The sequence below is a fragment of the Amblyraja radiata genome, chromosome 1 (assembly GCF_010909765.2).
Source record: "Amblyraja radiata isolate CabotCenter1 chromosome 1, sAmbRad1.1.pri, whole genome shotgun sequence".
Classification (NCBI taxonomy): Eukaryota; Metazoa; Chordata; class Chondrichthyes; order Rajiformes; family Rajidae; genus Amblyraja; species Amblyraja radiata.
Genome location: NC_045956.1, coordinates 119914659 through 120203016, shown reverse-complemented (window position 1 = coordinate 120203016; position 288358 = coordinate 119914659). Strand labels below are relative to the sequence as shown.

Sequence of the window (288358 nt, the reverse complement as noted above, 5' to 3'; positions counted from 1 at the left end):
AGCATCTCTCGAGAGAAGGAATGGGGGAACATTTCGGGCCGAGTCCCTTCTTCAGACTGGGGATCTAGGGATTTCGGATTTGTTTTGGTCATCGGCAAACGTGGGAGGGACGCCTGTAAATCTGACCACTATAAATTGCTCCTAGAGTTGGAGGGCGTAGAGTTGATGTGAATGAGGGTTACTCTCGTTTCCAGCTTTCTTCCCCTTTATACTATCTGTCTGACAAGGCTCCCGTCCTGAAAAGCCGAAGTCCATTCCCTCCACATATGTTGAGACGAGGAACTGCAGATGCTGGTGTACTGTTAATGTCCACACAGGAAGACAGTTTATTATGGCACAAGTATACGCAGCGACCAGGCTTCGGATCCCACGGCTGTGAAATGAATGAGCTGCAGATGTATTTTGTAATTTGGGATTGAGCCCCACGGTTCGACCCCACCCCAGATAACGCGGTGCTCAGTCAATACTGCACCGTGGACCAGACTCAGACTTTGTGCTGGAGAACTCTGGCGCGTCCTGAAGCCACGGTTTTCTGATCCAACTGGGTCAGTACTCAGTAGGTCAGCCTGAATGACGACCGGTCTGATGAAGGAATACACTGGCATTATACCCGAACTCTATCAGCCTGTCCCTTTGTAGGGTACGTCGAACAATCCCTTTTCCAGGCGTTTACTGCCCCTATCCCCAAACCAAATACTTTAACCCAGTCTGAGGACAGGTCCGGTTCCAATCATGGTCCACCATTGTCCGCCAGAGAAGCTTGGCCGGCTGTGTCCCTCCAGCAGTATGTTTTTCTTTACTCGATTTCAGCATCTGCAGTCTCTTGTGCATCTAGGATAAAATCAGTTAGAGTCAGTGATACCATTACACTGTTGTACGTGTCCCAAAGGAATCAAAAGGGCTTAAATAATTGGTTGGATGGGGCAACGACTTGAGCAGTGAGGTTAAGAGTTACACAGGAAGATATCTTCAAATCACAATTCTTTTGTTAAACAATTGGATTGCCATTGATAAATAAGTGAATTTCTCCGTGAAACCTTCCTCCATTCTAATATTAGTGCCCCCCCCCCAACACCAATCACTAATCTTTAAGGACCAATTATAAAACCTGGGTTTTATACGAGTGGTTTAATAATGCAACATTTTATCCAAATTCAATGTTAGAGACGCCGGCTCCCCTTTTTTCCCTGGAGCCAATTCTCCCACATTCTAATCAACTCTCCTTAGGCTCTAAACCCCACCCATCTGGGCCAATTTACAGTGACCTACCAACCAGCATATCTTTGGGATGTGGGACAAAGCTGGAGCACCCAGAGGAAGCCGAGCTAATCACAGGGAAAATATGCAAACTCCACACAGTGGGCTGAATTGAACCCAGTATTCATAATTATTGTGTGAAAAGTTCTTTTGTTTTCATTCTTAAGTTTGGGGTCATTTCAAGCAATTCTCACAGTTTGGGCTAGGTTTACCTTTAGAGCAAATGTTATGATTTTCCCTGATTCATTGCAGGTTGTATTACCATATAACCATATAACAGCACGGAAACAGGCCATCTCGGCCCCATCTGTGCCAAACACTTATTTTCCCCTAGTCCCATCTACCTGCACTCAGACCATAACCCTCCATTCCTTTCCCAACCATATACCTATCCAATTTATTTTTAAATGATAAAATCGAACCTGCCTCCACCACTTCCACTGGAAGCTCATTCCACACAGCTACCACTCTCCGAGTAAAGAAGTTCCCCCTCATGTTACCCCTAAACTTCTGTCCCTTAATTCTGAAGTCATGTCCTCTTGTTTGAATCTTCCCTACTCTCAATGGGAAAAGCTTATCCACGTCAACTCTGTCTATCCCTCTTATCATTTTAAAGACCTCTATCAAGTCCCCCCTTAACCTTCTGCGCTCCAAAGAATAATGACGTGACTTGTTCAACCTTTCTCTGTAACTTAGTTGCTGAAACCCAGGCAACATTCTAGTAAATCTCCTCTGTACTCTCTCTATTGTGTTGACATCCTTCCTACAATTGGGTGACCAAAATTGTACACCATACTCCAGAATTGATCTCACCAATGCCTTGGACAATTTTAACATTACATCCCAACTTCTATACTCAATGCTCTGATTTATAAAGGCTAGCACACCAAAAGCTTTCTTTACCACCCTATCTACATTACTAAAATCCATATAGACAACATCCACTGCTTTACCCTCATCAATTTCCCTAGTAACCTCTTCAAAAAATTCAAGAAGATTAGTCAAACATGACCTTCCAGGCACAAATCCATGTTGTCTGTTCCTAATCAGACCCTGTTTATCCAGATGCTTATATATATTATCTCTAAGTATCCTTTCAATTAATTTGCCCACCACTGAAGTCAAACTAACAGGTCTATAATTGCTAGGTTACTCTTAGAACCCTTTTTAAACAATGGAACAACATGCGCAGTACGCCAATCCTCCGGCACTATTCCCGTTTCTAATGACATTTGAAATATTTCTGTCATAGCCCCTGCTATTTCTACACTAACTTCCCTCAATGTCCTAGGGAATATTCTGTCAGGACCTGGAGACTTATCCACTTTTATATTTTTCAAAAGTGTCAGTACTTCTTCTGTATTATTCCCATTTTCAGGCCAATGGACAAGAGGAAAGAAGCTCGTTTCTTGCACTCACAGCTTCTTTTCCAACAACATGAATATACAATGTATGAAGTCAATGCCGACATTATGTATTTTAAATCTGCAGCTGAAACAGAATTTTTCTTTCTAACATTAAATGATAAGGCTTCTTTAATTTCTTCTGCATTCTCCCACACTTTCTTGCTCTTGTTCTTTTTCTATCCATTTGTAAGTCTAGCAAAACACAAGCAGCTACATTTCTGAAACATATAACCAATAATTTATGTTCATTGATATATCCCTGCTTCTGCTTCCATCATGGCCTTCATTTTACTATCTTCTATACTATTACTAAAACTCTCATCTTGACCACTTCCGTCTGCGTTGTTTTTAAATTCGCGTAAAGACAGTACCATATATCGCTAGGATTTCCCCGCCACCTTACTCACCATGCTCCTCTGCTCCAAGCGCACCAAGTTTTGTTCCGATTGGTGGAATATTAGAAAAGTTATGAAGGTTTTAAAAATCGTGAGATCAGCAGATTGGTCTTCTCGCCTGTCAATCACCATGAAGGTAACACCCCTTCTGGGGGTGAGGAGAATAAAGCCCCCACCCCCCCACCGACCCCTGTCTGAAGCAGACCCCTCCCCGGCTACAGAACACTCCTGCCAGCCCCCACCTGAAGCCTCCCCAACCCCAGCTGCAGGACTAGCCCAAGAATCCACTCAGCCCACAATGCCCATACTAGCCCTCTGGAAACCAGTCCTTTTGGCCCCCAACACCCATACTAGCCCTCAAGAAAGCCCTCCTCCACTGGCCACCGCCTGAAGCTGTTCCACTCCCCCCTAACCCACTGGCCCCGACAGCCCTCGCCTGAAGTTGACCCCCTCCCCCGGCTGCAGAACGCAACAAGAGGCACAACAAGAAAGAATGGACTGAATAAATCTCCTCTTTAACTTTTAAATTGTTTTTATATTTTAAGAGTTATTCTCATTTTAAGCTTTAATTAATCCCTTTTCTACTTGCCGCACCCACAGTTGCTGCCTTACAGCTCATGCTTGAATTAATTGCATGCACATACTTACTTACTTTTCTCATTTAATGTTCAGGTTACCACAAATCAATTTGTCAAACAGCTTAAAAGAAAAGTTCTGCTTGAGTTTAGCTATTTCCCAATACTTGGGGAATTTTTTAACATGTTTCACAATAAACGTCTTGGGAGCTGTGCTTCAACAAATACCCAGGTGAGTAAATACTTGAAAGAAAAACCAAAGCAATGCGTATTTAACAGGCTAACAAGCAGGCTAATTTACTGTTTTTAACCTGTAAACGATTCATTTGTTACCCATTGAGACAAAAAAAAAAGAGCACCCTCTGCTGTAAAATTGCAGTCTCATACATGTTGGATCCCTGTGAAGGCTTGGGGTATTTCTTGGTAAAGTGGTCTCTTGAAACTGGAAATTACTTATAGATGCAAAAGGCTGGGGTGGAAGATTGCAACCTTCACGTGGTCCGCCCTGTTTCGATGAATGCAATCAACCCGGCGTGCACAATCAAATAGAACAAGTTGGCCTACAACTTTAGGCTGTGCGCACCATACGCACGAAGATGAAGATGCAAAAGGCTGTAGTTGGGGGAACCAAGTCAGAAATGCTGCAGGACAATTATAAGCCGTCTCAAATGAGCAAGATGAACAGCTCATTTGGGCTTGTTTGCCGTATTGATTAAACATAAATTAAGGACTTAATTAAATTCGCCTGGTCCTAACTTCCTCCTTGCAGGTTCATCATACTGTGAAGTCAATTTAACAATTAGAAGCATGCCCACCCCCACCAAGTATAATTTCATAGGAATTCACATGAGAAATGACAGTCCACCATGTCTTTATCTGGTATGTTGCTTGCTCACGATCTTTCTATTAAAATCTCATCATACAAGGGAGGGCCAAATTCTCTTTAATGCTTTCTTCATTAACTAAGCTGTGTTTATCCTTCACAAATTCCAATTGATATGAGATATTTGTGTCATTATTCTTTTATTGAAAATTGACCACCCCAAATTGTCGATTTCAACTCCCAGCTAATGTAGATTAATCCCTAAAATTCAAGTTCCTGATCCATATTTTTAAATCTTTCTACGGTCTATGTAAGCATTATTAGTTATATTTTTCACCCACACTTTCATCTGAATATTGACAGCTACTTGCCACTGAATCCAAATGTTACATCGTTAGAAGCTATTTTGTATCTTTAGAGGCCAGATTTTTAATCGCCAAATGAGTTCATCAATTGAGTTAAATGCATCAATTACATACATTCCTGTTTGTATCAATGTATCTTTTTCCTATTTAAAATATTCTTTGAAGCTGGAGCCAATATACTTGTTGGAAATGGAAATGATATTTTGTGTATATTTGTGACTGGAAACCCAATTCAGCATCAAATTCAATATAGCACAAACGAAGGTGCTTCTATGACATTTGTTTAAATATCTTATAATCCACAGTTCTAAATATCAATTAGTTAGCAGTAAATAGCAATTCATTTAAATACAGTGGTTTTAATTACATTTAAATACAAATCCGGGTTACAGTTGGGCAATCCAAACCAATTAGTTAATTTTCCAGCTATAACTGCAACCATATCAATTTGTTTCCATCAAATACAATCAAAATACTCAGCGGCCCAGGCGGCACCCGCAGAGGGAACGGACCAGGAGCCGCCATGGGCCAGGGGTCCCCCTATCCCCCCCCCCCCCCCAACAGGAAGGAACTGCAGATGCAGCCGTCTCCGCAAAACGCCAAATGATTCCAGAAATGCCGAGGCGAGAGGGTGAGAGAGAGGGAGTGAGAGAGCGAGAAAGATCCAAAGGACGGATTCGGATCCCAACTACGCCTCGCTGGGACCTCGCCAGAAGTTTCAAACCTACGGCCCCCTCCAGTTCGAGCCACGTGGACCAAGATACCACGTTGTAAACAACCACGTTCGCTACTTTGACTGGGAGTTCACGTTACGCCAGCGGTTTACAGCTGTTTGATATCCGCTTCAGGAAGGAGCGGGTGATCCACGAGTTGAGCGTCCAGGGGGTGAACTCCGTTTACGGCGGAGAGACGCCAGGTCTGATGCGGGCCAAGTTCTTAGACAGTCATTATGGAAATGGGAAAAGTTCCAATGAGCTGGTGAAGGACGTGAACTGCCCTTACAGCACCACTTTCCTCCACACACATGGAGACTGGAAACCAAAGATCCTATAGCGGAGCAAGATAGTCCACTCGACAAAAAAGCCGTAGTAGGGTCATGGGTAATCTTCAGCACCATTTCCGTAACCAGCTTCCGTCTCCGCTCTAGTAACTTTGCTTTGGTCATGGCTTCTTCATGCACAAATCATCTTTTTGTTTCTCAGATGCAGGTGATCATTTTGATATTCCTGCCTAGTCTTCCTTATTAACTTTGAACATCTATATAATTAAAAGTCTCATCTTGACCACTTCCTGTCTGCACTGTATATTGATTTTAGAAAAAATGCTATCTTATATGGCTGTGATTTTTGGCCATCTTACTCACAGTCCTCCGCTGCGCAGGCCCTGAGGATTTTTCCGAACGATGAAAAATAAAAGAGTTATGAGTGTTTGAAACACCTTGAGATCCTCTCTCCTGTCAATCACTGCGATGAAGGTAACGCCCCTTCCGGGGGGGGGGGGGGGGGGGGGGGGGGGGGGGCATGGGAGGCAGGACTATAAAACCCTGGATGCCTGAACATGACTCAGTCTCTCTGCAAGATCGCGAGGGAGATTCATCTCATTCTGCGGTGAATCAACTGAACTGTAAGTCTACAATGTACTTGAATAAATGATTTGTTAGCCCTTAATGAAAATGAAATGAGTTGTTTGGCCTGCCCTGTGGTTTGAACTGCAATGGCAATGGAAATGAAATGAAAATGCAATGAGCTGTTCGGCCTGCCCAGTGCTTGAAACTGCAATGGCAATGGACGTGAAATGAAAATACAATGAGCTGTTCGGCCTGCCCTGTGCTTGAAACTGCAATGGCAATGGAAATGAAATGAAATGAAAATGCAATGAGCTGTTTGGCCTGCCCTGTGCTTGAAATTGAAATGAAATGTAATGAGTTGTTTGGTCTGCCTGAAACCACTAATTTCGGCCCACAAGGCTCCTATTAGCCGATAAACCAGTCCCTTTTGCCCAAAATGCCCGTATTAGCCCAGGAGGAGCATTTTGGCCCAAAAGATCCGTTCCAGGCCAGGAAAAGTCCAGAAATAGTGCCTTTCACTGAGATTTCACAGATTTTTTTTTAAATCCCTTCGGCCCATCAGGCATGTACTAGCCCAGGAGGAGTCCCTTCGGCCCATCAGTAAGTATTCCCTCTGCAAGTATTAAACATCACTCCAGTATTTTTCTTCCTCCCTTCATTGGCTCCATGTGAGATCCAGGCCAGGATCATTGCTGTGATCTGCAGAAAAAGATGAAAAATGTCTAAAATTGATTTTCCACCCTCTCCCCTTCTCTCTCACAGTCTCCCACCTGTTTTGGGCAGAATTTCTGGCAGTTTATGAGCTGCCAGCCCACCAGGCCTGAGTGACTGAGCTGCCAGCCCAAGAATCCATTCAGACCACAATGTCCATAATAGCCCTCTGGAAACCAGTCCCTTCGACCCACAACACACATACTAGCGCTCCAGAAAGCCCCTCCCCCCCCCCCCCCACTGTGAACAGGGGACCCAACGGGACCCGTTTACTCTAGTACAAAATATTGCCATTAGGAAGGAGCTCCAGAAAATCCTGCACCCACTCCAGCCATCCCGTCCCCCACCCCCCTCCGACACAGAGCAATCGCCGGCCCCCTTTTTTTTTTGTTAAACATCTATTTCCTTCGGGTTTTTTTAAAAATTTCCCCTTTACCATTTCCAAACTTTTTCGATAGCTGCCATGACCCGTTTGATGTCATCCTTCGCCCTGCACCTGATCTCGTCCCGCACCGATCTGCCGTACATGCTGTGTGTGTGTTTGCTTGGCGGAGTCTAAGGGGAGAAGCGCCGGCACCAAGAGCGAGCGAACGCGCGGACAGATGGACGAAAGCAATGACCATAGAGCAGAATGGGTGACATTTCGGGTCGAGACCCTTCTTCAGACTGACAGTCAAGGGAATGGGAAACAGGAGATATAGGCATATCTTCCATTCGTTTGTCCTTAATACCGTTTATATCTCTATATGATTGGTTGACCTGGAGATGAGATTTTGACCCCATATTTTCTCCAATGGTTTAACCTACTCCCAATTCTGTAACATCGTCTAGTTCCTCTCCAGGACCTCGATCCACATGTTAAACAATGTTAGACTCAACTGTTCAAATGTTCTGCTGCTATCTTCCAATGCTCCCAAATCTTTGGTTCATCTAAATTCTACTCTGCCTTCAATCGTGTGGAGCAAAAATATATATCAAGACTTCATTCGCTCAAATTTAATAAAAACATTTGATTGCTAATTTAAATGCTTATATAATATTTAATATTTAATGATACTTTAGTTTTACTAATGTTGTTCAGATTGTGCCAACAATTGTAATTTATTATGGTATGTTCAATAATTCTGAATGAAAAAACAACTAAATCTAATGTCTAGATAGAAACATTTACAGTTGCAATACCTTTACAAAGATAAATATATTTCAAATTTATCACCAAGCCATCTGATCTATTAATATATTAATAAAGCAGAATGAATGTAAAAAGAACATTAAATTAACTGCCATACTTTCAGTTTACCAATTCAGCACTATAAAAAACTTTAGATTAGATTAGATTCCTTTATTGTCATTCAGACCTTTCGGTCTGAACGAAATTTCGTTTCCCTGCAGTCATACATATAATAAAAAATGACCAAAAAAACACAATCAACACAAATTTAACATCCACCACAGTGAGTTCAGCAAACACCTCCTCACTGTGGTGGAAGGCAAAATCTTAAAGTCTCTGCCTCTTCCCTCTTCGTTCTCCCTCTGCGCCGAGGCGATCCAGGCTCCAGATGTTGTGACCCCACTATATTGGTATTAATGCTGTCGACTTCCAGTTTGTATATGGATAAAGAATGGAGGAGCAAAGTTAATAATGATTACATTGGATAAAATCCTACTATTTAAAAAACTTTTGAATGATTAAATTAGTTTTCAATTGACTAAGTTAATTTTTCAGTAATTTCATGAACCATTTTTTCTGTAATCTTAGGCAATAGACAATAGGTGCAGTAGGCCATTTGGCTCTTCGAGCCAGCACTGCCACTCAGTGTGATCATGGCTGATCATCCCCAATCAGTAACCCATTCCTGCCTTGTCCCCATATCCCCTGACTCCGTTATTTTTAAGAGCCCTATCTAGCTCTCTCTTGAAAGCATCCAGAGGACCTGCCTTCACCGCCCTCTGAGGCAGAGAATTCCACAGACTCACCACTCTGTGAGAAAAAGTGTTTCCTCCTCTCCGTTCTAAATGGCTTACTCCTTATTCTTAAACTGTGGCCCCTGGTTCTGGACTCCCCCAACATCGGGAACATGTTTCCTGCCTCTAGCGTGTCCAAGCCCTTAACAATCTTATATGTTGCAATGAGATCCCCTCTCATCCTTCTAAACTCCAGAGTGTACAAGCCCAGCTGCTCCATTCTCTCAGCATATGACAGTCCCGGGAATTAACCATGTAAACCTATGCTGCACTCCCTCAATAGCAAGAATGTCCTTCCTCAAATTAGTGGACCAAAACTGCACAATACTCCAGGTGTGGTCTCACTAGGGCCCTATACAATGTACAATGTACAATCTTAATGTGGAATTTCATAAAATACTTTCTTAAAACAGAACTAACTCATATTGATTAGAAATTCACCATCATCATTCACCATTCAAACTGGCCTGAAGGAATTCCAGTAGATTGGTGAGGCAAGGGGTTTAGATCCAATTGATATCTAGAAAATGCACATGTTGATTCACACCACTGAGTTCTGGTTGAATCAAAAGAGAGGATTCTATTAAATGAAACTATTTGATGTATTTTAATCCTTCTTTTGTTTAGTATAGGTGCGATGGTGGGATTAGGAGTTGCTGCCCTTCTTCTGCTGGTATTTGTCATTAGTGCTTTTGCGATGTGCTGTTTATTTCTCTACAATAAACCACAAAGATTAGATTCTGGCCTCAAGCTTCAAAGCCTCACAACATCTCCATCACACAAGCGTAAGTCTAATTCATAAATTATTGGATTTCCTCAGATGTAGGCATGTTTCTATGCTGTCTGCTCTAAGGTGTAAAATGCTGAGATATTCAAGAGTGTAGTCACTATCCTTCCCGACCACCTTTTTGTTCTGTGAATCATCTTGATGCAAAAGTATGCAGTGATTTGGTAAATGTGATATTAGGAATTTCTTCAAGCAGTATTTAAGAAATATTTAATGATACTTTAGTTTTACTAATGGTGTTCAGATTGTGCCAACAATTGACATTTGTTATGGCTTGTTCTTTTTTTAAACATTAAACCCAATCACATATTCACCTTTGTGATTGGCATCAGATTTAGGTTTATTATTGTCATGTGTACTGAGGTACAGTGAAAAGCTTTGTTTTGCAAGTGATCCAAAAAAAAATCAGATGTACCATACGTAAATACTATCAAGTCAAACTAAGGTACAATATATTGCGCAAAGTTGAAGATAGAGTGCAGAATATATTCACAGCATTGAAGCACATCAGTTTCATAGACAAAGTCCAATGTCGTCAATGGGGTAGAGGTGAATTGGACGGTACCCTAGGTTATGGAAGGACCATTCAACAGTCTGATATCAGAAGGGAAGAAGTTGTCCATGTTTCTTTCAGCCCACCTGTCCTTTCTGACCAAGATGCACCATCTAAGATTGTTCCATTTGCCTGCCTTTAACCTATATTCCTCTGAACCTTTCCTGTCCCTGCACCTACCCAAGTGTTTTCTAAATGCTGTTACAGTATCTACCTCAACCACCTTCTCTGGTAGCTGATTCCAGATACCCACCACCCTCTTAGTGAAAAATATGCCCCTAGTTTCCTATTAAATTGTGCCCCAACATCTTTTAAAAAACTCAAACAGATTCATAAGACACAATCTCCCATGTACAAAACTATGATTACTATTCTTGTCTATCCACATACATATATATATTATCCTCAGAATCCTCTCCACTACGTTACATACCACAGATGTTAGACTCACTGGCCTATCGTTCTCTGGCTTTTCCTGGCAGCCATTGTGCAATAGAAGTATAACATTAGCCACTGTCCAGTCATTTGGCACCTCATCTGTGTCTAACAATAATTCATGTATCTCAGCAAGGGCTCTCGTGATTTCTTATCTAGCTTCCAACATCATCGGATATATCTGATCAAGCCCGGGAGATTTATCTATCTTTATATGCCTTGGGATGTCCAGCTCCTCCTTGACTGTAAGACGGACTGTCCTCAAGACATCTCCATTAACTGTCCCAAGTTCCCTTACCTTGATGTTTTTGCACATGGTGAAAAACAGGAGAAATACTTATTGAAAACCTTGCCCATCTCCTGTAGTTCCAAAAAAAGAAGTGTTGGCTTCTGAGGGGGCCTTTTCTCACTCTCTCTCTATCTCTCTCTCACTCACACACCCTCTCTCTCTCTCTCTCTCTCTCTCTCTCCCTCTCTCTCACTCACTCACTCTCCCTCTCTCTCTCACTGTCTCACCCTCCCCTCTCCCCCTCTCCCCTCTCCCCCTCTCCCCCTCTCCCCCTCTCCCCCTCTCCCCCTCCTCCCCCTCTCCCCCTCTCCCCTCTCCCCCTCTCCCCCTCTCCCCCTCTCCCCCCCTCCCCCTCTCCCCCTCTCCCCCTCTCCCCCTCTCCCCCTCTCCCCCTCTCCCCCTCTCCCCCTCTCCCCCTCTCCCCCTCTCCCTCTCTCTCCTCCTCCCTTCTTCAAACTGATGTCGGAGTGGGCGGTACAGAGGGTGTAGTCCAGTGGTTCTTAACCTGGGGGTCGTGACCGCCATGGGGGTCGTTTGGGGTTTTTCCGGGGGTCATGAAGGGGTTGTAAATAACATCAATAGGAGTCAAGCCAGATCTAAAAGGACCTTTAAAGTTCTCTTAAGAGCTTTAAGGACATTCGGAAACCGAAATGGACGGAGGACATTGGATAAAACCGTGATCCTTGTATTTTTGTTTATTAATCAATATTATTATCTGTATATTCATACCTAACTATATATGTAACAACTAATACTTATTAAATATCTATATTACCACTAAAATTATTAACATTAACATTTTTCATAAAAATTTAATACTGTATATGATTGATAACAATGATTAATAATTAATAGTCTTCGATTAACATAGAAATGAATTACATACTTATATTATATAGGAAGATATGCAATTTAACGGTTTTTCTCTTTATTTTTCTATTTAAAATTAAATTTATAGATTTAGCGAAAAAATTAATATGATATGTAGAGAATAATAACGTTGTGAATTTTTGCTGTTTTTGAACTTTTCTGCAGGGTTATGTGCTTATGTATGTATACATATGGGTATATATATATATATATATATATATATATATATATATATATATATGTGTATATTGTGTGTGTGTATGTATGGGTATGTAAATAAGTTTGTTACTCCCAAAGAAGTTATTTGAATGTTAGAAATAATCTTTTTTTTTCTTCTTCGGGCACGGAGCTGGAAATTTTTTTTTTTACAAAGGCTACGGAAGTCTTTAGAATTCTAGCCACGTTAGTGTGGCTATCACTAACTACACTAATTGTAGATGTAGTTCTTTTTCTTTCACCCTATACTAACCAACTATCACTTTTTTCACTTTAAATATGTTTATAACTTAATGTTTGAATGGAAAAATAAGACTGATACAAGGAGATGTGTTCGGAAGAGCGATGTATATGATTTTAAATTCATCTATTTGAGGTTCGGAAGCAGGGTCAGGTTCTATGTGTTGTACCTTCTGCTCGGTTATAGACCACCTTAGAAACAATATGCAAGATATTAATATGACAAGAGGGGGTCAGGGAATAACATTTTGTAGTTGGAATGTCAAGGGAATCAATGAACCAATTAAGAGAGGTAAAGTGTTGGCACATCTAAATTTAATCAAAACAGATATAATATTTCTTCAAGAAACACACCTTAAAAAGGAATCTCAACATAGACTTAAAGCTAGGTGGATCGCTGAATCATATAATTCCTCCTTTTCCCATAAATCCAGAGGAGTTGCAATACTAATTCGTAAAGGAATACCTTTTAAGAACTCTTCAACAATAGTGGATATTGATGGTAGATATATTATATTAGTTGGAGAGTTAAATGGAGAAAAAGTGATTCTTCTTAATGTTTAGGGGCCTAATTTTGATAACCCCAAGTTTTTTAATAAAACATTTAATAAAATTCCTGAATTTACACAATATAAATTAATAATTGGAGGAGACTTCAATTGTACATTAGATCCATACTTAGATAGATCATCAAGGCAAAAAAAAGTAAAATCTCAATCAAGTGTATTTCTAAATTCATTTATTAATACCACTAATATTAAGGATGTCTGGAGAATAGAAAACCCAACTGGACGGGAATATTCATTTTACTCTCCAGTACACAAAACATACTCAAGAATAGATTATTTTTTAGTTGACTCTACGTTTATCCCATTTATTTATAATTCAAAATACCATAACATTATAATCTCAGATCACGCACCTGTAACATTCATGATTAAATTAAATGGAATGTCCGAGAAACAAGCATATTGGAGATTTAACCCACAAATTTTGAACGAAAGATCATGCCAGGAATATATTATTAAACAGATTCAAATATTTTTTGAGGTAAATGACAACCCTGACACACCTACTTCTCTTATGTGGGAAACGTTTAAAGCGTATGTTCGAGGTACATTAATCTCTGCTCAAGCATTTTATAATAAAGAGAACAGGATTAAGCAACAAACATTGGAAAGTGAAATCAAGCAACTAGATATAGAAAATGCGAGAATGCCATCTACTTTAAAACATAATAAAATTGCTGTATTGAAATATAAATTAAATAAAATGTATTCAGAACAAGTAATAAAACTTTATCAAAAAACCAAACAATTACATTTTGAATTTGGAGACAAACCACAAAAATTATTAGCACGTCAGTTACGAAAAATGGAAGGGGAAAAAACAATTCATAAAATTAGAACAGAGACAGGAGAATTATTAAAAATGCCCAAGGACATAAATGATAGATTTCTCCAATACTATCATAACCTTTATTCAACTAAAACCGTAGCACAATCAGAAGGAATAGCAGATTTTTTAATAAAATGTAATTTAAAAGGTTTAGATTCAAACGATAGAGAATTATTAGAAAGGGAGATTACGATAAAGGATATTGAGGAGTCTATTGGCTCTTTAAAAAATGGTAAAGCAGTAGGACCAGATGGTTTAGGTTCCGAATTTTATAAAAAAATTTATGATTTGCTTAGCCCACATTTACAAAGACTGTATGAGTATATATATACTCAACAGAAACTTCCAGACACTTTAAATGAATCAATAATAACACTTATTCCTAAAGCTGATAAAGATCTGGAAGACCCGGGATCATACAGAGCAATTGCACTTTTAAATACAGATCAGAAAATTTTAACTAAAATACTAGCGCATAGATTAAGTACAGTGATGAATAAATTAATACACCCTGACCAAACAGGCTTTATTCAGAAACGGTACTCATATTATAATCTAAGAAGATTATTTAATATTATATATTCCAAGAGAATTATTAATGAAGATCTAGCAATAATTTCACTTGACGCTGAAAAAGCATTTGATCAGGTCGAATGGCCTTACTTATTTTCGGTGATGGAAAATATGCAGCTAGGGGAGAAATTCTGTACATGGATAAAACTGTTATATACAAATCCCACGGCTAGAATATTTACAAACCAAAGGTTGTCATCTAAATTTAGCCTATCTAGAGGTTGTAGACAAGGATGCCCATTATCTCCATTATTATTTGCGCTTGCTATTGAGCCACTGGCAGAAAGAGTAAGGGGGCATCCGGAAATACATGGGTATAACACAAAGGACACAGTGAATAAAATTTCTCTATACGCAGATGATGTATTAATTTACATTACAAAACCAGAAATTAGTATTCCAAACTTATTAAAGTTAATAACCCAATTTGGTTCACTTTCAGGATACAGAATAAATTGGAATAAAAGTGAAATTATGCCAATAAGGGAACATAACAAACAGATAATACAACAATTTCCATTTAAAATAGTAAATGAAAAATTTAAATATCTAGGTATTTATGTAACTAAGATATATACATCATTATTTAAAGCAAATTTTCCCCCATTACTGAACAAACTACATAAGAATATTCAATACTGGAAAACACTTCCTATCTCAATGGTAGGCAAAATCAATGCCATAAAAATGATTTTTTTACCGCAAATATTATACCTTTTTCAGACAATTCCGATATATTTGGCAAAAAACTTTTTTTTAAATTGGACTCTATTGTTAATGATTTTATCTGGGATTATAAGAATCATAGGATAAACAAAAGACACTTGTGTAAATCAAAAATAAATGGAGGCTTGGTTTTACCCAATTTTTTGTTTTATTTCTGGGCAGTTAACATTAAAAATATGAATTTCTGGTTGGAAGAAATAGATCATCAACCAGACTGGTTAAAAATGGAAAAGGAAGATTGTTTACCTTTTGATATCGGGTCGATATTATTTGCTACGTCTAAATTAAACAAAAAAATTTATAGGGAAAACCCTATAATATTTAGTGCTATACGAATTTGGAAACAATTAAAAAAGACATTAAAATTAGATAATTTATCACTTTTTCTTCCAATTGTGAATAATCCTTTGTTTAAGCCTTCATGGTTGGACGGGGGTTTTACACAATGGAAGAATTATGGAATTAAAAATATGGGACAACTTTACAAGGAAGGCACTTTTCTGACATTTCAGGAGTTGCAACAGACTTATGGACTTCGAGGAAATGATTATTTCAGATATCTTCAATTTAGAGATTATGTAAAATCGAACTCCCAAAATTTTCGAATTAGAAATTCAGAAATTCTTGATGAATGTTGGAACAAACATCCTAACACAGAAAAATTAATATCTTATATATATAATATCTTATTAGACAGTGACATTCCTTCGACGGACTTACACAGACAAACATGGGAAAAAGAATTAAATCAAGTAATAACGAAAGATACTTGGGAAGAAAGTTTGCAACACATACATCAGTGTTCACTAAATGCCAGACATTCTCTAATACAATTTAAAGTAATACATAGGTTACATTATTCAAAAACAAAACTACATAACATTTTTCAACATATCTCACCTATATGTGATAAATGTCAACATTTAGAAGCTACATTATCTCATATGTTTGCAAACTGTATAAAAATTAAAAAATTCTGGGTAAATATTTTTAGTATAATATCTAAAGTAACCAGCACACAATTGGACCCAGATCCAAAATTAATAATACTCGGAATATTAGAATTAAATCAAACACTTAGAACAACACAAAGAAACTTTATTGATTATAGTTTAATAACAGGAAAAAAATTAATTCTAAAATTTTGGAAAGGCCCTACGGCCCCCACAATCAAAATGTGGATTATAGAAATGACGGAGACCTTAAACGTGGAAAGAATCAGATTTTCCCTGTTGGACAAACAGGAATTATTCGTTGGAACATGGTCTCCTTTTATTGATTATTTAAAGGGTCAGAATGGTTCAGCACAGGAACCTGACTAGCACGCGGGCTAAAGAATGGATGAAATACTATACTCTGAAATGTACGAATATATCTCGAATGAAGTCTTTTTTATTTTAATAAATTTTTCCATTCTTCTTTAACTATCTTTTTCCTTTTTTTCTTTTTTTTTTCTTTTTGTTTTTGTTTTTCTTCTTTTTCTTTTATTTCTTTACTTCATCTATCTCTTTAGTTCTATCTAGTTTAAAAAAAAAAGGCAAAAAGTATTGGAGACAATGTAATAATAATTGACAATATTATCAATTCAAAAATGTAAGTGTAATGATGTAAATAGGTTATGTACCTATGTACCTATGTACCTATCTCCAATAAAAAAATATTTTAAAAAAAAAAAAAAAAAAAAAAAAAATAACATCAATTTGTCGAGCCCATTTTTAGGAACCTAACAAAGGTATATACCACACACAGTATTTTGTTCGCGCATTCGCGTATATCAGGCACTTGCCGTCAGGGTGAGCAAGGTAGGCACTGCCTACCCTGACTAAAATTATAAAATGATAATTAATAAATATGAATAGTAAAGGCATGGGAGAATTATGCCTATCTATGAGATCGATCTCTTCGGTAGGCATGATTCTCCATGCCTTTGATCCGCAGCACTTGTAACACGCAAAAGTCTGCAGCCCACGTGCCGTCGACGCTGCTTCAAGCCGTCAATGACAAGCGGGGCAGAATGCAGCTGAAATTCTGTCTTTGCAATACTGCGCACGCTCAGCAGCCTTCTGCGCATGCGCATGCGCAGCGCAAGCTTCTTGGCGAGTTTTTCAAATATGGATTGCCATTATCTTAAGTGTATCTTAGGAAACAAAGAGAGAAGAATGCAGTTTGTGTACCGATAACATGGTAAATACATTTCTTGGTGCTATATGTTTTTAAATACCGTATTTCCCGTGGTGGGGGAGGGGGGGAGAGTTACTTTCACAGAGTATGGAGAGTCCGGCCCGGGGTAAAGTTGCGGGGAGGGCAGGAGTGTTGTGAAGGAGGGGGTCGGGATCATGACACTTGCGACGCTCCTTGCACAGAGCCACCACATTGAGGCCAGGGGGGGAGAAGTAGCTTGGGTGGCTGTGAGCAGCCGCAGGGCCGGACAGTGGAACCAGCCGCCACCTCAGCGCCTTCTGCTGGCCCCCGCTCACCTCAGGCAGTGCTCTCCGTCTGAAAACCTCTCTCCTGCTGCCCACTGGCCTCACTCATGTCAGCCACTTCCCACAAATCCTTAAATTCCCATAGCCCGATCAATGGACCTATTGAGGTTACTGGGCTGTCGGAATTTAAGGATTTGCGGGAAGCGGCTGACATGAGTGAAGTCGGCGTGCGGCAGGTGAGAGATGTTCAGACGGAGAGCGCTGCCAGAGGTGAGCGGGCCGGGAGAAGGTGCTGAAGTGGTGGCCAGTTCTGCTGTCGGGTCCCGGCGGCCGCTCGCAGCCACCCGAGCTGCTTCTATCCCCGGCTGCAATGCGGTGGCTCCGCGCCCGGAGCGCTACAACAGCGGTGAGTGAGTGAGTTACTGGCATGATCCCCGACACCCACCTTCTTAACACTCCTGCTCTCCCCACAACATTACCCCTGGTCAGACTCACCACACGCTGTGAAAGGAGCTCTCCTTCAATTGGTCACTTGAACTAGTATTGTCATTCAATAAGATGACAACTTGTGCTCCAGCAGAGTCAGACCCCGTGCTGTCTGCATGGTGGAGGTTGTGGGCCTGGTGCTGAGCCTGGATCTCTGATGAGGTGACGGCTCTGGCCCGCTGGTGACCGGTGGAGAGGCGAGGGTCGGCGGAGTCGCTGGTGGTGGCCCTTGGGGGGCTGGAGTAGAGACACGGGCAGTAGCATCGGTGGCTTTCTGAAGACGGTGAAGGTCGGCGACAGTGGCTGCGGTGGCCCCGCCCGGGTAGGTGGTGGGAGTCGGCGGCTGCGGTTGTTTCAGTGGTCCGGGCCTGGGTGTGACAGTGGATGTGTGAGTGGGTGTGTGTGGGCGTTTGTGAGTGGGCGTGTGTGAGTGGGCGTGTGTGAGTGGGTGGGTGTGTGAGTGGGTGAGTAAGTGTGTGTCTGAGTGTGTGTGTTAGTGGGAGGGTGAATTTTGGAAATGCAGTAAAACCATTAGATCTGTTGAACATTAACAGAGTATAGACTTGGTGACCTGTTTCCAACTGTTTGTGTTAGCTTAAGAATACTATTAACAATTCCAGCAACAGTAGCTTCTGCAGAGAGGTCATTTAGCAAACTCAAGCTGATTAAGAATTATTTAAGGTCTACAATGTCTCAGGAACGTCTTGTGGATTTGGCCAGGCTAAGTATTCAAAGTCAAAGTCAATTTTATTTGTCACATGCACCTGAAGGTGCAGTGAAATGAATTTGCCAGCAGCGATGCACTTAAAAAGAACACACAATGCACAATAGAATTTAACACAAATATCCACCATAGCATTCTTCACTGTGGTGGAAGGCAACAAGGTTCAGCAGTCCTCCTCCTTTAAAAAGCCAGGGAAGAGCTCCTTCGTGAAGATGCGCAGCTCAAGAGTGATTTCATGGAACAAGAGCTCACCACTTTTTGGCTGAAAGTGAAGGACTGTCCTGTTCTTTCGAAGAGGGCCCTGACCCTATTGGTCCAGTCCCCCTCAACTTATCACTGTGAGACTGGATTCTCAGCCATGGTAACTCTGAAAACGAAGGTACGCAATAGGCTTGTGATCGACGCTGACATGAGGTGCTGTCTGTCGAGCATTCTTCCTCGTTTTGATCGCCTGATGGCTGTAAAGCAATTTCAGTCATCCCATTGACTGAGCATTGGCAGACATGTTTTAATAGTTTTTTTCTCCAATTTTTGTTTCGGGTGTCACGGTACTGACCAAGAATGTCTGAAGGGGTCGTGGAGCCAAAAAGGTTAAGAACCACTGATGTAGTCTGAGACAGTAAGACTGGTGTAAGACCTGGGCCTCCTCCATTGTCAGAGTGAGGCCAGCGCAAATTGGAGGAACACCACCTCATATTTTGCTTGGGTAGCTTATACCCCAGTGGTATGAATATTGAATAACTTCAAATAGCTCTTACTTTCCCTCTCTCTCCATCCCCTCCCCTTTCCCAGTTCTCCTACTAGTCTTACTGTCTCCGACTACATTCTATCTCTGTCACGCCCACTCCCCTGACATCAGTCTGAAGAAGGGTCCTGAACTGAAACGTCACCCATTCCTTCTCTCCAGAGATGCTGCCAGTCACCCTGAGTTACTCCAGTATTTTGTGTCTTCCTTCCGTTAATGTACTTTGGATTCTCCTTAACGTTATATTCCATTGCTATTTTCTCTCCTTTATATTCCAGTGCTATTTCCTCTATTTTATATTCCAGTGCTAGCTGCTCATGACTAATGGGATTCCTACCACAAAGGCTCCGCCTGTCTTCATCTTGCCAGGCCTCAGAGCTAGGCCCGACACAACAGACTTGACTGCAGCTGCTACTTTCCCCTCACCTGTCATCTCCTTCAACAATATCAAAGGGGCATACCTGTTCCCAGATGGTTCCTGGACTCCTGCCTACTCCCTTTCCTGGTGGTGACCCATCTACTTTCTTCCCCTAGCCTAGGCATGACCACTTCATTGTAACTCCTATCTATGACATTCCCAGACTCCTGAATGATCCTGAAGTCATCCAGCTGCTGTTCTAGTTCCCTAACACGATCTGTAAGGAGATGCAGCTGGATGTACCTCCCACATGTGTAGTCCTCAGGGACACTGGAAAACTCCTTGACTTCCCACATCCAACAAGTGGAACATACTACTGCCCTAACTGTCATCACTACTGCACTAGACCAAATGAAGATTTAGAAAAGAAAGGAAAAAAAGCATAGACTGTACCTTATTCTGTTGTCACTGTCTACGCTAAAGCTTCTTTACTAAGATGCACTTAACCTCCACATTGCCACTCCCAAAATGCTACTCCACTAGTGCCTGCCTTCCATTTTATACACCTACATGGAGCAGTCACTCCAGGATGCTAACTGTTTTCTGCTCAAAACTGACGTTGGCTTCAGTTTCTAAACTAAATGGAAGGTGAATGGAGTACCAACCCTTGATGTCCTTGAAGTTACCACTTGCATAGTTGCATGGAAAATAATGTAACCAATGCACTTGTTCATCTAAAACATTCCTGGTATACTGAAACAATCAGGTGATGGTCTTTTCCTACCTATAAAATATAGTGCTACACAATTTTATTTCTTAAAATATTAATCTGCCGTCTCAGCATAACTGGCAGGTGCATTAAACCATTTCTGCTGATTTTTTTTCAGCTTAAAGTTCTTTTATCCAGATTTGATAGTAATGCTGGAGTTAAATTATTTTGCACATCTGATTTTCTAATATGAAAAAGAAATGAAAGCATCTGTGAACTTATCCTGTTTATATTAACAATTTGATGCATGGATTCAATGCATCTGCATACTGTGTGCTATATAATTGGCTTCTCTTTCATGTTGTTAATTAAAAGGAATCATTGCAAACCTTGTTGTCTTTGCAGGGACAAACAAACATGGAATTTTGGAAACAACACTGCTGCCATCAGCGGCAGCTGCCCCGTCACTGATCACAAATAAAATTACTGAAGAGAAACTGTTAGCAACAGTAGTAGAGACTGATATTGCAGCAACAAAACTCTCATCAGTTTGTACAAGTAAAATAGGCAGGTACTAAATTTAAAAACAAATGTTAATTCCACTTAATTAACGGAAAATATACCATAATCTATATTCTATATACAAAAATGATAAATGTGGCAAGTATATGAAATGTGTGCAGCTCTAACAACAAAAGCATAATCTTTTAAACATATGTGGTGTATGAGATATAGTGTATTCTATGTTTTGTGACAAGCTTACAAATAAAATTATTTTCCCAGTGTATAGACCGAGGGAAATAAAATATATCAGCACCCATTGAACAAAAGATTTTTTATTTCAGAGTGATAAGAGTGGAACTGCTCAAAATCATTCATTTTGATAAGAACATTCTAGGTCGATTTTTTTGATTCTGCAGAAATTTCAGTCATAACTGAAAACGTTTTAATATAAAGACAAAAATTAAAAGGAAACAAATTCAAAGCTGTACAACAAATATTATATAGATTTACATAGTACATATGGAACAGAAAGAGGCCATTTGGTCCAATCATACCATGCTCCCACTCCTGCTCCACATAAGCCTCTACATCATTTTTCCTCATCTGAATCATAACCATTCCTTCAGTTTTCTAGTTCAGCCTTCTCTTAAATATATATGCTATTGTTCACTCAACCTGTGGTATGTTTCACAGCTCTTTGGGTTAAAAGTTTCTTCTAATTTTCTATTTGGTTTTATAATGGATGTCTTGTATATATCTCCACTGTGCTAAGATACTTCCTTATAAAAGGAATAATGCCCTGTCAAACACCTCCAGAATGTAAAAGCCCTTTGTTTGGTCCTCTCAAGATCATTTTTCAAGAGCACAAAGTCCTTGTCTATTCAATATTTTGCTCTGAAAATATTCTTTATTCATAATATATCCAGTTGGGATGTGTAATTGTCTACATTTCTTCTACCAATCAATTCAATATATTCCTTTACAATACATCACACTAAGTTTCCACTTAGACGATTTTTCAGTGGGCTGCCAGCGAATGTCAAGTTGCCGGCAGTCGCCTGAAAAATCAGCAACTGGAACGGCGACTGTCAGAGTGGAACACACACAACACATCGCTTCCTTCAGCAGCCCGTCATGCAGGCGGGGGACAGGGCAAGTGGGGGGAACGCTGTCTAAAAAATTCACACAGTGCAAAGCCAAGGTGAAACCGGCACACACTGAGATGAGCTGGAAGGTTGCGCTGTAAAAGGGCGGCTAAAGAACAGTGTACAGTAAGTCCTTTAAAAGGGGGGGAGAGGGGGGAGAAGGAGTGTAGACGACTTTTAAGAAGCCAGAGATACATGGCTGTGAGGCTCGGCGGACATTAACATTACTGGTCGGTTATCCTTAGTTCTGAAAGCTACTGCTTACCTTTTTTTTCCAAATGAGCCAATGAAATTCACCAGTCAGCACCGGCTACAACCTACGAGAACCTTCGAACTCCTGGCAAACCATTAGGACCTCCTGGCGACCCACCTACGGCTCGTGAATTCTTGCTACTCTCCATGGCGGCTTCATTCTAGTCGCCGATAATTTTTCAACATGTTGGAAAATTCACGGTGACCATAATGAGGCCGCGACTAGTTCCCAGAATGCAGGAACTCCTCATGACCATGAAGGTGACTCCCCGGCAACCACCCGTGAACATGTGGCGACCATGTGGCGACTGCATAGTCTCCTGCAGTCGCCTATAAAGTCGCCTATGTGGGACAGGCCCATTAAACATTACGTCAATGCTAGTTTTGAGCGGCTGTTACACAAAGCTCAGCTCCTCAGTGTACAATGGTATCTACCTTCAGCAGGTGTTCCTGCACATGGATGTGCCAATCAGAAGCATTCACTTACAGTCATCTCTTTGAACTGGGAAGACCAGTAAGTTTCAGGGAGAAATGTGGCCTACACGAAGTTAATGATATTCTAGCAGTGGTCTATATGTATCTCATTATGTATCCCTGGGAACAAATGTGGAGCATAGAGTTCTGCGTTACTCAGCCTTTCATGACCAACCTTGACAAAGCGACAAGTGTAGCATCTCTTGCGGTTGCAAGAGAAAGTGCCTGGGGATGGGGTGCTACGGGAGAGAAGGGAAGAATTGACCAGGGAGTTACGGAGGGAGTGGTCTTTGCGGAAGGCAGACATTGGGGGAGATGGGAAGATGTGGTGAGTGGTGGGGTCACGTTGGAGGTGGCGAAACTGACGGAGGATTACTTGTATGTGACGGCTAGTGGGGTGAAAGGTGAGGACTAGGGGGATTCTGCCCTTGTTGCGAGTGGGGGGATGGGGAGAGAGAGCAGTGTTACTGGGTACAGAAGAGACCCTGGTGCGAGCCTCATCTATGGTGGGGGAGGGGAACCCCCGTTCCCTGAAGAATGAGGACATTTCAGATGCCCTGGTGTGGAACGCCTCATCCTGGGAGCAGATGCGGCGTAGACGGAGGAATTGGGAGTAGGGGATGGAGTCCTTACAGGAAGCAGGGTGGGAAGAAGTGTAGTCCAGATGGCCATGGGAGTCAGTGGGTTTATAGTGGATGTCGGTCAGAAGTCTATCACCTGCGATGGAGATAGTGAGGTCAAGGAACAGACAAGTATCTCATTCACCTGGAAGAGACCTGAGCTGGGATGATGATTTCTAATAGCTTTGTGCTGCTCAGGGATATCATCAACTGAATGTGGGACAGGAGGGCAAATACTAGGCTGGTCAGCATGAATCTCACACACACATATACTGAATTACGCTCTCCAGTATGGGATTTAGGAATGAAATCTGGAATTGAACACATCTGGAATACATAGCACAGTTCAAATTAAGAGGTGGAAAATGAAAGACGTCATCACCAAACCTGGAATTAGGTAAGGTAGTCTATTTATTTTGACTTGTTTGTGTAGAGTCTTTTGCTGCATCTGTAAGGAAGGACATAGGCCGAAGGGTGATGAACCCTGGCAGTCACCCTCCAGATGGATGAAGTTGCCATTTCAATTTAGATTCATTGTGGTCCACAAATTGATCGCCATCTGTGACCACTTTAAACTGTCCTTGCAATCCAGAGTCAATCATATTATGCTGTGCATAGAGGTTGAATATACGAACACAAGTATGACTTGGTTCTGAGGTTCTATCTGACTCCAGTGTTTTAAAGGATGGACAGAACATTCCATTCAGTTGGACCTTACTGCATCACCTGCTCCTCGTAGAATGATTTCTGTGAACCACATGTCGATCAGACAGTGGTTTGCACAGAATATCCTGAAAATCTCAGAGGTGAAAGAGAAACGCATTCTGCAGGATGGTTCCCTGCACAGACCATCAACGTAATTTGTTGGAATTCCTTGTCATTGTATGAAGCAATCCACCAAAATGGTTGTTTTACTTCGGAGTCACGTGAATGACTACGTGAAGAACCCGTCCAGCACGCATGCGCGACATGAGCGTTCACGCAGTGCAACAGCGACGCAGCGGGATTCAGGCGCTCCCGCTACAGCTTAAAAAAGACGGACCGTCAGGTAAGTTTATTCTGAGGTCTTTTTTTCCGAAAAAGAAGTGTTTTGTTTTGTCTCACCAGGAATATGAGCAAAACAAGACAAGCCAAGAAGTCCACCCCCGTTCGACTCCAACGGAGGAGCGTTCCATCAGTGGGGGGCAAGAGGCGGCAAGAGGCTAACCCAGCGGTCCTCCATCCCCGACACCGTGCCGAGCCCAGTCCCGCTAGTGCAGCCTGAGCAGCGGGCTGGATGTAAAGCAGCATGGAAGACCAACCGGCTGGTGGTATCCGATTCTTCGGACGGGGACGTCTCACCGCCCGCTCGGGGCAAAGACAGCCGCCTGAGCCGCTTGGAGCGGTTCGTGGAGCAAATGCTCCAGCGAGACTTGCTTTGGGAGGAGCAGTCTCGCAAAGGGAGTTCAGGCACTCCCACCACAGTGCCTCACAACGCACTGGCTATCGCTTCCCCCTCATCCGAGGGCAGCTTTGGCGACCAGGGCTGGGCTGGTCAAGAAGAAGGGTCACTGGCCGAAGATGTCGGGAGTACGCTTGGGGTACAGGACCAGGAAGAGCTGCTGGGTGTGGTAGACCGCTACGTGGCAGCTCCACGAGCAGGACTGCCATTAGAGCCAAAACTGGCGGCCAACATTAACTACCTGTCCTTCACTGGGGGCACGTTGGGCCAAACATCCGCAATCAAGAGCTCAAACTACAGCGGATCCTCAGGCTCCTGACGTCAGCCATCACTTCATATGCTCGTTCCGTGGATGGGGTGGAAATGACCACGAATCAGCAGGATACACTCGCACTGCTGTGCAATACCCAGTTCGAAATTAACAACCTCCGTAAGGAGATTATAAGACCTGCCCTCAACCCGAAATTCACGGGTTTGTGCAAAACGCCGACCACAGAGCCAGAAATCCTGCTCTTCGGCAAAGGACCTCTCCAAAAAAGTAACGGACATGGAGGAGGAGTCCAAAACATTTGGCCTCATGAGGGGAGGCCCCGGGACGAGCAAACCCACTAAACCCAAGCGGCAGTACCCCACCGCGTCCACCAGTCGACGTCAACCCTATGGGATTAGTGAAAGCTCGGGGTCCGCACATCACCACCGGAAGCCTTTTTTAGGCAAAGGCCCAGAGCGGACCCCATGGAAAATGCGCCACCCCCAACCAACAGCAACACATCAGACAACACATCAGAAAACTCATCGTCCGACAAAGAAACAGAAGAAACACCCGTAACCATGGAGATAGGTGGGTCTGGTTCCTACCAGCATATAAAAAGTGGGGGTTCTATACTAACGGGGGATATTACACCTGTTTGTGCAAGCATGGAAGTCTATCACGAATGACAAATATATACTCAACAGCATTCGTGGACACAAAACAGAGTTTACTCTAGAAAACTTGCCACCAGTTCAGCACTCACCCCAAAGGGTCTTTTCCCTCTCAGTTAAAGAAAAACGAGAGGGACAAGCTGAACTGGTGAGGCTAATCACAAAGGGTATAATTGAAAAAAACAAACATGAACCCTTGGAATTTGTTTCTAATATATTCACTAAAACCAAAAAAGATGGTGGATGTCGCATCATCATTGACTTAACTTCACTAAATATGTTTGTTAAGTATATACATTTCAAAATGGAAATGTTTGTAACTGCCAAACAACTGATTTCCAAAGGATACTTCATGGCAAGCATCGATCTTAAAGATGCTTACAATTCAGTACCCATTCATAAGGATCATTGCAGATACCTGAAATTTACCTGGATGGGGCAACAATGGCAGTTTAAAGTGTTGCCTGACGGTTCAACATCAGCCCCAAGATTATTCACCAAGATACTAAAACCAGCCTTGGCAATATTAAGAAAACAAAAACATATTGTCATGGCATATCTTGATGATATCTTAATAGTAGGCCAAACCATGGAATTGGCTATATCAGCTGTGTCAGCTACCAAACAATTGTTTGAAACCTTGGGATTTGTCTTACATCAAGATAAATCTAAGTTGACGCCATCCACAACCATGGACTATCTGGGCTTCACAATTAACTCAGTCCACATGTCTGTAACTTTGCCAAAAGACAAAACAGCAAAATTGGCACAAACATGTAACAATTTAATGGTCAACGATCGACCAACCATTCGACAAGTGGCAAGAGTAATTGGAAAGATGGTAGCAGCATTTCCAGCTACACAATTTGGACCCCTGCACTATCAAAACTTACAAAGAGCAAAAGTGCAGGCATTAAAACGACATGCAGGTCACTTTGACCGGATCATGAAATTACCCACTGAAGCAATATCAGAGCTACAGTGGTGGGTAGAGAACATTTGGCATAGTTCCAGTCCCCTATCATCATCGTTAACCCTACGTTAATTATTCAAACAGATGCCAGTGCTCAAGGCTGGGGAGCAACTAATTCCATATCCAGCACAGGTGGTAGATGGGCTAACCTAGAGTCATCGTTACTACTTACACTGGGCATAAATTATCTAGAAATGTTGGGTGCATTTTATGGATTAAAAGCATATTCAACAAATATGCATCACTTGCATGTTCGGTTACAAATAGACAATACCACGGTGGTGGCCTATATTAACCATATGGGCGGCATAAAATCGATATCATGTGACAAATTGGTCAACACAATCTGGCAATGGTGTGTCGACAGACATATTTGGCTATCAGCAAATTACCTGCCAGGTAAGCTAAATACAGTGGCAGACACCAGGTCACGAAAATTCAATGATAACACCGAATGGATGTGAAATCCCAAAGTATTTGCTAAAATTACCAAGCAATATGGCACGCCAGATATCGATCTATTTGCATCCAGACTAAATCACCAGGTTCCTATGTATGGTACACAAAAATGCTGGAGAAACTCAGCGGGTGCAGCAGCATCTATGGAGCGAAAGAAATAGGTGACGTTTCGGGCCGAAACCGTCTGAAGAAGGGTTTCGGCCCGAAACGTCACCTATTTATTTCGCTCCATAGATGCTGCTGCACCCGCTGAGTTTCTCCAGCATTTTTGTGTACCTTCGATCTTCCAGCATCTGCAGTTCCTTCTTTAACAGGTTCCTATGTATGTCGCTTGGGAACCAGACCCTGAGGCAGCAGCGGTAGATGCGTTTGCGCTGGACTGGGGAAATTTCTTCTTTTATGCATTTCCTCCCTTCTGCCTCATCAGTCGGGTACTACGCAAAATACAAATGGACTCTGCTTCAGGTATTTTGATAGTACCCGACTGGCCTACACAGCCATGGTTCGCAGTGCTCCTCGACATGATCGTCGAGACCCCAATGACTTTTCCCAGTAGCCCAGAATTGCTAACTCATCCAGTATCTGCCATAAGCCACCCATGCCACGATATAATTAAACTCCTGGGTTGCAGATTTTGAAAAGGCCTCTGCTGGGCCTGGGATCGTCAGAAAACACCATCAACACTATGACAGCATCCCACCGTGTATCCACAAGGAAACAATACTTATCAAGTATCAAGAAGTGGGAAAAATACTGTTCGGATACAGGAACCACTTACTCAACCACAACAGTAACCAATGTACTGGAGTTCCTGGCAGGCCTTCACCATGATGAAGGAATCAGCTACAGCGCCATTAATACAGCCAGAAGTGCTCTGTCTGCCTATTTAATTCAGGCACCAGGACAACAGGCCATGGGATGCCACCCGCTGGTGATCAAGCTCATGAGGGGGATATTTAACTCCAATCCCCCTAGACCACCCCACTCATGGACCCATACCAATTTGCATACAGAGCCAACAGGTCAGTTGAGGACACCGTCAACTTAGCAACTCATCACATTCTGAACCACCTGGAGTCCGCAAACACATATGCCCGCATCCTGTTCATGGATTTCAGCTCTGCATTCAATACAATAAACCCGGCCAAACTGTTCAATAAATTACTGGACATGAACATTGACCCATGCATCTGTCACTGGATTCACAGCTTTCTCTGGAACAGGCAACAGAGGGTGAGGATCAACAATAACACATCCTCCCCTCTGTTCCTCAGTACAGGCACACCCCAAGGCTGTGTTCTCTCACCCTGGCTATTCTCCCTTTACACAAACCAGCTCACATCCCACCACAGCTCTGTCAACCTGTAAAAGTACGCGGACGACTCAACCATCATAGGATTCATCACCAACAACCAAGAAACTGAATACCGTGCACAGGTCAACCAAGCAGTGACCTGGTGCACAGACCATGATCTCTTACTCAACTCATCAAAATCAAAAGAACTCATCATCGACCCAAGACGCCAGCCATCCCCCAAAACTCCTGTGCTCATTAAAGGTGAATCCATCTCCATCACTGACACATTCAAACTCCTTGGAACCCACATCAGCAACAACCTCAAATGGAGGACAAACGCAGACCACATCTATGGAAAAGCCCAGCAAAGACTTTTCCATCTCCGACAGCTCAGGAAGTTCAGAGTAAGGTCTCATCTCATGCTCCGCTTCTATACAGCCATCATCGAAAGCATCCTCACTTCATCCATCAGTCTGGTTCGGCAGTCTCGATTCACTCTCCCGGAAGAAATTCCAGCGCATCATCAACAGAGCATCCAAAATTATTGGCTTACCCCTACCATCCCTTGAATCACTTTACCACAAACGGACACTACACAGAGCCCGCAAGATCATCTCTGATCCCACTCACCCTGCACACTATGCCTTTCAGCTACTGCCCTCTGGGAGGCGTTACAGGACAATTGCCTCCAAAACAAACCGCTTCAAAAACAGTTTCATTCCCACTGCAATTAACATTTTAAACTCTGTACGGTGAGGAATAAGAATAAGCATGGCCCTTATGTATTATGTAATGTGTCTGTCTGTATGTATATCTATGTTATATGTTTAATGTTTGATGAAATGTTGGAACCTGTACCGAGCTGTACTGATAACAAATTCCACCAGCCTGGCTGTGTGGTCATTAAAATACAATACAATACCAAGGTACACCCATATCTGGGATGTCAGTGTGGTCCTGACATACCTCAGGGGATGGTCACCAGCCAGGTCCCTCACCCTGGAACAGTTAACTCTGAAGACGGTCATGCTGATGGCACTGTGTCAGCACAAAGAGTCCAGTCACTTCACCTATTACGACTGGACAACATGATCATAACTCCAGACCATGTCTCATTTACTATCCAGGGGCTGGTCAAACAGAGCAGGCCAGGAACATTAAATCCAGTCATGGAATTCCGGGCCTACCCACCAGAACCACAGTTATGTGCCATGACCCACCTACTGAACTATATTGACACAACTAAAATCCATCGAGGGAGAGAAAAAGCCTTATGGGTCAGCCACAAGAAACCTTATGGCCGGGTAACGAGCCAAACCATTTCAAGATGGCTCAAGCAGGTGCTGAAAGCCACTGGTATAAATACTAACATGTATAAATCTCACTCCACCAGGGCAGCATCCACGTCGACGGCTAAGAGAATGGACGTACCAATAGACCACATCCTGGCTACAGCGGGGTGGTCTGGGGAAAGAACGTTTCAAACATTTTATAATAAGCCGTTGGGAGAACCTGCTTCATTTGCAGAGAAAATATTACAATCTGCAAATATATAATTTAGCCCGGGGGAGTAATTTGTTTTTTGTTATTGTTAATAAACACCATTATTGTTTTTCACAAACAGATTCATGGTTGATTACGATAACATACTTCCTCCCTCAAATGACTTTGGCAGTGAGTGAAGTATGAACTGTTACATGGTTTGAAATCACAGAGATTTAAAATCTTCACGTAGTCACTCACGTGACTCCGAAGTAAAATAATAAGATTAAACGAGAATTTACCAGTTTGAAGTTTGATCTGTATTTTATGAGGAGTTACGATGAGGGATTACGTGCCCTCTGCTCCCACCTTCAATAATAGAGATCAAACTGGTATCTAAGCTCTCCTTTTTCTTTACTATATTTATTTCAATTATTGTGTCTTTCTGCGATTCCACACCGCTGCTTTGAAGTATGTCGCGCATGCGTGCTGGACAGGTTCTTCACGTAATCCCTCATCGTAACTCCTCATAAAATACAGATCAAACTTCAAACTGGTAAGTTCTCGTTTATTCTTACTATTTTATCCTCTTTTCATTTGGTTACTTTGTTTTATGTATCTTTTTCTATGTTAACTTACTTCATTAGTTTCATTAGAATTCCAATTAGGAGAAAACTTCATTTCATGGGTGAAGTTGTTATATAACAACCCGACAGCCAGAATATTGACAAATCAAATTCTCTCACCTAAATTTCATTTATCCAGGGGTAATAGACAAGGATGCGCCCTTTCACCGATGTTATTTGCCGTAGCCATAGAACCTTTAGCAGAAAGCATCAGATTACATTCGGGTATTCATGGATACAACACTAAACATACCATAAGAAGATTTACTTATATGCAGACGATGTACTCTTATACATCACCAACTCCCAATTTAGTATCCCAAATGTATTAACCCTTATAGAACAATTTAGTGCCTTTTCAGAGTATAGAATAAACTGAAGTAAAAGTGAAATTATACCAATAAAAGCTCAAGACACTTCACATCTCGAAAAATATCCCTTTAGAATTGTTACTGAGAAATTTAGATATCTTGGAGTTTACGTGACTAGAAAAGACACCTTTTTATTTCAAACAAATTTCCCACCATTAATTACTAAATTAAATGCCCACATTCAATTCTGTGACTTGGACAGGTTGAGGGAGTGGGCAGATGCATGGCAGATTAAGTTTAATGCAGATAAATGTGAGGTTATCCACTTTGGTAGCAAAAACAGGAAGGCAGATTACTATCTAAATGGCGTCAAGTTGGTAAAAGGGGAAGTACAACGGGATCTGGGGGTCCTTGTTCATCAGTCTATGAAAGTAAGCATGCAGGTACAGCAGGCAGTGAAGAAAGCGAATGGCATGTTGGCCTTTATGGCAAGAGGAGTCGAGTTTTCGGAGCAAAGAGGTCCTTTTGTAGTTGTACAGGGCCCTAGTGACACCTGGAGTATTGTGTGCAGTTTTGGTCCCCTAATTTGAGGAAGGACATTCTTGCTATTGAGGGAGTGCAGCATAGGTTTACAAGGTTAATTACCGGGATGGCGGGACTGTCATACGCTGAGAGAATGGAGCGGCTGGGCTTGTACACTCTGGAGTTTAGAAGGATGAGAGGGCATCTCATTGAAACATATAAGATTGTTAAGGGTTTGGACATGCTAGAGGCAGGACACATGTTCCCGATGTTGGGGGAGTCCAGAACCAGGGGCCACAGTTTGAGAATAAGGGCTAAGCCATTTAGAACGGAGACGAGGAAACACTTTTTCTCACAGATAGTTGTGAGTCTGTGGAATTCTCTGCATCAGAGGGCGGTGGAGGCCGGTTTTCTGGATACTTTCAAGAGAGAGCTAGATAGAGCTCTTAAAGATAGCGGAGTCAGGGAATATGGGGAGAAGGCAGGAACGGGGCACTGATTGGGGATGATCAGCCATGATCACATTGAATGACGGTGCTGGCTCGAAGGGCCGAATGGCCTAGTCCTGCACCTATTGTCTATTGTCTAAGACTCCAAATGGATCTTCAGTTTGCTGTGCTTCATGCTCTCGTGGCTCAAAACCTTGGCACAGATAACACATTGCAGCTTGACCACGGATTTTTGAACAATGCTTGTGAAGCCAAAATTGAGAAATTCAGAACTGCTGTAGCTTTTGGGAGCAACAACAGCAACAGCAGCAGGTGATTAGCAAGAGATACGACTGATTGGCTCTAGCCCAAGTGGGAGGAGAGAAGTGAAAACAGTTAAAGTAAAGCCCAAGGACAGGCAGACTTGACTCAGAACTGCTGTAGCTTTTGGGAGCAACAACAGCAGCAGGAGTTTAGCAAGAGATACGACTGATTGGCTCTAGCCCAAGTGGGAGGAGAGAAGTGAAAACAGTTAAAGTAAAGCCCAAGGACAGGCAGACTTGACTCAGAACTGCTGTAGCTTTTGGGAGCAACAACAGCAGCAGGAGTTTAGCAAGAGATACGACTGATTGGCTCTAGCCCAAGTGGGAGGAGAGAAGTGAGTCAGTGCAGGGAAAACAGTTGAAAACTGAGGAATTTGGTTTGTAAATCTGTAAACCAGGCAATTTATCAGTCAATTTAAGCAAGACTGCTCTTAGCGAGCGGCAGTGAGTGAGCGGCCTTGTGAGGGAAGTGCCCTGTGAGAAAAGTGTGAGTCTTTGGCTCGAGAGTCTTCGGAGAGGAGACGAAAGAAGGAGATGTCAGGCAAGCTGATTCAGTGCGATGCTTGCAGTATGTGGGAGGTCAAGGACACCGCTGGTGCCTCTGGCTGCTACAAATGCGAGAAGTGCATCCAGGTAGAGCTCCTGAAGGGCCGTGTTGAGGAACTTGAGAAGCAAGTGGATGACCTCCGGTTCGTCCGAGAAACTGAGTCGTTCCTCGACAAGTCCTACAGTACGATTGTTACACCTAAGGTACTGGAAGAGAGAAGGTGGGAGACAGTGAGAACGGGTGGGAAGCATGGAATGCCAACGTCCCCGGGTGTTGTACCTCTTGTGAACAGGTTCACCCACTTAGAAGCTGTCGGGACAGAAGAGGTGTTTACACTGGGCGGCAGACTGGCTTGTGATGCGAATAGGGCTGTTGAGCCAAAACCAAAAAGGCCTAAGGCAGGCAACGCCATTGTAGTGGGAGACTCCATTGTGAGAGGTACGGACAGGGGTTTCTGCGGCAACAGACGGGATGCGAGGATGGTGTGCTGCCTTCCTGGTGCCAGGATCCAGGATGTCACGGACAGAGTGCAGAAAATCCTCAAGGGCGAAGGTGAACATCCAGAAGTGGTAGTGCATGTCGGCACCAACGATGTCGGAAAGAAGGGGATGAATATTCTGCAACGTGACTTTAGAGAGCTCGGAAAAATGCTGAAAAGCAGGACCTCCAGGGTTGTTATCTCCGGTTTGCTTCCAGTTCCTCGTGCTGGCGAGAGCAGGAACAGGGAGATACGGGACCTGAACGTGTGGCTGAGGAACTGGTGCACGGGGCAGGGATTTAGATTCTTAGATCACTGGGATCTGTTTTGGGGTAAGGGGTAACTGTACAAAAGGGACGGATTGCATCTTAACAGGTGTGGGACCAGCATTCTGGCAGGCAGGTTTGCCACTGCTACACGGGTGGTTTTAAACTGAATAAGGGGGGTGGGATGTCGAATGGGATAGTGGAGGATGGAGTTAAAGGGAAAGGGTTTCTTAAATGTGTGAGCGTAGAGACAGAGGGGTGTAAAATGAGGGTAGAAGCAATAGGTAGCTAGGTGAAAAGTAAAAGTGGCAGGCCGGAAAATCCAGGGCAAAAATCAAAAAGGGCCACTTTACAACATAATTGTATAAGGGGTAAGTGTGTTGTAAAAACAAGCCTGAAGGCTTTGTGTCTCAATGCAAGGAGCATTCGTAATAAGGTGGATGAGTTGAATGTGCAGATAGCTATTAATGACTATGATATAGTTGGGATCACGGAGACATGGCTCCAGGGTGACCAAGGCTGGGAGCTGAACATCCAGGGATATTCAATATTCAGGAGGGATAGAGAGAAAGGAAAAGGAGGTGGGGTAGCGTTGCTGATTAGAGAGGAGATTAACGCAGTGGAAAGGAAGGACATTAGTTTGGAGGATGTGGAATCGATATGGGTAGAGCTGCGAAACACTAAGGGGCAGAAAACGCTGGTGGGTGTTGTGTACAGGCCACCTAACAGTAGTAGTGAAGTTGGAGATGGTATCAAACAGGAAATTAGAAATGCGTGCGACAAAGGCAAAACCGTTATAATGGGTGACTTCAATCTACATATAGATTGGGTGAATCAAATTGGCAGGGGTGCTGAGGAAGAGGATTTTTTGGAATGTATGCGGGATAGTTATCTAAATCAACATGTAGAGGAACCAACGAGAGAGCAGGCTATTTTAGACTGGGTATTGAGTAATGAGGAAGGGTTAGTTAGCAGTCTTGTTGTACGTGCCCCCTTGGGCAAGAGTGACCATAATATGGTTGAGTTCTTCATTAGGATGGAGAGTGACATTGTTAATTCAGAAACAATGGTTCTGAACTTAAAGAAAGGTAACTTTGAGGGTATGAGACGTGAATTGGCCAAGATTGACTGGCAATTAATTCTAAAAGGGTTGACGGTGGATATGCAATGGAAGACATTTAAAGACTGCATGGATGAACTACAAAAATTGTTCATCTCAGTTTGGCAAAAGAATAAATCAGGGAAGGTAGTGCATCCGTGGATAACAAGGGAAATCAGGGATAGTATCAAAGCGAAGGATGATGCGTACAAATTAGCCAGAAAAAGCAGCATACCGGAGGACTGGGAGAAATTCAGAGACCAGCAGAGGAGGACAAAGGGCTTAATTAGGAAAGGAAAAATAGATTATGAAAGAAAACTGGCAGGGAACATAAAAACTGACTGCAAAAGTTTTTATAGATATGTGAAAAGAAAGAGATTAGTTAAAACAAATGTAGGTCCCTTGCAGTCAGAAACAGGTGAGTTGATCATGGGGAACAAGGATATGGCGGACCAATTGAATAACTACTTTGGTTCCGTCTTCACTAAGGAAGACATAAATAATCTGCCGGAAATAGCAGGGGACCGCGGGTCAAAGGAGTTGGAGGAATTGAGTGAAATCCAGGTTAGCCGTGAAGTGGTGTTGGGTAAATTGAATGGATTAAAGGCCGATAAATCCCCAGGGCCAGATAGGCTGCATCCCAGAGTACTTAAGGAAGTAGCTCCAGAAATAGTGGATGCATTAGTAATAATCTTTCAAAACTCTTTAGATTCTGGAGTAGTTCCTGAGGATTGGCGGGTAGCAAACGTAACCCCACTTTTTAAGAAGGGAGGGAGAGAGAAAACGGGGAATTACAGACCAGTTAGTCTAACATCGGTAGTGGGGAAACTGCTAGAGTCAGTTATTAAAGATGGGATAGCAGCACATTTGGAAAGTGGTGAAATCATTGGACAAAGTCAGCATGGATTTACAAAAGGTAAATCATGTCTGACGAATCTTATAGAATTCTTCGAGGATGTAACTAGTAGCGTGGATAGGGGAGAACCAGTGGATGTGGTGTATCTGGACTTCCAGAAGGCTTTCGACAAGGTCCCACATAAGAGATTAGTATACAAACTTAAAGCACACGGCATTGGGGGTTCAGTATTGATGTGGATAGAGAACTGGCTGGCAAACAGGAAGCAAAGAGTAGGAGTAAACGGGTCCTTTTCACAATGGCAGGCAGTGACTAGTGGGGTACCGCAAGGCTCAGTGCTGGGACCCCAGCTATTTACAATATATATTAATGATCTGGATGAGGGAATTGAAGGCAATATCTCCAAGTTTGCGGATGACACAAAGCTGGAGGGCAGTGTTAGCTGTGAGGAGGATGCTAGGAGGCTGCAAAATGACTTGGATAGGCTGGGTGAGTGGGCAAATGCATGGCAGATGCAGTATAATGTGGATAAATGTGAGGTTATCCACTTTGGTGGCAAAAACAGGAAAGCAGACTATTATCTAAATGGTGGCCGACTAGGAAAAGGGGAGATGCAGCGAGACCTGGGTGTCATGGTACACCAGTCATTGAAAGTGGGCATGCAGGTGCAGCAGGCAGTGAAGAAAGCGAATGGTATGTTAGCTTTCATAGCAAAAGGATTTGAGTATAGGAGCAGGGAGGTTCTACTGCAGTTGTACAGGGTCTTGGTGAGACCACACCTGGAGTATTGCGTACAGTTTTGGTCTCCAAATCTGAGGAAGGACATTATTGCCATAGAGGGAGTGCAGAGAAGGTTCACCAGACTGATTCCTGGGATGTCAGGACTGTCTTATGAAGAAAGACTGGATAGACTTGGTTTATACTCTAGAATTTAGGAGATTGAGAGGGGATCTTATAGAAACTTACAAAATTCTTAAGGGGTTGGACAGGTTAGATGCAGGAAGATTGCTCCCGATGTTGGGGAAGTCCAGGACAAGGGGTCACAGCTTAAGGATAAGGGGGAAATCCTTTAAAACCGAGATGAGAAGAAATTTTTTCACACAGAGAGTGGTGAATCTCTGGAACTCTCTGCCACAGAGGGTAGTCGAGGCCAGTTCATTGGCTATATTTAAGAGGGAGTTAGATGTGGCCCTTGTGGCTAAGGGGATCAGAGGGTAAGGAGAGAAGGCAGGTACGGGATACTGAGTTGGATGATCAGCCATGATCATATTGAATGGCGGTGCAGGCTCGAAGGGCCGAATGGCCTACTCCTGCACCTAATTTCTATGTTTCTAAATGCTTCACTATACGTGCGCATCTTGGAAGACATGGTTCACAACACACACTCCTGCACGTGTACCTATGTAAACTGAGTTTGTGCACGTCCCACATCAGGGACAATAGGACCATTCTGGGGCTAGTGGAGGCAGGGCAGGCTATCCAAGCGCTGTGCCAAAATGGTGGCAATACGAACTGTTGCCTTGCAGAATCGCATGGCCTTGGACTTCCTACTAGCAGAGAAAGGGAGGACTTGTGCCATCATAGGGTGGGAATGCTACACTTACAGTACATACCGGATGCCAATGAAAACATTACATACGACAACAGGTTGAGGCCTTGAATAAAGTTGGTAAACAGTTGCACGATGAGCCTTCGGAGAGCGCAGGGTGGAATTGGTGGTCTTGGGGGTTCGGAGGTTGGGAGCATATTATTATGCAATGGCTGGGGACCGGGCTTGTTTTAATTGTAGTTTAGACAACGAGCTCCCCCTGCCACTCGTAGCGCAGAAACGTTGCAGACAAGGGGGGAGGGGGCAGTGGCGCAGTCTGTTCTGATGAGAGATGCCATAAAGATTGGTGTTGGCGCCCTTTAGGTGAGAGAACCTCAGCCTTGGACCGTGTCGCGACCAGTGCCAGGTGATCAAGAACGAAACATGCTGTGACGTGCTCTGGGCTTACGTGAGTGTATGTAGAACCCTGTGGCGTGCTCTGCTGTGTACTCGGGGTTTGTGAGTGCGTTCAGAAATATTCGGGGAACATGAGTGTATATGCCTTATTTAGCAGTGTAATAAATTACTGAGTGAATCAAAATTATTATTTGAATCCAGTGATTTATCGAACACAACACCCACCATCAATATCCTGAGGATCATTATTGATCCGATGTTGAGGTGGATCAGCCACACAAATACTGTTGCAACATGAGCAAGTCAGAGGCTAAGTGTGGCAAGAGATTCTTCTGGTAATCCCATCTCAATCCACCATCGACAAGGCCAAATCGTGATGAGATTCTTCACTTGCCCGGATGATTATATTTGCAACAACACTCAAGAAGCTTGACACCATCCAAGCCAGACATCAACCAGCCTACTTGATCAGCACCTTGTATACCACTCTGAATATATATATCCTTTCTCCCAATGGAAGGAAATAATTGAAGTGCAAAAGAGCATGTAGTATTCTCTGACATAACTTTCCAAACCCACAACCTCAGGAAACCAAGGTGGACAAATCTTTTAGCACACAAGATCACCTTCCTGAATTCAAAATCTGTTATCGCCATTAGGTCTGAATCCTGGAAGTCCTTCTCCTACTTTGTATTTGGAGTACATTCACAGAAGGACTGCAATAGTTGAAAATTTTACTGAAGTCTTGCTACATGCCAGAATGGGCTGCTTCAGTTGTAAGGAGACATGAATGGAATGTAGCTCTGCAATCAATGGTTCAATTGTCACATGTACCTAGGTACAGTGAAATTCCCTTTTTTACAACAGTTTAGTGAAAATAAAACATTGCCACTTCTAATCTTGAGATAGAGGGAAGGTAATCATTTTCTTAAGAATGGGCAATAAATACTAGTCAACAATGTACTGATTCTAAAAAAAATGCATAAAGAAATATGAATGTATTCTCAGCCTCTCAAAATCTGATTTTCTCTATTATTATTGTGGTCACTATTATTCTCTACTAGACTAAGTGCAGACCCGTTGGGTCTGCTCCCCCCATGCAATATTACACCACTCACGCATAGCTCCCAACTGCGCAGGTGCGGCTCATTTCCCCTCATCCCCCAGCACTCCCTCCCCCTTCTTTCCCCTCTCCTCCTCCCCTCCCACAATCCCTCCAATGCACCCATTCCCTACCCTAGCCCCCAATTGCACTTGCCCTGCGTGTTGCAATAGCAATTTGCCCTCCCCCTCCTGTGAGGTGAAAAGTTCAGTGTGTTCCTGTGTCGCAACATTGGATCGAAGTGTGTTTGAAGATGGCAGGGATGATTTTAACAGTAAAAAATCTTATGAAAGTTGCAATTTTTAAAGCTTTAATCGCGAATAACGTGAACAGAATATTTTGTGACTAATCAGTATCTCTATCCTCTCAATGTACCTGAAATATAGTGGTTCTCAGCTTACTTGCATAAAATAAACAGCAGAAACCAGCGATGCAACTGCTATTGCATTTAAACGCATTCGTGCTATTGCGATGTACCGGCAGCAATGGAGCTGCCGACTGTAAGGGAATTCCCGATCGCAGGGGAATCCCCGACCTGGCGGAGGATCGCAGGAACAGCAACTGTACCTGGAAACACCCGGGAGACAAAACTGCAGCGGCGCTGCAGTTCTGCCACTGGCCGTGTGCGCGACTTTGGCGCCTTTGAGCGGCGGGGGCGGGGGGGCGGATTAAAATGCCGCTTTCTCCTGCCTGTCGGAGGCGGGTTTCCTTGTGCTGCTAGCTGCTGAAGAATCGATCCGACTTCCGTTCCCGATTTTTTTCTTCTTTTGGTCGCGAGACAATTTAATGATTTGATTAAAATAAAAAGCGACTTCAAATGCCCTCAATGCCTACAACGTGACGGATCGCATGAACGGGACAAAACAAAGTGTAAGTCGTCTATTTTACATATAATCTTGTTTCTTGGGATGGCTTTAATCAAATTTTACGATGCGAAAATGTGATTTGGGCTCCATACGAACCGGCAGTGTTTTTCCTGCCGATATGGGGTTCAAATTCACCACAAATGCAACGTTCCAATCGATCGCGTTCCAGAAAAACCCACTCGTAAGATGATTTAAATGCTCTTTTTTTTGGACAATCATGTCATAAGAGCATCTAAATCGTCTATATTTTGTGTTATTGTCTATCCATAGTCAATAATTTTATACTAAATATCAGTTTTAGTCCCATGTATTGTGCAAAAAATTTTTTTTTTTGATTATATTGAGTGGATGTTTCTAGATTAATTTATGGAATTAAACATCAAATTCCTTCCATCTGGCATATTAAAAATCATGTTATACGTATTGTGAATTCTTGTGTGAATGGGATTAGTTTGTTATTTGGATACTTAGGCTATTTTAAAAAAATATCCTTTTCTTAAGAAATGGAATCTACAGGACATTGTTAATGGGAAAGTAGTGGGCAGAAAGGCATGTCATGCGTGGTTTGAAGAGCAAAAACTTGTAGTTTACAAAGCCAAAATTGAAAAGTTGAGGAAAAATAAGGTGTACAGAGTTGCGAATCGGTTACAATCTGAGGATTCTGATGATGCTACTGATTATGATATGCCAATGTACCAGCTAGCAACTGATTTTCTTCATAAAGACTTGGTCCATTGCTAGAAATAGTAATTGATTTACCTATCTGTTACGGACTTACAACATATAATACAATAATATTAAAGTTCTGATCTTGAGAATATCACATTTGTTTACTATTTCCGTCACAACGGTCAATTTTGCAATTGACTTCAATTAGGTAATTAACGAATTATATGCTTTAATTTCAGGTGATCCAAGTAAGATATTTTATATTTGTTTCAGAATGCTTCAATCTATAATAAACTGAACATTTCATTCATGGCTTTTGACTGTCCTCGATCACAGCTTTTATGTTAAGTCAATGGAAAAGAAATACGGACCAAGATGCTAATTTCCGAGTATGGAAATGGCCATAACTTTTTTAATACTGAAGATATGAAAGTGAATTAGGTGTCAAATTAAACTTCTTTTTATGCTTTATCTGACGGGATAAATTGCAGACTTTACTTTTTAAATCTCAAAATGTTGTATTTTGGTCATCATTTGTTGTTAGTAAATTGTCATCAGTGCCATTGATATAAGTAAGTAGGCCAATTTTCTGATAAGCGCAGTCTCTCTAGGATGATCAACAGTGCATTTTAACCTGGGTAAAAATCACTTTTATGACGTGTTCAGAAGGCTCAAAATTCTAGGATACATTATTTGAAAATGTCTTGCTGCAAAATTTGCAGAAACGTCAATGTTTGATGCAAAAGCAAGACAATGTGCATCAAAGATTGGACACAAAGTGCTGGAGTAACTCAGCAGGTCAGGCAGTGCAACTGGAGAACATTGAAACGTAACGTTTCAAATCGAGACCCTTCTTAAGACTGGGAAGGGTCGAGATGTGAGGTTATCCATTTTGGTGGCAAAAACAGGAAAACAGACTATTATCTAAATGGTGGCCGACTAGGAAAAGGGGAGATGCAGCGAGACCTGGGTGTCATGGTACACCAGTCATTGAAAGTGGGCATGCAGGTGCAGCAGGCAGTGAAGAAAGCGAATGGTATGTTAGCTTTCATAGCAAAAGGATTTGAGTATAGGAGCAGGGAGGTTCTACTGCAGTTGTACAGGGTCTTGGTGAGACCACACCTGGAGTATTGCGTACAGTTTTGGTCTCCAAATCTGAGGAAGAACATTATTGCCATAGAGGGAGTGCAGAGAAGGTTCACCAGACTGATTCCTGGGATGTCAGGACTGTCTTATGAAGAAAGACTGGATAGACTTGGTTTATACTCTCTAGAATTTAGGAGATTGAGAGGGGATCTTATAGAAACTTACAAAATTCTTAAGGGGTTGGACAGGCTAGATGCAGGAAGATTGCTCCCGATGTTGGGGAAGTCCAGGACAAGGGGTCACAGCTTAAGGATAAGGGGGAAATCCTTTAAAACCGAGATGAGAAGAACTTTTTTCACACAGAGAGTGGTGAATCTCTGGAACTCCCTGCCACAGAGGGTAGTCGAGGCCAGTTCATTGGCTATATTTAAGAGGGAGTTAGATGTGGCCCTTGTGGCTAAGGGGATCAGAGGGTATGGAGAGAAGGCAGGTATGGGATACTGAGTTGGATGATCAGCCATGATCATATTGAATGGCGGTGCAGGCTCGAAGGGCCGAATGGCCTACTCCTGCACCTAATTTCTATGTTTCTATGTTTCTATGAGACCCATCTTCCAGTCTGAAGAAGGGTTTCGACCCAAAACATTACCTACAGTGCCCTCCATAATATTTGAGACAAAGACCCATCATGTATTTATTTGCCGGTACACAAAAAAGCTGGAGAAACTCAGCGGGTGCAGCAGCATCTATGGAGCGAAGGAAAAAGGCAACGTTTCGGGCCGAAACCCTTCTTCAGACCTCTGTACTCCACTATTTGAGATTTGTAATAGAAAAAAAATCACATGTGGTTAAAGTGCACATTGTCAGATTTTAATAAAGGCCATTTTAATATATTTTGGTCTCACCATGTAGAAATTACAGCAGTGTTTATACAGAGTCCCACCATTTCATGGCACCATAATGTTTGGGACACATGGCTTCATAGGTGTTTGTAATTGCTCGGGTGTGTTTAATTGCCTCCTTAATGCAGGTATAAGAGAGCTCTCAGCACCGAGTCCTTGCTCCAATCTTTTCATCACCATTGGAAACTTTTATTGCTGTTTATCAACTTGAGGACCAAAGTTAACCATATAACCATATAACAATTACAACACGGAAACAGGCCATCTCGGCCCTACAAGTCCGTGCCGAACAATTTTTTTTCCCTTAGTCCCACCTGCCTGCACTCATACCATAACCCTCCATTCCCTTCTCATCCATATGCCTATCCAATTTATTCTTAAATGATACCAACGAACCTGCCGCCACCACTTCCACTGGAAGCTCATTCCACACCGCTACCACTCTCTGAGTAAAGAAGTTCCCCCTCATGTTACCCTTAAACTTCTGTCCCTTAATTCTGAAGTCATGTCCTCTTGTTCGAATCTTCCCTATTCTCAAAGGGAAAAGCTTGATTGCATCAATTCTGTCTATCCCTCTCATCATTTTAAAGACCTCTATCAAGTCCCCCCTTAACCTTCTGCGCTCCAGAGAATAAAGACCTAACTTATTCAACCTATCTCTGTAACTTAGTTGTTGAAACCCAGGCAACATTCTAGTAAATCTCCTCTGTACTCTCTATTTTGTTGACATCCTTCCTATAATTGGGCGACCAAAATTGTACACCATACTCCAGATTTGGTCTCACCAATGCCTTGTACAATTTTAACATTACATCCCAGCTTCTATACTCAATGCTCTGATTTATAAAGGCTAGCATACCAAAAGCTTTCTTTACCACCCTATCTATATGAGGTTCCACCTTCAAGGAACTATGCACGGTTATTCCCAGATCCCTCTGTTCAACTGTATTCTTCAATTCCCTACCATTTATCATGTACGTCCTATTTTGATTTGTCCTGCCAAGGTGTAACACCTCACATTTATCAGCATTAAACTCCATCTGCCATCTTTCAGCCCATTTTTCCAAATGGCCTAAATCACTCTGTAGACTTTGGAAAACCTCTTCATTATCCACAACACCCCCTATCTTGGTATCATCTGCATACTTACTAATCCAATTTACCACCCCTTCATCCAGATCATTGATGTACATGACAAACAACAAAGGACCCAACACAGATCCCTGAGGCACCCCACTAGTCACCTGCCTCCAACCCGACAAACAGCCATCCACCATTACCCTCTGGCTTCTCCCATTCAGCCACTGCTGAATCCATCTTGCTATTCCTGCATTTATACCCAACAGTTTAACCTTCTTAACCAACCTTCCATGAGGAACCTTGTCAAAGGCCTTACTAAAGTCCATATAGACAACATCCACTGCTTTACCCTCGTCAATTTCCCTAGTAACCTCTTCAAAAAATTCAAGAAGATTAGTCAAACATGACCTTCCAGGCACAAATCCATGTTGACTGTTCCTAATCAGACCATGTTTATCCAGATGCTTATATATATTATCTCTAAGTATCTTTTCCATTAATTTGCCCACCACTGAAGTCAAACTAACAGGTCTATAATTGCTAGGTTTACTCTTAGAACCCTTTTTAAACAATGGAACAACATGCGCAGTACGCCAATCCTCGGGGACTATTCCCGTTTCTAATGACATTTGAAATATTTCTGTCATAGCCCCGGCTATTTCTACACTAACTTCCCTCAATGTCCTAGGGAATATCCTGTCAGGACCTGGAGACTTATCCACTTTTATATTTTTCAAAAGTGTCAGTACTTCTTTTACTTTGAAACTCATAGTATCCATAACTACTCTACTCGTTTCCCTTACCTCACATAATTCAATATCCTTCTCCTTGGTGAATACCGAAGAAAAGAAATTGTTCAATATCTCCCCCATCTCTTTTGGCTCTGCAGATAGCTGCCCACTCTGTTTCTCCAATGGACCAATTTGATCCCTCGTTATCCTTTTGCTATTAATATAGCTGTAGAAACCCTTTGGATTTACTTTCACCTTACTTGCCAAAGCAACCTCATATCTTCTTTTAGCTTTTCTAATTTCTTTCTTAAGATTCTTTTTACATTCCTTATACTCCACAAGCACCTCATTTACTTCATGCTGCCTATAATTATTGTAGATCTCCCTCTTTTTCCGAACAAGATGTCCAATTTCCCTTGAAAACCAGGGCTCTTTCCAATTTTTACTGTTTCCTTTCAACCGAACAGGAACATAAAGATTCTGTACTCTTAAAATGTCCCCTTTAAATGTCCACCATTTCTCTTCTACATCTTTCCCATAAAACAAAATGTCCCAGTCCACTCCTTTTAAATCATCTCGCATCTCATCAAAGTTAGCCTTTCTCAAATCAAAAATCTCAACCCTAGGTCCAGTTCTGACCTTCTCCATAATTATATTGAAACTAATGGTATTGTGATCACTGGACCCGAAGTGCTCCCCAACGCATACCTCCGCCACCTGTCCCGTCTCATTTCCTAACAGGAGGTCCAGCACTGCCCCTCCTCTAGTAGGTACCTCTATGTATTGCTGCAAAAAACTATCCTGCACACATTTTACAAACTCCAAACCATCCAGCCCATTTACAGAATGTGTTTCCCAGTCTATGTGTGGAAAGTTGAAATCTCCCACAATCACTACCTTGTGCTTACTACTAATATCTGCTATCTCCTTACATATTTGCTCTTCCAATTCTCGTTCCCCATTTGGCGGTCTATAATACACCCCTATAAGTGTTGCTACACCTTTCCCGCTTCTCAGTTCCACCCAAATAGCCTCCCTAGATGAGCCCTGCAATCTATCCTGCCAAAGCACTGCTGTAATATCTTCCCTGACTAGCAATGCAACACCACCACCTCTTGCCCCTCCAATTCTATCACACCTGAAGCAACAAAATCCTGGAATATTTAGTTTCCAATCACAGCCCTCCTGCAACCATGTTTCACTGATCGCCACAACATCATACTTCCAGGTGTCTATCCAGACTCTAAGCTCATCCACCTTTCTTACAATGCTCCTAGCAATAAAATATGCACATTTAAGAAACCCCCCGTCTCTTCTTCTGTTTATTTCCTTTTTTTTCTTTCTCCTCTTGTGTCCGAGTGCTTCCCTTTTCTGCTTCCTGCCTCCCATTCTGTCTACTAGCTTTCTCTATTTGAGTCCCTCGCCCCAACCATTCTAGTTTAAAGTCTCCCCAGTGACCTTTGCAAATTTCCCCGCCAGGATATTGGTCCCCCTCGGGTTCAAGTGCAACCCATCCTTTCTGTACAGGTCCCACCTTCCCCAAAAGAAGTCCCAATGATCCAGAAACTTGAATCCCTGCCCTCTACACCAGTCTTTCAGCCACACATTTATCCTCCACCTCGCTCCATTCCTAGTTGTGACAATGAAAGTCAAATAAGCCATTATGAGAGTGAGAAACAAGAATAATACTGTTGGAGACATCGGCCAAACCTCAGGCTTACCAAAATCAACTGTTTGGAACACAATTAAGAAGAAGGCGAGCACTGGTGAGCTTACTAATCGCAAAGGCACTGGCAGGCCAAGGAAGACCTCCACAGCTGATGACAGAAAAATTCTCTCTGTAATAAAGAAAAATCCCCAAACACCAGCCGACATATCAGAAACTCTCTTCAGGAGTCAGGTGTAGATTTGTCAATGACGACTGTCTGCAGAACAATCATGATCAGAAATACAGAGGCTGCACTGCAAGATGCAAACCACTGGTTAGCCGCAAAAATAGGATGGCCGGTTTCCAGTTTGCCATGAAGTACTTAAATGAGCAAGCACAGTTCTGGAAAAAGGTCTTGTGGACAGATGAGACGAAGATTAATTTATATCAGAGTGATGGCAAGAGCAAAGTATGGAGGAGATAAGAAACTGCCCAAGATCCAAAGCATACCACCTCATCTGTGCAACACGATGGTGGGTAATTATGGCCTGAGCATGTATGGCTGCTGAAGGTAGAGGCTAACTTATCTTCATTGATGATACAACTGCTGTTGTTAGTAACATAATGAATTCTGAAGTGTATAAACACATCCCATCTGCTCAAGTTCAAACAAATGGCTCAGAACTCATTGGCCGGCGGTTCATTTTACAGCAATACAATGATCCCAAACATACTGATAAAACAACAAAGGAGCTTTTCAAAACTAAATAATGGTCAAATGTTGAGTGGCCAAGTCAATCACCTGATCTGAACCCAATTGAGATTGCCTTTTATATGCTGAAGAGAAAACTGAAAGGGACTAGCCCCCAAAACAAGCAAAAGCTAAAGATGGCTGTAATACAGACCTGGTAGCGCTTCACCAGAGAAGATACCCAGCAACTGGTGATGTCCGTAAATCGCTGACTTCAAGCAGTCATTGCATGCAAAGGATATGCAACAAAATATTAAACATGACTACTTTCATTTACAGGGGGTGGGGGATTATGTTAAAAAACTGCTGTAATTTCTACATGGTGAAACCAAAATGTATAAAAATGGCCTTTGTCAAAATCTGACAATGTGCACTTTACCACATGTGATTTTATCTATTATAAATCTCAAATTGTGGAGTACAGAGGCAAATAAATAAATGATGGGTCTTTGCCCGAAACATTATGGAGGGCACTGTATCTACGTTCTCCAGAGCTGCTCCCCGACCTGTTGAGTTACTCCAGCACTTTGTGTTCAATCTTTGATGCATAGGGTTTAAGCAAATCTTATCTAACAAAATTCCATAATTATTATTTAGCCAATTCTCAGGCTCTAATTTTACATACAGATGCACTAATACAGGGGTGGGGAACCTTTTCATGTTGGCATTAAGTTAGCTGTAATCTAATAAGGCTGCATCCAAGAAACTTCAATTAGATATACTTCAAAATGTACATTATTTTATAAAAATCTAACTACTATGTACTAACTTCAAGAAAATGAAAACATTTTGTTAATTCTAGTTAACTAACCTTTTAATGACTTTGTTGTGACTGCTTTTTGTGGGAAAGCATTTGAATATTTGATTGCAACATGGAGGTACGCAGTTTCAGCTGATCTTCCAGATGGATATCCGTCATTTGTGACCTTAAGGGCGTCTTGATTTGGGTTAGGAGAACGTAGATTCGCAGCAATAAGTGGTTGAAAAGCAAGAAAGCATTTTTCGTGCATGTTGCCGTAGACGTAGGTATTCTATTGCATTTTTCCACATTTCAATCGGATATTTCTTAGCATCAAATAAGGACTTTAAAATGTCATCTTCTGAGAGCTCAATCAATTCCATCTGCAGTTCTTTATGAGCCTTGGAGACATCAACTAGGTGAGGTTGAAATGCTAATTTGAATGTGATGTCATGATTCTCAAAGTCAGTGAACCTTTCATTGTATTCTTTAATTAATAAGTATTCTTCAAATGATTCGCATGAATCCTCCTGCTCATCAATGACCTTTGCTAACTGGGGAAAATGTTCATTCGAAATTTTATTTTGAAGAAGAGTTTTGAAAAAATATATATTTTTCGAAATGCTTGGATTTTTTGCCACATATATATAGACTTAGTTTTACATTGCAAAGAAACATTCAAGTCATTTTGCTTTGACATATCACACAGAAATGCAGTATTTCTATAGAAATCTTCTTTCAATAATTCACATTGCTGATTCTGTTCTTCATGAAATTTAACTATCTGTTCTCGCAAAGATAAACATTTTGCTAACACCTGTCCCTGCGATAGCCAACGCACTTTACAATGATACGCAAATCCACACTGAATGCTTCATTGTCTAACTTTAGCATATTACGAAACTGACCATGTCGTGTTGCATTTGCACAATATAGTTAACAATACTTATAACTTGTTGCAATGTGTCACTTAAAATAGTAGACTTAGCAGAGATTTTGCTGATGTAAGATATAATGAAAAGAAATGAGAACATTTGGATCTGATACCTTTTTTATCTGTGCAATAAACCCTTCACGTTTTCCTGTCATGGAAGGTGCACCGCCTGTACATACACTCACTAAATTAACCAAATCCAGTCCAACTTCACGACATTTATCTTGAAAGTTGTTGAAGAAATCTATTTCGCATGTTCTACCCGTAGCAAAGAAAATCTTCTGTTATGGCCCAAATTAAGTATGAAACCTGCGCCGAGTCAATAGTATCAGTTGATTCATCCAAAGCGATTGAATAATATATATTTTCCTTTTGGTGTATTGCATGAAGTTGTTCTGTTACGTTGAGGGCTAATTCATGCTGCCGATCAATTATAGTTCTCCTTGAAAGATGCAGTTGTTTGTACTTTGAAACCTTATCGGGGTCTAAGCATCCTACAACTTCGACAATGCATTCTTTTACGATTTCTGCATCGCTATATGGCTTCCCTTCCCCCCCCCCCCCCCCCCCCCCCCCCCCCCCCCCCCCGAGTACATAAGCTACTCGGGTGGGGTGGCACCAGTCAGGCAGGGAGGTTAACGTACATTCTAGAGACGCATTAGAACTAAATCATGAGCGTAACAGGTGTTAAAATAGCCCTCATGGCTTACTAATGTTTTAATTGTGGCCGTCAGTCAGGAAGGATTATTTCATTGAATCTTCTTTTACTCTTTGGTATTTTAAATACGTTAATTTTAAGATTAAAATAAATATATAAAAGACGAAGAAAAACATATTAATAAAAATAAAAGGATTTGTTCTACAAAATTTGGAGTCATTCAAAAGGCCGCACTTAATGGCCTAGAAGGCAGCACTTCATGGCCTAGAAGGCCGTAGGTTCCCCACCCCTGCACTAATACATCTCAAAACATAATAGATTTTACTTTAAAGAAGCGTTATATTCTAGTGAGCTGTTAAAATATCCCCCAAAATGCTTTACCCTGCCTGCCTTGCTATATGAAAAATTCTTTAGAGTTTACCTGGCCAATCTGATGATGTAATCACTGCAGGATGTCAGAATTCTCCAGGAACTGATACTTGACAAATTATAATGTAAGAATGGAGAATATTTAAATAAGAGATCGCCAACAATTTCTTTGAACTTAGTGGTCAGCACCATTGTTCCAACTCCAGACACAAAAGCAGGCCAATGAGTTTTAAATAAATCACATATATGGACCAGATTTTACATACAACAGCAACTAATTAGGAAAGCAAGTGGGCTATTGACCTTTATTGCGAGTGATGGTTTAGTTTAGTTTAGTTTAGTTTAGAGATACAGCATGGAAACAGGCCCTTCGACCTACCAAAAGTCCATGCCAACCATCGATCACTCGTTCACACTGATACTATATCCCACTTTTTTATCCACTTCTTCTACATTAGGGGCAATTTACAAAGTGCAATTAACCTGCAAACCCGCATGTCTTTGGCCGTGGGAGGAAACTGGAGCACCCAGAGGAAACCCACATAGGGAGAATGCCCAAACTCCACACAGATAGCACTCGAGGCGAGGATTGAACCTGGGTCTCGGGCATCACAAGGCAGCAACTCCACCAGTTGTGCCAATGTGCTGCCCTGCGTTCAGATGAAGGGAACTCTAGCTTCAACCATTCAGGGAATTGGTGAAATAATGCTCAAGTATTAAATACTTTATCCTGGTAATCTGGGGCTCGTCAGCCTGGGAAGGCAGTCCATCTAGGAGAGGGAAAACTCTGATTTAAGACCTCCACTGCCTTGTGGCCATATCCAGTCATGGAAAAGGCTCCAGGAGTAAACCTCAAGAAAATCCGGAGCCCCTAAGGCAGTTCGCCATTGTCTACAACCTCGCTCTGGCAGCTCCTGCGACGACGCTGGTGCCAAACTGTAACGCCCCTGCTGTTCCTCTGGATCGATCAGCGATGTGGAGAGGGGGGGACGTGCTGCATGGGCAACAGCCTGTCCTCCATATGACATCGCCCAGGCTTGCATCCGACCAGGATGCATCACCCATGGTCAGTCATGACCGAGAGGGGCCTACTACTACTACTACTACTGGTAATCTGTCAATGGAAAGATTCATTTGAATGACCCTTGGGAATGGGGAAAACTGAACCTCACTGAAACAGACAAAGTAAAATGAGGGTACACAAAAATGCTGGAGAAACTCAGCGGGTGCAGCAGCATCCATGGAGCGAAGGAAATGGGTGACGTTTCGGGCCGAAACCCTTCTTCAGACTCAGGGTTTCGGCCCGAAACGTCACCCATTTCCTTCGCTCCATAGATGCTGCTGCACCCGCTGAGTTTCTCCAGCATTTTTGTGTACCTTCGATCTTCCAGCATCTGCAGTTCCTTCTTGAGCACAAAGTAAAATGAGGAATGAGAGGATGTACACTGAGGATATTTTCTTTGCAATCTAGAACTGCAACTGTGTAAGGGCGATAAGATTTATAAGAAATGGATAAACATTTGACGAAAAAAGGAAACTGTAGTGGAATTATTCTGAATTGCAATAACAAAGCCACAATAGGTTAAAATGCCTCTTATATTGCACATAGAAGTGGAAATGAATTATTTACCAGGTTGGCCCCAGAAAAATCTTCTGTCTCACCGCAGACATATTGCTTAATTATTTCCATGGCTATGATGGCTAGTTCTTGATCTACAGAGAATAACTCTCTCAATACAGCTGAGCAATTGTTGTACCAATAAGACCTGGCCATGAAAAATTAAAATATGTTATTATAGAAAGATGTCTGATGAACAAATGAATGAGTTGAAATATTTGTAGAAATACGTATTAACAAAAAAAGCCCAGTAGAGAAATGGCACTAAGACTTTGTTACATAAAGAAAGGTTTCATATATTTCTATATACACAGATAAATCCGGTAACTATATTGATTGTATTGGAAAGCTGTAAAAAAAAATCCATATAAATATTGAAATATCACTAAATGTTTATGTCATATTGGTTTGAGTGTTTCAGGTAATTTGTGTAATTAATCAAATATTGATCTTGAGGTATCAAAAGACACAAATGCTATCTTGATAATGCTTCATTGGTAACAGCCATTTGAATTTTCAACAAATGATATTAAGAACTGTCCATGTAAAATTCAGCATAAAAAGCAAATTACAAACAAAATTTCCAATGAAGTAAAATATATATTGATCACGCATTTAGACAATCTGCCAACATCTCTAATAAAGAAAGAAGTATTCATGAAAACAGGAGCCTTTTTCTCTATGACGGAAAGCATTTAAAACAAAGTGCTTCCCAGCATCGATTTGGGACTCCAACAGTGTACAGCATTAATCACCATTTGAAGAGGAACTAGAACTTTCTGATGAAGATGATGAAGGAGAAGTACGGTCTTTTTTCTTTTTCACTTTTTGGTGATGCTTGTGCTTTCTTTTGTTCGTTTTCTTTTTCCTCTTAAGAACAGTGTGTTTCTTGCTCCTTTTCTCACTTCTGTCTTCACTGGATGAACGAGATCTTAGGAAATCAAACATATTTAATTAAACATCAGTTGCATTTTTTATGCTATCCATGGTAATACAAGATGATAGGTCTGCTCATGCAGCAGTGGTATTTCCAGTTGTCTTAGTTGTTATGGCTCCATTCAGAACACGGTCAGGTATAATCAGGATAGTTGTGAGAGGAAGGGTGGTCAACACTGAATTAAAAGTATTATATCTGAATGCACATGGCATAAGGAACAAAGTGGATGAGCTTGTAGCACAGTTGGAAATTGGTAGGTATGATGTAGGCATTAAGGAGAATTGGCTACAAGAGATCGGAAATGGAAGCTAAATATTCAAGGTTATACATCCTATCGTAAGGACAGACAGGTGGGCAGAGGGGGTGGGATAGCACTGCTGGTAAGGAATGACACTCAGTCCATAGCAAAGGGTGACAAAGGATCAGATGATGTCCCTGTGGGTAGAGCTGAAAAACTGCAAGGGTAAAAATACTCTAATGGGAGTTATTTACAGGCCCCCAAACAGTAGCCAGGTAATAGGGTATAAGTTGCATCATAGAAACATAGAAAATAGGTGCAGGAGTAGGCCATTCGGCCCTTCGAGCCTGCACCGCCATTCAATATGATCATGGCTGATCATCCAACTCAGTATCCTGTACCTGCCTTCTCTCCATACCCCCTGATCCCTTTAGCCACAAGGGCCACATCTAACTCCCTCTTAAATATAGCCAATGAACTGGCCTCAACTACCTTCTGTGGCAGATAATTCCAGAGATTCACCACTCTCTGTGTGCATCAGGAAATAAAATCGGCATGTAGGAATATGCAAATATGCAAGTAGACTGGGAGAATCAGGCTGGCACTGGACCCCAAGAGAGAGAATTTGTAGAGTGCCTCTGAGATAGTTTCTTAGAGCAGCTTGTAGTGGAGCCTACCAGAGATAAGGTAATTCTAGATTTAGTGTTGTGCAATGAACCAGGTTTCATAAAAGAATTTGAGGTACAGGAACCACTGAGGTGGTGACCACGATATGATAAGATGTAACCTACAATTTGAAAGGGAGAAGGTGAAATTGGATGTCGATATTACAGCTGAGCAAAGGGGACTATCGAGGCATGAGGGAGGGGCTTGCAAAGATTGACTAGAAATGGTCTTTAGTAGGAATGACTTTAGAGCAGCAATGGCAGGAATGACTGTGGATAATTCGGAAGGTGTAGGGATCATTTCAGTCCAAAGAGGAAGAACGATTCCAGGGGGAGAATAAGACGACCATGACTGACAAGGGAGGTCAAGGACAACATAAAATGATGTTGGGAGTTGGGAATTTTTAAATTCCCAACAGAGGATTGGGAAGTTTTAAAGAACAACAAAAGATAACTGAAAGGACAATACCGAGAGAAAAGATGAAGTACAAATGTAAGCTAGCCAATCATATAAAAGAGGATAGCAAGAGTTTCTACGGATATATAAAGAGTAAAAAAGAGGCAAGAGTGGACATTGGGCCGCTGGAGAATGATGCATGAGAAATGATAATGTGAAATCAAGAAATGGCAGAGGAATTAAAAAACATTTTTGCATCAGTCATCACAGTGGAAGTTAGTGGAGTGGTGGAGAAGGTGCTAGTGGAAGTTAGTGGAGTGGTGGAGAAGGTGCTAGGAAAACTGAAAGGTCCGAGGATGGATAAGTCACCTGGACCGGATGGACTGCACACCAGGGTTCTGAAGGAGGTGGTCTCAGAGATTGTGGAGGCATTAAGGTCCTGTCCCGCTTACACGACTTTTTCGGCGACTGCCGGCACCCGTCATAGGTCGTTGCTGGTTGGTGAAATTTTTCAACATGTTGAAAATTCAGCGGTGACCAGAAAGACGCTGCGACTCTTTGGACGACTGAGGAGACTACTCACGACCATACAGGCGACCATAACGCTGGTGACCAGAACAAGGTCACCACATGTTGAACATTTTTGGCGACCTGTAACGACCTATGACGGGTGCCGGCAGTCGCCGAAAAAGTGTGCCTTTTAGTTGTGATATTTCAAGAATTACTAGTTAGGAGTGGTTCCTGAATATTGGAAAATTGCAAATATCACCCCGCAGTACAAGAAGGGGGCGAAGCAGAAGTGTGGAAATTATAGGCCTGTTAGCCTGACTTTGGTGGTTGGTAAGATTTTAAAGTCAATTATAAAGGATGAGGTTACGCAGTAATTAGAAGTTCACGAGGTTTTGTGAAGGGAAGATCTTTCCGGATGAATCTGCTGGAGTTCTTTGAGGAAATTAATAGCAGGACAGAGGGGAGGCTGTAGATGTTGTTTACCTAGTTTTTCAGAAGGTCTTCACTAAGGTGCCGCAGGCTGCTAGGCATGCAGAAGGCAAAGAGTTGCAATAAAAGGCGCTTTTCAGGTTGGCTGCTAATGACTAGTGGAGTTCCGCAAGGGTCGGTGCTGGGACCACTTCTCTTCACGCTGTATATTAATGATTTGGATAAGGGGATTGAAGGCTTTGTGGCCAAGTTTGCAGATGATGCTAAGATAGGTGGAGGAGTAGGCAATGTAGAGGAAGCAAGGAGTCTGCAGACAGGTTAGGAGTGTGGGCAGAGAGGTGGCATATGAAATTTTGTATAGCAAAGTGCGGAGTCATGCATTTTGGTAATAACGATAGAAGCGTAGATTATTTTCTAAATGGAAAGAATCCAGAAATCGGTGCAAAGGGTCTTGGGAGTGCTGATGCAGGACTTCCAAAAAATAGAATTTGTAAGTCGAATCGGCAGTAAAGAAGGCAAATTCAATGTTAGCATTTATATCAAGAGGACTGGAATACAAAAACAGAGATGTAATAAGACGCTGGTCAGGCCACATTTGGAGTACTGTGAGCAAATTACTGAGAGGATCCAGAGGAGGTTTACAAGAATGATTCCTGGAATGAGTGGGTTAGCATTTGATGAGCGTATGACAGCATTGGGCCTCCATTTGCTGGAGTTTAGAAGGTTGAGGGGGACCTCATTGAAACTTACAGAAATAATGAAAGGCATAGATAGAGTGGGTGTGGAAAGGATGTTTCTACTGGTGGGAGAGTCTAGGACCCAAGGTCAAAGCCTCAGAATTAAAGGGCGCTCTTTTAGAAAGATGGTGAGGAGGAACTTCTTTAGTCAGAGGGTAGTTAATCTGTGGAACTCATTGCCAGAGGGCTGTGGAGGTCAAGTTAGTGGATATTTTTTGGCAGAGACACATTCTTGATTAGAACGGGTGTCATGGAGAGGTCAGAAAAATTGGATTAGGAGGCGCTGATCAGCCATGATTGAATGGTGGAGTAGAATCGATGGGCAGAATGGCCTAATTATACTCCTATAACTTGTGAACACTCGTGACTGGATAACTCAGACTACTGTTTTCATTTTAAGGGAGAGGCCTTGCATTCAAGTCCCCACTGTTTTTATCCACCTGTATTTAACTCTTCAACAATGACGATTACTTAAAGAGTATTGTGTGTTTGCATTATAAATACATATGGCCGAGGCTAATATCAGGAACAGGGAGAATTCTCTTACACATTAGATCTGTAGGATCAATTATATACTGGGAACTTGAATGCAAGGGGAACATGGATGAAGGAGATGAGTAAAATAGGCACGATATGGCTCCCAATTTAAAAAAAAAAAGAATTAGATTAAGGTATTTATGATACTGATTTGAACTGACAAAACATAATAGGACCCAAAATATGTTGAAACTAAATTACATTTTGTTTTATTGATTCATTTGGTATGTTATAGTGATCTGGTAGAGGGACTTCAATTGTAAGCAACAAATTGTGGTGAACACAGAAAATTATTGTTAATTTTCATTTGTAAAACATTTTAATATTTAATGGTTTTAAACCTTGTATAATTAATGGCATACACATAGAATTTGACAATTTATTAAATTGCAATAACTTAAATCTTTATCCTGTCCTTTGTTTAATTTTAATCTAATGCCCTTTAATAAAGATTTGATTTAGTTAGAAAGTAACAGAAATGATATAAAATGGGCAATCAACAACGTAAGATGAGTTCTTCAGAGATTCCAGCAAAATGAAAATACATTTTTTGTTGGTAGTTTCTTTGATGTCATCTTATGGAATTTTAAAAAAACAGCGAAACAATTCTTATTTTGGTTACATTGGTTTGAAGATTTAATCGATAGTCATTGTGATCTATCAAATATAATTTATTTTGATGAGATTTGTGAGAATTATATTGTGTATTACATATATTTTCTCTCCAGTCACCAGCATGTTACCTTTTTCTGCATTCATCTCTCTTATCTTTCCTTTTCTTCTTGTAATGGTCTTTCTTTTCATCATCTGGTTTTGATTCTATAAGAATTAGCAGAGGAAACGTATAAAATAAAATAATCTAGAAAATCGAATGTCTCACATCTTAAATAGAACGGATTGATCTTATTGCTCATTTTACTTTTGCACCAAAATTTATTAAACCCACTTATTCTGTCTTCTCACCCTCGACTGTATTTAACCTATCCCAATTCTATAATCCCACTCCTTCTGAACCGTCTGAATTTTACAGTCGGCAGGGCAGTACTCTGCATATCGCCAACTTGAACCAACTCCAACACCAACTCCAATCCAAGTTATTTGCTTCCCAACATGTTGCAAACTACTGTTGACTGGCATTGGGGGAAATTAGTTAATATGTGCTACATTTAAAGATTTTTGTAGGCAATGAAGGTCTGATAAACAAAAATATATATTATCTCAATAAATGGCTAAGTGAAAAAATCAAATAAAATTGCACATGCTGGATATCTTAAATAAGAAAAGAAAATGCTGGAAATAGGTCAGGCCGCACCTGTGGGAAAAGAGCTGAGTTAATATTTCGAGTTGAAGACCCTCCCTCAGAACAATGTTCCTCTTCCCACAGGTGCAGCCTGACCAGCCGAGTATTTCCAGCATTGTTTGTTTTTATTATATAATTAAGCTGTACAGACAGAAATAAAACATGGATTTTCAAGATGCACTCACATGTATTCACATACAACTGTGGTCAAAAGTTTATAAACCTCAGAGGCACCAAATTTATGACAACATATGCACACTTGTTGAAGTTAATATTGGTAGGTTCTGCAAAGGGCGGGGCATCCATTATTTTAAATTGCACCATACAGCTAAGGAAATGTATCTACCAATTCTTTGTTAAAGATTGACTGCGGATAAATTGATGAAATTACATGTTTTGAGAGTTTGGATTGCTAAAGGTATTTGCAAAATTAATAATTTACATTTGAAAAATTGCACAGAGAAAGCTGGGTGGAGAACATACTTAAAAAAAAAATTACAGGTGAAGAGGCCGATTTCCAACAAGACAACTGATCAAACAAACTGCTGTATCTAATTACCATGAATACCTATTTTGCCTGAAGATAGACACAAAAAGCTGGAATAACTCTCGTTTCCATTTCCCCTGACTCAGTCTGAAGAAGGGTCTTGACCCAAAACATCACCCATTCCTTTTCTCCAGAGATGCTGTCTAACCCCCTTAGTTACTCCAGCTTGTTGGGGCTATCTTTGGTTTAAACCAGCATCGGCAGTGCCTTCTTACACATATGTTACCTATTATGCTGTTCTCAATAAAGCAGTAATAACATTAATAATATATCTGCATATTAACTTTCATTGCAATGAACAGGTATACATTTTATGGCTTAAATTTGGCATGTACATGTTCCAAGAACAACTGTACCATATTATTATTATTCATAGAGTATTTGAATATTTTAAATAATTTGATTTGTGTATGTGTGAAAATATGGTTCTGATTATGTAGTTGTGGTTTTTGCAGCGTCTTCCAAAGCATTTGAAAAATTAGGAATACGAACTATGTCAAAGAAGTACATAACAAAAACACGTGTAAAGTAAAATGTTCTACATTTCCATATTTCAAGGTGAATTGGAAATAGATGAATCACATGAACACAAGTTTCGCTCACATGAATGATACAGAGCACAGATTTAATTAAACCAAAATTTTAACTCTTTGTCTCGCTCTCTATAGATGCTGCTCACCCTTTAAAAAATTTCCAGCATTTTCTATTTTTATATTAGATTTCCAGCATCTGCAGTTTTTTTTGCTTTCCAAACATATTCATTGATTTAAGATCACTTAGATGTTTTTTTTGCTCAAACAAACTGTTTATGTGATTTTTTAAAACATTTAAAAATTTTGTAATAACTGAGCAATCGGGGGAGAAGGGCCTTGGTCAGGGAGGTGACCAAGAACCCGATGGTCACTCTGATAGAGCTGCAGAGTTCCTCTGAGGAGATGGGAGAACCTTCCAGAAGGACAACTATCCCTGTAGCACTCCACCAATCAGGCCTTTATGGTAGAGTGGCCAGACGGAAGCCGCTCCTCAGTAAAAGGCACATGACCACTTGGAGTTTGCCAAAAGGCACCAAAATGACTCTCAGACCATGAGAAACAAGATTATCTGGTGTGATGAAACCAAGATTGAACTCTTTGGCCTGAATGCCAAGCGTCATGTCTGGAGGAAACCTGGCCAATACCATACTTACGGTGAAGCATGGTGGTGGCAGCATCATGCTGTGGGGATGTTTTTCAGCGGCAGGAACTGGGAGACTAGTCAGGATCGAGGGAAATTCAGATTCAGATTATTTAATGACCACACAGTCAAGCTGGTGGAATTCAGGTTCAGTACAGGATGTTACACAATAGGCTGATTCCCGTCAAACATAACATAAAACACAACAACATACAGTATACAGTACATGTACGAGGTGGCTATGTGATGTTGTCATAGAGTGTTCAGAATTCGAATTGCATGTGGGTAGAAACTGTTTTTAAATCGTGATGTTTTGGCGGGCAGTGAGCTGTAGCGCCTCCCTGAGGGCAGCAGGTGGAAGATGTGGTGAGCTGGGTGGGAGGGATCAGAAATGATTTTCTTCACCCTTGACACGGACCGTTTGAGATTGAGTGATTCTATTGATGGGAGGGGAGTGCTGATGATTTTGGATGCTTTGTTGACAATGCGCTGTAGTTTATTACGGGAGTGAGTGTCTAAACTGCTGTACCAGACTGTTATTGATGAAGTGAGCATGCTTTGGATGATGGCTGTGTAAAATCGGATTAGGAGATGTTTCCTCACTCTGAACTTCTTGAGCTGACGGAGAAAGAAAAGTCTTTGGTTGGCTTTTTTATAAATGTGATCTGAATTGATTTTCCATTTGAGGTTATTGCTTATGTGAGTGCCAAGAAATTTGAATGATTCAGTGGTGGATATGGGTTCGTCTGAGATGAGTAGGGGGGTCTTGGGTTGTGCCTTACGTCTGAGATCAATGATAAGTTTGTGTGTTTTTGATGTGTTGAGTAGGAGGTTATTATCTGTGCACCAAGTGACTGCTTTGTGTGTTTGAGTGCGGTATTCTGTTTCGTTGTTGTTCGAGATGAGACCTATGATGGTTGTGTCATCTGCGTATTTATATATTTTAACTGAACTATACTGGGATGTGAGTTGATTTGTGTAGAGTGAGAATAACCAGGGTGACAAGACGCAGCCCTGAGGGGCTCCTGTACTGAGGTGCAGAGGGTGAGATATGGTGTTATGCATCTTCACCCTCTGTTGTCTGTTCCAAAGGAAGCTATAGATCCAGTGACAGATGCAGGGGTCAATGTTCATGTCCGTTAATTTATGGAAGAGTTTGACCGGGTTGATGGAGTTGAATGCCGAACTGAAGTCCATGAACAGGATGCGGGCGTAAGTGTTGGCGGTTTCCAGGTGTTGCACAGTGTGATGGATGGCCAGGTTGACTGTGTCTTCTACTGACCTGTTGGCTCTATATGCGAATTGATGTGGGTCCATGTTGGAGGAAGTGCTGGTTTTGAGGTGAGCGAGAATAATGCGCTCAAATGACTTCATGGCCACAGATGTAAGGGCAATCGGTCTGTAGTCATTGAGGCAGGATGATGTGTTAGACTTGGGCACAGGAATGATGGTGGATTGTTTGAAGCACTGGGGCACTGAACATTGGCAGAGGGAGGAATTGAAGATGTTGGTGAACACAGGGGCCAGTTCTGCTGCACAAATAAGTACATGAACGGAGCTAAGTACAGAGAGATCCTTGATGAAAACCTGCTCCAGAGCGTTCTGGACCTAAGGCTGGGGTGGAGGTTCACCTTCCAACAGGACAACGACCCTAAGCACACAGCCAATACAATGCAGGAGTGGCTTTGTGACAAGTCTGTGAATGTCCTTGAGTGGCCCAGCCAGAGCCCAGACTTGAACCCGATCGAACATCTATGTAGGGACCTGAAAATAGCTGTGCATCGATGCTCCCCATCCAACCTGACAGAGCTTGAGAGGATCTGCAGAGAATGGGAGAAATTACCCAAATACAGGTGTGTCAAGCTTGAAATGTGATATTTCAGTTATTTCTTTTTAATTACAAAAATTTCTTAAACACCTGTTTTTGCTTTTTTTATTATGGGGTATTGTGTGCAGATTGATGATAAAAAAAAAAGAGAATTTAATCAATTTCAGAATAAGGTTGTAACGTAGCAAAATGTGGAAAAAGTGAAGGGGTCTGAATACTTTCTGAATGCACTGTACATCATGTTGTATAAAGACTGTTGCAATTAATTGCTCTATAAAAGCCTGCATTTATATCATGGTCTCTCTGGGTTCTGCAAACTGACCTTTATTGATTGTTAATTTCCACCTTATTTTGGGTTTCTAAAACCATACTATATATATTTTATTTACCTTCTCTTGGGCCTTTACAAGGTAATTCTATAAGTATGGTGCAAGGCATTCAGTTCTATCATACAGCTTGCCTATTAATGAAACACGCTCATTGAGATGGAATATTTAAAATGCATAGGAAATTATATTAAATTTTTAAATTCAAATAACAAAATAAATGGCATACCCTTTTTGTTAATAATATCTTGCAGCTGCTGAAGTTCCTCTTCCTCCTCAGAGTCTTCACTGCTGGTACTACTGACATCTAGAACAATGTCTTTTTGAGGATCCACACGGACAAAATTTCGACATTCAAAAGTTAGATGGCCGGCTGGAAGCATAACATAAATCTTTATTATATAAAGAAACTAGGATTGGTAACAACTACCATTGTTTCATTCTATTCACAATTTGGTGAAGAAAACCAAAGAAGCCTTGATCCCATGCAGATAAACCTAAATACCATTCAGGTGATGGCTGCTTACTGGCAATAGCATTAGGCTACACAAGTGATTAACATAGAAACATAGAAACATAGAAATTAAGGGAGAGTCTAGTCCTGGACATTACCATCATCAATATCTTAGGATCACCACTGATCAAGAAATAACAGTATCAGTCACATTAATACAATAGATGGAAAAGCAGGTCAGAAGGTGGTGATATCGCTCCAAGTCTCTCACATTCCACTCCCAAATGCAAAATAATACACTGCACTTGGTTAGATTGGTGCTGCTACAATACTCAAGAAGCTTGATTGACATCTGCTACATGTTCCATCCACTATTTCAAAACCCTTTCACCAAAAGTGTCCAATAGTTACACTGCATCACTCAGGATACAGGGTTTTTAAGGAGCATCTCTGAAACTTTCAATATCCATGCTTAGGAAAAAAGGGTAGCATATCCTCCTGGAAAACATTGTTCTGATATGGTCACATTTCCTCACAATCCTTACATCCTCAAGCCTTAGAAGTATTATCCAAGAACATAGAGAGGAAATGTTTAGAGGGATATGGCCCAAACTCAAGGCAAACTGGATTAGCTTAAATTCACCTCCGCAACATCGCCAAACTCAGACCCTCTCTCACACCTCCCGCTGCTGAAAGACTCATCCATGCCTTCATCTCCTCCCAACTGGACTACTGCAACTCACTTCTCCTTGGCATCAGCTCCACCTACATAAACCGACTCCAACTGGTCCAGAACGCAGCCGCCCGACTCATCACCCACACCAAATCCTGGCATCACATCACTCCAGTCCTCAAACAACTTCACTGGCTTCCCATCTCCCACCGGATCACCTACAAAATCCTGGTCCTCACCTACAAAGCCCTCCACCATCTGGCCCCCCATATCTCACTGACCTCCTCTCCCCCTACCAACTCTCATGGTCCCCCAGATCCACATCAGCCGGTCTCCTCTACAATCAACAAGTCCAACCTCCGCAGTTTTGGGGACAGAGCCTTCTCCAGGGCAGCTCCCAGGCTCTGGAACTCCCTCCCCCAACTGATCCGCATTTCCGTGTCCCTCACCATCTTCCAGTCCCGCCTCAAGACCCATCTCTTCACCTCTGCCTATCCTTAGCCCCTCGTCCTCCTCCCTTTTCATCTGTGCTTGAATTGCCTCATATTGTGTTTTGAATTGAATTCTGTTTTTAATTTGTGTACTAGTCATGTCTCTACTATTTATTTCATTCCCCTTACATGTTTTTCCTCTACTTGCTAAATTTTTGTAAGGTGTCCTTGAGACTCTTGAAAGGCTCCCATAAATAAAATTTATTATTATTATTATTATTATTATTATTATATGGGGCATCTCAGTCTGCATGGAAGAGTAGGGCCAAAGGGAATGTTTCCACACTGAGTAACTCTATAAAAGAATGCAAGTATCTTTACCATGTGAACTGAAGCAGTCTCCTCTGCATGGCCACCCTAACAATCATATCATATCATATCTATCTATATATTAAAACTCTGTGTGTGTGTGTGTGTGTGTGTGTGTGTGTGCTTCGTTTTTCAGATATTTTTTCAGATTAGATTGATGGCCTTTGATTCCTTGGTCCGCCAAAACCACATGCAGAAACTCCGAGATTTTTTTCCATTTCGCTAGCCATTTCTATTTTCCATTCGCTAATCCACTCCTCATTACATTTAGACATTTTTATGTACACATTTTTTAATAAAATCCTTCCCCTCCCGCCACTCACTCATTTTAAAATCTAAATGGGACTCACGAGCTGCTGACGTCACAATGCCACATGCCGACCAATCGAGGCCCACCTGCCTCCAGGCCCCGCCCCCCCCTGCCACTGTGGATTAAAGGCGCAGAGAGATCGAGAAACTTCTGCAGAACAAACATTCTACAGCTCCGTTCCGCTGTAGCTTTGTTCTACACATCTCGGGGCAGCGACTCCTCACGCGCTGAACCTTATCATCACTGTTGGTGCAGCTCATGAAGCCTTGCGCGCTCATTCCAGCTGTCGGTTTACAGAGTCAGAAGCCGCTTCGCTCTCTCTCTTCATTTTTTGGCAGCCCGGCTCTCCTCCACCCCCCACACCCCCCTGCTGCCCGCATCATGCCAAGTACGCTCGCGCCACGCCTCCCGCAGCTCGACTCCCGCCTGTCCGCTCCAACCGCCCGCCCGCTCCAAACCCCCCCCCCCCCTCCCCTCACTTCACCTCTCTTTCCCATCCTCCCCTTCCTCTCCCCCTTCACCCCCACTCGCCCTCTCCCCCCAGACAGAACAGAATGCTGGCTGTTGCCAGAACCGCAGCCGCAGTTTTTCAGCTTCTGGCAACTGTGCCCGACCGACCTGCTTCAGGGGAGAATACCGCCCGCCCGCCTGCCCGTGTGTGTGTGACTGTTTGTGGGGCGGGCATGCGCTCTCCATTCAGGCGGACACTCTCATCTGTTTGTGGGGGCGGGTGCTTAGTGTGTGTGATGACACACGCTCCTCTCCCTGAACTCCAGAGCCTTCACTGACATGTTACAAAGGACCCGCTGTTTGACTGGGCGGGTACTTACTGTGTGTGACGACGCACCCTCCACCCCCCCCCAACAGCTTTGGTGCATGAGACGCGCGTAGCATCTCCTCTCTCTCCCCCTCCATTATCTCTCCACCTCTCCCCTCCCCCTCTTCCTCCCCCTCTCCCTCTCTTCTCCCCCACCCCTCTCCTCACCCTCTTCCCCTCTCCTCCCCTTCCCCCACCCCTCTCTACCCCCCTCACCCACCCTTACCCCCCTCTACCACCACTTCCCCCTACCCCTGTCTCCCCTTTCACCCCCCCCTCTACCACCCCTTCCCCCTACCCGTCTCCTCTTTCACCCCCCGCCGCTCTCCTCCTCTCCCCCCATCCTCATCCAACTCTCTCTCCCTTCCCCCCTCACCTCTCCCTCCCCTCTCTCCCCCTCCTCACTCTCTCCCCATCTCCCTCTCCCTTCCTCCCCCACCCTCACCCATCCTCTCCTCCTCCCCTCCACCCCCTATCGCCCTTCTGTCTCTGCCCCTCTCTCTGTCTCTCCCCATTCTCTCTCTGCCCTCACTCTCTACCCCCCCCCCTCTAGACGCGCCTGCGAGTTGGGGGCTAGGCGTCAGTGGATAGGGCGGTATTGGGGTAAAAGGAGCAAATGAATAATATTAATATAATATCAAGGGGGGTAGTTAGCGTGTGTGCAGGATGGTAGTTAGTGTGTGTGACGCCACATGCTGCCCCCCCACAACTGCACGTTGGGGGAACCAGACGTGCGCGAGTGCGTGTGTGTTCGTGTTCTCCTCGAAAACCAGATGCCGAGACGGGAAAATTCTGACATATTTCAGTAGAGATTTTCCTTGCGAGTTTAGAAATCCACTCCTCTGTACCTTTGGTACACTATTTTCCTGACTTTTTTTAGTTAAAATTGTTGACCAATCTGACCTCTGCCCAGCTGCTGACGTTACAATAACAGTGAAATTTTTACATCTTTTGGTAGAAAATGTCCTTATGATTTCAAAAATCCAATCCTCTATAAGTTTTGTCGATTATTTCCCGAGATATTTACTAAAATCTATCACCAAACTGACATTTAAAAAAAATATTGAGGTTGCCCAGCTGCTGACCTCACAATGCCTTTGCACCTGGCCCAACTGCCTCCAGGCCCCGCCCAGCCCCACCCCCCCAGCCTGGATGCTGGCCCCACCCAGCCTCGCTCACTGACCTCACAATGCCTTTGCACCTGGCCCACCTGGCTCCTGGCCCCGCCCCCCCAGCCTGCCAGGTTGTTGATTCCATTGTTTTCCATTGATTTGAATTTAATTATTTCTCACTAAACATCACTAATTCTTAACATTAACTTTTAATTTCAAAGACAGTTTAAAAATAATAAATTTGCTGTCTTCATTGACAGCTTAGATCGGCCCCGTTGTGTGTGTGGGGGTGGGGAGGGAGGTTAGTGTGTGCAGTTCAGGCTCCTCCCCTGAATTGCATAGAGCTGCCGACAGTTTTCGTGCATGAGATGCGCACGCTTCATTTCCAGAACATTCTGAACGCGTGACGCACGGTTGCATTTCTGTCTCTCCCTCCTCTCTCTCTCTCCCTCCTTCCTCTCCCCCACCTAAACCCCATTCCCCCTCCCCCCACCCCTCTCTCCCCCTCCCTTCGCCCCCACCTCTCCCCCTCCCTCCCCCCCTTCCCTTCCCCCCTCTCTCCTCCCATATCTCACCCCTCCTCCCCCACCCACCTTCCCTCTCTTCCTCCCCTCCAACCCCCTCTCCCTCTGTCTCTTGCCCTTCTGTCTCTGCCCGTCTCTCCCCATTCTCTCTCTGCCCTCATTCTCGGTTAGTGTGTGTGACACCGCATGCCCCCCCCCCCTTCCCCCGCAACCACACATTGGGGGAACAGACCCAACGGGTCTGCACTTGGTCTAGTTTATTTTTAAAAGTCCGCAAATTTAACAAAATATGTAACTTGTTGATTAGATTCAACCAGTTCCTGCCTTCTGTAAGTTTGGTTCAAGGGTAACTGTTTGCGCATTTTGTTTTTAAAGAAAGATTGTTGATTTAAGTTCCAGTCCAAGACTTGAGAACATTTTCTGCACATGCACTCTAGTGTAGTAATATACCTGTTCCACATGAGCAGAGATCCAACTTGGGCAAAAGTAATTTAATTACAAAAGGATACAATGCAAAAACCATTTTTGAATGGATGCTCTTTTGACTGCAGAAAACTGCTGTGGAATCCCATGGGTTCAACGCTAGAACTACTGTTTTTTATTGTACTTAGAAGCACTTGGCTTGAGTATATGATTTACAATTTTGAAGCCTGAAAATTGTAGGTGGTTATGCATGCAACCAAATATGTAGCTACCTCATTACCATTTGACACTCCCACCTTAGGTTGTATAACTGTAGTATCTGCATGCACCCTCCCTCTCTTGGTTCCAGTACGTGTGTAGACCAGTTGTGGTCAGTGCTGGGACGTGTGGATGTAGTGTCTTAATAAAGACTTAGTGAAGGATTAAGGACCCACGTCTAAATACATCTACATGGTGTCAGAAGCATTTAATCTGCGCCTCTCGTATATCGGGTTTTATTTTGCTTTTTGAGTGTGTGTGTAGTGATGGCTTTGTCTTGTCGCAAGCCTTCCCCGTTAGTCTTTGACGCCGACATCGCGGAGCGATGGGACACGTTCGTCATGGACTACACCCATTATGTGAATATTGCACACCGTAATGACCCTGCCGCTGTCAAAGCATCGCTGCTATTGAACCTTGCTGGGCCTCATGCCATGAGGCGGGCTAAGTCGTTTGTGTACAGTCCAGCGGTCCTGGGCGAAGATGACCAGATTGCTGAGCCAGCCGAGTCTCCTGACGACCCGGTGTGTCTGTTGAGGAAGTTTACTGAAATTTGTGACCTTCCCTCGAACCGCATTTTGGAGCGGGCTCGGTTTTTTTCTCGCAAGCAACAGCCTGAGGAACCTGTGGAATGTTTCATTGCCGACCTCCGCTATCTAGCTCAGCGCTGTCGTTTTGGTGAGTTGTGTGACCAGCTCACGCGGGACATGTTAGTTACTGGCATGTTAGACCAGAAGTTGCGGGCTGATTTATTACGGAGGCCTGACCTCACGTTGAACGAAGCTGTGCATGCTTGTCGCATTGCTGAGGTTGTTACTCCGTTTCGTGGGGAGAGAGGATCTGGGAACCGTGCCGTTAGCGTGGCTGCTCTGTCTGTGCCGCGGCGGCCACCGAACAGTTTTAAACCACAGCCTCGCCCAGCTCCTGCCCCTCGCCCTCAGAGTGCCAGGAAGTGCCCCAATTGTGGGTATGGACATTTGCCACAGTCTCTGTGCCCTGCTTATGGAAAAGCCTGCAACTATTGCAGAAAACAGAACCACTTTGCGGCGGTCTGTCGTTCCCATGGGAACGTCGCTCAGCCTCCTCGCCAGGTGTTAAACAATCTCCAGAGGATTGAAAGTGTCCTTGATTCTCAGTACATTGAGGAGTCAGCCGCAGAGTCAGACTCCAGCATCTCTATGGGGGATGTCAGTGTTTACGCTCTGCTGCACAACCAGACTCGACTCCCCGACCCATCGGTGCTTGTTACTGTTAATGACAAGACCTTCTCTGCGAAATTGGACACTGGTGCCAAGGTCAGCGTAATATCAACATCACTCTTCCACCAGATAAGGTCTAATGAAAGTTTGACTGCAGACCGCTCTGTGCTCCGAGCGTACGGAGGGGAGGAGCTGACACCTGTGGGGAGGGTCTGACACCTGTGGGGAGGGTAACTTTCCACTGCAAGCTACAGAAAACATCTCGTGACCTGTCTTTTTTTGTGTTGGATTGTGATTGTGTGCCTCTGCTGAGCAATCAAGCATGCCAGGATCTGGGTCTGGTTGCTTTCGACAGCACAGTCCATGAGGTGAGGGTGGTGCTGGACCCTGTCTCTGAATACCCTGACCTTTTCGATGATCAGCTCGGTAAGCTGCCGCTTGTATATAAAATTACTACTGATTCCTCCATAACTCCTGTGTGCCGTCCGCCTCATAGGGTCTCTTTCGCGATGAAAGACAAAGTTAAAGCGATGCTGGACAGAATGGTAAACTTGGGGGTGCTAGAAGCTATCAGTAAACCCACTAGCTGGGTGTCTACGATGGTTGCCACTATAAAAAAAGGGAAGAATGAAATACGGGTCTGCATCAACCCGAAGGACTTGAACACTGCCATTAAGCGGCCCCACTACCCTATGCGGACTGTTGAGGATGTTGCGGCCCAGGTTGGTCAAGCCACCGTATTCTCAGTTCTCGATGCTAGGAGTTCCTTTTGGCAGGTTCCACTGCACAGGGAGTCAACTGACTTGACAGCTTTTGCAACGCCATTTGGGAGGTACAAGTTTTTAAGAATGCCTTTTGGGATAAGCTCGGCGAGCGAAGCCTTCCAGCGCTCCATGGAGCAAATGTTTGCCGGGCTGCCATGTTCCATCATTGTCGATGATATCCTCGTGTATGGTCGGGATGTCACGGAACACGACCGAAATCTCCGACGGGTCCTCGACCGGGCTCGCCAGATAAACCTCAAGCTGAACCCGTCCAAGTGTAGGTTCCGGTTGTCTGAAGTGTCGTATGTCGGCCACATCTTTACCTCTCGTGGCCTGAAGCCTGACCCAACAAAAACTGCTGCCATCTCCGAGTTCTCTGCACCTGTTGATGTCGCTGGCCTGCAGCGGTTTTTCGGTATGGTAAATTATCTGGGTAAATTTGTTCCGCGTCTAAGTGAGCTCAGTGCGCCGCTGCGCCTCCTGACAAAGAAGGATGTTGCCTGGTCGTGGAGTCTGCAGCACCAACAGTCGTTTGACACTTTGAAAAAAATGCTTGTCAGCACTCCGGTTCTCCGGTTTTTCGTTCTCCGACTACCAATTGTGGTGACCTGCGATGCCTCTCGTTTTGGTCTCGGTGCAGCCTGCATGCAACTATGTGATGGAGATTCTCTGCAGCCTGTCTCGTTTGCCTCTCGTACCATGACGGACACTGAGCAAAGGTATTCCCAAATTGAGAAGGAGCTCCTTGCTGTGGTGTTTGCGTGCTCTAAGTTCCGGGACTTTCTCTTTGGGGTTCGGTTCACGGTGGAAACAGACCACCAGCCGCTGGTTACGATATTAAATAAACCTATTCATGCTGCCCCGGCCCGTCTGCAGCGGATAATGCTACAGCTACAGCGGTTCGATTTCAACATTGTGTATAGGAGGGGTACCGAGAGGCATGTTGCCGATGCTCTGTCGAGGGCACCTCGGTCCTCCTGTGCCCAGCATCCATACGAGCAGGAGGACCTGCACGTTCTGGATGTGAATTTTGTTCCTTCAAAGCAGCTGCGGTGCCTGCTCGAGCACACTGCTGCCGACCCTGACTTGCAACAGCTGTCTGCTGTCATTCTGCGCGGGTGGCCCCGCAAGCCTGCCTCTCTGCCTGCTGGCGTGCGCCCCTTCTTCCTGGTTCGGGATGAGCTTGTGGTTCGGGAGGGTATCGTCGTGAAAGGTCACAAGGTGGTGATCCCTGCCTCACTCTATGATGCTTACTACTCTGCTGCTCATTTGGGGCATCCGGGCGCTGACGCTACCATTGCTCATGCTCAAGGGCAGTACTATTGGCCTGCCATGGCCAAGTATATCAAGGCTCGAGTGGCGGCATGCTCCGAGTGCAACTCCATGGCCCCTCACCAGCAGCGGCAGCCCCTGTTGCAGCAGCCGGCCCCCGACATGCCCTGGTCTTCACTGGCTGCAGATATTTTTGAGTGGTGTGGGAAGCACTACCTGGTGTTGGTGGACTCGTATTCATCCTGGTTTGAAGTGGACCTTCTTCCCACCATCACATCGGAGATGGTCATCGGCAAGCTGCGACGTCATTTTGCTGTCTTTGGTTCCCCGGTCAAGCTCCAGACTGACAACGGCCGTCAATTTACTAGCGCCGAATTTGCTGCCTTCGCTACGGAATGGAACTTTACTCACTTTACTAGCAGCCCTGAATTCCCTCAGAGTAACGGACTGGCTGAACGTGCTGTGCGCAGCGCGAAGACGTTGCTGGAGCAGCCTCGCTTGTCAAACTGCGATTTTTATCAGGGACTGTTAAATCTGCGAAACGTGTCTAGAGACGGTGTTTTGGGTTCACCTGCTCAGCGGCTCATGTCCCGTGTCCTTTGGCCGCCAATGCCGATCGCTCAGCAGTCGCTTGTGCCGGTGGTACGCCACCCTGATGCGGTCCACCGCCGTATTTCTCAACGCCACGAAATCCAGCGCCGGTCCCACGACAAGTCTTGCCGCCCCCTACCCCCCCTCACGACGGGTCAGGTTGTCCGTTTGCAGTCACCTACCGGGTTTTCCAAGCTTGCCACTGTAGTAGGAGTGGCGGACTCACCCCGTTCCTATTTAGTAGACTACGAGGGCACTGTGTACCGTCGCAGTCGCCAACATCTGTTAGCTGTCCGGGAGCCTGCGCCTCCGCTTCCATTCCCGGAGCCTCCCTCTCCGTGGCTCGACTCTCCTCCTCGGATTGTGCCGCCTAGTCCTGTTGTTGTTCGTGCCCCTACCGTGCCTCTAACGGTGCCTCTGAGTTTCGCCTCCCCGGCTGGCACGTCTCCTCTACGTCTTTCGCCTACGGATTCTTCTTCTACATCTTCTTCTTTTCCGCCTCGGCAGTCGCCATCTAGCAGTCCACCGGTTTCTGGCCAGTCTCCTGTTTTTCTGTCTGATCCACAGTCCCCACGTTGTTCTCCGCCTCTGCCTTTCTCTTTGGGGGAGGGGAGTGAGGGTGAGGGTGCTGTACGGACCCGCTCAGGTAGAGTTGTCCGGCCCCCTGATCGGTATGGCGACTTTGCTTAATATTGTGCGGTTTGATTAATTGATACTGTTACTATGTTGCAGGCTTGTATAATTACCCTGCTGCTGTTTATTCTACGGGAAAGGATGTAGGTGGTTATGCATGCAACCAAATATGTAGCTACCTCATTACCATTTGACACTCCCACCTTAGGTAGTATAACTGTAGTATCTGCATGCACCCTCCCTCTCTTGGTTCCAGTACGTGTGTAGACCAGTTGTGGTCAGTGCTGGGACGTGTGGATGTAGTGTCTTAATAAAGACTTAGTGAAGGATTAAGGACCACGTCTAAATACATCTACAAAAATGATTTAAGGGGAGCATGATTTCAGGAGGATCCAAGCAGTTGATTAAACATGCAAGATATGGCAGGTGCAAATCAATATGGTGCTAAATGGTTCTCTTCTGGTGAAACAGGATGAAATTCAAAATGACCTAAATTTAGAGAGGTGCTGAAGTAGAAGACATGGCACTACTAGAAGACACTATTTACATTTTTTTTCAATATATGACAGGTGATACAAAGGATATGTTTGCATCCTTAAGAATAGGATACTTGGTTCTGTAAATAGTGGCGCTAAGTACAAACACATGGAACTCATAATAACCTGAACAAACCTCTGATTTAGCTTCAGGTAGAACAGTGTGTACAATTCACGCCTTTGGAAAGATGTCAAAGTTCTGTACAGAGTATTCAGTCATGTGGAGAGTTTGGAGAAGTTGGGTTTATTCTCCTCATGGCAGAAATGTTTAAGAAAAGACCTAATAGAGGAATTCAAAATTATTAAAAGTGTTCATAGAGCATGAAGGGAGAATTTATTTCCTCTGGCAAATAGGTCATATTTAATTTAATAATAAATGAACCAGGAAGGAAATGGGGAGGCATTTTAAATGGGGGAGATCAAGATCAAAATATATGACCAAAATGGGTGATAGAATCATATGAAGGAAACATACAAAGTCATTTGGATGTGTCCACAAAGGGTAATAATTGATACGGGTAAGATTTATAAGGAAACTAGACCAAGTGGGACCCGTGAGAGTGAGGGGGAGGAGGTAGAGAAGGAGGGTAGAGGGAGGGGGAGGGGGGGTAGAGATTGAGTGGTGGGGGGGGGGCGCGCCGTGTCACTGGGGAGGGCTGTTCCCCAAATGCAATACTCCACCACTCACCCATAGGTTCCAATACTCACCACTCCCTAGAGAGGGGAGGGGGGTGGTATGTGGAGCATATGTGAAAATGGGAAGGCTTTTTGGAAGAAGATACAAATTAAGGAGATTAAAAGAAAGCCAACACTCCTGCATATACACAGAAGTTTAGAATGTTGAGAACAAAGGGAAGAGTTTTAGTATAATACAGATGACAGGGATGTGAACCTAAATTGGACACATTAATCAAACAGCTGGTACATCTTTTTGTTCTGCAAAATATTCTGAAATCAAAACTCATCTGAGCTCCCAAGTTCATTACAAATCTTTCCCTTTTTCTTCCAATTCCTTCCCTCCTCTCTGTTTCTTCAGGCCTTTCTCTAATACCTTCTTTTCTCTCTCTGGTTCATCATTTACATTTTACAGGATCTGGGCATCATTGTCAAGGCCAGCATCTGTTACCTATCCCTAAAGGTACTTGAGAAGGTAACAGTGAGCCACCTTCTAGAACTACTGCACTCATTTCAGGCAAAATACTCCCAACATGCAGTTAGGTAGAGAACTCCAGGAGTTGGACCCACCAATGAAGGATGATATATGATGGATGGTAAAGTTAACATTTCCATATTGATGTATTTTAGGTGGTAAAAGTCTCAGCGTTGGCAGGATCTGTCAGGTGAGTAACTGCAGCTCATTTTATAAATACATCCTTGCACGTTGATGGTGGAAGGAATAAAGATATAATGTGGCAGATGGGGTATCAAACAAGTAGGCAGTTTTACGAATTATAGTGATTCTTGAGTGCTGTGGGAGCTGCTCTGATGCACGTGAATGGCCAATATTCCATCACACTGCCTAGTGTGACAACCCCTTCCCCCCCCCCCCCGTCTGGATTGAAGCCGCCAATGTCCTTTGGTTGACTCGCGCCACGCTTCCCCCTTGCTTCCTCCTCTCCCCGCTTTTCATACTCTTTCCCCCCCCCCCCCCCTCTTTCCCCCCCTCCCTCTCCGCCCCCCCCTCCCTGCTCCCCGGGCCCTGAAGCCTGAATGAAGCCCGAGGCCTGAATGAAGCCTGAAGCCTGAATGAAGCCTGAAGCCGCCAACGGGAGCGATTCCTCCATTGATCGCAAGGACACGGGGAATCGTAACGCCTTTTCTTCGCTGGTGATCTTGAACTCAATTGTTCAGTCGGCCCCGTCTGAGTCACCCGCTCGCCGAGTTCAAGTCAACACTCTCCCTCTCTCTCCCTACCCTCCTCTCACCCCCCCATCCTCCCCCTCCCCCTTCCTACTCTCCTCCCCCCCTTCACCCCCTCTCCCCCACTCCCCTCCCTTCCTCTCCCCCTCTTCTCCCCCACTCCACCTCCCTCTCCTCCTCCCCTCCCCCACTAGCCCTTCACCCTACCCCTATATCCGCATTGTCCCCCCTCTCTCCCCATCCCACTCTCTCCCCCCTCTCCATCCCATCTCCCCCACTTCCCTCCACCCCCCCTCTCTCCCCTCAACTCCCTCCCCCCTCTCTCTGCCCCTCGAGATAGGGCGGGGATGGGGTAAAAGGAGTCAATTAATAATATTAATATAATATCAAGGGTGGTGGTTAGTGTTTGTGTGTGGGGGGGGTGGGTGGTTAGTGTGTGTGTGAAGCCGCAGCCTGCCCCCCGCCCCCGCAACCGCACGTTGACGGATTGCTCTCCCCTTCCACCTCCCTTCCCTTCTCCCCTCTCCCCCTTCCCCCCTCTCCTTTCCACCTCCCCTTCTCTCACCCCCTCCCCCCCCTCCTCTCCCTCTCCCCCCTCCTCTCCCTCTGCCCCCCCTCACCCCACTACCCTCCTCCACCCCGCTCTCCCCTCCTCCACCCCCCCACTCTCCCCTCATCTCCCTCCCCCCCCATCTCTCTTTCTCTGCCCCTCGAGATAGGGCGGGGATGGGGTGAAAGGAGCCCATGAATAATATTAATATAATATCAAGGGGGGTGGTGTGTGTGTGTGGTGGTTAGTGTGTGTGTGGTGGTTAGTGTGAGGGGGGTGGTTAGTGTGTGTGTGGGGGGGGGGGTGTGTGTGTGTGGGGGGGGGGGGGTGGTTAGTGTGCGTGTGTGTGGGGGTGGTGGTTAGTGTGCGTGTGTGGGGGGGTGGGTGGTTAGTGTGTGTGTGTGTGTGTGGGGTGGGGGGGGGGGGGTGGGTGGTTAGTGTGTGTGTGACGCCGCAGCCCCCCCCCCCGCAACCGCGCATTGAGTGGACGGGACCCTCTCCCCCCCTCCTCATCCCCCTCGCACTCCCTGCCCCATCCCCCTTCCCCTCTCTCCTCTCTCCCCCGCCCCATCTCTCTCTCCCCCTCCCACCCTCTGCCCCCCCTCCCCACTACCCTCCTCCACCCCCTCCCCTCCTCCAACCCCCCTCCTCTCCAACCCCCCTCCTCTCCCCCCCATCCAACCCTCTGCCCCCCCCTCCCCACTACCCTCCTCCAACTCCTCTCTCCCCTCCTCCACCCCCCCTCTCCCCTCCTCCCCCCACCTCTCCCCCCCTCCTCCTCTCCCCGCCCCCTCCAACCCTCTGCCCCCCCCTCCCCACTACCCTCCTCCAACCCCTCTCTCCCCTCCTCCAACCCCCCTCCCCTCTCCCCACCTCCTCCTCTCCCCCACCCCTCCTCTCTCTCGCCCCTTCCTCTTAATTAAATTGTGCAAAACTGCATTCTGGAAATTTCTAACAGCAGAAAAATTCTAGAATCAATGCAGTGTAGGCAAACAATTTGCTTTTAATTGCACAACCGGTAATTGTGATTTTTGAGTATTGCATGGGAAGTTTCAATTTTATTCACAAAATCTGTGTGTTCATTGATAATATCTTAATCTCCATCATTCTTATAAGCCTTTACATAAATTAATCAAACATTGTCATATTCCTCAACAAACATACTAAATTAATCTCAGTCCCTGTAGCATCCATAAAAATTATATATTATCTGATCAAAACCGAGTGTGACTGGAGCCAGCATTTGGTATTTTCTTTTGGAATGTCAGTTAAACAGTGAGTTGAATGTTTGCACTAAATTTGGCATATTGGTGGAAATATACCTTGTGCACAAAAATAATAAAACATTTTAGATGTATATAAAAGTGAAACTAAGGTGCAGCCAATTAATATATTGCATACTGCACATACACTAACCTTGATTATTTACCAGAGGTCCTCACGAACTCTCCCGAGTTTCCCCCTTGATTCGAACTCGGGGAATGTCGGCAGCAAGTCCGTAGGAGTCCGTAGATGTTTCCTAGCGGCTCGTAATGCCAGCCGTAGGAACTCAGGGCATCGGGTAAGTCGGGACATTTTTTCAACGTTGAAAAATGTCCATGAGTTAAAAAAATAGCCCCGAGTACGTACAAACGGCTATTACCGTAATTCTCCGAGTTCAAATCAAGGGGAAAACTCGGGAGAGTTCGTGAATAACTCGGGAAAGTGGGACAGGCCTTAAATTGTCATCATGTCAGTGGAAAATAATGTAATTGTATAAGAAATAACAAATATAAATACAAAGTACAAAATCTAAACCACCCAATAACACAGAAATGCACAACAAAACAATGGATTCAGAAGTACAACAATAAGACCGAGGCCTCGCAAAAAGTCCGCTATGAGCAATGTTTAATAATTCTCAATGTTTACTACTTACGATATCCACACTTCTTGCATCCTGCTCGGATACTGTCTTTATTTGGGCCTGAAATAAATTTTAAAATTGTAAATTATATCGCAACCATACTGTATTATTTAGTTGCATCATTCATTGTCATTTGCAAAAAGACAGGATCTGAATATATGTAATGTCATTCATGGTCTCATGATATTCAAGAACTTCACAGTCAATGGAGTATTTCAGAAACAGTCAAAGTTATCTTCTTCTTCAAAGGCACTCCCTCAGGGTCAAGGGTTACTTGCACTCACTTATCAGGCAACTGCACTGTCCTCTCACCAGATATAGAGTGCGGTCCTGATCTCTCATCTGCCTCATTGGAGAACTTTGAATTATCCTTAATCGCACTTTATCGGACCGTATCTTGCACTAAATATTGTACCCTTTATACAGTGCTCTGCATAATGTTTGAGGCAAAGACCCATCATTTATTTATTTGCCTCTGTACTCCACTATTTGAGATTTGTAATAGAAAAAATCACGTGGTTAAAGTGCACATTGTCAGATTTTATTAAAGGTAATGTTTATACATTTTGGTTTCACCATGAAGAAATTACAGCAGTTTCGTAGGGAAACAATCATGTTTGGGACACAGGGCTTCACAGGTGTTTGTAATTGCTCAGGTGTGATTGTAATTAGGTGTGATTGTAATTGCCTCCTTCATGCAGGTACAAGAGAGCTCTCAGCACCTAGTCTTTCCCCCAGTCTTTCCATCACCTTTGGAAACTTTTATTGCTGTTTATCAACATGAAGACCAAAGTTGTGCCAATGACAGTCAAAGAGTATGAGACTGAGAAACACGAATAAAACTGTTAGAGACATCAGCCAAGGAGGCCAAGGAAAATCTCCACAGTTGATGACAGAAGAATTCTCTCTATAATAAAGAAAAATCCCCAAACACCTGTCCGACAGATCAGAACCACTCTTCAGGAGTCAGGATTTGTCAATGACCATTGTCCGCAGAAGACTTAATGAGCATAATTACAGAGGCTACACTGCAAGATGCAAACCACTGGTTAGCTGTAAAAATAAGATGGCCGGGTTACAGTTTGCCAAGAAGTATTTAAAAGAGCAACTACAGTTCTGGAAAAGGTCTTGAGGACAGATGAGATGATGATTAACTTATATCAGAGTGATGGCAAGAGCAAAGTATGGAGGTGAGAAGGAACTGCCCAAGATTCAAAGCATACCACCTTATCTGTGAAACAACATGTGTGTGGGTGTTATGGCATGGGCATGTATGGCTGCTGAAGGTACAGGCTTAAATAAAGTTAAATAAAACTTTAAAAACACCACAAAGATCTGGCAAAGCAGTCAAGACTTTATTTAACAGCATCAAACACTGATCACTGGGAACAATCTAGACGATTGCTCACCGAACAAAGATTCATCTGCTCCTTATATACAGAATTTCCCTTTGATGTGTCTTTTACAGGTAGACACTTAAGCATATTTTCCTCCTTCAGAATTGTTTTATAACAAATGTAAATCATGCATCTCCAAAAGACACAGCTCAACAAACATATCTTAGACATAGATCAATAAATATATCTAATTCCCAGCCCATGGTAGTTAAACAGATGTCCTATTACCCAGGCGACGGCTGTAGTGCAGGGTGACGGAGGGTCGGAGTGAACGGCGGCACTTGGCGGTGGACAGGGACGGCCAAGGCAGCGGGGCGATGATGCCGGTGTTGTCCAAGGAGCGCTGACCTTCCTTCCTCTCCACTTCCTCTGCCCCTTCCCCTTCCTCTCTCTCTCTCTCTCCCCCTTGTACGCCCCCCTTCATCCCCCTTATCCTGGAACCACTCCTCTCCATCCCGCACTGAACCCCATTCCCGCCCTTATTCAGTCCTCACTGACATCCCCTGTGCAAAACATCGACTATGTTTGATAACGGAATGCAATCAAATGTGTTTTAATTCCTAATGTTATTATTTGTTTTAATCCATAAAGATGGGTTAATTAAATTGTGAACACGTGAAACATTAAAACTGCAGTGTTCGATTGTCACTGCTGCCATTGACACGTTATTACAGAATTCATTTTAATGGCAAATCAATGCTCTTAATATGGAGTATCAGTACTGTAGTTATTTAATGAGCAACATTCACAACTAATCGTTGGATTTATCTAGGTTTTACTTCTATAGTCGCTCATATACATCACAAATTTGGTCAGGAGATATTTCAGTTGAAATCTTAACGTTAATTCTGAAGTGGGAATGGTGGAAACAGCATTTATCAATAATTTTTTTTAAATCTGGTGTGTACAAACTGGGTATCTTCATTGCTGTTCACAACACACATATCTAATCTGAATGTCCGGTAATGTGGTGTTTTGACACCTTTAAACATATTGCCAAAATAACATTTGCTACAGTTATGTCTTTTGGCCATCTCTTGTCAGTTAGTGTAATGTTTAACCTGTCAGATGGGTATAGATGGATTAATTAAATTGTGAACACGTGAAACATTAAAACCGCAGTATTCGATTGTCACTGCCACCGTTGACACGTTATTACAGAATTCATTTTAACGGCAAATCAATGCTCTTAATATGGAGTATCAGTACTGTAGTTATTTAATGAGCAACATTCACAACTATAGGTGTTTAAGAAGGAACTGCAGTTGCTGGAAAATCGAAGGTACACAAAAAAGCTGGAGAAACTCAGCGGGTGCAGCAGCATCTATGGAGCAAAGGAAATAGGCTATTTCCTTCGCTCCATAGATGCTGCTGCACCCGCTGAGTTTCTCCAGCTTTTTTGTGTACATTCACAACTATACGTTGGATTTATCCAGGTTTTACTTCTACAGTCGGTCATATACATCACAAATTTGGTCAGGAGATATTTCAGTTGAAATGTTAACGTTAATTCTGAAGTGGGAATGATGGAAACAGCGTTTATCAATAATTTTTTTTAAAATCTGGTGCGTACAAACTCGGTATCTTCATTGCTGTTCACAACACGTACATCTAACCTGAATGTCCGGTAATGTGGCGTTTTGACACCTTTAAACATATTACCAAAAGAACATTTTTTTTGTTTTGTTTTTTTGTTTTTGTTTATTTTATTAGAAGTTAACAGTACAAAACAATACAGTGGCACCTAATTTTAGGTGCCAACTATGTCATACCGTAATCCATTCTATGTACAACCTCTAGTTTTATGTTATGAGAAGGAAGTAAGCAAGACAAGAAAAAGAAAACAATAGAAAGGGGAAAAAGTGGAAAAATAGATGGTAGAGAGTAGAAAAACGTGAAGTGTATATAAAAAATAAAAAATAAAATAAAATAAAAAAGAAAAAGTGGAAAGTAGAAATAGAAGAGAAGGCCCCTTAAAAGAGAATTTTTCAAATATATATTCGGAGATGTAAATCTATCCACGTCATGAACTGAAATCAGCAATCCTTATGGTACCGCTGCATCACATGATTCCAAAAAGTCGATGAAAGGAGACCAACTCCTTAAGAATTGGTCATATTTATCTATTAGTCGGAGTCTCATTTCTTCAAGGCGTGCTATGTCCATCATATTCCTAATCCACATTTTAACAGTTGGTATGGTTGTATTTTTCCAAAATTTAAGTATCAATTTCTTTCCAATTATTAACCCATAATTAAAAAAAACATTTTGGTCTTTATTTAAATTGGTATCTTATAACCATATAACCATATAACAATTACAGCACGGAAACAGGCCATCTCGACCCTTCTAGTCCGTGCCGAACACGTATTCTCCCCTAGTCCCATATACCTGCGCTCAGACTATAACCCTCCATTCCTTTCCCGTCCATACAACTATCCAATTTATTTTTAAATGATAAAAACGAACCTGCCTCCACCACCTTCACTGGAAGCTCATTGCACACAGCCACCACTCTCTGAGTAAAGAAGTTCCCCCTCATGTTACCCCTAAACTTCTGTCCCTTAATTCTCAAGTCATGTCCCCTTGTTTGAATCTTCCTTACTCTCAGTGGGAAAAGCTTATCCACGCCAACTCTGTCTATCCCTCTCATCATTTTAAAGACCTCTATCAAGTCCCCCCTTAACCTTCTGCGCTCCAAAGAATAAAGCCCTAACTTGTTCAACCTTTCTCTGTAACTTAGTTGCTGAAACCCAGGCAACATTCTAGTAAATCTCCTCTGTACTCTCTCTATTTTGTTGACATACTTCCTATAATTAGGCGACCAAAATTGTACCCCATGCTCTAGAATTGGCCTCACCAATGCCTTGTACAATTTTAACATTACATCCCAACTTCTATACTCAATGCTCTGATTTATAAAGGCCAGCACACCAAAAGCTTTCTTTACCACCCTATCTACATGAGATTCCACTTTCAGGGAACTGTGCACAGTTATTCCCAGATCCCTCTGTTCACCTGCATTCTTCAATTCCCTACCATTTACCATGTATGTCCTATTTTGATTTGTCCTGCCAAGATGTAGCACCTCACACTTATCAGCATTAAACTCCATCTGCCATCTTTCAGTCCACTCTTCCAACGCATAAATCTCTCTGTAGACTTTGAAAATCTACTTCATTTATCCACAACCCCACCTATCTTAGTATCATCTGCATACTTACTAATCCAATTTACCACACCATCATCCAGATCATTGATGTACATGACAAACAACAGTGGACCCAACACAGATCCCTGTGGCACCCCACTAGTCACTGGCCTCCAACCTGACAAACAACCATCCACCATTACTCTCTGGCATCTCCCATTCAGCCACTGTTGAATCCATCTTGCTACTCCACCATTAATACCCAACCATTGAACCTTTTTAACCAACCTTCTAGGAGGAACCTTGTCAAAGGCCTTACTGAAGTCCATATATACAACATCCACTGCTTTACCCTCATCAATTTCCCGAGTAACCTCTTCAAAAAATTCAAGAAGATCTTCTCCTGTTATTCCAAATATAATCCATTCCATTTTGGGTTCTATTCTTGACTTGAAGAGCTTTGTAAATATATCAAATATATCACTCCAAAATTTATTCAACTTTGTACATCCTACAAATGAATGTGTTATATTAGCGTTTTGAAACAAACATTTATCGCATCTGGGAGAGACGTTTGGATAAAATTTATTCAACCTCGTTTTTGAATAATATAGTCTATGTAATAATTTGAATTGAATTATGTCTTGCATTAATAGAACAGTTATGTGTATTCATCAAATACTTTTCCCATCTATCCTTCGAGATCTTTATCATTAGCTCATGTTCCCAATCTTCCCTTAGTGCTTCTGTTGAGGGTGATTCTCTATATAATATATTATTATAAAAGTATGATATTAATTTTTGTGAATCAGCCTTAATATTCATTGCTTCTTCTAAAGGGTCTAAAAATATAGTTTGAAATCTATGTGTATATTTCTTCATAAAGTCACATACCTGTATATATTTAAAATATTGATTATCCTTCAATTTAAATTTAAATTTTAATTGTTGAAATGATAACAGTTTGCCCAATTCATACATATCCTCTACTTTCCTAATCCCCAGTCTATCCCATTGTTGATATGTGTTGTCGATGAGAGAAGGTTTGAATGCGGGGTTGTTCAATAGTGAGGTTAGTACTGATAAATTATTTAATTTCAAGGATATTTTTATTTGTTTCCAAATTCTTATTATATTGTGAATAATTGGGTTCTTCTTATATTATACTATTCAATTTTATCGGTGAGAGCAGGATCATTCCTATATCGTACGGATAGCACTCCTCTTTCTCCATTCTTATCCACTCCAACTGCTGAGTGGAACTATCCAGCCAGTACATTATGTTCTTAATATGCACTGCCCAGTAGTAATACATAAAGTTAGGTAATGATAAACCCCCAACTTCTTTAGATTTGCACAAATGCTTTCGTTGAATTCTATGTGTTCTGTAATCCCATATAAAATTAGTGATAGTGGAATCTAGTTTTTTGAAAAAATATTTTGGAATATATATTGGGATCGCTTGAAACAAATATATTAATTGTGGTAAGAAAGTCATTTTTATAGAGTTAATTCTACCTATCAATGAGAGCGGAAGCGTTTTCCAAAATTTAATCATATCATTCAGTTTATTTAATAGTGGTATAAAATTGGCACTAAATAATGATTTGTGTCTTCTCGTAATTTGAATACCCAGATACTTGAATTTTTCTGTTGCAATTTTGAAGGGGAATTTTAGTAAGTGTCTCGAATCCTGTGGTTTTAAAGACATAATTTCGCTTTTATTCCAATTTATTCTATATCCTGAAAAAGAGCTGAATTCCTCAATTAGTGTTAATAAGGTGGGTATACTCGTTTGTGTATTAGTAATATATAAAAGGATATCATCAGCATATAGTGAAATTTTATTCTTTGAGTCCTTAGTGTTATATCCGTGAATGTTCGGGTGATTTCTAATCCTTTCGGCCAACGGTTCTATTATAAGGTCAAATAGCAATGGTGATAAGGCACACCCTTGCCTATTACCCCTTGATAAGTAAAATTTTGGAGATAGCGTATTGTTAGTTAGTATTCTTGCCGTAGGTCTATCGTAAAGTAGTTTAACCCATCTAATAAAATTCTCTCCCATATTGAATTTTTGGAGTACCTTGTATAAATACTGCCATTCTACTTGATCAAATGCCTTCTCTGCATCCAGCGTGACAACTGAAATATCTTCATTGTCCTCATTATGAGAGGACATTATATTGAAAAGCCTTCTCAAATTATTAAATGATTGTCTTTTGGGTATAAATCCCGTTTGATCCGTATTTATTAAATTGTTAATATAATTATTTAGCCTTCTAGCTAGAATCTTTGCTAAAATTTTCTGATCCGTATTTAGTAGTGAAATAGCTCTATAAGAACCCGGTTCATCTAAATCTTTATCTTTTTTTGGTATAAGTGTTATTGTTGCTTCTGCTCGGGTTTCTGGTAGTTTATTTTCAGTATAAGCCTGCATGTATAAATTGAATAATCTTGGTACAATTGACTCCTGAAATCTTTTATAAAATTCATTACTAAAACCGTCTGGTCCTGGGGTCTTCCCATTTTTCAGTGAGTTTATTATTTGTTTTATTTCTTCATTAGTAATCCGTGCTCCTAATTGCTCTTGTTCTAAACTATCCAATTTTGGGAGCTTGCAATTATCTAAAAAATTTGTAATTTTACTTACATCTGTATTTATTTTAGATGTATATAAATTGTGATAAAATTGGGCAAACCTCTTATTAATATCCTTAGGCAGTGTTAAAAACTCACCCTTATCCGATTTAATTTTAGTAATAGTTTTTTCCTTTTCTCGTTGCTTCAGTTGCCTCGCAAGTAGTTTATGTGGCTTATCCCCAAATTCGAAGTGTGCTTGTTTTGTAATTTGGAATAATCTTATTACTCTAGCCGATAGTATTCTATTGACTTTATATTTCAATAAAGTTATCTTATTATGTTTATTTATGGTTGGGTCAGTTGCATTGTCCAGTTCTAGTAGTTTTATTTTCTGTTCTATCCGCTGAACTTCTCTTTTATTTTCCTTATTTTGAAAACTTTGGTAAGAAATTATGACACCGCGAATATATGCCTTGAAGGTTTCCCATAATAGCGGTGCAGAAATACCCGGCGTGTCATTTATTTTGAAAAAAAGTTTTATTTGTTCTTTTATATACTCATAACCCTGCGGGTTATTTAATATATGTACATTGAATCTCCAAAAAGGTTTTATACACGGCATTCCCTCAATTTTAAGTATAAAAGTCAATGGTGAATGATCAGAAATAATACTATTATGATATGATGGTTTATTCGTATACGGGATTAATTTTGTGTCCAATAAAAAATAGTCAATTCGCGAATAAGTTTTGTGAACTGATGAATAAAATGAGTATTCCCTACCACTTGGATTTGCTATTCTCCAAATATCAGCTATGTTATTATTTTTTATATAAGTATTTAAAAATTCACAGGTCTTAGTTTTAACAAGACGCTTCCCTAGCTTTATTGATTTATCTAAGTATGGATCTATAACACAGTTAAAATCTCCCCCCATTATTATATTTTGATAATTATGCTCTGCGGTTAAATCTATTATTTCCCTAAAAAATTGTGGGTTATCAAAATTAGGCGCGTAAATATTTATCATAGTTAATGGTGTATTGTAAATTTCTCCCGTGACTATAACATATCTTCCCTCTTTATCAGGTATAGATTTCTTTAATTTAAAAGGTATACCCTTCCGAATTATAATAGCCGTGCCTCTTGCTTTAGAGGTGAATGAGGAGTAATAGGTTTGACCTATCCAATTTGCCCTTAATCTGATCTGAGTTTGTTGTTTCAGATGTGTCTCTTGTAGGAAAGCAATATCCATATTTAATGATTTTAATTGTGCCAGAATTTTACCCCTCTTAATTGGCTCATTCACACCTCTGATGTTCCAACTACAGAAGGTGAGACCTCCGATATTTATTCGACTATTATCTTGCATTAGCTATTATTACCAGACTGTATGATTCATGTGATGCAGCCAAGTACCAAGAACATTTGCTGCAGTTATGTCCTTTGGCCATTCTTGTCAGTTAGTGTAATGTTTAACCTGTCAGATGGATATAGTCGGTTTTAACAGCTATTATCATAAAACGCCTTTAGAAATTTCTTTGCAACCTGTATATTTTGTTATGGAAAAATTATGTGGGAAGCGAGAGTGTTTCTGTGCCAATAGCAATAACGACCCATGCTTGTATCAATCTGTAGTGTGCATGGTTAAGCATATATGTTATGTGGTCCAGGATTTATTGACACAGGTTGATCATACGATGAATAATCCAACCACATTTTTGTTTGGAAGTGGAAAGAAATAATAGAAATTGCATTCATTGCAACGTGTAAAAAGAGTTGAGATACTGTATTATAATTTTGTTGCATGTCATTGTGGTATATATCATGTCTTGATTGATGAATATGTTTAGTTTGTGATTTTATTTGAAGCAGAAATAATATGTGAATGCTTCATTGAGTATAATTCCGACTGGTAACTACGCACTTCGGCCGAGCATATTATCACACGCGTCATGCAAGCAGTCTTAAATGACCGCCTAAACTGTCAGTTGGCAACGTAAAAAGCTGCCTAGGTTGCCAGGCTGACAACAGAGAAAAACAGTTAAGTGAGAGCCCTGACTACACAGACACACTTGTCTGTGGACCTATGTCACCATTCAAGAGTCAAGATTGGGGATGTGCAAAAATTGGGGGGGGAGGGGGGGGGAAGGGTGTCAGTCTACCCTACCGAACCACAGAAGGGGGAGACATTTTACAGTTTGAAAGCCAATGGGAAAAAGGATCTCCTGTGGCATTCTGTGCTGCATCTTGGTGGAACCAGTCTATTGCTGAAGGTGCTCCTTAGGTTGACCAATGTGTCATGGAAGGGGTGAACTGTATTGTCCAAGATGCTCCACAGTTTGAGGAGCATCCTCCCCTCCAAGACCAACTCCAAAATCAATCGAACTCCACTCCCAGGACAGAGCCAGCCTTCCTGATGAGCTTGTGCAAGAAGGAACTGCAGATGCTGGTTTAAACCAAAGATAGACTCAAAAAGCTGGAGTAACTCAGTGGACAGGCAGCATCTCTGGAGAGAATGGGTGACGTTTCGGGTCGAGACCCTTCAGTCGAAAGCTCTCCAATGCTGCCTGTCCCGCTGAGTTACTCCAGCCTTTTGTGTCTATTCCTGATGGCTTGTTGATTCTGTTGCGTCCGCGGCCACCACACAACAATAAGCAACCTCAGCAACTATGGTCTTCTGTGGACTATGAATTACGGTTGCACTGCGAAATTCAGGTTTGTCACTGTAACGCTTGCCTCGTATCGCGGTTATTAGTTTATTGTAGTTTCGATTATCTATGTGTCATTTCATTTGCGGGCCTGTTAAGCTGCAAGTAAGAATTCCATCGTCTCGTAGTCGGCACAATTAAACACTCAGAGAAATATTTTGCAATAGGAGTCAAACAATCACGTGCGTTTGAAATTCATATTGATTTCTTGCTATTCTTTTACAAAGTCAGAAATAGAAGTCGGGGAAGGAAAATACGGTAGATTTCTCTCGATGAACGCCGTTTCCATATCCTGACTACCCTGTGGTCAGCGTCTGCTTCAAGCGTTGAACACAGGACCTAATTTAAATCATATTTCCATTCCTTTAAATAACCAAAACGTTTTAGAACATTCAGAGTTCTGCGTAGACAGCATAAAGCATTACATTTACTCCTTATATTTACCTGAAAAAGCCATTGGAAACGTCCATTCATAACCGAGTGCGCACTCACCAATCGGCTTCCTCTTCCTGGTGCGTCTTTGAATATCTTCCCAACAGCCAGATTTCCTCCATCTCTGATAACTGCTAAAACAAAAAGCTAATATCGTAAGGATCCTAGTATAGGGGACAAATCACTTCTGTCTTTAGACTCTCCAAAGAAAATTAAATCAAAATATTATAATTTCACAATTAATGCCTCTATTTGAGTACCACCATCGCACAATTAGCCCAACAGACGAGTTGCTTTCAGGACACATTTTGCTGCGAACCAGTGTCCCAAGTAGAGATCTAGCTGTGGAGTGGATCGGTGCGCAGCTCGGCGTGAGATGTGGTCTGCTGTCTCTGGGGATGGTTAATTGTACACTCGCTAAATAGTGGCAGTGCTTGACGAGGTGGATGTGTTTGGCCGTGAACTGATACCTCATTCATTGCGTTGGTTGCGCCGGCTGGATCCTCCTGGACGGCTTTCGTTTGGACATTTGCTCGCCTCGCCCGCCTTCATTTACTCATAACTCGGAGAGAGCGGCAGACATGGCGCAAAGTGCAGCCCGGGCGGGGTAGCGGGCGCTGCTGACCAACGAGCGCGAGGCCGTAGCGCGCGGGTTCCGGGGGTTTAAACCGGCCTGCGTTCGAAACCGCCGCCATGAGCAACATCTACATCCAGGAGCCGCCCAGCAGCGGGAAGGTAACGTAACGCAGCGCAGCGCAGCGCCGTAACCCGGGGCACGGACCCTCACCCCTCACCCCCAGCGTCTCACTGTCGCTGACTCCTGCAAACTACCTTCATGTTCGGCAGTCGGACTGAAGGGTCCGGTATAGGCCAGTTACAAATTGGCCCAGTGATCATACATTTTGCTTGAATTCTGAAGCCTTCATTAGTCTGGGTTAATTGGCCTCGGTAAATTCTCCCTATTGTGCAGGGGGTAGATGCGAAACCGGGATAATAGTCTGAACGAGTGATCGTTGGTCGGCGTGGGCCGACGGGCCTTATCTATAATTCAATCAAAAGAGCAAGGAGTTTTGTTACAAACTTATAAAACATCAATAATGCCACAATTGGAGTATTTTGTGCGGTTCGTGTTGCCACAGTATAGGATTGACAGGATTGCATTAGAAACATAGACATAGAAACATAGAAAATAGGTGCAGGAGTAGACCATTCGGCCCTTCGAGCCTGCACCGCCATTCAATATGATCATGGCTGATCATCCAACTCAGTATCCCATCCCTGCCTTCTCTCCATACCCCCTGATCCCTTTAGCCACAAGGGCCACATCTAACTCCCTCTTAAATATAACCAATGAACTGGCCTCAACTACCTTCTGTGGCAGAGAATTCCACAGATTCACCACTCTCTGTGTTAAAAAATGATGGAGATGGAGCATATTGATTATGTCTTGTCTTGTGGTCATTACTCCCGAAGAGTCCACCAGGGAGTGTACTTGAAGTATCCTAGGGACATTATATGCATTTACCAAGCCAATTAACCTACAAACCTGTACGTCTTTGGAATGTGGGAGGAAACCGAAGATCTCTGGGAAAATCCACGCAGATCACGGGGAGACAGCACCCGTAGTCGGGATCGAACCCGGGTCTCCGCCACTGCATTCGCTATAAAGGGCCTGTCCCACTTGCGTGTCCTCGGGACGCAAATTACGCAACCTCGTGGTCGCGTTCAGGCGCACGGGCATCGTATGGCAGCACGGGGCCGGTCCCACTTAGAAGCACGGAGGGGTATGTAGTTGTGCGCGACATCGCGCGGGGCTCCAAAATTTTTGTAGCGAACAAAATCTTCGCGCGTCAACGGCCTGTCGCGTAACTGACGGCCAAAGTGGGACAGGCCCAAGACCCTGGCGTGACGCAACATCTCACCTCCAACAGCAGCAGAAGCAGGCAAATGATCGCTGAAGTCGGCCTTGGGTTCACGGCCGTTGCGGTCCAGATCCGCCCCCACTTCTACTCCCAGAGCGGGGCCAAGAAAATTGAAGATGGACATAAAATGCAGGAGTAACTCAGTGGGACCGGCAGCATCTCTGGAGAGAAGGAATGGGTGACGTTTGGGTCAAGACCCTTCTTTTCAGACTGAAGAAGAGTCTCGACACGAAACGTCACCCATTGCTTCTCTCCAGAGATGCTGCCGGTCCCACTGAGTTACTCCAGCTTTGTGTCCATCTTCAAATGACGTCACGCGCTCCAGACGGCTGTGCGTACGCATGAAATCGCGTGAGACCTTCGCGGGACCGTCGCGACAACGCGACCACGAGGTCGCGTAATTTGCGTGCCAAGGACACGTAAGTGGGACAGGCCCTTTAGGAAGCAACTCTACCGCTGCGCCACCGTGACCGCCCGAGACTTCGTAGACTGGGCTTATTTCCTTGAGAAGGCTGGGGAATGGAGATAAACATTTGAAATATATGAAATTATGATGGGCATAGATAAAGTAGATAGGCTTTTACCCAATACAGATGCATTTATAACCAGAGAATATTGGGTGAAGGTAACGTTCAGTTTTAGAGAAGGTCTAAGGAAGATTTTCTGCTCCTACTCAAAACCTGGATGAAATTTAAAAGGCACTGCCTGAGAAGGTGGAGGGAGGCATTCTCACAACATTTAAGATGTATTTGGTTGAGTCCCTGAAATGCCTTTGCATAGAGAACTAATAGCTGTGTGGAAAAAGAGATTGGTATAGATGGGGTAACACATGATTGACAGACACACAATGGGCAGAAAGGCCAGTTTTCATGCTGTGAATGAGCTGCAGAAAAAATGCTTGCTTCTATTCCACAAAGGCAATGTCCATTTCAACTGTCCATTTAGGCAAAGAGATGGTATTATAGCTATTGCTATATAGGTGCAATGTCAAGAAGGAAAGGAGGAGGATTTGGCCATTGACACATCACATGCTCTTCGTCTCTTCAATGACTTCCGATTTCCAGGCCCCCACTCCCTCATCTTTACTATGGATGTCCAGTCACTCTACACCTCCATCCCCCACCAGGAAGGTCTTAAAGCCCTCAGTTTCTTCCTCGACCGCAGAACCAGCAAATTTTCATCTATTAACACTCTCCTCTGCCCAGCAGAGCTGGTCCTTACCCATAACAACTTCTCCTTCAACTGCTCCCAATTCCTCCAAATCCAAGGCATAGCTATGGGCCCCAGCTATGCCTGCCTCTTTGTAGGGTACGCCGAACAATCACAGTTCCACGCGTACACTGGCCCTATCCCCGAACTCTACCTCTGCCGTATTGACGACTTCATTGGTGCTACTTCCTGCACTCATGCAGAACTCACTGACTTCATCAACTTCATGACTAATTTCCATCCTGCACTCAAATTCACTTGATCCATCTCTGACATCTCCCTACCATTTCTAGGTCTCACTGTCTCCATCACAGGAGACAGACTACTGACTGACATCTATTGCAAACCCACTGACTCCCATAGCTATCTTGACGACACTTCTTCCCACCCTGCTTCTTGTAAAGACTCAATCCCCTACTCCCAATCCCTCCGTGTATGCCGCATCTGCGCCCCGGATGAGGTTTTCCATACCAGGTCATCGGCAATGCCCTAATTCTTTAAGGAATGGGGGTTCTCCTCTTCCATTATAGATGAGGCTCTCACTAGGGTCTCCTTGATATCCTGCAGCTCCGCTCTTGCTCCCCCTCCCCCCTCTCATAACAAGGACAGAGTCCCAATTGTCCTCGCCTTCCACCACATCAGCAGTTGCCTACTGTATATAATTCTCCAACATTTTTGCCACCTCCAATGGGATTCCACTACTGGCCACATCTTCCCATCTCCACCCCTTTCTGCTTTCCACAGGGACTGTTCCCTCCACAACTCCCTGGTCAACATCCCATCCCAGTTACTTTCCCCTGCAACCGCAGGAGATGCAACACCTGTCCCTTTAACACCTCCCTCGTCTCCGTCCAAGGACGCCGACAGTCTTTTCAGGTGAGGCAGAGGTTCACTTGCACCTCCTCCAACCTCATCTACTGTATCCGCTGTTCCACATGTCAACTCCTGTATATCGGCAAGGCCAAGCGCAGGCTCGGCGATCGTTTCGCTGAACACCACCCACTCAGTCTGCCTTAACCTACCTGATCTCCCGGTTGCTCAGCACTTTAACTCCCCCTCCCATTCCCAATCGGACCTTTCTGTCCTGGTCCTCCTCCATTGTTAGAGTGAGGCCCAGCGCAAATTTGAGGAACAGCATCTCTTTTCTTGCTTGGGTAGCACATACCCAGCGGTATGAACATTGTCTTCTCTAACTTCAAGTAGCCCTTGCTTTCCCGCTCTCTCTCTCCATCCCCTCCCCCTTCCCAGTTCTCCCACCAGTCTTAATGTCTCCAACTACATTTTATCTCTGACATCAGTCTGAAGAAGGGTCTTGATCCGAAATGTCACCCATTCCTTCTCTCCAGAGATGCTGTCTGTCCTACTGAGTTATACTAGCATTTTGTGTGTACCTCCTATAAATATAATCACTATTCATACTTCTGTACTTTAATGAATAGAGCCAGGATTTTGCCATGAATGCCATGTGCCTTTTCATGCCTTTTTTGATGATTTCAGGAAGATAATGCCCTTTTCACGATTGAGTGCCTAAATCAGCCTTTTTTTGCCATGCTGACAAGCCCCATCTGCCCGAGACTCGTGGGGGCGGGAGCGTCTACCTTCCCATGCAGGTCTATAGCACCTGCCCACTGCCCATAAACAGGGGTAGAAATAAGTTTTTCTCAACTGAAGCATATTCTGTCTGAATGACGGCATAGTTTAACACCAGATAATTTCAACAAAATGCTAGTAATTATGTGCAACCAGGCAACTTTGGTCATTTAATGTAGTATACCTTTATAATTATCATTTTTAACCATATTTTGGTGCAGGAAAGAAATGCATTTTTATATCAATAGATGCCTTTTTTGTAATTTCTATTATGCCTCTTTGCCAGCCTATTTCAGAGAATTTTATCGCCTAAACATCCTGGCTCTACTAATAAATATAAACTGCTCAACCTTTCCTCACACATTGACCTCGGCATTTCAGGAACATACTAAATGAACCTTCCCTGCATTGCCTCCAATGCAACCTCATTTTCCTTGAATATAGAGATTAAAAAAAACAATGTACTCCAGGTATGGCACCCTGTGAAGTTGTATCAAAGCCTCTGCTTTTATATTCCATACCCCTTGCAATAAAGTATAATGTTTGAAATTATTATGTTTCAATTCAGTTATTATGTTTATTATCATTTATGTTTGAAATTAAACATTGATAACTTTTTGAGTTTCATATGATTCCCATATTTATTTGTATCATGTTCAAGAAGGAACTGCAGATGCTGGAAAATCAAAGGTAAACAAAAGTGCTGGAGAAACTCAGCGGGTGCGGCAGCATCTATGGAGCGAAGGAAATAGGCAACGTTTCGGGCCGAAACCCTTCTTCAGACTGAGCTTCAGACATCAGTCTGAAGAAGGGTTTCGGTCCAAAATAGAAACATAGAAAATAGGTGCAGGAGGAGGTCATTCGGCCATTCGAGCCAGCACCGCCATTCATTGTGATCATGGCTGATCATCCCCTATCAATAACCCGTGCCTGCCTTCTCCCCATATCTCTTGACTCCACCAGCCCCTAGAGCTCTATCTAACTCTCTCTTAAACCCATCCAGTTACTTGGCCTCCACTGCCCTCTGTGGCAGGGAATTCCACAAATTCACAACTCTCTGGGTGAAAAAGTTTTTTCTCACCTCAGCCTTAAATGACTTCCCCTTTATTCTAAGACTGTGGCCCCTGGTTCTGGACTCGCCCAACATTGGGAACATTTTTCCTGCATCTAGCTTGTCCAGTCCCCCTCATCCTTCTAAACTCCAGTGAATACAAGCCTAGTCTTTTCAATCTTTCCTCATATGACAGTCGCGCTATCCCAGGGATCAATCTCGTGAACCTACGCTGCACTACCTCAATCACAAAGATGTCCTTCCTCAAATTAAGAGACCAAAACTGTACACAATCCTCCAGATGTGGTCTCACCAGAGCCCTATACAACTGCAGAAGAACCTCTTTACTACTACACTGAAATCCTCTTGTTATGAAGGCCAACATTCCATTAGCTTTCTTCACTGCCTGCTGTACTTGTAAGCCAACTTTCAGTGACCGGTGTACAAGGACGCCCAGGTCACGCTGCACCTCCCCCTTACCTAACCTAACCCCATTGAGATAATAATCTGCCCCCTTGTTTTTGCCGCCAAAGTGGATAACCTCACATTTATCTATTATACTGCATCTGCCCACTCACTCAACCTGTCCAGGTCACACTGCAACCTCCTAACATCCTCTTCACAGTTCACACTGCCACCCAACTTTGTGTCATCCGCAAACTTGCTAGTGTTGCTCCTAATTCCCTCTTCCAAATCATTAATATATATGGTAAACAGTTGCGGCCCCAACACCGAGCCTTACGGCACTCCACTCGCCACTGCCTGCCATTCTGACCCATTCACTCTCACTCTGTTTAAATAATAATTTTTTTCTCTCTTTTTCCTTCTGACGTGGATAACCGTACATGTTACTCCGCCAACCTCAGGCCCATTCATTAAATCTATCGATATCTTTTGCAGCTTCTTTATGTACTCTCAACTTACCAACTCACATTTCAGCACATTTGTTCTGGTGCAACAATATAAAAGAACATAAGAAACAAACAAAAGTAGGACAATTCTACTGTTCATTAAGGTCATGGTTAGTCCTTGGTGTTGTTAAAGGACTACTGGATGAATTCTGCTGCTCTCGAATACTGTTGGATTGTCTTGGCATTTGACTGAAGGGGCAAATATTTGCTTGTTTTGTTAAGTTGAAATTCACTGATATGCTGTTTTGTGCTCAGTCTCTTGTTCTTAATTCTTCTCTCATTACCTGTTGATTGAGACAAAGTTTGAATAACGGGAATGTGATAGATGGTTTGATTGGAGGAATGGGAGACCTAAAATGTTTAATTGTCATATTCCAGCCATAGAACAATTAAATTCTTACTTGCTGCAGTTCGCAGGCCCATTAATGCAATAGCACACAACTAAATATACAGTATTCAATACATTAATAGTAGGTAAGCAGCCTAGAGGTCCGTAGTGCAACCAAAGTAAGGTCCATAGTACATCATAGTTGCCGAGAGGGTTATGGTTAGGGTGTATTGTTCAAGAGTCTGATGGTTGCTGGGAAGAAGCTGTTCTTGAACCTGGAGGTCATGGTTTTCAGGCTCCAGTACTACTTCCTATTGGCAGTAGTGAGATTCTGACTTCTGCTGGATGTTTGTTTTCTTGGCCAGGTAGTTTTGCAGCTTACTTCCCTTTGCCATTAAAGGTTCTCAAAGGTTCACTGACCTTTACCTCATTCTCTGCTCCCCAGTTTGTATTCATGTGCATACTCCTGGCCTTGCCTGGCCACACTGTTCCTCTTGTCTCAATCAAAATGGTTGGAGGTATTGTTTACCCAAATTCTGGCCAATATGTTGAATTAGTGAATGTAATTGTACAATGCTTCTTTGTCTCTTTTCCTTCAGACAATGATTACATTATCTATCATGACTTAGAGAGTAATATTAACAGCTAGTTATGTGACATATTAGAATGGTATTTTATGTTGAAGCACATTATGGCTCCGACTATATTTTCATTCTGGGATTTTAATTTTCAGGTTCTTTTGAAGACCACAGCAGGAGACATTGATATCGAATTATGGTCAAAAGAGGCACCAAAAGCATGTAGAAACTTTATTCAACTCTGCATGGAAGGTATCTTTCAAAGATTGCAATATTTAATAAAATTATTTTGTTATCCCAACCATTTGCTGAAATGTAACAAAAGTATATATGTGTTTTTACAATACTGGGTACAAAAAGTGTGACATCATACGCAAAACTGAGGTTCACAAATAAATTATTTCATCATGATTCACATTAATCAAAAACCCTCACAGCGGCTGTACATGACAGGGAGAGATAGTTCATGAAGTTTGAGAACATTTCATTAATGGACAAAATTCCTTGTTTAACATGTGTTCCTATGTGTTTTTTTACACTTTATATTTGGTATCCACCATAACAACCGTTACATGAAATTTAGATAGGCATTTTTTTCTAAAGCATAAAAGCTGATTTCTTCACTTTTGTTGTTTTTCAACATACAAATGTACTTTCTTGCTATAAACACGGAATATGTGACCAAATGAGCAATATTCCTGTTATCTACTGAAACGTGTGTTACGCACATTATACAGTGTCCAATGAAAGTAGCTCCTGTTTCTTTCAGTATTTTTTTTTTTTTAATTTCTTTCTTATGTTTTGAATAAACTTTATGGAAGTAATTGTCCATACATAATAAGAGACTGCAGGTACACCATTTGATGGAAATATAGCTACTGCAAAAGGCTGGTGTTACGCGTGTGATGGTGGACACCTAAAATATTCACTAATTTTGGCATGCAGCAGCTTTTACAGAATCTTGATATTAAGGTTACTTTCTACTCATAATTTAATTATCTATTGAGTTCTTCAAACTAAAAAAAATTCAATCTCCTTGGGAAGTTCTTTGTGTGGTGTAACGGCAGTTACTGTAAAATAGGGTGGACACCAATAGTAACCACCGTTGGACTCTTTGAAATATGGCCATTCAGAGCACTTAATGCCAAATTCATCAAATGTTTTGCTTATTACTGCAAAACATGCATCTCTGCAAAGCAACAAACTTGAAAATGTTTTGAATTATAATTAAATTAATGCAGAAATTGCCTATTTCATTGTCATAGCATGTCACATTTTTGGTGTCCTAAAAATCGATATTTTTGAGATATAAACTGGTTGAATCAGGGAATTAATTTAATTCCTAACTTGGTTTTATCTCTACTATCTCTTGCACATTTGAGTAACAATCCCTGAAAATTTAACACCATGCTACTTGAAACAGTGGAGATATGACATTTTTAATGTTCTGTGCTGAAATCTCTCCAGTATTGTAAAAATACACATATGATCATGTAAATGGTTCTAAAGAATATTTGTGCACTTAATTTCAATTTCCATATGCAAGTTGTATCATCAGCAATTATCAACATTAAAATAATTTCTGATAATGGTTTAAATGTATTTTTGTGGTTTCTAAATTTAGAATGTTGTGACAGAAAAATTGCAAGTTGTGGTATTCTGTGAGCACTTGCATTCATTGTTTTCACTATCAGATAGCTCGGAAAGTGCCATTGAAGAAGCGTTTAGATGGTACCTAATGTTGCCACTGTGCACATGCGGTGGAGGTAGTGAACATCGGTGGTGGTGAATGGTGTGCAAATCATATGGGCTGCTATGTTAAGCTTGAATATTGTTGGAGCTGCACTCATCCAAGCAAATAGAGATATTGCATTATGCTCATGATGTGTCTCATGTAAATGATTGGAAAACATTGGGAAGTCAAGTGGTTTACCGCAGTTGACGATGTGCTCTTATATGCACCTCCGCACTGAGGTTCCTAGTCAGAAACTAAATCCTGCAAAGCTAACAGGGTGAGGATAAAAAGTATAAGGGTAGGATAAAAAAAAACTAATACAGGTGCACAACCTTTTATCCGGAGTTCCGGAAACCGAAAAGCTCCGAAAACCGGACATTTTTCCCAGGATGTCGTCTGCACACCAAAGTTCGCGTTGGTCAACCCAGGTCTGTACTACTGTAGCGGCTGCCTCCTCCCCGGAGACCGGGAGACACTTAAACATCTGTAAATCATTGCTTAAATGTTAGTCAGTTAGTTTGGAGGGCTTTTATGTGAAGGGGGGGGGGGGGGGGTGAAGGGGGAAACTTTAATTCTTAGTCCCCTACCTGGTCGGAGAGGTGGGGAGCGGGCAATGCCTTACCGGGTCGCCGTGCAGTAAGCTCCGGAGCGCTGTTGCCGCCGACTCCCAAGCGGAGCTGGGGGCTGCGGGCGTCCGGCCGTGGGCGGCGCCGGTTGGAGCTCCGACCCCGGCAACTCTACCCCTGGCTGCGCGGCGCTCCAAATCCAGCGCCGCCCGCGGCCGGACGCCCGCAGCCCCAGCTCCGCGATGTTGTGTGTCGGCGGCCACAGCGCTCCGGAGCTTACCGCACGGCGACCCGGTAAGGCATTGCCCGCTCCCCGCTGGTATCCCAGCGCTGCGACGCAGCCGACTCCCAACATCGCGGAGCTGGGGCTGCGGGCGTCCGGCCGCGGGCGGCGCTGGATTTGGAGCGCCGCGCAGCCAGGGGTAGAGTTGCCGGGGTCGGAGCTCCAACCGGCGCCGCCCACGGCCGGACGCCCGCAGCCCCCAGCTCCGCTTGGGAGTCGGCGGCAACAGCGCTCCGGAGCTTACTGCACGGCGACCCGGTAAGGCATTGTCCGCTCCCCGCCTCTCCGACCAGGTAGGGGACTAAGAATTAAAGTTTCCCCCTTCACCCCCCCACCACATAAAATCCCTCCAAACTAACTGACTAACATTTAAGCAATGATTTACAATGATTCCCCGGTCTCCGGGGAGGAGGCAGCCGCTCCAGACTTTTCAAGCCGCCCGCGCTACCCACCTAATCTACGCTAAAAATCTTCCATTCGGAAATCCGAAAAATTCCGAAATCCGAGAAGTGTCTGGTCCGAAGGCTTTCGGATAAAAGGTTGTGCACCTGTAGTACAAGAAATCTACAGGCTAAACTGTGTGTAGAGGAAAAAAAAAGAAATTTATAATGTTGATCTTTCAGTAGAATTGTATTCCTAAAGCTCATTTACCCAAAATACTCTATTTTTGGCAAATGGCAACCTCCCCCACAAAGCTCCTTCATTCCCCCCTTCCAGCCCATAAATAAATAATCTGAGGTATTGATGGTAGAGGATTAGATGATGATGTTGGTGACTGTCAAGAATCTACAGTTAGACTGCAGCTGATGTAGTTTAGGCATAAATCTGAGATGTTATTTGCCATGTAACAATTGAAGTCTAAATGTTGATCTGCATCTTTCTGCATGCATTAGGCACAGAGCACTATTCATTGAGCAATAGTGAGAACACTGAATGTTTTTGAAGGAAATAGAAAGATAGACTAATTTAATGATTTAGAGCTTGGAGCTCTAGCCTTGGGTTGCTTTGTTACCAAAGATGAAGTGCTAGTTATCAAAGGCATATGTTGAAACATGATAGTGGTATATAAAGCTGAAAATGGTTGTTGGGGGATTGTAATGCAAAGATATATTTGAAGCCAAATACAAAGATATCAAGTTGTATGCATTGGAGAGTTAAGTTAAAGATCGGTTGTGTTGGGATGATTGGATATTGGGACAAGCTGACTTTCATGAAAGATTAATATTATAAGGCCAACAAGGAGACATCACAACAATTGACTCGAGCGATGGAAGAGTAATGTAAATGTTTTGATGATAGTGCAGCTTTATTTACAGAGTTGGAAATAAAGGTGATGGACTAAAGTACAGTACCTCATATTTTGCTTGGGTAGCCTACCACACAATGGTATGAACATTGAATTCTCCAATTTTAGCGGGACAGGCAGCATCTCTGGAGAGAAGGAATGAGTGATGTTTCGGTTGAGACCCTTCAGTGATTTATTTATCTTATTTATTGTGTATGAAGGAATTGCAGATACTGGTTTAAACTGAAGATAGACATAGGGCCGGCCTTAAGCCGATTTGACCGATTGCTCCCAATTGGGCCCCGCGCACTAATGTTCCGCCATCCGGATTTTTTTTTTAAAACGAACATGTATAACACCCGCTGCACGGCCATCAGACACAAACGTTTTGTTAACTAGTACTGTTAGCACTTCTTAACAGCAAGTAGTTAACAAGTTGTTATACAATGTCATCAATGCATCCATCTACATTCCTCAGTAAATGTAATTGTATTTTGATCAAGTATTTATAAAAAAAATATTCCTTTGAATAAAATTCACGCGATGTTATTAATACTTGTTTAAAACACCATTACATTTACTGAGGAATGTAGATCGACGACACATTGAGAATTTCCTAAACTCACCATTATGAGTGAGGGCCCCGGACCCACACCAGGAAGAAGGGGCTTCTTCCTGGTGTGCAGCAGGTCATTCACCTACCGACCCACGTTGTGTCTCTCTGTATTTTGCTCTCCCCCTCCCTCTCTCTCTCCCGCTCCCCATCTCGTCTCTCTCTAGTTCTCTCACTCCCTCTCTTTCACCCTGTCGCCTCGGCATTCCCGGAATCATTGATGTTTAGCGGTAGACAGAAATGCTGGAGAAACCCAGCGGGTGAGGCAGCCGCCTAGCCCGCTGAGTTCCTCCAGCACTGTGTTTTTTGTTTGGCTCTGAAGTTGAAGGTGGCTCAGCAGGACGGGCAGCGGCTCTGGGGAGAGGGTGCGTTTCTGGTTGAGACCCTTCTTCAGACAATCACAAGTACTCTCACCGACGAGAGTTCAGTTCAGTCTGAAGAAGGGTCTTCTCTCCAGAGTCGCTGTGCTGCCTTTCCTGCTGAGTTACTTCAGCTTTATGTCTATCTTCAATTTCAGAAAAATACAATTTCTCACGGGGGGCTTATAACGTTTCTAAACCCCTCTGCGACTCTCTAAACCCCCTCTAAACCCCCATATTCCCCTTCTGAATGCTTCTGAACCCACCTGAAGCCCTCTAAACATCTCTAAACCGTTTAAACCCCTCTAAACTAGGAGGCTGCAAGGTGACTTGGATAGGCTGGGTGAGTGGGCAAATGCATGGCAGATGCAGTATAATGTGGATAAATGTGAGGTTATCCACTTTGGTGGCAAGAACAGGAAAGTAGACTATTATCTGAATGGTGGCCGATTAGGAAAAGGGGAGATGCAATGAGACCTGGGTGTCATGGTACACCAGTCATTGAAAGTAGGCATGCAGGTGCAGCAGGCCGTGAAGAAAGCGAAAGGTATGTTAGCATTCATAGCAAAAGGATTTGAATATAGGAGCAGGGAGGTTCTACTGCAGTTGTACAGGGTCTTGGTGACCACACCTGGAGTATTGCGTACAGTTTTGGGCTCCTAATCTGAGGAAGGTCATTTTTGCCATTGAGGGAATACAGAAAAGGTTCACCAGACTGATTTCTGGGATGTCAGGACTTTCATATGAAGAAAGACTGGATAGACTCGGCTTGTACTTGCTAGAATTTAGAAGATTGAGGGAGGATCTTTTAGAAACTTACAAAATTCTTAAGGGGTTGGACAGGCTAGATGCAGGAAGATTGTTCCCGATGTTGGGGAAGTCCAGAACAAGGGGTCACAGTTTAAGGATAAAGGGGAAATCTTTTAGGACTGAGTTGAGAAAAACATTTTTCACACAGAGAGTGGTGAATCTCTGGAATTCTCTGCCACAGAATGTAGTTGAGGCCATTTCATTGGCTATATTTAAGAGGGAGTTAGATGTGGCTAAAGGGATCAGGGGGTATGGAGAGAAGGCAGGTACAGGATACTCAGTTGGATGATCAGCCATGATCATATTGAATGGCTGTGCAGGCTCGAAGGGCCGAATGGCCTACTCCTGCACCTATTTTCTATGTTTCTATGACTGCGTCCAACTGCTGTCTGGTTCGTTGATCGGTTTGCTAGATATGAACTGTTTTGGGAGAGAAAAATGCTCACGGCAGACCAAACGTGTTAAACAGAAATTGGTCAGACATTGAGCTTTACACAGTGAGAAATCATGTGAAATAATCACTGAATTTTATTTTAAATGAATGTACCTGCATGTTATATTGTTTATTTTAGAGAAACAACCAGATAGTCTACTGAGTTCGCACCGACCAGCGATTTTCGTTTTCCTATTTGACAATTTTATTTGGCGGCCAATTAATCGCTGTCTCTAAGGGGGTTGCATCCAATCACCAACCAGCTTGCCTTAAAATTCCCGTCCAATCAACAAATAGTTCTCCTCCTGTCCAATCAGCCGCTGTCTCCAAGGGCATTGTGTCCAATCACATAATGCAGGTTAATGGTAATTAGCTGCTACGGTGAAGGTTGGAAGCCAGCGGAGCTACTGACAGTCAAACAGCAGCAGGAGACATTCAGACAGTGCATAATCCATAGCACCTAGTGTACAATTTCATAATATATACACTAAATTACTGGGCTGACAGACCTTGGCTGGGAATCTGGGGTTCACCAAAATTGTTCCCAATTGGGCCCCGCACCCCCTAAGGCTGGCCCTGGATAGACACAACGCTAGAATAACTGCAGGACAGGCAGCATCTCTAGAGAGAAGGAATGGGTGAAATTTTGGGTTGAGACCCTTCTTCAGACTAGTTAGGGGGAAAGGGAACAAGAGATCTAGACTGTGATGTAGAGTGATATAGGACATGAATGAAAGATGCAAAAAAGTGACGATAATAAAGGAAACAGGCCATTGTTAACTGTTTGCTAGGTGAGAACAAGAAGCTGCTGCGACTTGGATGGGGGAGGGATGGAGAGAGAGGGAAGTTAAATATGAGATGCTGTTCTTCCAATTTGCGTTTAGCTTAACTCTGACAATGGAGGAGGCCTAGGACAGAAAGTTCAGTATGGGAAGGGGAATTAAAGTGATCAGGTAGGTCCAGGCAGACTGAGCGAAGCTGTTTAGCTAAACGATTGCCCAGTCTATGTTTGGTCTTGCCCATGTATGAGAGTCCACATCTTGAACAACGGATACGGTAGATGAGATTGGAGAAGGTGCAAGTGAACCTTTTCCTAACCTGAAAGGACTGTCATGGTCCCTGGACAGTGTCGAGGGAGGAGGTATAGGGACAGGTGTTGCATCTCCAGCAGTGGCAGGGGAAGGTACCTGGGGAGGGGGTGGTTTGGCTGCGAAGGGATGAGTTAACTATGGAGTTGCGGAGGGAACGGTCTCTGCGGAAGGCAGTAAGAGGTGGAGATGAGAAGATGTGACTCGTGGTGGGATCCTGCTAGAGGTTGCAAAAATGTCGGAGGATTGTGTGTTGTATGCGATGGCTGATGGGGTGAAATGTAAGGACTCGGGGGACCCTGTCCCTGTTGTGACTAGGGAGAGGGGGAACAGGGGCGGAGCTGCGGGGAGACAGGGGTGAGAGCCTCATCTATGATAGAACACTAGCAATGATTTTAATATTCATTGCATCCTGGTGTATAGAAGAGTGAAGTAATGTGCAGTAAAGATGGCAAGTGGCGCAGCTGGTAGACCCGCTTGATTATACTCTGATTTCCATACATGAATACACTAAGATCATTCATCAGGGCTCAAAATTAACGGTTGCCTGGTTGCCAATGGCAACCCACAGACCCACAGACCCGCAGGGCAACCTAAAAGCCATGCCATTTTGCCCGGCTTGGCAAAACACCTCTCGTTGAATTCTGAGCGGGCCCCCTCTCTATCTTTCTCTCTCTCTCTCTCTCTCTCTCTCTCTCCATCTCCGCCCGCTCCTCGTCCGCCTATAGCGAGGATCTTTGGCCAGCACATCATCAGCCATGGTTGTGCGCATGTGCCGCCCTGCACATGCGCACTGCCACTGCAACTGGTCGGCATCGGCCACTTTCTCCCTCCCTTTGCATGGTGGGAGATCTGGCTGCCATTGCTGTCCACTCGCCGGGACCGCTGAAAACCAATGCAGACTCACTCGCTGGAGCTGGAGTAATTCCCTGGAGTAACTCTTGCTGCTTGGTTTCCTGGTCTTGACTCTTGACTTAGACTTAAACAAAAAAGAGTCTTGGGGGGGGAAAAAAAGAGCTACCCTAAATTTAATTGCTTCTGGTTGGGTGCCTATAGTAGGGTGAAGACTATTCCATGCTTTAATTGTGCGGCGGAACTCCATGGAGCAGCCAGCATCTCTGGATAGAAGAAATTGGGTGACGTTTCGGGTAGAGACCCTTCTTTAGATTACCTCTGGTTTTAGTGTTTTAGTGTAATTTAAAGATACAGCTTGGAAACAGGCCCTTCGGCCCACCGAGTCCATGCCGATCTAACCCACACATTAGCGACGTAAATCAAGAGTCAAGATTGTTTTATTCTCTCATGTCCCTATGAAATCCTTACTTGCAGCAGCACAACAGAATATGTAAACATAGTACTCTGTAAACAATGTTATCAACGAGAAAACAAAACAGTGTATATTTATATATGAATATATAACTATATACACATACACACACAATTTTCCTCCTTGGATTAATAAAGTTCTATCGTATAGTATCGTGTGTGTAAGAAAGAACTGCAGATGCTGGTTTAAACTGAAGATAGACACAAAAAGCTGGAGTAACTCAACAGGTCAGACAAAATCTCTGGACAAAAGGAAAATAGTACGTTTTGGGTTGGGTCTGAAAAAAGTTCCTGCACACCTTTGGAATGTGGAAGGAAATAAGAGCACCCAGAGAAAACCCATGCGATCAAAGGGAAAAGAAGCAAACTCCATACAGACAGCACCCATATTCAGGATCAATTCCGGGTCTCTGACAATTTTAGGCAGCAACTTTATGGCCAATGTACTGCCCCATAGTCTTGAACTGAATTAAAACCTACAGTAGCTGTAAAGGGGGACATAGCATCACTTAGAGATTTAAGACTGAAAATGGTTAGTTTCTTTTATTTTTTAGTAACCAAAGTTATCAACGTATAATTTTTTGTGTGTTGGAAAATAAAATATAGTGGCACAGCTGGTGGACTTGCTGCCTCACATGCCAGAGATCTGTGTTCGATCCTGTCCTCAGGCACTGTCTGTGTTGAATTTGTACATTCTCCCTGCAAGCATGTAGGTTTCCTCCCACATCCCAAAGATGCATTGGCTTGGTAGGTTAACTTGTCTCTGTAAAATTGCCCCTAATGTGTATGGAGTGGGTGAGGAAAGTGGGACAACAGAACTTGTGAGAATGGGGATAGAAAAATGCTGTAGAAACTCAGCGGGTAAGGCAGCATCTATGGAGCGAAGGAAATAGGCGGCGTTTTGGGTCGAGACCCTTCTTCAAATTGATGTGAGGGTGCAGGGGGTGGGAAGAAGAAAGGAAGAGGCGGAGACAGTAGGCTGAGGGAGAGCTAGGACTGGGAGGGGAAGGAGGGAGAAAGCAAGGACTACCTGAAATTGGAGAAGTCAATGTTCATAGCGCTGGGTGTAAACTACCCAAGCAAAATATAAGGTGCTGTTCCTCCAATTTGCGGTGGCCCTCACTCTGGCCATGGAGGAGGCCCAGGACAGAAAGGTCAGATTCAGAATGGGAGGAGGAGTTGAAGTGCTGAGCCACCGGGAGATCAGGTTGGTTATTGCGAACTGAGTGCAGGTGTTGTGCAAAACGATCTCCTAGCCTGCACTTGGTCTCACTGAGGTTGATTATATGCTGAATAATCCAACCAGAATTTTGTTTGGAAGTGGAAAGAAATAATAAAAATTGCATTAATTGCAATGTGTAAAAGGAGATGAGATACTGTATTGTAATTTTGCTGCATGTCATTGTGGTATATATCATGTCTTGATTTGTGAATATGTTTAGTTTGTGACTTTATTTGAAGCAGAAATAATATGTGAATGCTTCATTGAGCATAATTCCGACTGGTAACTACGCACTTTGTCCAAGCACATTATCGTACGTGTCATGCAAGCCGTCTTAAATGACTACCTAAACTGTCATTTGGCAAACTAAAAAGCTGCCTAGGTTGCTCTGCTGGCAACAGGGAACAAAAGTTAAGCAAGAGCCCTGTCATGTGCTGCACCTGTTGATCAGATGCTGGCTGTACTAAGGAATGTAATTAGGAATGTAATTTAGCCTAACCTTATTCATAGCTGTCCCAATTTAAAGCATAAATATTGCATGCCAGTGTAAGTGAAAAGACTCGTTACTGTATGGACGAGATTGCACAATTTCGAGCTGAAAAAGCAAAAGCTCCGTACCAGTGTGAGGGGGAGGGGGTACCTTTCTCCCACACTCCAACATTTTGTGTCTACCTAATAACTGGAAATTATTTTTAAAGCTTTGTGGCTGAATTAAGTTTAGCGTTAATCCAGTTAATGGAACATTTGAATAAGAGTTTTTTTTAAAAGCATTTACTGAAGATTACACATTTGTAATACTTTTATTTATTCCATTAGGTTATTACGATAACACAATATTTCATAGGGTTGTGCCCGGTTTTATTGTTCAAGGAGGGGATCCTACCAAAAATGGAACAGGTGGTGAGTCGATATTTGGGAAGCCATTTAAGGTGAATATTTTCTTTTGTTTTTGTCATTTTGTTTCTTTAAAATATTATGTAATCCCTAAGTAAATTTCATGATGCTGGCAATATTTTGCTACAGTTACGATATGTATATACTTAATGTCAAATTATAGAGGCGTCACAAGAGTTCAATTGCCTTATTTATCTTCCTGCTTTTCAGTAAGTGGTGAGAGTCCTTGAAAACCAAACAATAGCACTAAGTGCTGTCCTTTTCCCCCACTCTCTGTCTATACATTGTCTGTGATACAGCAGTACACTGGACCATATACATATCTTAGTCGAGTCAGGAGTGGGAATGGCTGAATTTTCTACGTGTCCATTTTTTTGTGCTTTAGAGTTTAGAATTTTGCTAATCCAGTCATAACAGTTGAGGAACAGTAAATTTAAAAACTTCATTCAAGAAATGCAGATGAAATCATTTTGAAAATGTGTTAATATGTTCTACTGGAAATCTGCTTATTATGAAATGTAATCATTTTACTATTCTGTTGCAGGATGAATTTCATTCTCGATTACGTTTTAATAGAAGAGGATTGGTTGCTATGGCAAATGCTGGACCTCATGATAATGGCAGTCAATTTTTCTTTACATTGGGTGCTGCAGAGGAACTTAATAACAAGCATACTATATTTGGAAAGGTTAGTTTATGGAGACATTTTCATACATTCATAACCAATTGGATAAGCATCTCCCTCAATATTTGTTTCAGCTTCTTTGGAAAAGTTTCTACTTCACTCATATCTGCATTTTCTGTTTTGTCTATTAAACAGATATTATGCAGGGTTGTACAATTCCTGAAACCTTCAACCGCTTGGTTGATGGCATTTTTGGACGATCCATCATCCAGCTCATTATGTCCTTGCTTTTTCTTGGATCATCATCAAACACTAGGGCACCTGCCATTCATTCATTTCTTCAAATAACATGATTAATTCTTTTCCCCACTCTCTCATAACATCTCTGCGCTTGATAACAGGTCCAGAGGTAACATGTCCAAGGGTAATATTTTGCTAAAACTATTGGAGGTCCATTTCCTGCAGTCAAAATGTTAATTGTCAATAATGTCAAGAGGCTCTGGTTTGGTTCACCAGGTCGTTATGTCAATGGTTGGTTAAACAGCAACAATACATTTGAGTACAGAGGTCAATCTTCTGAAAAGTAATCTCTGTTGATACAATTGTGGCTGGGAATATAATTGTCACATCTTGCTGAGTTATCATCTTTGCCCCTCAAGGTTAAAGGTCGTTTGCTATAGCAACAAACAGGCATGTGCCCTGAAGACTTAGAAACATAGAAACATAGAAAATAGGTGCAGGAGTAGACCATTCGGCCCTTCGAGCCTGCACCGCCATTCAATATGATCATGGCTGATCATCCAACTCAATTTTTTCACCTCCGCAACATTGCCAAAATCAGACCCTCTCTCACATAGAAATACTCATCCATGCCTTTATCTCCTCCCGATTGGACTACTGTAACTCTCTTCTCTTTGGCATCAATTCCAGCAACATCAACCGACTCCAACTGGTCCAGAATGCAGCCGCCCGATTCATTACCCACACCAAATCCTGGCACCACATCACCCCAGTCCTCAAAGAACTTCACTGGCTTCCCATTTCCCACCGGATCATCTACAAAAGCCTGGTCCTCACCTACAAAGCCCTCAACCACTTGGCCCCCCCTTATCTCACTGACCTCCTCTCCCCCTACCAACCCTCACGGTCCCTCAGATCCATTTCAGCCGGTCTCCTCTCCATTCTGAAATCCAACCTCTGCACTTTTGGAGACAGAGCCTTCTCCAGGGCAGCTCCCAGGCTCTGGAACTCCCTCCCACAATTGATCCGAACTTCTGAGTCCCTCACCATCTTCCAGTCCCGCCTCAAGACCCATCTCTTCACCTCTGCATACCCTTAGTCCCATGTCCCTCTCCCCTTTGCATCTCTGTCTTACTGCTCTATTTTGTTTTGTTCTTGACTCACCATGTAAAGCGACTTTGAGTCCTTGAAAAGCACTATACAAATAAAATGTATTATTATTATTATTAATATCCTGTACCTGCCTTCTCTCCATACCCCCTGATACCTTTAGCCACAAGGGCCACATCTAATTCCCTCTTAAATATAGCCAATGAACTGGCCTCAACTACCTTCTGTGGCAGAGAATTCCAGAGATTCACCACTCTCTGTGTGAAAAATGTTTTTCTCATCTCGGTCCTAAAAGATTTCCCCCCTATCCTTAAACTGTGACCCCTTGTTCTGGACTTCCCCAGCATCGGGAACAATCTCCCTGCATCTAGCCTGTCCAACCCCTAAAGAGTTTTGTTAGTTTCTATAAGATCCCCCCTCAATCTTCTAAATTCTAGCGAGTACAAGCCGAGTCTATCCAGTCTTTCTTCATATGAAAGTCCTGACATCCCAGGAATCAGTCTGGTGAACATTCTCTGTACTATGGCAAGAATGTATTTCCTCAGGTTAGGAGACCAAAACTGTACGCAATACTCCAGGTGTGGTCTCACCAAGACCCTGTACAACTGCAGTAGAACCTCCCTGCTCCTATACTCAAATCCTTCTGCTATGAATGCTAACATACCATTCGCTTTCTTCACTGCCTGCTGCACCTGCATGCCTACTTTCAATGACTGGTGTACCATGACACCCAGGTCTCGTTGCATCTCCCCTTTGCCTAATCGGCCACCATTCAGATAATAGTCTACTTTCCTGTTTTTGCCACCAAAGTGGATAACCTCACATTTATCCACATTATACTGCATCTGCCATGCATTTGCCCACTCACCCAGCCTATCCAAGTCATTTTGCAGCCTCCTAGCATCCTCCTCACAGCTAACACTGCCCCCCAGCTTTGTGTCATCCGCAAACTTGGAGATATTGCCTTCAATTCCCTCATCCAGATCATTAATATATATTGTAAATAGCTGGGGTCCCAGCACTGAGCCTTGCGGTACCCCACTAGTCACTGCCTGCCATTGTGAAAAGGACCCGTTTACTCCTACTCTTTGCTTCCTGTTTGCCAGCCAGTTCTCTATCCACATCAATACTGAACCCCCAATACCGTGTGCTTTAAGTTTGTAAACTAATCTCTTATGCGGGACCTTGTCGAAAGCCTTCTGGAAGTCCAGATATAACACATCCACTGGTTCTCCCTTATCCACTCTACTAGTTACATCCTCGAAAAATTCTACAAGATTCGTCAGAGATGATTTACCTTTCATAAATCCATGCTGACTTTGTCTAATGATTTCACCACTTTCCAAATGTGCTGCTATCCCATCTTTAATAACTGACTCTAGCATTTCCCCCCACTACCGATGTTAGACTAACTGGTCTGTAATTCCCCGTTTTCTCTCTCCCTCCCTTTTTAAAAAGTGGGATTACATTAGCTACCCTCCAATCCTTAATAATATTATAGTGAAAATGTTTAAATGTTTGTGAGATACCTGTATTAAAATATAAATTAAGCAATAAGTGCACTGAAGGAAATATTGGTCAATTTACTAACTTACTTGGTGGGTGTGCCTCTTCATGATCTTGTTCCTGTGTATCTTTGTAATCCTTTTCAGCCATATAACCCTCAATGCTCTCCTAATGTTGGTATCCTGTTCTTCCCCATAGGCGTCTGGCACCCTACTGAGGTATCAGTCTGGTACTCTGTCTGCTGAGGTATCAGTCTCAACAATTCTCTCCCTAAACCTCCCTTCCTCTTTCTTTTAGGAAACTTACAAATAAATTATCTTTTTGAAAATTCCTTTGGGCATCTAACTTTAAATCTGCTCAGTAGCATATTGTTTTCTGCTGATTGGAAGCATCTTAAGAAAATTTGCTACAATAAAACTTATTTATAAAAATATTTTGTATCTATGTTCTAAGTTTGGAAGTTATTTGGAGGCTTAGGGGTCTACATGTATATAAAATAATTATGTAGCTTATAATTAAAGAACAAATTTACAGCCTTACAGCGCCAGAGACCTGGGTTCGATCCTGACTACGGATACTCTGTTTGTAGTTTGTACATTCCCATGACCTGTGAGGGTTTTCTCCAGATTTCCTCCGACAGTCCAAAGACGTACTGGTTTGTATGCTAATTGGCTTGGTAAAATTGTAAATTGTCCCTAGTGTTAGTGTGCAGGGATCACTGGTTGACAAGGACTCGGTGGGCCTAAGGGTCTGTTTCCAAGCTGTATCTCTAATCTAAATTAAACCATTTAGCTGATAGTAGCAGTGCAATGCAGAATAAAGTTTAACAATATATTCAGTTTTAATGAAAATTATTATGGATTCTTTTTTAAACAGGTGACTGGTGACACTATTTATAATATATTAAGATTAGCAGAAGTAGAAATTGATAAGGATGAACGACCAATCATTCCTCACAAGATTAAATCAACAGAGGTAAGTTGACATAAATAAAATTGGCATTTTAATTGTTTTATGTCTGTCTTGTCATTAGGTTAGCACGTTTTGATACTGTTCTTTTACAGAATCCTCAGTTGTATTTAGGCGGAGTAGCAGCGTTATAGAATTGTGCACAATATTATTACACTCAATCATCTGAACATGAACCCTTAATATGAACTTTACCTTCAGTCCTTTACATTTGCCACAGAATAGCTTTGTGATAGTGCTTTTCTTGTCATGCGTAGGATAATTTTTGACAAATGTGTTATACTTGGAAACATGAGAAATCAATGATTTTGGTTTTGTCCTTCCCTCACCACCACTGCTTCACTATACTGATTTTAACAGTTGACATTGATGTGGCACACAGGACATGTGTCATTACTTGGTTGTTTAGTGGCAGCGCCATTGTTGGTCTCTCTAACCAAAGAGCTATTCTACTCATTTCCACTGAGCTTTCCTCATTCATTTACCCCTTGGCCTACTTATCTCATTATTTGTACAATTAGCTTCCTCTACTGCTTTTATTGTCTTGTTGATAATCATCAAGTCAAGTCAAGTATCCTTTATTGTCATTCAGACTTTTCAGTCTGAACGAAATTTCGTGCCTTGCAGTCATAACATAGAATAAAATAACAAAACACACAATAAACACAGATTTAACATCCACCACATTGAGTCCACCAGGCCCTCCTCACTGTGATTGAAGGCAAAAGTCTAAAAGTCTTTGTCTCTTCCCTCCTTGTTCTCCCTCTGCGTTGAGGCGATCCGAGCTTCCGATGTTGTGACCCCGCCGGGCGATGGTAAGCAAGTCCCGCGGCTGAATCCGAGCTCCGCGAATGGGCCGGTTCAAACTCCGCGGCCCAGGACGGTCGAAGCTGCCACCCTCCAGTCCAGTGGACAAAGCTGTTGTTGCGGGAGCTCCGGAGAACAGGTCACCAACCTGTGACCTGCGAGCTCCCGACGTTGTCGTCCACTGGGCCCGCGGCCGAGTCTCCGAGGCTCCGAAGTCGGGTCGCCGCTGCCGCAACGTCGCCACAGCCCCGAAGTCGGCCAGCCTCACTTTGGTAAGTCCTGGCTGGCTCTGTCTCCGGAGCCTCGAGGTCGGTCCCAGTTGGAGGCCGCCAGCTCCGCGATTAGGCCTCAGCGCAGATGGAGACGGGGGATACGTCAAGAAAAGGTCGCATCCCCCCGAAGGATGAGACTAAAACAAGTTTCTCCCCCCCCCCCCCACACATACACAACTAAAATAAACTGAAACAAACTATGACAACGGGACGAGAAAACAAAAAAAAAGGAAAAACGAAGTCCTGTAGTCATACAGCATGGAAACAGACCTTTGGCCTAACTTGCTCATGCCCACCAAGATGCCCCATCTACACTAGTCCCATCTGTCTGTGTTTGGCCCATATTTCTCTAAACCTTTCCTATCCACGTATCTATCCAAATATCTTTTAAAATGTCTTGTTTGCAGAAGAGAGCAGGGTGTTAGTGAGCATTTTTATTGTATTATTTTAATTAATTATTATTTCCTTAAGACGTTAACCTTTTAAATTAAATATAGCATTTCTTCCCATCTCTTGTCTTTCTTATTTTCTAATTGGTATATTAATTTATTATTTATTCTAGAAATGTGTGCAACATTGTCCATTATTAGCCACCCTATCTATCATATCTATATCTATATACTTTTAAAATTCTGTGTGTGTGTGGGTGTACGGCATTTTGATTTTGCCTTTGATTTTGCCGTTGATTCGTTACTCCGCGAAAACCAGACGCAAAAACGCTGAGATTTTTACGATTTCGCTAGCGATTTTACTTTTACATTCTCAAATCCACTCCTTGGTCAATTATTTCCCCAGATTTTGAATAAAATTGATCACAAAACTCAATTTTTAAAATCTAATCTGCACTGAGCAGCTGCTGACGTCACAATGCCCATGCCGACCAATCCAGGCCCATCTGCCTCCAGGCCCCGCCCCCCCCCGCCGCTGTGGATTAAAGGCGCAGAGAGATCGAAAAAGTTCTGCAGAACAAACATTCTACAGCTCCGTTCCGCTGAAGCTTCTTTGTTCTACAGATCTTGGGGCAGCGACTCCTCACGCTCTGAACCTTATCATCACTCTTGGCGCAGCTCGTGAAGCCCTGCGCGCTCATTCCAGCTGTGGGTTTACAGAGTCAGAAGCCGCTTCTCTCTCTTCATTTGGCAGCCCGGCTCTCCTCCACCCCCCACACTCCCCCACTGCCCGCTCCATGCCAAGTACGCTCGCGCCATGCCTCCCGCAGCTCAACTCCCGCCGGCCCGCCTGCTCACTCCAACCCCCCCCCCCCCCCCCCCCCCCCCCGGCCCGGCTCTGTCATGCTGGCGGAAGACACAGATCGGCAGATCCCCGCTGCTTTTCGCCATCCTCGCTGGCGGCCCGCAGGCTCACTCAGGATCACGCCCACCTGCCCACTCCCCACTCCCTTTCCCCGTACTCGGGGTTTGAAGCGCCGAGGATGCAAGGCCCCTGCCTCGATAAGATTGGTTGATGGTACAGGTATCCTCCTGGCAGCTCAGCTTTGGGCTTAGAATTCATCCCAGCCCCCAGTCTTTGCCACTTTTGGTGTGTGTGGACGCATTCCCTTGTTGTCTGGGGCAGGAAGAGGTTCTGGCATCTCAGGCTTGTCCCGGCCATTCAGACCTAGCTTCAGGTAGAGGGCTTTTTCCAGGCAGTTCAGTCTTGACCACATGATAACGCCGGTGATCTCGGTGCTGTCTCAAGACCAGCTTCATCTTGCTGTGCTCTCTTCCTCGCTCCCCTTTTTTTTTTCTTCTTCCTTCCACTTTCAGAAACAGTATTGGTCCTTCATTTGGATTTCTTCTTCCAACTTGCAATTTGTTATTGTGGGCTTGCCTGCATTCTCAACCAGTATGGTGTCTTGATCGACGCCGTGTTCAACAGTGACCACACCGACTCTTGTAGTAGGGGGACCTCGCATGGTTTAATCGATTAAGAGTGGTAAGAAAGTCCAGGACCACATGGGGGCGCTGTCCCCCACCATCAGAGTACATGTGCAATGACATTGATGATCTCTGGCTTATCCCAGCAGCATAATCCTGGTTTTCGAAGGAGGATGCATGACGATCTGGGGCATCTTCCTGCAGTTCGCCCCTGCATCGGGAGATGAGCCTGACGATACAGTTTTTTTCCTGGCAGCTCAGCTTTGGGATTGGAGGTGTGTGTGTGTGCGTGTCAGCCTGTTACAGGGATCACAGCAACAAACAAAGGGAGAGTGTCCTGTCCCACATTGGTGACAGACATTTAGGCTCCCAAGAAGTATTGAGCAACAAAGGGATCTTGGTGTACAAGTTCAAAGATCCCTGTGGGTGCTGAGAGGTATGTGGGATCCTTGCCCCCATTAGCCAGGGCACCAAATGCAAGAATAGGGAGAATATGGTCCAGCCTTACATGACAGTGCAAACTCCATCATCAAGTTCGCTGACGACACCACTGCTGTGGGACGTATCACTGTTACAATACAATACAATACAATACAATACAATACAATTCAATTTATTGTCATTTGGACCCCTTGAGGTCCAAACGAAATGCCGTTTCTGCAGCCATACATTACAAACAAATAGACCCAAGACACAACATAATCTACATAAACATCCATCACATTGCTGTGATGGAAGGCCAAAAAAACTTTTCTCTCCACTGCACTCCCCCCCCCGATGTCAGAGTCAAAGTCAAAGCCCCCGGCGGGCGATGGCGAATTGTCCCGTGGCCATTAAAGCCACGCCGGGTGATGCAAGGTCGCACACCGGGTCTTGATGTTAGAGCCCCCGGCGGCGGTCGACCATTCCAAGCCGCGCGGGGCGGTGCTGTAAGGCCCCGCTCCAGGAGCTCTTCAACCCCGCAACTCGGGCGGGAGAAGTCGCCGTTGCGGAAGCCCGGAAAAGCGGACTCCCTCCAGGGTCCCGCGGGCTCCCGGTGTCACTGTCCGCCAAACCCGCAGTTGCAGCCACCGAATCTCCGGGGGTCGGGCCGCAGCAGTGTCCACCACAGCTCCACCCGCTCTGGACTCGGCCAGCTCCGCGACGGTGAGGTGAGTAGGCCGCTCCTCGTTGCAGCCTCAACGACAACGGAGACCCGACAAAGAAAAGGTCGGGTCTCCCGTGCAGGGAGAGATTTAAAAGTTACCCCCTCCCCCCCACACCACCCCCACCCCCCACACACATACCCCAACAAAAAATAACAAAAACTACATAAAAACATAGACATAAAATAATAAAAACGCAGACGGACTGCAGAGGCCGCTGCTGACGAGAGTCGCGCCGCCTACCGGCACTGTATTCTGTTGGGGACAAGTCAGAGTATAGAAGAGAGATCGACCGACTGACCAAATGGTACCAGCACAATAACCTGGCCCTCAACACCAGCAAAACCAAGGAACTGATTGTGGACTTTGGAAGAGGTAGGATGGGGACCCACAGTCCCGTTTATATCAACGGGTCGATGGTGGAAAGGGTCAAGAGCTTCAAATTCCTGGGCGTGCACATCTCTGAAGATCTCTCCTGGTCCGAGAACACTGATGCAATTATAAAGAAAGCACATCAGCGCCTCTACTTCCTGAGAAGATTACGGCGAGTCGGTATGTCAAGGAGGACTCTCTCTAACTTCTACAGGTGCACAGTAGAGAGCATGCTGACCGGTTGCATCGTGGCTTGGTATGGCAACTTGAGCGCCCAGGAGCGGAAAAGACTACAAAAAGTAGTAAACTCAGTAGTAGTCATCGGCTCTGACCTCCCAACCATTGAGGGGATCTATCGCAGCCGCTGCCTCAAAAAGGCTGGCAGCATCATCAAGGACCCACACCATCCTGGCCACACACTCATCTCCCTGCTACCTTCAGGTAGAAGGTACAGGAGCCTGAAGACTGCAACATCCAAGTTCAGAAACAGCTACTTCCCCACAGCCATCCTTATTAAACTCAACTCAAACAAAACTCTGAACATTAATAGCTCATTTTCTGTTTATTTGCACTTTATCTGTTTTATTTATTCATTTGTGTATATATTTATATAATGGTATATGGACACACTGATCCGTTCTGTATTCATGCCTTCTATATTCTGTTGTGCTGAATCATGGGACACATGACAATAAACTCTCTTGAATCTTTTTGACATTGTTCTTGGATTTTGTGTGCAGTTTTGGTCGCAACACTATAGGAAAGTCATGATTGTGCTGGAGAGGCTGCAGGGAGATTCACCAGGATGTTGACAGGATAGAGGGTTTCACTTATAAGGAAAACTGGATAAGCTGGTTTGTTTTTTGGAGCATAGGAAGCGGAAGGGGGGGAACCTGATTGTAGTGTGCAAAAACTGTTATGGGCACTGATCTGTAGAAAATAAGAAATTTATCCCTGTAGCAAAGTGTCTAAAACTGCTCCGCGATAGCGCTCCAGCACTGCCGCCGCCGAAGCCGAGGATCCGGCCGTTCCCGACAGGAGACGCCGCTCCAGGCCCGCTGGTAGGCCGCGAGGACGGGTCAGAGGTGCTGCCCGGACAAAAGCAGCCTCCCTGAACAGGTGGGGACCCAGAAAATTAGTTTCCCCCTACCCCACCCTCCCCCCACCCCCCACATAAAAAAGACTAGAGCTCCAGAACAAAATGACTTTAACTAATTAAAAATTAAAAAAAGAGGTGAAAAAAAACGGACAGCTGCAGGCTGGGCAGCCATACCCATACAGGACGGCTCCTCCGCCCTTATCCTGGGACCCCTCCTCTCCATTCCCGCTTCTAATCAGTCCTCACTGACATCCCCTGTGCTCCCCTTCCCATCAACCCACGCCCCGCCCCCCCCCATCTATTCATCCTGCACTGAGCTCCCTAGCCACCTCGCATTGATTCTCCTGCCACTCCCCATCAATCCTACACTGGTCCACCCATTCATCCCTTACTGACCCGCCCGTCCATTTATCCTGCCCCAATCCTCCCATCTAACCTGTACAGATCTCCCCATTCATCTTTTACTGATCCCCCCCATTCATCTTTTACTGATCCTCCCCCATTCATCCTGTACTGATCCTCCCCATCCATCCTGTAGTGATCCCCCATCCATCCTGTAGTGGTTTCCCCCCCCCCCCCCCATCTATCCTGTAGTGATCCTCCCAGAATGGGGGTGATCAATCTGAAGAAGGGTCTCGACCCAAAACGTTGCCTATTTCCTTCGCTCCATAGATGCTGCCTCACCCGCTGAGTTTCTCCAGCATTTTTGTCTACCCCCATTCATCCTGTACTGATCCCCCATCCATCCTGCACAGGTCCCCCCCATCCATCTCGTACTGATCCCACTGACATCCCCCGCGCTCTCCCCTCACAATTTTACCTACTCCAACCAACACGCACTAATTCCCCTGCCTCCCCTGGTCAGGAGATATTTCAGTTGAAATTTTAACGTTAATTCTGAAGTGGGAATGATGGAAACAGTGTTTATCAATAATTTTTTTAAAATCTGGTGCTTACAAACTGGGTATCTTCATTGCTGTTCACAACACATACATCTAATCTGAATGTCCGGTAATGTGGTGTTTTGACACCTTTAAACATATTACCAAAAGAACATTTGCTGCATTTATGTCCTTTGGCCATCTCTTGTCAGTTAGTGTAACCTGTCAGATGGGTATGTGGTTAGTAATGGAGAGAGATGATTGTTCGCCTTTTAACATAGGCGCGATCCTTCTCTCCCCAATAAAGTTGAAGAATACAATATACAAGAAAAACCCGATTATTCATATAGGTGCACAACCTTTTATTCGAAAGCCTTGGGACCAGACACTTCTCGTATTTTTAGCGTAGATTAGGTAGGTAGCGCGGGCGGCTTGAAAAGTCTGGAGCGGCTGCCTCCTCCCCGGAGACCGGGGAATCATTGTAAATCATCGCTTAAATGTTAGTCAGTTAGTTTGGAGGGATTTTATGTGGTGGGGGGGGTGAAGGGGGAAACTTTAATTCTTAGTCCCCTACCTGGTCGGAGAGGCGGGGAGCGGGCAATGCCTTACCAGGTCGCCGTGCAGTAAGCTCCGGAGCGCTGTGGCCGCCGACTCCCAACATCGCGGAGCTGGGGCTGCGGCGCCGGTTGGAGCTCCGACCCCGGCAACTCTACCCCTGGCTGCGCGGCACTCCAAATCCAGCGCGGCCTGCGGCCGGACGCCTGCAGCCCCAGCTCCGCGATGTTGGGAGTCGGCGGCCACAGCGCTGGGATACCAGCAGGGAGCGGGCAATGCCTTACCGGGTCGCCGTGCGGTAAGCTCTGGAGCACTGTGGCCGCCGACTCCCAACATCGCGGAGCTGGGGCTGCGGCCGTCCGGCCGCGGGCCGCGCTGGATTTGGAGCGCCGCGCAGCCAGGGGTAGAGATGCCGGGGTCGGAGCTACAACTGGCGCCGCCCGCGGCCGGACGCCCGCAGCCCCAGCTCCGCAATGTTGGGAGTCGGCGGCCACAGCGCTCCGGAGCTTACTGCACGGCGACCCGGTAAGGCATTGCCCGCTCCCCGCCTCTCCGACCAGGTAGGGGACTAAGAATTAAAGTTCCCCCTTCACATAAAAGCCCTCCAAACTAACTGACTAACATTTAAGCAATGATTTACAGATGTTTAAGTGTCTCCCCGGAGAGGAGGCAGCCGCTGCAGTAGTACAGACCTGGGTTGACCGTGGGTCGTTTCGGGTCAAGTTTGGCGCCAAATGCGAGCTTTGGTGTGCAGACGACATCCTGGAAAAAATGTCCGGTTTTCGGCGCTTTTCGGTTTCCGGAACTCCGGATAAAAGGTTGTGCACCTGTAGTACTTTACTAATTTGGAGACAAGTAAAACTTACTCTTAAATTAAGAAATCTATCTCTTCTTTCTCCAATAGCTAATAATCCGTCGTTTAAACCATCTATTATAGATAAAACGTTTATCTACTGGGAAAGACTAGGTTGGAGATTTGTACGAAATGGGAAACCTTTTATCATTTCAGAAATTACAATCCAAATACAATCTGAAAGGTAATCAATATTTTAGATATCTTCAAATTTGAAATTACTTGAAAAAATATACCCACGAATAATAGGAATTAAGTTAAAAAAATTCCCAAAGACAGATGGGAAAAATATCTTCCATATGTACATAACTGTTCGATTAATGTAAGACATATTCTAATCCAATTTAAAATACTACATAGACTATATTACTCGAAAACTAAACTGAACAAAATTTTCCCAAATGTATCTCTCATCTGTGACAAATGTTTATCCCAAGAAGCAGCTATAACACACTCCTTCGCCTCTTGCATAAAACTCCATAAATTTTGGAAAGAAATCTTTGAAATCTTCTCAAAATTATTTAAAACAAAACTGGACCCCAATACAGAATTGATTATTTTTGAAACAACATGTGCCTGCTCTGAGCTATCAATATTTCAGACGTTTCTTCAACTACGGCTTGATAATGGCAAAAAAACTTATACTTAAATTTTGGAAAAATGCATCTACCCCAACACTCAAAATGTGGATCACAAGCATGTCTGAGACGCTACATCTTGAAGATATGAGACGCGTCTTAGCAGGAAAATCAGAGCAATTTTTAAAGATATGGTCTCCTTTTATTGATTAAGTATAGTATGGTGCAACACAACTCTGGAATTAAACCGATTCACGATGGGTGTGGTGAGAAATGAAGCAGGTATATCAACACATAAGGGTCTCCTGGACTGCACTATGCTAGTCTAGGGGTTTACACATCACTATTTATTTCACTCTCTCTCTTTTTCGGTCTTTCTCTCGTTCTATTTTTCTCTTGTTAAATTTAAAATAGAAGATGTACATTAAATGTATTTTGTCATATTCCACGGTCTATACTACTGTACACTGCTTCTAATAAAAATACAAATTAAAAAAAAAAAAAATTTCCTTGCAACCTGTATATTTTGTTGTGGATAAATTATGTGGGATGCGAGAGTGTTTCTGCACCAATAGCAATAACGACCCATGCTATGGCCATGTCATGATAATTTTCGGTCCTTCACAGAAAACATGCTTGCATCAATCTGTAGTGTGCATGGTTAAGCATATATGTTACCATGGTCCAGGATTTATTGACACAGGTTGTTCATACGCTGAATAATCCAACCACATTTTTGTTTGGAAGTGGAAAGAAATAATAGAAATTGCATTAATTACAATGTGTAACAAGAGTTGAGATACTGTATTATAATTTTGCTGCATGTCATGGTGGTATATATGATGTCTTGATTGGTGAATATGTTTAGTTTGTGACTTTATTTAAAGCAGAAATAATATGTGAATGCTTCATTGAGCATAATTCCGACTGGTAACTACGCACTTCGTCTGAGCACATTATCGCATGCGTCATGCAAGCCATCTTAAATGACTACCTAAACTGTCATTTGGCAACCTAAAAAGCTGCCTAGGTTGCCTGGCTGGCAACAGGGGAAAAAAAGTTAAGTGAGAGCCCTGCTCTGTCAGCTTCTTAATCGCTACTTGTGGTCACTCCACCTTGTGGAATAATCACAGCAGGCAGATAGGATGCTTGCAAGGTGTGCAGTCGCAAAATTCAAGTGTAACTTTGGGCATTTCATGAGTGGCGAACATTGGGTGCAGGTTAGGTTGAGTCCATTCAGCCAATTATTATTATCATTATTAGGTTGTTTGTGGAATAGTGAGTGGTCCCATTTCAGTGGCCACAAAAACTATGTTTGGTTTGATATGCTTTTAGAGTGTCCTGATGTCGTGAAGTGAGCTAATCAAATAAAAGCCTAGCTTTTCCTTTTCTCCATTGTTTTAAGGATTGACCAGCCCCAATAAATACGTTAAATGTACATAAAAGTAAAAATTCACTGTTACCAAATAATTGCTAACGTGAATATTTGCCAACATATTTTTCCAGGTGCTGCACAACAGCTTTGATGATATTGTTCCAAGAATATTGAAAAAACACAAGAAGGAGAAGCGTGATGAAGAATTGAAAAAACCTCATTCGAAAGGCACAAAGTAAAACCAATATCTTATCAATATGTGAAGTTGGATGACTTCATATTTTCTAGTGAACGACAGATCAGATTCAAAAGGATAAATATCCTATACTTGTGTTCAGTTGACAATTTTTGTCATTATATATATCTTTTTTGGATGAAATGTTGCAAACCCATTGCTGTAAATACTCTCGCTAACTGTCAATGTTAATCATAAATAAATATTTGTATTTTTGAGCAATAATTACATTTAAAAACCTTGATCTTAGATGAAATGTTTCAATTCTACTTTACTTCCATTTAAGATATAAAGAAGTGAGTCTATAAATAGCTCTAAATGAAATTACAACCAACATTGCTTTTTTAGTTAGTCCATTGGTGTAGAAAATGGTGTCTTCAACTTGCATTAAACTGAGGTTTGTGGCTCTATTGAAGTTGAGTAGCAAAACAATTGAAGACAATGCCAGAGATCCTGAAAACAAAACTAATCAAGGATGTGCTTTGTTTCTGAATGAAAACAACAACAAAATAATATTGATTTCCTGAATCAGAAGCTAGCTCATCACGTTTCCCTGAAAATGTTAATTTTTCGTTAAATGTAGCAGCATTTCTACAGTTTGACACCTGGGCTGGATTTTTATAGCGATGGTTTTGTAACATTTTATCCAAAAAAGGATAAATGGTCAAGCTAAGTTATGTTGAAAAATGCTGAATTTCTCTTGGCTTTCTAATTCTCAGACAGAATCAATAAGAAGTTGGCACAATATTCAACAGTTATAAATATTTTTGTTAATTATGAAGAAGCTAGTTGTTTTCATTATCCCAGCAGTCATATGCATACCAACAAACCTAGTTACACTGATCTCTGTTCTTGGTAGGTCTGTTAAGTCTGGAGATTTGTTGAGATCTCCAGAATTTGTTTTGGAGTATTTCAGAGTTTTATCGAAATTGAAGTTAAAACAGCGTATCAAAATCAAGTATCATTTCAATAGTACATCGAGAATACATAAGGACTAGCTACAATTTCAGCTTGATATTTCTTATCCTGCCTTGTTGTTGTAAATATTTCACCAATATGGTTTTGACTAATATATTTTTGCTTTATTGCATTTATTTCAAATGTTACCTTTTTGTTTAAATGTCTTCATTATCAGAGGATGTCTAGATGGCATTCAACTTAAAATATGTTTTTAGTTATGTTGTTGAATCTTCTCTAGTTTCACTTGGAAACTTAAAATTAGAGAAAGCTAATCTCTGTTGCAGAACAAATTAATGCTGACATTTTAAAAGCAACAGTTGAGGAAAGACTGCTGTTAATCTGTAGGTATCTTGTGTAGGTATCTGTAGGTATCTTGTATATGAGAGGCAAGAAGGTAATTACATTCTATTGTATATAAGAACATATCCAGATTTTATGTCTTTAGATAGAGGATGCAAAATAATCCAATCCCAGCTGTTATCAGGCAACTGAACCAACCAACTCCCAAGCTACTATCTACCTCAGAGACTATCTTTAATCAGACTTTACTGGACTTTATCTTACACTAAACATTATTCCCTTTACCATGTATCTGTGCACTGGATAGTTTGATCATAATCACATATAGTCGTTCCACTTACTGGTTAGCATGCAACACAAACGTTTCACTGTACTGTAGTACATGTGACAATAAACTAAACTACTGGTAAATGATGTAGATAAACCAACCACTCTATTGCTAAAAAAATCAAGCATGTAGTGCAACATTAGTTTGGTCTATATTATGTAGTGTCATTGGAAAATATTTCAAAGCCTACCATACTTGCAACTTTTCTTCTGTTGTTTCTAAACTTCTAAATCACTATTAAGGTACCAGGAATTGCAGCAGAGGGGGGTGGGTATTTGTATTGAAGCAGGTTCTTGTAATGCTGGTGTAATCCATTGCTGGTGTACACTTCAGTTAGGCCTATATTAGGTTTAATCTTGCTCCATGCATAGGCATTTGCTCAAATCTCTGACATTGAGCGTTCTTGCCAATCACACTACTGCTTTCAACAATTATCTAATGCAATCCTTTAGTGAAAAAGAAACAGAATCGGGACAATGTTCTCTTTGCAACCTCTCTTCACTGATGAAGACCCATGATTTATCTACTCTCCATATGCTGTACACAAAGCGAAATACCTTTTAGTGTGACAATAATTAAAGCAGATTCTATTACGTTGGTAATTCACAATCCTTCACATGTTTAATGCATCTTTCCAGGTGCCTGTCAATTTCCACACCGATATCCTTTAGCAGAAGTAAGTCATGTTTCAAAATATGCAAGCTGCCAAAATGCATTGGTTGGTTTATATTTTCCAGAAATTTCAGCTTGCTTTCCTTTGGAGAAGAAGCAGAGGAGGAAGAGGAGGAAATAAACAGAGTTAGTCAGGTAATAATTTACTTTTGCATGGTTTGGTATTAAAAGTATGTTGGCTATATCATAGGCAATGTACTTGTATAGTTTGCTAGCATTTCACTTTGTCTATTGTCAAACCTATTTCTTTTAGACTAATTCCTCTCAATGAAGGTAATTTCTGTACTCTCTGTTAAAGACCTAATTTGTTTTATGACTACCCTTACTATTTTACATTTCAATGATTGTGGGAGCTTGTTACTTCTTCCTCCATCTCTCTGATGGTGTTAAAAAGATAAAACAAACCCGCAGATTCTGGAACGTGCTGGATTAGCTTTGAAGATGCCCTTTTCCTGATACTGTTTGTTGTGATTAACAAGCATTCCCTAATCCATCCCTCAGACAATAGCAACACCATTAATCGCACTCCTTCTCTCCAATCTATTGCAGATATTTCATTTGTTCTCTTTATTCTTTGCAATTTAAAATGCAAGGTCCTGCAGGAAGAGGGTGAGATTAGCATAGGCAGGATAACTGAAGGATCCTGTGGGTTTACATTAGATACTGGTTGCCAACCTGTGGCCTGAGATTGAGATAAAAGTGTTCAGAAAGTCCAGTCTTGATTCCTTACCGTGTGAAAATCAGGATGTAAAATGGTGGAAATTCTTAAGTTCTGTAGAGAAAGAAGTAGAAAAATGCAGTGCATAAAGAGGTGAGAGAGAAGCCAAGTAGAATTAGAAACACAAGTCAAGGTAGGAATTGGGCTGAAGGGATTTCACTGGTTCTCTCGGTGAAATCATGAAATAAATTAATGGTGTCATTATGGAAATGTATTTTGCTACACTCCAGAGATGGAAAGAATATACAAATGTAAATATTAATTGGAGCAAATGACACTGTTTGATTTAACATAAAAAGTAAGTCAGTGGACATTTAGTTTCCACCAGGGAGAATAAACCAACTAAGTACTCAAGCGTATACTCAGCGACTGTTTCACCATACACTTGCACTCTGTCCACCAAGGCCTACTGGGTCTTCGGTTGCGAACCAATTTAACTCCTCTTCCCATTCCCATACTGTCCTTTCTGTTCTGGGCCTCCTCCATTGTCAGAAGAGGCCGCACGCAAACTGGAGGAACAGCACCTCATTCTACATGGGTAGCTTACAACCTAATGGTATGAAGATTGTATTCTCTAATTTTAGGGAACTAATCTACAAGCCCCCACCCTCTCCATGCTCCCCACCCTTTACCCTTCCGCTCCCTTCCCTGGGTGCACACACATTTCTCCCCTCCCTCTCCCATTCCACTTATATTCCTTCCTCTGGCTTCACAATTTGCACTTCATCTGCCTATCAAAACCTCTCCTCCCCTTTATCTATCTATCACTTGCCAGGCTTAATCCTGCCTCTCCTCTTATCCAGCATTCAACCCTCCCCCTCCATCTACCCCCACCCCAATCAGTCTGAAGAAGGATCCTGACCCCCAAAATATCACCTGCCCATGTTCCCCAGAGATGCTGCCTGACTCACTGAGTTACTCCTGCGCTGTGTGTCTTCATTTTTCAACAAAGTACTCAAGTGAGGTTAGATAACATAGTGTGCAATAGTTATTTATGCGGATGAACTCTATGCTTTAATTGCGTGTACAATTATATTTCAATGCAGGTTATGTGGCCAGTTTAATTTCTGAAGAAATTCAAGTGTAGGGTGCGATTTGTTGCTCTTTGCACCATTACATATCTTTGTTTACTTTTGGAATGCAGCATGAAAACAGGCCCTTCGGCCCACCAAGTCTGCGCCGACCAGCAAACACCCCGTATACTAACACTATCCTACACACCAGGGACAATCTTTACCAAACCCAAATAACCTACAAACCTGAACTTCTTTGGGGTATGGGAGGAAACCAGAGCACCCAGAGAAAACCCACGCAGTCACAGGGCGAACGTACAAACTCTGTACAGACAGCACCCTGTCAGGATCGAACCCGGGTCCCTGGTGTTATAAGGCAGCAACTCTACCGCTGCGTCTCTGTACACTTTGTCTTACGTATTTTTTTATTAATTGCCCACAATTCTTTTTATATTTTAAAAGTAAAATATAAATTGTCACTGCTGTTCACTTGTGTTTCATAGAGTATGAAAGGAAAAAGCAAAAGCAGTCATGATTTATTGAAGGATGATCCACGGCTAAGCTCTGTACCAGTTGTTGAAAGGTGAGTCCTGTGTTTTACTTTTTTTAGCTCTAAGTCTCAGTTAATAACCTGTTTCTTTTAAACAGAATAATGTTGGACCGTGAACAGTTGAGATAGCTGCTCTTAGCTGGGAAAACAGAATGGAAATTACAGTGCCCCACCACTCAGAAGAGGAAATTTCTGGAGGGTTTGAAGGAGGATATGATTGCTTTGAGCTGTAGTACTTCCTTGTTGAATAGTATGATGAATCTCACACTAGGTTTCAGTAAGAATAGTGCCCACTTTGATCATGTTTTAGATGTCATTGGTCTATACTCTTTAGAGGTAAATATGTATATTTTTGACTGTTGCATAGAATTATCAACATTGACTTTTGGAATAGTTTTATTTTAATGCTGATGTTGTATACACGGAATTATTTTTTTGTCTGCATGGAAGTCCCTCATGGTAGACTAATCAAGAAGATTAATGTAGATTGGCTATTTCATACTAGCCAATTATAGTGCTTGTTAGTAGTGACTCCGCCTAGTATGTGCTTTAAATTATCAAGAGCTTGCCTACGCTAGTTAATATGAGTAGCAGCTAGGAAATGTAATGTCTGCAGATCCTTGCTGAAAGTAGATTTAATAAACATGTGTTGTATCTTTATATGTGTTCGTGTCACCTCATTACATGGTGTCAGAGAGTGAATCTTGCCCACTCCGTTCATGTTTTTCGGGTTTTGTTTTAAAAAAAATTATTTTCTGTGTTTACTATCTCCATCATGGCAAATTCGTGTTGCTGTCTGAATCCTCTGATCTATGACTCTGACATTGCTGAATGCTGGTGTCTTTTCGAGCGCGACTGCACTCATTATGCTCGCATCGTTCATCGCAATGACATCCCCCCCCCCCCCGATGTGTGTGCCTGTACTGTTTAACTTGGCGGGACCAGAAGCAATGAATCATGCCAACAACTTCACTTTTGCGCCTGCTGTTTTGGATGATAATGGTCAGGTCCGGGTGCCTGCTGAGACGATCGACGACCCTGTGGTTTTGCTCAAAAAGTTTAGAGAGCTGTGTGACCTGCCCTCAAACTACATTATTGAAAGGACCAAGTTTTATGCTCGTTTACAGCAGGTCGGTGAACCGATTGAATGTTTTATCAGTGACCTGAAGCATATGGCTGCATGCTGTCGATTTTGTAATTTATGAGATGAGCTCATCCACGACAAACTTGTTGGAGGTATGCTTGATAGCAAGTTACGGGGTGAACTTCTTCATAATACTGACCTAACCCTTGATCAAGCAGAGCATGCCAGTCGGATTTCTGAGATAACGTCTCCCCACTCTGATTCTGTGCCCTTCGGTCACCGTTCGCAGCATAGTTTCAATCTTACAGGCTACTCCTCCTGCAACTCCCGCACGGGGCCGACGGTTCGGTGTCAAAATTGCAACTATTTCCATGCTATGGGTCGTCAGTTCTGTGCTGCTTATGGGAAAGCCTGTAATTTCTGCAAGAAGTTAACCCACTTTGCACGACGCTGCCATTCCCGTGTGAATCAAGCAGCTTCAAGGACGAGCCTGCACCTGCTACAACATGAGCTTGCTGATAATGACTTCCAAGAGCCTGACTTGCCATCCCCTGCTCCGCTCTCAGAAAGTGCAGATAGATACCAGTTCTGCCATCCACTCTCTTCTCCATTCATCTAACGAGCAACTTGACCCTGAGGTAACCATGTTTGTGAATAACAGGCCTTTGATCGCGAAGGTTGATACTGGGGTCAAATGCAGCATCATCTCATTAACAGAGTTTAAAAAAAATTCATAATGCTGAACTTATTGAAAAGGCCCCCGCCACGTCACCCACTTGGACAAGCTGATTTAAAGTGGTCCATAGACGCGCAGACCCGTACCTTAAAGTTTTATATTGTTAAAGGGGATTCAGAGACTTTGCTCAGTATCAATGCATGCCATGATCCAGGCCTGGTATACTTTGGACGCAATGTCCATCAACTCTTTTTTGCTGATGGGCCCACTCAACAGGTACTCTCTCAATACAAAGAACTGTTTAATGACGAGCTTGTAAAGTTGCCTATCAAATACCATATTGTTGTCGATCCCAAAGTCACTCCTGTGGTCAGAGCACCACTTCGTGTTCTGCATGCCATGCGTGACAGAGTACACAATGAATTCAAGCGGTTGGTCTCCATGGGTGTTATTGCTGAAGTTACTGACCCATCTGACTGGGTTTCCATCATGGTGGTCGCAACAAAGAGAAACAAGGAGGAGATCTGTATCTGCATAAATCCCAGAGATCTCAACATTGCCATCAAACGCCCGCATTACCCAATGCGAACAATAGAGGAAGTTGCTGCTCAGATAGGCAACGCATCAGTATTCTCTGTTCTAGATGCCAAAAGCTAGTTTTGGCAGATTCCACCGGACCCAGACTCGTCCAAACTCACTACATTTGACACCCCATTTGGCCGACACAAATTTCTGAGAATGCCCTTTGGCATCAACTCCGCCAGCGAAGTTTTCCAGCGCACGATGGAACAATTGTTTGCTGAGTACCCATGCGCCATCAATTGTTGATGACATTCACGTTTACGGACGCGATTTAGCTGAACATGACGCTAACCTGAAGAAAGTACGTGACCGTGTCATTCAGCTTAAACTCAGTCCCCTGAAGTGCAAGTTTTGAGTTCCAGAAGTTACTTACGTCGGACATGTTTTCACAAGTGATGGTCTTCCTGGTTCGCGACGAATTGGTATTACAGGACGGGATTATAGTTAAGGGCCACAAGGCAATGGTCCCAGCTGTCCTCCAGGACAAATACTTTGACGCCGTCCACAGGGGCCACCCCGGCGTGGAGGCAACTCTCCAAAGGGCACAAAGCATGTTTTACTGGCCTGGTATGACCAAATACATACGTGAAAAAACCGAAGTGTGCGGTGTCTGCAAAAGCCTGACACCACATCAGCAGAAGCAGCCTTTACTGCCGCACCCGGTCCCTCTCCTGTGGTCCACGTTAGCCACCGACATATTTGAATGGCATGGGAAACACTATCTGGTTCTTGTTGACTCTTACTCGGGCTGGTTCGAAATTGACTTACTTCAAACCATTACTTCTGAAGCGGTTATCGAGAAGTTGCAGCGTCACCTCTCCATGCACGGCTCCCCTGCACGTATTCTGTCCGACAACGGCAGACAGTTCACCAGCCAAGCTTTCAAAAGCTTTGCAAAACAATGGGACTTTCGACATATCACCAGCAGCCCTGGGTTCCCGCAGTCCAACGGAATCGCCGAACGCGCTGTCCGAAGCTCTATACAACTAATGGAGAGGTCCTACCTTGCAAAATCAGACATATACCTGGACCTGCTCAACCTAAGGAACATTGCACGGGATCCCATACTGGGTTCCCCAGCCCAACAACTGATGTCTCGCCAAGCCCGTGCTCCCCTGCCTGTGTCCCAGCAGCTTTTGACATTCACTGGAACAAGTTCGTTCCCCGTCTGCAGTCCAGAAACAACTACAATTCAAACGTGACACACAGAAACGCTTCTTTGACAAATCCAGCAAGTCACTTTAACCTCTCGCACGTGGACAAGTGGTCCGTCTCCAGATCTACAAGGGCCATGCATATCTGGATCACTAAAACCGTGCTCTTATCTGGGTGGTCGGAGCCGTCTACAGACACAACCGCCAACATATCCTTCCGGTGAAGGAACCCCGTCCTGCGACTCCATATCCAGATGTCTCGCGTTTCGTATACCCTTCCACGGTCGGTCCCGCAACCCCACTGCCAACTAATGTTTCCACCGCGGCCTCCCCGTGGCGTTTGGCGACCAGCTCGCCTATCTCATCGCTCTCCCTGCCTGTCGGCTCGCCGGTCGTTTCCCCAATTCTCTCCTCGGTATTTTCTCCAGTGAAAGGAGGTGAGGTGGATTCGTACAGCACACGACCGGACGGGTTTGCAGGCCACCCATTAGTTATGGAGATTTTGTGTAATTTTACAAACTTTCCCAAATGTGTTATTAACATTCCACCTATATTGCTTAGCTTCTGATACATCTTTTGTTTCTGCAAGGAAAGGTGTATATTGGTTATTTCATAGCAGCCAATTATAGTGCTTGTTGGTAGTGACTCCGCCTAGTATGTGCTTTGTATTATCAAGAGCTTGCCTACGCTAGTTAGTATGAGTAGCAGCTAGGAAATGTAATGTCTGCATATCCTTGCTGTAAGTAGATTTAATAAACATGTGTTGTCTCTGTATATGTGTTTGTGTCACCGCATTACAATTAATATGCTTGATATCCATGGTGACTTGGTCATTTGGATTCAGAGCTGGCACATACATAGAAGATGTAAGGTAGTGGCGAAGGGTATTATTCTGGATGGAACTGTGACCAATGGTGTTCCGCAGAGATCTTGGCGGCGTGCGCAAATGTGTGTGTGTCTTCTTCTTGCTTATGGCGTGCAAAGTCTAAAGTTGTGGGACAACTTGTTCTATTTGATCTTATTTGATTGTGCACACCGGGTTGATTGCATTCGTCGAAACAGGGCGGACCACTTGAAGGTTGCAATCTTCCACCCCATCGTGTGTGTGTGTGTGTGATCGTGTGTGTGTGTGAGTGATCATGTGTGATCATCAGGAAAATGCTCAAAGGATTTAGCGAGATATAGATCAGTTACAGATACGGGCAGAGACATGGCAGCGGGGTTTAATCTGAGCAAATAAGAGGTGTTGCACTTAGGACGAAAGAGGAAAATATACAGTTAATGGCAACCCATTACACATTGATTACAGAGAGATTTTAAGGTCCACGTCCAAAGTTCCCTGAAATTGGCAATACGAATAGAATTGTAAAGATGTATGGTATGATCGGTTGCCATCATCGGTTGAGCATTGAGTATGAGTCAGGAAGTCATGTTGCAGCATTATGAACTTTGGTTAGGCTACATTTGAAATATTCTGTGCAGTTCTAACCTAAACCTAGTTCTGGTTGTCCCATTACACGAAGGATGTGGAGGCTGTCAGAGAGTCCTAGAGTGATATAGTGTGGAAACAGTCCCTTCGGCCCAACTTGCCCATACCGGCCAATGTGCCCCAGCTACACTATGCCTATGTTTGGTCCATATCCCCCCCCCCAAATATGTCCTATCCATGTACCTTTCTAACTGTTTCTTAAATGTTGGGATAGTCCCTGTCTCAATGACCTCCTCTGGCAGTTGTTCCATACACCACAAAAGTTACCCCATCAGACTCCTATTAAATCTTTTCCCCTTCACCTTAAACCTATGCCCTCTGGTCCTCGATTCACCTACTCTAGGCAATTACTCATGATTCTCTCATGTTTTGTACACCTCAATAAAATCACCCCTCATCCTCCTGCCCTCCAAGGAATAGTCCCAGCCTACTCAATATCCCCCTATAGCTCAGATCCTCTAGCCGTGGCAACATCCTTGTCAATCTTTTCTGTACCCTTTCCAGCTTGACAACATATTTTCTGCAACACGGTGCCCAGAACTGAACTCAATACTCTAAATGCAGCCTTACCAACTTCTTATACAACTGCAACATGACCTCCCAACCTCTATACTCAATACTCTGACTGATGAAGGCCAGTGTGCCAAACGGCTTTTTTTTACTGTGTTTAGGTTTATTATTGTCACGTGTACTTTAGTACAATGAAAAACTTTGTTTTGCATGCTTTCCAATCAGATCAGATAATATTATACATAAATACTATCAAGTCAAACTCCAGTACAATAGGTAGAGCAAAAGGAAGATGCAGAATCTAGAATATAGTTCTCAGAATTGTAGTGCATCAGTTCCACTGACAAAGTCCAATGTCTGCAATGGGGTCCAGATGCTAACCAGATGATGCCTGAATTAGAGGGTATTAGTTACGAGGGGTTGAAAACTTGGATTGTTTTCACTGGAGCGTCAAAGATTGAATGGAGACAGACATCTTATCTAAACTAGCATTTAAACATATAATCAGTGTAATCAAGGACGGGTGCACCCTGGCCACTCTTCTCCCTTCTCCCATCAGGCAAAAGATATAGAAGTGTGAAAATGCACACCACCAGATTCAGGGACAGTTTCTTCCCAGGTGTTATTAGGCAACTGAATCATCCTACCATGACCAAAGAGCAGTGATGAACTACTATCTATTTCTTTGATGACCCACGGACTATCCTTGATCAGACTTTGCTGGTTTTAGCTTGCACTAAACGTTATTCCCTTATCATGTATCCATACACTTGATGGATCGATTGTAATCATGTATTGTCTTTCAGCCCACTGACTCCCACCTAGTCTCTGTGTTGGAGCTACCGCTGGGATAGCATAGATGGGATAATTTGTCAAAAGAACTGAAACATGTATAACGATGAAATATACCAGTTATTTGCTAAAAGAGGTTAAAATAGAGTGCAAATACATTGGCCAATCCAACATTTTTCCCAAGCACATAATTAACAGATAATACAATTTATTTGCTTGAATAAGTTTTGGTACCTTCCAACTATTCCTGAATTGAATTGAATTGAATTTTATTTTTGTCATTCAGACCTTTCGGTCTGATCGAAATTTCGCTGCCTTGCAGTCATACATATAATAAAAATGACAAAAACACACAATAAACACAAATTAAACACCCACCACAGTGAGTTCACCAGGCACCTCCTCACTGCGATGGAAGGCAAAAGTCTTAAAGTCTTTGTCTCTTCCCTCCTTGTTCTCCCTCTGCGCCGAGGCGATCCAGGCGATTCAACTCCGATCCTCGGAGTTCTGATTATTATTATCTGTATTAAATAGGTCAATATTAACAATAAAACATAGAACAGTATAGCCCTTTGGCCCACATTAAAAAATCTACCTTTTGCTTCAATGAATGGATTGATTATTTCAGTCACATTTGCATCGTGCATTCTTTCCCACCAAGAACTTCAAAAATATGCAGTGGGAAAAGCCATCTGACTATGTATAAACACTGCTGTAATTTGTACATGATGAAACCAAAATGTATAAAAATGGCCTTTATTAAAATCTGACAAGGTACACTTTAACAACATGTGATTTTTTTTCTATTACAAATCTCAAATTGTGGAGTACAGAGGCAAATAAATAAATGATGGGTCTTTGTCCCAAACATTATGGAGGGCACTGTAGGAATGCCACATCTTAATTATATCCAGTGTATATTTATTCAGTGGGGATTAAAATGTGAACAACTGCATGACTTTATAAGTGTCTTAACATTTCCTTATTGTATTCTCTCTAGTGAAATGGCAATAATGAAGACACAAGTTGCATCCGACAAGGTATGTTATTCAGCATTATTTAAAGAGAAAATATTATGGAATCTTAGAGAATAGGTGGAGGCATGTTTGCCAATTATGTCCACTCCAGCTTTTTTACAAGCCACAAATCCGTAATGATTTGAAAAATTGATTTGATATAATTTGATATAATTTAATTGCCACACAACCAAGGTCGGTGGTATTTGGGTTGCCAGCAGCGGTACAATAATAAAGAACGCAACCACAATAAAATTTTTACACAAACATCCACCACAGCATTCATCACTGTGGTGGAAGGCACAGAGCTTGGCCAGTCCTCCTCCATTTTCCCCCGTGGTCGGGACCACCACCCTCCACAGCCGTTGCTGCGGGCATCCAGATGGTAAGGGACAAAGTCAAAGTCAAGGTGAGTCCAGGATCGGCTCTTCCCAACCAGAGACCGCGGCTTCAGGCTGGTGAAGGCCGCAGGCCGGCGGTCAAAGTTTTAAAGTACCTGCCGTGCCGCAGCCGGAAGCACCGCAGTCTGCAGGGCCGGCAGTCGAAGCTCCCCTCCTGGGGTGATGTTAAGTCCATGCCGCACCCGCGGTAGAAGACGGCCGCGGGCCGGCGGTGGAAGCTTCTTCTTCCCCCCGGGTCCTCCACGAGGGATCCCGGGCTGTAGACGCCGCACCAGCTGGAGTTCTGCAGACCGCGGCTTCAGGCTGCCGCGGGCCAGCGTAACGGAGCGCTCCCCTCCAGCGAGGTCTCACCCGCTCCGCGCCGAGAGTCCACGCTGTGCCCGCCGCTGAAGCTCCGGGCGCGTCTCCGGGAAAGTCCGTGCCGATCTTTGCTGTTAGGCCACGGGGGAGGCGACCTGAAAAAGTCGCCTCTCCATGGAAGAGGCGGCCAAAACGGTTTCCCCCTTACCCCCCCACACCACCCCCCACACATAACACACAAAGAAACATTAAAAACAGACTTTTAAACATACTAAAAAAATAAAAAAAGTTGGGGAAAAACGGACACGCTGCCGACAGGCTGCTGCCAGTGCAGCGCCCCCTATCGAAAAAAAAGGAAAGGCAAATATATAATAATGGTAGCCCAAGGGGAATGGTTGAGATTTTATTTTTCTGTGATTTGGCAAAACCTTTATTATTTACATGTACTCTAAATAATCCCAAGTTTCATAACAGGTCAGTTGGGGGGCGTTGCGAGTCGGCTGCCCTGCCAGCAGCGTGTTCGTTATTTTGATTTTTTGGTTTTTTAGTATGTCCAAATGTTTGTTTTAGTGTCTCTTGGTGTGTCTTATGTGTGGAGTGGTGGGGGAGGGAAAAGGGGGAAACCATTTTTCAGTCACTTCCTCGACGGAGAGGCAACATTTTCCATGTCGCTTCTCCGCCTCCACCCTCGCGGCTAACAGTTTGGATTGGAGCGGCCTTTCCCGGAGTTGGGCCCAGAGCTTCAGCAGCGGGCGTAGCGAGGACTTTTCCATCGTGGAGTGAGGCGAACCCTTGCCGGGGGTCGCCAGAAAGGAGTGCTCCGATTGCTGGTCTGGTGACTTTGGCATCATGGGGCTGTGGTCTGCGGAGCTACTAGCTGTAAGCGTGGTGTGGACTGACCATCCGGAGCCTGGGATCCCTTGCCGGGAATCATCGGAGAAGAGCTGCGACCGCCGGCCTGCGGCCTATAACATCCTGAAGCCGCTGTCTCCGGTAAGAAAGTGACCGATTCGGGCATTCCAAGCTATTCTCCACTCCAAGATATTCTGATGTACACTGAGTGTATTCGACCGTCCCGACGTCGGAGTTTCAATCATCCCGACGAGAGGGCCTTTACATCCGGCCGTCCATAGCGGCGACTACGGAGGGTTCCTGGCCCTGACGACGGATAAACAAAGGAGGAGGACTGACTGAACTTTGTTGACTTCCACCACAGTGAAGAATGCTGTGGTGGTTGTTTATGTTAAATTCTATTGTGTATTGTATGTTCTTTTTTCAATTGCATCGCTGCATGGCAAATTAATTTCACTGTACCTTAGTTGGTGCATGTGATGAATAGATTTGAACTTTGAACTTTAATATCACACATTAAAAACAAATTGAAAATACTTTCCTATACATTTTCAAAATATATAGAGAAAAAAACTTCCTCTGGTGCATGGATCAATAACCAGAAAATATAAATTTAAGATGAAAGCTGTTCCCATGAATTCATTTCAAAGGAAAGTTGACAGTACTTGTGGATAAGAAACAAGCAGGGTTTGGACAGAAGTTTTTAATGTAAGTTGAAGCACAGCAATACTTTTACAATACAATACCATTTATTTGTCATTTGAACCTCACATGAGGTTGAAACGAAATTTGGTTTCTGCAGCCATACAAGAAAAGAACCAAGACACACACCAACACAATTTACACAAACATCCATCACAGTGAATCTCCTCCTCACTGTGATGGAAGGCAAAGTCTTGTCTCTCCCCTGCTCTCCATTCCTCTCCCGATGTCAGAGTCAAAGCCCCCGGCGGGCGCTAGCAAGTCCGCAGCCATTTAAAGCCAAGCCGGGCGATGTAAGGCCCTGCTCCGGGTCTTGATGTTGGAGCCCCCGGTGGGTGCTAGCAAGTCCACGGCAATTTAAAGCCACACTGGGCGATGTAAGGCCCCGCTCCAGGTCACTCTCAACCCCGCAATTCGAGCGGGAGAAGTCGCCGTTGCCGGTGTCCCGCAAAGCAGTCTCCCAGCAGGGACCCGCGGGCACCCGGTGTCACCATCCACCGGAGTCAGGTCGCAGCCGCAGAGTCACCAGCTGTAATTCTGTAATTTCGTATTTTGATGTAATTTTGAAGAGTCATCAGAGGCAAGGATGGAAAGACCTCATCTTTTGTTTAGTGTTTTTGTGATTCTGATCAACAGGCTCAAAGAACACTTTAAAGAAGCTTAAACCCTCAGATCCAAGTTTCCAGTAATGGCTTTTCTCAAATCTATGAAATTGAATACTGTTGTTTATAAATATAGCTAGCATAATAGCTTTGCCATTGATATCAAATCCCATTGAAAATTCAAGTTGAAACCTCACCATTACGGATGGATAATTTAAATCTACAAACAAAATGTAGGCAATTAAATGTACATCAGAATATTGCAAAAACTCAAATTTCTGAATCCTTTTTTAAACATGAAGGCAACTTTAAAAAAAATAATAGCATTGTTTAACTTAAAAATAACTGCAAAATATTTTCCAGATCAGTAGTGCTCATAGAAACGAATGTACAGTGCCCTCCATAATGTTTGAGATAAAGTCCCATCATTTATGTATTTGCCTCTTTACTCCACAATTTGAGATATGTAATAGAAAAAATGACATATTGTTAACGTGCACATTTTCAGATTTTATTAAAGGGCATTTTTATACATTTTGGTTTCACCATGTAGGAATTACAGCTGTGTGGAAACATGGTCCTCCCATTTCAGGGCAGCACAATGTTTGGGACACAGCAATGTCATGTAAATGAAAGTAGTCATGTTTAGTATTTTGTTGCATATCCTTTGCATGCAATGACTGCTTGAAGTCTGCGATTCATGGTTGCTGGGTGTCTTCTCTGCTGATGCTCTGCCAGGCCTGTATTGCAGCCATCTTTACCTTATGCTTGTTTTGGGACTAGTCCCCTTCAGTTTTCTCTTGCCATCACTCTGATATGTGAATCTTTGTCTCATCTGTCCATAAGACCTTTTTCCATAACTGTGATTGCTCTTTTTAGTACTTGGCAAACTGTAACCTGGCCATCTGATTTTTACGGCTTACCGGTGGTTTGCATCTTGTAGTGTAGTCAAGTCAAGTCACTTTTATTTCTATAGCCATTTAAAAAACAACTCTCGTTGGCCAAAGTGCTTTACATTGGTGGAGGTACTAACGTTATACAACAGTGGTTCATAGATTAAGTACATACATAAATACATACTTATAGCCCTCACTCAGAGGACGTCAAGAAAGGCTTGAGAGTAAAGATGAGTTTTAAGTCCCGACTTAAAGGAGTCGATTTAGGGGGCAGTTCTGATGGGAAGAGGGATGCTGTTCCACAGTCTAGGAGCTGCAACCGCAATGGCGCGGTCGCTCCTGAGCTTATACCTAGACCGCGGGATGTTCAGTAACCCCAAGTCGGCCGATCTGAAGGACCTGGAGGTGGTGTGGTGGGTAAGCAGACTTTTGATGTAGGTGTGGGCAAGCCTATGTATTTCTGCTCATGAAGTCGTATGCGGACAGTGGTCATTGACAAATCCACACCTGACTCCTGAAGAGTGTTTCTGATCTGTCGGGCAGGTTATTGGGAATTTTTCTTTATTATAGAGAGAATTATTTTGCCATCAGCTGTGGAGGTCTCCCCTGGACTCCCAATCCCTTTACGAGTAATAAGCTCACCAGTGCTCTTTTTCTTCTTAATGATGTTCCATACAGTTGATTTTAGTAAGCCTAAGGTTTGGCTGATGTCTCTAACGGTTTTATTCTTGTTTCTCCATCTGATAATGGGTTCTTTGACTTTCATTGGCGCAACTTTGGTCCTCATGTTGATAAGCAGCAATAAAAGTTTCCAAAGATGATGGAAAGACTGGAGGAAAGACTAGGTGCTGAGAGCTCTCTTATACTCTCTTATAGGAGGCAATTAAACACACCTTAGCAATTACAAACACCCATGAAGCCATGTGTCCAAACATTATGGTGGCCTGAAATGGGGGGACTATGTATAAACACTGCTGTAATTTCTATATGGTGAAACCAAAATGTATAAAAATGGCCTTTATTAAAATCTGACAATGTGCACTTTAACCACATATGATATTTTTTTCAATTACAAATCTCAAATTGTGGAGTACAGAGGCAAATAAATAAATGATTGGTCTTTCTCCCAAACATAATGGAGGGCAATGTATTGCCCCCATAATTTTATACATGGCTGATCAACCCTCTGCCTCCTCTGCTCCAAGGAATAAATTCCGAGCCAATCCAGCCTCCCAATAGTTCAGGCGCTCAAGTCCTGGCAAAATCCTGCACTCTTTCCTGCTTAATGACATTCTTCCTATTACAGTGATCAAAATTGTACACTATACTCCAATGCACAACTGTAACATAACATCCCAATTTCTACGCTCAATACCCTGACTGATGAAGGCCAACATACCAAAAGCATGTTTGACCAACCTGCAGTATCTACCGATGATTCCACTTTCAGGGAACTATGTATCTGTACTCCTAGATCCCTCTGCACCACATCACTCTCCGGGGCCCTACCATTCACTATAGATCCCAAAATACACCACCTCACACTTATCTTGCATCCATTTATTTTTTTTAGCCATGCCTCAGCCCACTTGCCCAGCTGATCAAGATTTTGTTGTAATCTTTGATAACCATCTTTGGTATCTACAATACCACCTATTTTAGTGTCATCTGCAAGCTTCTATGTCTTCTACATTCTCATTCAAATCGTTAATAAATGGCATAAATGGCAATGGCCCAGCTCTGATCTAAGAGGCACACCACTTGTCACAGGCCTCCAGCCTGACAAATAATAGTCCATCACCACTCTCAGTTTCTTTACACGGACAATTTGGTTTAAGGCTGTTCATACTATTCATATTTTAATCTATTAAGGACGGCACAGTGGAGCAGCAGTCGAGTTGCTGCCTTATAGTGCTTGCAGCACCGGAGACCTGGGTTCAATCCGGACTACGGGTGCTGTCTGTATGGAAATTGTATGTTCTCCTCGTGACGGCATGGGTTTTCTCTACGATCTTCGGTTTCTTCCCACACTCCAAAGAAGTACAGGTTTGTAGGTTAATTGGCTTGGTATACAGTGGCTTGCAAAAGTTTTCATACCCCTTGAACTTTTCCACATTTTGTCACGTTACAACCACAAACGTAAATGTATTTTATTGGGATTTTATGTGATAGACCAACACAAAGTGGTGCATAATTGTGAAGTGGAAGGAAAATTATACATGGTTTTCAAATATTTTTACAGATAAAAAACTGAAAAGTGTGGCGTGCAAAAGTATTCAGCCTCCCTGAGTCAATACTTTGTAGAACCACCTTTCGCTGCAATTACAGCTGCAAGTCTTTTGGGGTATGTCTCTACCAGCTTTGCACATCTAGAGACTGAAATTTTTGCCCATTCTTCTTTGCAATATAGCTCAAGCTCAGTCAGATTGGATGGAGAGCGTCTGTGAACAGCAATTTTCAAGTCTTGCGAGAGATTCTCAATTGGATTTAGGTCTGGACTTTGACTGGGCCATTCTAACACATGAATATGCTTTGATCTAAACCATTCCAATGCAGCTCTGGCTGTATGTTTAGGGTCGTTGTCCTGCTGGAAGGTGAACCTCCGCCTCAGTCTCAAGTGTTTTGCAGACTCTAACAGGTTTTCTTCCAAGATTGCCCTGTATTTGGCTCCATCCATCTTCCCATCAACTCTGACCAGCTTCCCTGTCCCTGCTGAAGAAAAGCATCCCCACAGCATGATGCTGCCACCACCATGTTTCACAGTGGGGATGGTGTGTTCAGGGTGATGTGCAGTGTTAGTTTTCCGCCACACCTAGCGTTTTGCATTTAGGCCAAAAACTTCAATTTTGGTCTCATCTGACCAGAGCACCTTCCTCCACATGTTTGCTGTGTCCCCCACATGGCTTGTGGCAAACTGCAAACGGGGCTTCTTATGGCTTTTTTTCAACAATGGCTTTCTTCTTGCCACTCTTCCATAAAGGCCTGATTTGTGGAGTGCACGACTAATAGTTGTCCTGTGGACAGATTCTCCCACCTGAGCTGTGGATCTCTGCAGCTCCTCCAGAGTTACCATGGGCCTCTTGGCTGCTTCTCTGATCAATGCTCTCCTTGCCCGGCCTGTCAGTATAGGTGGACGGCCATGTCTTGGTAGGTTTGCAGTTGTGCCATACTCTTTCCATTTTCAGATGATGGATTGAACAGTGCTCCGTGAGATGTTCAAAGCTAGGGATATTTTTTTATAACCTAACCCTGCTTTAAACTTCTCCACAACTTTATCCCTGACCTGTGTGTTCCTTGGGCTTCATGATGCTGTTTGTTCACTAATGTTCTCTAACAAACCTCTGAGGCCTTCACAGAGCAGCTGTATTTATACTGAGATTAGATTACACACAAGTGGACTCTATTTACTAATTAGGTGACTTCTGAAGGCAATTGGTTGCACTGGATTTTATTTAGGGGTATCAGAGTAAAGGGGGCTGAATACTTTTGCACGCCACACTTTTCAGTTTTTTATTTGTAAATAAATTTGAAAACCATGTATCATTTTCCTTCCACTTCACAATTATGCGCCACTTTGTGTTGGTCTATCACATAAAATCCCAATAAAATACATTTACGTTTGTGGTTGTAACGTGACAAAATGTGGAAAAGTTCAAGGGGTATGAATACGTTTGCAAGCCACTGTAAGTGTAAATTCCCCCTAGTGTGCTTAGGATGGTGTTAGTGTGCAGGGATCACTGGTCGGTGCGGTCTCGGTGGGCCAAATGGCCTGTTTCCGTGCTGTATCTCCAAACTAAACTATTATCCTTGTAACAAATTGCACCAAGAAATTCTCGAACTTCACTGGGGAAAACAAGGGAGAACACCCTCATGGGTAATGTGTTTGTATTGATGTTCCATTCACTGGAATAATCAAAATTTTATATATTTTGTCATGTATACCTTTTAGTATATTGATCAAATCTACCGGAAAGAAGGATTGACCTTCAGATTTCAACCTTAAATTTTAGAGGATGTGTAAAATTTTCTTGAAAGCAGGTTGGTTGAATCAAGCCAGGAGCTTGAAAGTGGCTTATCGGCATTTGTTGCATTTAAAGTCTGGGTTGGAAGTCTTTTTTCCAGAAGTTTTGTATTAAGATGGTTACTCTCCCAGGAAGAAGATGATGATTCTGACAATGAAGAATGTGAACAAATAAAAGGACAGATAACTAAGAAATTGAAGAAAGATCAAAATGAGGATGTTAAACCACAGCTAGAAGATAATATTGATGATGAAGAAAAAAAGAAACTCAGCCGCAGGTTGGTGCAACATTTGTAACCATTTTTTATTTTAGCAATTTTCTCGTAAGTTCTTAGTTGTCCACAGATTTGCTGAAGAAATATATGGTTATTTTTTCCTCATTTCCCTCAAGCTATGCTCAATTGTTTATCAATTTAAAATGTTAATATAAAATGTTATCAATTTAAATGTTCCACTTCAGGTTGCACTTGTGAAAGGAAAATACTTTAGTTAAAATTACCCTTGATGTGATATTTTATGAAGTTCACAGAAACTGTACATTGTTTTTGATGATAAATAGATGAGCCCAATACGAATGTGTTTCTGGTTATGTTGGATAAATCAAGAAACCTCTCAAAGGATGACAAAGCCTTGGTGGCCATCACTTTTTGGTTAATGGCTTGAAGTTAAACCTGACTCAGAAAAACAATTATTTTAAAATAGTTTTTTAAAAGCATAATTATTTCATTCAACATGATGAGAATCCAAATGTGTGAACAGTTGGCAAACTATTTAAGTAAATTAAATATATATGTTAATGTTGTAGTAAGAGTATATTGAACATTATAATCCTTATTGAGGAGTCCTGACTGGAAATGAAATGACCATGTAGCAATAATATTCTAAATTGAAGTAGTCATCTATGTGTCCATGGTACCATGCATCTGTTGTATTTGAAGTTGTATATGGCAAATGTAGTCAGGGATTTTTTTGAAAATATATATATATTTTTGATTTTGGATGATTCGCAATAGATTACAAACCTACCAAGACATGGCCTTGAAAACAGATTTATCCTTTAAAGAGTAACTTCTGAGTAGTTAAGGCCAGAATAATTTAAAGTGCTTCAATTCCGCAGTATTGTTGCTGGCAAGAAAACCGCAAGGAAACACTGTAGATCTCCAGTCTAAATTATATGAGACAAAGTAATTACTAATATAATGACAATGTTATAATTGTCTGTTGATATATATCAATCATTGTTCTTTATATCTTCATTGTTCTTTAACATTAGTGTTTATTAAACCTGATTTAATTTTGAAATATACCATTTAAACAAATTAGTTGCCCAAATATTGGAACGCAGCAGCGTACAAAAGTTTATGATCTATTTTTGCCCCAATCCTGAATGTACAAGCATTTGAAATTTTGAATTATTTTGGTCAAAGGATATTTGGTCACCTTCTGTAACTCAAACTAGTTTATAGCCGCTGAACGGATTAAACCCATCTTTGAAGTGTTCTTGGTTGCTCTTTTTGACTATCCCAACGTTTCTAACTTTAAAATAGTCAATTTTGAAAGCATTCAGCTATCTTGAACTACAGATATCCACCTTTCCTTTTCAGTTCTTACATTATCCTGCTAGATTTACACTAGCTTGACAGTGGATAATATGTTCTTTCTATTGCTAAACCTCCTCACTTATTGTGACTGTAAATACAATATGTACGCCCCAGGAATGTGCAAGACTGTTCTTGATGTGCCAGCTTAGGACAAATACTTAATTGTGGCAATGATATACTGCGTCCTGTTGCTATTTATTCACTCGTGTTTGGGCAAGACTTTGCTCATCTAATTATAGTGGTTAAATGATGCTAAAAATACAAAAAAATAATCATTTTGAAGCAATTTGATAAAAACTCATTTAACTGTTGGTGATATGGGTATATCAGAATAACGATTGTAATATCTTGTAATTTTGTTCTTACAATTGATTTTGAATAATTTTAGTTCAGTTCATTATGCATCAGTGTTCTGTTTTCTATGCTCAGATATCTTAATGATTCCGTCAGCTACTTCAGTTTCTTGGATACCCTCGGTGTTGAGGATGGTTACATTTACTCTAATTTTGCGGATTCGGAGGTGATTGATGAGGCCACTCTGGATACTCCATAATCTGCTACAGATGCACCATCAACTGCCGAAGTGCAGACGGGCTGATGGGGGTATGGAGGGTAGTTTCAGAAGGCATTCCGTCAACTGCCTCTTCCCAGTTACCAGAGCTGCTTCCCAAATCAGTGTCAAACTGCCAACATCTTGTTCAGTCTTTATCACTACGGTAACATTTTGAGAGCATTTGTTAAATGTTTTCTTCTGTTTGTATGGTAATGTCTTCCTATGATAGAGCTTGGAATACGGTGTCTGATTTAGGTAAGTATGATGTATGTGAACATAGCTAACTAGAATACAGGTGTAGGATAGATAGGATCTATATGTTATAGGTGTTGGCTTGGAAGAGAATGTTAACATTTGTTCATTTATCCTTCCAGTGCATTTGTGGACATGGCTTTGGGAATATCCTTCCATTGTCTTGAGGTTTCAGCTGTAGGAAGTCTAGGTCCAGGGGAGGGAAACCTGCGGCCTTTAGGCTGCATGCGGCCTTCTAAGCCATTAAGTGCAACCTTTTGAATGAATCCAAATTTTGTAGAACAAATCTTTTTATTATTTTTAATATATTTTCGTTCATCTTTTATTATATTTATTTTAATCTTAAAATGAACGTATTTAAAATACCAAAGAGTAAAAGAAGATTCAACGAAATAATCCTCCCCGACTGACGGCCACAATTAAAACATTAGTAAATCATGAGGGCTATTTTAACAAAATAATGAACATTTAGAAGTATATCTAATTGAAGTTTCTTAGATGCAGCTTTATTAGATTACAGCTAACTTAATGCGGCCTTCCACCATGAAAAGGTTCCCCACCCCTGTCCAAAATCATTTGGGAAGACGGAGATCTCTGCTACTTGGTAAACCATGAGTTTTGCCCTAGGTGCAAAGACTCAGCTGGTGCATTGAAATGCATTTCCTTATTCTGTTTTTACTGAGTTGTGGCTCCTGAGACATGGGAAGTAGTCAGCGAGAGGCTTGTAAAATGGGAGCAATGTTACAAAATTTTGAGATTTTAGAAAATCAAGTCTGCAATTTATCCCATCAGATAAAGCATAAAAAGAAGTTTAATTTGACACCTAATTCACTTTCATATCTTCAGTATTAAAACAGTTATGGCCATTTTCATACTCTGAAATTAGCATGTTGTTCTCTATTGCTTTTCCATTGACTTAACTCAAAAGCTGGGATCAAGGACAGTCAAAAGCCCATAACTTTCTTAAAAATTAAGAGAAATTAATGAAATTTTCAGTTATTATAGATTGAAGCATTCTGAAACAAATATGAAACAATCTTACATGGATGACCTGAAATTAAAGCATATAATTAGTTAGTTACCAAATTGTAGCTAATTACAAAATTCAATTACTAGATCTAAACATCTATCAATTTCTTAAGAAAAGGTTAACATTTTTAAATAGCCTAAGTGTCCAAATAACATTCACACAAGAATTCACAATATAACATGATTTTTAAATCTCATTGTCATGAATTTATAGGCCAAATGGAAGGAATTTAGTGTTTAATTGCTGTAAATTAATGGCCATTTAAATCATCTTGCAAGTGAGATTTTGTGGAACGTGATCGTTTGGAACGTTGCGGTTGCAGTGAATTTGAACCCCATGTCGGCAGGAAAAACACTGCCGGTTCAGATGGGTCCTAAGTCACCTTCTCGCAACTTAAAATTTTGATGAAAGGCATCTTAAGAAGCACTTTTTAATGTAAAAATAAATGGCGTACCTTGCCTTGTCCCCCACGTGAGATCCATCCCGTTGTCGGCGTTCACGGCTTTAGAAGATGATTTTTAATTTACGCTAGCAATTATATTATCCAACGCAGTTTAAAAATAACTCCGGTGAACGAATGTCGGAGCGATTTTTCTTGAGCAACTAAACAGCCTGACTAACATCGATGCAGCCTGGAGAAAACGGTATTTTAAACCCGCTCCCCTCTCAAAGGCGCCAAAGTCGCGCACACGGGCAGTGACAGAACTGCAGCGCCGCTGAAAGTAAGTTTTGTAACATACCTAAGTAATGATCCTAATGAATGACAGAACATGTTTTAAGAGCTTTATAACCTACTCCTGCACAGATTTCTTATGTTCTTATGGTAACCAATGCAATCACATCTCTGGATTGGAACAATGAATTGCAGCGCATCGAGGAATGTGCAGTAAGGGAAGAATAAACCCTCACTAAATTGTATAAATGGAAATACAGAGTCAGTAGTGTTATGTCTGATATTTTACTGCATCCATTCTGTCGTACAGTTTCATACACAATGTGGTGAAATAGCAAAAGCTGCTAAATATGTCATTGCTGTAGCGGCACCAAACGTGGTGAATAAACAGTTGCTTTATTCAGGTGTTACAAGCAAGTTTGGTCCACTAACATAATTGTCATTGCTGCTGTAGCTGAGCGAGGTTGTTGTCTCGAGGTTGTTGTCTCACCCTGTTGACTGGGGTGATCTCAAGGTGAGATATGCTTATGTAGCAGGACACGCCCCTTAGCCCCTGACATCACGTGACAGCCTTCGTAACTACTGACGAGAGTTTGACCATAAGTGGTCTATGTATCAGCTGATGCCACAGGATCTCCCCCCCCCCCCCCCCAGAACCGGAGGAAGGAATAGAATGCACTAACCTTCTACAAGAAGGTGCGCAAGCATGGTCAAGGGCGGCTCCCGCATGTGGGTCGGGGGCACCCCGGGCATGGAGAGGCCCGGGACGGAGAGGCCCAGGGGCGCAGTCGTCGCTCTGGCTGTGGGCGATCCCGAAGTATGCCGAGGGGTGTGAGGAAAACAATGCAAAAACCGCTGGATGGAAGAGACACAGTCGCATCTCCTCGACCAGCTTGGGGATCGTGTCCTGAGAAATACGGCCCCCAGCAATGGCTGGGAGACGTCGGCAACAATGCAAACAATGAAGAAACAAACTAAATATAAATAAATAAACTGATTGCTAAACCCGGCGTGGTGATACAGTGTAAACAAAGTGAAAAGAAACAAAATGTGGTGATACAGTGAGCAATCAAGTGAAAAGTGGTAGGGAAGTTCAAATTGTCCAGTGTCCATGGTGCAGGATGGAAAGCTGTGCTGGAAAACTAGAGGCCTGAATGTGGCGCTGTTGCCGGTGGTCAGACCACAGGTACGGCATCTGGCTGAAAGATGGTGCTGTGAACCAAAGATCTTATAGCGGAGCTGCTATAAGATCTTTGCTGTGAACGGCAGTCAGGCTGCAATGACGTCAGCCGACCTGAGGGTGGCGCTGTTGCCGGTGGTCAGGCTGCAGGGACGGCATCCGGCCGGAAGGTGGCGCTGTGGACGGAAGTCAGGGAAGGTCGAGCATCTCTTCCGGCCGGCCGCGGCGGCAATTTTTGCAGTCGGGGCGGCAGCTTGTTTCAGTAGGCCGCGGTGGCCATTTTGGTGTCCGGCTGATGCGGCCTTCAAAGGCAATTCAAGATACGAGGGGGGTGGCCGGCATTGATGGGCCTTGCCCCACCCCTGCAGGTAGGGACTTGACTCACCGCCGCCGGTGTCGATGGATACTGGCTGCGCTGCCACGCCCTCGGCGGAGGCTGGAAGCTGTGGGGGAATCCATCACGGGACCGCCGAATCACGACTGGCCAAGGCTCTGCCCCGCTGCTGGGCCAGACGGTCAGCCAGCGCCCAGGGATCTTCAGGGTCTGCGCCAGTGAGGAGCAGAAGGATGTCTTCGGGCAGTCGCCCCAGGTAAGCCCGCCCTATTGGGTGGCTAGGCCTTGGGCAGTGGCCGGCGGGGTAATGGGTGGGCCCGCTCTCTCCCCGCTCCCAGGGCCGTCGGGCGTGTGTCAGTGATGCTGGGGGCTGTTACACTCGCAGCTCCTGCAGCAGCTGGTGGGGAAGCGACAGCAGCCGCGGCCTCTCAGCTCCGGTGGTCGGCTCCAGGCAGGTCATGCGGGTGAGATTGGCGGCCGTCGAGTAATGCCTGGACCATGCCCATTGTCCCGGGCGGCCTGCGACATACCTTACTGTAGGGCCGGGTTGGCGGCAGCGTCGTTGAGCTGGGCTGGGATGTAGGCTGCAGACATCAGGTCTCCCGAGGGTGCGTGTGTCGGGAGAAGTCCAAAATCCCAATTTGGATAGTCGGGGTCACCAATGTAGCAACACCAAACGTGGTGAATAAACAGTTGCTTTATTCAGGTGTTACATGCAAGTTTGGTCCACTAACATAATTGTCATTGCTGCTGTGGCTGAGCGAGGTTGTTGTCTTGAGCTCAGCTACCTGTTGACTGGGGTGATTTCAAGGTGAGATATGCTTATGTAGCAGGACACTCCCCTTAGCCCCTGACGTCACGTGACAGCCTTCATAACTACTGATGAGGGTTCGACCATAAGTGGTCTGTGTATCAGCTGACGCCACATTGCTTTGGATTGCATAAGACAGTAACCCAAGGAAACATGCTAATGGAGGAAAATTATTTTGTGCAATATCCACTATGATGTTGGACCATATGTATGTCACTGTTCAGCGAAAACAATTAAAGTGTTATGTACAGTGAATCCAATCTGTTACAAATAAAAGTGAAATCAAAAATCTGATGACATTTTAGTATTCACCTGGAATTTTGCAGCAATTTTGAACTGATTCTGTTGATGTCAAATATCTCTATCGTGAAGTCTGGATAAAAAGAGTAGCATAAAGTTATGGAGTCATGGAGTACAAAAGCAGGTTTTAGTGTACACCATGTGCATTTCTGATCATTATTCATCTGTACTAATCCCATTTACCAGTACTTTGCCTGTAACCACCTATGGTGATTCATTTGCTCATCTTAGCGTAGATATAATTTACAGTATAATGTTTTTCTCACAAACAAATCACTTAATACTTATTGCAAATTACTGCTATATATAAGCTGATTTTTTTCCTGATGGTGCAATAGATGTTTTGCATATCAGCAATATTAGTGGGGAAAAATGAGTTTTTAAAAAGTATAAAAGATGTTTAATGTTATGTGTAGGAAGGAACTACAGATGCTGATTTAAATCAAAGATAGACACCAAAAGCTGGAGTAACTCAGCGGGTCAGACAGCATCTCTAGAGAGAAGGAATAGTTGACGTTTTGGGTTGTGAACCTTCTTCAGCTAGTTATGTTGGTTACTTCAGAAATTATGATTTTTTTCTTTCTATAGTAAACATAAATTTTCTGCAATTTTGTTTGCTAAATCGGCCTCTTTTTACGTTCATGCGTCAATTTAGATGGCGTCTTGCTCATAGAAGAAATTGAATAAATAATTATTAGGAGTCTGTAGGAAGGAACTGCAGAAGCTGGTTTAAACCGAAGATAGACACAAAATGCTGGAGTAACTCAGCGGGACTGGCAGCATCCCTGGAGAGAAGGAATGGATGACGTTTCGAGTCGAGACCCTTCTGTCTTTTGATGTATACAGTTTAAGAGTATGTAATTTTGGCTCTGGCCACTAGCTGTTGCTATGGTACAAGAGGCATGAGATTTTACTATCAGATTTATCTTTTAAAAAAAATATCTACCTACAATATTTATTTTTCTTTATATTTTCTGAATTTTATAGCCATGGTCCCCTGCTGAGCTCATTGACTTCATCTACTTCACCAATTTTCATCCTGCACTCAAATTTACTTGGACCATCTCCGACACCTCCTTGCCCTTTCTTGATCTCACAGTCTCCATCACAGGAAAGAGACTAATGACTGATGTCTATTACAAACCCACAGACTCCCACAACTATCTCGACCACACTTCTTCCCACCCTGATTCCTGCAAAGACTCTACCCCCTACTACGAATTCCTCCATCTACACCGCATCTGCGCCCAAGATGAGGTGTTCCATAATAGGACATCCAAGATGTCCTCATTCTTTAGGGAACGGGGGTTCCCCTCTCCCATCATAGATGAGGCCCTCACTCATGTCTCCTCCATACCCCGCAGCTCCGTCCTTGCTCCCCCTCCCCCTAGTCATCTATCACCCCATCAGCCTTCGCATACAACACATAATCCTCTGAAATTTCCGCCTTCTACAATGGGATCCCACCACTAGCCACATTTTTCCCATCTCCACTGCTTTCTGCCTTCCGCAGAGACCGTTCCCTCCGCAATTCCCTGGTTAACTCATCCTTTCCCACCCAAACCATCCCCTCCCCAGGTACCTTCCCCTGCAACCACAGAAAATGCAACACCTGTCGCTATAACTCCTCCATCGACTCTGTCCAGGGACCCTGACAGTCCTTTCAGGTTAGGCAGAGGTTCACTTGTACCTCCTCCAACCTCATCTACTGTATCCGTTGTTCAAACTGTGAACTCTTATACACCGGCGAGACCAAACACAGACTGGGCGGTCATTTCGCGGAACACCTTCGCTCAGCCCGCCTGAACCTACCTGATCTCCCGGTTGTTGGACACTTTAATTCTCCTTCCCATTCCTACACAGACCTTTCTGTCCTCATCCTCCATTGTCGTAGTGAGGCTAAATGCATATTAGAGGAACAACATATTTTGCTTGGGCAGCTTGCAGCCCAGTAGTATGAATATTGATTTGTCTCACCTTCAGGTAGCCCCGGCATTCCCTCTCTCTCGAACCCTCCGCCACCCAAGTCGCATTAGCTTTTCGTTTTTACCGTACAAATAGCTAACAATGGCCTCCTTTATTATCGTTACTTTTTTGTATATCTTTCATTCATTGTTCTTATCTCTCCACATCACTGTCTGTATCTCTCGTTTCCCTTATCCCTAACCAGTCTGAAGAAGGGTCTCGACCTGAAAAGACACCCATTCCTTCTCTCCAGAGATGCTGCCTGTCCCGCTGAGTTACTCCAGCTTTTTGTGTCTATCTTCAGTTTAAACCAGCATCTGCAGTTCCTTCTTACACAACTTATATCATGTCTGGCTATGGCAGACTTTTGTGACTGATCTTGTTGCAGTCCCTTCGCCATCGACGTTGCCTTTTGCCATTTTGATATCACTCACTCTTTCATAGAAACAGAAAATAGGTGCGGGAGGAGGCCATTCGGCCCTTCGATTTACTAATTTATGCGATAATTTTTCCTCAGCAATAACCAGTTGAACAAAGCAACAGGTGATCCTTTAGAATCCCATGGCACACTACTTGCATTGCCATTAGGAATTAATTTAAGTTCGGTCGCACTAACTCTTAACTGTGGACTTCGAGGTAGTTTTGTAGATATATGTCATATACTTTCTTTTCTTCTCTGCCAATCAACTTGATACTGTTTACCTACTTGAGTATTACAGGTATACTGATTCAGGAGTGTATTCCATTGCACTCTGAACTTGTCATTCCACACATTCAATGTCATCAATCAGACTTACTTGTGCTTATAGTATTTCAAAGATGGTTCAGTTAAAATAGTTGTTAATGATGAGTGAGGCAAAATATTTAAGATATTTTGAGTTAAGGAACTGCGGTGAACACAACCCTGTCATCAATGCTGTAGTGTTGGAAGACTGCTTCAAGTATCTAGGCATCGATATCACCATCCATATCTAACCTGCTACTTTCACACTGATGCAGTGTTCAAGAAAGCACATCAGTTGTGTATTTTCTTTTTAAGAAAATTCGGCATGAGAGATGTGCTTTATTTTGATAGGATGCATCTTAGCCTAATATGGTGTGATGCTCTGCTCTTGACTGACCGAACCTGCAGAGAGTGATGAATATTGCCCATTGCATTACAAAGGCTGGTAGTATCATCAAGGATGCCTACCAGAATAGCCACTGCCACGATCAGTCATGATCACAGTGAATGACGGTGCTGGCTCGAAGGGCAGAAAGGCCTATTCCTGCACCTATTGTCTATTGACTGCTTTTTCTCTTCGACCTTCTGGGAGAAGATATAAGAGCTTGAAAACCTGGACTTCCAGACTTAAGAACAGCTGCTTCCCCACAGCTGTCTTGACTGATGAACCAATTGCGTCTTTGACACTCATTTCCTTGTGGTGTTGCCAGAAACCTTTAACCCTAACTCAAACTATGCACTTTAGTAGTTCTTGTATACAGGTAATTCTACCAAAATTTGTATTTCCACAATTCAAATTAGATATAATGCAATTGATGAATTACGGAATACGATTAGTATTATGCAGGCCTAATTGATTCTAACATGATTTCGATCAGGAATGAGAAACTAGTTAAAAATCTGGAAATTGGCAAGCAGAAAAAGGCTTCCTGGGAGGGGAGGGGAGGGGGGGGGGACAATGTTTTCATGTAACCTCCCCACAATATTCAGACACTATTGTCTCTTTAAGAAGACAGTTTATACTTCACTATGGGAGGTCATCGAAATTGGTAAGTGACTTGTGCCTCTTTTGGACACCAGCATCTGCTATTCCTTGTGACCCGCTTCTATTGACACCTGTTCAATGGTACCTTGTTTAACAATGTGACATATAGTTTTTGCAATTTTTAGCTTCAAGAACAAAAATAACCTTACACTCATGAAAAAGGTCATTATTATTGAAGATCCTGCGGTGAAATTAATTTTGTTATTGTGAATTTGAAACTGAATTTGAATCCGATTTTATAAATTGATTTTCTGTAACACAATGTGCTTAGCAACATAACTATCATGTTATACTATGGACAATAAACAATAGGTGCAGGAGTAGGACATTTGTCCTTCAAGCCAGCACCGCCATTCAATGTGATCATGGCTGAACATCCACAATCAGTACCCCGTTCCTGCCTTCTCCCCATATCCCCTGACTCTGCTATCTTCAAGAGCCCTATCTAGCTCTATCCTGAAAGTATCCAGAGAACCGGCCTCCACCGCCCTCTGAGGCTGAGAATTCCACAGACTCACAACACTGTGTGAAAAAGTGTTTCCTCCTCTCTGTTCTAAATGGCTTACCCCTTATTCTTAAACTGTGGCCCCTGGTTCTGGACTCCCCCAACATCGGGAACATGCTTCGGCAACATCGGTTTCCTGCCTCTTACGTGTCCAAATCCTTAATACTCTTATATGCTTCAATAAGATGCCCACTCATCCTTCTAAATTCCAGTATACAAGCCCAGGCGCTCCATTTTCTCAGCATGTGACAGTACCGCTATCCTTGGAATTAACCTTGTGGACCTACGCTGTATTCCCTCAATAGCAAGAATGCCCTTCCTCAAATTTGGAGACCAAAACTGCACACAATACTCCAGATGTGGTCTCACTAGGGCCCTGTACAACTGCAGAAGGATCTCGTTGCTCCTATACTCAACTCCTCTTGTTATGGCCAACATGCCATTCGCTTTCTTCACTGCCTGCTGTACCTGCATACTTACTGTCATTGACTGATGAACAAGAACCCCCAGATCGCATTGTACTTTTCCATTTCCCAACTTGACACCATTTAGATAATAATCTCCCTTCCTGTTTTTGCTTCCAGTGGATAACCTCACATTTATCCACATTAAATTGCATCTGCCATGCATCTGCCCACTCACCCAACCTGTCCACGTCATCCTGCATTCTCATAGCATCCTCCTCACAGTTCACACTGCCACCCAGCTTTGTACTACTACTCTACTACTTCAGTTTGTACTACAATCATTATGGCATTCAGCTATTTTTGCATTAATTGTAGTATTTATTGTATACATTGTATTTACTCTGTGACCTTCATGCAAAGTAGGAATTATATTGTACCCTGGTATATACGACAATAAACTAATCTGAATCTGGTAAGGGGAGGGAGGTGAGACATGGGTGGGTAACTGGGTGATGTAGCAGGCCTTAAAAGAAGAAGAAGCAGAATGTCAGAATGCTTTAAATAGAATCGAACATTTAAAACATCAGAGCATAGTAAGTACAATAGACAAAGGGGTGAAACAACATAGTTTCAGGAAATGAATTTGAACAAATTAAAAGGGTGGCGATTGCAAAGCATTTTGAAGCCAGCAATCATAATTCAGTTAAATTCAGCTTTGGGAAAAGAACAAAGATTAAAAGATTAAAATTTTGGGAATGTCTATTTTTGGGAATTACTATTTTACGTCGGGACTGTCTTTTAGCAACAGTAGATTTGAAACAGCCACTTAAAGGGTAAATATGTGTCAGTGTGGCATGAAGTATTCAGAGCAGGTAGTAAGATTTCATCTCTGATGGGCTGGATGGACAATTGAATGCCTCCAAGTGAATAACAAATAGTTTGCAGCTGAATATGTGAAGCTCACCGTTTACCAATATGTGTGCTGGGTGGCCATCTCCTGTCTACCATCTAATCATCTTACGATCATCAATGTGCGGAAGAGACAAAGGAACATACAGTTGTGTCTGCTGATGATATAAAATGCTTGGTCTTTCCAGGTCACAGGAAAACATTTGGAAAGATTTCTTATTTGTGTCTTTGAACCGAACTGCCCCCCATCCCCGAAAGGAAACAGTTGAGAAAAGCCCCCCAGGTTTTGTATGTTAATCTCCTGGATGGAAGAGTGTAATTCAGAAATGCACCTTATCTCATTCTCAAAATGAATGACTATTTCCTCCACAAAGCCCAAACTTCAAAACATCCCAGATAATGCTCCAATCTGCCCCCACCCCCCACACTCCCAATTCCAGACCCCTAATACACTCGATCTATCCTGAGACTGAGCACTAGCCAGCGACCCTCCTTCCTTATGTAGTACAACATTCACCCTGAATCACTGAAAGAAGAAACAGTATATAAGGTTAAATTTCCAGCACTGTGACAAGTGGGTCTAGTGGGTGGAAAGTCAGTAGTTTAATGATTAAGAATTTTCATCCAGCCACCTACTGAAATGAAGGAAAGTAACAGGTTTTGTTCTTATCACTGCTGGTCTCCAGATCAGATGATCTGGTCTGATATATTCTCAGGAAAAAACATGGGGAACTCCCAAATCTTGACCTCTGTGGGTATTTTTTTAAACATACAAGAATGAATAAAGCAAGAATGTTTGACCACAACATCACAAATGTTTAGAGGTAAAATTAAAATGGAAATTTAAAGCAAACAAGGTATATGAAAAAAATATTGGAAAACTCAATGTTATTACTAATTGAAGGGCAAGAGTATGTGGGCAAGTTGGGTGAAAGGGTCTGTTTCCATGCTGTATGACTCTATGACAAGGTCCCATATGGTAGGCTAGTCTGGAAGATTAGATCACAGGGAATCCCAGCTGAACTAGCCAATTGAATTCAAAATTTGCTTGGAGCAAGGAGTCAGGTAGTTCTGGATGATTGTTTTTCTGTTTTAAGGCCGTGGGGGGTCGGTGCTGGGTCCACTGTTGTTTGTTGTATACATTAATGATTTGGATTAAAATGTAGTTAACTTGTTAGTAAATTTGGAGATGACACCATAATTGGTGGTATAATGGAGAGTAGGGATGGATATCAAAGTTTACAACAGGACCTAGATCAGTTGGAAAGGTGGGCCCAAGGAATGGCAAATAGCATTTAACTATGACAAGTGTGAGATACTTTGGTTTATCAAGCCAGTGCAGGATTTGTACAATAAATGGAAGATCCTGGAGAGTTTTGCAGAACAGAGATCTAGGAGTATAATCACATGGTTCCCTGAAGGTGGCGAGGCAGGTGGATAGTGTGGTGAAGGCACCTTTGGCATGCTTGTCTTCATTGGGAAGGGTATTGGGTAAAAAAGTTGGGACATCAAGATGCAGCTGTACATGTCGTTGGTTAGAGTACTGTGTACAGTTGTTTTAAGTTGGAAATGTTGCATAAGAGATTCACTAGGATGTCACCTGGGTTTGCAGGTTTAAGTTGTAGAGAACGTTTGGATGGGTTGGGACTTTTTGGGGGGAGTGTAGGAGGGTGAAGGAAACCTTGTTGAGGTATACAAGATCGTTGGTGCATGGATAAAGTGAACGCTCAGACTTTTTTTCCCAGGGTAGACGATTCAAAACTCGAGGGCATAAGCTTAAGGTGAGAGGGTAGAGATTCATGGGGGGCTGTTTTTCCAGCTTGTCGATCATGGGCAACACTTCGTACTGTGAGAATTGACCAGTAATTCAGTAATGTTTCCCTTCGATGCTAGGCTAAACATGCCTGGTCATACTGACCCACAAAGTCAACAACTAGAACAACTGCATGCCTTGTTTTTTAGTGATAAGGCTGTGTTGCTAGGCCACTATACTGGATCACAATACCCAGCTATATGAATAAATGAACATGACCCACTCCAGATATATCCAAGTCAAATATATATATGCATGCTTTGTGTCTGTAAAGCAGTCTCTTGATTAACTGTAGGTAGACATGAAATGCTAGAGTAACTCAGCGGGACAGGCAGCATCTTTGGAGAGAAGGTATGGGTGACGTTTCGGTTCGAGACCCTTCTACACATCTTAATTAACTGTTCTCGCCTGACGAGTTATTGCTGATTAAAGCGAATGCAAGCCCATGGTGGCATGGACAAGATGGGCCGCAAGGCTTGTTTTATGCTGCCTTGTCTATGACTATGGTCGCCGTTGATCATTTAGCTAGTAGCTGATCTTAATAATTTTAAAATGCCTTTGATATATTTTGAGCAAGTTTAGCCAAGTATATAGGCTTAATCAGATTGGAATTGATTATTTGTGCTTCTGTAATCTTAGACACTTGATACCCAAACCTACAGCACTCATATTGTTGGAGTATCATGATAAGTATTATAGTAAATACATGCATTCAATAATTTGTCAAACTATATTTTTTCTTATTTCCTTCTATCCATTTTTTTAAGTATCTTTTTCTGTACTAACTTGGGGAATACAGGGTCCATTGTTAAGAAAATAATTTCCATTCTTTATCCAGCTGTGGGATTCCTGCCAAGAAGTGGGTGAAACACCTGACAAACAAATGAACAGTGATGAAATGACAAAAATATGTTTTTTTTTCTACAATAGATTTGCAAAAATTGGCCTGAGATACATTCTGTACTAACAGTAATCACACTGATTTCATTCTAGCCGCAAAGTGCTGAATCTGTCTAAGCTGTCTTTCACACAAAATGTGACATCTGCTGGGAGCTGGGAACTTGAAAGGACAGAGTCCAGGAACAATGTTCTGCCAAAATAAAAGAAGAGACTTAACACAAATGAGACACCATGGATAAATAAAGGCACGAGGGGAAACGTGGATAAGAAATAAGACAATGGCCAAGAACAAAAATGAAGGGTGTAAAATGAAAACACTAAAAGATTAGGGGTGAAGTCAAATAAAACAATTAAGGAAGGAAACACAATCTATGCTAATAAGAGAAAGGCTCATCTCAAAGTCTCACAAAAATAAAAGTCATGCCTAAATTTAAGAAAATACCAAAATGTTCATGAACTTCTAAAAATGTTTACTTAAATTTATGAGAACTGGCTGAATTAAAAGATACTTATCAAGAATGTGAAACTGTGGAGTGACTGAGATGAGTAATGAATACATTGAAGGGATCCTCATAAAGATGAGCAAGAAATTATTAGGGAGTTGGATTCATTGTGAATGGAATGAATCTGTAGAGCAGTGGTTCCCAACTTTTTTTGGCCATGCCCCACCTAATCACCTCTAAAATCCTGATATCCCCCCCCCCCCCCCTTTTTTACCCCCAAAAAAATATTTACTCAAAATAACATCTGAAACATAAACTACATATGTTAACCTGATGGAAAATCCAAAATAAAAAAACCCAGACCTCCTCAGTCGCGCTCAATTGCCCCCCTTAAAAATCAAATTGCCCCCCTGTGGGGCGTACGCCCTACGTTGGGAACCACTGCTGTAGAGCATTAATAATTACATGACTAGCTGAGCCCAGTTGCATGTTTGTGTGGTGTAAGATCTTCAGAATTCTATTTAAATTTTAAGCATAACTACTAATTGATCTCTCTTTTATTTGTTGAAGTTATTTTATTTTTGTTTTTTGAGATGTGTATTTAGTGTGAAGAAAATATTTTCCTGTGCGAGTCACCTCATCTCCATTTATATATCTAAATAAATCTTAACCACATTAACCAGAAAATCTAATCTCAGATTATTATTAATTATAACTGAAATAAACAAAACTCCCTCTATGCTTTTATTAGAACACATGTTAAATTTTACTGCACTAAATTTAGGAACACATCTTCAGCATTGAACTCCAAGAAAAGAGATTGTAATCCCACACGGTTTTTGCAAAGCTCCCAAACGAACTTTTCTAGATGCATTTTCTCAACTGCAGTTTAGTTTAATTTGGTTTATTGTCACGTGTACCGGGGTACAGTGAAAAGCTTTTGTTGCGTGCTAACCAGTCACGGAAAAACATTACGTGATTACAATCGAGCCATTTACAGTGTACAGATACATGATAAGGGAATAATGTTTAGTGCAAGATAAAGCCAGTAAATTCCAATGGAAGATGGTCCAAGGGTCACCAATGAGGTAGCTAGCAGTTCAGGACTGCTCTCCAGTTGTGGTAGGATGATTCAGTTGCCTGATAACAGCTGGGGAGAAACTGTCCCTGAATCGAGAGGTGTGCATTTTCACACTTCTATACCGTTTGCCCAATTGGAGAGGGGTGAAGAGGGAGTGGCCAGGGTGCTACTCGTCCTTGATTATGCTGCCTGCCTTGACAAGGCAGCATGAGGTATAAATGGAGTCAATGAAAAGGAGGCTAGTTTGTATTAAGGTCTGGGCTGCGTCTACAATTCGCTGAAATTTCTTCCGGTTTTGGATGTAGCAGTTCCCAAACCAAGCCTAATAAAATCCTAATAATACATCCTAATAAAATGTTTTCTATGGCGCCTCTGTGGAAGTTGGTGAGAGATGTTGGGGACATGGCGAACTTCCTAAGACGTCTAAGGAAGTAGAGGTGTTGGTGTGCTTTCTTGGTCGTTGCTTCAATATGGGTGGGCCAAAATAAGTTTTTTTTGTTTTTTTAAAAAATATTTTTATTTATTAGAAGCAAATGTACAAAAATAGAACCAACGCATATAAAATAATACAGTTATTGTACAGCTTCAATTTTAACTTTTAGCTTTAGTTGGAAGAAAAGAAAGGAGAAAAAGCAAAAAAGAGAAAAAATGAGATGTGCAAAGATAGAACCCCTAGACTACCAAAGTGGTGTAGCCAAAGAGTGAATAAATGAAAGAGGAATAGAAAAAATAAGAAAAATAAAAGGACAAAAAGTGAAAGAAAGGAAAAAAGTGGTGATATACCTGCCTCACATCCCTCCCCACCCACCTCACCCAACCCGTAATTAGATTTAAATCCAAAGTTGTGTTGTACCATACTATCTTTGTAATAAATCAATGAATGGTGTCCATGTCTTCGAAAAATGATCTGGTTTTTCTGCCAAGACAAGTCTAATATTTTCAAGATGTAGCGTCTCGGACATGTTTATAATCCACATTTTAAGAGTAGGGACTGATGTATGTTTCCAAAATTTGAGTATTAATTTTTTCGCCGTTATCAGGCCATAATTAAGGAAACATCTTTGAAATAATGATAGCTCAGAGCAGGCTTCTGACGTACCTAGAATAATCAATTCCGTATCGGGATCCAATTTTAATTTTTGTGTTTTTGAAAACATTTCAAAAATTCCTTTCCAGAAATTATGTAACTTTATACAAGAGACAAAGTAATGGGTTATAGTTGCTTCCTGAAGAAGACATTTATCGCAAATAGGAGATACATTTGGAAAGATCTTATTCAGTTTAGACTTTGAATAATAGAGTCTGTGCAGTATTTTAAATTGAATTAACGAATGCGTAACGTTAATCGAACACGTGTATATATAGAAGGTTTTCCTCCCATCTGTCTTAAAGTTTTTAGGCCAAGTTCATCTTCCCAAGCTCTTCTAATTACTTCTGACGATGGGATTTCTACATTTAAAAGGGTGTTATACAGATATGATATTAACTTGATTGACTCCGAGTTTCTATTCATACATTCGTCTAATATGTCTGGCAACAAAGATTGGTAGTCTTGGGTATATGATTTCAGATAGTCTCGAATTTGAAGATATCTAAAATATTGACTACCTTTTAGGTGATATTTCGACTGTAATTCTTGAAATGAGAGAAGAGTTCCCATCTCATAAAGATCTCCAAGTTTTTTGATTCCTAATCTTTCCCAATGTGTGAACGTTTTGTCTAAAATAGATGGCTTGAACGAAGGATTGTTGGCAATTGGTGATAGAAGAGATAAATTTCTCAGTTTAAGGGTTGACTTCACTTGTCTCCAGATTCGTAAAGTACTGTGTATAATCGGATTTTTCTCATAGTGTTTTCTTCAAATTTATTGGAGAGAGAAGAATCGCGCCTATATTAAAAGGCGAGCAATCCTCTGTCTCCATTATTAACCAAAACAATCTATTGGTTGGCATGTAGTGTCCAACCAATAGATTGTGTTTTTAATATTCGCTGCCCAATCATAGTATAAAAAGTTGGGGAGAGCCAGTCCACCAATTTCTTTGGGTTTCCATAGATGCCGTTCATGGATTCTATGTGCGTTGTAATCCCAAATAAGGTTTGTGATCAGAGAATCAAGTTTTTTTTAAATTTTTAGGAAGGTACTAGACTAAGTGGGACCTGTTGGATCCCAGCATCACATGGGAGGGCTGGTCACCAATGCAATATTCCACCTCTCCACCAATTCCAATACTGCTCGCCAGTGGGGGGGGGGGCGTCTGTTGCGCTAGTATGATGGTTGCGGGGTGAAGGTACTGGTTTCCAGAGGGCTAGTATAGATTTGGTTTACATAGGGATAGTATAGAGGCTTGGGCAGGCATCCAACTGTTGCAACGATTTTAAAAGCCAAGCCAAGGCAAACAATTGGGCTGCAGCCACCCGACAACCAAAATTCATTTTGTGAACACAAACATGTTAAAAAGGCGGGGCAAACAATTGGGCTGCAGCCACCCGACAACCAAAATTCATTTTGTGAACACAAACTTGCTAAAAAGGCGAGGCAAACAATTGGGCTGCAGCCACCCGACAACCAAAATTCATTTTGAGAACACAAACTTGTTAAAAAGGAGAGGCAAACAATTGGGCAGCAGACACCCGACAACCAAAATTCATTTTGTGAACACAAACTTGTTAAAAAGGAGAGGCAAACAATTGGGCTGCAGACACCCGACAACCAAAATTCATTTTGTGAACACAAACTTGTTAAAAAGGCGAGGCAAACAATTCGGCTGCAGACACCCGACAACCAAAATTCATTTTGTGAACACAAACTTTTTAAAAAGGGCTGCAGCCACTTTACAGCCGCATCGAGGGGACTCACCTTGGAGCAGACGTGCGTTCAGTGTTATTCGCAGCTCAGAGAGCTGTGACCCACTCGCATCCTGGTCTGGCAGAGACGGAGTGAGGCACGACACGTCCTGGTTTTATAGTCCCTCCCGCTGCCACCAGCGGGGGCAGCAGAGAGAATGGGGAATTTTGTAAAAACATTAATATCTCTCATTTTTCTTCGACGGAAAAGATCCTCTGCACTCATATGGCGGAGGGGGGCTCTGAGCGAGGTGGCCAAAAATGACGGACGTAGGTGGCGGCGTTCTCTTGGAAATCGCAGCACAGTTGGCCAAAAGTGGTAAATATCAGAGATTTAGTAATATAGATAGACTAAGTGGGACCCGTTGGGTCCCATGTTCACACGGGAGGGCTGGTCCCCCGATGCAATATTCCACCTCTCCACCAATTCCAATATTGGTGGCCAGTGGGGGGCTTTCTAGAGTGCTGGTATGGGTTCTTGGGGTGGCAGCTCAGTCCCTCAAGCCTGATCTGCCGGCAGCTCACTCACGGCTGGTGGGCTGGCAGTTGACTCATGACTATTCCTTGAAATTCCATTTCAAGCAGGGTGCAAGGCCACCAAATTCAAATCCATGTTCCTACCATTTCAAGCAGGGTGCAAGGCCACCAGATTCAAGTGCAGCTTCTTACCACTTCAAGCAGGGTGCAAGGCCACTGAATTCAAATGCAGCTTCATAGAATTTCATGCAGGGTGAAACCACCATAAAACTACACAAAACACAAAACTCACAGTTCAGTATACATTTAGTGTGTTCAGTTGATTCACAGCTCAGACAGTCGTGACCTCTCCCTCCCCCTCCCCCATCATGCAGAGACTGAGCCACACCCACACTTCCACGTTTTATAACCCCTCCCCCTCCCACCAGAAAAGGTGTGGCTTTCATGGCGTGATTGACAGGAAAGAGATTCTCAATATTTTTTAAACACTAATAACTCTTTTATTTGTTATTGATGGGAAGAATTCTCTGCACCTGCTCAGCGGAGGGGGACAGAGTAAGATGGCCAAAAATCACAGCCATAAGTGGTAACGTTTTATCTAAAATCAATATACAGCGCAAATAGGAAGTAAGTGCATTTGTAGTAGTGCCTTTTAACTTCAAACCAAAGCACCCAAGCCTTCATTTGCAGCAAGTAGTGCTATCAACTTCAAGCAAAGTGGTAGCCGGTTCGAATCCCACTTGGAGTGCATACTGTCGTTGTGTCCTTGGGCAAGACACTTCACCCACCTTTGCCTGTGTGTGAATGTGTGTGAGTGATTGGTGGTGGTCGGAGGGGCCGTAGGCGTAGATTAGCAGCCACGCTTCCGTCAGTCTGCCCCAGGGCAGCTGTGGTTACAGAAGTAGCTCACCACCACCGAGTGTGACTGAGGAATGTATGAATAATGCGATGTAAAGCGCCTTGAGTATTCTAGAAAGGCGCTATATAAATCCCATCCATTATTATTATTATTATTATTGTTTAAAAAGGGGTCTAAGAGTAAACCTAGCAATTATAGACCTGCTAGTTTGACGTCAGTGGTGGGCAAATTAATGGAAAGGATACTTAGAGATAATATATATAAGCATCTGGATAAACAGGGTCTGATTAGGAACTGTCAACATGGATTTGTGCCTGGAAGGTCATGTTTGACTAATCTTCTTGAATTTTTTGAAGAGGTTACTCGGGAAATTGATGAGGGTAAAGCAGTGGATGTTGTCTATATGGACTTCAGTAAGGCCTTTGACAAGGTTCCTCACGGAAGGTTGGTTAAGAAGGTTCAATGGTTGGGTATTAATGGTGGAGTAGCAAGATGGATTCAACAGTGGCTGAATGGGAGATGCCAGAGAGTAATGGTGGATGGTTGTTTGTCAGGTTGGAGGCCAGTGACTAGTGGGGTGCCACAGGGATCTGTGTTGGGTCCACTGTTGTTTGTCATGTACATCAATGATCTGGATGATGGTGTGGTAAATTGGATTAGTAAGTATGCAGATGATACTAAGATAGGTGGGGTTGTGGATAATGAAGTAGATTTTCAAAGTCTACAGAGAGATTTATGCCAGTTGGAAGAGTGGGCTGAAAGATGGCAGATGGAGTTTAATGCTGATAAGTGTGAGGTGCTACATCTTGGCAGGACAAATCAAAATAGGACGTCCATGGTAAATGGTAGGGAATTGAAGAATGCAGGTGAACAGAGGGATCTGGGAATAACTGTGCACAGTTCCCTGAAAGTGGAATCTCATGTGGATAGGGTGGTAAAGAAAGCTTTTGGTGTGCTGGCCTTTATAAATCAGAGCATTGAGTATAGAAGTTGGGATGTAATGTTAAAATTGTACAAGGCATTGGTGAGGCCAGTTCTGGAGTATGGTGTACAATTTTGGTCGCCTAATTATAGGAAGGATGTCAACAAAATAGAGAGAGTACAGAGGAGATTTACTAGAATGTTGCCTGGGTTTCAGCAACTAAGTTACAGAGAAAGGTTGAACAAGTTAGGGCTTTATTCTTTGGAGCACAGAAGGTTAAGGGGGGACTTGATAGAGGTCTTTAAAATGATGAGAGGGATAGACAGAGTTGACGTGGATAAGCTTTTCCCACTGAGAGTAGGGAAGATTCAAACAAGGGGACATGACTTGGGAATTAAGGGACAGAAGTTTAGGGGTAACATGAGGGGGAACTTCTTTACTCAGGTGGCTGTGTGGAATGAGCTTCCAGTGAAGGTGGTGGAGGCAGGTTCGTTTTTATCATTTAAAAATAAATTGGATAGTTATATGGACGGGAAAGGAATGGAGGGTTATGGCCTGAACGCAGGTATATGGGACTAGGGGAGAATACGTGTTCGGCACGGACTAGAAGGGTCGAGATGGCCTGTTTCCGTGCTGTAATTGTTATATGGTTATATGGTTATAAAGCACCCAAGCCACCATTTGCAGTAAGTAGTGCCTTTCAACTTCAAGCCAAAGCACCCAAGCCACCATTTGCAGTAAGTAGTGCCTTTGAACTTCATGCCACCATTTGCAGTAAGTAGTGCCTTTCAACTTCAAGCCAAAGCACACGTCACCATTTGCAGTAAGTAGTGCCTTTCAACTTCAAGCCAAAGCACACGTCACCATTTGCAGTAAGTAGTGCCTTTCAAATTCAAGCCAAAGCACCCAAGCCACCATTTGCAGTAAGTAGTGCCTTTCAACTTCAAGCCAAAGCATCCAAGCCACCATTTGCAGTAAGTAGTGCCTTTCAACTTCAAGCCAAAGCACCCAAGCCACCATTTGCAGTAAGTAGTGCCTTTCAACTTCAAGTCAAAGCACCCAAACAACCATTTGCAGACAGTGCCTTTTACTTCAAACAAACCATATTTTCATTTTCAAACCACATTAAGGGGACTCACAGTTGAGTAGACACGTGTTTAGTGTTATTCAGAGCTCAGAGAGACGTGACCCTTTGGCTGCATCCATCTTGCAGAGACTGAGTGAGGCACACCACTTCCTGGTTTTATAGTCCCTCCCCCTCCCTCCAGCAGGGGCAGCAGAGAGAATGGTGATTTTAAAAAACCCATTAATATCTCTCTGATTTGTCATCGATGGGAAAAGTCCCCCGCGCCCGGAAAGCGGAGGGGGGCTCTGAGCGCGGTGGCCAAAAATGACCGCCATAGGTGGCGGCGTTCTTTCGGAAATCGCAGCAGTTTTAGTAATATAGATATCGGTATTGATTGAAATAAGTACAGGATTTGTGGGAGGAAGATCATCTTTATGGCATTTATTCTGCCTATGAAAGACATCGGAAGTGTTTTCCAAAATTGAATAAGGACATTTAATTTAGTAACTAAAAGTGGAAAATTTACTTGAAATAGAGAAATGTATTTTCTGGAACACCAAGATATTTAAATTTTTCCATAGCAATTCTGAAACGGAATTTTAGGAGGTGTATCGGCTCTTGAGGTTTTATTGACATAATTTAACTTTTGTTCCAATCATTCTATATCCTGAAAAGGAACCAAATTCCTCTTTAAGATTTAATATATTTGGAATGCTATCTTGGGAATTGGTGATATAGAGTATACATCATCTGCATATAATGATATTTTATTATTGGAATATTTAGTGTTGTAGCCGTGAATATTCGGATGCACTCTTATACTTTCCGCCAAAGGTTCAATCGCAAGGGCAAATAACAGGGGTGATAATGCACATCCCTGTCTATTGCCCCTGGATAGCTGAAATTTGGGTGAGAGCATATGATTAGTCAGTATTCTGGCAATCGGCTTATCATATAGCAGTTTTATCCATGAAATAAAATTTAACCCAACTGAAACAGTTTTTGCAGGGTCAAAAGAAGTTGTTGGTAATATTGACTCCTAAGAATTTGAAGTTTTTAACCATCTCTACTTTAACACTGTCAATGCATACTGGGGTATGCATACTGTTTTCATGCAATTTGCAATAAGGATCTCCTAGATCTTCTCAGATGTCTAGGATATCAAAACACTGATAAAATTCAAAGTTACTGTTCAGCCATGTCTTTTCTAGTAAAGAAAGGCAGCCTTTTCAGTCTTTCCCAGAGGATGACATGATAAAGGCAAGATTAAGCGTAAATCAATTTTCGCAGACTCTCTTCTTCCTCTATATTATTGTTCTATTATACTGACCAGATCTGTGCATGTTAATTCAAGGTGTGCTCTCAATTCAGAATTTTTGTTCACTGTGGCACAGCGATAGAGTTGATGCCTTACAGCGAATGCAGCACCAGAGACCAGGGTTCGATCCCAACTATGGGTGCTGTCTGTACGGATTTTGCACGTTCTTCCTGTGACCTGCGTGGGTTTTTTCCGAGATCTTCGGTTGCCTCCCACACTCCGGACATACAGGTATGTAGGTTAATTGGCTCTTTAAATGTAAAAATTGTCCCTAGTGTGTGTAGGATAGTGATAATGCGCGGGGATCGCTGGTTGGCATGGACCCAGTGGGCTAAAGGGCCTGTTTCCATGCTGTATCTCTCAGGCATGAGATTTATCCGCAGATTTCCGCGGATTTTGAAATTTGGTAAGGCATTGCCGCCGCTGTGAGGCTTATCCGCCGCCGTGGGTACATCGTTGCGAGTTTTCACCACTGCCGACGCCCCACTTCATGCCCCCACGGTGCCGACCCAGGCCCCAGCTGCGGGCTCCGTCAGCCGCTTCGTCCGACCCAGGCTTCTACCCGCGAGGCCCCAGCTGGGGTTCTACGGGAGGCATCGTGACCACGGCGCCTTAATAAAGGCCTATGGCCGTGTTCCCAGTCCACAGCCGCGGCCCGTCAGGATACCTTCTGGCCGCACAATACAATATTGTTGCGTTTCCAACTTGGAATCGCCAATGAGTCAGCAATTAGCATTCCTTAATAGTCAATCAGAAAATGTCCAGCAATCAAAAGAAGATAAAAGATTATTTGCTTATTTTTCTTTTTGATAAATAATTTGACCATAGATTTAAAGAAATGAAATCTTTAATTTTAAATGTTAGGAAGTGTTATTTTCAAATAATGTCTTATTCTAGGTTGAGATGTTAATATTTTGTCCACTACTTAATTTGACTGAGTAGCTGCGAAGCACATTATGATCATCTTTGAAGTAGATGGATCATCATTTTCATCCTGTTTAAAAGTTGGATTTGAAATTCATTTGGAAATACAATGGTAAAGAATACTTCTCTCTAATTAGAGTAAACAAGCAAGGAACAGGTATCATGTTACAAGTAGGTGTAGGTGTAATATAAACTATTTTCAATATGATTAAACAAGCAAGGAGCTGGTGTCATTTTAAGGTATGATTATCACAAATTTTCTGTGCACATTAAGAAATGACAAGCAAGTAAAATGTGTTATTTTAAGGTACAATAAAAAAAAGACAGTTAAAATTAAGGGTAAACAGGCAAGAAAACGGTGTCATTACAAAGTACAATTATCACAAAAAATCTGCATATAGAGGACGCTGCCCTCTTTTACCCCTGCCTGGCAACCAGGTGGTCGCCGGCCAACCACCGAGCGAGGTGGCGGGCGATCGTCGACCCCTGGGAGGCTGCGGGCTGACTTTGACTCGAGGGAGGCCGTGGGCGGGCGTCGTGCCGAGGACCCCGAGCGAGGTGGCGGGCGATCATCGACCCGTGGGAGGCTGCGGGCTGACTTGGACTCGAGGCAGGCGTCGAGTCAGGCTCGGCACGCGGCAGCAGCCACCCCACCAGGCGCGCAGACGCTGAGCGGGCGGGACCATTCTCCATGCAGCGGAAGGCCGGCCAATCGTGGCTTCCGCGAGGTGAAGCCCGCCCACCCATGTGACAGACGATTGGGCGGTGGTGACCGAGAGGAGGTCGTTCCCCGTGATGGCCAGAGATCACCAGGTGGGATCCAAATCACTAGTGAGGAAAAGGCGTCACGATTCCCCGAGTCCCTGCAATCGAAGCGTTCTGGAGCTCCAAAGCGCACAGGAGCTGCAGTACAGAGCCCACTTGCTTGTTCTTTCTGTGTCTTTTGAAGAACCCGGGGGGGGCTGAGGGAGGGGGAGGGGGTTGCCATCACTCGCTGCGCGTGGAACATAGGGCAACAGGCTGCGAGGAGCAGAGCCATTGTGATGTCATCAGCGAGACCATCTTGTTTATTTTCCAAGTTAATTGAATTTTTTGATCATTTTCATAAATAACTCGAGAAATAATGCATGGAATTTTCAGATAAGGCAATTTTTGACATCATGGCGTAAATCTCTATCGGAATATGTTAAAATTTCACCGTTGGCGCATCGTGTTTTTGAGGAGATGTGAAACGCACACGAACAGCACACAAATAAATACACATCCAAGATCAGAGTTTTATAAGTATAAAGATTTGAGAAGAAAGGTTTTTGTACACAGAGTGGTTGCCTTCTGGAACTCACCATTAGAGGAAGTGGTGGTGTCAAATCCAGTTGCTATGGTGAAGAGGCAATTAGTCGGGCATTTGAATAGGCCAGGCATAGAAGGATATGAACCTAATGCAGGAAAATGGTATTAGTATTGATAGTCAAAAAGGGCAGAATGGTTGTGGTGGATCAAAGTGCCGGTTTCTGTGATAGCAGTCTGGCTACATGGTAATTAATGCATTAAAAAAAACACAGAGTCAAGGGAAACGTGGTGATTAGGAACCAATTGGTGGCAAGAGAAATTAATGGTATGGTATGGTACTTTATTTGTCACATGTACCGAGGTACAGTGAAATTCATCTTTGTATACAGTTGAGTACAAGCATCACTATACATAAGCACTTAGATACATATTGGATAAGTATTTCACTTACTGTACAAGTGTATAACAGTAGTACTCTGAGAGTATGGAGTCACCAGTTTGGTGCCATTTTCAAATACCATTTGTTTATTTCAAATCTGTAGCTTCCCTTCAAATTTCAAGCATCTGCAGTTTTTTTTGCTCTATAAACATTACCAGAAATTATATGATGGAATGAGTGGCTTTTTTTTATTGGAATTCCAGATCATTACACCAAAGTATCTTAAAAGTATGCACAAACTTCAGTCTGAAATTGAAGCAAGAACTACAGAATAATGTAAGTGCTTAACTAAACGTACATCTTGGTTAAATCACTAAATATTTGGTTAAAAATAGGGCAGTTAGGTATCCATAAGCAAGTAGAATATCATCACTTTAACACTTCTTTTGACTGCTTCAGACACGTTTAATTGTATGCACAAGAGTTACTTGGTTTCCAAAAACTTTCCAGTTCAAGTTGCAGATGTGTGAAACAAAGCTTGAGATTGTTTTACTCCAGGATTCTTTTAAATGATGTGAGCAGTTGGCCCAGACACTGTAACTTACCTGTGATGTGAAAAGGGGCCAAAATTGAGCTGAAAACAGTTGTCAGACCATTTGAAAATAACAATGTTTTTCTGACACAAGATCCTGTTAAATGAATGGTAGTGATTATACCTGTTAAACTGAACAATAGATTCTGAAATGTTGGCAGACTGCAGTCAGACAGCCCTTTGTTTCACCTCTTTCCAAGCACTTTGGTAATATGCCAGGCCTTTGCTGTTCTCTTGGGAGATTGTGTTCTATCCAATTTTACAAAAATGGGTTCTCTCCAGTTTTTAATTCTTTTTAGTTGAAAAAATGCTATTGGGCTAAATTACCTGAGGAGTAAGGGGTTTTGGAGTGATGCTGCCGCAATCAAAGCGTCCTTGGTAATACTCTGAACAGATTTGTGCACGTTTCATGATGGACGCTCATCCCATTGTAGAGCACACATTCTGCTACAATCTCTTTGCTACCTGAGCCCTGCAAGAGATTTGAAAAAAACATCCAACAGCTGAAAAACAAGGCCTCAGGAGACAACGAATCCTTGCTTGAAGTACTAAACCATATCAGAGTTCAAATGCAAGTTCATGACTTTGTCTGGGAAGATGAAAATATATTAGTAGATCTCCCATTTTTTGTACTTGTAGTTGGGTGTTTCCGTAAATAAGGGTACCAACCTGTGACATGGGTGGCCAAATTTGAAAGTTATTAAATCATAATGAAACACCACAGCATTAAAAATGGGCCTACCTATGATCATTTTGAGCTAATTTGTGATCAAAATCAATCAAAATTTGACCAAAATGTAATACTTTCAAAATTTGCACAAAAAAACGAGATTTATTTATTTATAAGACATATCAGACATTGTCTCTTATAGATTTCTAAGCTCCCTTAAAAAATGTCAGCACCTAACCCACCCCGAGGCCCGTAGTTAACGGCAGGGTCATTAAATTCGGGTTGTTTGAATTTTTTTTTAATTGCGACGAGTGCAAAAAAACCCAGTTATAATGCTATGTTTAAGAAGCTGGAAAATCGAAGGTAGACAAAAGTGCTGGAGAAACTCAGCGGGTGTGGCAGCATCTATGGAGTGAAGGAAATAGGCAAGGTTTCGGGCCGAAACCCTTCTTCAGACTGATGTGAGGGGGGGAGGGGGGGAAGAAGAAAGGAAGAGGTGGAGCCAGTGGGCTGAGGGAGAGCTGAGAAGGGGAGGAGAAAGTAAGGACTACCTGAAATTAGAGAAGTCAATGTTCATAGCGCAGGGGTGCAAACTGCCCAAGCGAAATAAGTGGTGCTGCTCCTCCAATTTACGGTGGTCCTCACTCTGGCCATGGAGGAGGCCGAGGACAGAAAGGTCAGATTCGGAATGGGAGGGGGAGTTGAAGTGCTGAGCCACCGGGAGATCAGGTTGGTTATTGCGAACCGAGCGGAGGTGTTTGGCGAAGCGATCGCCAAGCCGACGCTTGGTCTCACAGATGTAGAGCAACTGACATCTAGTGCAGCGGATGCAATAGATGAGATTGGAGGAGGTGCAGGTGAACCTCTGCCGCACCTGGAAAGACTGCTTGGGTCCTTGAATGGAGTCAAGGGGGGAGGTAAAGCGACAAGTGTAGTATTTCTTGCAGTTGCAAGGGAAAGTGCCCGGAGTAGGGGTGGTTCGGGTGGGAAGGGACTAATTGACCAGGGAGTTATGGAGGGAGCGGTCTCTGCGGAAAGCAGACATGGGAGGAGATGGGAAGATGTGGCAAGTGGTGGGGTCATTTTGGAGATGGCGAAAATGACGGAGGATTATTTGTTGTACGTGACGGCTTGTAGGATGGAAGGTGAGGACAAGGGGGACTCTGTCCTTGTTACGAGTGGGGGGATGGGGAGTGAGAGTAGAGTCACGAGGTATAGAAGAGACCCTGGTGAGAGCCTCATCTATGGTAGATGAGGGGAACCAACGTTCCCTGAAGAATGAGGACATCTCCGATGCCCTGGTGTGGAATACCTCATCCTGGGTGCAGATGCGGCGTAGACGGAGGAATTGGGAGTAGGGGATGGAGTCCTTACAGGAAGCAGGGTGGGAAGATATGTAGTCCAGATAGCCAGGGGTAGTCAGTGGGTTTATAGTGGATGTCGGTCAGGAGTCTATCCCCTACGATGGGAATAGTGAGGTCAAGAAATGGTAGGGAAATGTCGGAAATGATCCTAGTGTATTTGAGTGCCGGATGGTAGTTAGTGGTGAAATGGATGAAGTCAGTGAGTTGTGTGTGGGAGCAGGAGGTAGCACCAATAACTAGCATTAACAATGTTAGACAAGGGGAGGGACTACAGAATGAGACATCGCTAAAATAGGTGAGCAAACTAGATTTTTAGTTCATGATTTTAAGTTCTATTCATTATTAAGTATTTCAATGGAAAGCTTAAACACAAAATATAAACAATAAAAAAGAAACAATATATTAAAAACTGTTACTCTGCTTTTAATTCACACATTTCACACGTGACCAAATGGACACTGCTACTCGCGTTCTGCTGCAAAAACTTGGGGCATCAGAAAACTATCTAATTGGGTGATAAATGATAAATATCATAAGCATAATCAGAATTTGGCTTTTATAGTTATTTAATTGCAAAATTAATGTAACCTTTCTGGTATGAATTAACCTAAAGATTTAATGAAATCCTGCTTGAAAAATGCCACAAAAAAGGCAAGAAAACACAGGGACATATCTGATATTTTTCTTTGTAAAAACAGATTTACAGTGCCCTCCATCATGTTTGGGACAAAGATCCATCATTTATTTATTTGCCTCTGTACTCCACAATTTGAGATTTGTAATTTAAAAAAAAATCACATATGGTTAAAGTGCACATTGTCAGATTTTATTAAAGGGTATTTTCTATACATTTTGGTTTCACTATGTAGAAATTACAGCTGTGTTTATCTATAGTCCCCCCCCCCCCCCCCCCCCCCCCCCCCCCCCCCCCCCCCATTTCTGGGCACCATAATGTTAGGGACTCATGGCTTCACAGGCATTTGTAATTCCTCAGGTGTGTTTAATTGTACCCATAATGCAGGTATAAGAGAGTCTTTCCTCCAGTCTTTCTATCACCTTTGGAAAATGTTATTGCTGGTTATCAACATGAGGACCAAAGTTGTGCCAATGAAAGTCAAAGAAGCCATTATGAGACAGAGAAACAAGAATAAAATTGTTAGAGACATCAGCCAAACCATAGATGTATAAAAATAAACTGTTTGGAACATCATTAAGAAGAAAGAGAGCACTGGTGAGCATACTAATTGCAAAGGGACTGGCAGGCCAAGGAAGACCTCCACAGCTGATGACAGAAGAATTCTCTCCATAATAAAGTAAAACCCCCAATCACCTGTCCGACAGATCAGAAGCACTCTTCAGGAGTGAGGTGTGGATTTGTCAATGACTACTGTCAGCAGAAGACTTCATGAACAGAAATACAGAGGCTACACTGCAAGATGCAAACCACTTGTTAGCCGCAAAATTAGGATGGCCGGGTTACAGTTTGCCAAGAAGTACTTAAAAGAGCAACCACAATTCTGGACAAAGGTCTTGTGGACAGATGAGACAAAGATTAACTTCAGAGTGACGGCAAGAGAAAAGTATGGAGGAGAGAAGGAACTGCCCAAGTGCCAAAGATTACCACCTAATCTGTGAAACACGGTGGTGGGGGTGGTATGGCCTGGGCAAGTATGGCTGCTGAACAAACTGACTCATTTACGCCCTTTAACGCCGCATCTGCACCCAGGATGAGGTGTTCCAGATCAGGTGTTCGGAGATGTCCTCATTCTTTAGGTAACAGGGGTTCCCCACTTCTATTATAGATGAGGCTCTCACCAGGGTTTCCTCTATATCCCGCAGCTCAGCTCTTACTCCCTATCCCCCGACTCATAACAAGGACAGAGTCCCCCTTCCATCCCAGCAGCCGTCGCATACAACGTATAATCCTCCAACATTTTCGCCACCTCCAACGGGATATCACCACTGGCCACATCTTCCCATCTCCTCCCCATCTGCTTTCCGCAGAGATCGTTCCCTCCGTATTTCCCTGGTCAATTCGTCACTTCCCAGCTAAACCACCCAATCACCTGTGGGTACTTTCCCTTGCAACCGCAGGAAATGCTACACTTGTCGCTTTGCCTCCCCCCTCTACTCCATCCAAAGACCCAACCAGGTGATGCAGAGGTTCACCTGCACCTCCTCCAACCTCATCTACTGCATCTGCTGTTCCAGGTGTCAACTTCTCTACGTCGGCGAGACCAACCACAGGCTCAGTGATAGCTTCACACAACACCTTCGCGCAGTTCGCAATAACCAACCTGATCTCCCGGTGGCTCAGCACTTCAACTCCCTCTCCCATTCCGAACCTGACCTTTCTGTCCTGGGCCTCCTCCATGGCCAGAGTGAGTCCCACCACAAATTGGAGGAACAGCACCTCATGTCTTGCTTGGGTAGTTTACACCCCAGCGGTATGAACATTGACCTCTAATTTCAGATAGTCCTTGGTTTTTCCCTCCCCCCTCCCAGATCTCCCACAAGCCTACTGTCTACGCCTCTTCCTTTCCCCCCCCCGGACATTCTGAAGAATGGTCTCAACCCGAAATGTCACCTATTCCTTCTCTCCAGCTCTCAGCCTCACCAGCTGAGTTTCTCCAACATTTTTGTTTACCTTTGATTTTTCCAGCATCTTCAGTTCTTTCTTAAACAATTATCTTCATTAAAGAAACAACTGCTGATGGTACAGGGCTCGAAATTAACGGTTGCCCGGGTGCCACTGACCACTCAAAGCACCGCCGGGCAACCTAAACACCGAGTCATTTTGCTCGGCTTGGCAACCAGAAACTGGTTTGTACCGAAGACAGACACAAAAAACTGGAGTAACTCCGCGGGTCAGGCAGCATCTCTGGAGAAAAGGAACGCGATGTTTTGTGTCGGCGGTGACGGCTGTATTGCGTGGGAGAGATACTAGGTGCGGGGTGAGGAAGGGTTGGAGCGAATGCCAGGCCCCGAACAGAGGCTCCATCTCCTCCTCCTCCCGCAAGCAGAGGCCCTTATCAGGGCGGGCGGGGTGCGGGAGGAGGAGGAGATGGAGCAGCTGTCGAGGCCACTGCTGCCACTGTGCGGGACCCGTCATTCGCTCCGACCCTTCTGAAGCAGCTGCACCAAAGATACTATAGCTGTGGGATCTTTGAGCTGCACCGCACGGCCCCGCACCTTGCTGTTGGCTGGCAGAGGAGGGAGGCGAGGAAATCCCAACGGCCAAGGCAGCGGGTCGATGGTGTCCGAAGAGTGCTGACCTTCCTTCCTCCCCACCTCGCCCCCCCCCCCCCTCTCTCTCTCTCTTGTACGCCCCCCCCCCCCCTTCTCCTGGGACCCCTCTCCATCCCGCCATGATCCCCATTCCCGCCTCTATTCAGTCCTCACTGACATCCCCTGTGCTCCCCTCCCTATCTCCCCCCCCCCCCCCAATCTATTCGTCCTGCGCTGATCACCCTATCCACATCGCATTGATTCTCCTGCCACCCCCCCCCCCCCCCTCCCCAATCTATTCATCCTGCGCTGCACACCCTATCCACCTCGCATTGATTCTCCTGCCACCACTCCCCCCCCCCCCCCCATCCATTCTACACTGGTTCCCCAATTCACCCTGTACTTACCCCTTTCCCATCCATCCTGCACTTCTCCTCCATCCATCCTTTACTGATCCCCCATCCATCCTGTACTAATCCACGCATTCAACCCGTACTGACCCACCCTCCATTTACCCTGCACCTTCCCCTCATTCATCCTGTAGTGATCCCCCATTCATCCTGCACAGACCCTCCGATCCACACTGTACTGACACACCCCCCCCCCCCATTCATCCTGCGCTGATCCCCCCCCCCCCCCCATCCATCCTGTACTGATCCACCCATTCAAGAAGAATGGGGGGAACAGTCTGAAGAAGGGTCTCGACCCGAAACGTTGCCTATTTCCTTCGCTCCATAGATGCTGCCTCACCCGCTGAGTTTCTCCAGCACTTTTGTCTACCCCCATCCATCCCGTACTGAAACCCCCCATTCAACACCACTGACATCCCCCGTGCTCTACCCTCACAATTTAATCTACTCCAACCAACACGTACTAATTCACCTGCCTCAATCCATCCATTCTGCACCGACTGCCTTCTAACCCCCCCGCCATCTATCCACCCCGCACTGATTCACACACACACCCCTCCCTGACCCTATTGTCCTGGGAATGTCTTCAGAGCGAACATTGACTATGTTTGATAACGGAATGCAATCAAATGTGTTTTAATTCCCAATGTTATTATTTGTTTTAATCGATTAAGATGGATTAATTAAATTGTGAACACGTGGAACATTAAAACCGCAGTGTTCGATTGTCACTGCTGCCGTTGACACGTTATTACAGAATTCATTTTAACGGCAAATCAATGCTCTTAATATGGAGTATCAGTACTGTAGTTATTTAATGAGCACCATTTACAACTATACGTACGCATATATGTTACCATTGTCCAGGATTTATTGACACAGGTTGATCATACGCTGAATAATCCAACCAGATTTTTGTTTGGAAGTGGAAAGAACTAATAGAAATTGCATTAATTGCAATGTGTAAAAAGAGTTGAGATACTGTCTTATAATTTTGCTGCATGTCATTGTGGGATATATCATGTCTTGATTGGTGAATATGTTTAGTTTGTGACTTTATTTGAAGCAGAAATAATATGTGAATGCTTCATTGAGTATAATTCCGACTGGTAACTACGCACTTCGTCCGAGCACATTATCGCACGCGTCATGCAAACCGTCTTAAATGACTACCTAAACTGTCATTTGGCAACCTAAAAAGCTGCCACGGTTGCCCGGCTGGCAACAGGGGAAAAAAGTTAAGCGAGAGCCCTGTGGTAGCAGCATAATGAATTCTGAAGTGGATAGACACATCATATCGGCTCAAGTTCAAACAAATGCATCAAAACTCATTGGCCGGCGGTTCATTCAACAGCAAGTCAATGATCCCAAACATACTGCTAAAGCTAAAAAATGGTCAATTCTTGAGTGGCCATGTCAATCACCCGAGCTGAACCCAATTGAGCATGCCTATTATATGCCGAAGAGAAAACTGAAGGGGACTAGCCCCCAAAACAAGCATAAGCTAAAGATGGCTGCAATACAGGCCTAGCAGAGCATCATCAGAGAAGACACCCAGCAACTGGTGATATCCATGAATCGCAGACTTCAAGTAGTCATTTCATGCAAAGGATATGCAACAAAATACTAAACATGACTACTTTCATTTACATTACATTGCTGTGTCCCAAACGTTATTGTGTCCTGAAATGGGGGGACCATGTATAAACACTACTGTAATTTCTACATGGTGAAACCAAAATGTATAAAAATGACCTTTATTAAAATCTGACAATGTGCACTTTGACCAAATGTAATTATTTCTATTACAAATCTCAAATAGTGCAGTACAGAGGCAAATAAATAAATGATGGGTCTTTGTCCCAAACATTATGGGGGCGCTATTATATAAGCAGCCAAGTACTACTCAGTGAGCTCAAATCAAATCTTGGTGTGACATTTGTCGCTGAGGCTAGGCTTAACAGCAGTGTGTGACTTTGAATTTATGCTTGCACATCACCACAGTACAGAAACATTTCCAAATGTTTTGTCCAAGTTTACACTGCAAAAATTGCTTCAAGGAATATGCATCTTTAATAAATTAGTGATATTAGTTAACTGCTGAAAGTAAAATCTAGCAGATATGCCTATTGGATTACCCTTACTTCAAATACCCTTCATTAGTTGGGGGAATCTAGGACCAGAGGCCATAGCCTCAGAATAAACGGAGGAATTTCTTTAGTCCAAGGGTGGTGAATCTGTGGAATTCATTGCCACAGATAGCTGTAGAGGCCAAGTCATTGGGTATTTTTAAGGCATGGATTGACAGTTTCTTAATTAGTAAAGGTGTCAGAGGTTATGGGGGAAAGGCAGGGGAATGGGGGTGACAGGGAAAGGTAGATCAGCCACAATTGAATTGTGGAGTAGACTTGATGGGGGCCGAATGGCCTAATTTTGCTCCTAAAACTTTTGAACTTTTAAGGTTACTGAAGAAGGTTAGTCATAATTGACCTTTTTCTTTCGGAGTGAATTACTGCTTTTCCATTTATTTTTCATTTTTATGTATCTTCTTCATACAACTTTGATTGAAATTTCACTAGCCATCACAATTGCGATGGACTGGTTGTGACAACCTGCACCAGTCCCATAGTTACACCTGCCTTTTGGAATAGTGTAGCTTCCAAAGTTGTCCAGGCCTCACTGGTGTGGTTATACTTATGCAGAGGGGATTGTTATGATGGATTTCAGGCAGCTCTGGATATCAAAGACATTTTAAACAGTCCCTGTATAGTTTAATAATTAGAGGCTGGTATTCATTTAAATTAATTTACTTATAATATTAATTTGAAGTATTTAAAAAAAATGTATTTTTGATTTATTTTATATTTAATTATGGTACATTGAAACAAAGTTTAATCATCACTATTTTTCTAATTAAAGTCATCCATACCATTCAAAGTAAATAGTAGATACTAAATATATCTGGCTCACCTGCTGAGGGCAACAGAGAACCACCCCTGGACTCGTTGATGATCTGAGTTGCAGCCTGCTCAGTGCTTTCTCAGTGCACATGCATGCAAGTTATGAACACAGTCCTGTCTAAAAGGCATGGTTGTCAAATTTCTTATGAATTAATGACCAAAGGCAAGTACACCACAATGTGCTATTTTTCAATCGATTTCTGTCAATCCACTTACAATGAATTTCTCAATGATTTTTATATATCAATACGATTGACCATTTTCCCCATAAAATCTAACATTTTCCCCATAATTGTTTTAAACATGCTTAGAAACAATCCATCTTCTGACCATTTCCATCATGTTGCTGCTTTCCCTTGTGATTACCAAGGAAAATTAATTTATTTAACATTTCTACTCTTAATAACTCTATCCTGAACTTAAATTTATCTCGTTAATTATGTTTTTAAATTGCCATGACTTTTCATGTGATTTAATTTAATTTCCTTTTCCCTTCAATACTTTCAGCAAGTCATTGACACATTGAACATACAAAGTACAGATGTGTGCCACTAATTAGATAAATGTAGGGATGGAATTTCAAAAGAGTCTTAACCAAACCCTCTACATGGCAGGGCTCGAAATTAGCGGTTGCCCGGGTGCCACTGACCACCCAAAGTGCCGCGGGCAACCTAAACACCGAGTCATTTTGCCCGGCTTGGCACCCAGATACTGGTTGATACCGAAGATAGACACAAAAAACTGGAGTAACTCAGCGGGTCAGGCAGCATCTCTGGAGAAAAGGAACGTGACGTTTTGTGTCGGCGACGGCTGTAATGCGTGGGAAAGATACTAGGTGCGGGGTGACGAAAGGTCGGAGCGAATGACGGGCCCCGAACAGCGGCAGCAGCGGCTGCGATAGCGGCTCCACCGCTTCCTCCTCCCGCCCTGATAAGGGCCGCTGCTTGCCACTCCGCCAACGGCGCTTTCAAAACAAACCCTCCCGCACGCCGAGGCCAGGAGGAGGGAGCGAGGGTGAGGCCCCATTCCGCCGTCTGAAGCGTCTGCACCGCTCGGCCCCGCACCTTCCTGTTGGTTGGCGGAGGAGGGGAGGCGGTGGCGAGGAGATCCCAACTGCCTCCCCCTTTGCCGGTGGCACTTGGCGATAGACAGGCAGGGACGGAGACCCGGGGGGGGGGCAGGGGGGCCATGTCCCCCCCTGTTTTGAGAGGTCCCCACAAGAGAGCCCCACCACCCCACGCCCGGGGGTGGCCAGAGACATCGGGAGTCAGATGGGCGCGGTGCCCCCAGGCCCACAGTCAGCGCAGAGAAGCAGCACTAAACCCAGCTCAACTCTGCCTGTCCCGCCAGGTTATCCCTGCCTGGACTTACGGGAAATATGTCATCAGTCCAGGCATGACCAGGGGAATCAGGCAGAGTTGAGCTGCATTTAGCGCTGCATTGAGCCTCCGAAGCCTCGCGCGTGTGTGTGAGTGTGCGCATGCGCGCGCGGCCGCCATGATATTGTGTCCCCCGGTCCCCTCTATATTTTTATAGCGATTTCTGTGCCTGCAGCGATGATGCCGGTGTTGTCCGAGGAGCGCTGACCTTCCTTCCCACCTCCTCTGCCCCTTCCTCTCTCTCCCTCTCCCCCTCCCTCTCCCCCTCCCCCTCCCCCTCCCCCTCCCCCTTTCCCTCTCTCTCTCCCCCCTCCAACCCCCTTATCCTGAGACCCCTCCTCTCCATCCCACACTGATCCCCATTCCTGCCTCTATTCAGTCCTCACTGACATCCCGTGTGCTCCCCTCCTCATCTACTCCCCCCCCATCTATTCATCCTGCACTGATCTCCCTATCCACCTCACATTGATTCTCCTGCCACTCCCCAGCAATCCTACACTGGTCCTCCAATTGATCCTGTACTGACCCCCCTTCCCATCCAACCACACCATCATCCTGCACTGCTCCCCCCATCCATCCTGCACAGATTCCCCCCATTCAACCCCACTGTCATCCCCCGCGCTCTCCCCTCACAATTTTACGTACTCCAACCAACATGCACTAATTCCCCTGCCTCAATCCATCCATTCCGCACTGATTGCCTTCTCAACCCCCCACCGCCATCTATCCATCCTGCACTGATTCACACCCCCTCCCGACCCTATTGTGCTGGAAATGTCTTCAGAGCGAACATTGACTATGTTTGATAACGGAATGCAATCAACTGTGTTTTAATTCCCAATGTTATTATTTGTTTTAATCCATAAAGATGGATTAATTAAATTGTGAACACGTGAAACATTAACACCGCAGTGTTCGATTGTCACTGCTACCGTTGACACGTTATTGCAGAATTCATTTTAACAGCAAATCAATGCTCTTAATGTGGAGTATCAGTACTGTAGTTATTTAATGAGCAACATTCACAACTATACGGGTTTATCCAGGTTTTACTTCTACAGTCAGTCATATACATCACAGATTTGGTCAGGAGATATTTCAGTTGAAATTTTAACGTTAATTCTGAAGTGGGAATGATCGAAAAAGCGGTTATTAACAATTTTTTTTTAATTTGTTGCTTACAAACTGGGTATCTTCATTGCTGTTCACAACACATACATTTAATCTGAATGTCCGGTAATGTGGCGTCTTGACACCTTTAAATATTACCAAAAGAACATTTGCTGCATTCGACACCAACACCATCGTGAATTTTGCAGACGACACAACAGTGATTGGGCTGATCACCAACGGTGATGAAACAAAATACAGAGCGGAGGTGCAGAATCTGGCGGACTGGTGTGCACGTAACAACTTGTCACTAAACACCTCCAAGACCAAGGAGCTGATTATTGACTTCAGGAGGTCCCATAATGGAGAATATGTCCCAATCCCCATCTACGGGGAAAGTGTGGAGTGAATGTCCAGCTTTAAGTTTCTGGGCACTCACATTTCAGAGGACCTCACATGGTCCACCAACACCGCTGCGCTGGTCAAGAAGGCACAACAACGACTGTTCTTCCTGAGGACATTAAAAAAGACTGGTCTGCCCCAACAGCTGCTGACAACCTTCTACCGCTGCACCACCGAGAGCATATTAACGTATGGCATCTCTGTGTGGTATCTCAGCTGCACGGAGGCGGAGAGGAGAGCTCTTCAGCGCGTCGTCCACAGAGCGCAGAGGATTATTGGGACACAGCTACCAGCCTTGGAGGGCATCTACCACACACAGTGCCTCAGGAAGTCCGTCAGCATCCATAAAGACTCCTCACACCGTTGTAATGGACTGTTCGAACTACTTCCCACCGGCAGACGTTACAAGGCCATCTACGCCCGAACCTCCAGACTCAGGAACAGTTTCATTCCCAGAGCTATAGCGGTTCTGAACCGGCCCTGCTGAGTGCCCCCCATCCTGGACTGTCTCCCTCGGATGGTCACGTCGCACAGACACATCTGCACTTTAGTCTGTTGAACTGTTTTGACTGTTTTATTGTTCTTTTTACAATCCATGTTCTCGGGATATCTAAATCAAAATTTTATTAGTTATTTATGTTATGACATCGGTTGGAAGCTGCATACCAAATCTTGTTGCGCTTCTGTGCAATGACAAAATATATTATTATTATTTATGTCCTTTGGCCATCTCTTGTTAGTTAGTTTAATGTTTAACCTGTCAGATGGGTATAGTCAGTTTTAACAGCTATTATCATAAAATGCCTTTAGAAAATTCCTTGCAACCTGTATATTTTGCTGTGGATAAATTATGTGGGAAGCGAGAGTGTTTCTGTACCAATAGCAATAACGACCCATGCTATGGCCATGTCATGATAATTTTCGGTCCTTCACAGAAAACATGCTTGCATCAATCTGTAGTGTGCATGGTTAAGATTATATGTTATCATGGTCCAGGATTTATTGACACAAGTTGATCATACGCTGAATAATCCAATCACATTTTTGTTTGGAAGTGGAAAGAAATAATAAAAATTGCATTAATTGCAAGGTGTAAAAAGAGTTGAGATACTGTATTATAATTTTGCTGCTTGTCATGGTGGTATATATCATGTCTTGATTGGTGAATATGTTTAGTTTGTGACTTTATTTGAAGCAGAAATAATATGTGAATGCTTCATTGACCATAATTCCGACTGGTAACTACGCACTTTGTCCGACCACATTATCGTACGTGTCATGCAAGCTGTCTTAAATGACCACCTAAACTGTCATTTGACAAACTAAAAAGCTGCCAAGGTTGCCCGGCTGGCAACAGGGGAAAAAAGTTAAGCGAGAGCCCTGCATGGTGGGATAATATAAAACTAAGTATAAAAATTAATCCCATTGGATATTTTTTGCAATAACCAACCATGCATGATTCTGCCTTTTTTTATTTTATCTACATGTTCCTTGCATTGATTCCTGATCCTATCACATCTCCTCCTGAACATAAAAAAGTAGAGCACAGGAACAGACACAATGTGTGTGCTGAACATGATGCCAAGCTAAATGTCTTTAATCTTCCTTGTGTTTTGCTATCATCTGCAGACATGGCATTGAATTCTATTCTCTCCATCACTTGTGATGTAATGATCATTTCTAATTCACACAGATCCTGGGTGACCTACAATTTGCTTCGAGTTGAGATTATACAAAACTATAGTGCTTTCACAATTATAAAGCCCCACTTCCTTGCCGTTAATCCTGTGCTTTTTCTAACATTTTTTGGAACTTCCCAAAATGAAAAACAAATATTCTAGAAACATCTTAAGTCTTCCTAAAACTTTCAAAACTTTTGCTGAGCTGGATGAATGATATTCAACCCTAAATGCCATTCACTACAGCAATTCAAAATCAGTTCACTCAATCAGAGCAATCATGACAAATAAATCCACTGTTATTATTTAGTCAAAAAGAGATCATTCATCTGGGAAAGATGTTGTAGAAATTGTGTGAGAATAGTTAACATTATGTATGTAAACTTTTCACCCTTGCATTTTCATGCATGAAAATATTCTTGGAATGGCATAATTTTACTGATTATTTTCTTTTACTGCATCATATTATTATCCCTGCAACTTGAGAGAATAATTCTCTTTTGTCTTCTACTGAGCAAATCTGACAAGTCCTGAAAAGTGCAATCATTGTGTTCATTTTAACTATGTAAACATTTCACCCATACATGTTGTATCTACTGAGAATGAGGTGGTGGAAAACAAATGCTCTCTGTTTTAGTTTTGTTATAATGTGTGGCTCTCTTAATAGGTGTTTAAATACTGCTAATTCCATGAGACTTGTACCAATTGATGTAATTTTCAAAAGAGGAATCAACATCTTTAAAACATTTTCAGAATGTAAAATGGATCATGATTCAATCTGTATGCCTGTTCAGCTTGAGAAATATAACTGGTCAGGTTCAGTATTGGTTCATTAGCATCACGTGATAAACAGTGACTAACTTTGCATGCTATCCGGCAAATCATACCATTAATGAGTACATCAAGTACTGCAGAAAAGAAATAAACAGAGTGCAGAATATGGTGTCATAGCAACAGAGAAAATGCAGATAAAAAATAGTGCAAGTGCTGTAATGGGGTAGATTGGAAGATAATATGAACCCATAATATAATGCCCAACAGGTGAGGACTGAAGTGAATAACCAGGAACCAAGTAGTCCTTGATTATGTTGGTAGGTTTCAGGAGAAGGTTTGTGTGATGCACTGACCTGCATTCATGACTGCAGTTTCTTAGTCTTGGGCAGAGTAGTTGCCATACAAGCTGTGATGCATGTAAATAGGTTACATGATGTAAGTTTTACCAAAAGGTAATATAATAAAACTAAAAAAAGTTCACTGCGCAAAACAAAACAACAGCCCAATAGCCCTCTTGGAACCAAGACAGTTTGTTTTTCAAAGTTTTGTTGGCGTTGATTTTGTTCAATAGCCTGATGGTTATTGGGAAGAAGCTGTTCCTGAATCTGCAAGTCACGGTTTTCAGACTCCTATATCTTCTTCCGAATGGTAGGAGTGTGGACAGGGTGGTGTGGGTCTTTGATGATGCGGTTTGCCTTTTTGAAGAAAAAACCATGTTGGTTTCCAAAGTCATCTAAAAAAGTGTGATTTTGGAGGTGAATAGACCGTTATAAATCACCCCAGATTGTGGACGAGTAATAAAATGGAGGGGTTGGGGAATGGCTGGAACTTAGCAGAGAATTAAGTGGGTCAGGGTAGGATTGGTGTAAAATTGGGTGCATGATGGTCAGAGTGGGCTAAAGGGCTTGTTACCATTGGCTATATTTAAGAGGGAGTTAGAGTGGCCCTTGTGGCTAAAGGGATCAGGGGGTATGGAGAGAAGGCAGGTACAGGATACTGAGTTGGATGATCAGCCATGATCATATTGAATGGTGGTGCAGGCTCGAAGAGCCGATTGGCCTACTCCTGCACCTGGTAATCCCTCAATAAGATACAGATAGAATAAATAGATAGACATATTCAATCTGGCAAATGGGGTTTAATGTAGGGAAGTGGATTAACTAGAGACACAAAAGACTGCAGATGGTTTAGTCTGGAGCAAGATATAAACAGTTGGATGGATTCAGCGGGTCAGGCAGCATCTGAAATAGACAGGCTACATTTCAGAATGGGACCTTTCTTCAATACTGAAGTTGAAGGAAGATAGCCGGTATTGTGAGGGGAAAGGATGGGGCCAGAGTTGGCAAATTATAGATCTCACTCCGAAACGTCACCCTTTTCTTCTCTGCAGAGATGCTGCTTGTCCCGTTGAGTTACTCCAACATTTTGTGAGGTAGGTGAGGTGAAATGTAGAATCAGTGGAAGAAAGGGGAGGTAGATGGAAACAAGGGTGAGGTTGGGCGAGGGTTTTAGACTTGGAGATTTGATGGGGGGGGCGTGGGGGGGTGTGGGTGGAATTGGAGAAGTCAATGTTTTTAAAACTTATTTACTAACTGAAGATTATTATTTACTATTGTTAATGGAGATAATTCTTAACTCATTGGAGAGATAGCAAATAAGTGAAGTTCATAAATAGCTAATGTTTAAGAAAGAACTGCAGATGCTGGAAAAATCAAAGGGAGACAAGAAAGCTGGAGAAACTCAGCGGGTGAGGCAGCATCTATGGAGCGAAGGACAGGGGAAGGAGACAGTAGGCTGTGGGAGAGCTGCGAAGGGCAGGGGAAGGAGGGAGAAAGCAAGGACTACCTGAAATTAGAGAAGTCAATGTTCATATCGCTGGGGTACCCAACCGAAATATGAGGTGCTGTTCCTCCAATTTGCGGTGTCACTCATTCTGGCCATGGAGGAGGCCCAGGACAGAAAGGTCGGATTCGGAATGGGAGGGGGAGTTGAAGTGCTGAGCCACTGGGAGATCAGTTTGGTTATTGCGAACTGAGCGGAGTTGTTGGGTGAAGCGATCGCCAAGCCTGCGCTTGGTCTCACCAATGTAGAGTAGTTGACACCTGGAACAGCGGATGCAATAGATGAGGTTGGAGGAGGTGCAGGTAAACCTCTGTCTCACCTGGAAAGACTGCTTGGGTCCTTGGATGGAGGCAAGGGGGGAGGTAAAGTGACCTGTAGTATTTCCTGCGGTTGCAAGGGAAAGGACCAGGGGAGGGGATGGTTTGGGTGGGAAGGGACAAAATGACCAGAGAGTTACAGAGGGAATGGTCTCTGCGGAAAGCAGAAAGGGGAGGAGATGGGAAGATGTGGCCAGTGGTGGGATCCCGTTGGAGGTAGCGAAAATGTCGGAAGATTATATGTTGTATGCGACGGCTGGTAGGGTGGAAGGTGAGGACAAGGGGGACTCTGTCCTTGATACGAGTAGGGGGATGGGGAGTATGAGCAGAACTGCGGGATATAGAGGAGACCCTGGTGAGAGCCTCATCTATAGTCAAAGAGGGGAACCCCTGTTCCCTAAAGAATGAGGACATCTCCGATGCACTGGTTTGGAACACCTCATCCTGAGTGCAGATGCGGCGTAGACTGAGGAATTGGGAGTAGGGGATGGAGTCCTTACAGGATGCAGGGTGGAAAGAAGTGTAGCCCAGATAGCCAGGGGAGTCATTGGGTTTGTAGTTGATGTCGGTCAGTAGTCTGTTACCTGCAATGGAGATAGTGAGGTCTAGAAACGGTAGGGAGTGTCGGAAATGGTCCAGGAGAATTTGAGTGCTGGAAGTTAGTGGTGAAATGGATGAAGTCAGTGAGTTTGGTGTGGGTGCAGGAGTTAGTACAAATGCAGCCGTCAATGTAGCAGAGGTAGAGTTCGGGGATAGGGCCACGGTAGGCCTCGAACAAGGGTTGTTCGATGTACCCTACAAAGAGTCAGGCAAAACTGGGGCCTTTGCGCGTGCCCATAGCTACGCCTTGGATTTGGATGAAATATAGTTATATGAAAATATGAAATATGAGTTATAGGAAAAGTTGTTTAGGGTAAAGACCAGCTCCGCTAGCGGAGGAGAGTATTAGTAGACGGGGATTGGGTGGTTCTGCGGTCGAGGAAGAAACAGAGGGTTTCATAAGTAGCTCGGTGTTCAAGTGCATGAATCATATAAACTTAGAAATAAGGACTGCAGCGGGTTAGGCAGCATCTCTGGAGAATATGGATAGGAGATCATTCAGGTCGGAACCCTTTCTCAGACTGAAAAATGTAGTGGGCAGGTCAAACATGTAGTTAAGAAGGCATACCTTGAGAGCATGTAGTTAAGAAGGCATGTTGGCCTCAACTGCAAAGGAGTTGGAGATTAGGAATAGGGCTTTGTTACGGTTGTAGAGTGGTGGTGAGGCCATCATTTGGAATACTGTGCACAATTTTTGTCCCTTTGCCAAGTGTGAATCATGAAGAAGGGAACATGTCTACAGAATAAGGAAGCACTCATTTAAAAGTGAGGTGCGTAAAGATGTTGTCTCTGTTAACACGCCTCACGCATCCGCACTCCTACGCCCGCCCGCCCGCTCCAACGTGCTCAGAGCCTCGCGACCAAACGTGGTCGCTTGAGGCGTACGGCCGCGCAGGTCCGGTACCAATTCGAACCGCGGAGGCGTGTGGTCCTGACATCATACTCACAAATCAGCTGGGCAGGAGGCGGACCGACTGAATTTGGACGTCGCACGGCGCCGGGCAGTGACGTCATTGCACGACGCCACGCGCTAGGCGTACGACGTCAAGACGCTGCTTACGACGTCAAGACACTGCGTACGCCCGTCGAGACGCTGCGTACGCCCTCCATGCGCCTGCGGGCCGACAGGCCGTTGGCACGCGGGATTTTCGGACAGTGCAAGATTTTTGGAGCCCCGCGAGGCCGTTCCCCCCCTCCCTGTCCCCCCCTTCCTGTCCCCCCCTCCCTGTTCACCCCCCCCTCTCTGTCCACCCCTCTCTGTCTCTCCTCCCCCTCCCCTCCCTCCCTCCCTCTCCCTCCCCCTCCCTCTCCCCCTCTTCCTCCCCCTCTTCCTCCCTCCCTCCCTCCCTCTCCCCCTCCCTCTCCCTAACCCCTCTCCCCCCTCCCTCTCCCACCCCTCCGTCTCTCTCGCCCTCCCTCTCTATCTCCCCCCCTTCTCTCTCTGCCCTCACTCTCAACCCCCCCCCCCCCCCCCCCCCCGCCTGCGAGTTGGGGGCTATGATTCAGTGGATAGGCCGATTATGGGGTAAAAGGATCAAATTAATAATATTAATATATTAACAAGGGGGGTAGTTAACGTGTGCGGGGGGGTAGTTAGTGTGTGTGGGTGGGTGGTTAATGTGTGTGCCGCCGCTTGCCACCCCCCCCCCCCCTCACCCGCACGTGGGGGAACAGACCCAGCGGGTCTTCACTTGGTCTAGTATACTTTTAAAACTCTGTGTGTTTGTGTGGGTGCACAGCATTTTGCATTGGAAACGCATTCCCTCGAAAACCTGACGCAAAAACGCGGAGATTTTTACAATTTCGGTAGGGATTTATCTAATGAGTTCAGAAATTGGATAGTTATATGGATGGGAAAGGAATGGAGGGTTATGGTCTGAGCACAGGTATATGGGACTAGGGGAGATTATGTGTTCGGCACGGACTAGAAGGGTCGAGATGGCCTGTTTCCGTGCTGTAATTGTTATATGGTTATATGGTTAAATCCACTCCTTGGTCAATTATTTCCCCAGATTTTGAATAAAATTGATCGCAAACCTCACTTTTAAAAAAATATAATCGCCGCTTGAGCTGCAGACGTCACAATGCCCACATTCCCACCAATTGAGGCCCACCTTCCTCCAGGCGCCGCCCCACCGCCACTGTGGACTAAAGCCCCGCGCCCAGCACAAGTATGCTCGTGCCACGCCTCCCGCAGCTGGACTTCCACGCCTGTCTGTCCGCCCACTCACCCACTCCAACCCCACCCCCCCTCCCGTTCTCAAAATGCTCTGCAGATCGGGAGGTCACAGCCGGTCACTGGAGGCCACTGGCTTGCTTCTGAAACCACTCCGTCTCCCCAACCCGATGGTAGAACATGGCGGCGACAGTTATTGTCGCGCGTGGCATTACTCCCTCTGGGTAACCTGAAATTCCTCTGTTGATCGCAAGGACACGGGGAATCATCACGCGAGAGCTGCCGAGGCTCTCCACGCTGCCTGAGGTCAGCCCCGTCCAAGCTGCACGCTCACCGAGTTCATGTCTGCCCTCTCCCTCTCTCTCCCCCATCCTCGCCCCATCCTCCTTCCCTCTCCCCCCTCCCTCCCTCCCTCCCGCTGCAAACCCAACGTGCTGCCAGTCGCGCCTCTCGCAAGTCCTTTGATAAAAACCTTGCGACCCCTCTCTCTCTCTCTCCCCCCTCCTATCTCTCTCTCTCCCCCCTCCTATCTCTCTCTCCCTCTCTCTCTCCCCTCCTCTCTCTCTCTCTCTCTCTCCCTCTCTCTCTGTCCCCTCTCTCTTCCCCTCTCTCTCTCTCTCCCTCTCTCTCTCCCCACCTCTCCCTCTCTCTCCCCCACCTCTCCCTCTCTCTCGCCCCCCCTGTCACCGTCCCTCCCTGTCCCCGCCCCTCCCTGTCCCCCCCCTCTGTCCCCCTCTTCCCTCTACCCCCCCTCCCCTCTACCCCCCTCCCTCTCTAGACGCGCCTGCGAGTTGGGGGCTATGCGTCAGTAGATAGGGCGGTTATGGGGTAAAAGGAGCAAATTAATATTAATATATTAACAAGGGGGGTAGTTAGTGTGTGTGCGGGGGGGTAGTTAGTGTGTGTGCGGGGGTGGTTAATGTGTGTGACGCTGCATGCCGCCCCCCCCCCCCCTCAACTGCACGTTGGGGCAACAGACCCAACGGGTCTGCACTTGGTCTAGTTTTCTCCAAAACTTCAATCAGCATTCTTCTACCTTGATCTCAGGACTGGGCATGCTAAAGGGCCTGTTCCACTTGGGCGTCATTTGCTCATCATTTACGCGTCAAGACGCACGCGTCATGATGTGCACGTCATGTGCGCATGGTGCGCATTACGCGCGCATGGTGCATGGTGATGTAGGCAGTGACGCGCGGTGCCCCAGGATTTTGGGATGTGCAAAATCTTCGCGCGCCATCTGCGTGACGAGCAAATGACGCCCAAGTGGGACAGGCGCTTAAGACTTTGTTTGCCCGAGTCATTCTTCCACACAATCTGTTTCCATTACTTTTGTTTCCACCTGATTCAAAGGTTTGAGTAACCAAGCAACTCCACTAATTGGACCAATACTACTGCAGATTGCAAATCATCTCACAAAGAATATTTTCAATGTCTGAAGTCAAATGCCGTTTTGTTCTTGCATATTGCTATGTATAGAACTAAAAATAAATTTAGTAGGAATCTTCATTGAATAGTTATTGATTGTGCAACAAACCTGTGTGATATGTGAATGATTGTTTCCGAACTTCCTGATTGGTATGAATGGGCACTTAAGCTATCAATGCAAAATGAAAATAGTAAAAACGAGCTGATTGAGAGAAACCTGTATGTAATAAAGTACAAAAGAGTTTGTTATCTTTCCAGATTATAGTCAAAATCATGAAGAGTTTATTACCAGGTGGACAAATCATTATGTACCATCTTGGAATCACTTAAACATGTAACGTTTTACATAAATACAACCAAGTGTGTAATACATGTTTGACATCCAGATCTAACAGTGTCTGGTTTTCCTGGGACATTCAATGATCTCATTGACAACAGGGCTATTGTTGTTTGATTATAAACAGATCCAGGTTTTTGTGATTAATGCTTTTGAAAACAGAGCTTGAAGGGTGCTGTTCACTTTGCAATCATTTCCATCTGTTTAAAAATTCTTATCAGATGTCATATGTTTATTAACGTACGGATTCACTGTATCACTGTTTGGCTAAACAGTATTATCTTACTACATACTGTTTCTTCTGTCGAAGCCTTGCACTACCAGTTTGAAGTTTGTTACCAGTGCTAAATTTTACAATACATTTGAATAGCGCATTTCCATTGCCATTAATGACTGCACACTGCCGCATACAGTTTTTGAATCAAAGTGGTTTTACTGCCAAGATAGAAATGGTCTCTCTTGCCACCAGTGTGCTGAGGGATTGAAGCAGTCCAACTCAGCATGTGCAGAGTTTCCTAGTCCTCTCCTATAGCAAGTTTATGTGTGAAATTAAAATAGAAGTGTTTGCTCTCTTAAAATATGAACAGGTTGTTTTTAAGATACACGGTTTGAAGAGCTACTTGAGAATAGCAACACCAGGAAAATGAAACCAAACCATGAAAATAGAAAATTGTCGTCAGATGTAATGCTGAACCCCCAACTTCATCTTAAAATTGCACTTCATTGTTAAATTTAAACTTTTAGTGCTGTATATCAACATGAGGACTGGCGTGGGAGATTGCAACCTTTACGTGGTCCACCCTGTTTCGACTAATACAATCAACCCGACGTGCACAATCAATCAATCAAAGACTTTATTGCCATTCAACAATACACCAACAAATGCAAATCTGAACGAAATTTCACTGCATCAAAAATAGATGTAGTGTTTTGTTAGGCTGTGCACGCCATGCGCAAGAAGAAGAACATGAGGACCAAAGTTGTGACAATGAAAGTCATAGAAGCGCTTATGAGACAGAAACAAGAATAAAACTGTTGGAGACATCAGCCAAACCTGAGGGTTACCAAAAACAACTGTTTGGAACATCATTACAAAGAAAGGGAGCACTGGTGAGCTTACTAATAATCGCAATGGGACTGGCAGGCCAAGGAAGACCTCTACAGCTGATAACAGAAGAATTCTCTCTATGATAAAGAAAAATCCCCAAACACCTGTCCGACAGATCAGAAACACCCTTCAGGAGTCAGGTGTGGATTTGTCAATGACCACTGTCCGCAGAAGACTTCATGAACTGAAAAACAGAGGCTACACAGCAAGATGCAAACCACTGATTAGCTGCAGAAATAGGATGGCCAGGTTACAGTTTGCCAAGAAGTACTTAAGAGCAACCACCGTTCTGGAAAAAAGGTCTTGTGGACAGATGAGACGAAGATTAACTTACATCAGAGTGATGGCAAGAGCAAAGTATGGAGGAGAGAAGGAACTGCCCAAGATTCAAAGCATACCACCTCATCTGTGAAACACGGAGGTGGGGGTGTTTTGACCTGGGCATGTATGGCTGCTGAAGGTACTGGCTCACTTATCTTCATTGATGATACAACTGCTGATGGTAGTAACATTCTGAAATCTGAAAGGTATAGACACATCCTATCTGGTCAAGTTCAAACAAATGCCTCAAAACTCAATGGCTGGTGGTTCATTCTATAGCAAGACAATGATCCCAAACTGCAGTCGTTCCAGGTGAGACAGAGGTTCACCTGCATCTCCTCCAACCTCATATATTGCATCCGCTGCTCTAGATGTCAGCTGATCTACATCGGTGAGACCAAGCGGAGGCTGGGCGATCGCTTCGCCGTACACCTCCGTTCGGTCCGCAATAACCAAGCTGACCTCCCGGTGGCTCAGCACTTCAACTCCCCCTCCCATTCCCCATCCGACCTCTCTGTCCTGGGTCTCCTCCATGGTCAGAGCGAGCAACACCGGAAATTGGAGGAACAGCACCTCATATTCCGCTTGGGGAGACTGCATCTTGCGGGCATGAACATTGAATTCTCCCAATTTTGTTAGCCCTTGCTGTATCCTCCCCTTATATAACATAACCATATAACAATTACAGCACGGAAACAGGCCATCTCGGCCCTACAAGTCCGTGCCGAACAATTATTTTCCCTTAGTCCCACCTTCCTGCACTCATACCATAACCCTCCATTCCCTTCTCATCCATATGCCTATCCAATTTATTTTTAAATGATACCATCGAACCTGCCTCCACCACTTCCACTGGAAGCTCATTCCACACCGCTACCACTCTCTGAGTAAAGAAGTTCCCCCTCATGTTACCCCTAAACTTCTGTCCCTTAATTCTGAAGTCATGTCCTCTTGTTTGAATCTTCCCTATTCTCAAAGGGAAAAGCTTGTCCACATCAACTCTGTCTACCCCTCTCATCATTTTAAAGACCTCTATCAAGTCCCCCCTTAACCTTCTGTGCTCCAGAGAATAAAGACCTAACTTATTCAACCTTTCTCTGTAACTTAGTTGTTGAAACCCAGGCACCATTCTAGTAAATCTTCCCCAGCCCTCGGGCTGTTTCCTCCCATCCCTCAGCCCTCTGGCTCCTCCTCCTCCCTTTTTCCTTTCTTCTCCTCATCACCCCCCATCAGTCTGAAGAAGGGTTTTGGCCCGAAACGTTGCCTATTTCCTTCGCTCCATAGATGCTGCTGCACCCGCTGAGTTTCTCCAGCATTCTCCAGCATTTCGATTTTCCAGCATCTGCAGTTCCTTCTTAAACACAATGACCCCAAACATACTGCTAAAGCAACAAAGGAGTTTTTCAAAACTAAAAAATGGTCAATTCTTGAGTGGCCAAGTTAATCACCCGATCTGAACTCAATTGAGCACGCCTTTCATATGTTGAAGTGAAATCTGAAGGGGACTAGCCCCCATAACAAGCATAAGCTAAAGATGGCTGCACTAGAAGCCTGACAGAGCATCAACAGAGAAGACACCCAGCAACTATCCATGAAGCGCAGACTTCAAGCTGTCATTGCATGCTAAGGATATGCAACAAATACTAAACATGACTGCTTTCATTTACATTACATTGCTGTGTCCTAAACATTATGGTGCCCTGAAATGAGGGGACTATGTATAAACACTGCTGTGATTTCTACATGGTGAAACCAAAATGTATAAAGATGGCCTTTATTAAAATCTGACAATGTGCACTTTAACCACATGTGATTTTTAAAAAATATCACAAATCTCAAATTGTGGAGTACAGAGGGAAATGAACTGGTCGGTGGGGGCGCTGCAAGCCGGCAGCCCTGCCAGCAGTGTGTCAGTTTTTTTTCCAGTCTAAATCCTTCCCTGGTTTAACTTACCAAGCTGCATCACTTGCATTCTGTCTCATGGTTGGTGATGAGTCAGCCTACAAGAGTGAGATAGAACACCTGGTTGGGCGGTGCTGCAACAAAAACCATTTTGCTCAGTGTCAACAAAATCATCTAATAGTTGACTTCAGAAAGGGGAATTCGGGAGGCCATGCACCAGTTTTCATTGGTGGACCAGATATGGAGAGAGTTAGAAGTTTCAAATTCCTGGGCATTAACATCTCAGATTATCCGTCTTGGGTCGAGCACATAGATGTAATCACGAAGAAGGTGTGTCAAAGTGTTTACTATTGAGTCGTACAACATGGAAACAGGCCCCAGCATTTTGGGTCCATCTTCGATGGAAACAGGACCTTCTGCCCAGCTTTCCCTCGCCAACCAAGGTGTCCCATCTACACTTGTCCCACCTGCCTGTGGCCCATATCTTTCAAAACTTTCCTATCCCTGTATGTGTCCAAATGTCTTTTAAATGTTGTTGCATTATCTGCTTCAACCACTCCAACTACAGATTCAAGAGCAGCTACTTCCCTACAACTATCAGGTTCTTGAACCAACCTGCACAACCCTAATCCTACCAGAGCAATAAAACACTGGACTACATCTTACACTAATGTGGACACTTTTCTATTATTATTTTTTGCATTAAAAATTTGTTTTGCACAGTTTTTTCACTATCATAGTTTATGCAGGTCTTATGTTGCTATGTGCTTGTGCTACTGCAAGCAAGATATTAATTGAAACCAGATCTGAGATTTAATATTTTCCATAATTAATTTAATTATGTCACAGCTCTAGGTTATTTGTACCATTTTTTTTGATAACTTGTGACAAAAGGCTAGTGTCTGACAAGGTTTTCCTTTTCAATCAGTCTTTAAAATTGCATTGTTGAACTAAAACCGAACACATAAAGAGGTAGAAATCCCAACAGAAATCTTGAATTATAACTCACAATAAGTCAAAGTAAGCAATTTGGGAAATAGCAATCGGACATGGGCTTGTAAGTTAATGTTTAGGTCTAGGTTTATTATTGTCACGTGTACCGAGGCATCTGAAAAGCTTTCAATCAGTATCTCAGAACAATAGTTTATTTTCAATCAGTATCTCAGAACAGATCCCTTCAACTCTTCCTGATAAATTTGATTTTGTCAATTTCTGTTTTCATGAATGTACAGCAATTTATTTTTCTATCTGGAAAAGAGCATTCATGCAATATATCATTGTCTCAGGAATTAATTGGCTTTATTTTATTCTCACAGTAGCAGGTGACCTTTGGTCCTTCCTGTAGTGGAGAACTGAGATTGAGCGATTTAAATACAGAAAAACATTGGCAATAGTGATAAAATGGTGTTGGAGAAATGACTAAACTCAATAAACTCTGGGATCAGATGATTTACATTTTAAGGTTTTGAAGGAGGAGGTCCTGGAGATAATAGAAGCACTGGTTGTCATCCTCTAAAGTGGCAGAGATTTTAGAAAGATTTCCACTCATCACAAGGTAACAAATGTATCTCCACTAAGTAAGAAAGGAGGGAGAGAGAAAACGGGGAGCAATAGATTATTTATCTTAGATTTGATTTATTTTAATGTACACAGGGTGCAATGAAACTCCTTCTTTGTCATAAATAATATACACGATAATAATGAATATAACAGTAAATACAATGACAAATGCAAAACAGCAGAATGGTGCAAATATTGTAATGCAATCAGAAGTAGTTCCAATAAAATATGCAATAATGGAATAAAAACAAAATGAGGTAAAGTTAGGAAAGAGAGTCGGTGGCAGCTCCTCTGGGAAAGTGATAAGAATTAAGTTGTAGCAGGAGAATGATGGCAGTGGGGGAGACGTTATTCTGGTCTGGAAATCAAAAGGGAAATTAATAAATTATCATAAAAGAACTGGTAACAGGACAGTTAGAAACTACCAATGGTTGGGTGACTGGGCATATGCATGGCAGATGCAGTATAATGTGGATAAATGTGAGGTTATCCACTTTGGTGGCAAGAACAGGAAGGCAGATTATTATCTGAATTATGTCAGATTAGGAAAAGGGGAGGTGCAACGAGATCTGTGTGTGCTTGTACATCAGTCACTGAAACTAAGCATGCAGGTGCAGCAGGCAGTGAAGAAAACTAATGGTATGTTGGCTTTCTTTGCGAGAGGATTTGAGCAAGGAGGTCCTACTGCAGTTGTACAGGGCCCTGGTGAAACCACACTTGGAGTATTGTGTGCAATTTTGTTCTCCTAATTTGAGGAAGGACATTATTGTTATTGAGGGAGTGCAGCATAGGTTCACCAGGTTAATTCCCGGGATGGCGGGACTGACATTTGATGAAAGAATTGGTCCACTCGGCTTGTATTCACTGGAAATTAGGATGAGAGGGGATCTTATAGAAATATGTAAAATTCTTACAGGATTGGACAGGCTAGATGCAGGAAAAGTATTCCCAATGATGGGGAGTCCAGAACCAGGGGTCACAGTTTTAGAATCAGGGGTAAGGCCATTTAGGACTGAGATGAGGAAAAACTTCTTCATCCAGAGTTTTGTGATTCTGTGGAATTCTCTGCCACAGAAGGCAGTGGAGGCCAATTCACTAGATGTTTTGAAGAGAGAGCTAGAATTTGCTCTTAGGGCTAAAGGAAAAGGGATATGGGGAAAAAGCAGGAACGGGGTACTGATTTTAGATGATCAGCCAAAATCATATTGAATGGTGGTGCTGACTCGAAGGGCCGAAATGCCTACTCCTGCACCTATTTTTCCATGTTTCTATGTAATAGGATTGAGCAGAGTTGGCATGGATTTATGAAAGGGATATCATGTTTTAGGGTCTAACTGTCAGAATAGAGATAACTGATGGATGTATATGTGTTCTTTCAGAAGACCCTTGCAATGGTGCTACAAAAGAGATTGTTAAACACATTTAGAGGCAGACAATATAGTAAGGAGATGAGAATGCATTCTTGTGGGTCACTGCTATTGAGAATTATCGTGGAGGATGATTTCTGAGTTGGCTTCACTAACTGTGGTCAAGAGTTGGAGGATCCAGTGACAGAGGGGGGTGCTAACCGCTAGGTCCAGAGGTTTGGGCATGTGTTTAGTTGGCATTATCATGTTAAAGACAGTGCCATAGTCAATAACTGGGAGTCTGACGTAGGTGTCCTTGTTATCCAGATGTTTCAGCGATTAATGTAGGGCCAGGGAGATGCATCTGCAGAGGATTCTAGGCCACTTGAAAGACCGGGTTAATGTCCAGCCATGACCTCTCAAAGTATTTCACAAAGGTGGATGTCAGACCAATTGTGCAGGACATTACCTTGCTTGTCTTTGGCACCAGGATGATAGTGGTCATTTAAAAGCAGGTGGAACCTCAAAATGGAGTAGGGAGACGTTAACGATACCTGCAAATTCTTCTGCTAGCAAGTTTTCACAGGTCCTGACGCAGCTGGGGCTAGTTACATTCCGCAGGTTTAATCTCAGGAATGCCGATCTGACATCTGCGACAGTAACCATGTATACAAGTGCACCTGAGGCTGTCAGGCCACATGACATCATTCCACTGACCTCCTGATCGAAACAAGCTTGGAATGCATGGAGCTTGTTGGGGAGGGACTAATTTTGTGTGCATTGATCTCTACCTCTAACTCTGTCTGCTTTATATGGAAACACTCATCTGTGGCTTTTATACCTTCAGGAATCTTTCTTCTTGCTTTGTTTGGTAATCCTCACCACCCCCCCCCCCCTCCCCCCTCTTTAAACTGGTGCGTAACTAACTCTGTGGCCCACATTCTAGGATTCCTCTTTCTGATTGGTGGATGGCTCCCAATCCACCAGCTTTTTGAATTTAAAATGATCATTGTCATCCTTTCTTAATCAGAGAAAAGTTATGTTATGGAGCAATGAAAACATTCAGGTAAGGGAGAGTTCAAAAACATCCTAGCCATATTAAGGAAAATATGGAGTATCTGAAGCTATTGTGTAGTGAGTGATAGATGTAATTAATCCTGTGCTGTACCAATTCATTGGTTAGGTCTAGCTGGAGTAATGAGCATTAGCTGGATTAACACCCAACACAACCTAAATACAGTCCCCTGGCTTTGCATTTCACGTCTCTTCTCTCCATATCTTTTTTCATCTCTGGTTTTGCCATCAAAGCTCACTCTCATGTATCCACCTATCACTTGCCATGTTTTGTCATACCCCCCCACCTCTCTTCCAACTTTCACCCCCCCTTCTACAATCAGTCTGAAGAAGGGCCTGAACACAAAATGTCACCTGTTCACATCCTCCAGAGATGCTGCTTGACCCACTGAGTTAATCCAGCACTTTGTCCTTTTTTGTAAATCAGCATCTGCAATCCCTTGTGTGTACATCTCTAACTTTTTTCAGATGTTAAATATAAATCTATTTTTCATTACATAAATATATTTGTGGGTGAATCAGGTATATTTAAAACAAGTGCAGTAGCTGTGGATTTGTTGAGTTGAATGGGAGCATGGGTATTATAGCCCAGTAATGGTTTGGGACCATGGGGACCATAGCTCTGGCAAATGTGAAGGTAGCACAAGAACAGGGGCCCCGGCAAATGAGCTGGGAGCAAGTCACGTTAAGTTTATTATATGCACACGTATGGTGAGCATGACTGGGGCCCAGGTGAAAGGGAAGGGAGGCCAGCATCAACCATCAAGCGACATTAATGCTGAACCGTTGGGATTTCTGAAGTTGGTGAATGGATTATTTTACTGTTAAAGAAAATACTGTTACTTATTTTACATTAAAGAAAATTATAGAGGCCTTCCAAAAGCAACAGAAGAGATTTACCAGGACATGTTCCTTCAGTTATGAGAAGAGGTTGGAATGTTGGGATCATTTTCCTTGGAAAAGGGAAGGGAACAAGATGGAGATTTTCAAGATTTCCTTTTGACAGAAGAACATTTTCTTCTGGAGTGGATCAAAAAACCCTACATTATAGAAGATGATGAGATTTGTTTATCTTCTTGTGCTATTGTGAAAGTGAATGGAATTTGGGATATAATTCTTGTTCTTGGAAGATGATGCCATAGATAATTTTATAGTTGTAAGTACTTGAAAATGTGGAGATTATAGAGTTGTGGACAAAAATTAGGAATCTGTACAAATCTCAGCTCTTTAAATAGCCAGCATAGGCACATCACGTAAAATGACCTCATATGCAGTATGTTTTATGATTCTATGAGTAAATCTCTCACAAGCCAGGCTACTCTCTATCTTTGTCATTTCCAACAGCCATACCATCAACTTGATCAAAATAATAGGGAAGAATAAGGTTTGAGGAGGAAATGGCCTTCTTCTGTTTAGTTATCATTCTCTTGTGTGTACATCTCTAACTAGCAGTGTGTTGATCAGCTCGCGGGGAGTCAGCGGCTCACGGGGAGTCAGCGTTGAGTTGAACTGGAAGCCTCTGAATGAAGCTGGAGTGAGACCGGGATCTGCTGTGTGAGGCCGAAAGCTGAAGGTGCGGGGTGCGCAGAGTGCGAGCCCCTCCCCACACACCCTTCCCCCTTCCCCGTCCCCCTTTCCCCACATGGGAAGTACAATGGGATCTGGGGGTCCTTGTTCATCAGTCAATGAAAGTAAGCATGCAGGTACAGCAGGCAGTGAAGAAAGCAAATGGCATGTTGGCCTTCATAACAAGAGGAGTTGAGTATAGGAGCAAAGAGGACCTTCTGCAATTGTACAGGGCCCTAGTGAGACCACACCTGGAGTATTGTGTGCAGTTTAGGTCTCCCAATTTGAGGAAGGACATTCTTGCTATTGAGGGAGTGCAGCGTAGGTTCACCAGGTTAATTTCCGGGAAGGCGGGACTGTCATGTTGATAGAATGGAGAGCCTGGGCTTGTATACTCTGGAATTTTGAAGGATGAGAGGGTATCTTATTGAAACATATAAGATTATTAAGAGTTTGGACACCCTAGAGGCAGGAAACATGTTCCCGATGTTGGGGGAGTCCAGAACCAGGGGCCAAAGTTTAAGAATAAAGGTAAGCCATTTAGAACGGAGATGAGGAAAAACTTTTTCAAACAGGGTTGTGAGTCTGTGGAATTATCTGCCTCAGAGGGCGGTGGAGGCTGGCTCTCTGGATGCTTTCAAGAGAGAGCTTGACACAACTTAAATATAGCGGAGTCAAGGGATATGGGTGTACTGATTGTGGATGATCAGCCATGATCACATTGAAGGGCCGAATGGCCTACTGTCTATTGTCTAAATATAAAATGCAGTCTTGTGTATACAAATAATGCATATCACGCCGCCAATGTAGCTGATTACAATTCTTATACATACATGCAAGGGAAAAGATAATTTAGATAATTTAACATCCTATCAGAAATTTGACCAGGTCCTTCTCATGATTAGAAATTTAATAAAATATTTAGGTGATGTTTGCCAAGATATCGAGAAATATTTATTATTATATTATTAATGACATTTCAATTTGGTTTATCTCTCCCATTTGAAGGCGAGGCATAGCAGTTCAGGAATACCCATGTTTGGCATATGTGACTTCAAGAATATAAAATTCTTGCAGATGTGTAAGTCCAGAACACATTGCCCATGTGATACACCAATAACTTTTCTACAAGACTGCTGTCCAGCTGTTAATGCGTTTTGGTTCATTATACATGAATACACATGAATCTCAGAACATTAATCACATAAAATTGCAAACTATACAATGACATGTTTCCCCTTAAAAGGTTTCCACCTAGAATTGCTTTCCTTGCTACTACCACACTGTGCAAATATGCAACCTGTTCCTACAGGGGTTTGGCAAATTAACTTTCTTATCTCTCTGGCCAGCATGAAGCATGCTAGTATTATGTGTCTCTTCAGTTGAAATGTTCACCTTTGTGGAGTGTGGCATTTTCTTGCAGTCTTCTTTGTCCTCATTCATGGATCAGTGCTCTTGGAAGCAGTGGAGTTTAGATATTGTTGGGGAGAGGGGGGTTAGTATTTCCTGAAACACATCCATGACAAAGATAGAATATTAGTTATCTGCAGTGCATTGGTAGAGCCACAGCCTCACACTGTGCTGGAGTGGCATTAATTCCTGACATTTGCATGTTCTCCCCGTGATTGCATTGGCTTCTTCTGGATAATCCGGTTTCTTCCCACATCCCAAAAACAAGTGGGTTGTAATTTAACCGGTCACTGAAAATATGGGATTATTGGGATAAACAAAATGGGATTAATGCGAGTAGATAATTGGTCGACATGGATTTGCTGCGTCAAATGATCTGTTTCTGTGATATAATTTCTTCATAAAATCCTTGGCGTCCAGATATTATTGCAGCTAATCTGTTCTACCAGTCTATCATATCCTTCTTAAGGTCTGGTGTCCACATTGTTCACAGTAATTCAATTGTGATCTTACTCGACTCTGTCTAGCTGTAGAATAACTTCCAGATCTGCAAATATAATGCCAGCATCCTGTTAGCCATCATGCTGTTATCAGTGGCATTTTAATGCTGTGCGTGTCCATGGACCCCTCCAGTGTTTCTGGCTTTTTACCATTTGGAAAATATCCCGTTCTATTGTTTTATTTGACATGCTTTTGTGTGTTCACATTCTATTAATATCATTAAAATTGAATGCTTCTATCCACAGAGTCAACAATGGGCTTCTTCAAGCTCATAGTTTGCCTCCAATGATTACACCAGAATCCCTCAAACCTTCATAATCCTGCCATGCCAGTGGGTCATTCTCTGGATGAAATGGGCACTGAGCCCGATTTTAAAACATCATAGTCCTGAATTGTACTCCGCATGGCAGTGCATTCAAGTTAGAAATGTCTGACAGTGTGGGGGGGAGGGGCAGGCAACTGCCAAGGGCAATCCTCATTCTTCAGGGAACGGAAGTTCCCCTCCTCCACCATAGATGAGGCTCGCACCAGGGTCTCTTCCATACCCCGCAACACTGCTCTCTCTCCCCATCCCCCCACTCGCAGCAAGGGCAGAGTCCCCCTGGTCCTCACCTTTCACCCCACCAGCCGTCACATACAACAGGTAATCCTCCGTCAGTTTCGTCACCTCCAACGTGACCCCACCACTCGCCACATCTTCCCATCTCCCCCCGTGTCTGCCTTCCGCAAAGACAGCTCCCTCCGTAACTCCCTTGTTAATTCTTCCCTCCCGTACCACCCCCTCCCTGGGCACTTTCCGTTGCAACCGCAAGAGATGCAACACTTGTCCCTTTACCTCCCCCCTCGACTCCATTCAAGGACCCAAGCATTGGTTCCAGGTGACAGAGGTTCACCTGCATCTCCTCCAACCTCATCTATTGCATCCGCTGCTCTAGATGTCAGCTGATCTACATCGGTGAGACTAAGCGTAGGGTTGGCGATCGTTTCGCCGAACACCTCCGCTCAGTCCGCATTAACCAACCTGACCTCCCGGTGGCTCAGCACTTCAACTCCCCCTCCCATTCCATATCCAACCTCTCTGTCCTGGGTCTCATCCATGGCCAGAGCGAGCAACACCGGAAATTGGAGGAACAGCAGCTCATATTCCGCTTGGGGAATCTGCATCCTGCGGGCATGAACATTGAATTCTCCCAATTTTGTTAGCCCTTGCTGTCTCCTCCCCTTCCCCAGCCCTCGGGCTGTCTCCTTCCATCCCTCAGCCCTCGGGCTCCTCCTCCTTTTTCCTTTCTCCCCGCCATCCCCCATCAGTCTGAAGAAGGGTTTCGGCCCGAAACGTTGCCTATTTCCTTCGCTCCATAGATGCTGCTGCACCCACTGAGTTTCTCCAGATTTTTGTGTACCTGCCAAGGGCAATTGACTGAAGCAACTGAAGAGATCTCCTTTAATTTTCTGTCAACAACAAACAGATCTGTGACTTTCTATCCCATTGTCTTAGGTTGCTTACAAACTTTGTGAACGGTTTCAGTCTGGAAATGGATCCTTGTACTTTTAGCATCAGTCTTTAACCCGAATCTGTGTGTTGAAAGAGAAACAGTTGATCTTTCAGGTCCAAACCCTTTAGCAGAATTAGGATAGAGAGAAAACATACAACAAACAGCTGGTGGAATTCAGCAGGTCAGGCAGTATGAATGGAGGTATCGTGGGTAGAATGTTGCTATCTACAAAATGCTATGTTGTTATTGCCAGCAGCATCTCCTAATCCACAAGCACCATCATCTACCATCTAGAAGGATGAGGGCAAGCATTAGGGCAGCACAGTTGCACAGCGGTAGAGTTGCTGCCTTTCAGCGCCAGAGACCCAGGTTCGATCCTGACTACATGTGCTGTCTGTACAGAGTTTGTACGTTTTCCCTGGGTTTTCTCCAGGTGCTCTGGTATCCTCCCACACTCCAAAGACATACAGGTTTGTAGGTTAATTGGTTTTGGTAAAATTGTCATGGTTTCAAGAGAGAGTTAGATAGGGCTCTTAAAGATAGCGGTCAGGGGATATGGGGAGAAGTGGGGAATGAGGTACTGATTGTGAATGATGAGCCATGATCACAGTGAATGGCGGTGTGGGCTAGAATGGCCTACTCCTGCACCTATTGTCTATGGACACACCCTCTAATCATGGCTACATCCTCGTAAATCTTCTCTGAACTCTTTCAAGCTTGACAATATCTTTCCTGTAACATGCTGCCCAGAACTGAACACAATATTCTAAATGCGGTCACACCAACGTCTTTTACAACTGCAACATGACGTCCCAACTTCTATACTTTATACTCTGACTCATGATGGCCCATGTGCCAAAAGCCTTTTTGACCACCCTAGCTACCTGCAACTCGACCTTCATGGAACCATGCACCTGCACTCCTAGATCCCTCTCGTCAAAGTATCCTTTATTGTCACTCAGACCTTTCGGCAACACTCCTCAGAGGCCTACCATTCACCGGGGAGATCCTGCCGTTGTTAGACATCCCAAAATTCAACACCTCACACTTTTCTGTATTAAATTCCATCAACCATTCCTCAGCCCACGTGGTCAATCGATCAAGATCTTGCTGCAATCTTTCACAACTATCTTCACTATCTGCAAAACCACCCGCTTTTGTATCATCAGCAAACTTGCTAATCTTGCCCTGTATGTTCTCATCCAAATAATTGATGTAGATGACAAAGGGCCCAGCACCGAACTCTGAGGCACACCACTAGTCACAGACCTCCAGTTTGAGAAGCAACCTTCCACCATCACCCTCTGCTTCCTTCCATGGATCCAATTTCAATCTCTCCTTGGATTCCATGCGATCTAACCTTCCAGAGCAGCCTATCATGTGGAACCTTGTCAAATGCCTTACTGAAATCCATGTATACAACATCTACAACTGCCCTCATCGACCTTTTTGGTCACAGCTTCAATCAGATTTGTGAGACATGACCTCCCATGTACAAAACCATGCTGACTATCCCAAATCTGCCCTTTCCCATCCAAATGCCTGTATTACGTATCCCTCAGAATACTCTCAATGTGGATTAAGGTGCTCCAAGATTACTTTTGTTTTGTGCTCAAATGTCTTAATTTGTACAATGCCGCTACATAAGCTAAACTGTTTTGGGACATATAGGGAGGCCATCAATGTTTCTTCCTCATGTTCAAACCAAAACTATTCTACTCAGATTTTCTGAATTCAGATCTTTTTCTCACTAATGGTTTTATCCCATCTTTTATGATCACAGTTGCCCTTTTTCTATTTTGTCTATTTCGACTGGTTTGATGTGGGAGAAATGTTACATTTTTATCTTTTTGATACTTTTATCCATTGTTGCTCATCTCTGCAGAGAGATATAACACTAAAGAAAATTGTGCTTCCTTCTTTTGAAAGAGATCAGTCTCTATATGTTATTGCAGCACTGCACTGGTATGGGCTAAAGTAAATCTTGGGAAATAGAACTATAAACTACAGGTGCACAACCTTTTATCCGAAGATCCAAATAACGAAAACCTCCGAATAGCGGCCATTTTTTCGGTCCTTGAAGAAAGGTCCTTGAAAACGTTCACCGAGGGCGGCCCGCAGAGGTGACAGCGGAACCTCCGGTCGGTCCTCGAAGAAAGGGGAACTAAATCCCCATTCATAAAAGAGAAGGTGAAGGTATATTGCGCGGGAGGGTTAATAATTGACAATATGCTGCTGCCTGCCCGCTGAGTTAAAAAGTTCCCACGGTAGACTCACGATACACAGTGTTACGTGAGTCTTGCGTGGGAACTTTTTAACTCAGCGGGGCAGGCAGCAGCAGATTGTCGCTCGCTTCAGTTTCACCCCACCTACACCCCTCTGCTTCCCGGCCATGTGTGTGACCCCTTCCCTCCCCTCTCCAGCTCCCCGCCCATTGCACCGGCGGGGGGGCTTTGCACTGTCACCGGAGACGTCAGGACCAACGGGACACCGACCCCCAGGCCCACTGCAAGCACGGAGATCCCAGAGACCCACAGCCAGCAGCAGCCCAGCCCCGTTCCAACTCCAGAGGAAAACTGCAAACTGGCCGGAGACGTCAGGACCACCAGACGCCGTTCCCCGAGCTGCGCCCCCTCATCGGGACACCGACCCCCAGGCCCACTGCAAGCACGGAGATCCCAGAGACCCTCAGCCAACAGCAGCCCAGCCCCGCTCCAACTACAGAGGAACCTGGGTTGCGGATGACGGGGCGCAGCTCGGGGCGTCGTAGGGGCCCATCGGGGAGCGGGTTCCTGTTGGTCTTGACGTCTCCGGCCACCTGCCATCCTCCGGGAACTGTACCGCCCTTGCAGGAGAGTGGGGTTGTTTGCAGTTGCAGAGGGAGGGGGCAAGGGCGGTACAGTTCCCAGTCCAGGGGGGTGGCCGGAGACGTCAGGACCAACGGGACACCGACCCCCAGGCCCACTGCAAGCACGGAGATCCCAGAGACGCACAGCCAGCAGCAACTCCAGCCAGCCCCGCTCCAACTCCAGAGGAACACGTAGGGGCAGAAGCTGACGGTGTGCAAGGTACGTCTTGTTCTTGGGGTGGCGGATGAGGGGGCGCAGCTCGGGCTGTGGGCATACTGCCACTTGTCGCCGTAGCGGCCCATTGGGGAGCGGATTCCTCTGGAGTTGGAGGGGGAGGGGGGTATTGTGCTGTTTGATCGCCCCCTGCTATCCCAGGGACAGGGAGACACAGCGGCTTTTTAGACTGGTGGGCAATCACTTCCAAAGTTCTGCCCACACAGTCAGTACACCTCTCCTACAATGCATTTCATACAAACATTTATTCTGCAAGAAAAAACTACATTGAAGACTCAAACTCGCGACCGAGTTTACTGCCGGGATCAAGGCGCAAACTCGCGACCTTGCGGATATGAGCCGAGCACTCTACCACTGAGCCAGCCATTAAAATCTACGCTAAAAAATTTCCATTCCGAAGACCGACAAATTCTGAATTACGAAAAGTGTCTGGTCCCAAGGCTTTCGGATAAAAGGTTGTGCACCTGTATATGAATATCATTAGTTGAAATCTTTAGGGAAAGGCAACTGATTAAAAAGGGAAGAACCCTGTGGTGTGAACATGTAATTACATGTTCACTCCACGGAGTATGATTGTGAAACAGATGGAAGCTTTTTGAGTTAAATAGTAAAAGCCAGTATTTTGCAATGTGTTGAGATTAGAAAAGCACAGGTAATTAATTCAATATGTTTTAGTTCATAGTTGGCATTATTTCTATTATTCATGCCAAATAGTAGTAGAGGTCCTGTTTTATGTAGCTTTTCTGTGTACCGTAAATCCACGTGTGCAATTCGTATTGTATCAAACAGTGACTTTTGTACAGTTAGGTTTTTTAAACAGTAAATAAACGGAAGAATATAATGCTTTTCCTCAATGCTGTAGTTGGAGTACAATTGCATAGCTTCAGATTGTGTGCCTAACAGTGAAGAAATGATACCTAGTATTATGCTTGTAACGACCACAGAAGTTTACTTGGCTTTTGCATACCAATTTATGGTTATGGGGAGTCTAGTACAACATGACGCCTCTTACAGGGATCCAAGTACATTTAGAACAGGATAAGAAATAACCTCCTTCTTCAAACAATCAGATTGAAGAATTCTCATTGAGGCATTCAAACCAATCGAGGAAGTGTTAACTGGAATTTTATTTGATGCTTAATAGGGTGTTTGGTAGTAATTAAAATTATTGTGCTGTTACTTTGCCTTGTCGGTACAGACCCTAACTTGTTATAGCATATTTAGTGTATATCTCATGGGTGAGGATTGCAACTCCATGGTCTTAATGTGTGGATATTGAACCTCTTGTCAAAGTCTCAATCTTACAAGGGTTCAGGAAGAGGAACAAATTGGATAACACATGCAGATTTCCACATTTGATTGTATTTTCCAGAATGTTGAAAATTAATGGTACAGTGCCTTCCATAATGTTCGGGACAAAGACCCATCATTTATTTATTTGCCTCTGTACTCCACAATTTGAGATTTGTAATAGAAAAAAAACACATGTGGTTATAGTGCACATTGTCAGATTTTAATAAAGGCCATTTTTATACATTTTGGTTTCACCATGTAGAAATTACAGCTGTGTTTATACATAGACCCCCCATTTCAAGGCACCATAATGTTTGGGACACAGCAATGTAATGCAAATGAAAATAGCCATGTTTAGTATTTTGTTGCATATCCTTTGCATGCAATGACTGCTTGAAGTCTGCGAATCATGGACATCAACAGTTGCTGGGTGTCATCTCTGGTAATGCTCTGCCATGCCTTTATTGCAGCCATCTTTAGCTTATGCTTGTTTTGGGGGCTAGTCCCCTTCAGTTTTCTCTTCAGCATATAAAAGGCATGCTCAATTGGGTTCAGATCGAGTGATTGACCTGGCCACTCAAGAATTGACAATTTTTTAGCTTTGAAAACCTCCTTTGTTGCTTTTAGCAGTATGTTTGGGATCATTTCTTGCTCTGGAATGAACCGCCAGCCAATGTTTTGGGGCATTTGTTTGAACTTAAGCAGATAGGATGTGTCTATACACTTCAGAATTCATTACGCTACTACCAACAGCAATTGTATCATCATTGAAGATAAGTGAGCCAGTACCTTCAGCAGCCATACATGCCCAGGCCATAACACCCCCACCACCGTGTTTCACAGATGAGGTGGTATGCTTTGGATCTTGGGCAGTTTCTTCTCTCCTCCATACTTTGCTCTTGCCATCACTCTGATATAACTTAAACCCCTGTCCCACGGAGTTCATTCCAAGAGCTCTCCCGAGTTTGCCCTGATTCTAACTCAGAGATTTACGGTAATGGCCACTCGTCGGTACTTGGGGCTCTCGTGGACATTTTTCATCATGTTCAAAAATCTTCACGAGTCTTCCAGTGCTTACCTGCCGTTAGCGAGTCTTCCTGAGTACCTGCCGTTAGCGCTAAGAGACGTCCCCGATCTCCGACGTACCCGCTATGTTCATTCTCCGTGCTTACCACGAGTTTGATTTTTTTAAAACTTGGGAGAGCTCTTGGAATGAACTCGTACCGTGGGACAGGGCTATTAATCTTCGTCTCATCTGACCACAGGACCTTTTTTCCAGAACTGTGGTTGCCCTTTTAATGCTTCTTTAAAGCATGCTTGCCATGCTTCTTGGCAAACTGTAACCTGGCCATTCTATTTTTGCGGCTAACCTGTGGTTTGTATCTTGTAGTGTACCTCTGTATTTCTGTTCATGAAGCCTTCTGCGGCCAGTGGTCATTGGCAAATCCACACTTGACTCCAGAAGTGTGTTTCTGATCTGTCGGCAGGTGTTTGGGGATTTTTCTTTATTATAGAGAGAATTCTTCTGTCATCAGCTGTGGAGGTATTCCTTGGCCTGCCAGTCCCTTTGCGATTAGTAAGCTCATCAGTGCTCTCTTTTTAATGATGTTCCAAACAGTTCATTTTGGTAAACCTTAGGTTTGGCTGATGTCTCTAACAGTTTTATTCTTGTTTCCCAGTCTCGTAATGGCTTCTTTGACTTTCATTGGCACAACTTTGGTCCTCAAGTTAATAAACAGCAATAAAAGTTTCCAAAGGTGATGGAAAGACTGGATGAAAGACTTGGTGCTGAGAGCTCTATTATATCTGCATTAAGCAGGCAATTAAATTCACCCATGTAGCCATGTGTCCCAAATATTATGGTGCCCTGAAGTGGGGGGACTATGTATAAACACTGCTGTAATTTCTATATGGTGAAACCAAAATGTATAAAAATGGCCTTTATTAAAATCTGACAATGTGCACTTTAACCACATGTGATTTTTTTTTCTATTACAAATCTCAAATTGTGGAGTATAGAGGCAAATAAATAAATTATGGGTCTTTGACCCAAACATTATGGAGGGCACTGTATGTTCTGAAAGTCCCTTATACCTTACAACATAAGTTCGACCCTAGATTTAATGGATGTTTATTAATTACTTCGCAAAGAGTACCTCAAGCAGAGACTGATTTGTTCATTACACATCAACCAAATGTGTACTTGGAGAGATAAACTGTGCCTTTTGAATCTATAATAGCCCTTGCATTAGTGGAAGATTGGTAGTCAGAATGAAACTCTGAATTTGTTCTATCAAATGGGCTTTTAAAGTTTGAGTGTAATCCACATCTCATCTAGTGTCTCCATCAAATACTACATTCTTTCAGTCGGCTTGATTCCACTTTATTTTCAAGGTTTGTTTTTAATTTATTACTCAAAGCTTCTTCACTGCTGTTGTGATACAGATTCATGTTTCTTTGTTGGATCTTCGACTTCTTGGTCAAGTGGGGATAAATATATTCCATTTAAAAAAAAAATCAATTTCCATTGTCCTACCTTCAAACTTAAAATGAAGGTTTGACATCAAATGTTATTTCCAGATTTATCTGATCTTCTACTACTATCAATGTGAAGAAGGCCCCCCCAACCCAAAATGCAATCTGTTCATTTCCACTAGAAATGTTGCCCGACCTCCTGAGTTCCTCCAGCACCTTGTGTTAGTTCATAATTGATTGATAGATTGAAAGATGCAGCATGGAAACTGGCACTTTCACCTTCCATGTCCAAGCCAACCATTGATTGGGAAAGTGGGATAACACAAGGTCTATGTTATCCCACTTTCCCATCCACTCCCTACACACTAGAGTCAATTTACACAGGCCATTTAATATACAAACCACACCTCTTTGGGATTTGGGAGGAAGCTGGGAGAAACCCACAAGATCACGGGGAGAACATGCAAACTCCACACAGACAAGGTGTGGTCACGGTTTCCCAACCTACTGTACAATGGACTTGCATCTTTTTTATCTTCATTTTCTCTGGAGCTGTAATAGTGTAGACTTTACTTCAGCACTCTGGTCATTTTACTCATTGTTTCAGGCTTGATTATACTCACATGATAGAATTTGATAGCATGCAAAACAAAGGTTGTCACTGTGTCTTGGTCCATGTGGTAATAATAAACTAATACTATTGTTGCCTAGGATGGAGTATTTCATTTGAGGATGAACTGGACAGGCTGGGTCTTTTTCTTGGAGCAGTCAGAATTTCAAGGGGCATATATAGTGGATATCACAGTGAGGAGGTGCCTGGTGAACTCACTGTGGTGGATGTTAAATTTGTGTTTATTGTGTGTTTTTGTCATTTTTATTATATGTATGACTGCAAGGCAACGAAATTTCGTTCAGACCGAAAGGTCTGAATGACAATAAAGGCTACTTTACTTTTACTTTACTTTACTTTAGATATCAGGAAACATTTCCCCATGGCAAAGCAATCTGGTGTAAGATGGCTGAAGTTTGGGGCAATGGGTAAGATATGCAGACAAGATATGAGGAAGAAGCATGCTTGGAAATTGTATTAATGGTGGCAGAAGTATGCTGACAATATTTAACTATCTAGACAAGCACATGAATTACCAACGCATAGGAGACTACAGAAGAAGTGCTGATAAAATAGGAGTAGTTATAGATGGTTATTCGATGGGTAAAATTCCCTCATCTGCAGTTCCTATGTTACTATTACAAAGTGTTACTATTTCCTTCATTGTGGCTCCCTCTATTGTCCCATATTTATGCTCTCAACTCCTCTAATCCCCTTGACACCTCCTTCCATTTGCCTGCATTGTTATCATCTTGTGGTAGTTCATTGACTGCATCAGCCAAGCTCGTTTTTTATTTCATAACAGTAGATCTAAACAAACTTTCTGACATCGGTCTGAAGAAGGGTCTCGACCCGAAACATCGACTATTCCTTCGCTCCATAGATGCTGCCTCACCCGCTGAGTTTCTCCAGATTTTGTGTCTACCTTCTGACTGTTGTAGTTATCCCAAACCAAGGAATGCTGCTTCACTGGGGAAACTGAAACAGTTTGTTGGTAAGCAAATTTGGATAGTCCCGTGAAAGTGAACTCACTGGATATCCAGGAAGTACGGGTGACATCTTCAACATCTCCCTTAGTCAAGCCATTGTCCCCACATGCCTCAAAACTTCCACAATAATTCCAATAACAAAGAAATCAGTTGTGGCCTGCCTAAATGATTACCGCCCTGTCACCCTGACCCCATAGTAATGAAGTGCTTTGAAGGCCTGGTTAAACCTCACAATACTGCCAGCCTCCCCTCATTGTTAGACCCCCTCCAGTTCGCCTATTGCCCCAACCGTTCTATAGAAGATGCCATTTCTACTACTCTGCACACAGTACTCACTCATCTGGAAAACAAAAACACCTATGCCAGAATCCTGTACATTGACTTCAGCTCAGCTTTTAATACCATCATCCCACAGAGACTTGTGGAGAAACTAACCCTGCTGGGCCTCAACACCACCCTGTGTCACTGGATCTTGGACTTTCTGACATAGAGACCGCAGTCAGTCCGTGTTGGCAAGAACGCCTCAGGCTCGATCACGCTGAGCACCGGCTCCCCTCAAGGCTGTGTGCTCAGCCCGCTGTTGTTCACACTGCTCACACATGACTGTGCTGCCAGATTCAGGACAACAGGATTATTAAATTCGCAGTGGTGGGACTCATCAGTGGAGAGGATGAAACAATGTGCAGGGAGGAAGTGAAACAACTAGTGTTCTGGTGCGGCAACAACAACAACTTAGAATTAAACGTCGACAAAACCAAGGAGATGATTGTCGACTTCAGGAGGTCGCAGCCCAAACACACACCCCTCAACATCAGTGGCACCACGGTGGAGGGAGTGGAAAACATAAAGTTCCTCGGAGTGCAAAACACAGACAGTCTCACCTGGTCCAGGAACAACACTGGGATTGTCAAACGGGCCCATCAGCGACTGCACTACCTGAGGAAACTCAAACAGGCCTCACTCCCCACCAACATCCTCAGGACTTTTTACAGGGGCACGGTGGAGTCTGTACTCACGTACTGCATTAACATGTAGTACTCCAACTGCAACTGCTCAGACAGGAAGTCTCTGCAGAGGGTAGTGCGGGGAACAGAGAGGATCATTGGCGTCTCCCTACCCTCGGTACAAGAACTGTTCCAGAGCCGCTGCCTGAAAAAAGCACTGAGCATAGCAAAAGACAGACTGCACCCCCTCCACACAATCTGGATCTCCTGCATCTCAGGCAAGAGATACCGTAGCATCAAAACCCAGACAACCAGACTGCTAAACAGCTTCCTTCCACAGGCTGTGAGGCTGCTAAACAGTCACTCCACCTGATTCTGCTGCTTTTTTGCACTGACAATTTAATAACAGCTCTGGCACTGGCCACTTAAATCAGCTGCCCTGGACAATCTATGACTGTTTTTAATGTTGCTGTTTTTTACCTGCACTTTTTAACTATTCGTATTGTTTTTATCAGGGACTGGATTGTTTTTGTTTTTTTTATTTATGTGTGAAATGTTTAAGTTTTATGTGCGATGCTCTGGTATTCCCTGGGAAACGTCTTCTCATTTTGCACTGTAGAACTGTTGCTTTGCAAGATGACAATAAAGGTTGATTGATTCCTGTAAGGACTCCATCCTGTTCTGCTTCCTGTAAGGACTCCATCCCCTACTCCCAATTCCTCCGTCTACGCCGCATCTGCTCCACGGATGAGGCATTCCACACCAGGACATCTGAAATGTCCTCATTATTCAGGGAACGGGGGTTCCCCTCCTCCACCATAGATGAGGCTCGCACCAGGGTCTCTTCCATACCCCGCAACACTGCTCTCTCTCCCCATCCCCCGCAACACTGCTCTCTCTCCCCATCCCCCCACTCGCAACAAGGGCAGGGTCCCCCTAGTCCTCACCTTTCACCCCACCAGCCGTCACATACAAAAAGTAATCCTCCGTCAGTTTCGCCACCTCCAACGTGACCCCACCACTCGCCACATCTTCCCATCTCCCCTCATATCTGCCTTCTGCAAAGACCGCTCCCTCCATAACTCCCTTGTCAATTCTTCCCTTCCCTCTCGTACACCCCCTCCCCAGGCACTTTCCCTTGCAACCGCAAGAGATGCAACACTTGTCCCTTTACCTCCCCCCTCGACTCCGTTCAAGGACCCAAGCAGTCGTTCCAGGTGCGACAGAGGTTTACCTGCATCTCCTCCAACCTCATCTATTGCATCCGCTGCTCTAGATGTCAGCAGATCTATATCGGTGAGACCAAGCGGAGGTTGGGCGATCGTTTCGCCGAACACCTCCGCTCGGTCCGCAATAACCAAGCTGACCTCCCGGTGGCTCAGCACTTCAACTCCCCCTCCCACTCCGTCTCCGACCTCTCTGTCCTGGGTCTCCTCCATGGCCACAGCGAGCAGCACTGGAAATTGGAGGAACAGCACCTCATATTCCGCTTGGGGAGACTGCATCCTGGGGGCATGAACATCGAATTCTCCCAGTTTTGTTAGTCCTTGCCGTCTCCTCCCCTTCCTCAGTCCCCCTGCTGTCTCCTCCCATCCCCCAGCCTTCGGGCTCCTCCTCCTTTTTCCTTTCTTGTCCCCGCCCCCCCCCACCCACCCCTGATCAGTCTGAAGAAGGGTTTCGGCCCGAAACGTTGCCTATTTCCTTCGCTCCATAGATGCTGCTGCACCCGCTGAGTTTCTCCAGCTTTTTTGTGTACCTTTGATTGATTGATTAATTGATTGATTTGATTGATTGATTGATTGAAGATGCCAGTGTGGGCTTCAATCATTCTTTCAGTGTGTTCCAGAAATCTTCCAATGTATCTGCCGCCAGATTGTGGAGTTAAGATGCACAGTAAATGAAGTTAAAAACCTAGCTTTTAGCACAATACAGCCAATGGATTTTTGGAATGAAATATTTTTGACTAGAAACTGGCTGTCTATGTCATACATTGTCATGCATATGTCATACAGATGAAGCATGATATTAGGTAGTGTATACAATATAACACTTTGTTGCAAATTCTAAAGCAGGAGTGGATACAAATGAACAATACTAAAGCAATAGATAGACACAAAGTTGGAGTAACTCAGCAGGACAGGCAACATCTCTGGAGAGAAGAAATAGGTGATGTTTCGGGTCGAGACCCTTCTTCAGGCCGACCCGAAACATCACCCATTCCTTCTCTCCACAGATGCTGCCTGACCCGCTGAGTTACTCCAGCTTTTTGTGTCTATCTTCAGTTTAAACCAGCATCTGCAGTTCCTTCCTACACAATACTAAAACAGTAGTTGGGAAACAAAATGAGAGGAGCTAGAAATAGTTGTAAATTAATTTCTCTATAGTTTCCTTCCCTCCTCTAATCTTTCTGAATTTGATACGAAAATCTATAGACCTTCAATCCATTCATGCAAAATTTCCAGTTATACCTTGAATTCTCGCACCAAAGACTCTTAAAATAAATTATTTTACTTGGAAAGCATGGATATCCTTTTCAGTTTGAAGAGAGAAGAAGAAGGGTCTCGACCTGAAACGTCACCCATTCCTTCTCTCCAGAGAAGATAAGTTAGCCAAGAATATAAAGGACGATAGTAAAAGCTTATTTATGTATGTGAAGAGGAAAAAAATAGTTAAGACCAAAGTTGGACCCTTGAAGACTGAAAAAAGGTGAATTTATTATGGGGAACAAGAAAATGGCAGATGAGTTGAACAGGTACTTCGGATCCGTCTTCACTAAGGCGGACATAAACAATCTCCCTGATGTACTAGTGGCCAGAGGATCTGGGGTGACAGAGGAACTGTAGGAAATCCACATTAGGCAGGAAATGGTGTTGGGTAGACTGATTGGACTGAAGGCTGATAAATCCCCAGGGCCTGATGGTCTACATCCCAGGGTACTTAAGGAAGTGGCTCTAGAAATCGTGGATGCATTGGTGATCATTTTCCAATGTTCTATAGATTCAGGATCAGTTCCTGTGGATTGGAGAGTAGCTAATGTTATCCAACTTTTTAAGAAAGGCGGGAGCGAGAAAACAGGGAATTATAGACCAGTTTGCCTGACATCAGTGGTGGGGGAAGATGCTAGAGTCAATCATAAAAGATGAAATAGCGGTAACAGAACCGGTCCGAGTCAGCATGGATTTACGAAGGGGAAATCATGCTTGATTAATCTGGAATTTTTTGAGGATGTAACTGGGAAAATGGACAAGGGAGAGCCAGTGGATGTAGTGTACCTGGACTTTCAGAAAGCAGTTGATAAGGTCCCACATAGGAGATTAATGGGCAAAATTAGGGCATATGGTATTGGGGGTAGAGTGCTGACATGGATAGAAAATGTTGGCAGACAGGAAACAAAGAGTAGGGATTAACGGGTCCCTTTCAGAATGGCAGGGAGTGACTAGTGGGGTACCGCAAGGCTCGGTGCTGGGACCGCAGCTATTTGCAATATACATCAATGATTTAGGTGAAGGGATTCAAAGTAACATTAGCAAATTTGTACTGTGAGGAGGATGCTATGAGAATGCAGAGTGACTTGGACAGGTTGGGTGAGTGGGCAGATGCATGACAGATGCTGTTTAATGTGGATAAATGTGAGGTTATCCACGTTGGTAGCAAAAACAGAAAGTAGGTTATTATCTAAATGGTGCAAAGTTGGGAAAACGGGAAGTACAACGGGATCTGGGGTCTTTGTCCATCAGTCAATGAACATAAGCATGCAGGTACAGCAGTCAGAGAAGAAAGCGAATGGCATGTTGGCCTTCATAACAAGAGGAGTTGAGTATAGGAGCAAAGAGGTCCTTCTGCAGTTATATATGGCAATAATGAGACCACACCTGGAGTATTGTGTGCAGTTTTTGTCCCCTAATTTGAGGAAGGACATTATTGCTATTGATGTGCAGCGCAGGTTCACAAGGTTTATTCCCAGGATGGCGGCATTGTCTTATGCTGAGAGAATGGAGTGGCTGGGCTTGTATACTCTGGAGTTTAGAAGGATGAGGGGGAATCTTATTGAAACATATAAGATTGTTAAGGGTTTGGACACGCTAGAGGCAGGAAACATGTTCCCGATGTTGGGGGTCCAGACCCAGGGTCCACTGTTTAAGAATAAGGAGTAAGCCATTTAGAATGGAGATGAGGAAACACTTTTTCGCACACATAGATTTGTGAGTCTGTGGAATTCTCTGTCTCAGCGGGCGGTGGAGGCTGGTTCTCTGGATACTTTCTAGAGAGAGCTAGATAGGGGTCTTAAAGGTAGCGGAGTCAGGGGATATGGGGAGAAGGCAGGAACGGGGTACTGATTGGGGATGATCAGCCATGATCACATTGAATGGTGGCTCGAAGGGTCGAATATTTTACTCCTCCACCTACTGTCTATTGTCTATTGAGATGCTGCCTCTCCCGCTGAGTTACTCCGGCATATTGTGTCTATCTTCGAAGTCAATTATCTGAGATCAAAAGTTGCAGAGTTAGACAATGGTAATACTTTTGATATATGTGATTAAATGCAAAACTTGAAATATTCTAACTTAACTCATTCACTTTGATAAGTGTATTTCAAATAGGATGTTATATTTTGCAAGTAATTGTGTGAAGTAGTCTTTACATAAATAATTCATTACTGTTGCAACATCATAGAAAAATTCAATAAATGAGGGTGAAAACTATATTGCTGCCCAGAATATTAGCTAGACTTTCTGTACTAATCTTCACCACAGGAGATTTTTTGAAATGAGAGAGAGTGGAATGTTCCCCATACAGAGAGGATCACTTGCACATTCATGGCATATTTGTACATACAACATTTAGACTCAACAAGAATTAATTTATATGCTTGAAGCGTTTTATATAATTTTAACATTAGAGTCAGCACTGTGGCCACAGTTAACAGCTCTTCATGAAGAGGCACACAAGTTTTGAGATACTTTGCAGGGACTATGTTCTGTATCTCATTTGTGATATCAAAATGCCTCACTTATGCATCTAAATTACTGTACCATTACCCAAGTGGAAGGTAGCAGCAGTTTTTAGATTTATGGTCTAATGTTCTACTTACTTCTATAGCTCTGAATTGTATCATAATTTGAGAGCACCATGGGATTATTTTGCACATCGGCCAAGTTTCCAGCACTCTTTATAGGACAGGAAAAGAGCTGACCCAACGCAATTTAAATTGCCTTATAATGCATCCCAAACCACTCTTCTGCACATGCACTAAAGTGGTAAGGTGTTAGCTTTGGCTCAGTGGTAGCACCTTCAAAAAAATGTGATCATTCAAGCCCACTCCAGAGAATTAAGCACATATTGTAGACTGACATTTCCACGAAGTATTGACAGAATGCTACACAGCCAAAAGTGCAATATTTCAGATAAAAAATGTTAAACCTCGGTCCTTCCTATTCTCTTGGGTCCTATGATATTATTCAAAGAAGATTATTCATAAAAGAACCTATGATATTATTCAAAGAAGAGATAGATAGTTTAGAGATGCAGCATAGAAATAGGCCCTTCTATCCACTGAGTCCACGCCAACCATTCATGCCATGTCTATGTTATCCTAGTTTCTCATGCACTTCCTACACACTTGAGGCAATTAACCTACAAACCCAGATGTTTTGGAGATGTGAGAGGGATCTGGAAAACCCGGGAGAACATGCAAACTCCACATGGAACGAAAATAATTTTTTTTTTAAAACAAGAGGTTAGAGCCATAAGCCTTTCGGCCCAACTTGCCCAAGCCGACCAAGATGCCCCAACTACACTAAGATGAGATGGAAAAGATTTAGTCAAAGCATTGGAAACAAGCCCTTCGGCCAGACTTGCCCACACTGACCAAGATGCCCCAACTACACTAATCCCACCTGCCTGCATTTAGCCCATATCCCTGTCAACCTTTCCTATCCACGTACCTATCCAAATGTCTTTTAAATGCTGTCATAATACCTGAATCAAGCACTTCCTCTAGCAGCACGTTCCATATACCCACCACCTTCTGGGTGGAAAAAGTTGCCCCTGAGGTTCCTATTAAATGGGCAGGTACATGGATAGAAAAAAAGTTTAGAAGGATATGGGCCAAACACAGGCAAGTGGGACTGGTGTAGATGGGCCATCTTGGTCAGTGTGGGCAAGTCTGGCCGAACGGCTTGTTTCCAATGCTTTGACTAAATCTTTTCCATCTCATCTTAAATCTATGCTCTCTGGTTCTTGATTCCCCTACTCTTGGTAAAAGACATTGTGCATTCACCTTATCTATTCCCCTCATGATCTTATACACCTCAGTAAGACCATCCCTCAGCCTCCTGCGCTCCAAGGAGCTGCATTTTGAAATCTCCATTTGCTGTTGATCAGCAGGTTATTTAATCATTTTTCACATTATTCTTTGTGGAGCCTTGCTTGCATGTAACCTAGCTGCCGCGTTTGCCAATGTTACACTTCCTCTTTTCAAAACTATTATTCATGAATCGTGCGATAAATTGGATTATGCTAATATGAAAGATAATTCAAGGCTTCTTCAGAAATTCACTACTTCATCTTCAAAGAGAGCATTTCTCCACAACACTGAAATGCATATAATATTATTCTCGGGTTGTAGCTAATGCCACACTTAGAAAACTGTATACAGATATAGTAGCAATGGTGGCAGTGCAAAGCTGATTGACCAAGTTAATTTCTGCGATGAGAGTGTTGTCTTGTCAAGATAGTCTGGACAATTTGGATCTGAATTCCTTGGGAGTTTAAAAGAATGAGAGGTTATCTTATTCAAACATATCTTGACAAATTAAGCATGATACTTTCAATGGTGGGAGAGTTACAAGCAAGGGTACATAGCTACAAAATAAGGAGCCTGATATTTTAAAATGGGTGCATAAAACAGGCTTGTACGGTCCTTGAAAGTTGTGGAATTCTGTTTTTCAAGGCCTTGAAATTATGATAAAAGTATTAATTCATGCAGAGTAATGTGGCGTTTTTTCATCGTTTATAATGCGTATTTTTATTAAAAAGTCAGGAAACATTGTTATATATTTTTGCTAACAATGTTCCCTGTAGGAGGGGAGGAGCACTTGGGCCCAGCCGAGTCCAACCACGTGCTGTCTGCATCGTGGAGGTTGTGGGCCTGGTGCCTGGAATTCTGGTGAGGTGATGGCTCTGGCCCGCTGGTGGAGAGGCGAGAGTCGGCGGAGGTGGAGGCCTGTGGGAGGCTGGGTAGAGATACGGCAGCAGCATCAGAGACAGTGAAAGTCAGCGACACTGGTGGTGGCCACGCCCGGGGAGGTGGTACGAGGCGGCAGTTTTGGTGGTCCGGGCCTGGATTTGGCCGGGTAGGCAGTGAAGGTTGGAGTGGCAATGAATGTTGTTGCTGCTCCTCGTGGTGGCCATCTCGGCCTCGTGATGGTCGGGCAGGCGGTGGCACGGTCCAGCGGTGGAGCTCCGGGCCTGCTGGCGGTCGAGTCGAGGTTTGTCGGTGGAGGGACCAGTCTGGAGTGGGTGGGTGTGTGTGAATAGGTGGGTGTGTGAGAGTGGGTGGGTGGGTAAGTGTGTGAATGAGGGTGGGTGGGTGAGTGGGTGGGTGGGCGAGTGAGTGGGTGGGCGGGTGAGTGAGTGGGTGAGTGAGTGAGTGGGTGAGTGTGAGTGGGTGGGTGGGTTGGGTGAGTGGGTGGGTGGGGTGAGTGGGTGGGTGGGTTGGTGGGCGAGTGGGTGGGTGGGTTGGTGGGCGAGTGTGTGTGTGGGTGAGTGAGTGAGTGAGTGGGTGTGGGTGAGTGTGAAGGCCCAGAGCTGCGGGAGAGTCAGGGTGTTGTTGGTGTCGGGCCGCCATCTCTGTAAAAATACATGATTACCGCCTTTTTCTTTACTTGCTTGATAATTATATTGCATGATAATTAGTGAGTGCAACTGTGCAATATTTTGTCATATTATTAAATTATTATATGCAAAACCAGAAATGACGCCCTGTTTGACAGCTCCGGCACCTAAAAAATTAGCACTGCAACACTGCACACAGACTCCCTATGTATCATACTATAATGAAGATTAAAATCTAAGCTTCAAGCTCATGTAGGTGGTTCCAATAAATAGGGGGTGTGGTTTCAACTGTCAGGAGTTTTCCGGGGCAAGTCTGTGTAGCTAGGTAGAACCATGTGGCTAGCGTCACCATGATCACCAAGTCCAACAGCATGCGCAGATCTGCCAGTGAAAAGACTGTTGAGCTGAAAAAAGTGCCCCAAAACATAGAAGACAAACTCACTAAAATAAAGAACTTCTAAACAAGAAGAGCTTGAAAAATGAAATACATTTATTGGCCAAGTATGTACACATACAAGGAATTTGCCTTGGTGCTCCGCTCACAAGTAACAACACGACATACAGTAACAATTAAGAATGACACATAAAACATTAAACATTAATAATAAAACATTATAGTTTAAGCATGTGAATGAAATAAAATACCAGAGCAAAAGGAGGCTACAGAACAGCTGTACTCAATAGCTCTACAGGCTATTGAGTAGAGCTACTGCTCGTGGAAAAAAAGCTGTTTTTATGTCTGGCTGTGGCGGCTTTGACAGTCCGGAGTCACCTTCCAGAGGGAAGTGCTTCAAAGAGTTGTGGCCAGGGTGAGAGGGGTCAGAGATGATCTTACCCGCTCGCTTCCTGGCCCTTGCAGTGTACAGTTTGTCAATGGGGGAAAGGTTGCAGCCAACAACCTTCTCAGCTGATCGAACGATTCGCTGCAGCCTCCGGATGTCGCGCTTGGTGACTGAGCCAAACCAGAACATGATGGATATGGAGAAGGTGAGGGCGGACTACGATGGACCATCATTGCCTGTGGCAGATTGTGTTTCCTCAGCTGCTACAGGAAGTACATCCTCTGGTGGGCATTTTTGACTGTGGAGTCGATGGTGCCCCCCCATTTCAGGTCCTTGGAGATGATGGTTCCAAGGAACTTAAAAGACTCCACATATGTGACTGTGTTGTTGATGGTGAGTGGGGGGAGCTCCAGGTTGTTACGAAGGCACCAGGACGCCAGCTGTGTCACTTCTTGTCCGTAGGCAGATTCTTCCCCATCCTGGATCAGTCCAATCAGGGTTGTGTCGTCCACAAACTTGAACAGAAGTCTGTGGAGGTGCAGTCGTCAGTGTAGAGAGAGTAAAGGAGAGTATGAAGCCTTTCGGTGCTCCTATGCTGAGGATCTGCGAGTCCGTGATGTGCTTTACCAGCCGCACATGCTGTTTCCTGTCTGTCAGAAGTTGGTGATCCACTGACAGAGGGGTTCAGGCACAGTCAACTTGGAGAGTTTGGAGTGTAGTAGCTCTGGCACAATGGTGTTGAATGCAGAGCTAAAATCAACAAACAAATTCCTTGCATAGGTCCCCTGGCGATCCAGGTGCTGGAGGATAAAGTGCAGGCCTAGGTTGACTGCGTCATCCACTGATTTATAGGTCCGGTATGCAAACTGCAGAGTGTCCAGGAGGGGGTTTGTGATATTTTTCAGCTGGGCCAGCACTAGTCTTTCAAGGGTCTTCATGACTACAGAGGTCAGTGCGACAGGCCTGTAGTCATTAAGACCAATAATCCTTGTCTTTTTGGGTACAGGGACAATAGTGGAGACTTTGAAGCAGGCAGGGACAGTACAGGTTTGCAGGGACTGGTTGAAAAGCAGTTTTCCATCATCATGGTTTCAGATTGAACAACTAAGAAATGAGAAAATGGACCATCAGTACTCTATTGAAGTACAAATATAGATAAGTTAACCATTTTGTGTGTAATTATTATGTAGTTTAGTGTCATTCTGTGCAACATGGACTAATGGATTGACTGATCACCTTCTCAGATAATTTGGGTGGTAGTGATTACTATTGTGTAAAGACAGAAGATATGATTACTATTGTGTAAAGACAGAAGATATGAACATTGAGTGCATGAATGTGAAAGAATGTACAATGCCGTCGACAACAAGTTAAAGGATGGATGATGATTAAAGAAAGAAACTGGTACGAAGAAGTAGTGGAATATGAAAATAGAGACCTTGAAGTGATGCAAAAGTATAAAACAGGAACAATCTAAGGATTACAGTTCAAAAACAAAATATTTTAATAAAATAATTATTTAGGTACTTGGTTTCATCTGAAAATATCTGGATACTGCTTGAATTTATAGTAATAAATAAAGGCACATGTTTCTAATAGCGACATTATTTTTGTTTATAGTCCTGGACTTCTAAGCAGCTGTATGGAACTCATTCTTCTGGATGATTTTATTGCTGAGAAAATGATATGCTTATGTAAATATTGTTTTCATACAGCGAAGAGCTACGCAAGGAAGCACGTCAGTTAAAACGGGAACTTTTGGCAGCAAAATTGAAAAAGACAGACGTTCTTAAAGAAGAAACTGAATCAAAAGGTAAAAATTTAAAATATATTTACAATGTTTTTATAATGTTTAAGGAAGAACTGCAGATGCTGGAATAATCGAAGGTAGGCAAAATGCTGGAGAAACTAAGCGGTTGAGGCAGCATCTATGGAGAGAAGGAATAGGCGACGTTTCGGGTCGAGATGTTTTTGTCTGTCTACCTTAGGTTTTTATAATGGATAGTTCAGAAGTAGGTAAACAAAAATGATATGGAGCAAAAGATAAACTGGTGGAGGAACTCAGCAGGTCAACGGCATTTGTGCAGACAAAGGGATGGTGGTGTTTTAGGTTAAGATCCTACATCAGAACTGAGAATGGAGTGTGGAGACGCGACTCACTGTTGCAGCGGCGCGACTCACTGTTGCAGCGGCCCCTACAGCCTGTCCGTCTTTTTTTTTTTGTCTAGTTAAATGTAGTTGTTCGTGTTTTTTAATACTGTTTTTAACTGTGTATATGTGGGGGGCGGGGGGGGAGGGGGAAACTTTAAAAAATCTCTTCCCTGCATGGGAGGCCCAACCTTTTTCCTGTCGGGTCTCCGTTGTCGCTGGGGCCTAGCACCGTGGAGCGGCCTCCAGCCGGAACGACCTGGGGCCTCCAGTCGCGGAGCCTGCGGACTTACCATCGTGGGGCTGGCCGGTCTTGGAGCGTGGGGAGCGGTGGTGGCTCGCTGCTGCGGCCCGACTCCTGAGCTCGGAGGCTCCAGCTGAAGACCGGTGGACTGGGACATCAGGAGCTCGCGGGTCCGGGTGGGAGACCGCTTTTCGGAGCTCCCGCAACGCAACTTCTCCCGCCCATGTCGCGGGGTTGGAATGACCCGGAGCGGGGCTGTACATCGCCCGGCGCGGCTTTAATGGCCGGGGCATTCCAGCGCCTGCCGGGGGCTCCAACTTTGTGACTTTTGGGCCTGGAACGGGGCCGTACATCGCCCGGCGCGGCCGTAAATGGCCGTGGGACTTCCCATCGCCCGCCCGGGGCTTCGACATCAGGAGAGAAAAGACTTTGCCTTCCATCACAGTGAGGAGGAGATTCACTGTGATGGATGTTTGTGCAAATTGAATTGTTTGTATCTCTTGTAGGAATTGTCTTTGGTTGTATGGCTGTGGAAACGGAGTTTAGTTTGAGCCTCACTGAGGTTCAAATGACATGTAATAAATATTGTATTTAGATGACCATTATAAAGAGATGAGTTGGAGGGGCGAGTCTGTGTCTGGCAGGAATAACTGAAATCGGGTGAAGACGATAGGCAGACATAGCCAGAGAGGGACGAGGTGGAATGAAGTTAGAAGATGGGGCTAAAGGGTGATAAGTTGAGAGAGAGAGAGAGAGAGAGAGAGAGAGAGAGAGAGAGAGAGAGAGAAGGAAAAGGAGCCGGAATGGAGGTGGAGACTGGTTGGAAGGTGATAAATGAAAACAAGACAAGATGTAGAATCTGATAAGTAAGGAAAGTGATGAGTGGAACCAGGTAAGCATGGGATGATGCTAATTGGTGGGAGGAATAAGAGAACAAGAAGGTATAGTGGGTGGGTGACAGGCAGATGGAACCAGGCGGGGAATGAAATTGACTGAAGGGTGGGGGTAACCAGAAGGAGTGTGTATGGAACAAAGGGATTGTGGTTTACCTGAAGTTGAAAATTTCAATGTCCATACATTAGGGCTGTAGAACACTCAGGCGGAATACGAGGTGCTGTTTAATGTGAGTTTGGTTTCACCCGGGCAGTGGAGAAAGCAGAGGACCAACAGGTCGCTGTAGGAATGGGAACGAGAGTTCAAAAGACATACCGCTTGTCAGGTAAACCATTTTGGACGGAGTATGGGTGTTCCACAAAACCGTCGTTCAATGTGATCATGGCTGATCATCCCCAATCAGTACCCCGTTCCTGCCTTCTCCCCATATCCCCTGACTCCGCTATCTTTAAGAGCCCTATATAGCTCTCTCTTGAAAGTATCCAGAGAACCGGTCTCCGCCGCCCTCTGAGGCAGAGAATTCCACAGACTCACAACTCTCTGTGAGAAAAAGTGTTTCCTCGTCTCCGTTCTAAATGGCTTACCCCTTATTCTTAAACTGTGGCCCCTGGTTCTGGACTCCCCCAACATCGGGAACATGTTTCCTGCCTCTAGCGTGTCCAAACCCTTAACAATCTTATATGTTTCAATAAGATTGCCTCTCATCCTTCTAAACTTCAGAGTGTACAAGCTCAGCCGCTCCATTCTCTCAGCATATGACAGTCCCTCCATCCCGGGAATTAACCTTGTCAACCTACGCTGCACTCCCTCAATAGCAAGAATGCCCTTCCTCAAATGGAGGAAATGACAGTGAGAACTCCATCAACCACAGCAGAGGGGAAATCATGTTTCTTGGAGATGGAGGACATTCCAGATGTCCTGGTGCCGAAAGCCTCATCTTGGGAACAGATGCAGTAGAGACAGTGAAATTGAGAAAGAGGGTTGGAATTCTTACAAGGAGGTGCTGTAATCAAGGTACTAGCTGGGAGATGCAGGTAAAATGAGTTTCTCCAGCAGTTTTTTTTCCCTTCAGATTCCAGCATCAAGGTTCTCTTGGGTCTCCAAATAATTTGGCACCTGTAACTCAGTTGGGTTAGCTACTACACTTAAACAGGCCTGGTGCCCCTCACCATGTTCCTGTCAGAGAGTTGAAATCTAACAAATAAATTAAGCAAATTGGAAACTGTCCAACAATAATTCATTCCATTCACAGGCCATCCTGCCCTTAATTTTGCAGTTATTTATCGGCATTGTCTGTAATTTAGTCTTTGATTTTGTCATGATGCGCCCTTCTTATTTGGTGCTGACTGTTCTCTCTAGCTTATTGACTCTAGAGGAAGAGGGGGTGAGGGGGGGGGGAGGGGGGAGGGGGAGGGGAGGTGTATTCAGTAGAACACTGCTGCTGGATCCGAAGTTGGCCGTGCCGCTGACGGTAAAGTCTGTGAAAGCGGCCCCATTAGAGACTGTGAGGCCTCGCATCCTCGGCGCTTTTGACACGCCGGCTCTGTCACGCTGGCTGTTCCCCCGCTTGAGGGGGTGGGGGTGGAGGATTTCATATAAAAATGTGTACATAAAAACGTCCAAATGGTTTGAAGAGTGCATGAGTGAATGTAAAAGTGAATTAGCTAGCGAAATGGAAGAAATCGCGGAGTTTCAGCGTGTGGGTTTGGGGGACCAAGGAATCAAAGGCAGGCAGACAGACAGACAGACAGACAGACAGACAGACAGACAGACAGACAGACAGACAGACAGACAGACAGACAGACACAGTTTTAATAGTATACTAGACCAAGTGCAGACCCGTTGGGCCTGTTTCCCCAACGGCGTTTGCGGGGGGGGGGGTGGGGGGGTTGAGAAGAGGGGAGAGGAGGAGGAGGAAACGGGATAGATTTGGGAGGGAAAGGAGAGCGGGGTAGGGGGTGAGAGATGTCAGGGAGGGGGGATGGGGAAGATGAGGAGGAGGGAGAGGGGTGGGGGAGAGAGGGGAAAGAGTGGGGAGGGAGAGTGGAGGGGAAGGGGGAGAGAAGTGGAAGAGTGGGGAGGGAGGGAGGGGTAGGGAGAGTGATGTACCTGCCTTCTCTCCATACCCCTTGATCCCTTTAGCCAACGCAGCCGTTCCCTACTCGTAGCCCCCACTGGGGGGGGCGGCATCACACACACTAACCACCCCCACACACAGAGTTGGAAAAGTGTATAAACACCGTTCCCTACCTGTAGCCCCCAGCGGAGACGTGGTCGTCGAAGTCGGGTCCCGGCCGTCTTAAAATAGCGTATCTTGAAGTCGTCGAAGTCGGGTCCGTCTCGGCAACGTGGGGGGGGGGAGGGGGTGGCGGGGCGGCATCACACACACGAAGCATCCCCACACACAGAGCCTTAAAAGTGTAATGCCCCAACGCAGCCGTTGCCTACCCGCAGCCCCCACGGGAGACGTGGTCCTCGAAGTAGAGCCGTTCCCGAAAGGCCGTTTTTAAATGGCGTCGCTTGAGGTTGTGCTGCGGGCGCCAGCAGCCGTTATGGTCGCTGGCCAGCAGGAGGCGACAAAATGAGTGAGTGGGGCGGGGGGGGGGGGGGGGGGGGGGGGGGGTGGGGGTGAAGGTTTTAATGAAAAAAATGGACATAAACATAACGAGATGTAATGAGGAGTGGATAGCTGGAAGGGAAAGTGAAATGTCTACCGAAATGGCTGCTTGTATGGGTGAGAAGCCAGTTTTTATTTGAAAAACTGTGGGGGGGGGGGGGGGGGGGGGAGGAGGCATTGCACTTTTGCGTTGGGGTGCAGGCTCGAAGGGCCGAATGGCCTACTCCTGCACCTATTTTTCTATGTTTCAAACCGCGAGCAACCATGTCCATCAGGCATTGAAAAGCCTGAGCGGTGTTTTTAAGTCCAAAAGGCATCTGCAGCCACTCAAACTGGCCAAACGGAGTAATGATAGCAGTCTTGGGCACATCATCGGGGTGGATGGGTATCTGATGGTAGCCACGCACCAGATCGACCTTTGAAAATATGGTAGCGCCATCCAAATGAGCCGTGAAATCCTGGATATGCTGGACCGGGTAGTGATCAGCGGTTGTGACGGTATTCAGGTGGCGATAATCCCCACATGGCCGCCATCCCTCAGATGACTTAGGAACCGTATGAAGTGGGGAAGCCCAAGGGCTGTCGGAACACCGCACAATCCCCATGTCCTCCATCTGTTGGAACCCCTCTTGCGCTAACTTGTCGGGCGGGAGGCAGCGTGCCCTAGCATGCAGTGGAGGGCCAGTGGTGAGGCTGTGATGCACCACCCCATGCTTAGGAGCAGCCGAATGGAATCGCGGGATCAGGATCTCCGGGAACTCCGCCAGGATCGGGGCATAGGCGCGAGCCGCGCGATCATGGCGGCTGAGCCCGAAAGTGTGCAGCAGCAACGCCTTCAGGGCTTCGTACTTGCCAACGGCAGGCGGATTCTGCAGGAACGGCAGCAACTGCGATGCCGTCTCCTGGGTGAGAGCGCCCAACACTTTTAAGTGGTGAAAGTTCTGACATTCCAGGAATCAGCCTGGTGAACCTTCTCTGTACTCCCTCTCTATGGCAACGATGTCTTTGAGCATTGGGCATTGTGACATCACACGATGGAACGTTCACCATTGGCTGGGGCTCCTGCATAGGCATATGTAAATGGATCTATTCCGATTGGACATATGTGAAGATTGGGCATTGTGACATCACACGATGGAACGTTCAGCAGGGGCTGGGGCTGAAGCTGATTCTATGGGTGTGAAGCCAGTTTAGTTTTGAAATATTGGGGGGGGGGGGGGGGGGGGGGGGTTAGGATTTGATTAAAAACGTGCACTTAAACACGTCGAAATGTAATGAGGAACGGATACTTAGAAAGAAAGGTGAAATCTCTACCAAAATGGAAAAGATGTCGGCGATTCAGCGTTTCCCCTTATCCTTAAACTTTGACCCCTTGTTCTGGTCTTCCCCAACACCCGGAACAATCTTCCTGCATCTAGCCTGTCCAACCCCTTAAGAATTTTAAACGTTTCTATAAGATACCCCCTCAATCTTCTAAAATCTAGTGAGTACAAGGCGAGTCTATCCAGTCTTTCTTCATATGAAAGTTCTGACATTGCAGGAATCAGTCTGGTGAACCTTCTCTGTACTCCCTCTCTATGGCAACAATGTATTTGAGCATTGGGCATTGTGACATCACACGATGGAACGTTCACCATGGGCTTGGGCTCCTGCATAGGCATATGTAAATGAATCCATTCCGATTGGACATCTGTGAGCATTGGGCATTGTGACATCACACGATGGAACGTTCAGCAGGGGCTGGGGCTGAAGCTGAATCTATGAGTGAGAAGCCAGTTTAGTTTTGAAATATTTGGGGGGGTGGGGGGGGGGGGAAGGATTTGATTAAAAACGTGTACTTAAACACGACGGAATGTAATGAGGAGCGGATACTTAGAAAGAAAAGTGAAATCTCTACCGAAATGGAAAAGATGTCGGCGATTCTGCGTCCGGTTTCAGAGTTGCAGGGAATCAATGGAAGAAATGTGGCCGGAAGCCAGGCCGGAAGCCGTACATGTAAATGGATCCATTCCGATTGGAACGTCTGCGAGCGTCGGGCATCGCGATTGGACGTCTGCGAGCATCGGGCATTGTGACATTGCACGGCGGGAACGAATCGAAAGGCAGGCAGGCAGCCGGACGGATGTCGGACGGATGGGGCGAGAGTTTTATAGAATAACTAGACCAAGTGCAGACCCGTTGGGTCTGTTTCCCCAACGGCGTTTTGCGGGGGGGGGGGGGAGGGGGGGCTGCGGCATCAAACTCATATTAACCAACCCCCAAACACACAGGTGGGGGGGATGTGAAGAGGGGAGGGAGGGGAGAGGAGGTGGAGGAAATGGGACAGATTTGGGAGGGAAAGGAGAGCGGGGTAGGGGGTGAGAGAGGGGGATGGGGAGAGAGATGTGGGGGAGGAGGGAGGGAGGGGGAGAGGGGTGGGGGAGAGAGGGAAAAGAGTGGGGAGGGAGAGTGGAGGGGGAAGGGGCAGAGGTGGAAGAGTGGGGAGGGAGGTGGAGAGGGGTAGGGGGAGTGATGGAAGAGGGACAGAGGGGTAGGAGGAAGGGGATGGCGTAGAGAGGGAAGGGGGTGGGGGAGAGAGTGATGGGTGGGAGAGGGGTGCGGAGAGGGAAACATAGAACCATTGAAATTAAGTGTGGTCCTCGAAGTAGAGCCGTTCCCGAAAGGCCGTTTTTAAATGGTGTCGCGTGAGGTTGTGCTGCGGGCGCCAGCAGCCGTTATGGTCGCTGGCCAGCAGGAGGCGACAAAATGAGTGGGGGGGGGAGGAGAAGGTTTTAATGAAAAAAATGGACATAAACATAACGAAATGTAATGAGGAGTGGATAGCTGGAAGGGAAAGTGAAATGTCTGCCGAAATGGCTGCTTGTATGGGTGAGAAGCCAGTTTTTATTTGAAAAACTGGGGGGGGGGGGGGGAGGAGGCATTACACTTTTGCGTTGGGGCATTACACTTTTAAGTGGTGAAAGTTCTGACATAACAGGAATCAGTCTGGTGAACCTTCTCTGTACTCCCTCTCTATGGCAACGATGTCTTTGAGCATTGTGACATCACACGATGGAACGTTCACCATTGGCTGGGGCTCCTGCATAGGCATATGTAAATGGATCCATTCCGATTGGACATATGTGAAAATTGGGCATTGTGACATCACACGATGGAACGTTCAGCAGGGGCTGGGGCTGGTGAAGGTTCTGTGGGTGAGAAGCCAGTTTAGTCTTGAAATTTTGGGGGGGGGGGGGGGGGGGGTTAGGATTTGATTAAAAACGTACACTTAAACACGTCGAAATGTAATGAGGAACGGATACTTAGAAAGAAAAGTGAAATCTCTACCAAAATGGAAAAGATGTCGGCGATTCAGCGTTCCCCCTTATCCTTAAACTTTGACCCCTTGTTCTGGTCTTCCCCAACATCAGGAACAATCTTCCTGCATCTAGCCTGTCCAACCCCTTAAGAATTTTAAACGTTTCTATAAGATACCCCCTCAATCTTCTAAAATCTAGTGAGTACAAGGCGAGTCTATCCAGTCTTTCTTCATATGAAAGTTCTGACATTCCAGGAATCTGTCTGGTGAACCTTCTCTGTACTCCCTCTCTATGGCAACAATGTCTTTGAGCATTGGGCATTGTGACATCACACGATGGAACGTTCACCATGGGCTTGGGCTCCTGCACAGGCATATGTAAATGAATCCATTCCGATTGGACATCTGTGAGCATTGGGCATTGTGACATCACACGATGGAACGTTCAGCAGGGGCTGGGGCTGAAGCTGAATCTATGAGTGAGAAGCCAGTTTAGTTTTGAAATATTTGGGGGGGGGGGGGGGGGGGGAAGGATTTGATTAAAAACGTGTACTTAAACACGACGGAATGTAATGAGGAGCGGATACTTAGAAAGAAAAGTGAAATCTCTACTGAAATGGAAAAGATGTCGGCGATTCTGCGTCCGGTTTCGGAGTTGCAGGGAATCAATGGAAGAAATGTGGCCGGAAGCCAGGCCGGAAGCCGTACATGTAAATGGATCCATTCCGATTGGACGTCCGCGAGCGTCGGGCATCGCGATTGGACGTCCGCGAGCATCGGGCATTGTGACATCGCACGGCGGGAACGAATCGAAAGGCAGGCAGGCAGCCGGACGGATGTCGGACGGATGGGGCGAGAGTTTTATAGAATAACTAGACCAAGTGAAATCTCTACCGAAATGGAAAAGACGTCGGCGATTCTGCGTCCGGTTTCGGAGTTGCAGGGAATCAAAGGAAGAAATGCGGCCGGAAGCCGTACATGTAAATGGATCCGTTCCGATTGGACGTCTGCGAGCGTCGGGCATCGCGATTGGACGTCTGCGAGCATCGGGCATTGTGACATCGCACGGCGGGAACGAATCGAAAGGCAGGAAGGGATCCGGGCGCCAGCCGGTCGGATGGGGCGAGAGTTTTAATAATATAATAGATAGATAGATAGATAGATAGATAGATAGATAGATAGATAGATAGATAGATAGATAGATAGATAGATAGATTATTAAGGATGATATTACGGGGTACTTAGAAGTTCTTTTAGGAAGGATATGAGGATAAATTTCTGTAGTCAGAGCGTTGTGAACTGTGGAATTCTTTGCCACAAAGGCTGTGGAAGCAATGTCAGATTAGTAAATTTGCAGATGATACAAAAGTGGATGGTTTTGAAGATAGTGAAGATGGTTGACTCTCCTAGTGGCAGCATGCTGTGAGGTTGTAACTTTGTTTGCTCCCTTAACTTTTAACTTCTTGCTTACCACTCTTTCAATGTTACTTGTTATTACTTGATTTCAAGACACGGTCTAACCTTTTTAAAAAAGATTTGATAAAAAGCTTCTCCAAGGAAGGAGCATGGGGAAGGCGCAGCTTCTGACTGGTGTCTTAGAAGGAATATTGAAAATGAATGGAGACATGAACACAGAATTCTGCAGTTTGGAAGAAATGATGAAAGGAATTTCGAACAAATTGAAGGACAAGACAAGCTGATTATGTTACGATGAATCTCGTGAACAGAAGGGACAAACTGATAACTTGCGAACCTTGGGTCAGGAAAGAGAGTTGAAGATTGAAATACTGGAACGGAAAATGAACGAAAATACTCGGGCACTCGAGCAATACGACTAAAAATATAGATCTGGAAAACAGAAGCCGTCGACTGAATCTGCGAATTGTTGGTTTGCCTGAAGGTCAAGAAGGGGATAATGTTATAAAATATGCCTCTAAAATGATAAAGGAGACTTTCAACATCGAGCACTATGAAAATCTTCCAATTTTGGATAATGCACACAGAATCGGGAAGAAACCTGGTCTCCAAGATAAACCGAGACATTTGATCATTCGGTTTTACCTTCTGCAGATGAAGGAGAATATCCTCCGAGCAGCAAAAAAGTTGGGCATGGTTGAATATGAAGGATGCAAGTTTCGGTTTGTGCTTGATTACAGCCGTGAGCTTATGGGATTGAGAATGCCTTTCCATAATGTAATGTCTGAGTTGTTTAAGAAAAAGCTGCGCCCTGCCTTGCTCTATCCAGCTAGACTGCTTATACGACTCCTTAATGGTAACAACCAATTTTTTAACAATCCGCAAGAAGCTTCCAGCTTTCTGGAGGCTTATGGGGCTGAAGCCGCGACGGGGAGTTATTGATAGTCGACTAAGTTACAATTGGAGATTTATTGTTCCTATTTTGACAATATATCGTTCTATAAATGATTAAGAATTTAATTGGATGAGTTATTCTCTTAATTACTTTTTAGAATCTTAGTATGATGATATCAAACCATAACTTTTACGTTCTCTAAGTTACTGTTAATTTAATGTAATGGTATTATATATTAATTTTTAAGATCTTCTTTGTAAGCTCTTCTACTTTTAAAATGTCCATCGAAGGATTTTTTCTCCCGTCTTTAGACAAACAAAGTGAAGCAGTTCTTGTTTTTCATCGTTTGCACGTATTTTGACCTTGGATAAACAATATGAAGTAGTCTGAAGAAGGGTTTCGGTCCGAAACGTTGCCTATTTCGCTCCATAGATGCTGCTGCACCCACTGAGTTTCTCCAGCAATTTTGTGCACCTATGAAGTAGCTCTTGTTTTGCACAGTTAGCATGCACTTTTTAATCATAACATTAATTTGTTTTGGCTATTGAGTGGTAAATATGCCTTTTTATGTTGGGAGCTGTCATTAGGAGAGATGGGGGTAGGAGAGGGATTAGGTAGTGTACTGACTATCTACTGGTCAGTTTCGGGCTTTGCATGGGTGGGGTGGGGGGGGGAAGGGACTTTTGCTTTTAGTTTAGTTTTTCTATCTGGGCAGAATTTGAACTACAAAAATGTCTGAAATGTCGTCACTTCTGGTTCCGCCTTAGATTCTTCTCCTTCCAGTATTATGAACTGCTATGGCCTACGAAATTAACCCTTTACATTCCACATGATTTTTACAAACAATATGGATAAAGTTATTAACTTCCTTTCATGGAATGTGAATGGCCTGAACCATCCCATTAAATGAAGTTCTTCATAGACTAAATGCTCAGATTATCTTTGTTCAGGAAACGCATGTAAGGAAAGACGACAATCAGCGATTCTTTAAGTTTTGGAGAGGACAGCAGTTTCATTCAAATTCACAGGCAAAGGTTAACGGAGTCTCTATTTTTATTGACTCCTCAATTTTGTTTGTTCATTATGAAACAATTTCTGATCCATATGGTAGATTTTTGATGATCACTGGTGTTCTTCACAACCAAAAAGTTGTTATGGTGAATGTTTATGCACCTAATATTGATCACCCTGAGTTTTTTAAACAGTTAGTTGCATCCTTTCCTAATTTAAATGAACACCTTTTGATAATGGGTGGAGATTTTACCTGCTGTTTGAACCCCTCGATGGACAGATCTGCATCTGATCATGTGCTTCCAAATAAATCAGCTAGTTTTATCAATTCTTTTTTACTTGACTCTGGAATGTTAGAAGTCTGGAGATTCCTACACCCAAATGACAAAGAATTTTCTTTTTTCTCTCATGTATATCATAGTTACTCTAGGATTGACTACTTTATAATAGATTCTCGGCTAGTTTCATCAGTCATTGCTATTTCTGATCAGGCACCATTGAAACTATCAATTAAACTACCTGATTCCAAGTTTAGTGCTAAACAATGGCGATTTAATACTACTCTGCTTCAAGATCTAAATGTTGTTAATTTTATTAAAGATCAGATTGCTTTCTTCTTCTTAACAAACTCTACTGAAGAAATACCCAGTGGTGTAGTCTGGGATGCTTTTAAGGCATATATTCGTGGACAAATTATTTCATACTCCGCGGGATTTTTTAAAAAAAATTAAAAATGAAATACGTATATTGGCTGATGAGATTAAAGAAATTGATAAAAAATTATTCAAAAGCTCGTAGCCTAGAGCTCTATAAGAATAGAGTTGAACTTCAACTGTGACATGATTTGTTATTAGTATCACCGATTGAGAATCAGCTACTTAAAACCCAAAGTCAATTTTATATACATGGCGATAAATCTGGCAAATTGCTCGCCAGTTATTTGAAAGCTGTGTCAGCCAAACGTCAGATTATTAAAGTGAGTAAACGGGATGGTACATTGACAGTAGACCATGATGAAATTAATAAATCCTTTCAGGAATTTTATACCTCCCTATACCAATCAGAATTTCCTACTGATTCCAATATAATGCATGAGTTTTAAAAAAAACTGAACTTGCCAAATTTATCACATAATGAGTCTTGTTTGATGAACCCATCACGGAGGAGGAAATACAGAAAGCAATCCTTTCAATGAATTCTGGTAAAGCTCCCGGTTTAGATGGGTTTACCAGTGGAATTTTTAAAGTATTTTTCAAGTTTACTGTCTCCCTGGCTATGAAGGTATTTAAAGAAGCCTTTTTATTGAATATATTACCACAATCCTTTTATGAAGCATCTTTTTCTTTAATTCTTAAAGAAGATAAAGGCCCTACTGAAGTGACATCATATACACCTATATCACTTTTAAATGTAGATTCCAAAATTCTTTCAAAAATATTAGCTATAACTTTGGAAAATATTTCACCGCAAATTATTTCTGAAGATCAGACAGGTTTTATTAAAAATAGTTACATATTTTAACATTAGGAGATTAATGAATATTGTATACACAGCGTCAAATAAAACTCCAGAATGTGTCATTTCACTTGATGCTGAGAAGGCATTTGATAAGTAGTATGGGAATACTTATTCAATACACCTGAAAAATTTAAGATTGGTCCAAAATTTATCTCTTGGATCAAGCTGATATATCATATACCTCAGGCTTCTGTACTTACCAATAATCAGAGATCCCCTTTTTCCAGGCTCTTTTGAGGTACTAGACAGGGCTGTCCTTTAAGTCCTTTACTGTTTGATATCGCTTTGGAACCTCTGGCCTATTAAGGAATCCCCTAATATATTTGGTATTGTCCGTGAGAATAAGACACATAAGCTATCTCTTTATGCAGATGATCTGTTATTATTTATCCCTAATCCAGAGAAATATATTCCAACAACTACTTAATCAATTTAGTCGTTTTTAAACAATCTAATTTCGAATTATGGACAGTTTCCATTTAGATTGACTACCGAAAGTTTTACTTATTTAGGCATTAAGATTACCAAGAAACACAAGGATCTATTTAAAGCCAATAGAAACTTATATGTTTCAATAAGATAGCCTCTCATCCTTTTAAATTCCAGAGTATACAAGCACAGCTGCTCCATTCTATCAACATATGACAGTCCCGCCATCCCGGGGACTAACCTCGTGAACCTCTCTCAACAGCAAGAATGTCCTTCCTCAAATTTGTAGACCAAAACTGCACACAATACTCCAGGTGTGGTCTGACTAGGGCCCTGTACAACTGCAGAAGGACCTCTTTGCTCCTGTACTCAACTCCTCTTGTTATGAAGGCCAACATGCCATTCGTTTTCTTCACTGCCACATTGAATTGCGGAGTAGACTTGATGAGCCGAATGGCCTAATTCCACTCCTATGATCTTATGAAGAGCCTGTTTCCACATTCTATGACTCTATAACTGGTGAAGCAGCCGAATGGGCGACGTGCGTCTATTGCGTATGATTTTATGATACATCCTTCGAAGAATGTAAGTTTGCAATAATTGTTGACTAATTTCAAATGCTGTAAATACAGGATGTTTGGAAAGTGGTTGAATTTAAACTGTTTCCAAAGACTCTCCCACAGAATTTTATTTTATATTTTTTGGTCTGTTTAGACTAATTTATTTTATTTGATAGCTTAGTGAATCAACAACCAGATCTTCATTTAAAAATGAGCCTGCAAGTCATCATCGTAGAATTTTTGGTAAATTATATTCACAAAAGTTAAGAACGGATTTTGAAGATAGTTATATCCATATGATTTCGCATTATTCTCACTAATCCTATGAAAAAATATGCTGAAGTACTTTTGATGGACCAACTTTTCAAAGTGAATTGGTTTGTATTTTGTAACTTTTGAGAATACGCAAAATATATTGATGCGAAAGGTATTTGACCAATTTCAAAAACTAGATGGATTTAAAAAAATGGAAACTCCTAGTGTTAAAACAGTTACCAAACTATGTAACTAATATATCTTAAACTGATATAACAATAAATGGAAGTGCTGAATAGTAGCCCATTGGTTATGATACTGCATCGGCCAACCGGACAAATTGATTTTAATAAATCTAATAATTTGTATGCTGTCACTGGAATTAATCATGTGGATATACAGTGCATTCAGAAAGTATTCAGACCCCTTCACTTTTTCCACAATTTGTTACGTTAGACTTTTTCTAAAAAGGATTAAATTATTTTCTTTTTATCATCAATCTACACACAATACCCCGTAATAAAAAAGCAGAAATAGGTGTTTAGAAATTTTTGCAAAATAACTTTTTTTTTTTTTTTAAACTGAAATTTCAAATTTACATGAGTATTCAGACCTTTTACTCAGTACTTTGTTGAGGCACCTTTGGCATCGATTACAGCCTCAAGTCTTCTTGGGTATGACACTACAAACTTGACACACCTGTATTTGGGTAATTTCTCCCATTCCTCTCTGCAGATCCTCTCAAACTCTTGTCAGGTTGGATGGGGAGCGTCAATGCACAGCTATTTTCAGGTCCCTCCAGAGATGTTCGATCGTGTTTGAGTCCAGGCTCTGGCTGGGCCACGCAAGCACATTCACAGAAATGTCATAAAGCCACTCCTGCGTTGTCTTGGTTGTGTGCTTAGGATCGTTGTCCTGTTGCAAGGTGAATCTCCATCCCATTCTGAGGTCCTGAACGCTCTGGAGCAGGTTTTCTTTAAGGATCTCTCTGTACTTTGCTCCATTCATCTTTCCCTCGATTCGGACTAGTCTCCCAGTTCCTGCCGCTGAAAAACATCCCCACAGCATGATGCTGCCACCACCATGCTTCACTGTGGGTATGGTATTGGCCAGGTGATGAGCTGTGCCTGGTTTCCTCCAAACGTGACATTTGGCATTCAGGCCAAAGAGTTCAATCTTGGTTTTATCAGACCAGAGAATCTTGTTCAGGTGCCTTTTGGCAAACCCCAAACGGGCTGTCATGTGCCTTTTACTGAGTAGTGGCTTCCATCTGGCCACTCTACCATAAAGGCCTGATTGGTGGAAAGCTGCAGATATAGTTGTCCTTCTGGAAGGTTCTCCCATCTCCTCAGAGGAACTCTGGAGCTCTGTCAGAGTGACCATTGGTCTCTTGGTCACCTTCCTGACCAAGGCCCTTTTCCCCAGATTGCTCAGTTTGGCTGGGCGGCCAGCTCTATGAAGAGTCCTGGTGGTTCCAAAGTTCTTCCATTTAAGAATGACGGAGGCCACTGTGATCTTCGGGACCTGCAATGCTGCAGAAATTGTTTTATACCCTTCCCCAGATCTGTGTCTCGACACAATCCTGTCTCGGAGGTCTACAGACAATTCCTTCATCTTTGTGGCTTGGTTTTTCCTCTAACATGCACTGTCAACTGTGGGACCTTATATAGACAGGTGTGTGTCATTCCAAATCATGTACAATCAATTTAATTGACCACTGGTGGACTCCAATCAAGTTGTAGAAACATCTCAAGGATAATCAATGGAAACGGGATGCACCTAAGCTCAATTTTGAGTGTCATAGCAAAAGGTCTGAATACTTATGTAAATGTGAAATTTCAGTTATTTATTTTTAATTACTTTGCAAAAATTTCTGAACACCTGTTTTCGCTTTTTTATTATGGGGTATTGTGTGTAGATTGATGATCAAAAAAATGAATTTAATCAATTTTAGAATAAGTCTAACGTTACAAAATGTGGACAAAGTAAAGAGGTCTGAATACTTTCTGAATGCACTGTAAATGACTGCAGATACTTTAAAATGGAGCCGCAAATAATCTTCTGGAGAAACAGTGCGTCGAGCAGCAACAGGGTGGGGAGAGGGGGTCAGAATTGTTGCCTTTTGATAATTGTGTAAGAGAGGGGAGATGGCCATTGAGGCACCACTATACTAACATCTACATCCAACACATCATCTTTTGGCATTTCCTCCAGCTGCAATGAGATCCCACCACATCCCCATTTCTTTCTTCCCTCTGCTTGGATAACTATTTATGTGATTCCTTGGTCTAATCATCCCTCCCCTACTATCCCTCCCTGATCCCTGGCAGTTTCCCCAGCAACTGCAGGAGGTACAATACTTATACCTACGGTTCCACTGTCACCACCATCCACGGAGCTAAATAGCCATTCCAGGTGAGGAAAAGTTTCATGTGCACCTCCTCCATCCTTGTTTATTATATTTGGTGCATTCAATGCCCCCTCTCTACATCTGTGACACCAAGCACAGACATCAGGTGACTGATTTGCAGGACACCTGCGTTCTGTCTACAATGGCCATCCCAAGCTTTTCACTTTACCTCGGTACATGTGACAATAATAAACCTAAACAAGTTCATTTTTTCCTATTCAATTATTAAAATTCATTTTTGCAAACACATTTATTAAAACAAAATGTACCTGCCCACTAGTTCTTGTAGTGGCTAAATTCTACACAGGCTAGACAAAAAAATGCTGGAGCAACTCAGATCGGGTAGATGTACAGAGTCTTTTGTACAGAGTAGGGGAATCAAGGACCTGAGGACATACGTTCAAGGTGAAGGGGAAAAGATTTAATAGGAATCCGATGGCTAACTTTTTCACACAAAGGGTGGTGGGTGTATGGAACAAGCTTCCAGAGGAGATAGTTGACGCTGGGACTATTCCATCGTTTAAGAAACAGACAGGTACATGGATAGGACAGGTTAGGAGGGATATGGCCTAAGCGCAGGTAAGTGGGATCCACTAGTGTAGCTGGGACATTGTGTGGGCAGGTTGGGCTCTATGACTCTAACAGGCAGCATCTCTGGATAGAAGGAATGGGTGATGTTTTGGGTCGCTTATTTCATACCACTGCTAAAGATCAGTATGCTCGGATGTGTGACCAAATGCTAATTCCCATCGTAAGAATTGTGTCAAGTCAGGGCTCAATTCGCAGCTAAAAAACAATGATAACTAGGGAGAAAAAAATACAGTCAATCCAAATCAACTAACAAGGGTCTCGACCCGAAACATCGCCTATTTCCTTCGCTCCATAGATGCTACCTCACCCGCAGAGTTTCTCCAGCATTTTTGTCCACCTTTGATTTTCCAGCATCTGCAGTTCCTTCTTAAACATTCTTATCTATTATCTTTCTAGATCTTTCTAAACTTAGTTTACTTTACCAATCAATCTTGGTGGCTGATCTATTTTTTCCTCTCAACACCAGTCTCCTGCCTTGTTCCTGTCACCCTTTGAAGCCCCTTCTAATCAAGAACCTATCAATCTCCACTATAAACATACCCAATGTATTGGCCTCCACAACCATGCATGGCAATTAATTACACAGATTCACCACCCTCTTGCTAACAAAATCCTCCTCCTTAAAGTCGACATCTAGCTTTAATGTTTATTATAATAATTGAATCACAAATAATCCATCTTTCTCCCCCCCCCCCCCCCCAAATTATCCATGTGTTTGTTTAAAATACTTATTTTTAATTATAATTGCTGATTGAGGATACTAAACTAACAAATTTTAATCCAAGGGACACCTATTTCTGGAATATGTTTTAAGATCTCAGAGTTTGAAAGAATAATAGGCTAATTTGCTGGTACAAAATGTACTCTACATATCAGTTCATATGCTTACTTTTAAACCTCTTGGCATTTGCTTTTGCATGAAAGTTGTTTATTGCTTTGCACTCCATTCAACCAAACATTGTCACTTAATTACATCAACCAGTGGAATGGTTTATATTGTGTAGGAAGGAACTGCAGATGCTGGTTTACACCAACGAGACACAAAATGCTGGAGTGACTCAGAAGAACAGGCATCATGTCTGGAGAGAAATTCCTTCGGGTCGGGTCCCTGCATCAGACTGAGAGTCAGGGGAGAGAGAAACTAGAGATATGTGGAAGGGCAAGGTGTGAAAACGACAGATCAAAGCAGACAATGTTCAAGGAAATGTAGAATGATTCATTGTTGGCTGGGGAAGGTGACCACGAGGCATACAAACAGTAAAATTAATCAAGGGGATAGTGAAACTAGTCGTAGATCTAGGGTGGGGGATGGATGGAGAGAGAGGGAAAGCATAGGTTACTCGAAGTTAGTGAAATCAATATTCATACCAGATTGTAATCTGCCCAAGCAAAATATGAGGTGCTGTTCCTCCAATTTACATTTGGCCTCACTCGGACAGAAAGGTCATTATGGGAATGGGAGGGGGAGTTAAAGTGTTTAGCAACTGGGAGATCGCGGAAGCCTCGGCGGACCTGTATTTCTTCTGTATTTCTGTACATCATGTTCAGGTGTTCAATAACATGTTCATAACTCTTTTACTCTTTCTTGGTGTTTTCCATTCAAGAATCTGGAAAAAAAAAGTGTTCGATATATACAAACACACAATTATCATTCTGTAAATTTTGCAGTGTTTTTTAAATGTATCAAAAATACAATGTGTTGAATTGCTTATAATAATTAAGTCTTTTGGATCACAGTTTACTTTTTTCTTTTCCACTCAATAGATTGTTCCTAATTATAGTCTTTGGCACTGTAATTTTACTTATAACCAGGTAATTCCAATTGTAGCTTTCAGATGAAACAAGTATAAGAAATAAATTAACCCGATTATATATACACTGATTGTCATGTGTTTTAAAATATGGCTATTGAATAAAATCGGGGTTAAAAAGAAAAGAATAATGTGACTATATATTATAGATAAATGTGAGGTTGTATAGATAATGTGAGGTCATATAGATAAATGTGAGGTTATCCACTTTGGCGGCAAAAACAAGGGGGCAGATTATTATCTCAACGGGGTCCGGTTAGGTAAGGGGGAGGTACAGCGAGACCTGGGTGTCCTTGTACACCTTGTACACCGGTCACTGAAAGTTGGCGTGCAGGTACAGCAGGCAGTGAAGAGGAAGGGTTTCGGCCCGAAACGTTGCCTATCTCCATCGCTCCTGAGTTTCTCCAGCATTTTTGTGTACCTTTAAAGCTAATGGAATGTTGGCCTTCATAACAAGAGGATTTCAGTATAGGAGTAGAGAGGTTCTTCTGCAGTTGTATAAGGCTCTGGTGAAACCACATCTGGAGTATTGTGTACAGTTTTGGTCTCCTAATTTGAGGAAGGACATCCTTTTGATTGAGGCAGTGCAGCGTAGATTAACGAGATTGATCCCTGGGATGGCGGGACTGTCATATGAGGAAAGATTGAAAAGACTAGGCTTGTATTCACTGGAGTTTAGAAGGATGAGGGGGCAACTTATAGAAACATATAAAATTATAAAAGGACTGGACAAGCTAGATGCAGGAAAAGTGTTCCCAATGTTGGGCAAGTTCAGAACCAGGGGCCACAGTCTTAGAATAAAAGGGAGGTCATTTAAGACTGAGGTGAGAGAAAAAAAAATTCTCCCAGAGAGTTGTGAATTTATGGAATTCCCTGCCACAGAGGGCAGTGGAGGCCAATTTACTGGATGGATTTAAGAGGGAGTTAGATAGAGCTCTAGGGGCTAGTGGAGTCAAGGGATACGGGGAGAAGGCAGGCACGGGTTATTGATAGGGGATGATCAGCCATGGTCACAATGAATGGCGGTGCTGGCTCGAAGGGCCGAATGGCTTCCTGTTGCACATATTTTCTATGTTTTTATGACTATGGGATGTAAATGCAATTCTATCCCATTTAACTACCTCCAGTAAAGCAAAGCGTAGGGAATGTGAAGGACAAGGTGTATGTTGAGTTGGCTGGAAGTTCCTCAGAAGTTCAGATTATGGAGCTGCAAATATAAAAAAAATTAAAACTGTACTGTCGGGCCAAATTGTCCAAGGAACATTAATGCAAGGTGAGAATTTGATCAGCCAGCTTAAATTATCGATGTGAATATAAGAATTTATGATGGAATAATTGGGTCTCTCACAGAACAATTGAGATTTAGAACATTTGAAATTTGGAACTCTGTCCCTCAAAAGCTATAAATTCAAGTTTACTTAACATTAATCATATTTTTTGCCTTGTGTGTTTACATTATAAATTATATTGCACATTTTTTTTAATGGAATCTGAGATGCCAATTAGCACTAGTGCATTATTATATTGGTTTCATGACAAGAAGAAATATTAACAAATGTTAGTTTGTCTCTAGTTTCATTTATTAATGTGGACAATTAAAAATTTGTAATTGCAATATTATCAGCAAGCGTATGTGCCTAAAAGATTTAAATGGATATGACATTTTTAATGTATTAGACAATAGACAATAGGTGCAGGAGCAGGCCATTTGGCCCTATTCAATGTGATCAAGGCTGATCATCCCCAATCAGTACCCCGTTCCTGCCTTCTCCCCATATCCCCTGACTCCGCTATTTTTAAGAGCCCGATCTAGCTCTCTCTTGAAAGCATTCAGAGAACCTGCCTCCACCGCCCTCTGAGGCAGAGAATTCCACAGACTCACCACTCTCTGTGAGAAAAAGTGTTTCCTCATCTCCGTTCTAAATGGCTTACTCCTTATTCTTAAACTGTGGCCCCTGGTTCTGGACTCCCCCAACATCGGGAACATGTTTCCTGCCTCAAGCATGTCCAAGCCCTTAACAATCTTATATGTTTCAATGAGATACCCTCTCATCCTTCTAAACTCCAGAGTGTACAAGCCCAGCTGTTCCATTCTCTCAGCATATAACAGTCCCGCCATCCCGGGAATTAACCTTGTAAACCTACGCTGCACTCCCTCAATAGCAAGAATATGGTATTCTAGGTATTTTTGGAGAGAATTTGGGGCTTAAATTTTTAGCTGATAAATATCATACAAGATCACCTACAAAGATGGATTATTGATTCAAAGCATTTTACTCCCCTAATGATTTGGATTACTGTAGCCTGTTTCTAATATTTGCTCTTCAGTAGACTCTTAATTTGTATGAGCTGTACCAAGGACAACAAAGATTTCTCCAAAAGTTTTTGATCTACACAAGGCCTCGCATCTCACAGGCCCAGAAGGTTACATGTCTATTTTATATTCATCCCGTTCTGGACAAATTATACATACAACATAAAAAGACAGTGTAGCACAGGAACTGGCCCTTCGGCCCACATTGTCTGCGCCAAACATGCTCACCTGCCTGCACATTATCCATATTCCAGCATTCTCTGCACATGCACATGCCTATCCAAAAGCCTCATAAATGCCACTACCATATCAGCCAACACCACTACCCCTGGAAGCGTGTTCCAGGCAACTACCATCCTCTGTGTCAAAAAAAAACTTGCCCCACACATTTGTCTTAAATTCTGCTCATCTCACCTTAAAGCTTTGCCCTTTAGTCTCTAATATTTATACACTGGAAGGTTTTGACTATCTCCCTTACCTGTAACTCTCATAGTTGATTATTCATCTATCAGGTCTCCCCTCAACCTCCCACATTCCAGAGAAAACATTCCAAGTCTGTCCAACCTCTCCCTGCAGCTAAGCCCGGCAGGCAGTGACTAGTGAGGTGCCACAAGGCTCAATGCTGGGACCGCAGATATATACAATATTTATTAATGATTTAGACGAAGGAATTAAAAGTAACATTCACAAATTTGGAGATGACACAAAGCTGGATGACAGCGTGGCCTGTGAAGAGGATGCTATGGGAATGCAGGGTGACTTGGATAAGTTGAGTGAGTGGGCAAATGCATGGCAGATGCAGTATATTGTGGATAAATGTGAGGTTATCCACTTTAGTGGCAAGAGCAAGAAGGCAGATTTTAATCTGAATGGTGTCAGATTAGGAAAAGGGGAAGTGCAACGAGAGTTGGGTGTCCTTGTACATCAGTCACTGGATGTAAACTTGCAGGTACAGCAGGCAGTGAAGAAAGCTAATGGTATGTTGGCCTTTATAATGAGACGATTGAAGTACAGGAGCAAATAGGCCCCTCTGTAGTTGTACAGGGCGCTGGTGGGACCACACTTGGAGTATTGTATGCAGTTTTGGTCTCCTAATCTGAGGAAGGACATTCTTGCTTTTGAGGGAGTGCAGCGTAGGTTCACAAGATGAATTCCCGGGATGGCGGGACTGTCATATGATGAAAGAATGGAACCACTGGGTTTGTATTCACTGGAATTTAGAAGGATGAGAAGGGATCTTATACAGAGTTTGGGACAAAAACCTATCATTTATTTATTTGCCTCTGTACTCCACAATTTGAGATTTGTAATAGAAAAAAATCACATGTGGTTAAAGTGCACATTGTCATATCTTAATACATTTTTATCCATTTTGGTTTCACCATGTAGAAATTACAGCTGTGTTTATATATAGCCCCCCCCCCCCATTTCAGGGCACCATAATGTTTGGGACACATGACTTCACAGGCGTTTGTAATTGCTCAGGGTGTTTAAATATAAGAGAGCTCTCAGCACCTAGTCTTTCCTCCAATCATTCCGTCACCTTTGGAAACTTTTATTGCTGTTTATCAACATGAGGACCAAAGTTGTGCCAATGAAAGTCAATGAAGCCATTATGAGACTGAGAAGCAAGAATAAAACTGTTAGAGACATCAGCCAAACCTTTGCTTACCAAACACAACTGTTTGGAACATCAATAAGAAGAAAGAGAGCACTGGTGAGTTTACTCATTGCAAAGGGACTGGTAGGCCAAGAAAGATCTCCACAGCTGATGACAGAAACATTCTCCCTATAATAAAGAAAAATCCCCAAACATCTGTCTGACAGATTAGAAACACTCTTCAGGAGTCAGGTGTGGATTTGTCAATGACCACTGTCCGCAGAAGACTTCATGAACAGAAATACAGAGGCTGCACTGCAAGATGCAAACCACTGGTTAGCCGCAAAAATAGGATGTCCAGGTTACAGTTGCCAAGAAGTACTTAAAAGAGCAACCACAGTTCTGGAAAAAGGTCTTGTGGACAAATTAGACAAAGATTAACATATCAGAGTGATGACAAGAGCAAAGTATGGAGGAGAGAAGGAACTGCCCAAGATTCAAAGCATACCACCTCATCTGTGAAACACGATGGTGGGGGTGTTATGGCCTGGGCATGTATGGCTGAAGGTACTGGCTCACTTATCTTCATTGATGATACAACTGCTGATGTATAATAAATTCTGAAGTGTATAGACACATCCTATCTGCTCAAGCTCAAACAAATGCCTCAAAACTCATTGGCCGGCGGTTCATTCTACAGCAAGATAATAATCCCAAACATACTGCTAAAGCAACAAAGGAGTTTTTCAAAGCTAAAAAATGGTCAGTCCTAGTGGCCGAGTGGCCAAGTCAATCGCCTGATCTGAACCCAATTGAGCATGCCTTTTACATGCTGAAGAGAAAACTGAAGGGGACTAGCCCCCAAAACAAGCATAAGCTAAAGATGGCTACAATACAGGCCTGGCAGAGCATCACCAGAGAAGACACCTAGCAACTGGTGATGTCCATGAACTGTAGTCATCAAGCAGTCATTGCATGCAAAGGATATGCAACAAAATACTAAACATGACTACTTTCATTTACATGACATTGTTGTGTCCCAAACATTATGGTGCCCTGAAATGAGGGGACTATGTATAAACACTGCTGTAATTTCTACATGGTGAAACCAAAATGTAGCTCACCAAATATGGAATATTTTGCCATTGCACGATGCTGAAAAGTTGAGCACCTGGTGAGAGAATTCTAAGCAGTAATGTTTTTGAAATTATGTTTTTCATTGATTATTTCATTTCCAGAAGAAAGCTTCTTTGGCGAGAGGAAAAATTAAATAAGAACGATTTTTAAGTGATTGCAACTGATTAGATATAATTAGATATAATTTATTACCACACAACCAGGGTTGGTGGAAATTTGGGTTGTCAGCAGCAGTACAATAATAAAGAACACACAATAAAACTGTAACACAAACATCCACCACAGCATTCATCACTGTGGTGGAAGGCACAAACATTTGGCTGTAAAGTTGAATTACAGTGGCATTTTACAAAGCTAATACAAGAACATAGCTCAGGAAAATGGAGCAGAAGTTGGTCACTTTGACCCTCATGCCTGACCTACCATCAATATGATCATAACTGATATGCCCCCTGACATCTCTTCTATGCTAGATCCCCAAATTCCCTAATCTTCCAAAATTATATCTACCTCCTTATTAAATACTTCCAGTGATCTATCCTTCACGAACCTTCAGGGCAGAGATTTCCAAAGATTCAACCGCACCTTTGGGAAGAAATGCCAAACACATCTCAGCTTTAAATGATCAACTCTTATCTTGTAACTATGTTCCTTCATTTGAGCCATTACCATTAATGAATATCTCAATTTATACCCTGTTACACTGCTTCAAGATGTTATTTGTTTCAGTAATATTATTCCTTGCACCCAATTCTTCTAAACTCTAAACTTTGTTAGCTGTTTGTGATAGGAAAACCCTCCCAACGCAGACATTGGTATTTTGAATCTCTTCTGAATGATAACATCATGTGCAAATGCTCATAGATCCTACAGTGCACTCATTTGTAATCTCTCTTCAATTACATAATAGCCTGTCTTTTGATTCCTCTAACTGAAGTGTATGACCTCAAAGTTTCCTACATTAAACTCTTATTTGCCAAGTCATTACCCGCACTACCCATGTCCCATTGCAGAGTACAAACGTCCTCATCACAGCTCTCCCTTCCATTTTCATTTCATCGACAAACTTAGATATCCGATACTCACTCCCCTCCTCAAAGTTATTGATATAGAACATAGAAACATACATTACAGCTAATCTTACCTTTTAAAATAAAAGTAATTTTTAAAGTCTGATTCCCCCCCCCCAACATACGTCTATTTCAGTCCATCTATCAGTGCTTTGCTGTACAGGTCAACTGGTTAACAAACGTAAACGTCACAATTCTGCAGGAAGCTATTAGACCCATTGAGCCTGTGCAGGCTGTCTGCAAGAGCAATTAAATCTTTCTGTTCCCAGCTGCAGCTCTGCCTTACATTGTCCCTCATGTATCTATTCAGTTCCCTTTTTAGAAGGATGTGAAAGTAATAAATGTATTTGCTTCCACCACCTTTGAAGATAATAAATTCCAGATCATGACTACTCATTGCAAGGTTTTTCTTCATCATTCTTGGTTCTTTTGATATTCACTTTAAATCTTTGTGTTCTGGTTCCTGCTCTTCCTGCCAAAGGAAAGTTTACTTTGTCTAGACCATGATCTTGAACACCTCTGTCAAATCACTTTTAAACACTCTGCTGTAGGGGGGGATACAAAATTAATGTCTCCAAGTTCCAGGTAGTGATGCTCCACATCCCTGGAACCATTCTACTTAATCTTTCCTATGTTCTGTGACATTTGCAGCCTTCCAATGGTGCAGTGACCAGAGTTGCATCAATATTTCAGTTAGAGATAAAGTACTTTGCTACAGTGGTACAACTTAATCTCTTTACAAAATTAATTAAATGTGCATTGTCTTGTGTATTTTATTTGTGAAATAACTGACGTATCATTTTCTGTTCCTGTTTTAACGATGTGTATTAACTTATTATTGAGAACTTCTAATAGTCAGTCTTTCATCTGTGGTTAAAAAAACATCCTGATAAAGTCATACTACCACCTTCCTGCTCGTTAAAACGTTAAAAGAATTTCAAGTATATTTTGTGTTGAATTTATTGTTTTAGGAATTTAATCATTTTATTATCAGCTTCAAGTGATTATTTTTTCCGCAATCTATCAGTTAATAAAAGGCGAGCTGCAACAAAACATTGATTTGCAAAATTAATTTGCAACAAACTATTACGCTATTTATGAGAGCAGCAGCCTTGGGGTATTTTAAAGAACACTGGTTTGTTTTTATGGTGAACTTTAAGATTGGCAAGATTATGCTGTTATGCTGTTTATGCTGAAGAATTCTGTTTTTTTCTCCTTGTTGCCACAACATCAGTGATGATTTGTAGTTGCCTCTGCCTGAGTGACAGGACAAAGCAGGAATGCTGTCAAAATCACCTTCAAACTATAGAATGGTATTTAGTGACAACAGCTGGAGTAGTATGATATCTGCCCTTCCGTAGTGCCTGTAGGCAACATCAGTCAGCATCTGATATACTAGTCAGTTTCTAGTACTAGAGAAGCGACTTAAATCAGTTAGTACAAAGATGAAGAGTATTGCTGACAGCTGTGAAGGATCATCCAACAAAAAAAAAGAGATGATTATAGTTGGTTTTGGCCTCAACAGTCCAAACAGCTGGATTCGATTATAGTATCTCAAATGCATGTTGCAAAGCAGGCTGGTTTCACAGCTGTTCTCAAGCTGTTTAAAAGCCAGACATTTTTGGGAGTTTTGAGTGGCTGGGTACAGAAGGAAAAGAATAGAAAGTATGAGAATAGCCCTACAATCCAAACCAGGTGCCAGGATACCCTGAGAGAATTAGTTACATTGAGCCAACAGCAAATCAAGTAACATCAGGTGGTGCAATCAAAAACTTTATCCTTTCCCATGAGTACACTTTTTGTGAAACTGAACTAATCGATGAAAGATTGCTATTGGCGAAAAGATCTGCAATTCCATAAATATTTTGGTTTTAACCACCATACAATTTCAGGGTAGATGCAAATGCTCTTGCAAGTCAGAATTTGAGCTGGTGTGTTTTAATTTTGAATGTCAGTTGTAAGCCACCAGTAGATGAAAAAGTCCATCAAAATCCACCAACACACTCGTGTTATATGTCAGCCAGTAGTTAAGTTGATGGCGGAGGATGTAGTAATAAGCAAGGAAAGTCACAACTTTCTTTGTGGAATCAAGGGAAGTTCTCAGCTCCTCTTTGTTCTGTGTCTTCAAAAGTAAGTTATCAGATTTCAGTATGTAAATTTATGAATTTTCCACCTACTTCTTGTGGTCATTTCAGCCACTTAACTGCAGTCGGCATTTATAATTGTGGCCAGCAGTGTTTTAATGAAAATGGGACAGAGTGCAAAATGCTCTGTTATAAGGACTGCCCAATCCATTGCCACCAATTGAAGTAGTTAAAATTTCCTTCCCTCGACAATAAAAGATTTTCGGTTGCTACCTTAAGGGACCTCTTAAGAACTGTTGATTACTTTATCTTTCATCACATTTTGTCAGATGCAGTAATTCCTTGATTTATGGTGCATGGATTTACAGATTTTTACTTTAATGCCATTGACACTTTGGAATATATGTCTATAATAACAAAGCTACACATAGGAATGCTCTGTATTGAAATGTGAATAATGCATTTTGCCCAGCCTTTTTGATTTATGAAATTTTGCATAATGAACCATTTTCTAGGTATTCATCTCTAAATTAAGGCATTAATATCAGGAATTACTTTCCAATGAGTCAGATCGTTCTTGAACGAGCCAGGTGCCCAGGCTCACTGGCCACCCACAATTTTTTTGTAAATTGTATAGGACTGAACAAGCTGAACCTTTACACCCTCAATTGGCATCCAATGAGGTGGAATATGTTTCACACAGTACAAAACCTTCAGCCTGTGAATACTCATAAGGTCATAAGTGATATGAGCAGAATTAGTCCATTTGGCCCATCAAGTCTACTCCGCCATTCAATCACGACTGATCCATCTCTCCGATCTAACCCCATTCTCCTGCCTTCTCCCCATAACCCCTGACACCCGTACTAATCAAGAATCTATTTATCTTTGCTTTAAAAATATCCATTGACTTGACCTCCACAGCCTTCTGTGGCAAAGAATTCCACAGATTCAACAAAGTTCTCCGACTAAAGAAATTCCTCCTCATCTCCTTTCTAAAGGAACATCCTTTACTTCTGAGGCTATGCGAACATCCTTTCCACATCCACTTTATCCAAACCTTTAACTATTCGGTCGTTTCAATGAGGTCCCCCCTTATTCTTCTAAACTCCTGCAAGTACAAGCCCAGTGCCGTGAAACGCTCATCATATATACTGCACCCATTTCTCGAGTTCTTACTCTGGAATGACCTGATACTCTTTGATTTCATAGGCTGCAGAAAGCATTTTACCATTTTTTAAATGAATATGAGATTGATCCATAAAAATAAAATAATTTAGAAATGTATGTATTTAAAATGACATAGTGTAACATCTCACACATCAGTTAAATTCCATTTGCCATTCCTTGGCTCACCTTCCCGATTGATCTAGATCCTGTTGTGAACTTAAGTATCCTTTCTCACTGTCCACTATTACCACCAATTTTGGTGGCATCTGCAAATTTATTAACATTAAAGGCCTTGCTAAAGTCCATTCTAACAATGTTCATTGCCCTGCCCTCATCAATCCACTGGCTGGCCTTCAAAAATCTCTTATCAGATTTGTGACCCACAATTCTCCCACACAAAAGCATGCTGACCATCTCTAATCAGTCCGTATCAATCCATATGGTGGTAGAAATGTCAGGCTCACCAGCCTGTAGTCCACTGCACTTCTTACATAACAATACAGCATTCCAGTCTTCTGGAACTTCACCTGTGGCTAAAGATGCTGAAAGTACCTCTGCATTATCCTCCCAGCTTCCAAGAAGGTCCAGGGATGCACTTGGTCAGACTCTGAGATTTATCGACAATGCACTTTAAAATTGCCAACACTTTGGATGTTCGTATGTGACCCAAGACAGCTCAACTCCAATGCCTCATCTTGCTCTGATATGACTTAAAGAAATACCTGTTAATCAAGATGCCTTTAGTTTTGCATTTGTTCCTATATTAGTACTTGAGTAGAGAGTAAACGTCATTAAAATATTGGGGAAAGACCTTTTATACTGAGTTTATCCTTTTGCACATAAAGTCACATAATGGCAACTCTGCAGGAACAACCTCCACATCCACTGATTCCATTGCATTTCCTCGATACATCCAAAATGATTACTTTCACATTTGAAAGTTTTTACTGTTTTTTCCTATTTCCACATTTCCAAATCGTGTTTAAATATTGACTTCCCATATATGTCAATGACTAAACATTTCTGCAGAAGCATACCATTATGATTGAGTTTGGTATAACAGCAAACATGGTAGTGTGGTCTGTGTAGTTAAAGACTCACAAAAAAACATGCAGCATCAGAAAGTTGAAGATCAAACAACTCCAGGTGCTCAAAATCTGATATAAAGACCAAATAAAGGCCATATGTTAACAGAGGGAATCCTGAAATGTCAACTGTGTTTATTTTCCACAGATGCTGCCTGAACCACTGAGTGTTTTTAGCATTTTCTAGTTTTATTTTAGGTTCAGAACGTTTTATGTTTATTCACAAAATGTCTATACTCGTCATTATCTCTAGAGCAATGAAAATAACGATTTGGGGGGGAAAAGGTTTTTAAAAGTGTACATCGTTAGTAACAGATAGAGGGCAAAGAACTGCAGATGCTGGAATCTTGCATAGAACACAAAGTGCTGGAGTAACTCAGTGGGTCAGGTAGCATCTTTGGAGTACATAGATCAGCATCGTTTTGGGTCAGGAGCCTTCTTCAGAACCGAAAGTCAGCGCTCCGAGTCCTCCAGAGATGCTGCCTAACCTACTGAGTTGTTCCAGCACTTTTTCTACATCCTAATCAACAAAGCCCTTTGAATAAATAATGATACCCTAGAAATTGACACCTGAGAATTCAATGTGAATTATGGCATTGGAGCAGATCTTTTCATACCAATATCTGGTATGGGTAAACTGATCCAATCTTCTTGATCTTCATTTAAACTGATGATGAATAATCATCTGCAAAATAGCAACATTATTTTGTTTATATGCAATATGCAATTAATATCAATGTGATATTCCTTCAGCTTTATTGTATGACACAACATAGTCTAATCAGAGGTGTCCACACTAAGACAAATATATAACAAATTCTGAAGAGGGGTCTTGACCCGAAACGTGACCCATTCCTTCTCTCCAGCTTATTGTGTCTATCTTCGGTTTAAACCAGCATCTGCAATTCCTTCTTATACATATAACAAATTGCCTTGGCTTTGATGGAAGAATGCTTGGTATCACAATAAAAATATTTTGCTACTGAAAATCTATACCCAAAATATTAACTGTACAATGCTTTCCATGATATAATCATTGTAATTAAATATGCTTTGGATTTAAAAAATCTGTGCTTATACTTATTTAAATATTGTAAATATGTGTCAGTTAAATTTGAAGTAGATTATTCTCTCCAAAAGATTCCTCATACTACCATAAGCAGATTGGGCCATAAATGCCAGGTTAAATCCATGCATCGTCTACAGAAGGGTCTTGACCCAAAGCATCACCCATTCCTTCTCACACACACGTCTTTTACATTGGATAGAATGCATTTGCCTCCAGCATGCAATTTTTTTTTAAATTACTTTTATTTAGTTGCAGAGACTGAACCAGCTCCAAATAATGCACTGGCAGACTATCTAAATGAAAGGAAGAAATATGAAGAAATACGCAGACAAAAGCCAAAGAAAGGACCAACCCGTGAAGAGCAGGTAATGGATCTTCGTCAAAGATTTTGAGCATGTTTTTAACAATGCTGTTAAGGAAACAGGTCGGAGGGGAACTTCACACAGAAGGTGGTGGGTACATGGAATGAGCTACCAGAGCTGGTAGTTGATGGGCCTGTCCCACTTACATGACTTTTTCGGCGACTGCTGGCACCCGTCATACGTTGTTACAGGTCGCTGGACATTTTCAACATGTTGAAAATCCAACGGCGACCAGAACAAGGTACGACTCTCTGGGCAACTACTCATGACCATGCAGGCTTCACCCCGCGACATGTCGCCAGGGTGTCGCCTGTATTGTCGTGAGTAGTCTCCTCAGTCGCCCAAAGAGTAGTAGCGTCTTTCTGGTTGCCGCTGAATTTTCAACGTTGAAAATTTTCGCCGACCTGCAACGACCTATGACGGGTCCCGGCAGTCGCCAAAAAAGTCGGGTTAGTGGGACAGGCCCATGAGGCAGATATTATAACAACATTTAAAATACATTTGGACAGGTGCATGGATAGAAAAGGTTTAGAGGTTTATGAGCCAAATGTGGGCAGGTGAAACTAGTGTAGATGGGACATTTTGGTCGGCAGGAGCAGGTTGGGCCGAATGGCCTATTTCCATGTTGTATGACTCGATCACTCTAAAGGTACACTCAACATTTTTATGATAAAAATGAATATAAAGGTAGTTCTGCTATAACATCATAGTTGCATTTCTGAGAAACCTTGTGCTATGGAAAGTCATGTTCTAAAGATAATTATGTCAATGGAGATAGGCAGTTTGGAACGAGAGGGTTTTAATATAAATGATTGCCTGTCAATTTCAGTGGCCATCCTTGATTAAAGTAGAAGCTGTGTTCTTAAGAGACAATAATGTCTGATTACTGTGTCGAGAGTGGAAGCATAAAAATATATTTTTTTATCCCTGTACTGTTTAAATCCAAGGCCAGTTTAGTTTTTGCATGTCAATTTCCAAAGTAACTTTTAAGTGGTTCTCTGGTTGCTGCCTGAAATTGCATTATAACCAGTTTGGCCTGCATAATGCAAATAATGTTCTCCAATTCATCACTCACGTTACATCCGATTCGTATTATGGAAACGTACGTTATTGCCCATTCCTGGAAAAACAATCACACACTACAAATTATTTTAACAGACTTCAAGATCATATAAAAGTGTAATGTTTTGAATACATTTATCACTATCAACTGATGGTATTTCCTCCAACATTTGGGCCAATAACTGAGTCCCAGTACAAAATTACCAACTGATCTTTCAGGGAAAATTAAATTTGGCATTCACATTCTTCAACCTGCACTTAATCAGAAGAATAGTTCACATCTCAACTAATTCTGCCATATTTTTGATCACTCTTTTAATCTTTGACTTGACATGTCAGCTTGTACTGGCTCCTCATTTCATGCTCTGCAAATCAAACAGAACACTTGGTACAGTTTTTCTTGTGCAAATAGATTGCTTTCAATCATTTTATAGAGTCATAGAGTGATTCAGTGTGGAAACAGGCCCTTTGGCCCAACTCGGCCACACCGGCCACCAATGTCCCAGCTACACTAGTCCCACTTGCCTGCGCTTGGTCCATATCCCTCCAAACCTGTCTTATCCATGTACTTGTTTCTTAAACGGTGGAGTAGTCCCGGCCTCAACTACCTCCTCTGGCAGCTTGTACCATGCACCCACCACCCTTTGTGTGAAAAAGTTATCTCTTGGATTCCAATTAAATCTTTTCCCCTTCACCTTGAACCTGTGTATGAATCTGGTCCTCGATTTCCCTACTCTGGGCAAAAGACTCTGTGCATCTACTCGATCTATTCCTCTCATGATTTCCTCTATAAGATCTCCCCTCATCCTCCTGTGCTCCATGGAATAGAGACCCAGCCTACTTAACCTCTCCCTATAGCTCACACACTCTAGTCCTGGCAACATCCTTGTAAATCTTTACTGAACTCTTGCAAGCTTGATAATATATTTCCTATAACATGGTGCCCAGAACTGAACACAATATTCTAACTGCAGTCTCACCGCAATCTTATACAACTGCAACATGACATCTCAACTTCTATACTAAATAGGCCAAAGTGCCAAAAGCCTTTTTGACCACCTTATCTACCTGTGACTCGACCTTCAAGGAACCATGCACCTGTACTCCTAGATCCCTCTGCTCTACAACACTAACCAGAGACCTACCATTTACTGTATTGGTCCTGCCCTTGTTCGACATCCAAGATGCAACACCTCACACATTTCTGTATCAACCATTCCTCCGCCCACCTGGCCAATCGATTAAGATCCTGCTGCAATCTTTCACAACCATCTTCACTATCTGCAAAACCTCTAATTTTGTGCTCTGATGCTCATGAAATTAAATTCCTTCAGTTATGAGAACCTGATATTATCAGTTATCAAAGTGCACCACGTAATGGGAGTCAGCTGTAACAGGATGCAGTCTCTGCTTTTTCAATGTGACGGGAGACAATATGATTGTTTGACTGAGGAACTGCAGCAACAATAGTTTTTTTTTTAAGAGAATCATATCAATAAGCTGTAAATATCAGCTCTTCAATTCTTGCTGTTATTTGGGACTTAGGTTGCTGACAGATTGTTAAGAATGGAATAAAGTGAGAGCAATTAATAAAACAACCATTGCAGGAAGATAGCATCAACTTTCCCATACATTAGAGAGATGTTGAGGATGATGAAGAATTATGTGCAAAATCTATCACACGTGCCCACTTTAATGATATGGAGTATTATTACCAAAGACTTACTACCCCACATTTCTTATCCCTTCACTAGTAGCTCATGGAGGAAGCAAAAATAAAACAGGAAAATAAACATAGGGTAGATAAAAATGCTGGAGAAACTCAGCGGGTGAGGCAGCATTTATGGAGCGAAGGAAATAGGCAACGTTTCGGCTCAAACCCCTTCTTCAGACTGATGTGAGGGGGGGTGGAGGGGGGGGGGGCGGGAGGAAGAAAGGAAGAAGTGGAGCCAGAGGGCTGAAGGAGAACTGTGAAGGGGAGGAGAAAGTAAGGACTACCTGAAATTAGAAAAGTCAATGTTTATACTGCTGGGGTGCAAACTGCCCAAGCGAAATATGAGGTGCTGCTCCCCCAACTTACGGTGGTCCTCACTCTGGCCATGGAGGAGGCCCAGGACAAAAAGGTCGGATTTGTAGTAGGAGGAGGAGTTGAAGTGCTGAGCCACCGGGAGATCAGGTTGGTTATTGCGAACTAACCTTCTGAACCTGTATGAACATTGACTTCTCAAAGTATGCACCCCAGCGGTATGAACATTGACTTTTCTAAGTTTGCACCTCAGCGGCATGAACATTGACTTCTCTAAGTCTGCACCCCAGCGGTATGAACATTGACTTCTCTACACCGTAAATTGGAGGAGCAGCACCTCATATTTCGCTTTGGCAGTTTGTACCCCAGCGATATGAACATTGACTTCTCTAATTTCAGGTAGTCCTTACATTCTCCTCCCCTTCTCAGCATTTCCTCAGCCCCCTGGCTCCACCTCTTCCTTTATTCCTCCCCCCCCCCCACCCTCACATCAGCCCGAAGAAGGGTTTCGACCTGAAACGTTGCCTATTTTCTTCGCTCCATAGATGCTGCCTCACCCGCTGAGTTTCTCCAGCATTTCTGTCTACCTTCGATTTTCCAGCATCTGCAGTTCCTTCCTAAACAAATAAACATAGGGCCTGTTTTGGAAAACAATCCTGTGAATTTCTTCTCTAGTTAATGGACAGTGAAATACTAATTCAAGAGACCTTATTGACCATAGTGCCCTCTATAATGTTTGGGACATTTATTTATTTGCCTCTGTACACCACATGAGCATATAAAAGGCATGCTCAATTGGGTTCAGATCAGGTGATTGACCTGGCCACTCAAGAATTGACAAATTTTCAGCTTTGAAAAACTCCTTTGTTGCTTTAGCAGTAAGTTTGGGATCATTGGTACACACAATTGCTGGGGAAACTCAGCGGGTGCAGCAGCATCTATGGAGCGAAGGAAATAGGCGACGTTTCGGGCCGAAACCCTTCTTCAGACTGATGGGGGGTGGGGAAAGAAAGAAGGAAAAGGGGAGGAGGAGGAGGAGCCCGAGGGCGGGCGGATGGGAGGGTGGGAGGAGACAGCTAGAGGGTTAAGGAAGGGGAGGAGACAGCACGGGCTAGCCAAATTGGGAGAATTCAATGTTGATGCCGTAAGGACGCAAGGACCCCAGACGGAATATGAGGTGCTGTTCCTCCAATTTCCGCTGTTGCTCACTCTGGCAATGGAGGAGACCCAGGACAGAGAGGTCGGATTGGGAATGGGAGGGGGAGTTGAAGTGCTGAGCCACCGGGAGGTCAGGTAGGTTATTGCGGACTGAGCGGAGGTGTTCGGCGAAACGATCGCCCAACCTACGCTTGGTCTCACCGATGTAAATCAGCTGACATCTAGAGCAGCGGATGCAGTAGATGAGGTTGGAGGAGATGCAGGTGAACCTTTGTCACACCTGGAACGACTGCTTGGGACCTTGAATGGAGTCGAGGGGGGAGGTGAAGGGACAGGTGTTGCATTTCTTGCGGTTGCAACGGAAAGTGCCCGGGGAGGGGGTGGTGCGGGAGGGAAGGGAAGAATTGACGAGGGAGTTGCGGAGGGAGCGGTCTTTGCGGAAGGCAGACATTGGGGGAGATGGGAAGATGTGGCGAGTGGTGGGGTCACGTTGGAGGTGGCGGAAATGGCGGAGGATTATGTGTTGTATTTGCCGGCTGGTGGGGTGAAAGGTGAGGACCAGAGGGACTCTGCCCTTGTTGCGTGTGCGAGGATGGGGAGAGAGAGCAGTGTTACGGGGTATGGATGAGACCCTGGTGTGAGCCTCATCTATGGTGGCGGAGGGGAATCCCCATTCCCTGAAGAACGAGGACATTTCCGATGCCCTGGTATGAAATGTCTCGTCCTGGGAACAGATGCGGCGTAGGCGGAGGAATTGGGAGTAGGGGATGGAGTCTTTACAGGGGGCAGGGTGGGAAGACGTGTAGTCCAGATAGCCATGCGAGTCAGTGGGTTTGTAATGTATGTCGGTCAGGAGTCTGTCCCCTGCGATGGAGATGGTGAGGTCAAGGAATGGTAGGGAAGTGTCGGAAATCGTCCAGGTGTATTGGAGTGCCGGATGGAAGTTGGTGGTGAAGTGGATGAAGTCAGTCAGTTGTGTGTGGGTGCAGGAGGTGGCACCAAAGCAGTCGTCAATGTAGCGGAGGTAGAGGTCGGGGATGGGGCCCTGGTACGCGTCGAACAAGGATTGTTCAACGTACCCGACAAAGAGGCAGGCGTAGCTGGGGCCCATGCGTGTGCCCATAGCTACGCCTTGTGTTTGGAGGAAATGGGAGGAGTCAAATGTAAAGTTATTGAGGGTGAGGACCAACTCCGCTAAGCGGAGGAGAGTGTCAGTGGCTGGGTATAGGTTGCTCCTCTGGTCGAGGAAGAACGTTTGGGATCATTGTCTTGCTGTAGAATGCACCGCCGGCCAATGAGTTTTGATGCATTTGTGTGAACTTGAGCAGATAAGATGTGTCTATACACTTCAGAATTCATTATGCTACTACCATCAGCAGTTGTATCATCAATGAAGATAAGTGAGCCAGTACCTTCAGCAGCCATACATGCTCAGGCCATAACACCCCCACCACCGTGTTTCACAGATGAGGTGGTATGCTTTGGTTCTTGGGCAGTTCCTTCTCTCCTCCATACTTTGCTCTTGCCATCACTCTGATTTGTTAACCTTCGTTTCATCTGTCCACAAGACCTTTCTCCAGAACTGTGGTTGCTCTTTTAAGTACTTGGCGAACTGTAACCTGGCCATCCTATTTTTGCGGCTAACCAGTGATTTGCATCCTCTGTAACCTCTGACTTTCTGTTCATGAAGTCTTCTGTGGACAATGGTCATTGACAAATCCACACCTGACACCTGAAGAGTGTTTCTGATCTGTTAGACAGGTGTTTGGGGATTTTTCTTTATTATAAAGAGAATTCTTCTGTCATCAGCTGTGGAGGTCTTCCTTGGCCTTCCAGTCCCTTTGCGATTAATAAGCTCACCTGTGCTCTCTTTCTTCTTAATGATGTTCCAAACAATTCTTTTTGGGAACCCTAAGGTTTGGCTGATGTCTCTAACAGTTTTATTCTTGTTTCTCTGTCTCATAATTGCTTCATTGACTTTCATTGAGTTTAGAAGGATGAGGGGGCTCTTATAGAAACATATAAAATTATAAAAGGACTGGACAAGCTAGATGCAGGAAAAAATGTTCCCAATGTTGGGCAAGTTCAGAACCAGGGGCCACAGTCTTAGAATAAAGGGGAAGCCATTTAAGATTGACGTGAGAAAAAACTTTTTCTCCCAGAGAGTTATGAATTTGTGGAATTCCCTTCCACAGAGGGCAGTGGAGGCCAAGTCACTGGATGGATTTAAGAGAGAGTTAGATAGAGCTCTATGGGCTAGTAGAGTCAAGGGATATGGGGAGAAGGCAGTCACGGGTTATTGATTGGGGACGATGAGCCATGATCACAATGAATGGCGTTGCTGGCTCGAAGGGCTGAATGGCCTCCTCCTGCACCTATTTTCTATGTTTCTATGTAACTTTGGTCCTCATGTTGATAAACAGCGATTAACATCATGTTGATTAACATCATGTTAATAAAAGTTTCCAATGGTGGTGGAAAGACTGGAGGAAAGTCTAAGTGCTGAGAGCTCTCTTATACCTGCATTAAGGAGGCATTTAAACACCCTGAACAATTACAAACACATATGAAGCCATTTGTCCCAAACAGTATGGTGCCCTGAAATGGGGGGACAAGGTATAAACACAGCTGTAATTTCTACATGGTGAAACCAACATGGATAAAAATGGCCTTTTAATAAAAATCTGACAATGTGCACTTTAACAATGTGTTATTTTTTTCTATTACTAATCTCAAATTGTAGAGTACAGAGGCAAATAAATAAATGATGGGTCTTTGTCCCAAACATTATGGAGGACACTCTATGTCAAATTGTAAATTACGTGTAATTTTAATGCAATCTCTGTCCCAGTCAAGAAGTTAAGAGCCTGTCCCACTGTACGCGGTAATTCAAGAGCTCTCCCATTTTAAAAAAAAAATCAAACTCGTGGTAAGCACGTAGAATGTACGTAGCGGGTACGTCGGCTCGGGAAATCTCCTAGCGGCTCGTAACGCTAACGGCAGGTACTCGGGAAACGCGGTAAGCTCGTGAAGACTCGTGAAGATTTTTCAACATGTTGAAAAATGTCCACGAGAGCCCCGAGTACCTACGAGCGGCTATTACTGTAATTCTCCGAGTTCGAATCAGGGGAAACTCGGGAGAACTCTTGAATTAGCTCGTACAGTGGGACAGGCCCTTTATCCAGTTCTCTATTGACAGAATCCAGTGAATCAGTACAAATCACGAGCCAAAGTGTTGTCATCTTTCAAAGAGAAGAACACACCAAATATGTGGTATAATTTTGCTCTCATAGTTTATGCAACTTTTGCTGAAATGTAACAATTTGATGCTTCATTCACCTACCAAATTGCAATTTTTGTAGGTACACAATAGCGTGTGCGGACGTGGCGTCGAAGGACGAGAAGCCAAAGCAAAGAAGTGGAGCCAAATAACCGAATGGAAACAAAGCCGAAACGCCAAATAACCGAAAGCATACGAAGCCGAAACGCCAACTAGCCGAAAGGGAGGGACGCCTAAATGCAAACTAACTGAAAGGGCGGGACGCCTAAAATCCAACTAACTGAAAGGCCGCGTCAACTAAAAGCAAACTCAACAAATGGCTGCTCTGCTGAAACGCCACCTACTCGAAAGACTGCGTCGCCTACAAGCCAACGAACCGAATGCCGCTCAACAGAAAGGTCAAATAACGGACATGACATTGCTGGGGGGCAGAACTTTTCAGCGATTGGTCCAGACCCCCGCGTCCATCACATCACTGGCCGGTGGAGACGGGAGGGTGAGGGTCATTTTCCCACACAAGCCATAGGTGACTGGTCAATCTGAACCCAAGCACCAAGTTGTAAGCGGCCGATGGTGTGCATCCCTCGGGACAGCCCCCACTCTCCCACGGCCACGGCCACCCTCCGCCTCGTCTCCCCCATGCAGCCGCACTGTGACGGGCTGTGGGTCGGGTGGAGCGGAGGTGTGGGAAAGGCTGCTCCTTCCGCCCACACAGTCACTGACCGCGATGCATCGTCATCGGACCTCAACCCCCACCCAGGGTCATTCCCCCGACCCCCGGACCCTGACACCCACACCCACACCCACGGTGTGATTCACCCCCACACCGGCCGCGGGGACAGACAGCTCGGGGCATAGTAAATCGCTTTCAAAACATGGGGACACACACACATTCCCTGGCGGGCCAGATGACAAGTGTGCATGACAATGAACAATTTTATCTCCTCCCACTCCCCCCCCCCCCCCCCCCCCCCCCCCACCCCCCTTGACAACAAGAAGCACGTTCTATTTATTACCGTCTGGTTGCCTGCGGAAAGCACATAAGCTCCCACGCACAAAACATCAGATAATCTGTAAACTGTTTTAACCGAAGATGGACACAAAAAGCTGGAGTGACTCAGTGGAACAGGCAGCATCTCTGGAGAGAAGGAATGGAGACGTTTCGTGCCAAGACCATTCTTCAGTCCTGAGACTGAGTCTGTAGAGTCTAGACCCGAAATGCCACCCATTCTTTCTCTCCTGTCCCACTGAGTCACTCCAGCATTTTGTGTCTATCTTTGGTGTGACAGTTGTCTCATTTCATCGGCTTCGGGTATTGCTCGCATGGAAGAGACGCTTTACATGCCACTAGCATCTATTCAACCAAGTGTGCTATTTATGAAATCTCACATCTTTGCGAGAGAGGGATGGAATGGATGTGCCCACTGGCTAAAGCAAAGGCATAGTTAGGACAGGGAAATAATTCCACCACTTAATTAACCAGGTTACCGAATGTAAGAACTATTTATACATGTAACATTTTTGTTTTTAAATCAATGTAACTCTTTTTTGATTTTTAATGCCAAGTTAAAACCCCGTCCTGTGGGAAGGGCTTGCGGCAGCTGGTTTCATAGTGCCTTCATTGTTTGGTAGGTGCTGTCCACTCTATGATCTTTGGCAGATTTAAAAACAAAAATGTTGCCGCGGGGGATGCGCACCTTCGGCCGCTGACAACTTGGTGCTCGGGTTCAGAGTGCCCAAATCACCTATGGCTTGTGAGTGAAAATGACCCCTACCCTCCCGTCTCCACCGGACAGTGATGTGATGGATGCAGGGGTTGGACCAATCGCTGACAAGCCCGCCCCCCGGCAATGTCACGTCCGTTATTTGACTGTTCTGTTGAGGGGCATTCGGTTCGTTAGCTTATAGGCGACACAGCCTTTCGGGTAGGTGGTGTTTCGACAGAGCGGCCATTCGGTGAGTTTGCTTTTAGGCGACGCAACCTTTCGGTTAGTTGGCTTTTAGGCGTCCCGCCCTTTTGGTTTGTTTGCTTTTAGGCCTCCCACCCTTTCGGTTAGTTGGCGTTTCGGCTTCGTACGCTTTCGGTTATTTGGCGTTTCGGCTTTGTTTCTATTCGGTTATTTGGCCACTTCTTTGCTTCGGCTTCTCGTCCTTTGACGTCACGTCCGGGTACCACACAATAGAGTCTTTGCATTATTTTGTTGATGTACGATGTTGGCCTAAATAAATTTTAAAAATATATTTCTATCTGAATACTTACGGTTCTTCTAGATGCAAATTATTCTTCTGGCAATTATTTTAATGTTTTATTTCACCAACTGAGCTGTCAATGCTGTATTTGAAATATGATTATGAAATCATCTTAAGAAATATCTTATCAAATAAACTTTCATCCTTTTATGATCAGTGGTGACAATTTTTACTGAAGAGAAAGAGACTGGGCTAGACCTTCGTAGCAACCAAAATTGTAGTTTTCAGTAGTCTCGATGCCAATAGCTGTTAATGAAAATCCCCTTATTTTGTAGCATCATGCAGGACAAATTCAGGCCCTTTCGCCCACAGTATTCATGCCAATCATCAATTAGCCATCTATACTAATCCCATTTACCTGCACTTGATCTGTCACTTACCATGCCTTGACCTTTCAAGCGTTCATGCCAATACTGCTTAAATCTTATAAAATCACTCAGCTCCACATCTTCTTGGGTAGTATACTCCAAATTACAACTATTCTCTGGGTAAAAAAGCTTTTCCTCAGATCACGTTTAACATTTTGCTCCTCACCTCAAACATATGCTGTCTCATTTTAGATATGTCTTATGAGGGAAAAATTATTCCTATACACCCTTTCTGTCCCTTCATTTTGCACATCTCTTTCTGGATCCCTTTCTACCTCCTCTACACTAAGAAGAAACAACTAAACCTATCCACTCTCTCCTTTTAACTGAAATGTTCCATCCGTGGCAAGATCCGAGTGAATCACTGTTGCACCCACTCCAATGCAATCACATCCTTCCTACAGTTTGACCAAACCAATGTTTTACAAAGTTGTATCTTAACCTCCATGCTCTTGTAGTCCATGATTCAGGGATCTATGGACAGGACTCACAGTGAATGGCAGGGCGTAGAACAGAGGGATCTAGGGGTGCAGGTACATATTGCTTGAAAGTAGCATCACAGGTAGATAAAGTGGTCAAGAAGACTTTTGGCACATTGGCCTTCATTAGTTAGAATATTGCGTATCGAAGTTAGGAGGATGTACAAAGTGTACAAAACATTGATGAGGCCTCATTTAGAACACCTTGTTAGAAGAAAGATGTTAAGCTGAAACGGTTGCAGAGAAGATTTACGAGGATGTTGCCAGGACTTGAGGCCCTGAGCTATAGGGAGAGGTAGAACAGGCTAAGACTTTATTCGTTGGGGCACAGAAGGGTGAGGGGTGATCTTTTAGAGGTGTATAAGATGATGAGAGGAATAGATAGGGTAAATCCACAAAGTCTTTAAAGCAGAGTAGGGGAATCAAGAATCGGATGACATAGGTTTAAGGTGAGGGAGGAAAGGTTTAATAGGAACCTGAGGGACAACGTTTTAATATAAGATTGTTGGATATATGGAACTAGCTGCCAAAGGAGGTCGTTGCGGCAGATACTATCATACCATTTAAAAGACATTTTGTAAGATATATGGATAGGATAGGCTTAGAAGGTTATGGGCCAAATGCAGGTAGGTGGGACTAGTGCAGATGGGACATGTTGGTCACCGTGGGCAAGTGGGCCATGGGGCCTAATTCCATGGTAGACAAAAGTGCTGGCTTAACTCAGCGGGTGCAGCAGTATCTATGGAGTGAAGGAAATAGGCAACGTTTCGGGCTGAAACCCTTCTTCAGACTGACTCTATAAAAGCAAACCTTATGAAGTGCAGAAAAAGGTTTTATTTTAAAGAGCCAAATATAACAGATTTATAACAGGTTTCAATTTTTGTTTTTCCTAATTACTAATCATTTCTATTCACAGACATTGGCATTGCTTGATCGATTCAAATCGAAGCTTACAAAAGCAATCTCAGAAACTCCAGAGGAAGATGTAGTTCAACCAGAAGGGGAAGATGATGAAGGCTGGTGAGTTCTATTAACAAGCACCCTGCATATCGTTATACAATAATTTAAGAAGTAATCTTCAACCTGGTGTTATTTGTTTTTAAACAAACAGTGCTCACTATTTGGTAATAGTACATTTTAGGTGAGGTATCTTTATTCTGCAAACACTGCCCCAGAAATTAGTTTGTACCAAAAAGGAAATCAAATCGTTGGTTTGATTTGACTAGATCATGGTGATGTTACTGCATGAGGATTTTACAGCAATTCCACAAAGCACAAAATACAACTTTGTCATAGTAAAGGATGAAGTTAATAAGCAAGAAATAGATAAAGAACAGGTGTTTCAAAGTTTGGTATTATTCAAAGTAAAGCAGTCAAGAGGATGCATCCTAGATGCTGAGGGACGTAAAGGTGGAAATAGCAGCGACTTTTGCCAGAATCTACCATCCTGTCAAGCAGTTTAAGAAGTAACACCTCAATGGACCAGGTGATTAATTACAGAGATGTTTATAGCATCTCCTTTTTCAATTTCTGACCCATTTAGTATCTTAGTTATGTTCGTAAGCTTGAATATTTTCAATGATTTGTGAAGTCATGAACTTTGTACAGCCTAATTCAGCTCCTTTCTCTTCTCTACATACACTTTTTGCTGTAGTGGGCTGCTTCTGCATTTTCTATCAATTTCTGCCAAGATTTACATTGTAATTCCTATCCAGTGACAAACACATCTCCTGCTGCAGTAATATTCTCTGCCAAGGATTTATTTGCATAGCTTTGGAAATAGTGTGAATCCTTGTGTGGAATTTGACCTACAGAGCCTCTAGATTGATCTTTTATACCTCACTTGCAATCTATAATTTTCTGCATCATGTTTGATCTATGTTAACTTACATTTTTCCAATTAAGATCTTTAAAATATCCCAGCATCATTGGTTTCCGTGCAAATTTGAGTGAATAGATATTGCTTGTATGTTATCTTCAATACCAGAGGACCCAAGCACTGTTGTACCACCATCAGGAACACCTACCACTCCATTCCATGCCCACACTTTGGAAAATCTGACCACCTGCCTGTGCTTCTTCTTCCTGCCGATAAACAGAGACTGAAAATTGCTGCACCAGGAAAGAAGACTAAGAAGTGCTGATCAGAGGAGCAATTGTGAGACTTCTTCGAATCGGTGGACTGGGCCATGTCGTAGGATTTATCAGCGGGCCTGAATAGATATGCCACATCCTCACCAACTTCATAAAGAGATGCGTGGTCAAGTGTGTACCTCCAAAAACAATCCGCATTTCCCCAAAAAGAAGCCCTGGATGAACCAGGAGGCGCAAATTCTGCTGAGGACTAGCCTCTGATTTTTAAGATTGGCAATCCACTATCATGCAAGTCCAGCTACGACTTTTTGAAGCCGCCAAGAACGTAAAGAGACATTTCCAGGCTAAGCTGGAGTCACGGATGGGCAATCGACAAATGTGATGGGGCATATTACTTCTGAACAAGCCAAAAATGGGTAACATAGGTGGCAACAGTGCATCACTTCCTGATGAGATTGCCTTTTATGTAAGTTTTGAAAAGGAGAACAACGACAAACCTACACAAGCCTCCACACCCCATGACAAGTCTATAATCTCAGTCTTTGAGTCAACATCAGAGCATCCTTCAAGAGGGTGAATCCACACAAAGTATGTAGCTCAGGTGGCCTATCTGGCCATGCACTAAAGACCTGAGTGGACCAACTAGCCAGAATATTCAAGGACATCTTCAATCTCACTTCTGCGCACTGAGGTTCCCACCTGCTTCAAAACATCGCAAGAGGAGCATGGTAACTTGCCTCAGTAACTACAATCCGATAACATCCACAGTAATTAAGTTATTCAAGAGGTTTTTTTACGATAAGAGTCAACTATTAATTTAGAAATGACCAGGAACCACTTCAATTTGCCTATTGTCACAGCAGATCAACAGCAGATGCTATCTGACTGTTTATCCACCCTGCTCTGGAATAACTGGAACACATACATTGGATTGCTGTTCATTGACTACAGCTTGGCATCAAACTTTCATCCCTGACAAACTGTTCCACAAAATCTTAGGCTTCAGTAACTTCCTTTGCAACTTAATCCTTAACTTCCTCATTGACAGACCTCAGTCAGTGGATCAGTAACATAATTTACTTCTTACAGGCACAGATGCATTCCTTCTTCCATTAACATAGCTGCATCACAGGGCTGTATATTTGCAGTAACTGCATACTCTACAGTCTTTACATCCATGACTCTCTCGCTAAGCACTGCTCCAATGCCATGTATACATTTGCTGATGACAACACAGTTGTGTGCAGAATCACGGTGCTGATGCCAGCGTGCAGGAGAGAGATAGAACTCCTGGTGACTGGTGCCATAACAGCCTCTCGCTGAATGTAAAAAAAATAAGGAATTAGTCTTTGACCCAGTTTTCACTGGTGGGTCAGCAGAGAGTTAGCAGCTTCACGTTCACTGGGCTAGGACATAGATGCAATCATGAAGAAGTTACACCAGCGTATCTACGTTCTTAGAAGTTTGAAGAAAATTGGCATGCCAATGAATACTTCAACAAACTCATCTCTCTCTCTCCCTCTCTCCCTTCAATTCTTTCTGATTCGTCTCTATCAGCAATTTACAGTAGCCAATGAAACTATCAGCACATCTTTGGGATTTGGGTAGAAACCCACACAGTCACAAAGAGGATGGAGAAATTCAACTGAGGCATCATCTGTGCCCAGAATTGAAATTAGATTACTAGAGCTGCAAGGGAGCAAAACTATGCCACACAAGCTCAAATGGCAGATTCCCCAACATTGGTGCCATGTCAGAGTATGGTTGGCTGCTCATGGATGATCAAAATTTGAGCCACAAAATTGAGACATCCTATGTGGAAATCCCTAACTTGGTGGGAGATGAACATAGAAATGCTGACAGTTGGGTACAGCATTTCACGGCAATCACTAATTAAGTGCTTTAAATGTCTTGATAAGAGTTGGGGAGGAGAAATTATCAAAGTTGAGGGCCCACATTTAACAAGGAGAAATCATATTAACTGGTGAGTAGTTTAATTTAGAATACTAAAAGATACCAGAGACAGACTTATAAGTAACTTTGAAAAAGGTGTGGTTCTCTGCTTCAGTTGATCAGTTAATGATGCAATTTTTATTTTTGTTACTACTAAGTAACGGTATTAAACTTAAAATAAATACAGAGATTCTTTATTTACTTGCGTCTGTATTATTTGTGGTATGAAATTTGATGTATTATGTAAGATTTTGCATTCTGTGATGGTTAGTAGAGAGTAGAGTGTTTAATTTGTTCATGATATATGTATTTTTATTTCTATTTATTTTTTACTGCACACTGAATGGACACTGGTTGAGCAACGTTTTTTTGTTTCCTCTGGGTATGTGAGTACTCAGGAAAATGACAATAAAGATATACTACTACTAGCCAGCAGGAAGCAATCTTGTCCTGTTAACAACTTAAAATGTGATCTAATTTAAATGTAAATATTCTGAAATTAGAGTATGTTAGAAGCAATTGTCAAACCAATCCCTTAAGTTAGTCTCAATTAAGTTTACATTTGAATATGTCATTAATGCCTTCTGCGTGTTCTCCATTTACCTCCAATACCTCCCTCTAATTCCCTTTATCCCCTCTCAAACCACAACATTAGGATTTAACTGGCAGATAATGCACACTCATTTTTATAAATGCTCACATCTTTTATATATTTGTTGTGCTGACCTTGTTGATTTTTTAAGTACTGGTGTAGATATTTTGATTTTTTTTTGCACAATATATATGAGGTTAATGCAAATACTTAGTAGGAGAAGGAACCCAGAAAGGCTGAAGTCTAGACAAACAGCTGTGTGGTCTGCCATACGTTTACAGAGCAAATAATTTTGTTTAATCTTGTGATCCAACTACTTTCATTCATGATTATTATGTAATTCTTAATGTCAGATTTAGTTGTAAAATCTTGATTCAAATATTAAAAAAACATGTTAGACATTTTATTTGTTTGCTTTCTACAAGTTGCTCCATTTGTTTTATACCTGCAAGATGGAGCATAAATGACTTCATATATTTTTGGATACTTTTTGTGCAAATTAAGTATTGTAGCTGTTGTGTGATCATTATTGCCTAATTCCAGTTTATTTTGCATTGAAACACATGGGGGTAATAATGTTAACTGTAAAAGTCATGTGGCAATTGGGCCTTATTGAAACAAAAAAAAGAGATCTGATTGGAAATTCCAGAAACTCCATTAAAAATGTTTTCCTGAAGTATTTCAACATTTTGAGCATTCAATTAAGTAGAATATTAACTTCATTGTCATAAGTTGATATTCAGAAAAATGTGTCTTCTGCAATATTGGAAAATGTTTGGTGATGTTTCATTCCTTCAGTTTTGAAATGTTTGTTTCAGCTCTCATTTAATGTCACAGTGACATGCAGTTTGGTTAGACAAAGGGAGCCAAGAAATTTCACTGGAACCAGTGACGACTTCTGCAATGTTTTTTTTTTCATTTAACTCATTCTCCTTGACATCTTTTTCAACACCAAAATCAGTCGCAAATGTCTGCTTTTGCTTTTCTTTTTTTGCAGGAAGAAGGTGGCAGTGAGCTCCTTTTCTGAATTGTTGCAATTTGCCAACAATTGGATTCATGAACTTGACACATATCTGTGCAAAGTAATGTTGGGTAGGCGCAAAGAACAAACTGCTGGTGGGATTCACCGGGTCAGGCAGCATCTGTGGAGGGAAATAAATTGATAACATTTTAATTCGGGACTAGTCTTCAAGACTGGGGTAAAGGAGAGATAGCTGCTAGAAAGAGTTCATAAGTGATAGGAGCAGAATTAGGTCATTTGGTCCATCAAGTCTACTCCACCATTCAATCATGACTAATCTATTTCTTCTTCCTAACCCCATTCTCTTGCTTCTCGCCATAACCCCTGTCACCCGTATTAATCAAGAATCTATTTCTGCCTTAAAAATATCCATTGACTTGGCTTCCACAACCTTCTGTGGCAATTAATTCCACAGATTCACCACCCTCAAATTCCTCCTCATCTCCTTCCTAAAGGAACGTCCTTTCATTCTGAGGCTATGAACACTGGTCCTCGACTCTCCCACTACTGAAAACATCCAAAAATTGAAATTCAACATTCATACCATTGGATTGTAGGCTACCCGCAAGGTGCTATTTTTCAAATTTGGGTATGGCCTCACTCAGGTAGTGGACCAGGCCAATGACAGACAGATGGAAATGAATATTGGGAATTGGAAAGGATGTTAGTTGGTGGAATCATTGTCATGGTGTAGGCAGGAGAAAGTATGCAAGAACAGACAACAAGCGACTCTCCCAAACCATCGCAGATCTCATCACTCCTGGCTATCTCCCCCTCTGCAGCCTCATACCTCAACTCTATCTAGTCCCCCTATGTCCATCATCACATGCTTTTCATCACTAACAATTCCTCAACCCCACACTGCCCTATCTTTACCATGGACATCCAGTTTCTTTACAGTTACATTCCCCATCCGGGCCCTCTGTTTCTTCCTGGTACAGAGACCCAACCAATTCCCAACAACTGACACTCCCCTTTGCCTAATGGAACCTGTTGATTCCACTCATTTTCTTCAAATCAAAGATATAGCCATGGATTCTTACCTGGGCCCCAGCAATATTTGTTTTTTTTCATTGGCCAAGTTCAACACTCTGTTCCAAACATATCCCGGCACTATTCCCCAACTCTTTCTCTGTTACACTGCGCTGACTCCTGCATGTGTGCAGAATTCTCAGTTTCATCAACTTCACCACCAACTTGAATGTTCCCCCACTTTTGCATCCTACACACTAGGAACAATTTATAGCAGACAATTAATCTACAAATCTGCACTCCTTTGGAATGTGGGAGGAATCCGGAGCACCCGGAGAAAACTAAAGCGGACACGAAGAACCTAAATCTCCGCACAGCCTGGTGCTACGACGCAATGGTTCTCCACTGTGCCATTCTATTCCACTTGAGTAGCCTACAAGCTAATGGTGTGAACATTGAATTACCCAATTTCAGATTTCACCCCCCCCCCTCCCCCCGGCCTTCAACCTCTCTTATGATCTACCTAGGTCCTCTCACACATCTCTCCCTTTGGTTCTACATTTTACTCCTCACCTTCCTTTCCCATCAGATTCCACCATTTGCTTCCCTGTGGTTTCCAGCCTTTGTGACTATCTCTACTCTTTCACCCACTGGACGCATCTACCAATCAACCCTTCCTTGTCTGAATCCACCTATCATTTGCAGCTCCTGGCCCCATCTCTTCCCCACCTCTTTCTACCCTCCTCCCCTTCTTCCTACACTTCTTCCTGTACAGCCTTGAAGAAAGTTCCTGACCCAAAACATCACCTGCCAATTCCTCTCCACAGATGTTGCCTGACCTGCTGAGTTCAGCCAGCAGTTTGATCTTTTCTTGGGATTCCAGCACTTGCAGTCTTTTGTGCCATCATATTGTTGGGTGGGTGCAGCTTTGGATCAGAATAGAGGTGATAGTGTTCCTACGATCTGACGTCTCTTGTACCACTCGGCAAAAGGGAACATGGAACAGGTATGCAAATTACTGACGTGCATTCTTAAGCTTATACAGGCTGCAGTCAGTGTGGACTTGGGAAGATATTGTCCATTTAGTAGGGTTGCTGATCACTTGGGCTGTTCTTTTCAGGATGATGTTGTGCATCTTGAGTGTGTGAGCAACCAGAGAAATCGTGAATATTCCCTCACTTTCTTGATTTTAACCCAGGAGTCATGGAGTTGGTTTGACGGGGGGGGGGGGGGGGATAGTTATGAACAGTCACCTTGAGTTATGAGCTATTCAGCCATTCTTCTGTTATGGTTAATTCAACCTTTTGACAATCAGTAAGAAATGGCTAATCTTTTTAATATGGTCATTACGTAACGCTTACCTGATTAAATTAATATGTGGATGTGGTCCAAATACTTCGATAAATTGGGATTAATACCACATGAGTTCTGAATAAAGCCAAATGCTGTAGAATACAAGCAAACATTCCCTCCCTGCACATTGTAATGAACAGTATCCCCGTGTGATAGAATACATGACATGCTGTCACATCACTATTGAATGGAATAGGTTGGATGGGACAGTATACTATTGCTGTTGACCATTTCTCATATCATTCTGTGGGATACCTGGTGCTAACCTTAACATGCCATGTGGACCAGGAGTTGGTCTCTCAGCTTAGTGTTGATAAAGGAACAAAGTTGTCAGTAGTGCTTTATTTGTCATATATGCACAGTTAAATCGACTTTCCATATATTACACATGCGGGAGCTGCCATTGTATATAGTACCAAGAAATTATAGGTTGAGACAGAATATAATTCTGCTGCTGATAAAACGCAACAGGAGCCAATGGTTGGTCAGGTTAGCATACCTAGCTTTCACCGCAGAATTTCTTAATGGGAGGTATCCCAATTATGAAAATAAGGTTGAGGTCTTACCCGTTCTGTCTCTCATCTTCCATAAACTCTATAGGGTACTTGCAGAAATTCTGGGTAAATGGCATAAATTGTCTGAATGCCATTTTACCAGTTTTTTTCAACATCATCCTTGTGGCAGATATCGGGAGAGCTTGTGCGATTTTTTGACCTGGTCTTCATAATGGCTTCACAATAATCTCTGCTGATGTATTTGCTGGGGAGAAAGGAATGCAGAAGGCACATTGGTGAGAACAAGTTCAAGTAAGCAGTTCCCTTAAGTTTAATACTGCATTAGGTAATTCATGCTCACTGTGCCAACAATGGTCCCTCTAGAGACTGTCAATGCTTCCCAAAACACTTCCTTCAAGTGATGGAGAATTGCTGATTTTCAATTGGGAGTAGTAGGTGGATTATCGAGGGCTTCTTAGTCCTGAAGCCGAGGCTTGATAATATTGATGTCACAGTTTTACACTTACAGCCTTTATGACCATCCAGCTTAAAACATTTTTGTGGTGGCTCTGGGGGTCTGTCCTGCTGATGATGAACATTGACTGCCTTGGCTGATTGACTTTAAGGTTGCTTTTATTTTACAAATTCATTGAAGCAGCCCTATAAACTTGCACAAGAAACTGGCGAGGAGGTTCACAGGATTAACCAGATGAGAATTTCTTGAGCCTTACCCTGATTCAGTGCCTGGTTAATTGATAATGGGTGCATCTTGTATTTATTTTATGATTGAGTGTGATAGCAGTGGGTTAAAGCTTATTTGCGTGCTGGACCACTGCAGAGGGAATTAAAAGTGGGCCATGCTGCATAAGGCTGAAGCCATCTGTATACCACATTAAGTGTAGGTGTAGATTATTTTTTTTTGAAAAACATGTCAGGTTTTTTCTTTGTGTGTAGGAAGAAACTGCAGATGCTAGTTTAAACCGAAGGTAGGCACAAAAATCTGTAACTCAACATGTCAGTCAGCATCCCTGGAGAAAAGGAATAGGTGAGGTTTCGGTTCGAGAAGGGTCTTGACCCAAAACGTCACCTATTCCTTTTCTCCAGAGATGCTGTCTGACCTGCTGAGTTACTCCAGCTTTTTGTGTCTATCCCAGGTTTTTTCTTTGATTATTGAAAGAAATAGTATCAAATTTAATTTATGAAATACATGTATTCATCTAATCTGAAAAAATATTTAATTGTTCTGGAGCTAGAGTTTGATTTGTATTCATGTATTATCAATTCATGATTAAACTAAATAATTGTAAGCTAGCAATAATTTGTAAGAATGAAAAGTCAGGAGATATAGTTGCCAGATATAAAAAATGATTCACAAAGAAATATAATATAAAAATGCTTCACAAAAAGTGCAGTAAAGATTTATGACGATGTTGCCAGAACTTGAGGGCCAGAGCTTAGGCCAAGGTAAGGTAGGCTAGGACTTTAATCCAGGGAGTGCAGGAGGATAAGGAATGATTTTATAGAGGTATATAAGATCATGAGGGGACTAGATAGGGTACACATACAGACTCTTGTATCCAGAGTAGGGAAACAAGAACCGGGGGACATAGGTTTAAGGTGAGAGGGGAAAGATTTAATCGGAACCTTAGAGGCAACTTTTTCACACGGGATGCTGGGTATATGGAATAATCTGCCAGAGCAGGTAGTTGAAGGTATGGTTGCTCTACTTATGAATAGATAGAAAAGGTAATGGAGACAATTCCAGCTTTCAAGCCATTGAACATTTTGATGTAAAGATGAAGAAGTAAGATCTCTTCTTAGCAACAAAATATGAACTTACAAAGCTGTTGGCTTGTCAGCCCTGGTCTTTTCCTATTCAATGTAACAACATTAGTTTCTGACGTCTTAATTTTTGATAAACTGAAGTAAAATGTCTTTATAGCTCTTGTTTTAGAAAACTTTGTATCACAAATATAATGAACAGAATGTTATATTAGGGACTAATTAACTTGCATTCAAAAATTAACCAGTAGATGGGAAAATTATTTTAAATAGAGCAGGGTTTTAGTTTTATCGGATTAATGTTACGATAATAAAATATTCTCTCCAATTTTAGAAACATAGAAAATAGGCGCAGGAGTAGGCCCTTCGAGCCAGCACTGCCATTATGATAGTTTTGTGCCTGATTTTATTTGTTTTTATTTTATAATTATGGGTTATGACTAGAAACATTATAAAATCACCAATTTTCCTGGATCAGTGCGTAGACTGACCAAGAGGTGATCTGGAAAAATGTTTCTCATGCTAAATGAAACACAGGTGGTTCATTTAGCACTAATGCACTAATGGAAATTGATTTTATTAATGAAGATTTAATGACACTATAATTGATATATATTTTACATAAAATGAATTGTGAAGTTTGTAGTCTTGGTTACACAATGTTATGTCTGTCAAATATAAACAATGGTATTTGGAGTAAAAAGGTGAAAAATATAAAGGTAGGCTGTTGGGTCATGCTGATGCTGCCAAGGTGATCAGATTTCTAAAGTCAACAGCCATAACTGCATCTTTTTGCCATAGTTAAATGAATGAAAGAATATTTATTCTGTTTGTCAAACAAGAGTGCCTATAATTTTGGATTATTTTCATGTTACTTTGAAAATATTTTGAAATTGTTAATTCCGTGCCTGATTTGCTGTTTGGTATATTTACTGACGATAGACAAAGACTCTTTTTGCTCTTAATGGTCCCCATCATATATTATTTCACCATTGAAGAAGCAGATGGATGAAAAGCAGAAATAATTAGTTGAGATCATTTGGGGATACCCTGGTTACAATATTTTGTATAATTATATATTGAGTGCATTGGGCCTCAGAGTTACAAAATTGCTCCTCATTGTCTATGCTAAATTATGTTAGATAAATATTTTTGTATCGTAATCTGCTTTCCCACTTTATGTTTCATTGATTGATAGACTATTAATTTCGGAGTTTTGATAAAATCAGAAGATCACTAAGACCAAACATATGATAAATCTAAAATTCAGTACCCCTCGGTAAATCACATATCGTGTGGAAGTAAATGATTGAATCTGGTGAGAGTTGATGAGAACATAGGGACATTTAAAATAAATATGATTAGTGTAAATGGCCATTTGATGATCAGTGCAGGCTTGGGCCTAAGTCCTCATGTCAAAATGTTTTCAATATCCTTCCTATACTTAGTTTCACCACAGTGGTGTCATCTGCAAACTCGTAGATGGAGTTAGAGCCAAATTTGGCCGTACAGTTGTGAGTATATAGGAAGTACTAGACTAAGTGGGACCCGTTGGGTCCCAGCATCACACGGGAGGGCTGGTCACCAACGCAATATTCCACCTCTCCACCAATTCCAATACTGCTCGCCAGTGGGGGGGGGGGGGCTGTATGTTGTGCTAGTATGGGTGTTGCGGGCTGAAGGTACTGGTTTCCAGAGGGCTAGTATAGACATTGTGGGCCATTTGGATGCTTGGGCAGGCATCCAACTGTTGCAACAATTTTAAAAGCCAAGCCAAGGCAAACAATTGGGCTGCAGCCACCCGACAACCAAAATTCATTTTGTGAACACAAACTTGTCAAAAAGGCGAGGCAAACAATTGGGCTGCAGACACCCGACAACCAAAATTCATTTTGTGAACACAAACTTGTTAAAAAGGCGAGGCAAACAATTGGGCTGCAGACACCCGACAACCAAAATTCATTTTGTGAACACAAACTTTTTAAAAAGGGCTGCAGCCACTTTACAGCCGCATCGAGGGGACTCACCGTGGAGTAGACGTGCGTTCAGTGTTATTCGCAGCTCAGAGAGCCATGACCCTCTCGCTTCCTGGGTCTGGCAGAGACTAAGTGAGGCTTCCTGGTTTTATAGTCCCTCCCCCTGCCGCCAGCGGGGGCAGCAGAGTGAATGGGGAATTTTGTAAAAACATTAATATCCCTCTCATTTTTCATCGACGGAAAAAATCCTCCGCACTCATACGGCGGAGGGGGGCTCTGAGCGAGGTGGCCAAAAATGACGGTCGTAGGTGGCGATGTTCTCTCGGAAATCGCAGCACAGTCGGCCAAAAGTGGTCAAGATCAGAGATTTAGTAATATAGATAGTGGAGGACCGAGAATGCATCCTTGCGGGGCACCAGTGTTGAAAGTTATCGTGGAGGAGATGTTGCAACCTTTGCCCACTGATTGTAGCCTATGGGTCAGAAACTTGAGACTACAGAGCCAGAGAAAGGAGCTGATTCCTAGGTCCAGGTGTTTAGAAGTGTCTGAAGAACGGTCTCGTCATGAAACATGACCCATTCTTTCTATCCAGCGATGCTGCCTGTCCCGCTGAGTTACTTCGGCATTTTGTGTCTATCCAGGTGTTTAGATATGAGTTTGGACGGGATTATGGTGTTGAAAGTAGAGCTATAGTTAATAAATACAGGAACAATACAAAGCAGCTCCTAAAATGGTTGCTTAAATGCTTAAAAAGCCTAGCTGACCTTGCTTTGGATTGCATCATGTTGTCATGAACAGCAACAAACCAGTGGGATTGTTCAGATCATAACAGATAAGTCAGCGGATTTGTGTTCCACACAATCATAGTTGTTCCTCTTTAGAATAATTAGCATTTCTAATTTTCTCTTGAAGCACACGTTACTAACATTAACTACGTGACGTAAGAAGATAAGAATTAGAAGCAGGATTAGGTAATTCGGTGCTTGACCCTGCCATTCAATAAGATCATGACTGATCTTTAATGTCTGCATTAACATAGAGTCATACAGTGTGGAAACAGGCTCTTCACCCCACCTTGCCCACACCGACCAACATGTATGTCCCAACTACACGAGTTACACCTGCCAGCATTTGGTCCATATCCAAACTTGTCCTATCCATGTACCTGTCTAACTGTTTCTTAAATGTTGGGATAGTCCCTGCCTGAACTACCTCCTCTGACAGCTTGTTCCATACATTCACTACCCTTTGTGTGAAAAAGTTACCCCTCGGATTCCTCTTAAATCCTTTCCCCTTCACCATAAACCTATGTCATCTGGTCCTCGATTTATTCATCTCATGATCTAATACACTTCGAGAAGATCACCCCTCATCCTCCTGTGCTCCAAGGAATAGAATTTCAGTTTACATAACCTCTGCTTACAACTCAGACCCTCTAGTCCTGGCAACTCTTCGTAAATCTTCTTTGTACCCTTTGCAGCTTGATAACATCTTTCCTATAACATGGTACCCAGAACTGAACACAATACTCTAAATGAGGCCTCACCGACGTCTTATACCCTAACATCCATTGATTTCTTTAGTATCTATAGACAATAGATAATAGGTGCAGGAGTTGGCCATTTGGCCCTTCGAGCCAGCACCGCCATTCAATGTGATCATGGCTGATCATTTCCAGTCAGTACCCCCCCCCCCCCCCCCGTTCCTGCCTTCTCCCCATATCCCCTGTGCTCTATTTTTAAGAGCCCTATCTAGCTCTCTCTTGAAAGTATCCAGAGAACCTGCCTCCACCGCCCTCTGAGGCAGAGAATTCCACAGACTCACCACTCTCTGTGAGAAAAAGTGTTTCCTCGTCTCCGTTCTAAATGGCTTACTCCTTAATCTTGAACTGTGGCCACTGGTTCTGGACTCCCCCAACATCGGGAACATGTTTCCTGCCTCTAGCGTGTCCAAGCCTTAACAATCTTATATGTTTCAATGAGATATCCTCTCATCCTTCTAAACTCCAGAGTGTACAAGCCCAGCTGCTCCATTCTCTCAGCATATGACATCCCGCCATCCCGGCAATTAACCTTGTAAACCTACGCTGCACTCCCTCAAAAGCAAGAATGTCCTTCCTCAAATTAGGGGACCAAAACTGCACACAATACACCAGGTGTGGTCTCACTAGGGCTCTGTGCAACTGCAGAAGGACCTCTTTGCTCCTATATTCGATTCCTCTTGTTATAAAGGCCACCATGCCAGTCGCTTTCTTCATTGCCTGCTGTACCTGCATGCTTACTTTCATAGACTGATGTACAAGGACCCCCAGATCCCGTTGTACTTCCCCTTTTCCCAACTTTATGCCTTTTAGATAGTAATCTGCCTCCCTGTTTTTGCTACCAAAGTGGATAATCTCACATTTATCCGCATTAAACTTCATCTGCCATGCATCTGCCCACTCCCCCAACCTGTCCAAGTCACCCTGCATTCTCATAGCATCCTCTTCACAGTTCACACTGCCACCCAGCTTTGTGTCATCTGCAAATTTGCTAATTTTACTTTTAATCCCTTCATCCAAATCATTGATGTATATTGTAAATAGCTGCGTTCCCAGCACCGAGCCTTGCGGTACCCCACTAGTCACTGCCTGCCATTCTGAAAGGGTCCCGTTAATCCCTACTCTTTGTTCCCTGTCTGCCAACCACTTCTCTATCCATGTCAGCACACTACCCCCAATAGCATGTGCCCTAATTTTGCCCACTAATCTCCTATGTGGGACCTTATCAAATGCTTTCTGAAAGTCCAGGTACACTACATCCACTGGCTCTCCCTTGTCCTTTTTCTAGTTACATCTTCAAAAAATTCCAGAAGATTAGTCAAGCATGATTTCCCCTGACTCTGACCGATCCTGTTACTGCTATCCAAATGTGCGGTTATCTCATCTTTTATAATTGACTCCAGCATCTTCCCCACCACCGATGTCAGGCTAACTGGTCTATAATTCCCCATTTTCTTTCTCCCGCCTTTTTTAAAAAGTGGGATAACATTAGCTACCCTCCAATCCACAGGAACAGATCCTGAATCTATAGAACATTGGAAAATTATCACCAATGCATCCACAATTTCTAGAGCCACTTCCTTATGTATCCTGGGATGCAGACCATCAGTCCCTGGGGATTTATCAGCCTTCAGTCCCATCAGTCTATCCAACACCATTTCCTGCCTAATGTGGATTTCCTTCAGTTCCTCCGTCACCCCAGATTCTGTGGCCACTACTATATCAGGAAGATTGGTTGTGTCCTCCTTAGTGAAGACAGATCCAAAGTACCTGACCAACTCATCTGCCATTGTGTTTAAGAAGGAACTGCAGATGCTGGAACATCGAAGGTACACAAAAATGCTGGAGAAACTCAACACGTGCAGCAGCATCTATGGAGCGAAGGAAATAGGCAACGTTTTTCGGTCTTCAAGGGTCCAACTTTGGTCTTAACTAATTTTTTCCTCTTCACATACCTAAAGAAGCTTTTACTATCCTGCTTTATATTCTTGGCTAGTTTACCTTCGTACCTCATCTTTTCTTCCCGTATTGTCTTTTTGGTTATCTTCTGTTGTTCTTTAAACATTACCCAATCCTCTTGCTTCCCGCTCATCTTTGCTACGTTGTACTTCTTCGCTTTAATTTTTATATTGTCCCTGACGTCCCTTGTCAGCCATGGTCCTCCCTTTCTCCCCTTGGAATCTTTCTTCCTCCGAGGAATGAACTGATCCTGCATCTTCTGTATTATTCCTAGAAACACCTGCCATTTTTGTTCCACTGTCATCCCTGCTAGTGCATCTTTCCAGTCAACTTTAGCCAGCTCCTCCCTCATGGCCCCCTAGTCCCCTTTATTCAACTGCAACACTGACACCTCCGATCTACTCTTCTCCCTCTCCAGTTGTAGATTAAACTTGACCATGTTATAGTCACTGCCTCCTAATGGCTCATTAATCTCGAGATCCTGATTCAACTTGCGCCCTATGTCCAGGCTACTGTTTGGGGGCCTGTAGATTAGTCTTTTACCCTTACTATTCCTTAGTTCTATCCATACTGACTCCACATCTCCTGTTTCAATGTCACCCCTTGCAAGGGACTGAATTTCATTCCTCACCAACAGGGCAACCCCACCCCCTCTGCCCACCTGTCTGTCTTTTCGATAGGAGGTATACCCTTGAATATTCAGTTCCCAGCTCTGGCCCTCTTGCAGCCATGTCTCAGTAATTCCCACAACATCATACTTGCCAGTTTCTGACTGAGCTTAAAGCTCATCCACTTTATTCCTTATACTTCGCGCATTCATATACAGTACTTTGACCTCCGTATTCACTTCCCCCCTTGCAATTGGCCCTGACCTTACTCTGTTGTCCATTCTCAAGCTTTCCTTCCCATTATTTCGAGAATTTTTTGTAATTTTTCCTGTAGCCACTTCCCCTTCAACTCCATCCTTCTACTCCCAATTTGCCAATCCCTCCCCCCACTATTTAGTTTAAACCCACACGTGTAGCCCTAGCAAACCTGCCTGCCAGAATGTCGGTCCCCCTCCAGTTAAGGTGTAACCCGTCCCTTTTGTACAGGTCACCCCTACCCCAGAAGAGATTCCAGTGGTTTATAAATCTAAATCCTTGCTCCCTGCACCAGCCCCTCAGCCACTCATTCAGATCCCCTATCTCCCTGTTCCTGTCCTCACTAGCACGTGGTACTGGAAGCAATCCAGAGATAACCTAGAAGTCTGGCATTTCAGTCTTCTTCCCAACTCTCTGAAGTCATGTTGGAGAACCTCCTTCCACCTCTTCCCGATGCTGTTTGTGCCTACATGCACAACTACTGCCGGCTGTTCACCTTCTCTCTCGAGGACGTTCAGAATTTGGCTCGTGCCATCCTAAACCCTGGCACCAGGGAGGCAACAGACTATCCTCGCATCTCGTCTCCCGCCACAGAATCTCCTGTCCGCTCCTCGGAAAATCGAGTCACCCACCACTAGGGCTCTGCCCGACGTCGGTCTTGCCGGTCGAGTCCCATCTCCAGGATTGGAGCCGCTCGGACTGGAAACATCGTCTCCCCGGACAGTTCCCAAGAGGGCGTACCTGTTTTCATTAGGCACAGCCACCTGAGTCTTCTGCACTCCACGATTTCTACCCTTTCTCTCCGTCACACACCTTGGTTCTTCCCGTAACCTCGGCGTGACTACCTCACTGTAGGTCCTGTCCAGGAAACTCTTGTTTTCCCGGATGGCCCTGAGGTCATCTAGCTGCTTCTCCAGTGCCCCAACATGGTCCTTTAGGAGCTGAAGCTGGACACACTTGCCAAAGTCATTATCTGCCTTAACATTCACTAGGTACCTTGAGACATCGACATTGTCATCAAATCAAACTTGTAAGGCAGTAGGCAAGGCTTTTATTTCAGAGCTAGGGTGTTAAGTGGCTTTTGCAAGTGGTATGGTGAAAGACATAACATTAGTCATCCAGTGCGTAATGATGCTTAACTCCACAAGTTGTGACATGAAGTTCCCCACTGTTTCCATGCTGAAAGTGATGGACCAAGATCTTCCAAAGATATGCAGGGCTGTAGTTAATTGCCTTCCGTAAATTGCCCCTAGTGTGTAGGATGCAAAACTGGGATAAGATAGAACTAGTGTACAGGTGATAGTTAGCCAGTACGGGCTCGGTGGGCCAAGGAGCCTATTTCCAAACTGTATCTTTAAACTAAACTAAACTAAGTCTGCTCAAAGCCAATGTGCAAGATTGAAACCTGATGCTTGAAATTCCATATAGGCTGACAGACCAGTATGCAGGTCCAACATTAGAACAAACCAGCAAGCGTTTCTACTTAGAAGTGAGAAATGTTTTTGACCAAAAGCATTTCCAGAGAAGTTTTTTAAAGTTTAATTTTAGTTTAGTTTATTATTGTCGTGTGCACTGACGTGCAGCGAAAAGCTTTTTGTTGCATGCTCTGCAGTCAAAGAACAGACATGATTAAAGCTAGTTTAACGTTCAAAGGTCTTCAGTGAGGTAGATGGGAGGTCAGGACTGAGGTTGTCAGAGGTTATGGGGAGAAGGCAGGAGAATGGGGTTAGGAGCGAGAGATAGATCAGCCATGATTTAATGGCGGATTAGACTTGATGGGGCGAATTACCTAATTCTACTCCTATCATTTATGACCTTATGACTGCATTCTCGCTGATGAGTTGATGCAGGGGCGGAAATCGCAGTCAAAACATGGGGGGGATGCAATTTCTTGGTGGGCACACACACACACACACACGAGGCTTAGTCCTTGGGCCCTGTGGACGGTAACATCGGGAGCTGTCCTGGTTGGTGACCGACTCCGAACTCCAGCAACAGCAGCTTCGTCCACCCCGAATCGTGGGGCTTGAATCGGCCCATTCGCAGGGCCTTTCATCGCCCGGAGCAGCTTAAAATCGGGAGCCTCAATCGCCTCGATGCAGCAGCTTGATTTTAAGCTGTGCCGGGCGATGAAAGGTTCCGCGAACGGGCCGATTCAGCCCTTAGAAAGCGTCTGATACACGCTTGAATCTTTCAAAAGCTACAATGTGACAAATAACACTTAAACAAATAAAACTGAAGCAAATAAAGGCAAACAGAAGAACGAACCTTTAAGGGGGGAGAGAGAGATGGGAAAAACTTATCTCTTACCTGCAAGCCAGCCAGGAAACCCGTTCGACCGGAGCCCTTAATGACCTGACCAGTTTAAATCCGATACGTGTTTTAAATCTATCCCATCCACCAATACATCCAATTAGTTCAAATGGTAATTGTAACCGCATCAGACAGCTTTAAGAAATTCTCCGTGAATACCTTCAGTAATACGTGAAGGTCAAATCACAATTGGTGACACATCATGTTAATACGATGTTAAAAGAGAGATTTAACAAGCACTTAACAGTGACACCCCCACTCTCGCAGAAAGCAGATTTTAATAGTTTTTTTCATCGAATTTCAAAATCTGGATTACAAAACATGGGGAAGATTGTCCCCCACCTCTCAAAACCTGGGAGGGACGTCCCCCGACCCCCCCCCCCCAGGATTTCCGCCCATGATTGGATGGTTCAGTTGCTTAATAACAGTGATAAAGCAACTGTCTCTGAATCTGGAGATGTGCATATTCAAACTTCTGTACCTCTTGCCTGATGGGCGAGGCGAGAAGAGGGAGTGACCAGGTGAGAGTGGTCCATGATTATGTTGGTGGCTTTGCCAAGGCTGTGTGAAGTTTAGATGGAGTCACAGGTTATGTCCACAACCCTACACGGATTTTGTTGCGGTCTTGCAGCTGTTCCCAACCCATGCCGTGATGCATCCTGATAAAATACTTTCTATGGAACATCTGTAGAAGTTGGGGAGGGTTGTTGGGGATATGACAAATTTCTTAAGCCTTCTAAGAAAGTAGAGGCGTTGGTGTGCTTTCTTAGCCATCGCTTCGATGTGGCTGGTCCAGGACAATTTGCTGGTAATATTTATTCAATGTCAGCAAGACAGACTTAAGAACTTGAAGCTTTTGACCATCTCTACTTTGGCGCCATCAATGTATGGGTGTGTGTACTGCTTTGCTTCCTGAAGTCAATCACAATCTCCTTTGTCTTGCTGACATTGAGGGAGAGGTGATTGTTTTGGCACCAGGTTACAAGATTCTCATTCTCCCTCCTGCATTATTATTTGATATCCGACTCACTACGGTAGTGTCATCTCTGAACTTGTAAATTGAGTTGTATTGGTATTTCGTTGCACAGTCATGAGTGTATAAGGAGTTTATTAAGGAGCTGAGAATACATCTTTGTTGAGGATTATCCTAGAGGGTCCTCACTGATTGTGGTCTGTTGGTCAGGACGTCAAGGATCAAGTTGCAGGGGGTTTGCTGACACCAAGTTTCACGAGTTTGGAGATGTGCATGGTTGAAAAGCAGAGCAGTAGTCTATTAATAGGAGTCTGACACGGGTATCCTTCTTATGCTCCAGCGATGAATGTAAAGCCATGGAGATGGCATCAGCCGTGGACCTTTTGTGGTGGTAGGCAAACTATACTGTGTCAAAGTTGCTTGGTAGGCTGGATTTATTGTGTGCCACAACGAGCCTCTTGAAGCACTGGTGGATATCAAGGAAAGATTTAACAGGAACCTGAGGGGTACCTTTTTCACACAAAGGGTTGTGGGTGTATGGAACAAGCTGCTGGAAGGAGTACTTGAGGCAGGTACTAATGCAACATTTAAAAAACACTTAGACTGGTACATGGATAGGATAGGTTTAGAGGGATATGGGCCAAGTGCAGGCAGGTGGGACGTTGGCCGGTGTTGGCAAGTTGGGCCGAAGGGCCTGTTTTCATACTAAAATACTTTATGACTATAATAGAGTAGAGGGAGATTAAAGATGTCTGGGAACACTTATGCTAGTTGGTCCGTGCAGTTCTTTAGGATGCGGCCAGGCCTCAGTTGTGTTCCGTTGTTCACTCTGAGGAAGGCTGATCTCACTTCTGCAACAGTGACTCTGGGAAAAGGCACATTCTTTTCAGTGGGACAGATGTCTTCGCCCAATTGGTCTTCTGCTCAGTGAAAGCATAGAATGCATTAATCAGGGAGATTGCTGTATATCTGTAGTTAGGATCCACTCTGTCTCCAGGTTTATAATCCCTTTTTAGTAAGTATTTGGGATACATTTAAAGTAATATCAATAATATCAAAATCAAGATGGCATCATGTGTATTATCTCAATAAATGGGGGTTAATTTTCTCTTAATGTTCTTTTGTATTTCATTTACTATACTGCATGTTATGACAGAGTAAATCAAGTTTTCTTCTGCCTTGGATCATTATAAATACAGTAGATGTGATCATGATTTTGCCTTTAGCATGAAAACACTTGTTTGTCTTGATGTTTTTCGAGCTCCCTAAAGCGAAAATTCCAATGATGTTGTACCAGCAGAACAGACTGTAATTTTCAAGAGTCAAGAGTGTTTTATTGTCATATGTCCCGGACGGGACAATTAAATTCTTACTTGCTGCAGCACAACAGAATATGTGAATGTAAACATTGGATATAACGGGAAAAAAAATAAAAAGTTCAATAATAACAAATACAGTGCAAATAACAAATAATAATATAGTCTTTTGCAGTTCAGAGCTCGTAGCTTATTTGTTGTGCATTTTATGCTGCATATCAGTAGTTAAGATCCAATCTGATTCCAGATTTATAATGCAACTGTCTAATGAGCGTGTATGTATGTTAGATGTCAGATGATTTCACCAGTGAATTAGTGAAAGCTATTTTCCAACAGCACTTTGTGATAATAAAACTTGAGTTGCTGAATTTCAGTGCCGCAACATAATTAAAAACAACCAGTTAAGCCATTTAATCTGCACTTCGAGCAGAAAGTTAACTTGTATCTCTGACATTTTAATACTGCTTATTAGATTTAAAACTTCGAGAACTACTGGTTACAAAGAAATTCAAACAAATCAGGAGATATACACAACACCTAATGAAACCTGAGTTGATAGGAGAGCAGTAAAGTACAAGAGCGGAAGTATTGCAGAAAGCACTGGTGGGAGGTTTAGAACAAGAAGCATTCAATGACTTTAGAGGCCCACTAATAGAATGTGGGTTATAGTAGGTCAGACACTGGAAGTCAAGTCTGGGCCATGAATGTAAACTATTCCATCTGTGTCTATGTCTAAACATTCTCTCAAAGGAGATGACTTTTTTCTTCAAAAGCAAAGAAAACAAACTGTGGTTTGAGGCCATGTGTTATTGCACTGCAAAATTAACTGTTAACAGATATTGATAAGCATGTGTAGCATAGTAGGTTTGTTAAGAAGCTATAATTCTGGATGATGAAACCAGGAAGCTGTGAGGATTGTGGCTGTTAAACAAATTAACGTGTCTGCTAACAACCACAGCAGAAGCCGAGAGATATCCAAGGGGGTAGTCATGACATTCCAAGTGTAGCATCTAGTCACGCACATTTATTTTAATGTGATTGCAATTGACAAAATTCTGAATATCCAAACACATTTTATACACACACACACACAGACACAGACACGCACACGCACACACACACACACATCTTCCACTGCTGTGAGATTACCAATAATCTGTGCTCTGGACTATACTATTTCTTCCAGGTGGGTCCAGGATAGAGTCTTATAATGCGAGTCTGTCTCCTAATATGTCAACAGTTGTATAGGTTCAGCAGAACTTGCTTCAACACAAGGAGCTAGCTCTGGTGACTCTCCATTCTGTTTTGACTGCTGGCAAGGCTCCTTCCCACAGTCCCCAGTTTATTTTACGTCAGTTTTAATTTGAAGGTATTTGACCATCACTAACATTTAGAATCAGCCAAGACCAAACAAAAATGTAAAAATCAATTAAAAATTTGTATCAAAAAGTTAATGTCGTAAAAAAGCATGTGCCATATAAAGTAATTTTAGCATATAAACTTACTTAAATAAATCAAATAGAAACTTGCCTTTCTCCTGGCAACTGACATCTCATTGATTTCAGTGGACTCAGGGAGCAATTCCCTAATTAGTAGAAAGCTGCACTGTCATGTGCTATGTGATTACCAAGTCAAGAGTATATCTGCTAGCAATTCTGCTGCAAATCTTGGCAGCAAATTTGCTCTTATATAGAAATAAAAAGCAAGCAATCTGAAAATAATTGATAATTATGCATCATTTCAGTTAAGAGTTTTGTAAAACTTATTATCACCAGAATCAGTGATGACGCTTCTTAAAGATAAACAAAGACTGGAAAGTGAATGTCTGTGCACGCCATGAATATCATTAACTTAGTTGGGCATTAAATTCACTACTGTTTATGCCAGGTTGACCAATGAGTTGAAGTTCCACTTAACAATTTTATTAGGAAACTGGGAAGCTGCTTTAAATTTCTTGACTTTACATCGCAGAGATTATGAAGAAGCAGAGTAGTTTATCTGCTATATTTTTACATGCTTTGATTTCTGTGAATATTCCACACAACTAGATTCATTGTGTTTATCTGCAAACTATGCAGTGGTCTGCATTTTTTTGGGAGGGGGAGTAATTTGTGGTTTGTTATTCTCTACGTAACCATATAAAATGAACAGGAAATGTTATCCAGGTTCTGGCACATAACCTATTCAAGAAGTGGAAAATCACTTCCTATCAGCACAAATATTCAGTCAAACTTTCACTATTCTTATATCCATGCTCTCCATATGATTCCTCTGAATTTATATCCTACAAAATGTTTTTTTTAAATCACATTTGAAATGTTGTTCCTTTCACATAGTAATTATTATATGCCATTTATTAATTTGATTACATTCAGTTATTTTTCAAATGAATGTGCATTTGTTCCCAACATCAAGATGGGGGTGCAGGATGGTTAATGGGCTCTCTGCTCTCTATTTTACTTGAAGCTTATTAATTCTTGTCTTTTACACATTTTGGGCATTTTAGAAATCTTGCCTCCTATTTAATTTCCCAGTAATAAACTTTCATTCTGTAAGTCTCCTTTATCAATCCTTAAAGTTCTAAGTCCTGGAATCGACCTCAATGTTCGATATAAATACCCCAATTACAATTACGTCTTTTTGAAGGTAAGTACCCAAGTTTCCAAAGACATTTTTGTATTTGCATGTACATCACCTATTCTCCATTTATGCCTAGTATAAAGCATTTCATCTTATTAAATGCACTGATGTGCAGCTCGATATTTAATTAGTAAGCTAGCTTTCATGATAATGGTTTCAATTTGATTGGTAGCTTTATGCAACCAATAATATCATGATTTTATTCTTTTCCTTGCTAGTTTTTTTTAATTTTCCAAGGCTTATTAATTTATATATATTAAAAAATCTGCCAGTTGAACTAGATATATTTAGATGGTATAATTTTACCATAAGATCATAAAATATAGGATAAGAATTGGGCCATTCGGTCCATCAAGTCTACTCTGCCATTCAATAACGGCTGATCTATCTCTCTCTCCTAACCCAATTCTTCTGCCTTCTCCCCATAACCTTTGACATCCGTACTAATCAAGAATCTGTCTATCTCTGCCATAAATATATCCCCTGACTTTGCCTTCTGTGGCAAAGAATTCCACTGATTCACCACCCTCTGACTAAAGAAATTCCTCCTCATCTCCTTCCTAAAAGAACGTCCTTTAATGTCCTAGACTCCCACTAGTGGAACCATCCTCTCCACATCCACTCTATCCATGCCTTTCACCATTCTGTACGTTTCAATGAGGTCCCGCCTCATTCATCTAAACTCCAGCGAGTATAGGCCCAGTGCTGCTAAATATTCATATATTAACCTCCTCATTCCTGGGATCATTCTTTTAATCCTCCTCTGGAGCCTCTCCAGAGTCAGCACATCCTTTCTTACATATGGTGTCCAATATTGCATACACTATTCTAAATGCGGCCTGACCAGCACCTATAGAACCTCAGCATTACATCCCTGTTTTTATATACAAGCCCTTTCGAAATAAATGCTAGCATTGTGTTTGCTTTCTTTCCTACCGATTCGACTTGCAGATTTACTTTTTGGGAATCCTACTCCAGCACTCTCAAGTCCCTTTGGATCTCCGATTTCTGGATTATCTCCCCATTTAGTAAGTAATCAACGACTTTATTCCTACTACCAAAATGCATGACTCCACATTTTGCGACACTATATTCCATCTGCCACTCTCCCAACCTATCCAAGTCTTTCTGCAGAGTCCTTGCTTTCTCCATACTACCTGCCCCTCCACCTATTTTCGTGTCATCCCCAAACTTGGCCACAAAGCCTTCAATCCCCTCATCCAAATCATTAATATACAATGTAAAAAGAGCAGCGCTCCCAGCACAATGCCCTGTAGAAATCCAAGGAACTGCAGGAACTACAAGTAACTGCAGATGCTGGTTTAAACCAAAGATTGACACAAAGTGCTGGAGTAACTCACTTGGTCAGGCAGCATCCACTGAGAACATGGATAGTTGATGGTTTGGGTCGAGACCTTCATGTTTATCTTATTTGAAACTTCAAAGGAAGTTTCCCTAACTGATCCCAGTGGCACAGTATGACATATGGGATCTCAAGGAACCAGCAACACTGATATCATCGCATAGGCTGAGCAGATAATCAGATTGAGAAATTCTAATAGATAGCAAGCTATGTGATGTTCCCTTGTGATGAGAATTTGCTCATTTATTTTTATTTTCATCTCATCAGCAACAAATGTTAGTTAGGCTTGTGTCTATAATATGGAACCGAACAGAAGCTTATGCATTCAGTATGTACTCCAGCTCTGTAGAATTCTGCACTCTCAAATCAAGATGGTATTGCTGGTTTGCTGTGATGCAATAGAAAAAAGTAATCAGACAATTACATTCCTGGTGAATCTCTTCAGAAATCAGTGAAGAGGTATTTGTTCATCTATTACTAACCTGGATTCTGTATTCGTGAATTCATCTAAATATCTTTAGAGTTTATTTGGAGTGGCATTAGTGTGCTTACAATAGTTCTCCCCTTACTCCCTGCCTGGAGAAAATGTTATTGTAGAAGGGGATTTTAATTTTGTTTTTATTTTGGAATTGTTTCCAAAGACTTTTGAAGAAGATACATTTAGAAATGCATTACTTTCTAGTTGGTAGATTACATGAATTAACTATTTATTTGGTGTATGAATAAAAGGCGACTGCATCTTAAATTATATTTAATTGTTATTACATTTGCCCCATGTCAATAATTAATTACTTCCTCTGAAGATTTTTTTTCCTACAATATATAATGTACATCAAAATAATTATGGGTGATTACAGTTATCTTTGTATTTAAAAATGCTACATATTCATCATTCAGGATAATTGTATGTGCTTACATTATGGTTGATTTCTTTCAATCTAGGATGTCCCATGTCCTTCAGTTTGAAGAACAAACAAGAAAAGTAAAAGATGCAACCATGCAAGATGAAGACACATTTGAAATACATGATCCTCGGAATCCAGTGAATAAAAGAAGAAGGGAGGAAAGTAAGAAGATCATGAAAGAGAAAAAAGAGAGAAGATGAGCCTTAGCAATCTAAAATTAGAAACTGCATACATATGATAAATTCTTACAACGTCATTCAATGTCTGCTAATATTTAAGCAGCTTGATGCAGTCCACAATGGTACAAATTTGCATGATGAATCTGATTGAAATAAAACATTTTCTAACATTTTTTCTTCAAGAAGCTAAAAATAAATACATTTTATTAGCAGTTTTTTTCTGTTCTGGATTTTCTTTAATAATACTTTGAATAATAATTTGAATCTCCTTCACAACGTGGTGTAAATAGCTGATGGAATATTCTTTCTTAAAGGTTAATTTTTCCTTCCGTTCCCCTCACGTGTCATATCAGAGCAAAACATACTTAGATTACAAGATGCTTGGAAAATTATATATATAGGCCACAAGTGTGTAACATTATAGAAAGGGAGATCATTGAAAGTCTGCTATTCCAATGGTTCTGCACTACTTTGACCTTTTCTCCAGTCTTTCCACAGGAATAGCTTACATTATCAAAACATTATAGAATGTTGAAATATTCTGCCACTTAACCTGTCTTCCAGAGTTGCACGCTGTAGCTTCACTAAGTTAATGGGTTGCCTTTTTGTTTTGTTGTTAATCCCAGGTTTTTTGACAGAGCAAAAAGCTCCACTATTTACTTAACAATATTGCTCTTTTCAGGACACGTATATGGTGACAATTACTTCATAAATTGCTTTTTATTGAGCAAAGAATATCCAAAGGATGTACAAAAAAAACACATGTGTTTGCCCATGTTGCTTGTATTTTCAGGGAGTCAAGAAACATTGAACGACATGCTGTTATCATGATCACCAGTCAAAGAATTGTGCTTAATATAAACAAAGGCAAAGATCTTGAGTAAACGCAGGATAACATAGGGCAATCTTTTTGATTGATAGTGCAGAGTATATATTATTAAGCATGTTGTTCAGCCCTCCACCTGGAAACATTCATAAAGGATTTGTGAAGTTTTCCCCAAATAGAACTACCAGTGTTTGTCAATATAAAGAGTCAGATTTTCATGACTTTCCAGTTGCTTTCCATTTATTCATTTATGTGGTTCAAATTCCCTGGTGCCTAATGTGGGGGGGGGGGGGGGGGTTATATATTAGTTTTGAATGTATTTATATTTTTTTGGAACATCATACAATCCATAGGGCCAAAGAGGATTTTTTTAATGCAGTTCTATGTTTGTAAATTCTAGGGACAGAATTAGGCAATTGGGCCCATCAAGTTACTCTACCATTCAATCACGGATGATCTATCTTACCCTCTTGATTCCATTCTCCTGCCTTTGCCCCATAACTCCTGACACCCTTACTAATCAAGCATCTGTAAGTCTCAGTCTTAAAAGTATCCAATTACTTAGCCTCCACAGCCATGTGTGGCCATGAATTCCACAGATTCACCATGCTATGACTAAAGAAACTCCTCATCTCCTTTCTGAAGGTACATCTTTTTATTCGGAGGCTGTGGCCTATGGTCCTAGACTTTCCCATTAGTTAAGAAATTATTTCCTCAGTTACCCGTGTATCATTATGCAACACTTTCTCTTTATGTCCCATTGAGTTGAAAAAAATCTGTCTGAATTCATCTATGACTGACAGTTATGAATTTGGAAAATGTATTGCAATGAATTTATGAAAACTGTAGACTATCTGAAAATTTGGAGACAATCAATGCTCTGAAATTATAGATTGTAAGAAACCTAAGGTTTGGCAAGGTGCTTAACTGGGTCATCCACATTCACACCCTGTCGAGCCCCACTTGCACCGATTGAGCATTTTATCATGCACTGTAACTCAGATTTGGGTCTGGGTTGAAATGGACAAAGGTTTCAAGAATAGAAAAAGCTGAATGCACTGGAAGGGAGGGGGTTGAGGGAGGCAAGTGTACCAATGTAGCAGAGGTGTAGTCTCCCTCTCTCCCACCCCCCACTACCACCATCGCCTCACAACTAGTAATTATATTACACGATTAAGAATTTAGTTTAATTTAGAGATACAGTGCGGAAAAAGGCCCTTCGGCCCATCGGGTACGCGCCGACCAATGATACCCTACACCCACAAAGGTCAATTTTTATTTTACATTTACCAAGCCAATTAACCTACAAGCCTGTACGTCTTTGGAGTGTGGGAGGAAACCGAAGACCTCGGAGAAAATCCACGCAGGTCGTCACGGGGAGAAACGTACTAACTCTGTACACACAAGCACCCGTAGTCGGGATCAACGTAAGGCAGCAACTCTACCGCTGCACCACCGTGACTGACCAAATTTAAGATGTAAATCGATATAATATGTACCTGAACGAGGTTCCTCTACAAAATATGGAGTTGGGAAGTGCAGATTTAAAGAGCAAGGATAGAAACAAGAGTTTCAGCATTAAGTGGTGACGGGGATAAGAGGTAACAACAGGTACACAAAGGGAATAGTGGCGAGTGTCTAAAAATATAGATGAAACGTAATGCCAGTCAGGACTGAATAGACGCTTGCAGTGCTAATCATGTTTTCTTCATGATCTGCCAACACACCAGCTGTTTATTTCTATTTTCTCAATAAGTAACAATTATAATAGTTAATAAATTTTGAAGCGGCTAATGTCATTCGTATGGAAACACAAGGAACTGTAGGTGCTGGAATCTTGAGCAAAACACAAAGTGCTGGCAGAACTCAAAGGGACAGGGAGCATCTGTGGAGGGATTGGATAGTCTGAAGATGGGTCCTGACCCGAAACATCCCTCCACAGGTGATGCCTAATCGCTGAGTTCCTTCAACACTTTATGTTTTGCTTATGTAATTTATATTATTGCTGGCCTCAAAGCATATTGAATATTTAAAAATTACAATTTATATTATCTTTTGGACATTTGAATGTGCTCACCAGCTGCCCTTTCTGGCGTCAAAAAGGTTTCAAAAAATTGAGGCTTGGGCTCATTTATGAGTGACACTAAGTTATAAAACTCCAAGCAGGTTTGTCAATTTGTAGCTTAAGCTGCAGTAATAGTGCAGTGGTGCAGCAATTGCTGATGCTGTCTGTTAGCTCCAGGGCTCGAGATTCCATCCTGACCTTGGTTTTGCACTTTCTTTCTGTTACCATGTAGGTTTTCCCTAGTCACACATTCCAAAGACATGCTGATGTGGTTACTTGGCTACTGTAAATTACCCCTAAGCAAAAATTGTGATAAAAGGAATCAAAAGGAAATTGATGAGCATGTGTGCGAGAGTAAGTTGCAGGGTTTAGAAAAATCAGGGGAGAAGATAAGGGGAGGGGAGTAACTCAGCGGGACAGGCGGCATCTCTGGAGAGTAGGAATGGGTGACGTTTTAGATCGAGACCCTTCTTCAGACTGAGTACTCCAGCATTTTGTGTCTATCTTCAGTTTAAACCAGCATCTGTCCTACACATGAGAGTACTGGATTTGTTACACCAGGAACAGCTTAAAGGTGGACAAAGAAGTAGCAAGGTATCGAGAATAAATTTTGGATCGTTGGGCCTTGGAAGAAAATAAAGGCTACCTGTGGTGGAGTGATCAATACCTTGGAAGATATGGCTCTTCACAACTGCCTCCCAAATTTAATGTTGGATTTTCTTAGAATTCCATGTCTGAATCTCTCCCAATTAATTTTGCTTCTGCCCAAACAATCCCTTTC

General features: G+C 43.0%; 3 protein-coding genes across 3 annotated transcripts in view; 2 read left to right on the top strand and 1 right to left on the bottom strand.

Moving 5' to 3' along the window:
- The window catches only part of shisal2b (shisa like 2B), a 21840-nt gene extending 425 nt beyond the window's left edge, over positions 1 to 21415 (top strand). The window contains exons 2-3 of the mRNA XM_033029913.1: positions 9692 to 9849; positions 21005 to 21415. Of these exons, the coding sequence (XP_032885804.1) occupies positions 9692 to 9849; positions 21005 to 21177 (331 nt within the window). The 3' untranslated portion in view covers positions 21178 to 21415. The remainder of the gene's footprint in view (positions 1 to 9691; positions 9850 to 21004) is intronic.
- Positions 21416 to 51004: 29589 nt separating this feature from the next.
- On the bottom strand, positions 51005 to 85442 carry srek1ip1 (SREK1 interacting protein 1). The gene is made up of 5 exons (XM_033029902.1): positions 85317 to 85442; positions 75043 to 75090; positions 60578 to 60721; positions 55918 to 55993; positions 51005 to 51655 (listed from the first exon to the last, which is right to left on the bottom strand). The coding sequence occupies exons 1-5, from the start codon at positions 85327 to 85329 to the stop codon at positions 51472 to 51474; spliced, it is 465 nt and encodes a 154-aa protein (XP_032885793.1). The 5' UTR covers positions 85330 to 85442; the 3' UTR covers positions 51005 to 51471.
- Positions 85443 to 85611: 169 nt separating this feature from the next.
- Positions 85612 to 284901, top strand: cwc27 (CWC27 spliceosome associated cyclophilin). Its single transcript, XM_033029888.1, has 14 exons — positions 85612 to 86039; positions 93049 to 93145; positions 103430 to 103542; positions 104052 to 104195; positions 107865 to 107963; positions 117903 to 118006; positions 120332 to 120401; positions 122501 to 122580; positions 129835 to 129874; positions 137757 to 137902; positions 217503 to 217600; positions 247663 to 247778; positions 259315 to 259418; positions 284545 to 284901. The coding sequence occupies exons 1-14, from the start codon at positions 85998 to 86000 to the stop codon at positions 284705 to 284707; spliced, it is 1416 nt and encodes a 471-aa protein (XP_032885779.1). The 5' UTR covers positions 85612 to 85997; the 3' UTR covers positions 284708 to 284901.
- Positions 284902 to 288358: the final 3457 nt, after the last annotated feature.

Coding starts and splice junctions, on each gene's coding strand:
- cwc27 (XM_033029888.1), top strand. CDS start 85,998: ATGAGCAACATCTACATCCAGGAGCCGCCCAGCAGCGGGAAG. Junction 107,964..117,902: donor ACAAGATTAAATCAACAGAG/GTAAGTTGACAT, acceptor ATATTTTTCCAG/GTGCTGCACAACAGCTTTGA. Junction 137,903..217,502: donor AAAAAGAAACTCAGCCGCAG/GTTGGTGCAACA, acceptor GTTTTCATACAG/CGAAGAGCTACGCAAGGAAG.
- srek1ip1 (XM_033029902.1), bottom strand. Junction 55,994..60,577: donor AGATATTATTAACAAAAAGG/GTATGCCATTTA, acceptor TAATTCTTATAG/AATCAAAACCAGATGATGAA. Junction 51,656..55,917: donor AGAGATGAATGCAGAAAAAG/GTAACATGCTGG, acceptor TGATTTCCTAAG/ATCTCGTTCATCCAGTGAAG.